Here is a 288,358-nt window from a genome sequence, read left to right on the forward strand (position 1 = left end):
ACAACGATCGATTAATCACTTAGTCTATAAATTATTAAAATTAAATTAAAACAATAAATACACATTTACAAGTTTTAAAATATTGAATGTTGAATTTAAAGCTATTGGAGCTAGCTTACTCGGTTATATATGTAGTTAATAACTTAGCTATATGTGCAAATGAACAAGATGTTTAAATCATACATATTACTTTCTTTTTGCACTAAATTATCAAAACAATTTAGGGTGTATACTTCTATAATTATCTAGATTTCGCTAGGACTTGAAGGAAATAGAAAGAAAAGCGACTATAGTGCATCACGATCTTGGGCTAACTGGGCCGACGCAGTGTTTGTTGCCACTACTACTGAGCGACGCCATGTAAGCAAAGAAACAGCCAGCAACATTCCTTATGAGTTTCATTTTAAAGTTATATGCAATCCATTTTAACGTGAACGTGGGCAAGAATATAAGCTTCTTTCTGTTAAGAATATAACACTAAGTAAAATGTGGTAAGATTATCTATGTCTAAAACTAATTGTCTATGATTAGTTCTGAACCGACATGTTAAATTTCAACTCCTTGCTCGAACTCAGCATGCAAGATTTGACCAAACATATTAAAAAAAAATAAACTTTACAATTTATAAGCTTGTAAGAGTGCAGAAATAACGACTACTATGTCATGATAAATAATTGTTATCTCAAATATTTGTTTGTATGCAGGTTTTAACGCAGCCTAGTGGCCGACGCTTAAGGCTAGGCTGCCAGGTCAATTTCTTGTAATAATCATCATATAGTATATTATAATTAGGAGTTAAACAAGACTTAGTTAGCATTTTAACCTAACGTCATTGACGGTCGTAATTGATCTTTAGCATTTAGATAGACGAGTACATTTGCCTCAAAAAATGCTTGAGACGCAATAAAATACAAATGTCACTGTACAACTTATTATTTTACTTCTTCATCATCTATCCTTCTCTCGTGCTATACGCGTCAGAGTACCTCAAGGCTCCTTCCTGACCTCCGTGTTGCGTCTTTACAAGAATGGCATATCAAAACACACCGACCGAGTTGTAAGTAGTGTTTTACCATAAGGACAACCTTTACTTCAAATGCCATTACCTAACTACTCCAATTAGCGAAGCGAAGTAACTGTCATAGACAAAATAAATTAGTTTTATATTAATCGTTTACATAATCATTATCAAGAGGAGTCAGGACGTTTCCATGGGTTTCTTCTGGACAACGACGTTCTCATGGAAGGAAGCAATGGCTCAAGACACGTAAATACATTGGTACGTTGAATATTGCAATGGTAATAATGCCTTGAAACGTGGCCTTTAACAAAAGTGACGTCATCGCTTAATTTTAACTAGGCGACGTCGGTTTCTAAGTTTATGGTACAAGATTATTGCTTATTTAAAAAACAAATAACAACTGTGTAAAATGTATTTAATAATAATGAAAAATCGAAATACGATAATCCATTTTTGTATTATCTTTAATTTACATAAAAAAAAGAAAAATCAAGACTGTCATGTCAATAGACAAGATTTTAAGCGGGTGAAATTGTAAACCGCAGTTACTAAATAATCTATTTCTTCTTTATCTCTAATCTATAAATAGTATAAAAGAAAGTCGGCTTTGGTTTGTGTTCTGTCTGTCTCCTATAGTACACTTTTTTCTTCTAAACCACTCTATGGTTTTTTTTACGGCTTTTATAAAATAAAGTGATAACGAGGTTCTACATATGATTTGTAAATATTTTTCAAATTCATTTGTAAAATGGTTGACCTATAACGGTCTTTTGTTCAACATATTACTGTTATTCGCTTACATGGTTAACGCTCACATACAAACATAATTGTATAAAAAGGACAGAAAAATCCGTGATAGCATGTCATTGTTACACTACTCAGGTACACTCATAATAACTATTTTTACCTATTACAAACTAATACAAAACGGTGTTTTTACGAAGCCATGTTTTCCAATTCATTATTAATCCTTGTTCAGAATAATATATTAGTAACATTGGGCTTTTAATAAAGATTAAAACTGTTTTTTGCTCTATAAGATTCATAGAAATATTTTATCATCGTTTTATTATCGTATATCATTTATCATCGTTCGATATTATCATCGTTTCTAAATTATGTGTGACTATAAAAATCGTTCAAAGCGATGCCTATAACGTCAAATTATAAAACAAAAGGTTTTACAATCTGAGGCGAACAAAGTTTTTAGTTTAGCAGTTGAAATTATCCAAATTTGAATCTATAAGTCACACATTGATCTGTTGCTTAATAAAAAACATATTTCTCTTTTATGATATATAAATAAATAAAAAAAAATGTGAAATAAATATACATATTATATGTTTAATATCTTGCTAAGTGCATTTTCTTTAATAATAAATTCGCACACGTGCGAAGCCGCAACGGGTCGATAGGTCGCTTATATACTAAAGCTATAAAAACACACTGCATCTTCTGGTATAAATATTTATGTAAATTGATTGGTATTACTTTTTGTAATAACGAACTAAAAAAAGGTTTTATTTCTTAGCATAGATACATTAAATAGCTTTGGTTTTCTGGTATTTCTTTGTTACTACAATTTCTATAGGGACATCTATTCTGGCATCATTTTGAAATACGCTGTAATACGAGACGAACTGTTATAATAAAGTTGTCGAAATCCCCTCCACGTTATTAAATGGCGGAGTGTGTGAGATTGATTGCCGCACTAACTACCAAAAGATAGCGGAATAATCTCTGCCATAGTGGGTCGCCACGGGATCGCTTTCGAATGCTGTCTTTAATATCTGGAAGAGTTAAGGCTCGACCCTCGTCCCTATATTGGATTTTCTGTGAGGGGGGAAAAAGAGGCGAATATTGTGGCCTTCTTTCTGGTCTTTTTCGGCTGAGCGGATGGTCCCTCGAGAATGGCGCTGAGGCCTCAAACGGCACATTTCATCAGGTAAATGTATACGGTTACTTTACAGCTTTATTTTGGAAATTTGCCTTCAAGAAATATTTTAAAACAAAAAAGAGATACGATTATTAAAAAAATAGGTTGTTGATAACAAATATAAAAATGATGAAACATAAGTAGTTTTTGTAAACAATTAAACATTGAATGAAGACAGTTCCTTTATATTTTAATACTTTTGTGTAATACTTACATATAAAATATTATTATAATCTAATACAATTAAAATGTAAGTCATCATTATCATATTATGATTAGTTAGTATGCATCTTTCCCTTTTTCTTAGGGCGTGAAGCCAGGGACAAAGTTCTCTGCGTCGTTGGAATCCGTCGCCCGAATGTTATGAATGTATTAAGTTCGCTAAGTCGGCGCGAAGGAATTTTCATGGATACCACAAGTGCTTTCAAGGCCATGATGAGACAGTGCATAAATTCCGATCCACATATAAAAATGAAGAAGGAATGGCTATTATTTTTTTTACAAAATATTTAAGGATTCAGTGAAAACGGCTATGACTTTGAGGTATGTATTTCTATACGAAATACATAAATAAGGTTATTGCAATATATAAAACAAATATATTTATTTTTATATAGAATATTTATTTTGTATAGTATATTTAAATAATTATATATTATAGATAAAGCAATTAAAATAGAGTTTTGTCTTATTTTAAATTATTGTTCGCAATCGCAGTTTATTAGGTTTAACGGTTTCAAGTGATTGTCAAGGATAAAGATCCTGGTACTCAATCACTCGACAAATTATAATTATTGGATGGGTTTTAAGTTGATTGGTACCTATTATGACCATTGGTATGACCATTGGTATCTAAGTGCGATTGCTAAAAATATTATTCGTTTACTTTTTCTATTTATATATGTATAATCACTGAAATGACTTATGAATTCAAATCAATAAAATAAATGTATTTTTATTGTTTTATTTTAACAAATAATTAACAAATTTCGTGATGATCAACTATCAACATTATACACAGCTCTTTGGTTCCGCACCATCTTGGCGCCATAGTCACCCTATCCTTGACCCCTAGAATCTCATGTCACTTTGAACTTATCTAGGAATAAACCGGTGTTTCATAAGATGCTTATAATTTTTTTCTTTTTAAGTCATTGGCATTTTGGGGACACTCACTTGACTGGCGCCTACAGCGACTTCGCGCTTCCCTAGGGCCAGTGCTGACTGAAATAATCCAAATAAGTTATTTAATAATATTCATAACTTAATAAACATAATTTCTTCATATTTGTGGTCTGAAAATAAGTCTCTTCACACTTACATCTGAAGTTGAAAGCTCCTTAATGTTGTTAAGACGAAATCATGAATAATCTGTTAAAAATCAAGTAAATTTTAAATAAACTATTGAATTTTTAGAATTATTTTATTTAACTTTTTATTTTCATATACGATTCACGTGCTACCTCTTGTATGTGAACGTTGATGATCTTATTTCAAAAATGTTTATGCAAGTGTCAATAAAACCTATCAAATCAATCGATTGAACGATGCATGAGCACACGGAGTGAATATGATGAAATTTTCAAAGGGAATTAGCCAAGTGCGCAAGACATACATTATGGTGCACAAGTCACTGCGTAATCCATAATGTACTCTCTATTCTCTGACTTTCATAATCCGATGAGACGGGAAATCCGACACGACCTGAAAGAGCTCAAACGCAAAACAAGCGAGCGGCTTAACGTACAATCCGAGGTACGAGAATATATGTGTACACTTGGCAGTGTTCCTCCCATTGGGTTGCTACTTGAGAACTTCGGTTCAGGACCTCGGGGTACTTTATAAGCTAGCTGATCGACCGGCGTGGTATTAACAGGAAACAATACATATGACGGGTTTATGTTGATAGGTAAATTGATGATGAAATCATTAAATAGTAACATAAGAGTAATACTAAGATTAGTAGAGTCATTATAGCAATAGGATTCTGATATGTTTATAACCTATTACTGTATTAGTTTACCTTTTTTTAAACATTTTTAATACAATTTTCTTTACTAAACCATCTTTGATAAACTTGATGGATGGGCTATACAAAATATGTACACCTTGATATTTAATCAATGATGAATTTTGATATTCAAATACGAGTATAAATATGAAATTCACAAGACAGAAAGCCACGCGTCTCTAATTCACAGCAGCACAAAGAGCGTTATTTATTAAATACTATTTAAGTAATGTTATTGATAAGACTCCTTCATACTACATAATAAATGTGACGTCGTTTATAAGTATTCGCGTTCCTTAATTTGTGTATAAGATACTTTCGATCTTTATATTGAAACAATGTAGTACGCTATTAAGTATAAGGTTACTTATCTCTTGCTGTAGTTGTTTTGTAAGCTGATTATTACGTAACGACTTAAAATATTACCATAATTTAGAAGTTATATTTAAAAATCCAATCTGCGATAGCTATCGCCGAGTAATTGGCGTGAGGCCACCTGCATGATCGATGCGATTTGCTTCGAGAGAAGACGTGTTCCTGGCTTAATTCTGCGGATTATCGCGATATGCCGAGTACGTACGCGGTTGACATCGCTCATCTATTGATTAGTGTGCTGTCAAACTAAGTATGACTGATATATTCATAATTCACATATATCACGGGTACATTATTGCAATTATTTCTTGTATTTTACCAGTTTTCATATTTCAATATAAGCTCTTGTTAATTATAAAGCTTATTAAATTTAACTTAGAATGATCACGAGATCACGTTTTTATTTTTATTTTTAAAGATAAACGGCATTATAATATACTTATTTGTTTATTGGTACCGATTCAAAACAGATTTACCATTAGAGATGTTAAAAAAAAAACCGTTCTATTTGCAGATTACTATGATAGTTGCAGAAAACTCTGCGAAAGCATATACATTTAATAAGTGTTTTTATGTTTCACGAACTGGGAAAATAGACGGTTTTGATTTAATTTATTTTTGTATTTATTATTACTAATCTAATTTATTATAAACGAATTGCGGATTGTAAGCGACAAAAATTTTTACTGAAAAAAAAAATCTGGACCAGAAATTTTATAGGCATTGCAAGAATAGAATCTGAACAAACCGTTGAAACAAAGCTAGAGATGTGCGGTATGGAGTTTTAGTACAATTTGTGCTCAATTATGAGTCTAGTATATGTATATGTATGTCACAGATAACTAGCTCAATTAGCCATTCAATTAACAGGATAGCTATTTTACTAAATGGCTACATTCAACCAGCTTCCTAAATGACATTCGCCAATACGTCTTCCGTTAATAGAATGGGATAATCTGCTTTAGATTCTTCTGAAAATAGACATATAAGAAAAATGTTTTCTTAATTAGGTAAAAATATTTATATATTATTAATTATTAATAAGCAAAGCTCACAAAATTAGTTAGCTGCATGCTACATGTATAATAGTTGTTTATATACCTTTTTTTTTTAAGAAAAGTTATATATTCTATGTTAAAACCTTTATGACATATTACCTGTACGCATCAGGACTTTTGTTATTAAATAATATCGAATTACTTATTTATATTTTGTAATATTTTTTTTATAAATATAATATTCATAATTACAATCACTAGATATGCCGTCTCAGCTTAATATTTTTTCTAGTTTAAAAGAAGGTGTGTAAGTATTGTCATTTATTTATTCACGTAATTGAAAAAGATTTAAAAAAATACCCCTTCAAAGATTTGTTATCGTTTATACACAGAATATTAGATCGACTTTTCTAGAAGGGATACTAATCTTAGCAATTTCCTAATTGAAACTAGGTTGCAAGAGCAAAGCTGGATTTATTTACGACTGTACCAAGAATACAATACTTGAGTGGTGTTAACATTGATTTATATATCGGATTAATAAACGAGTTAATTGTAATTGAGATTATTGGTGGGTTAAAATTTTAATACAATTGATTGTAAATATATTTTTTTTATTTTATTTTAAATTAATATATTAGATTATTAAACACTATTTCATGTTTTTGTTTCGAACAAAGTAGTCTTATTCACTTTATTACGGAATTGTACTAGAAACATTTGACTTAGATACTTATTATAGTTTTTGTTTTCTATGATCTAACTGCGAACACAACTAACTGTGGGTACACATGAAGCCGAGTAATTAAGTTAGGTAACTCAGTAATTCTGCCACATTAATCGAACATTCAAGTTTCTATCTAATAGCATCAGAAGTTCTACGGTTAAGTGAACGTTGAGTATTCTAGATTTAAATATTAAAAATCATGGTTTAATTTCTTCATGTGACGAAAGAAAAAGATTAGGATTAGAAGTAATACAGTAAATAAATATTAACAAAATACTGCTTAGTTACTTTTTAGATCCTTTGACAACCCTCTTAATTATGGTGATATCCTTGCAACTTATGTCTTACTTATTTATAAGTCAAGGTTGTCGTCGCCGCAAAATATCTTGTAAATGAGGCATTTTATCCTAATTATTTCATAATCCATGTTATTCAAGTTTACGTAAGATTTAGTTTTACTTGTGTATATAATGTGTATAGTAATTATGACATTTATAAAGGTTAATATTTAATCTAAAAATTACTAGTTATATGTTTTACTCTAACTGATTGATCTTTATTTGTAATGACTCGGTTTATTTGTTTAACCTATGGAATTTTTAAACTTTTCAGTTTAATTTAAAAATAAACATGATTTTTTGTAAACGAATACTTTGTTTGATTTGTATTCAGCGAATATAAGTAAGCATAGTACACAGACGGAAACGAGGCAATGGTGTTAAGGATACAGTTTCTAGATTCATATTATTCATTAAATTTTATTGAATTAGAATATTTTACTTAATAGCATTGAGTGGTTTTTCAAATCAGAAGGTTGTTTTTGATACATATCAAGGTACATACCTTGCCTAGGTGAGTAAGGACGCTGCAAAGTGAAAGATCCGTGATATTGGTGAGCGGATGCGGGGTGGGGTTCCCGGGGCGGGTGTGGTGGAAGGCGCGCGGTGAAGGCGGTGGAACGGGATGGGGAGGGAGGTAGTCCAGGGTAAGCGTGCAGGGGCGCAGGGCGGCGGGTAGCACGTAACAAGTGAAGCGGCCCTGGGAGCAACAGTCTGCCACAGCCCGGCCACGCGGGCTCACACGCTACTACAAGTGTTGCATCCCGATCTGGACCGTGCTCCTCGCGTAAGTAATTCTTATTGTCTAACGGTATCTCGGTAAGCGAGATATAAACGCGCGGTTAATGTAGCACGCCCACGCCTACGTCCAGCGTAGAACCCCGTAGCGCTACGTAGCAAACCGTAGCTCGCCGTTACGGTCGCTGTTAGCATTGGCTTGAAGGATGTCTATCACTACAGCGATATACCTGTTGAATGTGTATTGCGTTGTGAGATAATGTATTTCTCGATCGTATACCTTTAATGTGTTAATATATCAATTGTGTATTGAACACTTAATTTATTAATAATACCCCAAAAAAAAAACTTAGTATGTTAAATAATAAGTTAATAACATTTATTAAAAAGCTTATATGACGTCGGTGACATTGAATTTTAATGATATTCAGAAAAAATATTATTTTATTATGTACTTTGTAATTATAAAAGTGTACAATAATATATAGTTTCGATATTTATGAGATACTATTAAATTAAGACTAAACTGTAAATTTCAAGGAAAAAGTATAATATTTTACATCTAGCTGAAAGATAAGGTCAAAGCTGTTACAGACTTAACACATTTCTATAATCCGTTCAATAGGTTAAGTTTTGGGAACTTGAATTACTAAACTGCGTGACCCATAAACCATCAAGAAGCGTATGTGATAAAGTACGACTCGAAAGTAATATACCGAAATTTTAGGTACATAGTACACGTATGTACCTAAAATTTCCACTTTAATTATTTACATACACGTATATACCTAAAGTATTCTAAATCATGGGAACGTATAAAGTCTAAAGACATGGCAGCGTGACTTAGAAATTCATCTAGGACGGTCAAAGCTGATCTTAATTGTGTTCATTATTAAGAGGGAAAAGGTTAACATCATATTAAGGTATCATGTATAATTTATGATTTTATACAAATTTGCATATTATATTTCAAAATATTATCACCCTCATCTCGACTGTTAAGCTGAAATTACAAATTGCGATCATTTTAATCCCGACAGCTTTGAAAGTCTGAAAAGTGATTGGATGGCGATGGCTTAGCGTAGTATTCCACCGAATATACGATACAGATACTTACTACGTCGAGTCTGAGTATTACAAAACTATTGAAAAACTGCGATTCGAAAATAGTTTGCAAGCGACTGCTGTGAATACTTTCACGTAAAAATTATTTTCGTGATCGAAACGCTCGAATCACGGAGGAAAATATTTATTAATCAAAAAGTTGGCCGAAATGCTATATATTTAGTGGATGTACAAGTTTTCGTTATGTCCCAGATTAAAACCCGATGCTTGCCATTTCTTTTGTCTCTGATTTTGTACATTTATTCCTACGAGTCAATGAATAGATAACATTTATCAGATTTCACTGATTTATGAACCCATTTAAACCTTAAAATGCTCAACAAATGTTTGTTGTGAAGATATTTTATTATTTTATTGTTTGACGATTTTTATATTATTTGTATCGTTGTTTAAAGTAATCAGATGGAGTGTTTTCATAAAACGCTACGTCGCGTATTAAGTTCGGTCGGTTAAAACAAAGTTATTTGATGATTTGATTAGTTTTTTTTTTATAAACAGGATTTGATTTATAAAAGTAGTTTTTTTGTCTATAGTAACAACAATTAACTTTTTCAAGTTTTATTTCATACAATGAAGATGTTAAGACGAAACTTTTTAATTAGAAAGATAAACCGTCTCGGAGTAGCTTTGTTGATAGTTCGCGAAGAAATCCCGATGCACCTTTGCAACTCTTAGCTTGCTGTAATGAAATTTTCGTAAGACAAATTCAACCAAAAATATATTATGTAAATTTCTGTGCTATAATAATCGTAATATTTAAATCAATACAACTGTTTAAAAGCCCTTTTTACGTTCCTAATAACTAGCAATTTTTATAACAATAGCTTTTCATTACTAGTAATTATGAAACTTTCATGAAAATATTACAATAATGAACACAATAAAAAAATTCAGTGCATGTTTGGTTGTCAATTACATTTTATTTGAAAGATATCTCGTATTAGTATAATTACTGCGTAAAAACTACGTAGTGTTACTAACTGTAGCTAAATTTGATATTAATGTTTAGTATTAATAATCTTACTAGCCGTAAGGCCCATTAGATAGAGCACGTGTATTTTTATCGAAGATCGTGAGTTCAAATTCAGACAGGTACCGCAATTATTTTTTATGTTCTTATTTTATTCTATTTAGTAGGAAGTTGGAACGGCAAATCTGACGGTTACTATCGGTAACCGCTGCAGGAAATATTAATAATTCCTTCATAAATGAACGACTCTACGTCACTCCATTCAAACCAGAAAACAACGATACTAAGTGCTGTTTCCTGGTAGAATAAGTGATATGTGTATGGTACATACCCAGACGGATGAGTACAAAGTCCTATCATCAAGTAAATTTGTGTTAATTATTATTAATCTCGGGCTCGGCAGTGAGGACTTGCATGTGTCAGATGTTATGTGATGGAATAAGCTTCATAAAATTTTCTTCGAAAACGGAGCGAGTCTTTGCTCAGCAAATTATAAATGTCCTATACATTAATAATAATATCCTAAGCGGGCTACACAGCTTAAATCTTTATCTTTTATGAAATTCAGGGTTTTATAAAGTTGATAAATTTATAATAAGTGGTTAATTTGATTCAAAATATTTGATCCTATTTCGTGTATGATTCTGTATAAATATATTTATGTAATTGTGGTATGTAGATATATTCACATATACTGCATTTTAGGATTAAATTTTACGTTCAAATTAAAACCGAAATGTACACATTGGCGAACTTTAAAATATTATAAGTTTTTTATTTTATATTTTGTCAACGGCGTAGATGTTTTTATTAAAAAAAGCTTTTGTCGGTCGCACTTTTACGTCATAGACTCCTAAAAGATTTGCTAAAGCAGAAATGGTTGAAAAGAATTTTCTAAGAATTTTATTTCCTCATATAAACATATTTAAGGAACCAAGGTAGTAAAAACTGCATGCTTAGAATTGCATTCGAAAAGAAAACAAAGAAATAATAATTTTAAGTTTCGTGTATTTGAGGATAGATTTATTTACTTGAAAGTAAGCTAGTATAGCTCTCTTCACTAACGAAGGCGAGCCGCTCTAGGTTAAATTATCGTAGTGCATTAGTGTGAGTTATGAAGATGTCTCAGCGTGCGTGTGATGATTAACATAAGAGTAAATACAGCAAAATAATGGTGGTGGTAGGACTTTGTGCATCTCCGTCTAGGTAGGTACTCATCAGATATTCTAGCACCAAATAGCAGTACTCAGTATTGTTGTGTTCTGGTTTGAAGGGTGAGTGAGCCAGTGTAACTACAGGTACAAGGGATATAAGATCTAAGTTTCCAAGGTTGGTGGCGTATGGCAATTTAAGGAATGGCTAATATTTCTTACAGCCCCACTGTCTATGGGACGTGGTGACTACTTACCGTTGCTCGTTTGCTTGTCCGCCTTTCTGTATCTGTATATATGTATGTATAAAAAAAAGAATTACATTATATTTGTAATAATAAAACTATAATTTAACGCGTCTTCATGAATGAGTAGCTCTATAGCATTGTGGGAATCAGCATCGTCCTATAAATTTACTTTTAAGACTTTAAAAAACGTAATCGTCCAATTTAAAATTTTACAATCTGCTTCCATATTGAAACTTTTGAAAGTCGAGGGCCATACTGGTAATGTTCAAATGAAACTACTTTAAAGAGATAAGGTAAAGTGGTTTGTGATATTCCAGCCAATAAAGTGAGCTTATCGTTAAGGATTCAAAGTTTAACTTTTTTTCTATTCTAAAAGACTGAAATGGTCATCGCTTTCAACAAGCTTTAACTTTTATTTAAGTAACCGAATAAGCAGAATTATGCAATTTTTTTGCTTTTATCCTAATTTAGAACGTGGTGAAAAGTTACAAGGACGTGTTATGAATTTTTGTCCAGAACTACTAATGTAGCTCACGTTTCACGTATGAGAAAGTTGGATTACAAAATAGATTTAGATGAAATTCGAGACGGTTCCATCGTTCAGTTCTTGTTCAGTTTAATCTGCTCATATCAGGCGAACGTGTTTCCGCTATCAAGAACATTGTTGCACTACGAACATTTTGTACAGATTTGTTACAACAGCTTGTGTTACATAATTGTGTACAAATGTCTTATATAAACGAACACATATTTTGTAAAAAAATATAGTATTTTTGTTTAATTTTGAAAAAAAATAATAGTTTTTTTTTATATTAGTATTTATTAATGCATTTTGATTGATGCCTTTTGAATGATTGATACACAAGTTTTGAATAAAAAAAAACTGATATGGAAATCACATATTTCGATAGTTTAATGTTTCAGAACTAACTATGTTATGACGTAGAATTATATTGCATACAACTTGAGATAGAGCTATATATTATGTCAACGTAGTTGGAGAGAAAATTACAAGTCCAGGCGCATTCCAAGCGATCCTTTCAAAACTATAAACGATAAATAATTTAACATATACATACGACGAACTTTATATGTATTTTATAAATAAAGTAGGTGGTGATCACTTATCACTGCGTATAAAAACTTTGGCTTTGCAAGAAATATTTACAATTCCTTACTCTGTCGATGTGTCTCTACCATAGGAACTAAGTTTAAGGCTGCTGTGACGCACCGAAATTCAGAGCCCTAGGGCATTATTGTTTGAATAAACTATCCATCAGACCCATCCCACCTGTAAAAAAAAATTATCTTATTTATTATTCAAGTACAACTTTACTTTAAATAAATTATAATACAAAATTCCTATGGTTTAAATTATTATGCTTAGTATTACTTGTATGAATAAACGCAATGATTAGATTTCCCACTGAAATGTCACAAAGGCGTGAGCCTGAGTGATCATATTTATCGCATTTATAGTTAAAAGTAAATCTTTAAAGTTTTGCGGCTGCCAACGAAAAGTTTTTTATATTTCTAATAATTTTATAAAAATCAACACTCTTCTATATTTTTTATTATTATGGTTTAAAGTATTTGAAATGTAGATCAAATTCAGATTTCACTTCGAATCCTGCCATGTTATTTCAGCGTTTTTAAATGTTGAATCTCCGTCAGTTAATCTTTTGTTCTACGACGAAGAAGAATATCGTACGAAAATTCGTTATTTCGAAAGAATTTATAAGATTTATGTGTATTTGGTATCTTGCATTAAATAGCCATTAGATAGAGAGTTGGTAGAAATACTTCTCCATATGAATAGGTTTTTTTAATAAAAAAGCGTATTTTATATATTTTCTGTTTTGTTTTTACTACATTGAAAATTATTTTTCTAGTTTCATGATTAATAGAAGCTGTCAGCATAACAGATAACCGTTTATCATATTCTCGTTTTTCCAATTAAAGTATATTGTCATTCCTGAATCTCATAAAATAATATAATCACTTCTAAGTTAATATAATCACTACAAAGGGCAAGTTATCTGTATTTAGACTTTCAAACATAATATCTTTATTCGAGTCTGTTCAATGGTCCGTCTCGCAGGGGAGGCTTCGCCCGAGACTTTGTTACACGGATTCCTTATTTATTCCGATGAGATCTGTTAAGACACCTAATTGAGAAAATCAAATGCAAAATAGAAAGTTAACAGCTATGAATAATTTGATTTAAAATTGAAAATTCCGTTTAATACGTAAAATTTCTTCAGTAAAGTTTGCAACAATATTTCCCTTTTATAATTGCAGAACTTGTAAATATATTACTAACTAATGTAGCACTTAGACTTTGCTATATTTAATAAAGTGTATAAGATTACATTTTTTTGACGACATCATTGTTTGTATACTTAGTGTTTTGAACATGCTTTATTAATATATCTGAAAATGGAATACATAGATATCACAATTTAAGTGACATATTTGTTTGAAAAAAATATTTAAATTACTATTTATAATTAAATTCAATAGATAAGTGGCTTACCATTATAAAAGTTAGCTTTTTGAGCAATATTTACTATTCCTAGCTCTGTTGATGTGCGGCTTACTAGGGCAACTTAGAATTTAAGCTTGTTGTGACGAACTGAAATACAGCAGTATTCTATAAGTTTGTGGTACCTACCCAGACCAACATAGACCCACCTTACCCCTCTGTTATCTAATTTATTTTTCTATTTATCTATTATAGATAACTATTAGCTGTGTGAGATTCATTAAACTTACATGTATTTAACTTACAAAGTCCTTATTAGAAGATTCGATGCCTCTGATAGTTTTTCTAGCGATTGCGAAAAAAACCATTCAGATTGACTTTGTGTATCAAAAATTCTGAACCTAAAATATATTGTACTAGATATGTCATGTATATCAAAGTATTCAGACAAAGTTCTTAAATCTGGAAGTTATTATGATGCGAAATGTATTAATCGGATTAGTAGATTCTCAGCGAATTCCGAAACAATGAAGAAACAAACCTTTTCTGTTATAAATATATAAGTGCGCTGCATACAGTTTATCATTTTATAGCGTTGATTTTCTATTTGTGGAACAAAGAAGTATTTTCTTCGAGACTTATTCAATAGCAGAGGGTTTTTTCATTCTTTGTCTTTGACAATAATTTAAAACTTCTCTTGAGTTTTTTATGAAAAGTATTTAAGATATATATTTTCATGAAATTATTAAGGATAAATTTAGCATCGCAGCCCATGTTAGTATACATTTATTTAGTGTTTTTATTTGGCTTAGTATTAATAGAACCTACTCGGTTAATAACTACTTACAGCTTAAAAACATTTTTGTAATATTACATAAAAAAATAACAAATGGATATTGACAACGTATAATGTTTATTGGGTATCGTTTAATGTCATTGTTCTAATGTAAAAAAACATTTGAGGAGGAGCAGCAAAAGAGCAATCACAATAATTGCTCTGATCGACACGCCTCACGCCGCCGTTCTGTCTACGTCCGAACCGGTCACGATGATCAGACGATTTTTATCGCTCCCGTTCAAGTGCCTTTCGTTACCGATACCTGTACTTTTCTACATCAGTGTATCAATAGATATCTAAATGATAGCTTATAAATATTTAGACTTTTGTCTATTAAAATTAAGAAGAATAATTTTAGCTTGTTTTTATATCTTAGACTTATAAAGATTATAGTTTAAAAATGATTACAGACGGAATATATTTATAGGTAGCTTAATTATATCATTACGACTTAATTGGACGTTCGTTAATCCCGGCTCCTTAGTAATTAAGACTGGCAAAAGAGATACACCAAATCTAAGCGAAATAACACCTTAATTGTACCCGTGCGAGCGACTGTTGGGATGGGTCGATATTACGTTTATAAAAATTACTTCCCGATTTCTTATACGCTTTGCTTTTGAGACGAAAATTATAATATATTGTATATAACGATATATTTTAACTATTTTCTTAGAAAGTAACATACATATACATATATAATTTAACCATATAAAACATGTCACTTGTAAAATGTTAGTCGAACGGTGTCAATAGCCTGTATATTCTATTTGAAAACTTTCTGGGACAGTGAAGGCCTGTACACGTCATAACAATTGCTCAGCTATTGTGTCTAGTGTGCTGTCCCTGGAAGTGTTAATTTGTATAAATGTATACAATATATGAGAATTATTTGTATAGAAAACTAAAATCCGCCGTGTTTTGCAATGCCTCTATAAATTATCGCGATACGTCTCACAAGCCATCTAATGTTCTTTGATGGTATATTGCCAGAAACCTTTAGGCTAATGACCACAGCAGCTGTACATAAGTATTAACTTAATCGACTTAATTGTTAGGGAATACTAGCATAAAAAAAATATATTTTCTGAATATAATTATCAAGATAATTAAAAATAAGGACGGTGTATTCAAAATTGACGATAATGAATTCGCAGGCACTGCTCTCTACTAATACGCGTGGTATTGCCTAATTTGAATTCTTATTTAGACCGAGGGGCTTTGCATTATCTCTCGTGTTATGCAAAATTTCTTTAACAGAAGGTTCGAGACCCTTTGGAAGTTTACGACGTTCATTTTTACATTTTCGTCATCATCATTATTTCTATAATGATGTCCACAGCCGGCACATTTTTAATTTGTTATTCAGAGAGAGAGTATTTAAGGATTTTTTTAAAACATAATTTTAAAAAGCAATGTCTTACATTTCTCAGTAAGTCTCTGTAAGCTTTGCTTTTTGTTGATATAAAGATCGTATAAATATGTGAGATAAGATATCTTTTATACTTGTCATGTACTTTGAAATCCTTTTCCTTGCTATAAAAAGGGCTTTATCAGTGTAGGGTCAGCAAAGTGTATGCAAATGAGAAAGGGGTTCCACGATAGAAATAAAGAGATATAAGCGTCTTGGGTAGGGCCATAACAGTTAGGCAATGCCTACCTTTGCCGTAAATCTTACGATACAATTACTATTGAATTTACGATTCACTCGGATACATGTATGCGAAAATTATAGATAGTAGATATTTTTATCATATGTCTAAGTGTTGTATGGTTTTAAATTGACAGTTATTTTTTTTTAAATAAAGATGGATCTTTACAACTTTTATTAGAATATATTTTTACTTTAACCGATCAATTTATTCTAATTTCAAATATAATAGAGTGTTTTAATTCGAATATTATGACAATTATTTCATGACAGAAATTATGGCACCTATTTTATGGCCACATATTCAGATATTGAAATCCTAGCAATTATAACGTGACCCTTTCCATAGAGTACAGGGAATATAGTATCTAGATATATGATTTATATTTGTGTTAATAAAATATTAACCTGAATATCAGTATTTGTTCTGTTTGAACTAAGATATATGTATACGTGTTTGTTCAATTTTAGATTTGCTCTTGAATATTATTGTTACTAACTATATAATATAAAATATTATGTAATGTCCAAAACGCGTTAGAATACTTTAGTTATAGTACGTTCTAGTACTGTTGTACTAAACAATTGTACGAAGATTCAACTCTTAACGAATGTTGCGCGAACGCACATATAAAGATGAGATAAAATTAAGGAACTATTATGTTACAATATTGTTTCAAAAATGATAAACGATGACACTGCGAAAATACAAACTGTGTTGCATTTGTCAACCGATTCATTAATTATTAAATAATTATAGAATGTGTGAATACCCTATTCACACATATAAATTATACGCTTAGTATTTTCATTTAGATGTTGCTGATGTACACCAACTTTTTCAATAATTGTTTTTAATAATTACAATAAAAACTAGATTTATATAACAATATTTTAAACGTTTAAATCGGTTGCATAGAAATATATTTTAATCACAAAAGAGAGCCTATTTTAATGTATTGCTTACTCATTTGTTAATAACAATCGCTCGCGAATAGACTGTACGGACCCTGTACGAGAAGGTCGAAGAGTATTCAAACTTCTATTAAAGTACTTTGTGTTCCATTTTTGTACATTTCATAGTATGTTAATGAACAAGCTAACGTCAAAGTCAAAGGGTCTCATTTGCTAATTACTTGATTTTTGCGTTAGCACGTAACTTTCAATTCATTCGGGTTTATTTCTGTACAAAATAATTATTCAACATTATTCTCGTCCCATCCTCAGCATGATGAAATCTACTTTAAACGATAAGAAATGATGAGGTTAAATTCTCTTTAAAATTACGAAGATAACGTCATTATACTCCATTTTATTCAGAACTTTTTAGATCTAATCTTGTATAAATAAAGATAAAATCTTTGATTCATGACTTTTTTAAAATAAAATTGCATTTTAAAAGGCAGTCATTGTTACTTTCAGTTGGTCATTACGTAAATTCAAAAATATTTCACTGTAGTAATCATCATCTATCATATATTGCCATTGTTTGGTAACTTGTCGTTTTTCGTGTTATTTACATTACGTTAAATTTAAAATCGAATTAGTTTATACACGTTCTGTTTCAGTCCTGTGTTTAGTGATTGCCTGTATGTGAAAAAGCACTTAGTTAATTATTCATATAAGTCACGATCGCATATATTTTGTGTTTATTTTTTTTTAATTCCAAAACTAAATGAATACATAGAATAATATTTTGTAGAAATTGGTCATTTCATTATTTTCTCTATAATTTATACAACATGTCTGTTTAATTTTATGCTATTAATCTTGAAATAAGTTAATGTTTATTATACTAAATTAAATTATATTATACTGAAACGAATTAACTGATTGATGAATTTAATATAAAATCAAAATACAATAAACTTAAACTGTTATAATGTTTTATATCAATTGCTATAGAGATTCTAAATATTTGAATATAATTACTAGTTAATCTCACATGTACACGTATACAAATTACTATGAAATTATATTTTGTGGAAATTTATCTATAAAAAGCTCATTAAACTTTTCCGTTTGGGCTCGTTACCTTCTAATATATGCATATGTTTGGCGAGCTATGTTTAAGAACTCAAATAACTCTTATATTATTTTATGTTACCATTACTTTACCTACATTCATTTGTTATTTCTTTCTTGTTCCAAGTCGATGAAAATATATTATTAAATAAACATACGGAATAAAGTAAAATGCAGGCTTACGAAATATAAACAATAGTAAAAATGTAACAGAACTAATAACCAAAAACAAAAAACATTTCCTTTATATATTAATGTAAATAAAAGATAAATGTGCTTAAGTTTTTTGAATTAAGATATCTAATGTTTAAATTTAGTTAATTTTATGATCATACAATATTAACTAAACAAAATTTAGCATATCGTAGAAATTTATCATGTTTAAAAATTCACTTGGTTATATCGACCGAGACCGAGGAATGAAGTCGTTATGCTCGACCGCAATACAATGTTAGTTTAGGGATATACGTCTACGAGCCACATACGGATAAAAAAGAGGAAAATATATTTCGAAAACAATTTACAAAATCAATTTGAGTTCGTATCGCGGAACTGCGATTATTTGTTTATATTCTGTTATAAAATGCGAACGAGAATATTTGCCTGTGAGAATTGAGAATTGTATGCCCATTTGTTGCATATATGTAATATTGCCGCGGCGTCAGTACCGACTATCGATTTATGAAACATATATGTATATGTAAGCTTTGGGCGTATCGCGAGCGTGGCAATACCAGTGAAAGCTGCCGGCTTGTAATTACCTAAATGTCGCTTTTGACTACATGTATTGTGACCGGTGACCAAGATAACATCTTCGCCCATTGATTTGTGACAAGCGTTTGTTTTCAGTTTCATATGAAAATGAATGTTTGTAACATATATTGATACGGAACGCGCAATTTGTTATATTCAAACTGAATGTAATGAACTAGTAATCCACTTTGTTTTTTGTATACCTATCTATGTTTTTAACTTTTTATTTGGTTTTAAAGAAAAAAATATTATAATTAAAAAGCAAGAGATATTTTTATGTTATTATCATAGCTTTTTATGTTAGGCACAAAACCGTTTGTCAGTTTACACCCAACTTATTCAATGGGGAATAAAAAAGTTGTGGAAACGAGACAAATGTATTTTGCAGATGTCGATTTCAGTTGTTTCGCTCGCCCGTTTGAGTTTTATACTTTTTTTATTTCAAGGAAAGTATTATAAAGAGGTAAAATTTGTTTATTTTATATAGGAGATATTTCATTTGATTAATTAAATATCTCCTACAGAGATTAATTGGATCATCAGTTCCGGAGTTATCTCCATTTCTTGTTTTTTCTCTGGTAGTATTATTCCTGAGTTATTTTAAGAGTATAAATTATAATTATACCATATGTTGATTAATAAATACATGCAAAGCCGGGTACGGTCGCTAGTTGTATATAATTTAACACTTTGCTTGTTATGACAGAAGTTCAACTTTATAAATACGTATTATTTATATAATTTTAGAATGAGGTCAATAGATTGTTGGATTTAGGCTAAAAATATTTATTTAGACAAACCAATAATACTTCGGCTTTTAACCTTGTAATATAATTCTAAGGGTTGACTTGCTAATATAAGAGCGGCATCATTAGACAGAATACGTGAGGAGAATTCCAATAATAGTCTAGATTAAAATCCTGCTCTTTTAATATGTTAAGAAATTATAAATAGATTTTATTTATACTATTTTATGCAACAAATTTTACATAAAAATAACACCTATTAAATGTTCTACAATATCTAATACTAATTTTAATTTATTTAAAAAAAAAAAAACAATTGGACGTATTTAGTGAGTCGTTTGTCTACTTAAAAAGTAAAAATAAGTCAGCAAACAGATTGAACATCTTTCGCTTATGTACTATCATTTTTATCAGCTGTCAGACGAATCAGGGCGGTGAACGATGTAACGCCCACTGAATTTGGCTCAAGTTACTTTTCTTTGTAACATCTGCAAGTATTTTATATCCCTTACGTCTTAACACCTGTTTTTACCGAATATAAGATTTTATTTACATTGTACTTATATAAACAAAGAAGTATGACTTTACATATTTGCAAAGAAGATTTTAAATAGCTTTTTTTATTTTTTCAGGAAATCTTCACTGCAACAGCTTTTATAAAAGGTATGTGATAACAAGATAAGTAGGTTTTTTTTTGTCATAGAAGTAATATATTCCTATCAATTTCTTTTCTCGATATATTACCCAAGATTATGAGTACACGGGATGAAGTATCTCGTAAGCCATCCATCTTGCAGCTCATCAGACTTGGGGTGGCGTTTTAAGGGATAAAAGGGTCTCGGTATATACGTGAGGCATTATAATATTAACTTATCAGCAAGCTTTATTTCTTTCACCTGTGTCAATTTTGCCAAATTCTAACCAACCATTTATATTCATATTAGCGAAGTGTATTTACTGCTCCGCTGTCTTTTTTATACTTTATGTATAAAATGTATATTTCAATTTACCTATCTTGTTTTTGTGAAATTATGGCATTTACCATTAGTATATATTATGTATTGTGTGAGTTTTATTGGAACAAAATCACTAGTTTAATTAGGATTTTCTTATGAGTTTACTTTAAAAGATTTTTTCCCCGAATTGGGAGAATTTTTGGGCATTGCAAGTGTACCGATGAACGAGTATGTATAGAGTCGAGAGCTGGAAGCGTTTTAGGAAATTGTTTGAATGCTCTGCAAACATTAATATCTCCTGCGGTTTAAACCGGGCAAGATGAAATTATTAAAGAGAGGAATGAGGACGCATAGCATCGAATGCATGCAATGCAATAGAGATATTTCTATGTGATTGATGACTATGCACATGCGGTATAACTGACATAATCATCAATCTTACTAGTTAGTCATCGGCTATGGCTTCAAGCTTACATCATTCGTTTATTTATTGCCTCATCACGGGATGTGGCTATAAGTTAATCGGTGAAACCGAAACTTTATCATACCTACATAACTTATGGTAGTTTCTTCGACTAGCGTATTTTTTATTTACAATAAAAAATAAAAAATAATGAAAGATAATAAAAGTAAGTATACTCTCTACTTTTCTACATAAACTAAATTGCTTTTTGTTATCTTTCAAAGTTATACTATTAATTACGAGCGTTAACTATTATCTCCTAGTTAAATAAGTTTCCCAGCTTTAAAGAGACACAAAGAATATGAATTCTTGCATTTGAGACGAGGCTGCACGTACTCATTCGCTTTAATATCAAAGTAGCGTGATTTTCACAGAATGAACAAAGAAAAACAGTTAAGCAAAGAGAGAAAACGGCTGAAATGTGACCCATTTCTTACCATCGATTGTCGCTTCTTCTCTAAGACGGACATTTAATCTATACAATCTGGTCTTAAAGCCGAAACTTGAGCCATTCTTCCTTAATTTATGTCTGTGTGGTCTTACGAGGAAAGACATTAAGGGTGAACGTGTCAGGTACATTTATATTTTATTGAATTTTGTTTTGTTTTCAGTAGATATATGTACTTGAATAGTAGTAGTAGTAATAAAATAAGAAGTAATGTTTAAAATGTGAATGTTAAGACCGAAAATAATTTTTCTTTATTAATTTTTCCTAATTTGTATGAGAACTGTCACCATCACCAATATAACGTGATTATCACGGATAGAAATATCAGGATTTTTACGTTTTCTTTTGTCTTTACTTATAATCTAAAAATAATAAGCATTACTTTAATTTAAGTTTCAAAATATATAAATAAATGTAGTATATATTTCAAGCCCAATGGTTTTAATATTAGGATAATAAAAACAATATATCATATCGTATTAAAGTGGTCTTGTATATAATAAAATAACTATATTGAATTTGACCCAGACGAACAGTTTTTAATGTGGCTTACTATGACTAATGGTGAAATAAATGGTATGTATACTAAGAAGTTGATTATTTATAGCTAGAAATAAATGGTCGTTATTTATTTGCGTTCACATTCACACTATAATTCCTATAAATAATAGTAGTAAAGTAGTGTTTGCTCCATGTTCGAAATTCGACAATAAGCATTATTGTGTCAAACTCATTCTACTTCTTAAATCAATTACATCCTTTTTTAGTTAATAATTTAATACTTTAAGCCGTCGGTAGTTGCTAAACAAAAAAAAAATTGACAAATAAAGGAAAAAAAATAATTGAAATGTTTTGCTTTTACCTATATATATCTAAGATGATTCCATGTACGTATGAACTATTAAGAAATCGAAATTATTTTCAATTGACGAAATTTCATGTGCGCCCTAAAATACCTTAAACCTATCATATTGATGGTGTCAATGACAAATATTATTTAGCATTGACAATAATTAATTTTGTAGCTGTTGTTAATTTTGTATAAATAGATCAGCAGAAATTTTTTTTTTTCCGAAACTTTAAAAGGTAATTGTCTTTAATATGTTAGTCTCACATTAAATAATAAATATTTGTATGTCTGAAGACCCAAATCCTTGCAAAGAGATGGAAAAGAAATGTGGTTCTGTGACTGGCAAAATTGCTTTTAAGAAATTTATATTAGAAGCGTTTCGTTCATCAAATCCCATTAAAACTTTTTCCATTAAATATCTTATTTTAGTAAAAATGCTTTCATCTATTAAACTTTGAACGGTATACGATTTTGGCCTAATTACTAAATAAATAGCTTGATACTTTTGATCGCTTTTCTAACCGTTTGACTTAATCGCTAAATTAATAATATAAACTATTTATTTTGTTTGTTTCTTAATATAACTCAATATTTACGATACATAAATCAATCTCGTATCTGTCTATAATATTAATTAAAAATCAAATTATTAATCACACTTCAAAAAGTCGCGTTATAAATTGCGTATCAATGTCTTCAATAAAAATGTTTTATAAAGTACACCTTTATATGTATAAAATTTTATTCCCAGTTATTTAAACAAGTTGACAGCTTGATCGTTGTATATTAAAAATAGAATTTAAAAATCTAAAAATAAGATGAAATCTACTTGGAATATTATTAATTCAGAGACAGGTGAAATGAAATCTGATGCAGGGCAAATATCCCTTGATATAAATATAAAAGGGAATATTATAAGTGAAGACTTAGATGTAGGCAACGAATTCGAAAAGTATTTTTCTAATATTGTAGTATCTACCACTATGGGACTTAAGGCGTCACCCAGTGACGCCCTAAGCTTATTTAAGCGTTACGTTCCCAAGAATGTGGTAGATTTTTTTTTGAAAATACTACGCAGTGAAGCTCCCCCCTTTCCCTATTTAAATAAGATCTTATGAAGTAGTAAAAGCTTTTAAATCATTAAACTTTAAAAGACCAGCGATTTATGGGATACTAGCTTAAATTATTAGCAACGAAATCTTTATTTTTCTGTCATATTTATTAAATGTGACGAATTTCTTACTTTTCAAGATCTATTAAAATTAAATAAGAAAGTTAAAGTAATTATTTAGGTCAATTGAAAATAATGACCCAAACAAAAACCACAAATGTCGATTTTGCCAATAAAAATCATGGTTAATTAATTATTGTTATTATATTTGATGTACCACAGGGTTTAATATTAGGACCTCTACTTTTTTAATATGTATAAACGATTTACTTTAATTTGTTAATAAGACTTGCAACATTGTATTGTTGGCAGATAATACATCTCTATTTTTTTATATTGACGAACGGGTAAACAGCTATACGGTCGGTCCTTTCTAAGGATTACTCCTGGGTTTAAAATTCAGTGGGCCATCCATTTGTATACCAACCAAATAGCAGTGAAACTAAGTAGTGCCATTTATCAATGTAATTCGATCAATGTATGTGTAAGTACGGCTAGACTAGTTTATACTAGTAATTTACATGGTCTTATGTCACATGGAATGTTGTTATGTGGTAATGTCGCAGATATTGAATTTGTATTAATTCTACAGAAATAAGCTCTCCGAACTATTTGTAATGTTAGTTCTAGGACATAATTACCCCAAAAAAAAACGTTTTAACGGGTGTTTCGCAATATTTTTATGAAAATTCTATGTTTTATAGAGAATATCCAAAAAATCCACAAAAGTTAATAGACATACTATGACTATTATACATGAAATAAAAACACTTGTAACCCCTCCTTTCCGCTTGCATACGGTACAGAGAACTTTTTTGGGCAATGGTATGACACTGGAAAATATAACCAAGTACCATCTAACTAATTTATAAACTTAATATTCTTAAGACTAATTTAATCAATAAATCTTATTTTTCACTAAAAGAATACTTTTTCAAAAAAACTGATTATATTTAGGCTCGGGTTCCATTCACGACTGATTGAACAATCATTTTAAATACTAACAATATTGTAAATCTGGTTATGGAGCAACTATGCCTTTTTTTTCGTTGGAGGCTTTCCGCGGATGATTTCCGAAACTGTGGTAGTGTTGAATATTGACGATTCAAAACTGCTTCCATATAAAGTTTACTCGAATAAAACACATTTGATATGATTTGAAAAATAATTACAATGATTAAGATAATAGTTAAAAAAATGTTTTGGGACGAATACCTACTGAAAAAATATTTTTTTAATTAAATAATTTATTTTAAAAAGGAAGACCTTGTAAATGTGTTCATTTTATGTTTTCTTTCAATAAACACATCATCATAAAAAAATGGCTTTATAATTATGAATAGCAAAAATATATACAATGTGAAAATGTACAAAAAAATGTTAAATATATATGTATATATTTTGTAGAATACGTATAGGAAAACCTTTTCCTTTATGTGTCAGAAGACATAAAGATTTATTCTATCTACACGAGAGTAAATCAGATAGAAGTAGAACACAACAAAAGCCTGACAAGCTCGATAAGCCAACTAACTTTGTTAAATGTATGCTAGATATATATCATATATAATCATCACGCTTCTGAGTAAAACCGTCACACTGCATTATAGTAGCGATAACTTTTTTACTTTATTATATAGTGTAAATATTTGAGGTTTATGAATGAATTTCATATATAATAACATAAATAAAATATTATAGTGTTATTCTATAAAATGTGTAATTTGTTAAATTTTCAAGCTACATTTTTGCTTGATTTTCCATTTACAGCGCTGCACTTAGACGTCCCAGGAGAACAACTTTATCGACCGAGATAAAATGTATACACGGTTCATAATACCAAGTTGGTATTTAGTTTGTTCTTATTATTACTAAATAAACCTTTAAGAGATAATTTAATTTATATAAATGCAGATTATACATTTTTAAGGTTTGAAGAAACAAATTATAACAATTCGATCAGAAATCTAAATAGTTTAGTTTGCAAAGCGAATCAGCTTTTATATAGCACAGTGAACTTTGCATTTGTGTGCGTGTTCACCAATAGTAGAGTATAGAGCGAGTTGGACTTGTGTTCATCGTGTTCGCTGACATGGTTAAACCAGATTTGCGATGCTTTTTGCTAACTTAACTGAGCAATTGTTCACTGTACCCTTTAAACGTATGCGCGATTTCATATATTACAATTGAGTTTAATCCTACTTTTTATATATATTATATTGACCGACGATTCAAGAGAGGTGCATTTATTGTGGTCACGAGCTGACAGCTCCTCGTGCACTATAACGTATCAAGATATTTAGATAAGATACTTTAAGATACTTATCCATACAGGTTTGCTTCCTGGGTTCATGTTTTAAATGCGATGGAATTTTCATGAAAAACTGTGATTTGGGAAATTTAATTGCCAACAACGTGGGACCGTTAATATTTAAATTTAAAATTGAGTATTCCAACAACAAACTGTCTGATAGTCTGTGGTCTGATTTCATTACTTGTAGTGTGTTCGTAGCATTATATTACAAGAATATAATATGTAAAATTTTTAACTAGAAAAGTATAATTACATTTATATCAAGCTTTACGGCACTACCAGTAGCAGTAGTGTAGAATTATAACTTCTGGAATTAATAATGCTACAGGAAATTACATACAGCGTCTAAATACAATTATTATCAAATTGAAAGCTAAATTGGTGTGGTGGTATACAACGCGTCACACCACAATTCGTTGCTAAACCTCAATTCAAACACTCGTAAATATAACACTGATTGGCTCGTATATCGAAATACCGTGCGCTCTACAGCAATGTTAAAACCACAATTTTGCTGAATGCTGCTGAAAAATAGCAAGATTTATTGAATCAAAAATGATATGATTTTTTATTGTAAACTCTTTTGTTTTTTTATAAGACATATATACTTATAAATATGGAGAAAATAATGAAATACTGTCAGGAAAAAGCTAAGGTGCAGAGTGCGGAACAGGAGAAAAAAATGCGTGCAGAGCGCGACAGAGTAAGCTATCTTAATTGCACGTCCTACAGGTGGCGGCAATTATATACTTATACTAGAAAACTAAACTTATTAATTGAATTTTACTATAAAATCGTAACCCTTGCAAAATAAAATATTTTTGAAATATTAATAATTTTAAGATTGACTGCTATATACATATACAAATTTGACAAGTCTTGTTGCTGCATTCTATTTTTTTAAACACTAATTCCAGTAAAATTTGTTTCCCTGTGGTACATATGTATGTCGAGCGAAATAGATACGTACAGGCAGCATTACAATGTGTTATTTACACCTATATTATTAATATTCACAAGAGTAGAGGATGAGCTATAGTTAAAATATATAATATCTAAAAATTAAAACATCAGAGAAAAATTCACTCAAATTATAAAAAAGCGTGCGTGATATTTAAGTTTTCTGTCGTATATTACACAGCTGTGATGTATATTGAGTTGAGTGAGAGGCTTAGATCATTCAGTGCGCTAACAAAACGTATAAAAAAATAAAAGTACTATAGTTTCATTTTTATATTCGCAAATTTAATCTTATAATATCTGAGTCCAGCATTTGACACAAGTATATCTGTATCTTGCATATAATATCACCTACTTTAGAGAGCTATTCACTTTCTTTGTATCTGATTTTTCTCAACTTATCTTAGCCATAGTCTTCGTTCTAAAGCCTGTTATAAGCTTCCAGTTAATATATCACATACTACTAGTAGTATAATAAATCCTTCTATTCTAAAGCTACACCTTTGGACCGCTTTCGATTCCGGACTAAACGTCGGTTGATTTCTATGTCTGGGGTCACATGAACTCCCTAGTTTACGACGTCTCGCCTGTATCATCCGCAGAAGACTGCAAAATAAGACTTAAAAAACGCATCAAATATAATGCGGAAGTTTGGTAGTTGAGACACAGCTTAGGAAAATAATGATAATAGTAATAATAATGAGCAAGAACTTTAATTAGGCTAAATTACAAAAAGTCTTTACTTATAACTTAGCTATTGAACTGTTTCTGTTTCTAAATTTTATTTTAAATTTGCATTTTAGTTTTATTTACATTGAGTATTGTTTTTAATTAATTTTGTGGGAATTTTAAAGAGCGACCTTTAGTCCGAATTCGTTCATGTTCGAATACGAATTTCCACCAGCGTCCTTTGTAGTCATTTTATTTCGGTTGCTTTGAAATAAGTTCCTAGTTGTTATACATTTTTGGAAAAACATTGAATTAATATCGTTTTCCGTCTCGCAATTTTAAATTTGGCTCGATAATTATTTTTTTAATATTAAAAAATAGTAATAGATTTTAATTGATACTTGTTTTTTAATTTTTTTTTTTAAGTTGCAATGACTTATTTTGAAAAAAGCTAAAAAACTTAATAACACAAAAATGCCTTACTTTTGCATCATGCATATGGGGGTTAAAATTATCGCAAATAGTCACCTCTATTACCTCCTAACGGGAATACGTCGAATTACCAATAACCCTGTATATATATGTTTCGTTAAAAATTAATATTGTATAAGGTTATCATGATACTTAAATTCATGTATTTGTTTCAATTTTGTTACCCAAATTTCTTTTTTTACGAAAAAACCTCTCATCAAAAGTTGTCTGGGAGCGATGGCTGAAAGCAATAAGACCGCCTTTGCACACTCATTGTATCTGCGCTAATTCTGCTGTTTGTAATATACTTACATGAAACTTGTGTACACGTAAGGATTTTTAATGCTAGTGTATTTGAATTGTGTTACACGTTGAAAACGTTTTGTCATTTTATTTTTTGCATATTCGTTTTTACATAATTTGAATAATATGCATAAAATATGCGGCGACAGTGAACAGGTATTATTGTTTCAACTTTGAACAAACCTTTGCACTAAAATGATACAAACAACAAGTAATATTAATACACAAGGCAAATTACTTTTTAATGATCGCCGTGGAAGGTGGTTTTAGCAATTATAGTAAAACTTTGTTTTATAAACTATTTTACTGTTTAACGACATAAGCGAGCATTTTTTATCGGGATATAAAATATTTAGCTATATATTTTTTTATTCTTAAAGATTGTTTTAAGAAATAAAATAATTTACAACGGTTGTAAAATATCAACAAATCATACAAAGCAAAGAGACTCTCCAATGAATACATTGATTGGACCACTTAAAAGTATAATAGTACTTTATATTATTATATACAGCAGAATTTGATATGGAACATGCAGGTTTCCTCCCAATGTTTAACTTCGCCGACGAACACGAGATGCATTATAAGCACTTAAAAACTTAGTGATGGCCGGCCCGTAATTGGATTATCCTAATTATTACATAATATAACAACATTATGATTGTGTAATATATTCGCTGATTTTGTGTCTATCAGGAATATAACAACTATAACAACTATATCTAAGAACTATAACCCTAAAATTTAATTTACTTGTTTTATGCAAATGAAATATTTATGTCATGAATTTTAAATCAATAAAATAGTAAATAGCTTCAAGAAAATCTCAAGAATTTCGTTAATATAATAATTTATATCAAAGCGTTTTAATAATAAATCAGATCTGAGTCCGAAAAGTTCGACAGAATTATCAAAATACCTATTTGAATTTTTGGAAAGAAAAGAGATGGAAATGACCTTTTTTCATTTTAATTAGAATAACAACGAACATGAAATTATAGTGTAGTAACGGTAAGATTACGAAGATCGGGAGCCTCGAAATTGTTGAAGCTTCGATAGTTTGTATAATAATCGAAAAGAGTTATACATAATATTATATATGTCTATAATAATATTTTGTATATGTTACAATACGCTGGATACTAGGGCTGCAGAATCTGCAGAGTTACGAGTACACCTTAGCCTGTAGATATATTAGCTCAACTACCGAACTAAATCGGAAAACAACAATACATTGTTATTATTTAGAGTTAGTTTAATTACAAGTTTAACTTTAGAGACACACCATATTAGATCCTGAGGTGGAAAGAGCATAGACAATATAGATGGTTTATACATGTTACGTTACTAATTTCTGTGTGCATTGTAGACGACGATTACTTAATTTGCAAACGTTATCTATGTAACTATCGTTAGTAGTCAGTAGTCTAGCATCAATTATAAAGTTAAGGTTAAGGTATCTCTGTTTAAGCGGGGGGGAGGGGCTTGTAGTGTAATCCTCCTCCAATTTGGATTGATGGATGCACATGTGGTAGATTTTTAATCAACACATGCTGGTTTCCACCGAGCATGTAATAAATCATACCACACAGTCAAGCACATGAGAAGTCAGTGGGGTTTCTCAGGATTTGAACCCACAATTTTCGGTTGAGATCCAGATGCTCTAACTACTGGGCTACATCTCAAATCAATTCTGAAGCTATCACAATTTTATTTCAACTGTAATAAACCAGTATAATATTTTCACTATATTGTAATTACTATTTTAATAAAATAAGAAATATTAAGCAAAGAAAATTACATAAACTCTGTTTTAGTCACAATGAGAGTATTATGATGAGATAATAAGACAACTAATTAACTATTTAATTCTGTTTAATGAGTTTTGTATATTTACGAACTAAATGTTGACTTGACGTTTTAAAAAATTAATCCGTTAGTTCAGTAAATTAAAAGTAACACTACGTTAATGTCTTACTTCTGGACTGAGATCTACTATTAGAAAGAAGTATTCGAAGTTTAATCCGTCATTCTGCTCAATGAGCAACGTAGTAAATGGTGAGAAGTTGGAATATCTCAGACTTATTTTAAAAACTTTTCTTTAATCATTAAAATTGTTCAAATAAAGTCTATGATCTGAACTTATGTCCCAATAATAGATCTTTATAATAATAGATCTTAATTAGGCAATACTAAGGTAAATTTATAATCACGGTATTGGATTTATGTTACGTAATAATATATATATAAAACTTTGAAACGGTAAAAAATGTTACAATTATATATTGTGTCCGGTACAAAAACTTAATGGTATACCGTTACTACTAAAATTCTAGCAAGGAAACTGTCTAAAATTATGCAAATATGACTAAGCACGTATCACCTTCATTAAAATATGATGCTTAACTAACCCTACCATCTAATTTTTCATATAAAGCTCAAACGTGAACGGGACGGTCTACAAAAATGTTAAAATAATTAAGTTATTTTTACCCATTCCACACCTCCCTAGTATCCCTGAAAATTTATTGAGTTTTCGCTGCCTCGTGTTTATTTTGCTATGAAATCGTACAAAGAGAAAAAGTATAGAAATTCTACTCCCCTCATTCGCTTTGTTTATAAATCTCTTCTTATTAAATTTTTTATGATTCCTTTGTTATAACAAAAAGTATCGTTCCCTGTTACGATCATTTGGTATATTAGTTATGATTATTCAGTACAAAAAAAGCTTAACATAATTATCCGTTCATTTGTGTTTGCTTTATCATTGTGATCATTTGTAAACTTGTAACTGGAGACAAAACCATCAGAACTAAATTCCGTAGTGTCGTACAATGGAAAATTATTGTTTATACGATATTGCAAAATAGTAAATGTATGTGTACAACACAATTTAAAGTGTGAAATATAATTTAAGATTATCCAAAACTATTGTTGTATTAAACCAGCTAATTAAATAACAACTCTGCAACAGAAAAATCGTATTCTGCAAAAAACGTTTAAAGATATTTTGTACTTGAAATTGCTGTGTAACGAAGCACCAATAAAATAAGTCACGTTGTGTTTAAAAACTGTAAAACTCGGCGAGAGCGAGCATAATTGTACGTAGTAGGTACATACATATGTAAAAAATACGGATGTGGTTAAAAGCTTTCAGGTAACATTTTGGTGGCTTACATTGAAGGTAACGAGCGAGCGGCAGCGCCGGCTGCGTCGTATTTCTGTTGTCGTCAAATTGCATGCGGTTTGAGGTAGACGCGCATATCGGTCATAAAACTCGGTCATGGTCGTATCTTTGAATATTATAGTGCATCCATTATTCGGTCACTGTCATCCTTGTTAATATTTTTAAAATGTTTTTAAGTGATGGAGAACCACGCACAGTTATAAATAAATATATAAATTTTTCGGAGAAACTGTATATGTAATGCGGGTAGAAAATAATTTAATTATTGTATATAATCATTGTGATTTATATATTTATTGATACTTTTTTTTAGCTAGCTTTATAAGCTAGCTATTTATAGCGTTTTTCAGTATGTTACGACATACTTTGATAAAGGTCAAAATGATAAAATCTGTACGTTTAAAAAAATTAGGATCGATATAAGCAAACAAAGCAACCGAAATTAAATATTCAAAAGGAAGTTAGTCTAAATGTGGGGGTTGTGAGTGCCCGCCATTACTGTTTCGTTCTGCGGGAGACGAGATGCTCCTTACGAGAATCATCTTTTATTTAGAGGGAGTTTCATTTCATTGCTCTTTTACTAACAAGGCTTAAAGTATTATATTGCACACTAATTAGTTTCTCTGTGTTACGAACATATTTTTATAATCGCGTTTGTATTTTCGCTCTGAAAAGGAAATTTATGTGTAATGGTGTTGTCGTATTATTTAGAGCTGCAACATAGTTCGAGAAGTTCAGGCATTGTTTTTGACAAATTTAAAATAAACAAACTTCTATTTGTTCGAATTGTTTGCACAAGGCAATTCTATTCAGAAGCCAACATTTAAATACCGTTTGAAACAAATGCGCTCCGAAATGCAATGCAAATTAAATTTTCCAGATATCTGTGCTAGTCGGGCATGTTGTTGAGACCGTGTTCCGGCTTACAAATAGATTATTAAGTTGTAGACTCGTATTTATAGGCATGCAGGCTCAACAGTTTAAGTGCTATCGACCATATCCGAAGAATAAAGATTTGCTTAGCTTGTGTACTGCTTACAAACATACCGCTTTACGTGAAAAACCTACTTACAAAACTAAGAAACAGTATAATATTAAACGTTTGTATTTAGCGTATGAGCTGAAAATTGTTATGCTTGTAGTGGCGTTGGTACATGCGTGCTATCTTTCACGCAAATTCTATATATATTAAGTCATTTTAAAGAAAAACACATTATTGTTTTTTTTTAAATGACTTAATATATTTGGATACCTATTTGTTCATTGTAGGCTACAGAATTAACGAACATATTTTTATGTAATGAAAAAAAAGTACATCTCACTTCACACTTGGATGAATCGTTTTAAGTATTCGCGCCGATGCGGCTTTTTACAGATTACGCAAATTGCCTCGTTTTATACGAGTACTTACGAAGGCAAAGGTTCATCACCCGCTGAGCACTCATTTAGGGCGATATAAAACACATGCTATGTAGACTTATTAGCCTGCAATATATTTAGGCATATTATTCAATAAAAGATGATATAGATGATAAAAAAGAGTGCAGCTAATATAGAATATATTACATACATATATAATTTAGCTAACACGACTTTGTATTTTTAAATGTTGAAAAAGAGTGACTACTGAGCATCTTGCCGGATCTTCTCGGTAGAATCTGCATTCCGAACCAGTGGTAGATTCACTTAATATAGTTTGTTAAATGACGATTTAAAAGTGCTTGTAAATGCCTACTTGAATAAATTATATTTTTATTTTGATTTTTGATTTTGATTATGATGTGGAACAATTTAAGAATTCAATTATGTGATACTTTAAATAAATTAAACGGTTATGTTACGTGTCTTTGTGTTAGTTAAGTGTTATAAAATTTTATGGAGAAATGTCAAGATATATTAGTGACGATTTCCACTGCAATTTTATAGTATTTTTATTAGAATAGTTACGCAAACTGGCATATTACAACTAGTCTTGTTACGACCTCCCTTAGACTTAATTATCGTAACCACCCTTGTATTGCCATTGTTACACCAAAACTATGTTATGTCCCTTGATGTAGTTTTACTGGCTCAACCTTTAAATCAAAACACAACAAAACAAAGTATTGCATGAATAACCAATTTTACTGGTTAGTATGGTAGGTATAGTAGTACCCTACTACTACTCTACAACTGTCACTCAATTCAGAATCTATCAACAAGTGGCTGACGTTCATGTTCATGTTGTACCCATTAAAGTAAAGGTTGGAGCACTCGACGTTGTAGACGATTATATTTACTTAGAACAGACCATCCACCTGGGCAGATCCAACTTTGAGAAAGAGGTCGATCGCCGAATTCAACTCGGTCGTGCAGCGTTTGGGAAGCTACGCAACATTCTTTCATCCCAAATACAAGTCGAAACTCCTGCAGTGTGTATTGTAAGAGATGATTTATGGAACACAGTCGTGGCCGCTTACTAAGCACCTTATAAGAAGGCACTCAAGACACTCAAAGAACGTTTCCTTGCTTCTCAAAGACCTTATCAGAAATGACGAAATCAGCGGTTGTGGATATCCTTGAGATGATAACTACTACTAATCACGAACCCAGAGGGGCTTGTTCTGAGCAAATCACCAAGTCAAAAAAAAATAGCTTAGATAAAAATAAATAGAGTTGTATATAGAGCACGTGAAAATTTATTTGAAGTGCCGTTGAAATAAAAAAGAAGTTATTCGACCAATTTGAGTTTTAAACAATTCTAATATTTTATATCTAGAAAACAGAAATTTTAATTTGTTCACGTTTTACTCAAAGAAATAAGAATGCTTTATTATGTTTCACAACCTCTAAAGTTTTAAATAAACAACTTGTTTAATAAATTATTTTTAAGAAACGAGATAATAAAAGGCTACAGGTAAACATTTTATCCATACTTCAGTTGTAAGTATTGTCTTGTCAAAATGTTTTTAGAGGAATATAGTGTTAGGTAATATGTTGAGTAATAAAGCATCGTTTTAAAATTTAGTTTACAGAGAAGCAGCCATTGTAAAAAATAAGATTGTTTAATCTGTTTATAAGGTATTTTTAAGCCATTCATTATAAAATATTTTCATTAATTTGATATATACTTAAAGTATTTTGTACATATTCTATACTATGGTATGCTTTGTTAGTCAAGTGCGTAGCTTATAATGCTGCAGATTCTGGTTTCTGGTTTTTGGAGTTGAGCAAATAAAAAAGTAGTAGTGTTTTTCTGTTGTGAAAATCAAGAATAACCTCATAGATGTCTCGTACACGCATGTACAACACGTAGCATGTTATCATCGAACGCTCAATACTTTGGAAAAAGCGTAACCAATTTAAATAAGAAATTATTAATTATCATTATTTAAAAATCGTTAAAATATTTTAAGCAGACGAAGAAAGTTAGAAGAAAAAAGCAGTAGAAAATGTTAGAAATACGCTTGTATTATTTAAAACCTTAAGATAAAAGGTATTATCAGTTGGTAATAAATATATTATTAACTTTATTAGTTAAATGAAGCTTTCGAAGTAATCATATTAGTTTGCAAGTTAATAGTACTCTGATACTTATTGCCTTTATAGAAAATGTAATGTTCATTGGAGACGTTCATCTGTTTACGCAGTTTTGTAGCCATACATATAAGTAGTACATACACGGTTTGTATATAGTTTGACATAGATTATTTAGGAAATGTATTTCAAATTCATCAGTAGTTTTAACTATATACAAAGTCAATTATAAAATAATTATATGGAACGTTTGCGTGGATGCCAATCTCTCTAGGGAGAAATCAAAATAATTTCGTATTTTCATTTCATAAAGTGCATTAAGCTGTATACAAGTACGTTTTTGTGATGACATTTCGAATACACAATATTATTCGCTGGCTTATATATCGATACACTAAGTTAAACGACAGAAAAGATTCATAGTCAACTATATAACAAATACGTTCTGTTACACATTCCCGATTTCACATAATATTCTGTATGACATTATCAGCTTGTAAATTTCCCACTGCTGGGCTAAGGCCTCCTTTCCCTTTGAGGAGAAGGTTTGGAGCATATTCCACCACGCTGCTCCAATGCGGGTTGGTGGATATACATGTGGATGCAGAATTTCGTTGAAATGAGACTCATGCAGGTTTCCTCACGATGTTTCCTTCACCGCGGAGGACGAGATGAATTATGAATACAAATTAAGTCCATGAAAATTCAGTGGTGCTTGCCTGGGTTTGAACCCGCAATCATCGGTTAAGATGCATGCACTCTAACCACTGTGCGATTTCGGCTCGCTATCCTGTATTATTCTTTACTAATAATGTTTATTGGAACAGAGTTCTTTTACGCGGTTTACAAAAGAGTGAACTGGCAGATATCGTCTCGTAAGTAAAAAGCGTTATTTAGCCAGGCGTATGCATATGTAGCCCTGATCGCCCGATGGGAGGAGGATCTGGGGTCACCCACGGCAGGCCTGGCGACAGTGGAGGCGGTTCGTCCCCACTTGAGTCGCTGGGTCAAGAGAAAGCGTGGCACGCTCACGTTCAGGATGACGCAGGTACTTACCGGGCACGGATGCTTCGGTAAGTACCTGCACGGGATAGCGCGGCGGGAGGTGTCACCCTCCTGCCATCAGTGTGGCGCGTCAGTGGACACGGCGTACCACACCCTGACTGAGTGTGCTGCGTGGGGGCCCCAGAGGCATTCCCTGGTGGCGTCTTTGGGCGGAGACCTCTCGCTGCCGAGCGTCATCAACGCAATGCTCGGTAGCGAGGCGTGCTGGTCAGAAATGCGCTCCTTCTGCGAAAACGTTATGTCGCAGAAGGAGGCAGCGGAACGGGAGCGGGAGGTGGACGCTGCTGCAGACCCGATCCGCCGAAGAAGACCGGGGAGGAGGAAACAACGCTACGCGCACCTTCTCCCCCCGCCTCAATAGGCGCCACAGGAGCTAGGAGGGTTCTCAGTACCCCGGGAATCCCCCCTAGGAATTGGAGGCCCGCATAGGTGGGCCGACCGTCAGGGCGTCACGGTAGTATGCGAAAGCGATCCCGTGGCGCCTACCGATGAGACGGAGAGGGTACCGCTGGTTTTTTAGTGGGTATTCCGGTGTGCCGCTAACATCTTGGGCACCGGCGAGTCCCACATACCCCCCCACTTCCACGTGGGGGAAACGCGTAACGCGTTTTTCCAGCGAAAAAAAAAAAAAAGCCGTATGCATATGCAGTTTTCTAAAATATTTTTTAAACTTATATTTTGTTATTGTTTTAATTCATACAAGACTTAAATAAAAAAATCAATTAATAAACAATGTTTAGCACATCTCGTTTAAAAAAAAAACACATTTTTATTCATAATTAATATACGTTAGTGTTTGTATAGAAAATGTAAAAAATTATTGGATTATATCAGGAAAGTATCTAATAACAACAATAAAGATTTTTTTTTAATTTAAAATTCTTTCAAAAAAATACTAATAATAATAAGCAAAAAATATATTTAAATCGCACCTAATGTATATTTGTAAGTAGGTTGTCCAAATAAGTTTTATAAAAAATACTAACCTGCGACGAGGGTGAGAAAGGTAAGGGTAAGATATGTGAATGGATCACGGTAGCATATGCAAGCGATCCCGTGATGCTTCCTAAAGAGATGAAGTGGTATTAGTGGCCATTCGGGTGTTCTAGGACGAACCATGTTCTAGGCACCGGCGAATTCTACATAATTTACGATTCATGTGGGGAAAACACGAAAGAGCGTTTTTCCAGCAACGTCAAATAAAAACGAGGCTTATAAATTTGTCTATTCGTTGATTGTAACAAGTTTGTGCTAATTTAAGTGCGAAAACCTTGTCATAATACAAGTGTGATGCTCATATAGTAAATTAATAAAAACAGATTGATCCAATGTTTCTAAATGTGTGTGTGTGTGACATAACAATTGACATTAAATTAAGTTTGATAAAGTGACATCAATTATAATATGGCGCTTTGATAATAACCCTGCGACGTATGTAATTAAAGTGATTGGTCTGTGATGTGAAAATTACCGCTGGGTCGGTCTCATGACGCGCTCTGTTTCTGCTCATTACGTATTTATGAATGAAATTGCTTTAAATATTTTCGTTACCCTAATATTCTTGGTGATTATTTTCTGAAATTTAGCCTCCTTATACATTCATATGAAGTATATTAAATCAATATTTTTAAGGTCATACGAACGTTGCCTACAAATTCTAGATAGAGCTTTCTACAGGCATAAATTCATAACTATTATTTATGTATTCTATCGATCCATTTAGACAAAACTAGATTCTAACTCATATAGATCGAAAAAAAAAAAACGTTGAGCATTAGACATGCAACATAAAATAGACTATTATTGTCCAATTCGCAGATTGGACAATACTTATATACAATACAATACAGACACTACAATATTCGCGAGGACGGCGCTCGGTACTGGACAGTATTTGGACATTGCAGCGTGACTTTATCATTATGATATATATTATATACATTTTAAAATAACAGTAGCCCGAGTTACTCCTTATTACATCAGCTATCTGTCTGTGAAAGTTCCGCCAAAATCAGCCAAGCCGTTCCAGAAATTAGCCGGAAAAAACAGACAGACAGACAAAAATTGTAAAAAACATTAATTTGGCATATGAACCGTGTATACCTATGAATTGAGCAAAAATCGGTTATTTTAATATTAAAAACGACGCTCCAATTTTATTATATGTAATGTATAGATAAATAAATACAGTTTTGGGATCACACAAAAGCAAAGGGACGTCGGAACCCTTTGATACAAAAATAGTTTTGTATACCTTAGAAACTTGACTTGACATGTGAATGAACTTGATGTAGGTGTATCTATACTAATATTATAAATGCGAAAGTAAATCTGTCTGTTACCTCTTCAAACTTAAACTGCTGAACCGATATGGATGAAATTTGGTATGGATATAGTTTGAGTTTCACCCTTCGAGGGGGTAAAATTAGGGGCGACAATGACGGCCAGTTGTATAAATTTGGTTCGGGTAAAGACGCAGGTTCAGCTAGTATTTATAAAAAATGGTAAGTTATTCTAATTATAAAATAGAAGCTAGAATGATTTCTACTTACAGTTGTTATTAAAGCCACGCATACCGGTAATTCAATTTCATTATGCAATTCAGTTCAGAAGAATGCAAAGCCCGGTTTTGTGTAGGCCCGCCTGGGATGTTACTACCCACTCATAAATTCTACTACAAAACATGAATACTTTAATGTTGGAAAATTGGTCTGAGAGCAATTTCGTCTATCCGCACTATTAACTTCTCCTTTAAAGGACTTAAATGGAATAATTTCATCTACTTATCTGTAGTCCTTATTTATAAACACACATACAATTTTGTTATTCCAGGATATGTAGATTTGTAAACATTAGAATTTTGTATTTTTTCAAATTAACTCGAGTGAAGTCACGATCGATTCTGCTAGTCAACTTATAAATATTAAGTTATTTATTTACATAAATCAACCTGTCTCAGGTACATCATTTTTATTCTTCTTTATTTATTTATATTTAAACATGACTTTACTCTTTCTTGTTGAAACGCCAACTCATAAAGAGTGGTTTAGTATCTTTGTGTATATTACGTAACTTAACGATCGTTACATTACTTTTATTTTCTACCTCGCACAACCACTCGGTGGAACCAGCTTTCGCCGGCGGTTTTTCCGAACCGATACAACTTGGGAACCTTCAAAAAAGAGCATACTCCTTCCTTAAAGGCATCACGGGGAAATCACTGATTGAATTGAATCGATTGAATGAATGACATCGGCACTGTGAAGTTTTTGTTTCGGATCAACGGTTATTATGTATCCAACATTTATTACGGTAAACGTTGCGCATCCCAAGGGACAAACAAAATCTGTTATTCCGTATCGATTTATCCAATGTCCATTCAACTAAGTCGCGTGCAATGAATAAAATATTTACAAAAAAGATAGCGCTCGATTGATCAAGGTAATAAAGCTGAGGTTATTTTTTTATGTTCTAATTATCGCAAAAAATGTAATTGGTTTTTATTATTGTTTATTGGCATTTAAATAAGATTTCAAACAATTCAGAAGTACGTAAATTTGCAAAGAACAAAAAATTTATTTGTTATTTATTTTTTGATTTAAATAAAAATTTTTATAACAACAGTAACCGTAAGTTTACTATATTCATAATATTTATTAATCATACGTTGCTTGTTTTTGTAACATATAATATATATATATATATATATATATATATATATATATACATATATACGAGTATGTGGCTGATGATATATATATATATATATATATATATATATATATATATCATCAGCCACATACTCGTTGAAATACTGTCCACGTAGAATGTCGGGGTAACGGTTTAAGGAAACTCTCAGTAGGAAATACCAAATTTGAAGAGCGATGAAAGATCATAACAACTCGGTACTAAACGTAGCGTTTACATTCTCTTTGCGCAATCGATATTAATTTTTTTTTTTAATTTAAATTAAATCTTCCATGATAAACTTATTTTAATTAGAGCTTTTAGTATACATATTTATTTTTACAAATACGTAAAGCTTACAAAATATTCCTAGATTTAAAAACGTTAAGAATATATACATTTAAAGCTTAAGACATACCGTACGAAAACATGTAAAAAATCTTATCATCATGGTCAATGTATAATTACTCAATAGTATATAGTAGTATATGAAAAATACGTGACGTAGGGGTCTGAGTTAAGTAAAAGGTTGATTGAGATTGGTGCCTCATTACTTTTACTGAAGAAGTTTTTATAGAGATTGTCTTCCCATATTATATTAGTAATTTTACCAAATCCTATAGTGGGGGTTTGATAAAATTACACAAGCAGGTGTGTAATATTTGCGAACAGTAAATTTATATTTATAGACGGTGCACGTTGTTTTATGATTTAAAAACTGGGTATTGATTTTTGGGACTTGTATGCTTGTTAAGTGATAAAAAGTGTATTGATTTACTTAAGTATATTTGCTCAATGCAGAATATTAAACCAAAAAAACAAATCAATCATCATGACTATTTAATTATGCAGATTAATAAATAGGTGTATAGATTATGGAGAATGTATAGAAACAGAGTATTCAACGTAAAAACGCTATTTATTATTTTATATTGACGAGTACGAGATTCATTGTTGAATTGATAGAAAACATGTTCGTGGACTTCATAATATATGATTACCGATGATTGTGACTTTATTTTAAAGTGTATTTTTATTGAAAGATATCAAATTAAATCAAATCAAAATACTCTTTATTGTACACCAGTAAACATAAAGTTGAATCACATTTAACATCATTTATTGAAATATCATGTTATCGTGGGCTTTCGAATTCACAAGCACACAAATTTACCCTTAAACTAATTTTGTTTAGTACATATTGACTTTACACAACCAAAAGCATAAAAATCTGATTATGAATTACGCAGGAGACAAAATAAAAGAAGTAGAAGTACTACTATAGATTCTGAGGAATACAAATAGACCGGCACAGCTCGTGGAATTTTCGAGTAAATAATGTAACAGGCTGAACAGATTTGTATATGTATTACGTAGACGTGTGACAACTAATAGTTACTCTATACCGCTGCCCCACCTTTTTGACCTCTGTTTGTCAAAGCAGTTTTTTTCGTTTTTCTTGTTTGATATCTCTTGACGAGCTTTAGTTGTAATATATGATATTTTTTGGAAATGATAAAATAAATGTTTAAAATACGCAAATACATATATTTTTTCTTAAAATTCTTAACAGTGGTTATAATCGAATTTCGACAATTACGTAGGCGCACATTACATTTTAATTGTATTAATTTGGACAGATATAGATAACTCTGTATGGCAGATTGTGATATAACTAATGCATAAAATAAAATAAGTCATAATAATATCGGAAGTAAGGTTATAATTTATTCTAATGTAATAGTATCCACACAAATAAAACTACGCAATAAATTTTTAAACGACAAAGTCACGTACAATTCTAAAACCTGCTACATACTTGAAAATCAATGTCCGAAAGAGGTGAACGCGGTTGATTTGGATTTTGTAGGAGGAACTAAGAATTTGGAAAACATTTAAGATATTTGGCATTGTTGTATTTAAGCTAATAATATAGGTTATTTTAAAAGTTAAAACATATTTTTATAGACTAACAACTTTATTAGAAATATCTAGATATTGACTTTATAAATAGTCATATTTATTATTGTCATTAATATTATATATATTAAAATAAATATAATAAAATAAAATATTAAAAGTTTTATTAAATGATAACATTTCTCAACAAATCCTGATTTATTCAATGAAGCGTTTGATCTCATTGAAAGGCAAATTAATTTCCAGCTCCCATTAATATATTTGCTAATTCTACTTAAAAAAGTAACTCTGAATATTTTAATTATATTGTCACAACTAAATATAAACATTACTGAAATATATGTAAACGAGACTTAATATAAAAATCTGCACTGAAAGGTAATAAGGAATCTTTGGGAAGTTCACGAAAGTTTTAGGTGAAGTAAATAAAATGTAAATCAGTAACTCTTATGCTTGAATTGGTTGAGTTTAGAGAGTTGTTCAATTTTAACTACTTGGAGAGGCGGCTTTGTTCCGCCGTCGGATTCATGCCTTTTTATAGCTCTGTAATTCCCCAGGCGGCTTTACGACAGCCAAATCGCAACATCCCTGTCATTTAAGCATAAAAATAAAGCAACGTAGCCTGTTGCGTTTTATATAAAAATGGTAAGATTATTTTCTTCTTCAAGTACATTTTTATTTTATTCAACATTTATGAGTAGAGTTATAAGAAGCAACAGGAGCAATTTTGAGATAGTATGAATCTTAAATAGTTTTAATTTTGATAGCTTGTCACCAATAAGTGAGCAAGCTGTATCAATAAGGTCAATAAGCTTTATCTACTACTGATTACATTTGCGTATTTAAGATTCGCTTATGATTTAGAAAGTATCCCTTATCTTAAAATTAAAGGCAAAATATTTCCGTAAATTCACCACAGCGCTTGCGGCGAAGAACAAACGGATATCTAAGTGAGGAGGCTTGGGCGTTGCCGACGGCGTCTCGAGCATACATTAATTAGTCGTCTCAAACTACAATAATAATATTTTTTAACCAAAGCTATACATGTTCTTCAAATGAATACTTATACAGCAAACTTGATAACTTTTAACTTTGAGAATTTAGCTAATATTTACAACCAAGGATCTTATAAATTAATAATTATCCTAAAGCACTCCGAATAAGTTTTCCAATACTTTTACAACTCCATCTTATTTAATTCAACGATAAAAATAATCTCCCCTGCAAGATACATCAATCTTTAAGACTAATGATGATAATAATTTATTGTCCTTCAATCCCTGTTCGTATTCATCATTGTCAGGTGAGCGCCCTGGCAACATTTATACTGATTTAACCTTCTTAATTTTAAAATCAATTTGCCTACGTTAATATTTTATTGAAAACATAATCCCTGAGCATCACGAACGGAAAACGGCTGTATCAGAATATTATTTGTGTTGTCCAAAAGATTATTACAATCTAGTATTATATACACCTGCAGATTATTTTATTTGTCTTCCCTGAATCCCCTGAATGAGGCGCGTATAGCAAAGTTAAATAACTTTTATCTACCATAACAATTTCTTTGTAAAAGAGGAACCATTGACACAATATTCATCAGAAAGAAGTCATTAAGTTGTCTATGAAGATAAATTTGAGCGAACTTCTACTTTAACGGTTGTAAGTTTTCTTGAGAACAAATATAAATAACAAAGTATCTACAAATGTAATTAATGGGTAACAAATAATTTACTTTCAGTTACATACAGAAGAGTCATTTACAGTCCTCATAATAAGGATCATAGTGTTTAACATTTGTTTATTATAGTGAAGTTCAGTCCTTTACAGATGAGCAATTTTTATGAAATCACAAGTTAATATCTACGTAGTTCATACTATTCAGATATATTTCAACTACATAATTAACTGCGTCGTTGGTTTCGTTGGCGTACTTAGAAGACACCGGCCTGAGTTTAAATCAATCATTACTTTCACTATCATATTATCCTGATAAGAAATTTACGGCGTTAACACAAGAGGACTCGCGTTTTATTTTGTAACACATCTACTCGCTACCCTAGACCGAGTGTAATACACTATGGTAATTTTTGAAAAGTAAAAGTAAAAGTTAATGAATTATATGGAAAATATATTAATATATAAAAAAATAGTGAATTAAATACTAATATTTATTGATTTTTTCTTATCCAACAAGCTATTACAAAAAATAACTTTATTTACTATAACTTGTACTCGTACTCTTTAAGAGATTTTCAGAAGCGTTGGCTCGCTCTTAAGATAGGTCGCCAAGGCATATTTTTAATTATTAAGTTCGTAGGTATAATTAAATTTCATTAAGAGGAAATTACACTTGTAAATCAGTAGCAAATAATATTATTCAAAAATGTGCTTATATAACATAACTACCTTATTACTTCGGGTTTGCCCGCGAGGAGGTTGTTGTGACTTTGTAGCGTTGTACTTTGTAACAAAAAGTTTTTCTTTCTATGGGACATGACATAAACTTATTAAACTTAAAACTAATTAGTCAATATTTGCTACCCGCAAGCAAACAATCGCTTTATTTTGTTTCTGCATGATCATTGATCACACCTAACGCAACCAACCAGGTAATGGCAAAAGGGACCGAGGGACTGAATCAGATCACTGGAAAGAATATTTTGATCGCTCTTATTATTAGACCAAAACCTTGATTCGTTCGCATGGAATTTGTGAATCGTCAAATGCCAATTTTATATTCCTTTTATATACATAATTATTTAGGGATAACATTGATATCGTAATCTGATTGAAAATCACTGCAAAATACTGCAGTCTATATTATCATTTCTGCAATATACATATCTTTATTTAATTTTTTTTCTTTTAATACTAAGCTGTGTTGATTTTATTTAATATTTTCGTTTGTTTTTAATTTGTTATGTAATATGTCAACTTTTACTGCAGTTCTAGCTTAAAATATATTTGATATTATCAGACTACCAGGCACACAGGCGGAACTTTAGACCAATTTTCACAATTTATTTTAGGCCTTCAAATAAATTTGTTAGTGATGGTTTCGCCGACAAAAGGGTCTCACATAACTACAGAATATTGTCACGAGCTGTTTATAAAACAGCGCAATTTGGCACAAATTTCTATTTGTACAATTTCCAAACACTACAGTAGTAAATGGACTATTTATTATTATAGTTTGTATATAATATTTAGTAGTTCTATACGAGTATTTGATGTATTCTTTTTTAATAATGTTCTTTGGTAAATTGTATATATATTGTTAATCCTCATGTTATATAAACGATACTAAAAGTGTTTTTTTTAATTAGTTTATAATAGAAAGCAAAATAAGAAATTAGATAAAAATATTAATTGAAATTTATATTTATATTGCCTTTCAAAATTGCTATTTTAAATGTGCAGCCAGCTTTATGTAATAGAAGTAAATATAATTGTAAAACTTAAGTATAACTTTAATGTGGTATATGCCTATTTGGTATAAAGGATGCTTCGTAATTGATGCTCATCTCGTATTCAGGGGTCAAAAAGGCTCGCATAAGTGCCTGTGTTTGTAAACTTAGTGCGGCCCTCATCCCTTTCATAAATAAAATTACTGACGTTCTAATTAATTGCTTTATTTTTTTTCTTCTATTTATTAAATATATACACGAGGTATTCATTGATTTTAAGAAAAAATATTCGCAAAACTAGTATTCAGGTTAAATAATAATAATTTTTATATATTTAAAGAAAATATGAATTTGCACGTATCGGTCATTTTTTTCTACTTTTATTTCCAATTTAGTTTTTAGCGACAACACTAACCTCGTCAATAGCTTTAAAAAAAAAAAAAGAAAATCTATAGACAAAACGAAAAGAAAAATACACTGAACTGATCATATTATACTATACGAAAGTCTCTGTAATTTTTTATATTCATAGGAAGCGACGCGTGTACAAAAAACGATCGGAAAGTAATTTAGGTTAATGATTTGACAGTTTTATGCGTTTTCCGGCTTGTAATTCGATACGTGTACCGGCACTTTATTAACATGGTTAGTGCGGTTTTTATTACTAATAGCCCTTTACAATTAACGTTTCATACGCTTAACTATAAATAAAAAGAGACTCGCAACATATACAATAGCTTTTAAGACTTCAATGCGAATATATGTTAATTGTTTAAGTGACGTCGTATTTATGTGTTTATAAAATGTTTTCTGGGTTGGGAACGTGTTCGGAAGTACTTGACTAGATTAAATATATGTACTACTGGTGTAATTTAATTAACTGCCAGTTCAGGATATAATTTAAATAACAGCAAATGTATTCTTAACCAACAGATTTATTATCGAGGAAGATAATGCGTCTAATCTGTGTATACGTATACTAACTTAAGGCTTTATCCCCAGCCATGTTGAAGTATATGTAGTAGTATAGACTGTTTACCGTAATATTATCCATGTTCGTCAAAAATGCCCGTCGGAGAATAATACAACTGCTGCTACGGGAGAGCTGTACGTTAGCGCGCTTTCGCTAATATACTTTTAAAGAGACACCAATACCGAGTCCGATGTCCTTACTATCATATCATCATATCACCATGAGGTCCGATTCGGGATTTGACAGGACCTCTTGATATGCCTAATAAGGTAGACTCTAGATCAACAACCTAGTTTCATATAAAAAAAATACACTTTATTACGATCAAAACAGTGGATGTAATGGTAAGCTAATGCACAACTGCACGCTTTACACCTTCTATTCTTATGCGTATAAACTTAACAAATGAACCGAATCATTTTTGAATATAAAACAATTAGTTAAAGTGGCAATAATTTTGTGTAAGATTAGTTATGTGATGTATTATAATTTTGTGTTTATTATCTCATAGTTAAATTCATTTTAGACTAAATTAAACTTCACAGTGGGCGACATTTGCATCGTCCTTCGTATAGACCTTTTGCTACATAAATTTGCAATCGGATTTGGTTATTTTATAGTTTCGCCAATGTTTAACAGAGAAGAATCCTAATTAAGTTGATATTATCAACATACATTTATAAAAATATAAAAGAATTAAAGACATCTTGAAACAAAGATAAACGCCAATCGCGATTCCACGAAGTGGGGTCGCGACGCGTTAGACGTGTCTTTGACGACGCTACAAATATAACGTAGCGGAAATATACACATTAATAATTATTATGTTGACGCTACTAAATTTTTGAATAAAGATTCTACTAAGATTAACAAAAAGTTACTCTTTTGTAGAAATGCAAATATATACTAATTATACGAAAAAAAAAAAATATATTGTATAAAGTTTGTTTAACAAAAGTGCTTCTTTCTGGCCTGTCTCCTTTTTTCTAATGTAAAATTAAAAATGTCAAAAAAAGAGAAACTGCAATATATGTTTTATCAGATACATAACGTTTATTAGAACGTACGTGGATGTATGTATCATGATATTACCAAAATTATGTGTATTTCATTATAGTACTTTATATTATACATTTAATAGTACGTCGGGATCTTTAAAGGGTCTCACCGGGCTTCCATGTCAAATCTGCACTGGAGTCCTTTTTGGCGTTAGTGCCTTCATTATGTAGATCTCAAATTACAGATTACTCCTCCCGAGTAACACTGGTTATAAATTCATTATTTCTGTAATACAACTATTTATTTTAGTCCCCAATTAAATATGTTCATATTCCTTTCATTACACTTTACAAATATGATTTCTATATGACACAAAATTTATCTATTAATACAAAATCTTAGTTATCTAATCTAAACTGTTAAAGTGTTAGTTAGAACGCCATATTAATGAAACCCATCATAACCTTAAGTGTATTAGTAAGGTGTATAGAAAGTACATATTAAAGCAAAAAACTATAATTATTTTCGTTACCATAATCTATATGGTAGACGGTAGCTACTGGAAAACAGCTTGCTGAATAATTGTACAAGGTTTATTGTAATCAGCTGGACAACAAGGAAGTTATCCAGTTTTAAACGTCATTTCTCTTTTTATATAGTTTTAGAATGTCGTTTAGAACTTCACTTTAATATAAAGAGATGTCAGATTTTCTTTCGACAATAAATACGACAATACATAACGTGTACAAATAATTATGTAAAATATAATTACTGTTTATAAAATAACCTATTTGTATGAAGTGTTAATAGAGGTTGCCAGTAGCTACAACATAAATTTTATTGAATGTTTCAATTAATTATTGACATTTCTCCATGTTTTTCTGTTATCGAATAGACAAAATAGAAAATTCAAGAATGTTTCATTATACGATGTCTTTAAAGTCTAAAAGAACGGTTACAATGCAAAAACAAGCAAAACAATTTCGGCTGCTCTAAAATTGAGCGCGGAATATTTCATAGGCATTTTGCCTGTCTGTCGATACTCGAGCTCGTGAACTCGGATGCGGACAGGCACAGAAGTGGCGACGTCAGACGTTACTGTTCGTTTTGTAACACGCTAAATTATGTTATTACTTGAGCTGTGACCGCTACGACTTGTGCTATTCAAACCTTGCCTGTCTCTAAACATTTGCCTTGTAATTTTAGCCTGTTTGATATTTGATTTTAATTAGTTTTCATCGCATGTTCTGTTTGCCACTGGCACACATTGTATTTTCAAATGATTAGTTAGTTTTACTGTTTACTACTGTATCTGTATTCCGTTGTTGTACTAAACACAACATTACATAACATTCTAACCAAACATTTTCGATATATATTTTGTCTAATTAAGAGATCGAATTTTGTTGAATAAAATTCGATAATAGTAGTAACAAGTAGTAAATTGCAAACTTAAAAATGAGTTACTTTACCCTAAATTGTCGAAACGTTAATTTTAATATTGAGATTGACCGATAAAAAAATTAATAAATCAATAAATACTGCTAAAGCTTCAATTTCAATAAGCGGGCGAATTGAAATTAGCTAGTTGTGTAAATATTATGTATCGATCTATTCACTCGCTAAGGCGCGTCCTTAAACGCTAAATTATCGACGTGCAAAATTATGTTGAGTGAGGCCCACAAGATGTTTTTGGGATGCATAGTATTTGAAAAAAATTAGGAAAAAAAATTAAATTCGATTATATTTGTTAATGTACGCCAATAATTTAACAAGGAGCGGCGAGCCTTCTTGAGAGAAAATATCTTTACACATGTGTCGGTGGTAAAGCTTCGTGCATTCTAGGTATGTACCACCCACTCACCATATACACTACAGCCAAGTAATAATACTTCATATTGTTGTGTTCTGGTTTGAAAGCACGACTGAGCGTTTTGAACGAACGAATAAGCCAGTGTAATTACAGGCTAAAGGGACACAATATTGCAGTTCCCAAGTTTGTTGGCGCATTGGTTATGTAAGAAATGTAAGAAATGGTTAAAAATATTACGGCGCTAATGGTCTATGGGCAGTGATGAACACTTACCATGGTTCATTAGAACTTTTTGAACGTCCACTTGTCCCCACCGTAAAAATATATATCATCAGCAGTGATTGATTAAGATTACTTCATGTCGTAAGCAATCTACACCCGTGGGTCGCTTTATCCGTCTTTAAACATTAACCGCCTAAAACATCAGTTTTTGTAAAATAAGACGATGAGATGTAATGTAAATTTTTAAGTAGTCGGGTTTTTTTAAAATAATAATACATTTATTTCTAACTTTTTAGTTAGTAGCAAATATAAATGTTAGTGAGAACCCCAATTAATAATTAATTTTCAACTAAAAATGCTTAAAGAAACCTTACAATGATTTATAAACTATCTATTGAACGATACCCCACATGATATAATTTGTCAATGTTTTTTTTTTAATTTTGATGTTATGTCGTCTGGATGTCGCTGTGATGAAACATTTTTTATGTGTAGGTGGGTGGTGACGTGAGAGTGAGACGTGATGCACTAGGGACGGATTTTTTTGTACTTCCATAGGTACCCCCCCAAACGTGATGCCCTAGGCAATTGCTTAATTTGATCAAGGGTTAATTCGTCACTGATCATGACTGGTACACGTTAAACAAATTTAATTAATATTTTACTCATTATGAGTTCTGTAATTGGATTATGAGTACACGAGCATGAACTAAGTAACAATTGTAGAACAGAAAAATGAATACCACAATATGTAAGTAATTCTTTTTATAAGTTAAAAACTGAGGAATTTCATTTTCCACTTTCATTCATCTTTTACGTTTAGTTATTACTTTTGTGAGCTGCATTTGTTAAGTAGCATGAAGTAAAATTCTTGAAAAGTATATCCTTTATTTAATATATTTATTGATAAACGGCCGACTTTCAATATAGGTAAACTACTAACATAGCGTTGTCAAAATAATAGATTCGCTGACTATTCTCGGGTACGATATATTGGACCGCCTATTTTGTATTGGTTTTATTTTCCATTGATTCATTTCAATTTAGAATATATAGTATTGCAGTGAAATGTCATTTCACGTATTCACTTTGAATTCGATAATGAAAATGATTTGATGATTCATTAGTAAATATTTTTTGTCGTAGATAAATTGAAATATGACTGAATTTATATATAACAATTTATTATTATAGGTGTGATTTAAATCTTTCCCATTAATCTTTGATCTATATACAATATAAAAGCGAAATACCACTCACTGATTAATCACGAAAATTCAGAAACTATAACATCTGCAAACTTGAAATTTGGCAGTTAGGGTGTAGGCCGGATGTCTAAAAACGGATTTTATGAAAATCCACGCTTAAGGCGGTAAAACTGGTGCATTGGTGATTGTGTTTAATAAATTTCGCGCGGAATGAGCCGTAGGTTCAGCTAGTAATGTTATAAATACGAAAGTAATCTGTTACCTCTTGACCACTGAACCGATAACAATAAAATTTGCCATAAAGGTAGTCTGGGATGTGAATCATTCGGCAAAAAGTTTAATGCTAACGGAGTTATGGAGAATGGCTAGCATAAATTAAAGGTAGAACTTTTAGAGCCAAGCATCGGTACTTTCAACAAAACTGTCACTATTCCACGGAGTCAATTAATGAACGGTAAAACAAATTTAATTACTTGACCATCATATTTCTAATTTTGTCGGAACTTATGTTAATATTTAAACAACGTTGAAATAATGGCAATTAGAAGTGTACGCAAACATTGTGGGTATCCTACTGAAATTTATAACGCGTATCAACCTGAAACTGACACAAACCTGTCTTCGGGCGATAAGCATTCTCTACTGTTCCTTTGAGTGAATGTCACTTCCAGGTCTTCTTGAGATTGTAGCCGAAAAATTATTTTTGAGATTATATTTTTCAATGTAAGCAATTTTAATTTGCATAACATAAAATATTAATATGAACATTTTAGAATATTACCCACAATGAGACCCACATAGATTATGAAAGTGTAGATCTGTCGCAGTGTCCTATAAAAATGTATTGTGCAGAAGGGAATTTCAATGTGCTTTTGAATCGCAGAAAATATAAAAATAATAAATGTATCACTAATTTTTAATATTGCGTAATTTTTTCTCAATTTCCACATAAAATTTAAAATATTAACAGTAAAAACATTTCTCGTAGAAGTATTATAAAATATAATATTAAGGTCGTAGAAAGTTATATTTACGAGAGAGAACCTACAAGTGCATTAAAGCTGTCAACATTATATTGAAATTTTAAGCCAGTTACTTGTTCTAAAATAGTGCATTTTCATAGTAATTTAAAAGCAACGAACTAGCGCAAAAAATGCAATTTAAATGCACTAAAGTTTCAAATTAAATCACAGCACTTTTGACATGTTATACATTTTTATTAGCTGCTTTTTAGCGAGAGAACAAAAAAATATCTTCATTCATTTTGTAATTTTATATTACCTACAATTTCTGCTTAACAATATCGTATAATACGTGTAATGTTCTGTACATTTTCATTATTTACGTATGTAAGTATTAAATAGCTTTTCTCATTTTATTTCAATAAGCGATCTGTCTTGTTACTGACATTACTATTGTGTATTACAACTGGCTGACAGCGTTTATTTAGTGAGCCCGTCATTTTGGAGGCTTTATTTATAGGTCGCGTCACAAATTTCGGTCCAGACGATTTTATGCATTGAATACAGCGATAGCGACCTGAAATAGGTTTCGTATCGATTCTCTTGGTTGAAAACAGTACATAGTCATAGAAAGTAACTAAAATTCATGTTAGATATTTTTATTGAACTAAATGCTACATTTTTTGAAATATGGTTATATTTCATGAAAAATGTAGAGGTCTGTGATTTTTTTTCAATATCAAATTTTATTGAATTTGAGATAAAGGTAAATCAGCTCCGTAATATCATATCGTTAGAATTCGAGTAATATCATCATAATATGTCTTTGATATTCAAAGTAACTAAAATGTACTATATCATCTAAAAAGAAATGTTTTCAAGGTTATATGTTTGTGATAAAAAAATATCGTATTGATAAGAACACATGTAAAAGTTTCTTGTAGACGATCTTAACAAATGAAAATGATAATAAACTATGTTAAATATAAATATAATATTTTGACGACCTCCGTGGCCGAGTACACTAGTCGGTTTTCATGGGTTCACGCCACTCGAGGTCCCGGGTTCGATCCCCGGCCGAGTCGATGTAGAAAAAGTTCATTAGTTTTCTATGTTGTCTTGGGTCTGGGTGTTTGTAATACCGTCGTTATTTCTGATTTCTATAACACAAGTGCATTGCTACTTACATTGGGATCAGAGTAATGTATGTGATGTTGTCTAATACCTATACCTATTAAATAGATTTAATAAATATTTTGATTTAAAACGATTTCAAATTTTAAAAGCTATTAAAGTGTATATAAAGTGTATATATGTAATAGATTTATTTATTGTAACATGATATAGTAAATTGTAAAAAGAGTTTTTCAAAAACATATAATTTTCAATTTCATCAAAGACGCGAAGCGAACGGGTATTGTGTTATCACGAAAATTTAAATTCAGAAAATTGTTGTCAACAAAATCGATACAGCTTTTCATTTAACATGTGACATTGCGAAAGTTAAATCGTAATTACAATACTTATTATAAACAAAACATACAATACAGCCTAGTAATTAAATATTGATTCGATTATGCGTTCCACATTCGTTATTATGTATAGAATATTGATTATACTATAATATTATTACTTTCTGAGTGAGTATTCAATCGTATTAAAACTGTTTTCACGTTCATAATTTTATATCAAGGGCCTACTTTTTAATATGCCAATTTGTTTACTATAACAAATATAATTAATTCAAGTACGATCTCACTCTAAACTATTTGGAATTGTCATTTTATACGTGTTATTATTTTTTATTAGATTATATATATATATATATATATATATATATTACATGGAACTCTTTTTTCTGCATTTTTTTTGCGCTATTATACTTGCAAAAAGTTTTATAAATACGATTTGTAGATTTGTATTTTATTACATGTTCTATGGTGACGGCGAGGAGTGGTTGAGTTGGCTGTGAGTGTGTCTTCCCGGAGAGGTTTCGAGTGTCTGCCACTTATCTCTCTCTTTGTAGATAATTTGAACCACTAACTTCTAAAGGTTATTTGTTATTTTGTAAAATGTTACGATATTTTATTAATATAAACTCACTTTTGATACACAATAATTGCAATTACTGCTGATAAATAGTTCTTGTATAGTCATTATCATTAATCATAAACTTTGAAATGTTTATTTAGTAATACCAAACAAACACAAAGTTTATGTTTCACATTTGAAATATATAAAAAAAAAAAAAAATTAAGTTTATTAAATTTATATCCCGCGTCAGTGTGTTCATATCTAAAAATCCTGTGAAATATAAATTAAAATTTCCATGAGGTTTTTTATTCCGTTTGTTATTTTAAAGTATGCCCGAGAATCATATTACGCTGAAAATAAATCTATAATAACAAATATGTAGACGAACGGTAAAAAGCAAACAATCCATAATTTATATTACGTGTACGTAGTAAATGTGTACGTATTTATATAACTATGTGTTATTTTACAAAGCAAAATTTTATTGCACGCATATACTTAAAATAATATCATCAGATATTTTGTTATTTACACAAAAGATAAAAAAGCATGCACAATACCATAAAACTCACGTCGATACAGCTATTTCTTACTAGGTTAAGAAGAAGATGGCGTAGGATGCAAAATCAGAGTGTTGAACAAAGCCAAATGGTTTGAATGTGAAAATGGCAAATGATTTTAGCCATCTCAAAGGGTTCAGAGCCGCTCTCCTGAGACCCGTTACTTTCATTTAAACATTATACGAGATTCCATATTATACATAATCAATATTCGTCGCACCATTATAGCGCTCTAGAGTATTCGAGATGCTATTTCCTGTCGTGAGAGTAGAATTTTCCTCATACCTATTAAAGTGTTACCGTTCGTTTTATAATAATACGGCCTTAAAATGGAAATGTGTTTGCGATAACAATTAATCCCAATCTTTTAGAATGTCTATTATTTTATATCTAATATGTCTTTATAATAGAATGACGCATTAGAACATTTTTATTCTTTAAAAGAAGGATGTGTCAGTTTCTAGTTATATAAAAATATTCTGCCACAAAAACCTCGAAGCCATTGTTTCAACTCACAGAAGACTAAAAAGCTATAATTACTGCGCTTTTGTATAGTGTTTCAAAACTGCGCTTTGTAAAGATCTTCCGTCCAGTTTTTACATAACCATACATACGGACCTACTCATGCAAGCAATGCTAGATACAAGTGCTGGACGATATAGGTGCTATGTAAGAGTTGTTGCTGGGAAAAAGATTAATTTCTATTTTCAGAAAACATTTTTACGCATAACCTACGCAGTCTAAATAGTGCCTTCACACAACTAATGATGTCATTATTATATTATATTGAATTATAATTAATCATGTTATATTTAATTATTGAAATAAAGACGATTTTATCCGTTAGCAGGACTTTGTGCTAACCGATCTATTTGGGTAAAACTTTAATTCTACCGCCAAACACAAAAATATCTATGTAACTATGTTTTGGTTGGAATTTCGGTTTGAAATGAGCCAGTGCAATTACAGCCACAAGGGATATAATAATTTAAAATTCATGGTTGGCGGTACTTTAACGGTGACATTTTTATATTTGTATATTTCTTAGTGGAAGTCTGTAGTTCAAGACCTAGACCTAGTTTTTAGACCTACTCTTATTATTAGGTTGCCCTAAACTATGGAGATATTGTGGGATGAATTGCACCTATGGTATAAAGTTATTTGTAAATAATTTATGATGTTATTTTCTTTTAAATTGTTCTATAAAGAGCGTCTGCGTTACTATAATATCTATGTATATGATAAGAAATGTATTTTCGACAAAATTAACTTTATTTAAATCACAAATTATAACAAGTCAATTATTATGGGTAGATATCGTACAAAAAGGTAGGCCATATAGGTTTCCGATTATAAGAGAAAAATGTTTAGCACGGTGCTGATCATATTGTACTCTTTTTAAAATGAAAAATTTCTCGGCTTTAAACCCGACAGTCAAGCGAATGTCCAACGAAGTTAGCTCTAAGTGAACAGTATCGGTAGAGTGCGGGCAGATTGCTGGACCATATCGAAGGGTCTTCCTTCGAACTTTTTAAGAATTTAGAAATAGAAAAGTATATGATGCATAAAACTATTATTTTAACAAAAGTAATGTTGCTATAAATACTCAATACCTAAATCAAATGTTACGCCTTTTTTTAAAAAACTACCACCCACTATGGAATTATTATTATTATTATATTTTTTATTGCATTGGTTGGCGGACGAGCATATGGGCCACCTGATGGTAATTGGTCACCACCACCCAAACAAACATAGACAAAGGCGCTGTAAGAAATATTAACCATTCCTTACATCACCTATGCGCCACCAACCTTGGGAACTAAGATGTTATGTCCCTTGTGCCTGTGATTACACTGGCTCACTGACCCTTCTAACAGGAACCCAACAATATGGAGCACTGTTATGTGGCGGTAAAATATCTGATGAGTGGGTGGTACCTACCCAGACAGGCTTGCATAAAGCCCTACCACCAAGTGAATTAATAATAAAATTAATCATTTTAACATTTAAATGGGTAATTTTTATGAGTACTTGTGAGCGGAGAGCTGATTTTATAATCTAATTTCGCTTAAATTTAATTGAAGGTGACAACACTAGCGAGATAGAAATAAAGAAAAGACTAATTTCCGCATCAGTTTTAATATCTGGGAAAGTAAAATGTAATAACTTGTAGGTAAAAAGGATCATCCTTTTGATATACATTCCACTTACAATTTCCTTACGACTGCTTCCATTTTAATTGAAACTATTTTACTTATGTAGCTTAAAATTTGAGAAAAACGTATTTTCTTAGTATTACTTGTTATTCCGAGTACCTACTGGCTTGAATACCGTAAAATTACATTCGATTAGCAGATGTTTGGATGAATTGAGGCTTATTTCAAAAGATAATATATTTTTTTTATTTAGATAGAGATATGTTTTCCTGAATTAAATTATTATTATTATTAATAATATTACGAATAATTAAATTATTCGACAAAATCAAATATACTCTTAGGGAGTGCGTAGTCATGCATTTCATTGAGCTTTTGAAGATAATTATTTCTCTTTTTCATTTACCGTTTTCAATTTCTTTTAAACTTCATTAAAATTATTATTAATTTCATAATTACACTTGTACAAGTTATACTTTAATTAGACATTATTGTAAGTATATATTTGCTTTTTTACTGTTTATAAACAAATACAATAACAAACTAAAATACTATGAAATGTAAATGTATGTAGTTTTAAAAATAACGCAACAGAATTTGTCTTCCTTATTGTTGCTTGAGGGTACTGAAGCCTGAGTCAACATGCAATTAACGCGATAAAGATATTTTGAGCCTTATAAAGGTTGATAAACAAACCCGGCCGTAAATAAAATTAATAACAGTACATTTATAACTTGAACCTCGCTGCGTTTTAACTTTCACTAAATCACTAAAAAGGGATGACAGATTTAAATCTTTAGATAGCAATACATCATTCCATCAAACTGGTTATCTCATAGCTGGTTCTATTAGAAGAAGGATTCAATGTAAATTACTTCATTAAATAACGGCTTTAATAACTCCTGTCTCTAAAAGCGCGAAAGTCTTTCTGCTGAAATTGACTGTTTAATGTTCGGTAAAACGTTACATAAAGACTTCATTCAACAACAAATTTAAAGTGCCCTACGAGCAAGTATAATAAAATAAAGAGCAAAGCAAGAAAATAAAATCGTTGTTTTTACGCCATTACGTTCAACATCGATCGTTCGTACGACTGTAACGCTATTAACATATTAAAGCGGTGGCTTTCTACCTATAAAACGGCTTTTGAGAGGAGAATTTCGGAATAATTTTACATAGAAGATAAAATATCTTGTTTGAAAATCTCGTTTATCAAATTAATTGTAGCATAATTAAAAAAGTTAACTTCTCGCGTTCAACCGGAGTTGGATCAGAGATGAACAACGGAAATGAAAGCATTGGTGCTCTAACACTCTATCGGCAGGCAGAAAATTGCTAATCTCGGCAGGCAATAAACATGTACACGTTCACTTAAGAGATTCTGGTAATAAAGTAAATCGGATTAATATATATACATAACGATTTTAAACAAACAAAAACCTTTAAAATTCAAGGAAGATTAATTTTTAAATTTAATAGAACTGTAAATTATAACATTAAATTGGTACTTGTAGCACAGATGATGCTTAAAACTATGTGATTACACATAGACTCACACATAATGATAACTTCAATACTGCAATAATAATTATTATTATAGCATTGTGGAATTTACAGGCATCTAAAAAAAATCTTCTGTGAAGCTTTTACTAATTTGTTATAAATTTGTTACGATACAATCCCGATCCAACTTCGATTCCTCACAAAAAATAAACCTCAACTGAATCGTAACTGGAAGCCAATTCTACTAATATATAACCGTTACGATACGTTTCCAGTTATATTCCGTTCCAACTTCAACCGAACCGCAACGGAATCGTGGTGTTATTAGAATAGGAAAACGGCTAAATGGCTACGATTACGTTTCGATTCGATTGCGATATAGTGACAATTTGTTTGTAGAATTGGTTCTCTCGGTCTTTGTTCAGGTGTATTTGTAGCTTTTTGATTAACTTGTTACAAAGTGTAACGAACTAAGTATATTTATTCGACTATTGTTTCTTATGTTATATTCTACTGTAGACGTCATATTAAATGGTAACATTCTCATCTTAACATCAGTGGTTCCTCCCATTCACAAGTGCTATAGAAATTCATTGAAAAAAGCTCGAAATTTTATTTATTTATGGACTAAGCCATGACCTTTGCTTTCCAGAGGAATATTAATATATTGCACTTGTATATTTTAAGACACGTAGGCAAGGTCACATGATATTATTCTACAATTTACCTAAGCAACTAGTATATTTTCATCATTTATATGTTTACGATAGTTGTTGCGAACTAATTTTAAATTGTTATGCCCCCGAGAAGTATAAATCCAAACTGATCAAATAGTTCTGCATGACGAATGACTCACTTTGGCAAGTTAAACTAATAAAACTTATGGAAACTCGGAGTACAGATAAAATGGCAGGAGAATATGTTACTTGTTGCCTTTTTTGTATAGTTAGATTAGTGAATCTTTTTGGTTTATCACATAACAAAGGTTTTTATGAATTAACTCCTTGCGTATGGTAATGTCCTTACAGGCAGGGCAGTGTTTGCTTAGCCTTGCAAAGAAATTTGCATTCTATCTTCTTTTCACCTTAAAAATTGGAAATAATTAAGGGCATATAAGCAATACAAATAAATAGTTTTTCTAATCGCACCGAAGAATTTAAAATCAAATTAAAAATTGAAAATCCTCTACATCTTTGGCATATTTATTACACGCTAATGTAATTCAAAAGAATGATTCAATGTATTACAAGTTCACCACATAATACTTAAAATACATTTAAAGTGTTTATCGGTATCAGAGACTGAAAAAAGCAACCTTTTTTTCTGTTACGCTAAGCTGATCCTTAATATGACCCAATTAGTCTACAAAATAGATATAAAACCCCGCCTATCGATCGAAATTCTTAGCAGGGTTCGTTTAAGCTGGCTAAATCTTAATCTGATTTATATCCCTATTTGAGTCTTCCTTACATGAACTAAATAATTAATGATTTCATGTTATGATACCAATATAAAATCTTTTGTAATCTTTAACTGTCATGTTTTTGGGCGCTGTGTGTGAATCGTACAATTATATAATTATGAAAAATATATTAAATTCACCCCTTTTTCATTTTTAGGAGCTCGAATTTTGATTATTTTACACGTTTTGTGATGTCTAGAATATAATTCTAAGTTTTGTAACTGATTTCTGTATTAGTGCCTTTGCGTTATTACATTTTGAATACTTGATAAATTAAAGGCATAAAAATAAATCAAAGTTATAAGATATTTGGCCCAAATTTTCTCCATCAATGATCTATCATTTATAATAATAAAATTGTTAATAAGACGAGCATATCGTTGTGTTTATATAAATAATTTTTAATCTTGAATTTTATTTTTCTAAATGTACGTACCATGAACTTAATTTAACCAACTATTTGCAGTAACTCTTTAATCTCTTAAGTGTGTCAAATGGAGAGCTAATAGTTTGGGCCGACTAAATCGCACCCATATCATTTTTTTTTTCTTAGCGTTCGTTTCATGTAAAAGAAAATTTGCATCAAAGCCAATATTTTCAGTTCCAGCTAATAGCAATAAAGGAAATCATTTGTTTTTATAATGATAGAAATAACAAGACAAAACGTTGTAGAAATACTAATCGTTTTATCATTTCCAAGACGACAAATGCACACTTAAATATCTCGCGCCATTATACGGAGTGCAAAAAACAAAAGGTGTATGCAGACAAAGCGATGGGCGGTTCTCTGGTGTAAAATAAAATGGCGAATAAATAGGATTTCTCTCGATATTAAAGTGAACTGAGCAACGCGAAAAGAATAATTTCCGGGCATCAATGACACCAACCCCGGGTCGTAAATTACAAGGGAAACTCCCCAGTTCATGACGAGACAAAATCGTGACCGTAGCGTGATGTTACGATGTGTCTCACCAGTGACGCTCTGTTTTACTCAACATATAAATTAGCCCATTACGCAAGTGACTTCTTCCTTCCCCGGTGTTCTTTGTTAGGGATAAAAGTACAACTTTTGCCCATTTTACCCACATCATAAATTTGAAGTTACCCTCTTTTATTACTTTTTCAAAAACACATGTCAAATTCATCCATCCATCCTTTATTTGATAAATTATAAGGGAAATTAGGAAGGTCTTTAATACAAATAATAAGTTTTGTTGCGGTTGTTTCACTGTAAATTAAGTAATTAATTGAGCGCGACAAGAAATTTAGAATTTAGAATTTTCTATTTGTTGACATCTAAAAGTCATAATGGTCAAAAAAGTAAAATGTCGTCATCATCGGTTTTAATAATTATCATAATTTTAATGTTGTATGATTAAATAAGCCTGTCCAATACCTATTAGCACCTAGAAATTGTTTGCAATAAAATTACTGAAAAACGACAGAACATGTATCTTAATTTTATTTGTTATTTTGATTTACTATATAAATCGAATTTTTGATCTTTTAATGAACATTAGTAAAATAATAATAAATCATTTGATTATAATTTTTAAAATGTTATCATTTATATCTCAATTTTTGATCCACTGTAATATTCATATAGCCTTCCTTTGGAATTTATAGAAATGAAGTAAACAATATATTTATCTTATACCTCGAATATCAGTAACATACAGATATTCGAGGTATAACATACTATTTCTACTGTGTTATGGTGAAATTTCAACCCAACTAAACTTCCAACATAAATAGCGATTTCACTGTAGGATGAAAATCTTAATTTATCGTTGCATTATGTAAAAATTTATACTCTATGTTTGAGCGAGAGCTCGTACATTTTTAAAACTTTAAAGGCGTTTGACTATTTACAGTTGTTTACATTTGCTTTAGCAAATACTTATGTTAATAAATAGGAGATCATATTATGCAAATATTTTCCAAACAAAACTCTGAAAATTTAATTAATAATAATTATTATTATTATATTGAATTTTATGTACAACTAGTCGTATAACCAATAATAATAACGTAACTCGAATAGATTCCAACATCAAATTAAACGTGAAATATCAACTCGACGCTTATGTATATCTGTTGCGTTTATGCATATAAAATATTGATTGGCAGCGCCCTCGCCCACTATCAAAATAGAATACGCTCGCTTTAAAAATATTTGTTAACCGGTTACTGTTTCATACTGTATTGATATTATAAAGAGCATCCGTTGTAGAAACGTTGAACAAAATGCTGACAAGAATGAAATTATAGTAGTTTTTAAATAAATTACAAATAAATAATCATAACACCATGTATACTTTAATTCATTATTATTAAATTCCTTTCAGTTTTATAATCTGTAACCTAATAAACCATAAATCATTGTATTATTAACGAATTGTTAAATTTTAAGTATCTTATAATTTGAAATACGTAGTCAAAGCAGAGCCAATTTAAACGATGTCATGTATTAATTAATATGTTATTATTTGTCTCGAAGGCGCCTTATTACGCGTGTATCGAAAGGATTAGGGATGACAAGTGGGCTGTCGGAGGGTTACAAGTATGTTACAAGTTAATTAAACAGGATCTGTCAAGCAATAATCCCACCAGATGCGGCTCTCCCTCCTACCAATCTACGTGTTTCCTTTTATTAATCTGTTGACTATGTTATGATTTTTGAAACGCCAAATTTTTCGTTATTTTGTAGTTGTTGACCGTTACCATTAGCTTGAAACTCGCGGATCAAAGGGCTACGAAAATAACAAACACAGACTATACATAAAACAAAAGGCGGAGCGCGCTGAACATTATAATGAAGCTACGAAAGCGAATAAAAAATTAAAAGCGAATGCAATTTCCCGGTAGAACGAAATGACGCGTCTATACATCAAGATGCTATAATTAAAATGACAGCAATTTTAATTACTACATATGATGTATTAACAAATCGATGTCATATTAGCTTTTGTTGCTTTACTACCTAATGTTCTGAGCGCTCCATCTTCTACCTTTTGTTTTATAAAATCTCAAGGTTTCAATAAAGTAATGATAAACGTCAATTCGACTATTATTCCTTCTGTTAGCAAAACGAATTATTATCTTAAATATAGTATACGGAGTTAGCGCTGGAACTAAAACAGTATACTTTAAAAATACAAAAGTATTGTCAATAAAAATCATTTTGCGACTCCGTTTGCGTTAACGCTAGACTTGCTACCAGCATACTCGTATACCTAACTATAAAGTTGCAGAGTGCTGATACCAAGGAACAGTGTTTTAAATAAAAAAATGGCAACTTTATGCAGAAGTATATCATAATATGTTATTATTTGTAAGAAGGTTACGCTCGTTATGGTTGTATGTCACCACTACCCAAAGACGTTGGCATTGTAAGAAATTTTAACTTTTCCTTAGATTGGCAGTGCGCTTCTAATCTTGAGAATTATAAAAAAAAGGGGCACAACTTGTCCCTGTAGCAAAACTGGCTTACTCATCCTTCGAATCGGAACGCAACAATACTGTTGTTGTTTAGCGGTAGATTGTGTAATGAGTGAATGATATCTACCCAGTTGCATTCTTGCGTATATTCATAATCATGCATTTAGCTATTTTTTATGTATATAAATTAGACATAAAATTATAAATATATATATATTTTCATTTTAAAGTGATTTATTTCAAATAGGTGCTTTGTTTCCGAAGTTTCCTCTCCGGAATATTCACTCTCACTCTATATTATAATAGACAGTGCTTACTATATAACAGTCGAAATCTACAATTATCTTTTACAAAGTTCTATTACTGTATCTACGAACAAAAATTTATAAACTAATTGTAAGAGAAAATAAAATTATTAATAACGCCACTGTGAAAATAATGTTTCTTTGAATATTAAACAAATATTTATGATCGTTAATTTTTTTATTACTTCGGGGATTTTTTTTTTTATATCGAACAAAAATGTTAATGTTTTCGAAATGAATCGACAACTTACTTTCAGTAGTAGAATCAGCTCTTTGGGATTAAGAGGTATCTAACTACCTACTACTACTTACGTCTTATTGTTTTCCTACGCAACACAATAAAAACATAAATCATTGATAAATTTCTTTTCAAAACAAATGAAGCGTGAAATTAAACATTTTTCTTTCCATACTAAAGATAAACAATTTCTGAATATCTTATAAGTAAAAGTATAAAGTGACATTCTGCTCAATAACTTAACTCACAAACTTTAAAATGATATAAATAAATTATTTAAGTCCTTTGCCTAGACTTTCAACAATTTAAGCATAAAGTTGTACAAACCCAGTGTCGCTTTATAAAGTTGGAAACTTATACATCCTTGCGTCATACAAACCGAATGGATGATAGAAGTTTCTGCTACATTTAGCCGCTATCTTGGGCTCATTGAAGGTTGTCATGTTGAGAGGTAATTTATTCGAACTATGCTTTAGATAAATGTATATCCTGTGTTACTATTACCATAATATTGACTCGATATGTAATATATACTCAACTACATATTGAGAATTTTAACTCTCAAAAGAACTTATATTATGTAGATCTAGTACATTGATGGTATAAAAAGCTTTGTTCAAATATGTACTATTTATAAATCTACTAATACATATTTTTATAAAACTTCACATAATATGACAAAAAATAATTATGATGGATATATAAGTGGAAATTTTATAGGACTTTGGTTTTAAACTATATCTGTAATTGCCATCCAGTATGTTTGTTTGTAGACCACAAAAGCAGACTTTTTTAAATACAGTAGAACCTCGATTAACCGAACCCTCAATTATCCGAACCATGACGTAGTTTATTCAACGCCTAATTATGATAAAACGTTGGCGTTAAAGCGTTAAGACGGTTTCAAAATAATAATTTAAAAATATCACTTGACTTTTTTTTAGGTATGTTATTAGTATATTTTAATATGTATGTCTAATTTTAATTGACTATACTGGTTTTATGTGAAAAGGTGTTGTTTTTGTTTGATCTTGTCCCAAAGTACCCACATTTCGATTATCTACTGTATATTATAATTGCTTAAGCATGTCATATTATGTTTCATTTACGTCCGAAAACAATCACAAGTTCTTTAACACCAAATTACATAATATCTCCTTATTGCTTAATAAAAAAGGGTATAATGTAAAATATAATCATCCACATTTTCGTCATGTGATGCCTCCACCTACGCTCCTAATCAAAGCTGGGAGCTACGTTATTGTACGCTGTTATCGTATTCCAGGCACAGTTGGCAATAATGGCCAGTTTGCAAAAACCGATAACATTATCTTGTTATTTATCGCTTATTAGTGCGTGTGGTCAAACTCGAATCAAGTCGATGAAACTATTGTTCTTTTATTCGTTACAAAATATACACTTTTTTGCTTAATTTGGTTTATCGAGTAAGATATATTATGTATATAACATTGTGTATTATACGTAAATATAGATTTTAATAAAAAGTTATCGCTACTAGGCTAGGCTCCAGTCATTTTGAATTATACAAATACATATGCTTTAAAAATATTATTAAATATGGCTAATGTGAATATCTTTTATTCTCCTAAGAATTTCAAAATCATAATTTGTTCATTTGTATTTATTTTTCTATAACTTTGTTGTTTTTACCTTGAGCTCGTCGGGCCGGCCGGAGTCGAAAGATGAGGTAAAAATCACAGAAGCAGATTCATCTCAAATCAGATCACGATACTGATTCGTTTACGTCAAAAGTGAAAAGATATGTCTTATGTCTTAGAGTAACGCTACAGATATTGAATACGTTTTCATTTTATAAAAGAGTGCTGTTCGGTCTATTTATAATGTTGGAGCTTGAGACTCCCTTCAGCATGTTTTAACTAGAAGAAGTAGGAATATTTACAGTTGCATCATAAAATATTTAGTTTCAAAAACACTAGCTGAAATTTATATAACAACACAAATTTTACCACCTCGAAGGGGAATTAAAAAAGTAGCCTGAGGCATTGGCTACCTTTTTTTGTTCTTCAGGACTCAAACTATCCCCAAATTAAATTTAATCTGAATCGTTTCGGCGGTTTAAGCGTGAAGAGTGTAATAAACAGAGTTACTTTCGCATTTATAATACTAGCATACGCTTAGTCTCTTTGATAGAATCAGTGATCATTATTGTGTAAAAACGAGAAAAATATATAAGCTTATAAGGCCAAGTTACCGACTCCACAAAGTCAATAAATCTTTCCTGTTGGAAGGTATTCTTTTCTATAATAAAATGCCGCACATATCATTAGATTTGCCAATTAATATTTTCAAAATGTTTGTTAAAAACTCAACAACATAATATAGATGATAAAAAAAGCATGAAATTAGCACTTGTTGATTTTCAGGCAGGATATATATATATTTGTAATATACGTTAGTAAAATTGTCATTGTTTTTTATTAGTTGGCGGAACTTCTCAGTAAAAGATACATTCCAACCCCATGGTAACTTTACATTTAATATAATTCTGGTATTTTCCAGTACGATTTAAGAGTGCTTGAAAGCATATGTAGGTATATACGCTACACACTAATACACGGTACATATAACAAAATAAAAGATGAAAAGAAGAAAAAATTAAAATGTTGATAATTGAAATTAAAATTAACTTGGAAACCCATAACCTGTAAAATCTATATTCTTTATCCACAAATGCATTAAAAATATCAGGCCTTCAAGAACAACATTTTAAAATTTCAAAGTTAACGACATGTTTCGAATCGTTGCTCAATTTTATTTTGCGAGTGCTTACCTATGGGAATAACGCATATGAAACGATTTTTTTTTGTTTCCGAGCAACGTTAATAGGAACTAAAAACAGATTCGTTCTGAAGTTGTAAAAATGTTTCCGTTTTAAATGTTTGTTAATAAATGTTATGTTTCACAAATATAAAAAAATATGTGTAGTCAGCTCTAAAATTAAAAAAAGCTATTCCATTTACAATGCATATTTTTTTATTTTTTCCACTTTAAAATATAATTTAATTAAATTTTCTTTCAATCTAAACAGTGATAAACTCTATACATTACATATTCGCAATAAGACCTTGCTACCTTTTGTATTTTATACCATGTTAAACCGCGAATATAAAAATGTTTTGGCACAACAGAAACAGACTCACGCTAAACGATCCTTTGTTATGGAAAACAACTGTGTACTCAACTCTACATTTAACATGACGTATTTCAGTTTGTAATGTTCGCTTTGATGCTTCCTAAAATGCTCATTAAATTGAACATGGCTGACGTGGTTAGATGTTTTTTACATAACAAAATTCAAATTACTCATCTTTTTCAATATAATGTGTAAAGCATTTTATTTGTATTTGTGGCTCTTAAAATTAAAAATATAGCAATTAAAAAATATAACAATATAATCATATATATTATAAAATTACAATACATTCAATGTTATCAACATAGTAAAGCAGAGCAAATATGTCTGGATAAGTATTCGGAGCCTAATATAATCAATCTGGACATTTCATTAGGTACACCCCTTTTCTTTAAAATAACGTGTATATTTTATTCTATGTCAATGCGGTTCATATGGTTCATTTAGTTTTCTACAAGTTCTATCCAATATAATACATCTAATTTATAAACGATATCCACTTCACGATCAATTGTTTTAAATTGGTTTAAAATCAGGTAAATTCAATTACGCTAACCTATACAGTAATATGCGCTTAATGGCACGTACGCGACGTACAGATTTGTGGGTAATGCGGCTAGAATAATCACATGAGTGATAGTTCAGGTGAGCAAGTAATGAAATGACATTCTTGGACGTATCGATCGCACACAAATAGCTCAAGCCCCTGGCTACTCGCTGTGTTTTACGAAGTTACCTTGCTTTTACATCAAAAAGTATATAGGGAGTTTAATACTTTGAAACTTAGTACCGTAAGGTAATGTTAGCGGTAGGAAGAGGTTATCTTAACTTCTTCGAACTACATAAAACATTGCCAACATTGTCTACTTTTCTACTACGAACTGAGAAGAATGCAAAAGTTAATTTTAGCAGAATTTACATAGATTTCAGACTTTCTGATTTTGAATACCTAGTTGGTTCAAATCAGATATAAAAAGTTATGTTTTTAGAAAGGGACCTTAATTTCCTGAAGCTGAAAGCAAGCAGACTGTTTTAATTGGCCGAGCTGGATACTTATGTTTTTTTCGATACATGTCTTTTTCCTCTCAATAATTTCCGTCATTACCAAGCAAGTGATTATTTATAAAATCAATATTAGCTATTAGTCAGATATAGACAATTTCCTTTATTTTGTAAGATTTACATATAATACAATACATGACTACTTATATATAAGAAGTGAGAAAGATTCGTTTAATAGAGTCGTAGTACTTTACCTTATTTTTGATGTCGATCGAACTTTCTCGAGATTTATTTATATAAAGCAATTAATAATTTAACATGTAACTCAAATAATCCTAGGATATTCATTAGACATAAATTGACATTGCACTATAATGCACAAAAATGACTTCGGCTTGTCAATAGGAATAACCAATCGGTTTTATTATATTAAATTGACGTTGAGATTTAGTTATACGCACATCCTCGCACTCATACTTAAAAGTAATAAGCCGCAAAAGGTTAGTCCTATTTGATTCAAATTATACATAATACGAAAAAGTCTTTCCTATTATAACCGCTTGGAGCGCTACTAGTATGAGTTAGTAAATTATAGAAGAATACATTATTTTAATTTTAATATTATTACTTGGTTTTTCAGTACAATATATGTTAAGTATTATTTAAAAAATATATTATGAATTGAAATACTGAGTAATAATAATTATTTACAAGCAACCGCACGAGTAATGCGTCAGTCAGGTTCTTAAATGATATGTTATCACATGTTTATATAAAAAAAAATTGCCTGTACTTGGTACCTACAAAAGTGTCTACCAAATATTTATTTTAAAATTAAACATCAACCAGCGTCGATCATATAACCGGGCGGGGCCTCAGCGATGAGAGAAAGGGCGGCGCTGTTATCGCGCATGCGCCGAACTTCAGATATTCCGATATTGAGATTCTAGCGCGTCCATAGACAATTTTTTGTAATCTGGCATTAATATTCTGCATTTTGTTTGTAGGTTATGTTTTAGTCGTCAATTGTCAAAATTAATTTCCAGTGTTTTTCGTGAAATTATTTGGATATGTTGAAGTTTTAATGAAATACCTTTGGTTTTCTTGGTATTAACCATTTGTGATTGTCGATTTTAATATACGCAAATACTGCTGTTTCACCATAATGACTATGTATATAATTTCGATTATTACGGGTTGACATTGAGATGAGATGTGAATACAAAAGTCGATGCGCACTTTTTACGTGAATTACCATTTTCAAGTACATACTTTACAATCATTTTCGATATAGTGATACATGTAACCTTAAAGAAATACAGTATACCTAAAAATTATCAAAATGACGATGAGTCAATTATCCGTATTGAAACTTTACAACACAGTGGTGGACGATGTGATAGCTGGTGTGCGGGATTGCTTTCTTGATGACGGTGTGGATGAACAGGTTTTGCAAGAGTTAAAACAGTTATGGAAGACAAAGTTAACGGCCAGTGGAGCTATGGACCCTCCGCAACCCGAAGCACCCGTAATGCCGCCACCACCGGCACTACAAAACTTCCAGAAAGCCAATGGCAGTAATGTTATACCAAAAAGAGCTCCGGATATGGCATCTCAAAGTTCAAGCCAACATTCTGGAGTTGAACATGGTGGGGCACCATCGTCTAATATACCTGGTGCTCATCCTCACCATGTTCTTGATCCAAACAATAAAGTTCCAGTGCAATTAACATTACCAGCTCAACCAGGTGTACCTGGATCACAACCACGTTCCTTTACCATACAAATTCCAGCATCTGCTCTTAATGGAAATAAACTACACCAAGTCCTTACAGGTCCTATTATTAATGCAACAATAAGTTTGCCGCAGCCTCTGGCTGCCACTCTCTTACAACAACATATCAATTCAGCATTAGCTGGCCAACAGAATGAATTTGATGGTGGTGGAGGTGGCAGGAGCGGTGCTGCTCCATTCTCATTGGATGGTGCGTTAGATTCATCTGATGATGATGGCTCAAATGTTGGTGATGGTTCTGAAGATGGTGGTGGAGATGATGATGAAGACGAGGAGTCAGCAGAGGAGAGAGCTGAAGAGGAAGAAGAGGAAAGAGATGAGAGTGGAGGTGCAGAAGAGGAGCCATTAAATTCTGGTGATGATGTTTCGGATGAAGAACCCGGTGATATGTTCGATACTGAGAATGTTGTTGTATGCCAATATGACAAGATAACTCGTAGTCGCAATAAATGGAAATTCTATCTCAAAGATGGGATAATGAATTTATCTGGTAAAGATTATGTTTTTCAAAAAGCTAATGGTGATGCGGAGTGGTGAATGTATCCATGTATGTTTGACAAGTGCTTAAAATGTTTGTGTGATTCGTCCTGGTTGTTGCTAAAAGGAAACAAAAAAGACATTGACATAATGGTATCTCAAATGTATGGTCAAATTTAAATAATGGTAACCTATTATTGTATATTCATATAATAAGTTACACTTAGGAAAATATCAATAAAGGTGATAGATTCTTTTCAATTACAATTTACAGCATATTGGTACATAATGTTTAGACTAAAAATTTTAGTTCATTGTATAGTATAAAATTTTAAAAAGCGATACTTTTATAACTATGAGGAGGTACAGTGACTATGTGAAGTATATATGCGTTGGGTGTGATTTTACTAGGTTAGCTTCACTATATAATATATGTATTGTGGTAACAATTATAAAAATTAACATTAGTTAAACCAAAAATAATGATAAAATAAAAGCATGAAAGTGCCAAACAAATTCTTAATTTTTAATAAGTTTTCTGAATCACTGTTTAAACAAAATATAATGTGCTAGTGTGAGTGAAGCTAAAACGGTTTTATAATGTCAACCCAGCTCCAACTACAACTCATCAGATATTAACGGAATATAAAATCCATTTGACTCATTTAAACAGATTGTGAAATCAAATATTATTCAATATTCATCCTTCTATCCTTTACTTTTCCCGTTGTTTTTTTTTTGTTCTCATACGAATTAATTAATCTTATTATACCCTTAATCATTCAAAAAATTATAATAATCTTAATTGTCTAATGAATGTTGATGTTAATTTTGGAAATGAATTGTGTAATAGTATAAGTAAGAAAATAATTTCAGTTTATATTATCATCCGTAGAACTTTCTACCCTTAAGAGCACAAATTTTGTTTAATTTCTTGGTTATTTCCTTTTTACACTGTCACTAATTTAATATTGTGATATGAATATTAGTAATTCTTATGTAAATTTTAATTAGAATGCTGCCAATTTTTGTAAGCCAGTAATTGGATTTCTTACCTTGCCTGGTTTACAGCAATTAATAAGTTACTGTTCAAATAATGTAACATTCTTAGGATTATGGTCCCTTATGTGATGAAGTTTGATAAGAATGGTAATAATAAAATATGTTGCATTATTATGTTTATTTATTTCCTTAACCTATGTTTCAAACATGTGTTTGTATGTGTAAGATATGTTAAACAAATAAGTTGTCATAACTTTGCGCTCAATTTAAATTTCATATTAAAAGAATGCAATGAAAATCGGCTTTGACACTAGTTGTTATGCGAAAGATGAGTGCTGAATATTATCCCATATTTAATAATATTAATGTTATATATTGAAAGATAAATTAAATACATTATATTATTTTTTAATGAAGCAACAACGCAATTATAATGAACTGTTACACCTATTTATATGCTATTGATGAACTTCCTAGATCCAATATTAAACAGAAAGAATGTAATAAATAACCAATCATGTAAAACGTTTTTTTACATGATAGGTCATGTCATGTCATGTTTTAAGACGGTACCAACGTTTTTGGTTTAATGGTTATTTTGTCATTCAATTAAATTATATTACATTAAAAAATAAATATTGTTCCTTCGAAAATTACCTACACCTTAACTAAAATTTTATAATATAAATTTATAGATATGCTAACATCATACCTAGAAACATACCTACGCGTATTTATCATATTATGCTTTTTTTCTTGCTTTACCGGCATCGCCTTTAAAATAACAGAAACGTGGGTTTAGTAAATATTTTAATATCAATAATTTATTTGTTATCCTTATTATCTACCAATGCCAGAGTTTAGCGAGTGTTAGTCTGGGTAGTCCATCTACCATTTATTATAAGAGAATACTCATTATGGTTTTGCTTTTAATATTTAGTAGGCCATTACAATTAGGTGAGGGCACGAGAGACATAACATCTCAGATCCCACGTTTAGCAGCACATTGACGATACTTATATTAAGTGTTTATCTATATTTTATTGTAATTATTAAATATAATGGATAGGCCACTTATGTGCGCTACTCAAGTGAAACAGCACCACTTATAGATAACAGATGACAAATCACCTAGATTTCCATCTATTGGTGTGCTTTTTTAATTTCAAATTTAAATGTGAATGTTTTTATTAAATATAAGAAAGAATCATTAAATCGGTTCACAATCAGCCAGGATATGGAGTAACATATACACACAGAAACAGCTAAAAATAATTTTAATATTTAAGAAAATATTAAAATTATTAATTTAGCTGATAATATTTACTTTTAAATTTATTTATATCACTGCTATTACTGATATAAAATCATTTTCCGAACCATATCCAATTGATCGGATTATTCTTATAAAAAGTATTTTCTTTCTCGGCTTAATACTTTTATCACATTCGTACTGCTAATTACATTATGAGCGGTTACGCAAACTCCATTTTAGTGCGACAGTTTTTACTGACGGCGGTAAACTCTGGAAAGCAGTATACCCGCCAGGGACGGAAAACTGTCAAATTCTGGAGTGAATTAGTGATTTTCATACGATAAAAAAAATGCGATGGAAATTTCTCTTAAGTTATTGCCTTAGAACATTGCCCAGTGTAATATACCCAGTAGTAATAGCGTCTTTAAAACTTTTTTCTTAAATTTATGCCTTAGGGTTCTCTGAGATCTTATTTCATTGCTTAAAATAGAATTGATGTTCGTTAGATATGTTTATTTAAGATAATCATTTGTTTAACACAAGTAAAATCAAATCAAGTAACTAGTCTGTATTAGACAAGATTTGTAAACTGTGTCTTTTCTAAATCCAGTTTTGAAGGAAAGTGTACATATATATGTATGTATATTCAATAACAAGAAAATAATATGGTATACAAAAAATCTTTTTTTTTTACCAAATTCAAATAATATTAATTTTATATATTTAAAAGATAAAGCAATCATCCTTTAATTTAAATAAGTAACATATACCTCGATAAAAGCCGGGCCGTAGCAAGTAATTTAGAATTTATATACCCATTTATTAATGGGTATTCCTAGCTACTTTATTATTAAAAAGAATAAGAATATATAATTATGCCCAACGCAATGCAATAGTTCATTACTATATTATAGTATTAAATTATTGAGTTTGCCATAATATCCACCTAAGTAATAAAATATTAAAATCACTGTCTGACATGCAAAGCACAGCATAAACCAAGTTTAATTGCAATGAAATTACTTTTGGAAAAAAGTCTAGCACCTACTAAGTAAGAATTAACTTAATCACCGATATTTTTTTCAAATTCGGGTGAAAGTTTGTTGAGAAGTTTGCTATTTCTGATATAATTAAGAATATGGAAATCCGTGTTTCTGCTTCTGCTTATGAGTAAAATACAGTTTTACATCGTTTTTGGAAATTAGCCAATTAAGAGGGTAAAATTGGGGATTAAAGTAAGTTTGTTATTTTTGATTGAAGTTTGAATAAGGGTGCTGCTTATAAGTAAGAAACATTTGTTATAATGTTGCTTTACTTGGTGATAGGACTTTATGTAGACATATCTGTATAGGTACCAAGGCTGTTATGAAGCTTCGTAACCGAATCCGAAATCATCGAAAATCCGAAATAAAAAAATCTGCAATCCGGCAAAACATTGTTTAATATAAATTTTTTTTGCTTACTTATGTAGTCACCTAAGAGCTACCTAAATGTTTTAAGACTACAAATAAAATAATTTGTTACCTTGTAAGTATCCAAAAAAATCGGAAAATCCGAAATTATCGTATCTGAAAACGATAAAATATATATATCAAGATTCGAAATTACATTATCTCTGATAGGTACCATCTATCTAATTAGATAATTTACCGCCTAACTTAGTATTGTTGTGTTCCGGTTTGAAGGATGAGAAAGCCAGTGTAATTACAGACACAAGGGACATGACAACTTAGTTAGGTTGATGGCGCATTAAACATGTAGGGAATGGTTTATATTTCTTAAAGCGAATGTCTATGGATGGTATAAGGTGCCTGCCATCATTCGCACGTCCACCTATTTTAAAATAAAAAAAAAAATAGTATTTTTGGAAATTTATCACCTTACAGGGGAAATAGGCAATTAATGTTTCTATATAAGAGCGCCTTTTTTCAATGTTGTAAATATGATAACCTGGTTTTAGGCTTCTATTGTATGAGTCAAAGTCAGCATTTATAGTATTTTTTATAATTCATTCATTCGGGAAGGAATTTTTGGATAAATATTTATGAATGGATTGGATGTTATTGATAAATATTTATGATATAACTGGCTGTGCACAGATAGTTCTAAAATAAAAGTAGCCTAAGTTACTCCTTATTGCATCAGTTATCTGCCAGTCAAAGTCCCGTCAAAATCGTCAAGCCGTTCCAAAGATTAGCCGGAACAAATAGACAGTAAGACATACAGACAGACAAAAGATTTTAAAAATGTTATTTTGGTATAAGTACCGTTTATACATACATATGCATTTAGTATAAAGCGGTTATTTTAATATTACACAGACAATTGTATAGATTTTTATAAGTTCGTCATTTTTGATCCTACAAACATGGAAATCAATATTTATTCAGTTCTAAGTATTGTTCCCGTTTAAAGTAAAATACATTAATAAAGCGTTTAAAAATTATTACCTAAAAGGGTTGAACCTGAAAGATTTTCCTTAGTTATAGGAATTTCTAAGACTTCTGTTATGGCTTACTTCAAAACAAACCGTGAAATATTACGGTCAATATAATAAAGATAATCAATTGTTATCAATAGGGAATTTAAATTATACATATGTACACTTTACTACTCCTGGTAGAGGAATCAGATTAATTAAGAGACCATTTTTTTTTTTTAAATCAGTTGTCCGATTTTTTTTTGGGGCAGAGTTACACTTTTTTTTACCATGGCTGAGGTAATATGGACAATGGTAATTGCATGTTATCAAAAAAAAATACATAAAATAACCTAGTACACAATTAAAAATTATATATTAAGCATTATTTATAATTATGACATTTGTAATAATTATCATTTTATTTTTATTATATAGCAGATAATAATTGACTTAATTGATTTCTGAGAGAATAGGTCAGAAGATATCAACTTATACTTATTATAGTATCAATATATACTAGTATTTATTTTTAAGGATATAGTGAACTTGGTACAAATGGATATAAACAAAATATTTTTTTTTTTTTATAATATTTTAAGATTTTTTAGAATTTCACATTGGTGCTGAACAGTTCACCCCCACCTTGCAAAGAACAAATGACAAATCCACCATATGTCTATGTTTATTCCACTCTTAGAACAACCTGGAGATATGTATATAGAAATTGTTCACAACACACACATCACCTACCTAAATAGTTTATATTAATGTTTGGGTGAATACGTAGCTCTGTCCTTTGAAATCACAGTTAGTCATAAATGGACACGACATTCTGCCTAATTGTATATAAGTAAACCACAACACAACATCACAAATTCATATTCACAAGTCGACGACGCATCTCTCTTGGAGAATATTCAAACGTTAATACCGTGTAGGTACGAAACCTTGGAACTTATTGTCGAAACGTACTAACTTACTCAATTATAAGTCACAAAACTTGGAGATGTTAGTTTGTGCTCTAACCTAGATCTTGGATGACTTAATTAATAGCTTGTTTTCATTTGTAGCTTAATTTTTTAGTCTAAATCTGATTTTAGTAAATAAATAATTTAAAATAACGAGTAATTATTGGGTCTGCGACTGCGCTCGAATAAACACAAAGGTTTTTTAACGAAATATAAAGCATACATAGCCTTGCATAAGTTCATATGTTTTTTATCTTACTTATCGATTTAGATAAAACACTCATTATGAGAACGAACATCCCCTAACTAAAATGATATGTCCTACCCTTTAAACCGATACACAACAATACTACACATTGTTGTTTGGTGGTAGCATATATGATGAGTGGGTGGTACCTTCTCAAACGGGTTTGTACAAAGCTCTACCATCGAGTATAAACAGAATCCGTTACAGTTACATCATACCAAAAAACAAAATGCTAATTTATATTAGTAACAGTTGGTAAATACTTCACAGCTAAACGATGAAGTCTTTTGTTGAGAAGCAGGATCAAATAATAATAATAACGGGATTTTAAATTACGAAACGTGTAAAGGCTACCAATTTACATATTATTTTTAACGTTTCGTAGTCAAGAGCGAATTCATTATAGTTTCGTCCCAGTCAACTTTAGCTTTGTATTCCCGTTCTTTCTGCGTACTAGAAACTACTGTTTATCGATAAAATCTTATAAACATGAACCTTATTGTTTTACTTTAAATTAAATCTGAAATTCAATTCATTCAAGTTTTACTCAAGAAGGCTTTTGAATTTATTCATAAGATTAAATTAACTATAAAGCTACCACCATGTGGACAGATCATACTGAGAGTAACTGACAAGAAACGCCGTAGTTAGGTACTCTTTTTAACCAATTAAATGACATTGATTAATTAGAGCAACAACAACAAACAGATTTACAATAGTATCCTGCATTAAAATCAGTTAATACTTTACTATTCTCACTGTTTCACATATGTATATTTTTTCTACAGACCTTGTTTTAGTTTAAGTTTTTTTTATTTACTTTTACTGTATCAAAATAAAATTATTATTACTGTAAATATTCCTTCTCTAATTACATCCCTTATACTCACTGTAAGCTATTATTACAAGAACTTGGGAACAACTCCTCTATGAAGAATAAAGTTTCTATATCTGTAACGTTGCCTCAAAGTAATGCCGTTAACATCAATTATATAATGACGGTATTGCTTAGTATCATTACTATTTTCACGTCATCTGCTTACCCGGATGGAGAGCACCCGTCTGCTTCAATTTTCTCAGGTATCGTTGACTATACTACTTGAAATGGTGTGCATAGCGCATTCTTTTTCTACATAAATTTATTTGGCTAAGCTTGTTAGTGTAAACATTTTGGTTCTGCCCTTCGCTTTCTACTGCCTTGCAGAATGAGCTCATAAGCCAGCATACCCCAATCTATAATATATAGCCCTTTTCATACTACGCAATGAGAGGTCTTTGTCAATTTCCACTTTCAGGGAATGGAGCCGAGGCGCAAAAAAGTGTAACGTACTGTGTGCACGAGCGCATAATACTAGTGACGAGCGGGAGCAGCAGCAAAAGGAGTCATCCTTTACCTGCTAAAGTTACTCATTTAGCGACTACCTATGTTAGCCTAAATTAGAAAGTGCCACCTATACATCCAGTGATCACTTAGTAAGGACGATTCGCCTCCACTTTCGCCAGGCCAACGGCAAGAGATCCCAGTTAATCCTCCCACCTTGGGATCAGGGTTCATTTAACGAAAGTCCTTCTGAGCCTTGTATTAGCGAAAAACGTAACTCTCTTCCTACGTAACTAAACTGTGTAATAAAATTAAAAACATTAAATGTCAAAAAACAACTGTTAGTAGTTCTACGTTACAAGGAGTGTATTTTAAGTGATTATAAAACGTATTATAAATTAGATATAGTAAAACATACTATAATTGTTTACAGAAAAGTAACATATCGGGGAAGACCGTATATTTTTTCAATGTTACGATATTCCTTATTGTCGCTTAGAGACAACTATGACGAGCAAATATTCAATCAAAATCATACGCATTCATGTTCAGAATGCATTGCTCTGCATATTGAATATCATGGAGCTCGTATAATGAACCGATCATGTTGGCCAGATATTATCAACAAGTTTCTAGGATACCTCAACACATATGTATAACGATACATGTTGTACATTGTACATACATAGGCCTATTTTATACATACTGTTGCATCGTCGCAATAAATGTTTTTATTATTATTTTATTCTATAACACTTATTATAAAGATACTCTTTGTATTGCGGATGCAAGAGTGGGATACAAAAGGCCACTTGATGGTATTAAAGTCTGTTTGCTGAACCCCGCCGGTCCAATTACCCGCACTAATCCCGCGCAGCCGAGCAGCCGCGAGATAACCATTCGTAATCGACTTACCCGCGCTATTTAATATCGTGCTCAATGTCTCGGAAAAATGTTTTAATTTGCTTTCTGTTTGCGGTCCCTTATAAAAAGCTAAATCAATAATAATTAGGAGGTAGGAAGATACTATTTATTTTAGAAAACAGTATCTTGTACAAAACTCGTGACTGTACGTGTACAAACTATTCAATTTAAGATGCTCAAAGCCCATACATTTTTTTATTTTGTTTTTATTTAATTTATTTCAAGATATAAAAAGCTAAATTTCTATTAACATTTTTCAGAGCAGTGAGCAGATCGAAAGTACTCGAAGCTCTCCACGCCGGAAATATCGAAACGAATATAAAATTCCTTAAATGGCTATGCATAGCAATTAGCCTGTTGCCATAGTGAGTTGCTTGTAGGCATCGACTGGTGAAATAGGCTATTGATTAAACGATGCCATCTCCCACCCCGGACAGGAACGCGAATCAATTCGGATGACACACTTTACCGAGATATTCGTCGAAGCGAATTTACCTGCGCAAGTTTAGCTGACATATCTAAAGCTAGCGATTTATTCGGAGACTTTTCAATTCGCTATGTTTGTGGAAACGGCTTACGGCCTTCACGGTATAAGCGAGTAAATAGATGTCGGGAAACCTATTCCCAGCGCTCGCACTCATTCAATTCAAACGCTTTTATAAAGTGTGAGCAATTATAGCGTAACCTACATTTTTATGATTATGTTTTTTAAGTACAAAAGATGTTTTCAATAGCACTACGGGTATCTACGATATATGGTTTATATGATGATGTATGATCTTTCTCAAGATGATATGTTCGCATAAATTGAACTTTCAAAACTACTATATCCAAATATACCGCTCTATGTCTCAGTTTGTTTTGTATTTTTAAAATGAGGATGTAATACTAATCAATATAAATTAATAATAAAGTTTGAACATAATAAATAAATAATAAACCATAGGTTAAGCCTTCCAGCCTCCTCGCCATTTCAGGAAAAACTTTGAAGTCTATTCCACAAGTATATTGCGATTCAAAATATACGATGCAACTTGTTGATGGTACTATACCAGAAACCTCCATACTAGTAACAATAAAAGTAAAAAAGTTCAACTCAGTCGGATGAACTTCAATTCAAAGAATACAAACAAACTTTTATTTTTATGTCATCATTATTTTATATTTATATTTTATTTCATTTATGTGTAAAAATTACTAACCTACATTAAAAAAACCTACCTGCTTTACTAGCAAAGACAAGTTACATTAAATTCTTATCAGATATCTGCGACTCCAAATAATAAAGAGGGAGTATCAAGTAAATGTCAAGCGACATGTTTACTTCCATATATATTGTTACAAAAATAATAATTCTACTCAAAAAAAAACGAAAGACTATGATGAATTACCGTATAAAAATGAAATAACGCGTGGTACTATGTTCTTATTTATTCCCAAAGGCTTTAGCGTAATCTATTTGAGGGTCTGTTTATTGAATTAAGAGTCGTCCTAACACTACATCGTGTACAGTTTACAGAACAATTCGATTATAACATGTTTTAGAGCCTATATGTCCAAGTATAACATGTGTATCTTAAACACAAAGGCGACCAAGTAAAAGGGGAATTTCATATTTGTGATTATAATTCAACTCATTCTCATCAGTTAATAAAAACAGTGTGAGAAAACCACCACATTTAGAGATTAATTAAATTCTGCCACATGTGTAAATACCAACTTGCATTGGAGTCGCGAGACGGTGTAAACTCCAAAATTTTTCAAACCCAAGCAGCCTAACAGTAAGGCATTTATAGGCTGTAAGTGTTACTCCTTACTTAATATTTAAAAAAATACAGTTACTATCAAATGAAACGATATAAAAAATCATTTGAAAATGTATAATCCTTGCTTGTTTTATTTTTTCGTTACATTCACATACACAATATGAAGCTATCAAATCTTACATTAATATAAAGAGATCAAAGTACGAGCTACTTCTATTCAGAAAGCTTTTTGCGACATGCTATTTGATATCTTATCGTACAAAAGAACCAGTTATAAAAATGTACATTTAATCTATCTTTATTAAGCAACCAACCCGTATCTGATCGTCCCTATTTTACAATTTTTAAGCTTTGTATAGGTTAAAGGTGAGGTCTACGAATTGAACGGAAGAACAGTAGATCAATATGAATTTATACGTCTACCTAAGATTCTCTTGATTGACTTCATTGACTGTCATCAATTGTGAATTTGATTTATTCCTACCTCAAAATTTATTTCATTCCCTAAAAAATATGACAAAATGAACAAAATAATTAAGTTTACAAATTTTTAAAATAAAATCATTTCTCACATCGAGAATGATAGCGATACGAAAATGACAACAGTCCTACATCTTGAACCACAACATTACGTACAGAAAAAATGAAGGAAAAAGAATATTTAGATTTATGGCAAAATTGTTCGGAGTAAATTCATGTAACAAGAGTTTTGTAGACGTAAAAATTATTTTTAGTCTTATCAAACTAGTGATTCTGGATACCGGAGGGCACACTTCTAGGTCAAAGTTAGAACAAGCAACAATAAAAGTAATATGCATAATTTCACCTTTATACCGCTTTCGTTAGTAAATTATATCGTGAACTGTACAAAGTAGGACCTGTTGAATGCGTAGGTTCTGTTCATTCGCGCTCCGCACCCCAGCCCGAACGGCCGGGACTCGCCTTACAAATTGATCGCTCGGTTTCACCGGCACATATCTGTCTTCTGAGACTATTGTAAGAGATTTAATTTCAGCAAATCAAGGCGTGTCTTTATGAGGATTTATTGAATGATTCATAAGTAAATAATTTTAACATGTCTCTTTGTTTCAGGTTTTCGGAATGGTGAAGTGTCAAAAATAAGTGTAATAAAATGTCCTGTTTTAGTGGTAGCGTATTAATTCCCGATTAAGTGAAGTGATAAAGTTTTTTTTCTATATTTTGGGGTGATTATGTGACTGGAAGTGAACGTTATACCGCCACCATGCTGCCCACAAACGTTATGTCCTTCATGAAGAAGGTAAGTTATATGATAGATATTAAAGATCGTTTTGTTTATTTTGTAGCTTTATTATTATTTTATTCGCAAAACTCTATTATTCGTATATAATTTTCTACTACTGCCCTCTATGTCTACTTGAAAAAGATTTTGAAGCAATTGTTTATTTTACTAATTCTACATCATTTTATTAAAAAAATATGTTATTTTACACTTGATAAATTATTTTGATATATATCATGTATGTTTAGTTTTGGATTGGAAATTAAATGTTAAAGATGAGTTCATTATCAATATACCGATGTTTGAATATATCTATTGTGATACGACTATATTCTGAATTTTGTGAATCAAATTTATATAATCTGTAAGATGATGAGCCACAAATAGGACCAAAGAACTGGTGGAATTATGGCAACAATTTTCAACCACATGCGATGCTAGTTATACTAATAAGTCATTTACAATATGAAAGATTTTACAAACGTAACGACAAATAGTCGCGATTTGTTGAAATTTTTTTATCTTATTATATAATTGGGTTGTTATTAAATACCATTTAGCCTTTTTTTATAAAAAAACTGCTTATAAATTTAACATTTTCTGATTATAGTACTTAGGGGCACTTTTTTCATTCTATGTACATTATAAAAGTTCGATGCATACATTAAACTACATACCGAGATTGATATTTAAAATAAAAACTATTTATTTGGAAGTCAAAACAAAGTCCACGTTTTGCTTTAGTTGTACCTATTTTATGAATAAAAATTGTGCAAAAGTACAATAAAGTTAACACCGATAATGATTTTAAAATGATATTTTTATATTGTTTCTAAAACAACCAATATAAAAATTCTTGATGGAGTTGTAACTTGATTTCTCTATTATATACATACTATATACTATTTGACATTATGCTGTTAAACTTTTATTCGCCTGGAAAATGGCTATACGGTAATAATCTTAATATAGCGTTAAATCGAAGAGATGACGAGATTCCCAGCCTTTCCGTAACCTTGGTAATGAGATAATAACTAGATTAAGTAGGTAAAATAATTACTTAATATAGAAGATTTTGCTCCGATATAATATTATTAACATGGAATACCATTTAGTTACTGTAACTCTACACAATTTAAATGCAATTGTAAGCAAAGAATCGATCTCGGATATCTAAATTGTTATATTGTTCTTGAGTGGCTACTTGACTGGGCTGTTAGTTTGTCAGTTAACATTTTGTTTTACATTCTTTATAAATAAAGAGAAGAACAAATCAAAAACAAGAAGTTTCGAATTCGAATTAAATATTTAAAGGAAATGTAAAACGCGCCTCATTAGGACGTCGTTTCCCTGATTCTAAAGAGGGAAAATTCGAGCTAGTTTATGCATCGTTGATTTTTATAAAGATCAAGAAAAACAACAAGTATATAATTCGATATCAAAGAGGGATTTTCGTAATTTTTTCTCTCTATTTCGTATTTTATCTTTTTCAAATAAGATAGGAAAATACACGTTACTGAGTGGACTACATATTTTTAATTACAAAGTTAACTAGAAACTTAATTTCGTAATTATAAATCATAAATTCACACAAGATTATAATTATTAAAAGTTTTAATAGTTTTAACAAACACTTTTTACATTTTCAATTAGTATATCAGACACTTTTTATCTTTTAATTTGTTTAATCATTAGAGCACCTTATGATTACCTTGCTAACATTCGTAAATATATTCGATACATACAGATATGTAAATACATCCGATGGCAGAACTGCTTTTAATGTAATGTTTTATCGTTCACAAAGCACGTAATGCGGAGGCTGATAAAAACTTATATCGTTTTTGTCGACGCTTCATCCCCGAACGCGGCTGTTGTTTTATTTGTGGATTTTCCGCATTAACATAACGCCGTATAAAGTAGGTATGTATGCATCATCATTGAGGATTAAGATTCCACTTTTTGGCTTATACAATTTATCGAGCCTAAAGATATTTTCCCCTGTATAAGTTTAATTGGGATTATTTCATTCTGGTTGAGACTATTATACTATACACATATCTGATAAGAAAGCGGTGAGATGTGTTCTTGATTTTTTTATTTATACGCCGTTGACTCTTGAAAAGTTACTTCATCTGGAGCCAATCCAGGTGCCGAAGATGTCGTGCTTACATGAAAATGCAATGTCATCGGAACCGAAACAATATGTATAATCTCAACTTCGTAGTATAATGCAGCTGGTTCTAATTCAGCATTATAGATTTGACCTAAACAAACAAACATTTAAAAAAACAGTTAAAAAAACCCTTTTATAAAAGGGTGAAAAAATAAAATATAATTCATCATCATTTATTTAATTTTATAAAGAACGATCTGTTTCCTGCGACTCCATCATTCAATGTTTTTTTACCCGTCTCTTATTTTATACGCCATTTTTATCCAGGTTCCAGGATATCGCTGTGTCAACTCTACAATTGGTCTATTGATTTAGACGTGATATTAATATTTGTTAGTCGATTAGTTAATATTTGCCTGATAAAATATACCACGCTTATTATTGATTTTTATTATAAATTGTATGTAACGTAAATACGACTTCAGTACGACCTCGCTATTATTTTATTATTTGTATAGAAGTTTAACGTTAGCGAATTCAGCGAAGACAATTTGTAGAACATAAATGGAAATGAAGATATTAAATTCTTCAGCGAAGAGACGGAAGTCAAGAATTCAGACTCTTGTTTTAGTTATTGTCACCATATTTGCCTTTCATGTTCTGAATGATGCACTTGTATCTTATTTGAATAAGAACATTTAAGAACTAAAATCGTATCTTTAGTAATTAATTATAATTGCTAAAAATAACATTCGTAATACAAAATCAATAAAAATATATTTTTTAATTGATGTCTGAGTAATAAAATGAAATGAAACGTAAATTGAATACATAATAAGAGATTCATTCATTCTAAATCCTGGTTGACATTTGCCATTCCACTAGTTTTGAATTTGTAAAGAATATCAAAGCTTTCATTAGCATTTAAATATGCTGTTTTTATTCATATAAATAGATATATCTTAAAAAAATTACTTAAATTTTATTTTATAATGATATAAAGTTAAGAATATTTTTATTTTTTATTTTTGATGATTGACTCTATTTATTTCATTGATTATGTTTCTTTTATTTTTATACAGAAATTAAAAGAAACATAATTAATGTAAGTGTAACAAAAAAACTATAATTATATCAATGCATTTAAATACTTTTGTTATACCAGAAGAACAATTACGAGTATATTACAGTAAAACATAGCGCCTAGACAAAATACATATATTAATTCAAATATTTAATGAGATAAAATAAATTTTAAAGTATGAGATCGTAAATAATCTTAATGCCGCGAAGTCAGAGCGGAACACTAGTGGTTTTAAAAACATTTACAACGTTCGCTTATCGGGTTGCGAGGAAACATGCTGGCTGCTAGCGCTTCCTGCGATCGTTAACGCTCCGCCGAGTGGAAACGTCGATCTCTTCTTCGCGTTATGTCTACATGTTCATAATACTTATGTATATTTAATTCTGTTTACATTTAATTAAATAAATAAATATGTGACGGTAATTTTAGCATGGTAATTATCTTTGACGACAATGTTGTTTAGTTTCTAAAATTTGTTTGCCTTGCATAGCATATTATCAAATTCCGGCCCATAAACTATCCCTACCTTTTATAGGTCACTCCGTTGCTGTTGCGTTAAAAAAGACAAACCAACAAACATACTATCAAATATAAATAAAGATTAATTGAACTTATTTGTAAGTGAAAGTATTTTGTTGAAAAAGATAAAATTTTATTACATATATGTATGTCATCATCTCATCTCAGTAAACAAGTAAAATTAAATTCCATAATCTTATAAAGATTTATGTTATTGTTTTATTAGTAACGATTTTTGATCCCCTGATCTTCATTAATTATAAGCAATATTAAATACTTTTTAAAAGGAGGTATAGACAAGAGTTGTCTTTAACTTATGTATTGTAGTTTTTGAATATAGTAAATTAAATTTCGCAACAGATTTCGAGCCATGTTGCATCGAAGTTCTTTGTTTTCGGTAGGATTTCAAGGACCTACCATATGAATGTTCGATTATATCGAACCCTTTTTTATGAAATTCGAAATGCTACTAATTGAAAGATGTACCATAGTGTATTGCTCTTAGTGTTTGTTATAGTATAATACAATTCTGTCTGATAATAATGTCTGCTTGCCAGCTCCCTAACTACTGATAAAATTTATGATAGTTATCTATACGTGACAAAAATATAAATTATGAATGGTTTCATTAGCTATATTATGACCAATATATACGTCACTGAAGGTAGTATAATTTAACAAGGCTATAACATGTCATGCAAACATAGTAAAATATTTATAACAATTACACACGCCAAAGATTCTCAAATAAATAAAGGCGTATTTCGCTCTTAATATTTTAGTTAATATTGCATCTATCAAACTATGTGTCGGACCGCAAAGTAACCACAAACTGTGATCAGAAACACTTGTAGCATGTCCGTAGACAAATTCGTAGATGATTGTTTGAATTTAATTAACAAATTTATCTAAGTAATTTACCTACTTAATTTATTTTCCTGTGATTAAAAAAAACATTAATTTGCTAAATTACTAAATACTTATATAAAAAAGGGACTAGGATGCATCGTTACCCATAAGTATAAAATATTATTTAAAACAAAGTCTGCACTTTTGAAAAGCTATCTGCTACGTGCTAAAAGACGGGTGCGACAAACTTAGAAAAACTCTTACAATTGACGGAGCTTTGAAAAAACATTGTGCTTTATTTAAAAAGGCTGTTATGATATTTTTTAACAGTCCGTGCAGCAATATTGTTGTCATAATGTTTGAGATCTCAAGGGCTCAATTTGTTGAAATTATTAATTTCAGACTGTCTTATCTAAATTTTGATAAAGTTTATTTTACATAAAAATGTTGATTAAAAAAACGGAATAAAATTTAAATGTAATTTCTTTATTAAATAGACTGGAGCATGAACACTTGAACAAATTAAAAATTTCATAGTTAGATTGCCAATTCTCTCCGATTGTTAAAATATTCAATCATTTGTCAACTGACACTTACCGTCGGCGCCGGCGTTGCTTAAGTAGAACAACGTGCTTACGGCTATTATTATTAATTCATAATATTGTTTAGATTATTATTATGAAAAGTTTTGTAAAGTTAGGTATGTTATGGAAGTCATGGTAAGTCATGGATTCTTATCTAGTAACTAAATCTAAAACTAATCTCACTCTAATCTAAACTAAAATCAATTACTTTTTATTTTATAATTTATTATAAAATATAGTCTTATTCTTTTAAAACTCATTTAATATATATTTATTTTTTATTTTTTCTTTATTATCTAAAATTGCACAACCTTTTACTTTTATCACTTGATGGTAGGACTTGCAAGCCGGTCTATATCACCACCACTCGTCAGCCATTGTACCGTCCATTCCGGTTTTAAGGGTGAGTGAGCCAGATTAACTAAAGGTTCAAAGGACACGACGTATTTGCGATGACACTTACCGCCCTATTTACTTGTCAGCCTATCAATTTCAAATAAAAAATCTCACAAATATACTAACATTTTGTCACAAAGGATACTAGGAAAAGATCGATATTAGCTATAATGCCATTTGTGCACGCTATTGTTAATCCTGTACTTTGATGATTTATATATTTGTGTGCAATGCAGCGTATGAATTACTTAATAAATAATTTTTTTATTTTAAAAGCTAAGCTTCAATATTACTAAAAATTTATAAACAGTTAATATGATGTCTAAAACAAAAATTCAGTTTATGTTACTAAGCATTTTATTTTTATATTTACTATTCGCATTCGTCCAAAACATCAAAGCAGTGTAGTTTGCACAAAAATACTCTTTTATAACAGAGAATTATAATAAATATCGTCAAAGCATTACTGTAATAAAAATTCATCCTCGTGCTGCATTTTAGAAGATATTTTCTTTAATTCGAACGGAACAATAAATAAGAAAAATGTCTTTTGCCTTTGTATTTTAATATCGCTGACACTTTGTAAGAAATCTTGACTGAATTTAAAATAAATTATTCTTTTAACTTATGTTATATATATCACCGTAGAATTGTAAATACCGTTAGATTGTAATCTATGTCCGTACCGTTAGATTGTGAACCGTAATGTACTGCTTACAATTTAACGCATTATTTTTCGGTAGACTATAATCTATCGAAGTACGTAATTTAAGTTAAATTATAAACACTAACCTGACCGATATATCATAAAATATCGTAATTTTTGACGTTTTATTTTGAGTTACATCACCGTTCACAATATTTCGTCAGTTTACAATCTCGCGACATAGATTACAATCTATATTACATATAATATTTACAATTCTACGGTGATATATGTATTATGTCAGAGTGAATTTGTTAATTCCGTTAGATCTACCTCGCAGGATTGTTAACTGTCGAACGGTGATTCAATTTACAATAAAAATTTCGATAGTTAAACATATAATCTTTCGGTTTCGGATAAATTATGACTACCGAAAATAAATCGTTAAATTAATGCAGTATGTTACAGTTCACAATCGATCGATAGTTTATAATTTTACGGGTGAAATATAATGATATATAATTACTGTAATATGATGAATCTTCCGATATAAAATTAATGTAGGTGTATTGGTTTAATAGTTTTCTTACTTTTGTTTTACAAAAAAAAAAAAAACGTCTAGTCATTTTTTAGTATAGATGTTGTATTCATGTTATTTTTAATGTTAATAATAATAAATCTATATACTCGAAGACTTACTAATATTTACATTTAGAATCTATTTAGAACTCAATTAAGCGCAAGGTTTGTGCTTGTAAAGTAAATAGTTCAATACGACTATTCACATCGCCAGGTGCCCGTTATCGATGCTCTATAGAGGTTTATCGTCTCGGTTTTATTTGCTGTAAAGACACAAGTAAATAAAAAATACATCGAGAAACTTCTGTGTCATATTCTACCAATCAGCATCGGCAAAAGTTCAAGGTCTAAAGACAAAGAAATGACAACTGAAGCTTTTTTTATTTCGGTCGAATTTAGTAAGACAGAGTTATAACAAATGGAAATTTTACGAAGTATAATCATGAAAATTTAAATTTAATTTAACATTTCTTACGACAAACAAAGCAATTTATAATACAAACGCGAAGTTTGTTGGACGAATTCTAAGGCAGAAGTTTTTTTTTACTATAAATAAAATGGATTATTCTTTTAAAACCAAGAAAAGATAACTTTTTAATTTTTAATCTAAATTCATTACAAATTACGACGAAAATATGTAGCATTAATACCATACGAAATTAATAAATAAACATAAGCAGCACATGTTTAAATGTGTGAAAAGATCTTAGCAGAATTTTACGGAAGGCCTAGAAGGCCGACGGTCGACGTCAAATTTTAATTCAACTTAGGAATGGTACCGGTCCTTAAAAAACTTGACGGACTGTCCTAGTTACTACTGAAACAAGATAATATGGTTAAACGTCATTACTTGCCCCTGAATGCTATAGCTGAAAATGAAATCATTATTCCATTCTGCTGAAACCACACTCACGTTATTATACAGATATTATTAACAATAGAATATATATTTACAGTAATTCATTATTTTTAGATTGAATTCATTTTGAATATAATCGCATACATTAAAACTAAAACATAACTAAAAAACATATGTATAACATGTGCTAGAAAATAACTACAAGCCATTTATGTTACAAGTCAAGACTAAGAAAAAACATCGATTGTGCGGTATAATAACTAATTGTAATTTAACTTTTGTTAAGTTTTTTACAGAAGTATTTTTGGATGATTTCCATAATTTGGTCAAAATAATATATCCTATCATTGCAGTTATTTGCCGATCGGTAAAGGCTACAAGACAACGACAAAGGACAAGGTTACAAGACTTACTCGGTAAAGTCAAGTAAATTAACTTCCAGTTTTCGTAATACGGATCAAAATCTAATTAAAGATTTACAAATCTGACTGAGTGCTAAACGCTCATTGGTCGCCTATTGCGTCATCGACAGCCTCGACGAATGACTATTCAAATCAATAAATCGGACTTTGATCAAGTCCCCGCTAATGAGGTTACCTTGACACAAGGTATCCGCCATTCTTCTACGAATAGCCGCAGGAGGGAGAAATTCTATCATCCCTGCCTTCTCAGCGGAATCTGAGGAGTCCAACAGTTACTCCTAAAAATAGAAAAATGCCAAGAGCGAACAGCCGAGATGGCCCAGTGGCTAGAACGCGTGCATCTTAACCGATGATTTCGGGTTCAAACCCAGGCAGGCACCACTGAAATTTCATGTGCTTAATTTGTGTTTATAATTCATCTCGTGCTCGGCGGTGAAGGAAAACATCGTGAGGAAACCTGCATGTGTCTAATTTCAACGAAATTCTGCCACATGTGTATTCCGCCAACCCGCATTGGAGCAGCGTGGTGGAATATGCTCCAAACCTTCTCCTCAAAGGGAGAGGAGGCCTTTAACCCAGCAGTGGGAAAATTTACAGGCTGCTAATGCTAAAAAAAGAGCGAACAAAAATCCCTGAAGCTGAGTCTCTTACCGACTTCCTGTTGCAAAAATAGAAGAGTGACGGGATTGTCCTCTATCTCCATCATCGAATCACACACCACCTATCATTTAGTCTCATTTTAGCTCTCTCTCAGACGGGCTATAGCAAGTGGAGGTCAAGCTACCCCATTGAAATGCATGCAACCGCGATATTTATGTCTATTCACGAAATTAACTAAGATTAACTAAGAATCAATGGATGCTCGAATTATTAAAATACATATCGTCGCTTATGTATCTATCTTATACTATTGAACATAAAATTCATTTTAATATTCTACTACGTGTTTGTATGGTAATCGTATACGAGATAAGGCAAGGAAAAAATTACATCGAAAATTTTAATCTGTTTCGGAAGGTAAGTTAGGTACTTTTTACAAAAGGTAAAAAAGTCGTGTGAGCCATTATATTATTTTCGAGATGGTAAAACATAAAAGAAAAGATTAAGTAAGATTCAAGCAGTTTGTGAAAAATATAATGAATGAAATTGTTTCTTAACGTGTCGTAATATTGAAAGCAATATATTTCACAGTAAGATATAATTATTCTCTTTTGAATTGCTGTTAATAACTTTCCATAACGGTTTGGTCATTATATAAAATTTAATTAAACCTTGAGCTTCGGTCCTTTATTTTATTTGACTTCTTTCATAAAGAGAACCATATTGAAATGAAATATTCATTTATAATTTATCATTTCATATACTTTATCATCATTGACATAACATTGAATGAAGTACATATTTTATTTTTAATTGCGAATTAATTTTGGCCTGGCATAATATAGTGTTCGTGTGTGTGTCCAAAAGTGCACTCACTATTCCACGACTTAGTTATCTCCGGTGGGATGGCAATCCAACACGAATGGAAACAGTTAGTGACATCAGAGGTTATTAACACTTCCAACTTCCTATCTTCGGGCTGCTATTGAAAAATTCTTGACTGAAAAACCGAAAAACATTTTACCGGTTCGACCCGGACTTTAACCTTAAGACGTCGAACTATTTCTAAAAACTATCAGGAACTGTAGAAGTCTTCTGCACGCTCACAGAACTCACATTTAATTTTGATCTGCCGGATAATGATCTGCCAATTTTTTTACTCGACGTCGACACCAACAAAGCACTCATTATATTAATTATAATTCTTAACAAAATATTTTTTAATACTTACGGTATTACGCTACAGGACGATTCGACAACAATTTTATTTTTCTAGTGATATCTTATAATATTAATTAAATAACTTAACCCAAAATATCCAAAATCTATAAAACTGGTATTAATTAGTCTATTCGCCATTGCCTTTCTTCTTCTTCTTGTTTTTCTTATTATTTCTTAAATTTTGCAGAAGCTGCATGAATAAATCTTATTTATTATGTTAAGCATACATTAAAATATAAATACGAATATCCTTTCTTAACGTTTTGGATTTTTCTTTGAGTATATATATAGCTGTGTTGTTTTTTTTTCAAAAACAACTGTATCCTATATAAGTACGTTTATAGGTTTTCTCGAGAGTCAATAATGAACTCTTTCACTTTGACCTTTCAGAAATACTGAATAGCAATACTCAATGACGCATCTCGATGAGTTGAATATAAAAGGCATAGTGACGGCGAGAAGTTCAACACTTAAAATAGTTCGAGTGTACACATCTATACGATTAAAGTGTCCTAAGAGTCATGTCGTGTGGTGGCTATAACGAGCAATGGCAAAACGGGGTCATTAAATAAAGACTCAAATACAGAATATTGTATAGGTCATATATAAAATCTATTTAATTAATGGCATCACGAAACGAGGAGATCTGTAATACCATAAACTTGTATTACAGATCTTAAGTGTCTTGTAAGAATGATTCTAACTAGACGTACTTTGTATATGAATTGTCTAGGCATATCAACCACAGACCATAAAGATAAACGTTAAGCTTCCATTCGCATGATGAAATGTCTTATATATCAGATAGAGTTACTGGTTATGACGATTTATCAGCCTTTTTCACTTTTTTCACATAAATGAGTTCCTATAATACGAAAGAGTTCATAATTTTATTTCCTGTTTTTGTCAACAGACTTTCTTTTTTTTGGTTTCGTAGCAATATACATTCTCTTGGTGGTAGAGCTTTGTACAAATCCAACTAAGTAGGTACCTCATCATTAATTATACTGGTTCACTGACCCTTCAAATTAGAACACAACAAAACTTGTATTGTTTACTCTACGAACTAATTACTGGGTACCCAGACTGATTTGCATAAAGCTACGAAGAAAAAAATATACTGATTCATATTATAAAAGATTCACTAAAGAATCCGTATAAAAACAACATAAAATTTAATTTTCTTTACATTTGCAAATAAACATTAACGGTACATTCATGCATACGCCATTACCATAACAATGTTAAACGTACAAATACGTAATGCAGTCGAGCACGCGTATTGTATCCGAGCCGGGTTTTCCACAAACACTTATTTTTCAAAAATAAGTAAATAAATATATTTAAGACAAATTGAGAGCCACGAAAATTATAAAACGCGCGAACGTAGAAAGCATACTCGGTGGTAGTCGGCTTTGTGCAAGCCCATCTGGGTTGGTACCATCAGATGTTCGGCCGCCGAGCAGCAATATTTGATATTTTTGAGTTCCAGTTTGATGGACGAGTGAGCCAGTGTAACTACAGGCACAATGGACATAACATCTCAGTTCCCAAGGTTGTTGGCGCGTTGATGAAGTTGTATGGTGGGGTGGATAATATTTTTAACAGCGCCAATGTCTATGGGCGGTGGTGATCACTTAACAGGTGGCCCATTTGCCGGTTCGCCTAGCAGCAACATTTCCTCCTTACAAACATAATTCCAATTTTCTGAGCCAGAGAATATTTCTTATTTTGCCTTTAAAGTAAGATTTATTCTTTTACCTTTAGTCATAGAATGTGATTCATATAATAATTATTAAAGATATGTTGTACTCATGTTTATAATGTTTCAATAGTCTGTATATGATGAATTATTAATATACAAATTAGTGTTGTTTATTAAAACAACATTAATAATACGACTATTATTATATTATACATTCTCATTTTTGTAATATAATATTATTGTAGTTGTTATAGCTTATTGTTTAGATGACGTGAACTTTAACCGATAATTCCGAGTTCGAACCCGGCCAAGGACCACAGAATTTTAATGTGCTTTATTTGTGTTTATTATTCATCTCGTGGTACAATAAAAACTGTGGAAACCTGCCAGTGGCGGATGATAGTCTGTCACATTTACTTACCAAACCTTTGGAAAAACTTGGTGGAGTAATATCCAAACCTTCTCCTCAAATAGAAGAGGAAGCTTTAACCCAGCAGTTTACTTTACTTTTTATTATTATTTATCAATTGACAAAATCCGAATAACAGCGCGTAAATAAGCGCTCTTAACGAGAGCAGAAATGTAAATTTATGCGGAGTTGTCTAATCAACGCCTGAATTTACTGAACAAATTCATCAATGTACGGTTAATCCAGACCTGTCAACTCCCCTAAGGCCAGCCATTTCGATGTTAAAGGGTAATTTAATCGTAAAAGAGTAAAATCGCAACGAATTAAACCTCTTCTGTATTGTATAAGTTCACATTCTTTAACTTTAGATACCTGCCCTTAAAAATCTTTCATAAGTAAATATAATTTGAATGTATATGATATTTAACTTTTACATTATTTTGAAAATTAAAAGATTCAAGAACATTTTAATTACCTACTTATTTAGATATACTGTAGACTTTATATATAATTAATACAACATTTGCTTATCTTAGTCTCTTTCAAAATAATTGAATTATTACTTTGCAATTTACTTTTTATTTTATCATTGGCTTTTGTGAAAGTATACTTCATATTTCATTTAATAAATATTTACTATATAACATAATTGTATAAATGCATGAGCCAGTATCCCCTACGATATTGCAATACATTGCCGTGTTGCTATAAGTGTAGGGACTTGTTTTCGATTAAATGAAACTATTCACATACTATTAACCCGCCCAGCTTCGCACGAGTGCAATTTGTGTCACAAAGAATAGGATATGACATAAGTAAAATCCCTATAGCACTGAGTCATAATAAATTTTTTACCAGTGAATAGAAATTTAGAATAGCATAATTCGTTCCGGAAATTTAGTTTTTGTACATGTAGGTACACACAAACAAATTTTACGTCTTAATAATAATTGATTTTCGGGTTCGTTGATTTTCAGGTATTAGGCATAAAAAGTAAACTTTCTTGAAGTTCAAGTTCATTCTAAATTTTTCATACGTTTTTGACATATTTTGGACATTTTACACAATATCTTTATAACATATAGTCTTTGTGTTATTCTAATGTATAACCTACATTCTTGTAGTTTCATTAAAATCCAGTCTGTATTTTTTGTGTGAAAGAGACTTTCACATACATACATATATTATTATAAATAGTAGGATAAGAGGCAATAAAACTTCCGGCCACAGCACAAATGTCTTAAGATTTATCATGATTTATTTTGTATCCATAAGTTAATGGCATACTTTTTGCACAGTTGTCGTAAAAGCGTATTTACGCTTTTAACCTTCATTAAAAACATGCTAAGATGAGCTTACTTTGAGAATTTGAAGGTAGAATATAAATGTTTAATAGACCCTGAGTACTACAATATCGCAGAAAAGTCTTTGTTAAGGATCCCATGTAAGATAGTATCGTTTTTTATCTTGAACTTTAAATGAATGCTTTGCATATTTTTACAAATTTTAAAGTTTATGTTTAAATATTTCGATTTTTTATTAATATAAAGTCAAATTTGTTTCTTTGATACAATTCTAATTTATTTTTTTCACTGGAGGAAAACTACATTATTTCCAAAAACTTTTTTAAAAGAGTTTTTAAATTATATTCACAATAAATAATTTTCTTTATTAATAAATTGCACCTGTTCATAGTCGGGGTGGGTCACTAATGGTAGCTTAAGGTCTCAGACAACTCCTATGAAAATCTCTTACTTATATATTTATCTTATTTTTTAGCCGAGTGATCCAAAAGAATCACCCATATCAACTTATTTTTATTATACTTACCAGAAGACTTATTACTTCATTCATTAATATATAAACGGCGCAACAACTTGTATGATAGCGAGAATCAAATATCAGTAAAAGTATTCCCAGAGAGGATTTGTATCGGTAAGGTTGTCGTTAAATTCAGCCAGATTCTTTCCATGCAGCTTACAGACTGCGCAAACTCCGACTAAAGTGAATAAGGACCAGCGCATAATAGGTAAATAAGGATGCTCATCAGATATTCTACCGCCAACAATTTTACTTAATATTGTTGTGTTCCAGTTTGAAGGATGTGTGACCCAATGTAACTACAAGCACAAGGAACATTATCTTCAGGTTCAGGTATCTTAACTTCCAAGGTTGGTTTCGTATTGGCGATATTTAGAATGGTTAATATTTGCTTAGAGCCTATTGGCCCAGGCGTCGGTCACTCATCATCAAGTGTTATTAAAGATATAAGTTTTATACGTCATGTTTCTGAACCAACCGTGTAGCCAATTTATTATAGACGAAAACTAAATATTAACAACAGCACTCGATTTCACGTACAGAAATATTTAATAAGTTGTAAAAGTTTTTCATGCTGTGTCTCTTTGTTACTGTTTTTTTAGCGGGAACGAAAAAATTCATAAAAGTAGAAGCATCTACTTTATTATTAAATTTGTAGGTTTTAAAAAAATATATATAATTTTAAATACGCAAAATATCAGTGTAAGTCCAAAATTACAAAGTTGACTGTACCTTCCATGCCTCGGTTTACACATTCATTTATTTTGTCATTTAAAATTACTATAAATACGTATAATACTAAAAAGTGTTAGTGTGAAAACAAATACTTCACCAGTACTTTCAGCGTAATGTACCTACTAAAAAAAAAAAAAAGAAAAAAATTAAGTTACGTTATGAAACGACCAAGCTATTGAAGAATAAGCTGTATGTATTGGAAAACGAACTTATTAATCTGATTTGGTATATGAAATGTTTTAAAACTATTTTGTTAAAACCACAATTTATTTTTCGCCATCTGCTGTGCACGCGTCAAATTAAAAACCGCTGAATAAATTTTAATGAAATGGCTACGGCTCAGTGAGAGATTATATCCTATGTGATTACATATAACAGCTTACACATCCCATAAAACGAAAATGTACGTGGGTGACAACCCAATCAAATTTTAATCTAATTAAATCTGTATAACTATGTTTTTTCATTTTTTTTAAATAGCTACACAAATTCGATGAAAACACAAGCTTCCACTACTTCAATATAAATTTAGTCGTTCTAAATTTATATTCATGTATTTGTATTCGGATTTTGTCGTTTTGTCGTTACCTGTTTTGTGTGTTAATCAAATAAAATCAAAAGGTTTGCTCAAAGTCCATATGAAGTTAAAGGTATTTAACCTTAACTTTATTTAACTGTATTTAACTTTACATATCCTATTAATTTAGACGTTTAATAGAAAACTGGTAATAAATGAAACATAAAGATGGAAAAACTACTTAATGTCAATCGAACTAAACGAAAGATACTATAAAGGCACAGATAATACTTTAGCCTATAAGTGTAGTTTTAATTGAAAAAAAAATGAAATTACAATAAATATTTAAGGTTGGTACAGATATAATAATCTATTGTAATATGTAGACTTTATTATGCAATTTTACAGATTTATTAATTTAAAAGGCAAGTTATTTAACTTGCTTAGACCGTACATTACACAAATTCTACCCAATTGTCCTTATGATAAATTCTACATACGAATAATTGATTCGAATTCTATTAAGGATTATATTATATAAAATCGTATACTTAATTATAGTATATTTTATCAATTCTGAGGCTTTAATTACTTAAATAATATATTTAATTCTAAAAATAATATCTCAAATCTCATTTTTAATAAAAACATAAAACTTAGGCATTTAATAACCAACGTGAATAATACTGATGAATTTTAATTTCAAAATAATGAACGGTTGGCTTAATTTAGCTTTTCGGTATATTTCTGTGAAGTCAATTCTATCGTAGAACTACTGAGGTTTAAATTTTATAGTCTTCAGGACAATAAAGATAATCTTGCTCAGAGTAACGGTTGGGTGGAGCTACGAAACAGAAATATATAGCGTGTTTACTTACATTAAATTATATCTTTTTTAAACAGCGGTACGATTAAAATTCAAGGCTTTATTTCAATGAAGAAATCTCGGAGCTTAACTCATTCCGTAAGTTCCGTTTTTGGTTATTTTCACTATTTATAAGAGCCATTAGCATTTTAGTCAAAGTACGATTAGGGATAACAGAAGAAAGTATATTTATATTTATATTCCATGAGTATTTAGTGCCACGGTGACAATAATAATACGATAACATACCAGTAAAATTTTACTCTACAGCCTCGTTAGTCCAACGAGTAGGTTATAAGACCGATCCCGAGATTATGGGTTCAAATCGCGAGTCAAACCATTAACAGACCCATATCACCCAGTATTACTGAGCGTACGAACTATCTTATACTACTTTAATTTCTTCTCGATTTGTGTTCGTCATTAGATTTTAGGGGTAAAAATGATATTGACATTACGAGGTATCAGTGCTTAATATTTCTAACACATTTATATTATTATTTGTCAAGTAGTAAAAGAGTGATATGTTTTAAGATGACATATTGTTTTATTAATTATAAAAAGAAGATAAAAAATATATCATTCTAAAGGCTCCTTGCTAAAGAAACGAGCCTCGTTCAGTTCCACGGTCAATTAGAAGGTATAGTTAAATTAGCATCTAAATAGCTTGGTGAGCTCAGGTGAAAAGACAGTACTTCACGTCGCCCATCGCCTAAATCTATACAAGGCGCAAAGTCGGCTTCCCGTGGAGTACTACTCTCACCTCTGGGCGGGTGGTACCAGCTTCTTTCATTTGACCATATTTCAAGCAAAGCTGCTGGAATTATCAAGTCCTTTCCGACCTGATTGATCCTTTGACTTTGCGTAGAGATGTTGTGTCACTCTGAAAAAAAATTGAAAGGACGAAAAGAAAATTCGAATTTGTAAAAAATTAAATATGTTCGCACATTGATTATTATATTTGTTACAATAAATAAATTATATTTGTTACTTAATTAAATTACGTTAAGGCCGATCAAATTAGTTTCCTTTGATTCAAACGTTTTTTATAAATATAAAAAATAATAGCATTTTAATGATTATTTGGATTATGCATATATAAGATAATATTGTTACAGTGATATTAAAAAAAGTAATAATATTAAAATTCCACCAACCCGAATTGGAGCAGCGTGGTGGAATATGCTCCATACCTTCTCCTCAAAGGGAGAGGAGGCCTTAGCCCAGATGTGGGAAATTTACAGGCTGTTAATGTAAAAAAAAGTACTAATTTTAAACTAATATACATATTCCAATAAGTTTTTTAATATAGAAATATTATTAAATATATTTGTGGTTTAATAAATAACAAACATCTTCGTGAAAGAATGTTTCATTTCTAAAGTGAACGGAGCATTTAAATATTACTCCTGAATGCAATACAGTGTACCGTCTGCTGTGTTTTGTAATATAACATTATTTTTACACATTAAGCCCAAAAAAAGTTAGCGTAATTTGCACAATGAGACAACTAACACATCATTATCGTGATTTTATATTGTTTTAGTGATTCATTTGATAAATGGATTTATTCTAATTTCAAACAATACAAAAAAAACTATTATAATATAATATTTTTTTATACAAAAATATATTCAACGCTAAAATAGAAACACAAATAAGAACATATTATATCATCATACATACAAGCGTAGAATATCGTTAAGTATTAATGATATCGCGAAGAAACATCTTTGTAAAACGTCGACAGTTCGCAAGTAAATTTAGGAAAAGGCGGTACTAGTCTAATTGATTTCTTCGAGCGACAGATTATTCTTGGACATAGCCATGGGAAGAGGTAGCTAGCAAAGTTTTGGAACATTGAAGGCTGGAAAAAAGACAAAAGGGAATACTCGCTACCGGTGGACTTGTTGATATTTAATAGTCTGCCTTAAACAAAGAACGGTTGAAATAAAAACGGATTTATTTATTGTTCGGAGACCGACGAAGCCCACTGTGATGATAAAAAAGGACAATGAACCTGTGAACAATAATTCACAGTATCGGCTTTCTTTGAGACGAAATATATTTATATAGATAAATACATTATCTTGTGATATATTTTGTACAATATTGCATGCTGTGTTTTCTTTAAGTAATTATGACACTTAGAATATAATTGTACTTTTGTTGTATTATATTATTTTAATCAGTGTACACATTACTGGAGAACCAAATAAAATAATGAAAAAAAAATAATGAAAATTAAACATTTTCTATCCGTTGAAATTTAATATGAACTTTTTCATTATTCTTTACCAATCAGTTCCTTAATAATACCCTAATAATTGAACGAAATACAAGTAAACCACAGCAACGCGTGGCCGGGTCTGCTAGTATATATAGCTGTATACATTAATTAGACCGACATCTAATTCCAATTTAAGAGAAATATAAGGTTTTATGATTGTCATCGTATACACGAGGCTGTGGATTAAGATCTCGATCAATATATAGTATGTGCTCCGAATGCGATCAAATTATACGTTCGGCCCCGTAGCCACATAGATGAGAGGCTCAGCGGATATACTTTCTGCTTAGCCCCACTATAAACATTTTTACTTTATAACACGAACGTGCCTGTCAATAAGGACTTTTATGTAATATTGTAATGTTCTTTCTCATTCCTTTGAATTTAGTTCTAAGCTAAAACTTATTTTTTTGGTATATATTTTACAATATAATATATTTAGCGCTTTTGTTATATTTTTTACATTTACTGGTGATAATAGAGTATCAATGTGTTGTGCTTTTTGTATACTAACATTATTTGAAAATCGTCTGTGACTAAAATCAAATAAAAATCTTCAACGCTTGGTTTTGATACTTTTTTCCGACTTATGTAACTTTTAAAAAAATATAATAATGATATATTATATCAATAAAAAACAATTAATGCAATTTTTTAATTATCTCAACTCTGAACAATGAGGCGGAGCGAAACATCAGACTACATCACGATTTTAATGGTAGATTGATATATAGGGGCGGAGCTCTAGCGGATCACGCGTGGGTGTGCTTACGTAACATCGATATGCTATTATTATTCAATATTTTAACTTTTTTTAGACTCATATTTTTATTTGTACCTTCATATATTTCTATTTATAAACTACTTTATTTTACTCGAGAAATTGTATCGATATAAAAATGAATATGACAAACAATAATTAGGAATAAATCGCTAATGTTTATTACCGTTTTTTTAAAAAAAAAGCGATTGCTGAAAATGGTTATCTACCACTTTAATTAGTGAGGTTATAGATATTTCAGTGATAAACAATAATTACGTATATAAAAATAATTATAGTATAATGACACATAATTCTGGCGTGTATGTTCAAGATTTCATCGTTATTATTTTATTGAAGTTAAACCGCAGTGTCATTAATCAATCCATGCGGTAAAATTATAACATGTTTTTTAGTTTTTATAGGGCATATTATTATCAAATAAGCTACAAAATGCATTAACACATTAAGCAAAAAACTAGAAAATAACTGGTTCTTTTGGGCTATTACAATTAAGTATTTTATTTTTGTTAACTGACGATGTTTTGTATATTCACAATAATCAAAAATAGATCTTTTTGCATGAAACGGTGACATTTTTTGTATAGGCACGAGGAGGAAAAAAGTAATAACACCTAGTTTCCGACTTCGCAAAGTTAATACATCCTTCTCGGGGCACGGTATTCGTTTCTATAATAAGATTCCACAGCTATTTTTAACTTGGCCTATTAAAATTTAAAGGTCTTGACAAAAACATATTGATAAGGCATATTATTAAAAACATATTTATATTAATGAAAATAAGTAGATTTTTGTTAAGATTTGTTCATTTCTAGGCAGAATAACTTTAGTAATTAAAATGATGGAAAAGAGTACCTAATGAGTTTAAAGCATAGATTAGCTTACTAACATATGGACCACATGATGGTTAGTGGTCCTATAGACAATGGCGCTGTAAGAAATATTAACCATTCCTTACATTCGTCAATGCGCCACCACACTTAGGAACTACTATGTTAAGTTCTTTGCGCTTGAAGTTTACCTGGCTCACTCACCCTTCAGACCGGAACACAACAGTACTGAGTACTGTCGTTTGGCGTTAAAATATCTGAAGAGTGGTTGGTGTACCTACCCAGACGGACTCTCACAAAGCTCTTCCACCAAGGTAGCAGGTACTTCTCTGTAGAATCTACAGCTTTACATTTAATTCAATATTAACATGACGACTCAAATGTGCTTTTATGAGCCTACTTGAAGAAAGAATATTTTGTTTTTTTTTTTCTTATATCTACTTATATCTGTTTAGCATATTTTATTAATCTTAATAATAAAAGTGTTTATGTGTATGTATGTTTATGTGTGGTGGGATTTTGTTTGTTCAATGACATTCCAACATAAGATAATTTTTATTCGTAAATAAAACTTATCATATTTTATTTTTCAACTAAAAAGGCCGAATAGTACATGTGGTTCTATCATACATTTGTAAGTATAGATATGGTGATTATTTAGACGTAGTCCTTAAATTTCCTTCATCGCTCCCGTAAAATATGAAATTTCGACAAAAAGTTATCGATTGTCTTAATAGTATAGTCTTAAAGTATTTCAGTACATGACTTGTGTCTAAATGTGAATTAAAGTTCTGTACGAATGTCACTTGTCTCTTTGCGTTAAAGCGCTTTAAACTTGTAAATAAAGCCAAGAGTACTCAATCATTTGCTCGTGTTCGAATCGACAAAATCCATGAAGCTCAGTATTGTCACGGAAAGCATTTGTAAAAACGTGGAAAAAACTGTCGCAAATCATTTGCTATTATTTCTAATTGTATACATTTGTTTACTACTCATTAATAGTGAAAAAAATAATCATTGATAGTCATTCTGTTCAGTACACTATAACATTGAACTGTTTAATTATATATTTAATTAATACAAGCAATCAATATTATAAAATGCTTCTATATGTATGCTTTGTACGTGGAAGTATTCAAATGATATGTTTTTAGAAAATGAAAGGCCTGGATATCAAACAATTCAAAAGGCAGTCATCATCACATGATGTATATGGCCCTAACCCAATTTTTGAAGCGCTATCAGTTTTAAGCGCAGAGTGGCCATTCTGGTAGATTATTTTTGTGGTCTTTAATCTATCAATACAGAGCCGCCTTGTATGCACTTCATAGACGTAAATATTTTATTGAATATATCTAACAAACCTCTACCAGGACTTCTACCTCATCATTCTTGCCATGACATTCGATCTCAAGAGGACTCTGAACAAAATATGTACTAAACCGATCCATCAGCAAATCATATAATAACACTTTTTTGTAAGATTTGATACACTCAAATGTGACAAAGCAACGCTGTCATTAAAGAATCGTACGGTAAAATTATCGGTTAAAATAATTCAGCCTCATGAGCAAATGATATAGAAATTTTACTCATGAGCTCCCCATTCATAAATACTGCGATCTTTAGTTTTGAATAGCTCAAAGTTTGATTCCATTGCCTCATTGTGTTCCAATTCAATCTTAAGCTTTAGTTGATGCTTTAAGTTTATGTTTAAAATTGTTATTGATGAACCATCCAATTCAGTTTTCATAACAATTTGAATTGCTCTATTATCTAAAATTTTATTATATTAAAATATAAATGGTATTATTACTTGTCATGCTCTCTTAATTTAAGCATAATATGTTATCCCATCAAAAACATAAATGTAAAAATGAGAGCCAAGTCCAATATTAAGATATATACCTTGGTTGTTGACTTCAACAAAGACAGAGCTTAGGTTACAATATGTTATCCTAGGTTATAAGAAGAAATTATATTTTATGTAGTTATAAATAAATTTCAGGAAGGACCATTGTACTTGGCACCCATTTAGATCTCACTTCTTTTGTCGTTGAAGAAGACCTCTGAAATGTTCGAGTGGAATTGTTTTATGTTTATACTTAATTCCGCCAAGTCGGGGTGGTATAACGTGCGCAGACGCTTGTACTCTACAATAGAGCTCTCACAAGAGAGCCTTGATTTGACTTGGACCTAAATTGATAAGATGTACTCCATCTAAGGTTACTAACGTAATAAATACGAAAGTCGACTATACTCATAAATACTAAAACGGAAATATTTGGATTTAAAAAATTAAGGGTGGTATTCAACTCGTTATATATTCACGTGAAGACCTTAAAATCCACATTAAGACCGGCTGTCATAAGTTTTGATTGCTGGTTCTTACATCATTTTTTTTATAGTTATATTACATTACAGGAACTAAGAAAGTGTTCTTAATAGACCAAATAAAATGAAAAAATATAATAAAATGATAAAAAATTTCCATTTTTTCCTTTGTATTGGCTTAATTATCTACCTGCATGCCAAATTTCAACTTTCTAGGTCACCTGGAAGTAGGTTATAGTTTTGATCTATAGGTCAGTCGGTGATAAAAATGACGATTTTTAGACGTTAATATCTAAATAACCGTTTAAGATGCGTTTATGAAATTTGGAACAGATATGTATCTCGCAAGTCTCAATATATGAGCAATATAGAGAATTTTGACCCGTTTATGTCAAATAGTTTTTGAGTTATGAGGAGGTCAAAAGTGGCTCCAAATGGTTCGTGTAATATTACACACGGTGCTGCTCGCCAGTTCTGTTACTTGTACTTGGCTGACACGCTCCCGCGTGTCTAGATTATGAATTACATGATCTCTTTGTATGATGTTTGAGAAAATAAATACAATCATAATTTTATTATACAGAATTTCAAGTTTACAAAAATAACAAAAAATATTTGCCAAGATACATATTTAAATATAGTCTACATCAAATATTTTTCGTATGCGCCTCAGTTACTTTTTTTTTATATAGATTTGTCACAGAAAATATATATAATTCTATTTCATTCTTATAAAAATAAGTAAAGATAAGATAAGACTGTTGATAATTATGTTTTACATGAAATATAAACATAATCTCACTCTAAAAACATTTTTGGTTTATCTGAAGACAAATTGAATCTTATTATAGTTGTCAATGAAGGATAAGGGCGTGAAAAGAGGATTAAAGTGGATTTGAGGGAAAATGCGGTCCGCGCCAGATTTAGACTTATCCGTCTGTAGTTGCGACCGACCGCTCAAACTGCCTTAATGTGATTTCGGAAGGGTAACTTCGCAAGATGAAACGCCCCGCGAAACAGTAAATCACTAAAATTAGTTTTCCTCCGTTTTTCCGCTCGTTGTTTGTAAGATCCGACCGCATCGTTTTTTCTGCTGAACCTAGTGCATAAAATTCAACTTTGTTCAAGCATTATATAGAGATTTATGTAAATTGCGATATTTTACAGAGAATCCTTACAAAGTTTGTGCGATAAGTTTCTGGTTGTTGCCAAATATTTTTTGTTTCTTTAAATAACAGAGTTTTAGAAATTGCGCAAACAAACAATGAACAAAATAAAACTTGAACCAAAGTTTTTCATATAAATTAATGAAGTATACATTCTAAATCATTTTTTTTATAAATTCGTAAAAACACAAATATAATGCCTTCTGCAGTTGTAATATTGTCTTATTTAAAAATAAATATTAATAATGAAATAATTGTACTTATAACATTATAATTTTAATATTGTACATGCCTATGAAATCTCCTTTGTCGACCAGGTCACTTAGTGAAGTGAAGTGATGAATCTTTTGAAAAATATTTTGAAATGATTTCTCCATAACAATGGAATACGAAGAAAACTATTTACCATTTCATAAAACGTATCACTTATCGACTTTTCCTAACTTCTAGTTATAATATAAAATAAATTAGCTTCTATATCTCCCTTTCACATTCTATATATTGAAATAATCTAACAGAAATAAAAACGAGCAGTGATGTGTGTGTCGGTGACGTGTAATTACATTCTTTTGTTGTCCTTCGTCCACTTCTATCGAACAAAAGGCATTTGAACCATAGCGTAGTTGGCCTCTTTATGTGTCATATACGTTAAGATGATTTACTTTAATTATATGAATATAGATTTGATAATTAAAACAATATCATCGCTTTAACCTGTTGCACATTATTTGTTTGTAAATATTTTAAAAGCCCAAATTTAAGGACGGCTTAGTATCACGGTATATAAATCGTTATTATCATGAAATAATATAATGTGAAAAAAGATGTATGGTATTTTATTTTTATAAAGATGACTCTATTTCAATTAATGGCAGAACAGCCATAGACTAAAATTAAAAATAGGGTTTTTATTCGAATTCATAGAATTTCTAGTGTACCTACTTTGAAAAAAAAAATGCCAAAGTAACATAACATACATTTTCCTTTTGGAGTTAGTTAATGTCGCCTACAACATATCGTACAAAAACAGGGTCGAACCTAAATAGCCGAAACAAGGCCATTATTCTTGAGTATACTTAATGAGCTTTTGATTATTAATCGCATCATCCGTAAAACACAAATGTTGCCCACTAAGTGTTCACGTAGTCGTAGGTTATTTTTAACATTTATTTGTGTCAATAGTCAAGTTAAGCACCGGATGAGTTTTATACGCAAATGAGACATTGCGATTTTTGTTCATAAATAAATCCATATAATTTGTAAGCTTAAGAGTTGTTGTAGGGTGTGTGCGTCAATTTATTGATCGCTAGAACATGTGTACAAATTGTAAACTTGCATGTTTACACTTCGTAACAAGCGGAATATTTGTTTCAAAAATAATTAGGAGTTGTAATGTAAATAGAAGGTTTAGGGCAACAAGTGGGTCATCCAGGGACAGGCGTGCCCTCACCTTGCCCCCCGGCCCTTGCCTCACCCTTCGCACCGCGGGTCATGATCACCGATTGTTCGTGACCTACTTTATCTCAAAAATCTGTGATATATGCTAATACACGAAAAAAAAACAATAATAGTATATTACCAAATCAATCAGAATTGAAAATATCTAACTTACATTAACAAATATATTACAGTTTTGAAGCTTTATTTTCGATGCGGTTTTTTTGGTATTAGTATTATACCGATCAAATTTGCAAAACATGTAAGTCGTTATTTCCATTTTGTATTATTTTTGATTAAATAATAGTCCGTTATTTTTTTTATTTGTATTCTTTAATAAATAAATATATTATCAACTTTATGTATGTACACTATTAAAAAGTTAAATTGTAATTATTATATTTAATACATACTTTAAGTGGTAGAGGCAATAAACGTCCTGTCTAATCTATAGAACATATTAAAAAACAAAAATATCTGACACGTCCTGTCAAGACTAGTCTTTAGCCTTTAGCTAGGGTTTACCTCAAACTCTTTTGTCTTTTTAGTGGTTATGCATCTGTATCTATTTTCAAGCATACTAACAATATTTATAAGTTTGTTTAAGACCAATTTTGAAGCTGAATATTCCACCACTTTCACTCGTCCTACGTCCACGTTTTTTAGCTAAGCATGTTTTACACCCAGGATTAACCCCAGTCAAAGTAACTCAACAATCAAAAGCAGAGACACGAAAATTTATGTGCTGATTAAATTTTGATCGCCCATTGTAAATTGCACCATAACACAGGCTTGGCTTGGAGGAAACTGTTCAACGGTCAATGGGAAAGACTTAAAATTTGGATACGCGTTCATTTATATAACCCACATATATGGATACATGATTTATGTAATTTGGCAATATGAGTATAATTACCTTGCAAGATGTTTAGGATTAGGCACGAAAAATTTTGCCATATTAATTGTACAGGTCTAGCCCAGCACGTAATTCTTGGCCTGAGGGTCTCCATATCCAAAATGGAGGCCCTCCTCTTCCACGGTCCACTTAGAGTATCACCGTCCAGGGGACGGTGATCAAGGTGCAGCCCGAGATGAAGTATCTGGGCTTGATCCTGGACGGACGTTGGAGCTACGGGCTGCACATAGCGGTGAGAAGCATCAGAAGGTACCGTATGTTATCGTGGACTGCGGCGAAACTTCTCGCAGGCGATCCGCTTTGGGACCTCCAGAACTCCAGTGCTCGCGGAGGTGTACCGGTTCCGGTCTATAGTCAGCGAAAATGGAAGGGGAATCTGGGGTCACCCATGGCGTGCCTAGCGACAGTGAAGACGTTACGTCCCCACTTGTGTCGCTGGGTCAAGAGGAAAAGGGGCACGCTCACTTTCAGGATGACACAGGTACTTACCAGGCACGGATGCTTCGGTAAATACCTGCACGGGATAGCGCGGCGCGAGGTACCCTCCTGCCACGAGTGTGGTGCGCCAGTGGGCACGGCGTACCACACCCTGAGTGAGTGTGCTGCGTGGGGGCCCCAGAGGTATTCCCTGGCGGCAACTATGGGCGGAGACCTCTCGCTGCCGAGTATTGTCAACGAAATGCTCGGTAGCGAGACGTGCTGGCCGGAGATGCGCTCCTTCTGTGAAAGGCAACGTACCTACATGCATACAAGAAGCGTTATGCGCACCTTCTACTCCCGCCTCAGGGACTAGGGGGGTTCTCAATACCCCGGGAATCCCCCCTAGGAGTTGGAGGCCCGCATAGGCGGGCCGACGGTCAGTGCGTTACTGTAGCATGCGAAAGCGATCCCGTGGCAAAGGTTTTCCAGCGAAAAGAAAAATGACTTGACCAGCAAGTCTTCCGATCTTCACACAGCCGATCTTCGCTGGTAGCAGAGCATATATGGTTTTAAGTAGAGCCAAGTAATTAGTAAATAACTAGACTATAGTAAATTAACAGGTAAGTGAGCTTGCAACAATGATGCATTAATTAAAATAAATAAACAGAACATGTCCAATGTAAATATTTTAATTACATGCCATGTAATTAAAACAAATAAAATTGTATATGTGTCAAGTCAATCCTAAGTTTAATTTACTTCAAAATTATTTTTTTCTTTTTTAGGCCATTTAAATAGAAAAAGTTATTTTTAATGTGAATAAATTAACTAGTATTACGATTAATCTTAAATTTTGCATAAATCATTATTGACCTATCGGGAAAACCTAATAAAAAAAGAGATAGCTCACTTACACTTTTGATGTAACATTTGTAACTTAATTTGTAATTAATGTAATTTAATTTAAATAATTATAAATAACCTTACAAATATATAAATAATAAAAATGTTAATTAGGTAAACAGCAGTGCTAATGCTGAAACTGAAACTGAAACTGATTATTTTTATATAATATATATTAAATGTAATTTTAACTAATTTTAACTTACCTAATAACTTATATGCTGTCCAACCTAAGCTAGCTTTGAAATGTGATATTAAATCCGATTTGCGCGTTTGCACGGGTACTTCTGTCTCATTTTGACATGATTGTGGATGTACTAAGTGCGCGCCTAGTCGAGTACCTCGTGTAATGCTAATAGAGAGAACATTAATATGTTATTAAGGAGTATGAGAATTCCGAAAGCACATGTAATTTAGATATCAAAGCAACATAAACCAACAATTTCAATCACACAACAATTTCTCTTCACCTTCAAATCTAGTAGTAGTCTATTAGGAGTAAAAACTTTTGAAGTTAACTAACTGTGTATGTGTTTATTATTCAACCATAATACCTATGAAAACAGTTTTGAATATTTATCAGTTTGAGAATCTAGTACGTAGCATAAATATTTTAACAAAATTAATGATTGTTCTCTCCTATAAAGGCAACTTCTAGAAAACTATTTTTAACAAGTTGCAAAGATCCTTTGCATCAGGGAACGGTAACATAATTGCAACTGTAAACTTCGTTATCAATTTAACCTCAGGCAAAGCGCCCGAGACACGGACGTGGCTGCTTTACTCGCAAAATTCAATAATAACAGAATGGAGAGCTCTCGAGGTCAGTCGCGTCCCAGCTATCCCACACATACTCTCCAGGGGAGCCTGCGGCATTTGGCATACAACTGATCCAATATTCATGAATCTCTATTGTGTCGATATCTTACCAACGCTTATACAATTACTTTTAAAAAATTATCCACCTTTTCATTATATTGATCGATACACTCGCAGTATTTCAATCCACTCACAGCTCCAATTAAAACTTCCACGAAATGTGACCTGGGCGCTTGTTTTATGACGCTATCAAATGAGTCTCGTCTCTGACGTTGTAAAAGGTACCGAACGAACTTTTCAAGTTGGTCGAACCCTCTCCAGTTTTCCGTACTGTAACGATTGCCTTGATGTTAAAGCCTTCCTTCCTTTGGCTCTCTTGCCACGTGTCCGCTTTACAACGTCCGCCCTGACGCTTTATACGAGCTTATATATTGTTCCTTCTATCGGTGTTTCGTTTGACAAAACTCTGAAAAAAAATGTGTAAACCTAAAAGGAATTTAAAGGTTTTAGTTTATTTAAATTTAAAGTTTACTAAATGTTAACATAGAAGCTTAAAAAGGAGACTTAATTTGTTTGCTAATTCATATTAAGTAATAGTTAAGTAAAACTTATATTACTGACTTTATATTTTATTTGTATACGTCAGATTATTCATTTAGCTCATCAGATTTTCTAAGGACAACGGGGAACAGTTTAACCTATTAATACTGATATTATATTTTATTTTGGACTCTTGATACAAATTATTTTATTCCAAAGTATTACCTATATAAGTAATATAAGGTTTGGCCAACTATTGATAAAAAACTGTCAAAAATAAGTCAAATGAGTAAGAATAATGAGACTTTGTAACTTATAATTATCAGTAAGTAGCATCATAACAATAGTCACAGTATAAACAAATATGTTTTTGTATTGAAACTTCTATTATATAAATGAATATATAATTAATTCGTTTTTATTATTATTAACATGCAAGACAAATATTAAAATCCACTAAAAACGTTACGTTAGATGAAGATGAGTTGCTTTTCAGAGAAAACCAATAAAAACTCACGACAGAATTCGGAGACGACAATATTGATTTCTCCTCGCTTCATGTATTCCGTTCTCCATCTGTTGCTCTCCATGAAATTTACGACAGTATTACTGGCTCGTTATTTTTGTATGAGGAGTTTTATCGCTGTACACCGTCACTCCACCTCCGACATGAGTTTTAAATGTATCCTTTATTATTATGGTTTCTAATCATTAGATTTTTTATGGATTTGACTTCATTGTTGTCACAATTCATATAGAATTGAATTAATTATTATTTATGAATTGATAATGTTAACTAAATATAAATATATTAAATGTACACATTCATTCAATGACCTCAATGTCATATGACCTCTATTGACAGTTTTTATGTTTTTTAATTTTTGTAGGAACTAGGCTGGGCTTAAACGAATTTTGTATTTTTAATTTCCATTCATTTTAATTGTTCTCTTTTAGTGTACATATTGTACACTACTAGTATGAATAAATATTTGCATTGTTATATTTTATTTTTCAGATGGTGGCAACGGAAGACACAGTGCCGGGTCAAATAGAGTCACCCGGTACTTTCGGCAAACTGCGACAGACATTATCGTCTTCACTCCTTACGGCACAAGACAAAGGTGGGTTATGAATGAACGCTATTAAATATATATAGACATTATAAAGACTAGCTTGCAGACTTTAGTATAAGTAAATATAAAAACTAAATAAACAAACAAGCAAACCGAAAACCATTTCAACAAAACCACATATTTTGTTTATTATTAATATAAATATTCAAAATAAATAAATATATATATATATAATAGTATAATATTAAAATATATGACGTTATAATTAAACATTACATGAATTAAATAATTACCACGTAATACTTTATTTTCATTAATTAAAATAATAACCGTATGACTTGGATAACAGGCAGTGGATTAATTACAATTTATAAGTGTCTGAGTTATGATGTAGAGTCAGTTTTCAAGTTATCTAGAAGCGTTAATAGCAGGCAAGTTCATTAGTTAATAATTTAAACGGAGTTGACATGTACTGAGTTTATAGGAGGAGAGCTAGCATCCGCTTCGGCTAATTTCAGAGATATAAAGTTAATACGTTTGTGTAGATTTTTTCGACGGGTCGACCTTTGTAGGTACCACACCTGTAATTGAGCTCGATAGGCTGAAGTGATTTATTTGAAACAAAAAAGAAAACACAAAGACACACATTGTGAGCGAGCACTTAACCTCACCACATTTATATGTTTGATATTATACTGATCGAGTGTTTATTTTGGGTGTTATTCCATTAATTTGTATTGTTATTAAATATAACCTAACTTGAATTGAAATAAAAGTTTACCTTATAAAGTTTTTGTGATTGTCAATCAGTATAAGTTGCCCCGATAGTTCAACGACAACATCCATAACAACAACTCATTTTATTAACTGTAATAAACGAACACCAACTCTGGTGTTCCACAAGACTGCATACCCACAATGTTTTTTCTGAATATATAATACTTGTTGCAAATCAGCAATATTAGCACTGCAGGCACAAAAGCAAGTCGATGATAATCTAGATACACATGTGTCTGAAATCGAGTCTTCATTAATTAAAGTGTCAGACTGGCTTGACTATACTTGGCCAAATTCAATCCCAAAATGTTGAAAACTTTGACCGCTAGACCTAAATGATACCTATTTGTCATTTCGATATTTCGACCGTCGTTCAGTTCCGTCGCCATTTGGAAGGTAAAATAATATGTCTAAAAAGCCTAGCGTGCTCAGCAAGCCGAGATATGGAGTACTGCTTTCATCTCTGAGCGGAACCCTCCCAGCTTCTTCCATTTGACTGCATTTAATGCAGAGCAAGTCTAATTGTTTATTTCCAACCGGCTGATCTTTTGGTTTTGTGCACAGATGGATCCTCTACGTTTTTTACCGCGTGTTTCACGAAAAAAAATTCAATGAATTGTAAACTTGCAAGAAAAGATCCTAAGGTAAAGATATTTGCTAGCTTTTTAAGTGGCGTTGCAGAGATTCATGGGCGGTGATAGTCACTTTCTATCAGGTGATCCTCTTGCCCATATTTATTTATTTATTATTTATTTAAATGCTTTATTGACCACCATAAAGTTAATGGGACAAAAGGCGGACTTAATGCCTGAAGGCATTCTCTGCCAGTCAACCTTTAGGTCAAACAGAAAAACCATGAAGGCGGTAATTAAAAATTAATTAAAAGTTAATTAACAATATATAACAATATATGCATATACTTTTATAAAACTACATAAAAAATAACATATATCCATATAGTATCTACAGAATAAATATTGATATATACTGACTATCGTAAAAACATATATATAATATAACAATAGTTATTTTAATAATAGTAGTGCATAACAGAAATCATAAGAGCTAGGGGCTTTCTGACAATATGTGCTCACGTAGACGAGTTTTAAATGTAAATTTTGAGGTAGCTTTCCTAATATGTTTGGGTACTTTGTTCCATAAACGGACAACCTAACCTTTGTTCCATATTGTATTCAAAATAAGAAAAACGCCACATATATTGCACCTTGTCAATGGTGACCACTTACTATCAGGTGGTTTATTCACCAGTCCGTCTACCTATTATTAATAAAATACTAACTGGTATTTTTAGAACAAACTCTCGATCTGAGTACTTTCTAAGCGAATGCTGTCAAAACTATAGCAGATACTTACAAACTTTAAAAGGAAGACAGATTTGTCGATTGTAAAACATTTACAGAAAAGTTCACGCATGACTTTTTCGACGAAGTTCACACGAATTTATTTTTTTATAGACAATTGTTTTTCTTTTTAATAGATTGAAAAAAAAAACTTCTCAATTTATCTTTTCAATTTAATTGTCTTAAAATATTATTCAACATTAAAATATTTTTAACGGTTTTTGTTTTTAAATAAAATGACGTTAATAGTTTGAATTCTGGATAGTATAAAAGAAAAAAGCCATTGAGCGTGTTAGCACAGTGCTTACATGGAAGATTGCTATGATAATCATTTTTTTTAAATAACATGCATGATATTGAAACTTTCGTTTCACACATATTATATTTATTTTATAAGTCCGGATATGTAGCTAGTATAAAATAAATTATGATAACATAACCTGATTGGAGCGCCTGGTGGGTTGTCTTCTAAAATATATTTAGTCTCCAAAATATTAATTAATACACGAACTAATTGTAAAACTATAATGAATCATCCGTGTTTCCTATATGACATTTTTTCAGAAGTTAGAGTATTTTAACATATCTATTATTCTGCTAAAAACAGCACACACTTGACGAAACAATAAACATAAGTAATAAATTAGCTTCATTTGCTATATTAATATTGCAATTTTATTTTATTACGAGTGCAACAGATTTTATTGCCTACACTACACCTCGCTTTTATGTTTACATTGATTAAATATTTTCAATGAGAAACCCGAACCCGTTATTTTAGAGTCAATATATGTTTTTAATCTTTTTGTAAGTTAATATTTTAAGTTGTAAATAAACAAAAACAACGAAAAAGGTAATTTAAAATAAAAAAGGTAATTTTGTCTAATTAATAAAAGAAACTAAGTAACTTAAAGAGAATGCGAAAATACACACCTGAGTACATGTTTCAAGTGTCACAAGCCTTACAGTCCGAGAGGCGAGATACAAGGCATTGCAAGCACTTTTCCAAGTAGATTTCTTGATTTTATACCACTTTTGTTTCGTGAAATAACTGGCCGTCAGTTTATTTAGCGTAAACGCTAAAGCGCACCCGCACTAAAATAATTTACAAGGAGTAACCCCTTAGAGACAGAAAAAAAAGCGAGTTTGTTTTAGATAAAGATTATTTGTTATGATTATTGTTTTAATTTTTTATTATCATTATTTTGAACATAATTCAAATGATTTAACTGAGAAATATTAAATATATTAAATAAATTGAACACTTATAGCTTAAATACATGTCGAGATATATAATAACTTTGCTGTTCTTGTTGAATTAATGAAACAAAAGTTATACAATGAAAGGTAATTAGTGAATTTCATGTTAAATAGTTTTATGTTTAACGAGCTTGTATATAGACGATTCAAAATTGCTTGTAAGATGCCTTCTTGCATAAAGTATATTTTTGTGTTCAAAAAAGTAAAAGTAAAATTAACTCAAAAGTTAATTAATCCAGTTTTGTAAAAATACTTAAGATTTGAATCGATATGTAAACAGGTAATAACCGTAAAGCCAACGCCTACTACGCTACGCCTACTACTACTAGCCTAGAATTACACTTTAATATTCTATACTCACATAATTTGTCTCAATTGTATCAACAATTAATTCTATAGTTCGACAAAACAATTACTTATACTCTATATCTCTACTTATAAAATATATTACGGTAGCTGATATTATAAAAGCCGTGGACCGAACTTGGTTAAGAGTACCGCAGGGCTGATGATTGACACAGACAAAAGGAAGTCTGGAGGAAGAGCAAGAGACCCAATTGTGGATAAAATCTGGCTGTGGATATAATAATGAGAACGACAATCAATATTTTTTTGTGGTTGTATTTCTTTAATAGAGTAAGACAATTTATATTTTTAATTAACGCAACATATGTGTACCTAATGCCTATATCTTAATCCCCTACCTATTAATGGATATAATACAATGGTCATAAAATTAACCGCACAGTAATAATATTTGACAGCAAAACATAATTACGATTGCTGTAATAAAATGATATACGAGTATATAAACAGGCACGAGTAATAAAAGAGATTAGGTTAGAAAATCCGTCACATATTTTTTGTTGCTTAAGGATTTAAAGTTATATTTTTAATTTTCTTTCTCCTTTTAAGAGCCGAGTCACTATGCTGCTCTAGTAGCTATTATAATAGGTTATATAATAGGTTATATATAATAGTTTCGCTTATTTATATTATATTCACCTAGTATTACATATTGCCATCGATCTCTCTATTAATTGAGACACAAGGATTGAAATAAAATATTTAATATAATAAAGTCGTACAGTTAGATGTTTTGTAACATTTTCTAAATGGTACGACTGTTTAGTTCTATTTTACTATAGGCATCCGGTTGCTTGTGACCTTTAGCCTCAATTTGTGTAACTAGTGGTAAACGCGCCCAGCCTAATTCCATTTAAACTTAGATCGGCAATTTGTATTTTACGTTATTAGACTATTGTCTCCAAAATTTGTAATCAACAAATTTGTTTGTCATTTATTTTATAATCATTTGAATTATATACGTTTAATTCTATTAATTCCACTTATTTATGGTCTTCTTTAACTACGTTTACAAAACACATGTTTATTTATTTATAATTTGTTTGTTCTTATATGCTGTCAATGTCTATTTTTCTTGTTTATCTTCTGACACAGACTCTAGTCTTATCTAATATATTTAATATTAAAGCTGTTACATTAGATAAGTACAAACTTAATAATTGTAGAGAACAAAACGATTCAACTAGAACTAATAAATATCCATCCAAATCTACTTTTAGTATGCCCAAGAGCATTCTTAGCGGCTGCTCAGAAGAAAATCAATATTCCGACCTCATTCCCACCGGGCCGAGTAATGCGTCTTAGCATTATCTTCTCAGCCTACAATAACTACTTCTGTCTGAGGTTTATGTTTGAATTTTGGTAATTCCTACAGATCTACAATCTATCAATTTATATATAAAATTTTGTACCAATTTTGTTCTTGTCTTCTTAATTCGAAATTTTTAAAGAATTATAATAAAATACTTATCTCTTACTTACTTCTTATTATTACATCATATTGGACTTATCTGTTTCTCACATACGTATAGTTTCTATATTCTCAGAATATATTATTTAAATTTAAAAAATAAAATAAAATAATATTTATCAGGTATATCCACGCGGTAATATAATCCTTTGCAAGAGTTCTCAATATATATCTGATCTCTTTTCCTTTAAAGCAGACGTTTTTATAAGCAGACCACTTGAATAAAAATATATGAGTATTTTTTAAAACTTATCGTCAAATAAAGAACTCCCAGAACTTCGCTCCGAAGACATCAAGCGGCCGCGACCTTAGTACTGTTCACAAAACATAGACTTAAAATAATTGCGAGTATATTAAACTTTACTTTTATTTCAGTGTAAGAGTTTCTTTAATCATAATTTCCAAAAAACGTACATTTATACATATTTGGAATTCAATTAAATTTTGCTTCCATAATTTTCTGAATTGAAAAAAAATAATTGTATGGAATGTCAAACAAGTAGCTTGAGGTATCAAAATGAGGTATAATAAGATATATTTATATGCATTGTTGTTATCATGGCGTTCTAGCAAATTATACCAATGTTCGGGCGCCTTCGTGACTTATGCAAAAAAGGGAACATCCTTTCTTCCTTTAAGGTTTATTCCACCATGCTGGTCCATTTTGGGGTTGATTTCGATTGTCAAATTTAGTGATTCTTTTCTAGATTAGAACCCACTATCAACGATTAATATGCACGCTTTCGACTGGGCCATCTCAGCTCTGAATCGTCTATGTCTTTGCCTCTTATAACCTATTATCTTTTAATTACTTGTCTTGAACATCAGTGAAAATAACTTATTTAATAACTTGTAGCTTATTTCATAGTAACAAAGCTCGGGCCGCGGACGGTAGTGACGGAAAGCCCAGCGGAGCCTGCGCCCGCACCGCCACCTGTCCAGCCGACACCAACCATTACACAACCGACCAAGACTGAACGGTATTTCCGTATCAAACATATTTACTTCGTGTCCTTGTTTATTATAAACAATTATTAAAACAAAGTATTGTAAATCTCATATTAAATATATGTTGTTACAAGTATTTATGGTTATATTTTTCAAAAAGCATTTTGTAATATTAGGGTTTACATTTTTTTAGTGAGGCAGGAAAAGCGCCATCGCGTGCAGGCGCTTGCCGCGTCTGCCTTAAAGCGTTAAAACCAGGTGAAGTATTTCATATATGCAATGGCTGTCAACATCGAGTGTGCGAAGACTGTTCGTCATATTCTAAACCAGCCAGCGATGATGAATCGGTAATAATAAATCCATATAAGTAAATTTCGAAGTTAGCTAATATAAAATATGAATGTAATATAATATTTCCACTATTGTAATATTGGCAGAGTTCATGGCGGTGTTCAGTTTGCCGTCGCAAAGCTGGTCCGAGGCTACCACCTGCGGCACAAGATAGCACAGATTCGCTTCTCGATGTCCCCGTACTCGAAGCTTTGCAACGACGTCATTCTGAAGCAAGACTCGGCAGCGGCGGATCGAGCACCGCACTCGCGCCGCCTCGCTCGCCTGAATTGCGCCGACATTCTGACGTGTCGCCCGCATCATTAAAGGAACTAGAAAAGGTAATATCTGTTTATTCTCGTCACGAAAACTGTCGCCTATCCCATCTATGTTTTTAAATATGTGTACTAAAAATAAAATGTCAAATTATTTACAAATTCTAACCGCCGCAAACTACCTTTGATACGATAATAACGAGTCAGTACACTTACCAATTTATAACCACGCTGCCATTGCGGCAGTTAAAGGGCGGCGGCAGCACAACACCGAACGTGGAGTCACGGCGGCCGAGTACTGCCACTCCTGCGCGGCGACGCTCTGTGCGAGCGCCAACGCCACGCCAACGGTCAGTTGATGAGGACAAGAATGCACCTGCATCCGCGCTTGTCGCACCACCGCCCATGTCTAGAAGGTATTGTGACTGTAATAACACATATTGTAGCCATTGTTCTTGTATTGTGTAATAAAAATAATTAAAAAAAGGAATTCTATTATAATATTGTGCTGACATTACTCTTTATAGAATTCACAGTATTTATCAAAATAAAATTTAACAAATAATTAAAATAAATCTGCTATCAGGGCATCTGCAGTGGATGTGGTAGCTGGTGCAGGATCACGGCGAAGTTCTTATCGTCCTGAAGTAGATACAGCTGACTCTACGCCCCAAATAAGCGGTTTAAGCGTTGATGAAGACCGACCAATCAGACGACGAGGCAGTCAACTGTAAGTAAATTTGATCACATACAATTATGTTAGTTATATCTCAAAACCGATCACAATTGGAGCAAAATATAGAGCTAGTTGAGACGAAATTTAAATCCATTGAGGATGTTTTTTAGCCTCGGAGGATAAGAGGAGAATAAACCGAGATTAAGTTACGTTTCACATAAACTTTTACTGATATACAAGAGTTTATTTTAGATGTTATTTCTTCACTGTCACTTTGCATAAGAAAATATTTAGTTTTCTATGCAATAGCCTAAGCAATCCGTTCAAAAGCCGTCTTAGCCCATTCAGCCCTAGGGCACGCGAGAATATAGGGCCCTGTAGGAAAATAAAAATCGTGGTCGACCATATTACTTTTAAAACAGTAACCGAAAATATAGGCCTTTCGGTGGCTCACTGACATCCTGGGCTCAGGGCCCAGTGTATGGTAAAAATGGTACTAAAGACTCATAAAAGAGACATAAATGTCATAAACACTTACTCTTATACTCAGATTTAATTAATTATGATAACCTCACAAGGACCTTTATAAAGATTGTACCTATCTGATCCGTAAATTACACTGGGTCCATTATTTCCAGCCCGGACATTGCCGCATTGCAACAAAGAACCGGTGCACTTAACGCTATGGCAGCTTTAACTTCACGTGGTTCCGATGCGTCTGAAGCAGCTAGCGCTGCAACTATTGCGGCAGCTGCGGCAGCAGCTGCAGCAGCAGCACGACAGATGTCAGTCGATGCAGAAGCTATTAAAATTGTTATTCATGACGTTGACGACCGATCACCGAGGCGAGTCTCATTGCGACGAGATCCAAACGACAAAGGACATCGATGTAAGTTCTACAAAAAATGAAATTAATATATATAATTATACATAAACCAGTATTATTTTACTACTTGTGTATCTGTATGTATTGACAGCGAGGGGCTTTGGGATGCGAGTTGTAGGAGGGAAACCTGACGCAAGCGGACGACGCGAAGCAGTCATCGTATGGACCGTGCCGGGTGGCCCAGCCGATGCCGCAGGCCTACAACAGGGCGATAAGGCAAATTATACAAAAAAATACGAAACTTCATATTATAATCGAAGTTATATTCACATTTTGCTTTTAATCACATTTTAGAAACTTTTTTTGATTGAATTTGATCTTTTGATTCAATAGTTGATGATAAATTAATTGTAAGCTTAATTTGATGGTTTGCATAATACTCTATATGCACCAACGGGTTAGGTATTGGAATGGGGTGGTGTACCGTTAACGGAGCGCAGTTTTGAGGAAGTTTGTGCGGTGCTGGAGCGCAGTGGCGACAGTGTGGAACTATTGGTGGAGCCCGCTCCGCAGCTCGATGAGCCGCCCGCTCCGCCCTCCCTTACCTCGCACCACCATCACGCTCTATACGGTACTGTACAACTTGTACTCCCGACTTTAACCAAATAACAAATTTTTTGTTGTTGTTATATTTTATCGGGATCAATACTTAGAAAAAACAATAGAATAGTCGTGATTTTTAGTTCCTTACATCTTGTGAACGTATAAAAGTCAAACTTTTGATGTTAATAGTCTTTACATTTAATAAGATTCGGGTGTAACATCTACGCCATATTTAATAAATAATTACGTTATAATATGATATGGATTACGAGTAAAACGAGTTAAACAATTGTACTATAACATTAAATTTGGTTGGTTGCAGAACCAGAAACGGACAAATCGCCGTCATCACCGACGCGAAGGAAATTGCCGAAAACCCCGGTATAATATCTATATAGGCATATAGGCTTTAATTGTAACAGTTTGTGTTGTGAATCTATGAGACAATGGAAAACTCTCGTTCCTTCATAAATCTGGTAGAGACTGTCACTCGGTGCCTCAACTGTGCTTCTTGGATCGCTCACTGACTATCACACTTCTCTTTCTCAATGTATATTTGATTGTTGGATCATAATTTACACTAAAAATAACAATTTTCATATAACAAACATTGTTAAGATTTTCTATGTAGCCTACTTTTATAATCCAAAAATCAAAATTATTTTTTAATTCAGTTAGTTATTGGGATTGGATATATATATATATGTGTATAAGTAAATAATATATTATGTTGTTACTTTGGTCATTTAAGCCGTGACGATTGAAGAGACAATATATAGTGTCTACCGAATTTCGTAACCGGGCGGGTTCATTTTTGTACTATATAACACTGTTCCGGATATGCATTGCAAATTTGAGATTGCCCAAAATTCGGATAAAAGCGCGGGAGTTAGTCTCCTTTGATCTGCTGTGATACTGTAGAACTAATCACTCGAACATCTTCCAAGTTAGACTAGTTATAAGAGATTAGAATTTCTATATGGATAGGAGTACTTTACCTTTGTTAATATTTTACTAAGTAGGAAAAAGATTACCTGTATAATCAATCAATTGAATATATTTACCTAACTATATTTTAATTTATTTGTTGTCTATATTCGTTATACGTTATCGTTTATATGGTGTAACCCTAAGTGAAGTGTATGAAAAAATGCTACATACTTATTTTCAGATTTTTATTTTTTCTATCACCCGACCAATTTCATAATTTCATCAACGACGCTGACTGGAGTAGTAGGGAATAAGCGGCAAATGACATTCCGAAATGTTCAGTAAGTTTAGATAAACGCTGAGTTTTAGTGCTCGAAGATAGCATAGGAGTCATTCCGATATGGAACATTATATATATATGAATATCGTGGATGACTAGTTCTACAACGAAAACATAACAAGTAGTGCAGCTAGAACCATCGACGCTTATAGCTTGAAATATAATTAATCATTAACAATCAAAAGTTTCTAACGCGTTTCAAAATTCGATGAAATTTTTTTCAAAATTATTACTACATATTTGATGAAAAATACAAAAATAATTTGTAACCATGTGTCGAGGATAAGACAAAAGACCATCGAGAATAGAAGATGTTTTAATAAAGTACAGCGTGAGGCACACAAGGAGGTGAGCGAAGTTGCGACGGGACAATCTGTTGACATCGAACCGCAGTCGACGCCGCAAATCCCGTTTGTACCGTCTCATGTCTTGCGAATCGAGTATCTGTTACCGAGTTTTGTTGTTGAATTAGTGTAGTGTAATGCCGCACAGTGTCACGAGACATTTGCAACGACTAGTCTCGTAGGAGCTTCGAGTCGTGCCAGTGCGGTACAGCAACTGCCGGACCGCAAACACCTTGAGCGACAGGCGCGCACCGACGCTTTGATTCGTGATGATTACTGAACACACGATGTACATAGCTGCTGTGCCCTTTGTAGTTGAATGTTCAACATCGTACATATCGATTGAGAAATGCATGACATTGCAATGGGATATGTGCATTGATCGAGTTCAGAGCACTTACATATTTGCAAATGCAGCGTTTACGTGTTACCTAATTTTCATACAACTATTGTATTAAGTGATTTAAAACAAAAAAAATATTTGCATATAACTATGTTAAATAATACTGATACATAAAATTCTATAATATTAAAATAATATCAATATTTCTCTTACTCCAAAAATTAAGTTTAATATAAAAAAAAAAACAATCACACTTTAGTACTTAGATGCGCTAAATTATGCGTAGGTGTAGTAAAAATAGTTACAAACTATTTTAACTTTTGCTGCGATACATTATTTAAATAAAATAGTAGTATCTTTAGCTACACAATTTTATTAAAACGTAAAGAATAACTCTACATACGGTCAAGATTGTTATTTAAATTAGTTCCAGAAACGAATATACCGCAGCTTGTCTACTCAAAACTAGCATGATAAAGCTTTCTGCATGGCGTATGAGTGCGTCAAAATTTATTAATTACTTCATTGTATGAATAGATATGCCTCAGCCCGACGCATGTTACTTTAATGAAATATTTTGCAAGTGAAATGAACATAATGCAAGGACACCATCCATATTAATCGTTACGTGAATGCATAACTACTATTGCACAGATCGAATGGATCTTAAAGGTTCATAACCTTATAATGAATATTAAACCAATAGCTAACGGTTGCTGCATGTTACCATGAAATGTTATGCATTCCCTACAATATTCCAACTTAATTAGAATTTTGATACCAATTTTTAAATGGACCAAGGACTTAATCCCTTTTCCCCGTTGATTAACTGTTCCAAAGAAACAGTTTAATAATAGCTTTATTTTTCTTAGAAAATAATATACAATGTGCCTGATTTAAAAAAAAAAATTAGTTATATAATGTTTATGAAAATTTACAGTAAATCAGTACACATTGTATTTTGTAGTAAAAAGAAACCAAAATATTATAGATATGTTTACGTAATTAGGAACAAGACCGCGCAGAACGCGCTCGCGAGCGTCCACCGGCACGTGCACAGTTACAAGTTTGGTTCGAGAATGAAATACGAAAGCTCGTCGTAGTTCTCATCGCGGCCGATGATCTACCCCCTCGAGATCATACCTTGGGTTATGGTGATGAACCTGAAGCGTTCGCAAGAATACGCCTTTTGCCATCTCTGTAAGTGTTGATGCATATTTTATTTTCATGTGTTCGAAGTATATTTATATGTACTTCGAACATTATATAACGAATATATATCGTAATGTGTCATGTTAACTTAGTAAATAAGCAACAAATACAATTTTAAAATATTTTCTGATATCTTAAAAATTTTTCCTCCACTTTCAGGCAATAACTTAAAAATAACAGTTATTTAAGTGTAGATGGAATTATATTTCGTTACCTTCTAAATTTATTTCTACTGTAATATTTTAGTGAGAGTTGCCCACCTGTGGAGACAGACCCCGCATCCGCATCGTGCACTCCAGTATGGAACGCAACGCTTGGCTTCGGCGGCCTCACTGCAGATCTATTAGCAGGCCGCGCACTTGAACTGACACTTTGGGACGCTTGCCCGGGCATCGACCCTGTTCTTATTGGTGAATGTACAGTAAGTATAATTACAACTAATTATCATATCCAAAACAAATGTATAGATTTTTTTTAATTAAAGATTCAATGATATACCATATTAATATTTAATTTATTGGAGTTTTAAATAAATTCTGTGAAATTAATCTCCAAATCGTATAAAACAAAGTCGTTTTTTGCCGTTTGTTGTGGACAAATAAAGAATCCTTTAAAATACGAATACGAATAATTAATAATTTAAACTATTTTAATGCAATTTTCATCAATAGACAGACTGATTCAAGAGAAAGGTTTTTATATAAAAAGCCGAGAATTATATGTACCCTTACTGTACCCGTGTGAAGCCGAGATGAGTATCTAGTCTACATAATATGTAGATTACTATATAATGGCTTTTTTCTGCGTCCATCACGTGAACTACTGAACGTATTGGCATGAAACTATATTTAAACTAACCATTCAACGCGGAATCGTCTGCAAATGGTTATAGCCATTTTTTTTTCGTTCATGCTTCTCCCCTTTAATTTAATGACAAGCGAAGTAGGTAACAGCTAGTATAATATAAATATTATATACATATACTAAATAATCTCTAATAATAACAATTTATGTTTAGATGGAACTGGAAAAAGCATTTGCAGATGAACGTGCAGTATGGTGGACGCTTGAAGAACGCGGCACTCGTTCAGCTAACGCCTCACCGCGTGGTTCACTAACAGGAGCACGTGCCTTACGCCGAGGAGATTTTGCTTCCCAACGTTCCGTTTCAGGTTTTTTTACTATTTTTGTTTGCATCGTTGTTTAATAGTTATATTAAGAATATAACAATTATTAATAATTACCAAAGTCGTCTACGTGTAAATCTCATTGACTTTGTCTATAATATTTGAAAGCGTCTATGCCGGAAAACTCTGTCTTACTAAAATTAGTATATTATAGTGTAATTAGTAGTTTATAAATATAATTCATAAACTACTAATTACACTTTTAAATAGGTTACAAACATATTGACAATATTTATTTCCTTTTACTTTAACATATTTACCAGATGATGTGGACTCAATCGGGGAATGCGCATCTCTACTTCATCCGGACCATGCCTGGGTGGCGGGTTCTCGTCGTGGATCTTCACAATCAGAGACGTTAGAAGTGGAAGTTTATCAACTCGGAAAAGACTTTTCGCGGTCGCTACCCGGATCGCGACGCTCCTCTTTTCAACAACAAGATAAAGGTTCACTTGAAACTAGATAAAAAGCTAACTTTAATTAAGTGTATTTTTAAACATTTTTGTAATTTTATTCCGAAAAAAACGAATATTATAATTAATAGTATTTTTAATGTTAATAAAGTAAAAGTATCGGCACTCACATCAGTTAACTGCACAGACGGAGGCGGTGAGCCACCGGTGTGCTCCCGACGTAGCGAACGTCGTCGCTCGTCGTGCGTGCGGCGCGACCCCGACGACATTCTGCGCTCTCTGCGTGCTGTCAAAGGCGAACTCGGGCGCACGCTCTCGTTGTCCGGCTCCACCGCCAGGCGTAAGTTTTGACATGTTTATATGTCGCTCGTCTCTATGATGTCTTAAAAATATTACTATTTTATGATCTTGTTGATAATTCATTTCATATTAACTTAATTACCATTAAAAAAAGATTTTTTTTATCTTATTTGCTTAATATCAGGTTATTGAAACAAATATTCGCACTTCCTCTGCTAGGGCTAAATCACAACTTGCAAAAAATTTAAGAAACATTATTATTATTATGTCAAGAACATTAATGATAATACCTCCGTCGGCTCGAGTTGCAGCAGCGTCGCGCAACTATATCGCGTTGTTTAAAAAATATTGGATTTATTCGCAAATATAACAAACAAATCAAATCTTAACGTAACTTAAATATTTACAACAGCATTGGCCTGCTCTGTGCGTCCATAGCTTTATAAAAAATCAAATTAACGACCATCTGGACTTAAATTTATTTATTTACATTTTGACTAATTCTTTGATTTTTAACTAAAAAGTGACGTTGCTAGAAGCTCAACCATAGTACTCGCTCATCAATTATCAATTGTAATAAAACATAATTATATCGTGCGTAATAGTTTGCTAAATATCTGTTTGATTTACTTATTAAAAGTATTCAAAGAGTTAAAACACAAAATCGAAATATTATTTTAGCTCCTTCAGAAACGAGAAACTGCGACTATTTATTCAATAAGCTTGCATACTAATAATATTATGATCAATCCATAAATACAATTATCTCTTTAAATTACATAAAATCAGTGACCAATATAATTACTTTTAAATATTAAATAAGATTATTAAATATTTCTTAACATTATATTTGCAGTATTTAGGTGTGCAACTGATTCCTCCTTAAACTTAATTTAATTTTATATACTTTACTTTTCAAAATTTTTACATCTATTATTTATTTTATTTTCTTATAAATCAATTCCTAAGTAAAATACCTAAGTTTAATTTGAAAATCAATACTTTCGGATGGTATTCCCAATCAACGCCCCGATCCGCTTAAGATGAACACTACCACCAACCGCTATCAGCTGTATACACTTGTCCCAATTGCCCCACTTCCTCCACCTATAGAATATACGAACATTGAGAGTACTGACATGTACCCTGTTATGCTTGTTTGGTCAGCAGCGACGGACCGTTAGCACCTCGGTAAGCGACTACCGTGCCCGCGACCGCGCGTGCTTCCCTGCAGGGATTGTCCGCGCGGTGTCGGTGTACACGATCCCTTGTGACGTCCGACGGCCGACCGTGCCCCAATCTGTTTCTATCTGTTGTGCCACCACCGAACGCTCCCAAGGATTTTACCCCGTACATATGGTGACGCATATGCGCGAAACGATACTTGGTTCGATCGGTTCCGGCCTAGAACCAGAATGGGGTTCCGCGACCAAGTAGTAGCATGGGTCATACATAGCTTGCGCGACGGCCGCGCGCTCGCACCGTTGAATGTGGCTGCGCCCGACGCTTCTCATTACTTCACTGTGTCTGTACTGTTCTGTCCTGACGCATGCCCGGCCGCGGGCAATCACGCTAACTTCATCTGTTTCTGTGTACCGTCTATTCGGCTGCCCGTCTACGTTCATTTCGATGGCATTGTTTCGAATAGGAATTTTGGACTTCATTACCTTTGCGAATGTCATTCATTGTTACGAAGCGCATTCTATTAGACTTCTTGTATATATAATCTTAATCATAGGTCATAGATATAACAATCTTTGTTAAGTACGTACGTAAATTAACATCCCTATTAGGGACTTAGAGCACTCGCAAACGGGCGAATACGCTCCCGTACGTAGTCACCGCTGTAGGTCGCGGTTGCGCATGTCTTAGCGCACTCACCGGCGGTGGCATGCCAATAGTAATTTTACGGATACATTAATAACTTTATTATCTTACAACTAATGGCTGTTCATGACACGGAATGCTTATATCATACAACGATTTCAAAATCGCTTCCAGCAACTATTAGAAACTCGAAACACTCTTGGCTGCACACGTTATAACGCTTCTTCTTTCATTTCTGTGTTTAGGATAGGAACCGTTTGAAAAGCTATGTACTTTGAAAAACCTGTAAACATCGGCACGATGCTGTTTGACGTGCTTAATCTGTGTATTGTTATTTTTAATGTTTGATTGAATGGTTTATTCTGATTTCGTTATTGTTACCTTGACGTTCATGTGTCGAAAAGATAGATCGATACGACGATTTCGACACAGTCGCACGGTCGCGCGACGTAGACGATCTCGTAAACAGATGGTGGGTAGTACGTGTTGTGGGTGCGCAGGAACAGCAACGGGGCGCAAGGGCAGCATGTGGGCGGCGGTTCCAGCGGCAGCAGCCTGCGATGCCGTGGCGGACGACGACGAAGTTCCACTGGGACCGGGACAACTGCCGCCACGCAACGCGCATTTGCCGCCGCTACATGCTGAAATTAACCTCAGCATTATCATGATCAAGGGACAGCTAGAGCTCGAGGTGAATCTCTTTGACTCCAGATAATATATTTTTCTTAAAATATCGTTATAGTTTTAAATGTTAAACTAAAACGTTAATTTTATCATAAATAGGTGTCTCATGCGCGTCGGGTGTACGGAGTTAACGGTGAGGTACCGGATTCGTATGTCAAGTGCTACCTCCGTGACGGCGAGAAGTGGCTACATAAACGCAAAACAAGAGTCATACGACGCACCACCGAGCCCCACTTCAAGCAAACACTAAAATATCAGGTACATCTATATTACTATGTATTATTCTGGTACAGGACACTTATAATGTCAATTTTTTTATATATTCGACTCAAAAAATATTCCTTTTCAGGCGAGCGAATCTCTTGGGCGCACACTAGTAGTGATGCTTTGGCAACGCTGCGGAGGTTTCGAGCACAACCTTGCCCTCGGTGGTGCTGAGATCTGCCTCGATAAACTAACGTTGCCGCAGCGCACATACGGCTGGTACCCGCTGTTCCCGGCCACGTCGCTTGCTGCCGACGAATCGCCCGACTGATCCCGCGAGCCGTCGCCGGAGCGCCGCGATGATAACTAGCGCCTCCACGACGGCTCCACTCTACTTGTCCCTTGTAATGATATCGACACATGTACAGGCCAATGTTGCTGCCCTATGCTACCTAACGAGACGGCTACGATTTTAACTCATTTTGAGTTCAAATTAAGCACTAGGCCCGACTCGCACCGTGCTATGACGAATGTCACTTGTCCTAATTTAAATGTCAAATAAATCGGTCCGGGAACACCTTCATGTGTGATTTTGTGTAATGGATTTACAAATATTCATAGTTCCATTTAGACTATGAAATATGGTATCCCATATTTAAAAGGAACATTGTGGTACTTTTAAACATGTTTATCGATTCCATTTATTCATTCAACTATAATCGTAAAATTTTATAGATAAATGAAAAAGAGCTTATATAACGTAAACTCGCTTTCATTTGAAAAAAATATTAGTAGAAATCCAAAATTGCTATTAAACTGGTATTTTAGGTCAAATGTAACCTTTCACATAACACCAAAATCACTAAATGAACTGGTAACATAAATCATTGCAGTGATTTTGATAATCACTACAACTTGTGTAGGTACGGTACGTTTCATTAGAAGTTGTATAAATGTAAACAAACACATTTAAATAACCTTAGATTTTTTCCTTTAAATAAATGTAATGTCCTCAAAAAAATAGTATTTGATACAAAAATATATTTTTCTATACGCCTTACCTTTTCTGGATTTGTTTAACGTTTGTACACATTGTAATGAAATTTGAAAGGATCTATTGGTTATATTAAATATGTAGCTTTTTGTTTCAAGTTTTATATATATACCCTAGTTTATATATACATATATATATATATATATATATATTTGTTTTACATTTTAACAAATTTAGTGTAAGCATATACTAATAGTATTCATTCATAATCACATTGTGTCGCTTTATCTAAATTAGTGTATCTACTAACTTTCCAGTGTTATGAAATAATTCTAAAAATATCTATGATGATTAGAATATCTATCGTAATATTGTGGTACTAACTACTTTGTATGTCATCTTAAACCCCAACTTTGACACTTTGCCTTATACAATTTATAGAAATCTTAAGTGATCTTAGTGTATAAGCGCGTCTAGGTACTATTCTTCCAAGGTTGTGCTTTAGTGAATTTCCCCTACATAACTTATCTATATACATCGTCATTTCATCGTATCAATAGCGATATCTTATAGTACTGTAAATATTGTTGTTTTTCAAAATTTTCTACGCACAACTATCTCGTGATAATATAAATCAATATTTTTAAAATCGATTGAAACGACTAAGTACGACTATCTTATAGTACTTATATTCCATTTCAATAGAAAATTTTCAAAATTTAAACAATATGAAGTCTACGAAAGTAATAAACTTTATTATAATATCATATATCTGAACTATTTTCATTAATTAATAAGTTATTTATCTATCGAAATAAAAAAAGTAATTTTGGTTTTTATGTTTCGCTAAATTTATATCTACTCAACAATTTAAAGTTTCTGTAGGTATTTTACAATCTCTATTGAGATGGATTGTACGTTTCAGCGTCTTCTAAATATTATGTCTAGGCTAATATACTAATAAACAAATAATAATGTTTAAGGAAAATTAATCTTCTTATCTCGTTTCACAAGGTTTTATAATATTTACAGTTGCCTGAAGCAATCTTTTATTGAGTTAAAAAAAAATACTAGTGACTACTCAAATCAAATTATTAAAACAAATAACCTGCTTCTCGCATGTGTCCATTTCATTAAAGTCCTGGTTGAATTCGTTCGAAATGAGATATTCCTTAGTAGTAAATTTATATTACGTGTTCTTTACAAAATACTGAAAACAATAAGACATGCATTTCTTACCTAGGATATTTCCTCATTCAAAAGCTATCCCTAGACTGTCTACGAATATTGATAGCTTTATTATTTTAATACGACAAAGGGTTTCAGGCATATGTATGTATATCGATTTTTTACGCTTAAAATCTTGTACTAACATGAAGCTATGAATGTAAAAGTATAAATTATGTGAGCATTTTAATATTTATAAATTTAATTATATTAGTAAATATTATATGTATAAAGCATAGTAGGAGTAGCCGAGATATATGTAGGCTTACTCCGCATCATCAGTCTGCCACTGGCCTAGCTTATTTAATATTCATGAGGAGGTAAATATTTTTATTGGTGTTAGATACAATTTACATATCGTCGGAATTTACTATATCTCGTTAAAATCTGTGTTCTTCCAAACTTTTGTAGCTTAGTGGCTCACTTGACAATATAATATTTCTTGATTGATAGAGATACCTTTAAAATTGCATCATTATCGCGTTTATACTTGCATATCCCTTACTAGAATGACAGAATATGCCTTAAGATACTTACAATAAACATATTAATATAACACATAATCACATACTACGTAAGATGTTTTTGAGTGCGCTCTTAGATACCTGCTTATATTTATGATAAATAAGTATTTATGTGAAATTAACGATATTTTTAAGCTCCATCGTGATCGTACAATTCCTAAGAGAGAGAGACATATTTAGTATCCTAATATCTATATATGTAAAATTTTATATTTCCTTATTCACTATAGACGAGACTATCACGCGGTAAATATATTTTTACAATATAATTTTATATTCAGTTAATAAAAAACTGTGAAAATAAATTTATACATAATATGGATAAAATCTAAGTATTTAATATGAAATATTACGTATATTCTGACAGAACGTTGATTACGATCAACTGATTTACGCTTACTATTTCAATATGTTAGTGTGTATGAAAGACGATATTCTTCGTAAGAAATAAATAAACATGTATTTACTAATGTTGTTATGTGCCTAAAGACCTAATATCATCCGTTCCCATCACGAAACATCTCGCGTGACACGTATCTGATCACGACGTATCGCGGCCCATCGATGAAGCCTCTATGAAAAATTAATGTGATATGGTATCGGATATCAACAAGAACTACGTTTTCAATCTTAATACTTGACTTCTATAAATCTACATTAGTGTTATATCGTTTCTTAATAGATACAAAGCGATTCTTCGAATATTCCGTTTTCGCAATGTTTTCGCAGTAGCGTATTCAAACTCGGTATCACCACATTTTTTTTGATTGGATAAAATATCTTTTAAATTAATATAAACGAATATACATCCATACTTTCAAGCACGTAGTGTTCATTGCGAAAACGGATTTAATACAAATATTATAGTATGTAACAAATATAAGTGTCAAAATATATTATTAAAATAAATGTGATAACAAAGAGTTTATTATAGCAGTATAAACACTAGCACTTGTTTTTTTTATACATCTCTTCCCAATCTAACTTAATGCAATTTTACGTCCTTCTAATTTACTTATCTTTGTAGTTTAGTAGTAAAACTAAAAGAAATAATAATTAAAGTAAAATATCAATACAATATTAGAATATTCAAGTTTGAGTAACGATAATATGAACGATAATAGAAAGTCTTTTCTCAGTGCTCATTTGCGCTTTTTAAGACAAGGCATCACTCAGTCAGTGTAAAAATTTTACTAGAAAATTAAGAACTTTTAAGAATTTTTAAATTTTTACGTTGATTACAATACTTATGGTCGAATTCATAATAAAACCCTTATCGAAGATATACATGTATTAGTTAAATGTCAATGCAAATGTCAACTGACCAAAATCGGCCATATTTTTTGCTAATATACGCTTATCGAAGGTTTATAGTAGGGTCCTAGCTTGTATAAATCAAAGACCCTTTATCAGAGAGTTATTGAACGTTTTAGTGTTATGGCACGATTATGAATAACACTTTTTGACAATTTACTTTTATCGAGGTTTTAAACCTCCGATAACTTATTATGGATAAGACCGTTGTTCTTTATTATATCTGACGTAGCTGAAAGAGTACTGCTAATAAGATAAGATGTCAAGCTACAGTGTTTACATTTTTAGTGCGATAAAGGACAGTATAGAATAAGGTATAAATAGAACAATCCACGTATTTCAGAAGATTTGGTCAAAGTTTATCCTTTCTCACTTTTAAATTTAGTAATTTAAAAAATCATAGTAGATAATAATAATTAGAATAAATTTCCCGTTGATTACTAGCCGTAAGTACACCGAGCCGGTGGTAGTCAACACAAACAGTAGGCGACGCGCTTTCGTGGATTGAACCATAGGTGTAGTTTAAGGGTTACAAGTTACTAAAATTTCGTTACTTTTAGGATTTACAACAACGCTTATTATCGAGTTTTGTCTAGATGATGTAAACCTAAAATAGCGTCCTTGTATTCAACAAAATCTAAAAAAGTTAAAGAATAAAAATTTAAAAGACTGTAGACCTCCTTCAGCTTATCATCTTTCTTAATATTGAATATCTTATACTAAACTAAGTAAAATGTATGTAATGTAAATTAATAATTATTATTAACAACCAGTTGAAATAGCAAAAATTATTTATAAAAAAATTATCTTATCCCGCTTAACTTAAGGAAACCATGCTGCCAGTTATTTTGTCCACATATAATCGCTATACATTTAATAACATTTATTGCATAAGTTATTAAAGATGGAAATTTATGATTCCTAATTCGGAATTGTATCAGTTGCAGCTGTTACTCTATCTCCAATTGTCAAACTAAAACTTGACATGGCACAAAAAAAAAAATCATTTATATAATTTTATATTTATTCCAATAGTAAACAACGGAACATACAATAGTAACACAGATACGTCAACATAATACATATATTTTTTCAAATAATAAGTATAGCATTGATTTAACCAAATTGAAGAACTCTTAAGAAAAAGCAACAAGCTCCGGACAAAACACACACACACTTGCAATTGTTATCGAATATTTTTTTATTATTATTGATGAGTTAAACAAATGTGTTGGAAAAAAGTAAAATATTTATTTTGTTTAGTTTTAATAGCTAAAATTAATGAATTAAAATTTGTGACAAGAAGACGAAATGAGAAAAATATTAACATCAAAGCTTACATGTTAGCTTACGTGTTAGCTTGTTAGAGATAACTGTTTTTTAAATACATAACTATACCTTATTATATGAATAAAGCTAAAATAAACATTGTTATAATTTTTTTTTGTTTGACTATTTTTTTTTATTTATTATCATGAACAATTATTTATGATTATAAATAAAAAAATTTAGTCTCATTTTTTCTTTCTTTACAATAAAATAAAATATATATATTTTCAAATAATTTTACTGATCTTTTCGATACTTTGTTAATACCTTATTGATTGCATCAGCTTTTTTCATCTAAGGAAGTTTTTTTTTCCAAAAAATTGCTGCGAATTCATACAATTAAAACATATATTGGCAAAAAGAAGTTTTGATATTAACGTAGCTGATTTATTTTAAAAAAATTATCTCATTTACGCTCAGTGTACAGTGTTCAATTGAAATATTAAATATACAATAGTTCGTTTCTTATGATATTTATTATTATTACTTTCTCCGACTTACTCACGCATCTGACTGCTTTTTTATGTATTAGGTTAGGTTAGCAAATCGGCCACCTGATGGTAAATACATCACACCAATGTGGCACCAACCTTAGGAGTTAAGATGTTATGTCACTCGTGCCTGCAGTCACACTGGCTAACTCACTCTTCAAACTGAAACACCAATATGTCAAGTATTGCTGTTCGGCGGTATACCCGACGAATGGGTGGTTCCCACCAAGTCGGGCTCGCACAAAGCCCTACCAACAAATATGAAAATATATAAATTACATGCATTGTAAATTTTTGAATCGCATGAAATAATCAGTGAAAAATGAAACAGTAACGAGGTCGGATAGCAGGCAACCCAGCTACACGTGCGCGGCGTCGGGCGGCCCGCAGCTCAGCGCCAGCGCGCGCAGCACGGCCGCCGCCGCGCCCGCCTCGCGCGCCGCCGCCCGCACGCGCGCCCAGCCCTCGCGGTTGGCGCACCGACCTGCCGGACACACGCCGCCCGCCATGTTTGTGACCACTCGTCGTCGGTCGTCGAGTCGTACATTAAATCATCGACGTTTTGGTGGCGATATCAAAAAATCTAATAGAACCACGGAGATACTCGCTAGGACGGGCGTGTACAATGCCGTACCTCCGAGTGAGCTTCCAATGAACGTACCATTAGTGAAGGTGACCAGTCGGGTCGAGAGAGGGTATCCCGTGAGGACGCAGCACGGCTCGTCCTCTGCCACGTACGAGCTGTACTTGCCGCGACCGTCCGTTGGAAGCGTCTAAATAAGACATAAAAATTCATATGAAGAATGGATTCGAGGGTGGAGTGGGATTGTTAAAAAGGTCAGATGAAATCAAGAATGCAAATAAAAATATAGCACAAAAAAGTGGAGTTGACATATACGAGAATACGCAATATACTAATTATACTTGAAAACATACAAATATGTATTCGCACATAAGCACCAAACTGTGAGCGACAACAGCAGCCATCCATCGTCCTGCCAGAGAGAAAATCACTCCAATAGGAATAATATCGAGCGAGGGCGTACCTGGTCCACCTGCTGGTCCATGGACACGGCGAGCAGCCAGTCGCGCAGCGCGGCCAGCGCGGCGCCGCGCACGCACGCGCTCTCCAGCAGCAGCGGCGAGCGCGACCAGTCCGTGCACTCTGGACACACGCGCGCGGTTACACCCACTACACCCGCACCCTCGGCCGACTGACGCTCATACGCATTAACCGGTTTGTTGCCTCATACCCCAAGCTTATATCAAGCTTTTAGCCTTGAAATATTCTTCCGGCGTTTTCCAGGTTTTCGTGAACATTATTAATTCTAATATTATTGAGGTACTCGTGCACTTTTCATTAAGCGTGATTAATCTGAAGTATGTATTGGTAATATATATAAAGCCTATAATAGCTAACATTATGATGTTTCCATGTTTTCGTCAAGCTAACTAAAATACTGCTCGTTATTCTTCGTTACGTTACATAAATCATCGGACTCAGAGCTGAGGGAGTTTTAGTCAACCATCGATTGTAGAATAATATTGTAATTTTTTTTATTGAAAGTTGAAAGATAGCAAAGTTTCATTAAACATAGGACTCGGCCAATTGAAATCACTTTCAAATTAGTAATTGATTAATTCAAATCATTTCATTTATTCTGCCACTGGATCTCGTATAGATCGATACTTTACCAAAGTCCGTGTAGTCGATGAGATGCGCGGAGTCGTCATCAGCCGCCTCCACTAGGTCGAGGCAGTGGTTAAGCATCACGAAGGCCTCTCGCGCGCCGTCCTCTTCCGAGCGGACCGTCGAGCCGCACAAATAAAAGGCTGGGTAGACAATTATAAACATTATTTTTAGGGTTCCGTGGCCAAATGGCAAAAAACGGAACACGTATAGATTTGTCATGTCTGTCTGTCCGTCCGTATGTCACAGCCACTTTTTTCCGAAATTATAAGAACTATACCTACTGTTAAAGCTTGGTTAGTAGATGTATTCTGAGAACCGCATTAAGATTTTCACACACAAAAAAAAAAACACAAATTTTGGGGGTTATACTTAGAAATTAAACTCAAAAAATATTTTTTCATAAAACCCATTCGTGAGGGGTATCTATGGATAGGTCTTCAAAAATGGTATAGAGGTTTCTAATACCAATTTTTCTTAACTGAAAAGTTTGCGCGAGAGACACTTCCAAAGTGGTAAAATGTGTTCCCCCCCTGTAACTTCGAAAATAAGGGAATGATAAAACTAAAAAAAAATATGATGTACATTAACATGCAAATTTCCTCCGAAAACTGGTTTGAACGAAATCTAGTAAGTAGTTTTTTTTAAATACGTCATAAATCGTAAACCGCGATTTACCGTTCATTCAATCAACTCAAATATAAAAATAAAAAATTGAATTTCGTAAACATAAACCTTGTTACTTGCTGCTACGGAACCCTTTATGGACGAGTCCGACTCTAAATACATATTTAAGGCTTTACCTCCATTATATATTAATTAATAATGAGATAATAATAAAGGTTTTAATTCAATCGACGACTGGCCAGCGATCTATCCGCATGTACTATGCGTCTAACCTTTTTCCATGTGTTCATACGTACGGTAGACAACAATTTGATTAAGCAATATAATACTCACCAACATCAGCGACTATGATATCCGTATAGCGTGGTAATGCTCGAGCAACTTTAGATGCTATTTGAGGCACGTGTAGACCCATCAGCAATATGAGAGCCTGGTGTAACGACATTACTAAATTACCATTTTATTCAACACGATCAAGACGAACTCTGTTCCACAAAATAGTGTTCCCGTGTCCCTATCTCCTAGGGTGTAGAGACTATTAGCATTAGCAGCCTGCAAATTTTCCCACTGCTGGGCTAAAGGCCTCCTCTCCCTTTGAGGAGAAGGTTTGGAGCATATTCCACCACGCTGCTCCAATGCGGGTTGGCGGAATACACAAGATTACAAAAGTACTTAAGCATACTTCATACTAATAATACATTATATATTATACCCGGATCGGCATTTTTGCCTTTGTCAACTTTAACATATTAATTTAATCTACAAGATTACATTCCCAATTATACATAGTATATATAAATTCCATAAATAATAATGAACCGTGGTCCGGCCAGGCGACTGGAAGAGCGCCATCCAGATGTATATAAATAAGTAACTATTCAAAATTGACCTGTAACGCTCTGTCATCCGCTCCAGCGGCAACCATCACCGCTACAGCGTCATTCATGACAGTGAATGCCTTCGGAGCTGTCGACATCCTCACGAGGATCTCGCTACAGACAGCCTTAGCTAACGGAACATCTGCACTGGATACGGTGACGTCATCGGTGAGATACTGACGAAGGGTATCGATTACTTGAGACAACACCTCAGGTACCTCTTCACTTTCGATATCGATACCCTCCGTACGCTGTAAAGTATGAAACGTTTGTGTACTCGAGCATCAAACTAAAAACGTGATCTTCGAACTACGTTTGCAACATGAACAAGCGACTATTGCTTTAATTAATCCAACAATATAAACATTTTTATATAAAATATATAAGCACACAGAATACACCTTGTAAACTTTTCTTTTAACAATAGGTCACATACTGAATGTGTCTTAAATAGGTTGGCGGCGTATCGCAACGCGTAGTGGGGAGCCTTCGCCCCCGCATGTGCTAAACATCGCTGCCAGTGGCCCGCACGAGCCAACTTTTCTAATGCTGACGATTCGACGTCAGCTTCTTCCATCACTGTCTCGTGTTTGAGTTCTTCTTCTTCATAATCGGCTGACGCACCTTAACGCAGATCATTATAATGAATATTTAAGTATTACAAATTTATATGATTTTATACTTGTAAGCAGAAGACTAAAGTTACCCGCTGGCGTGTCATCATCGACGCCTTCTAGCAGAGCCACTCGAAGTTGTTCACCGACATCACTTTGTCCGATTGCGGTAAATCTGTAGTTTATATATAATATGTAAATGTAATCATCAAACTTTACACGGACAAAGGTACATGAAACGTCAAAAATGATAAACTAAGCAACATACGCGTCGGCAAGCAGGCGGGCCGCGTCCCGGCGCGGGGCGCCGCGCAGGCGGTCGCGCGCCAGCCGCGCCGCCCGCAGCGCCGCGCGCTCCGCCAGACGCAGCGCGCCGCCCGTCGCGCCCGCCGCGCTCGCGTTCAGCAGCAGCTCCACCGCCTCCCACCACTCGCCCCTGTGGACATACCCGAGCGATAGCGTGCTGCCGCTGTCGGCCTCTGCCAGCGGACTGCACTCTCACCTGTCGGCGTGGTGGGCGGCGCGCTGCAGCAGCGGCGGCACGGCGGACGGCACGGGCTCGGCGCTGTCCGGCAAATACTCGCGAGATACGCGTCCCGCCTCCTCCCACAGCTCTGTACACATACACTTATTAATAAGCCACACATACAATCAATATCGTAACAGTGGAATGGATCTTCCATATGTAATCAAATAAAAACCAGATTATGACTGACCGAGGTCTTTGTAGTGCTGCACGACTTCCCTCGGTCTGTTGGCGCGAATCATCAAAGCCTCGAACTGTGCGAGGTCACCCCTCTCGGCAGCCGCTCGAGCTCCTTCCACTAAAACTTCTTCTACCTGTCATATCAAATCATCTACTGTTATAATGGGTAGTAAAAGGTGATCTTTAAAAAATATTATTTGCGATTTAATTTCTACTTTTTTCACTTTATTGTAGAAGACTAACCATGTGCGGCGCGTGCTGCTCAGCCAAAGCTAACGCTCGTTGATGATGCGCCTTCGACAGCCACATGCGTACCGCGTCGTCTGCGGCAGCAGCGCGGAGGAACGCCGCTTCAGCTTCTTCGGGCTTTTCCTCGGCTAAAGCTGCAGCCTCGTGCCTAGCTACTTCGCGTTTTGTGATTCCACCTCCTAGATCGCTCAATTCCATAGCAATGTCCCATCTGAATAAATGCAATCGAATTATAATTAATATAAAATAATATAGATACTCGTTTACATAATATAAATAAAGTGATAGATGGTAACTCTTTAGACTCTTTAGTAGAGCAATCTAGAACGATCGTATTTGATTTTACATAAGAATCCCAGTATATGTTCAAACTTCTACTAAATAAAAAATAAACATAAAATGAGTTTGTGTTTAAAAGGTAAATTATAAGGTTAGTGAATTAGCACACATTATTATAAACCGTCAGCTATTTTTAATATCGATAATTGTAAACAATTATGAAATTTGACAAACATAATTTGATCCCCGATTTTTCTTTGGTCTTTGTGTTAAGATTTCCAAACCAGAGATACCTATCAAGAAAACTCTAGCTATCCATAATATTCAAAACAATACTCGAAAATATTTTTGAAACAAAAACTTCCATAATCCATTCTCTTCCATTCCGTTCTGACTCACAAAATCGAATACGAAATGTTATAAATGTAAGTGTGCGGGCAGCTCGCCTGTGCGCCTGCAGCGCCCAGCGCGCGCCCAGCGCCGCCAGCCCGCGCGCGGCCAGCAGGCGCGCGGCGGCGGCCGGCGCCAGCGTGGCGGCCCACTGCAGCGACACCTGCTGCTGCACGCCGCTCGGCGCGTGCGCGCGCGACACCCGCTCCGCGCTCTCCCACTGCCCGCTCGAGCGGTACATCTGGATGGCGCTCTTCCAGTCGCCTGGCCGGCCCACGGTTCATTGTTATTACTATTACTGTATGCGTGACCTTAACGAAACGTGTCCAAACGTATCGTCGCTTCGAACGGGTACCGCAAAATCGGGAGATGGGACGATTATATCATCTCTATTTAAGTTACAGAATACAAATTCAATGAATTACTTGTACGCCTACATGTAAAGACTTTTGCATTAAATTTACCTCTAGAGACTCATGTGCCCGTGCACTTACGGCGAAACCTTCTCGCTACCTACAAGCAGACTACGACCGACCTGCCTGCACGTAGTAGTTCTCGGCGGCGCGCAGGTCGCCGGCGGCGTGCAGCGCCTGCGCCACGTGGCGGCGCGTGGCCTCCAGCAGCGCGGGGCGGTGGGCGCCCACCAGGCGCAACATGGCCTCGTATTGCGATGCTTCCTGTTTATGTTATTTGGGGTGGATTTTCGTCGAATAACCATGAATCATATTTTAAATAATGCGTGTCTCTCACCTTATACATGGATATGGCTTCGTCGGGATCTCCGAGCCCGATATAAATCTGTTCCGCTTTCCTCAGCTGTCCCTCTTGGCGTGATTTTTCCGCCAGTGGTATGAATATATCCTTTGTTTCCTCTTCGGTCAAATGTGCAGCGGCCAAGCGTAGTCCATCGGCTATTTTACCCGCTGCGTTATACGCGCGCACGCAGCGTTCCGCCATACCGCACGATATTAGCACACGTTCGGCAGTTTCCCATTCCTAATTATAATAAATATGATTGTTTATTTGATATTTAATTTAATTATGATTGGACTTCATAAGTTGACTTGGTGTTAGACCTTTGTGCAAAGCCGTATTGATAGGTACCATCAAACAGTAATAGTGAGCTAGGTACATGGACCACTGATCATAATTATGATGCTATGTAAGAGATTGTTGATATTTCTTACGGCATATGTCTATGAGCACTGATGACCACTTACAGCAGGTGGCCCATTTGGCCGCGTACCTATATTATAAAAAAAAAAGTTTTATGGAAGAAAAATCAAGTAATTATTAATAGCTATAAAGAAAAATAACTTACTTGTGTAGATATAAAATGGTTTCCCAATTGCTCACATTGATCTCGTATAGCTTCTTTATCATCAATGACCTTCAAATTAAAAAAAATATATATTTGCGTAATAAAATTTTGAAGATGATTTACAAGGAACAGTTTAATTTATATTCACCTGCACAATCTGCAACGCCTTCTTGTAATGATGGGCTTTAATCGCTGCCGTTAGTGCGTCTACCGTGTGTCCAGCTTCAATTAGATGAGGCACGGCAGCACCCGCCTGTCTAGAGGCCACTAACCATGCACCCCATTCTCCTTCTAGGCGAGTCACTTCACCGGGGCACGCCTGCAAATATTATCATCAGGATTATATGTAATGTCGCCCGACTTCATGGAACGCTTCCACTATCCAATTAACCCTGACTTATCTATTTCGTTTGCTAATATATCAGCAATACTGTGCACTACTAACCGTTTTTGACTAATATATCTTTATTCATAAGACAACACTACTAAACCAGTACCAGTAAACTACTTATATCCATAATGTTGTCTTAGATTTTCGCGATTATTACACTTGCAGTGTTATTGCAGTGTTCGTGGTCACGGGCAGACTGCCCGTGACCACGAACACTGCAAAGAGCTCGAAACGTCGGGATGTTAAAATAAAATAATTAATATACGCGATTAAATCCGTTAAAAAACTAGTTTTATTTCAATACTTATATCCACTTTAATATTACTTCCAATGTTCCGTTACCAGATTCGTCAACGTTCAAAACGCAATTTTTTCCCAAATCCATAATGAAGAATGAGCTTGAATGGTCTATTATAGACCATTCAAGGTCTCGACCAAAATAGGTATAATTATAATAAAGTAAATAAAATAAAATTCGATGTCTAATGCTGTTTATATGGCTTTTATGGTTAGAAAAAAATCGATGTAGGCTGGGCAAAGTATACACGAACGGGCTACATCAAAAGATTATATTCACCTCACGTGCAAGCTGAACCGCCCTCCCATAATTATTGCCCCTCGCATAGTACTCGACGGCTGTCCCGGCATCGCCCATGCGCTCCGAAATCTCGCCGGCCACTTCCCACCACTCCTCCTACAATAACATTATAAAATCGGAGTCCAGCGAGACGGATGGAAAACCCATCGATCTCGCGTCCGACCTGCACGAGTCGATCGAGCACGGCGTGCAGCAGCTCGTCGTCGTGCAGCAGCGCGGGGTGCTGCAGCAGCGCGGCCGCGGCGCGCCGGGCGCGACCGCCGCGCAGCCACAGCCGCACCGCGCCGCCTGTGTCGCCGCGGGCCGCCAGCGCCGCGCCCGCCTCGCCGTAGCGCCCTGGGTGGGGGGAGCATTTCTTTAAAAGGGCCTCGAATGACGAAACCAGATTCCGATAGGCCGCCTTAGACTCTTACCGGTGGAAGTCAAGTAATCCATGTACTGTTGTTTCAGAGTCTTGGCGGTGTCTCTGTCGGTCTTCTCCGCGAGGGCGATGGCGTCGGTCCACCGATTGAACTGCTTGTACATACTGATAGCCATTTCGGGTCGGTTGGCTCTTTTCACGTAACATTCCTCTGCGGTCGCTAGGTCACCCGCAAATATCGCGAGACGAGCTCTGACTATTGGACTATTAAAACCTGTAATTATTTTTAAATATACAATTATTTCCTTTATTAACCATTTTCACGCTTACAGAAACGTATTATATATAGGACAACTTCGTCAAATTAAATAAATACAACAAATACCTGTCATTACGTCTCCGTCTCCTTCGGCGACCGCTAATTCCACGGTCTTATCTAAATAGTAAGTTCGAGCTTCATCACCGACTTCTCTATAGCATTTAGCAGCCAACTGTGTATCCAAAAATTTCATTTAATAATAAACAATTATTGGTAATTCTACGTATTCCCGTTACGCGACCATTTTAACCCTCATATGCTTCATGTAAAAATGAACAAAATGGTTCATTTTTGCATTATGCATATGGGCAATTTTGCATTATGCATAAAAATATAAAATTTAGGAACGACGTTTCGTACTGGTACATTTTCATTCTTTAGAGCTTGCTCTGCTAGCTGGCGCCACAATTGCGCTACATCTGCTGAGCCACCCACACTATCAAGATACTGCGCACAACCCTCGAGGTCTCCATTTCGAAGTGCAGTATCTAAGAAATCAAGTAAAAAACCATAATTTTACTGTTATATCAAGAAATAAAAAAATGCCATGACTAATTATTACTTAAGTGCCAGATCTTCATTCAGAGATGTATTTAAGAAAAAGGCATTAAATTTACACAAAATTATAGTAAAAAACACTATCCTTACCAACATTACCTCGCAGAATTTTATCTTTATAAGCGACGCTTCTGATTACTGTACTGTTAAAAAGCTAACAAGTGTTTTTTAGTTATTTAAAAACTGCAGGACTGCTATCGGGTGAACATTTATTTAAAAATGCTGTTCCAAGCTTCTCGAAACGCAGAATGAAGAATGCAACGTAAGAAATGAAAAATGAACAAAATATTTATATGAAATTTTTACTCAAAGAGATCCCAAGATTTATTAAATCTGTGGACAAACCAAGTGATTTAGAAAAGTGAACAAAATGTAATCGTTATGGTTTCGACCAAGTCAGTTACCCACATTTACTCCCTATTTGCATAGTAAACTCGTTCTTCGTTTCTTTTAAAAGCTTCATCAATGGAACCTCATTATCACTACGAAATCTACCCGTACCTTAAATTTTAATTTTTAATTGTTTATCTCTAAGTAGTTGCCATAACCGTCACACTCATCACGGAAAACAAAAGCATTGCGTGGGGAGAGTCAAAAAACTACATCTCAATATCCAACATTGGCGTCGGTCAGCGCGGATACCGCACGCGACACGTACTGAACTCCAGTCGATGCTCGTCGAGCGCGAGGCGGGCGCCGCCCCGCAGCAGCACGGCGCGCGCCTGCACGCGCACTGCCCCCGCGCCGCACTCCGACATCTCCACGCACTGCGGCTCCCACGCGCTGTACCTGCACGGGGCGCCACGTGAGCTGACCGACTCCTTCGCCGTACGGCTACTTCTCAATACAATAACCATACCAAATGAGTAGATGCGTCGGTGTTTGCGCCACGACGGCATCGCTATTTTCTATCCACTGAACGAAACTCACGCCACTCGCTATAATTTCCTAGAAGATTGTACATTGTTTAGTCCCGTGAATCGAAAGTTGCTAATGTAAGATTTATCTTTTTTTAAATATTCAAATAATTCTGAATATACCTTCTCGCCGGTATCCAAACGTAATAATGCAAGTCGTCTCCTCGTGTCTCGAAGGAGTAATAAATGTCCACTCTCGTTCAGCTCGAGCCAGTCCACGCGAGCTTCGTGCCACCACTGACCTAACTGTACTCCTAAAAACAACAACAACGAAAACATTTTTTTACATCGGCTTACTGCAAACAGACAGAGAGCTTCTATCGGTATAAAAATATTCCAATGAAAATATGATGATAAAAGTGACCTGATACAAGATCGACGACAGCTATCGTCTGTCGGTCGAGCAGATAAGCGAGATGTTTGCGATCGCGGCCTTCTTCTTTCTGTCCTTCGTTGATGCGAACGCTCAGCACATGGGGATTCACCCGTTCGGTGCGCACCTAATGTCCGTAATAAACTATATATATACCAAATAATAAGACATCCAACTATATCCACTACATCTTAACAAAATCATGATAGACATAAAATTCAGAATGTCCGATTCTTACTGACTCAATAGTGGGTAGAACAGAAGAGTTCTGAATTATTAAATACTAAGGATTAAAACAACAAAAGTGTCAGTGTCCCTCACCGTGTGCAGCACGCGGTCGAGGCCGTACTCCAGCACGCTGAGCTCGCCGGCGCGCTGCAGCAGGCACGCGCCGCCCACCGCCGCGTACACGCGCTCGCCCGCCCCGCTCCACGCCACCTGCGCGTGCGACTAACTAAACTGCGGCTAGTGGGCTTATGACAATTTTTCTTTAAACTAATCACATCCTGAGGAAGAAATGCATATCCACATTTCCTTATACTTTTCCTTGACACAGACCTTATATTTTTCCACTCAAAGAGATGACTCGTCTCACTTCAAGCAATGCTATTGAAATTGTGACTCATTGAAATAAAAAAAAAAACTGACCTCACTGGTCAAGCCACGCGCTATGTCGCAAAGTATCAAACTACAGCTCGTCCTGCATACTGCGTACCAGTCATTACCTACACATATTAAACAAAAATAAAAAACTATTATCATGAGGTGTTTACATTATAAAACAGAAAACTATTCAAATATAAATTACCGATGAATCGCACGTTAAATATATCCGCAGCGAGCTTAGTAGTGACGGTGAGTGGTGGCGCGTCTTTGGCGAGTCGCGTGAGCAGCAGCTGTCGCGGGCTTACGTGTCGCACTTCCACCGTGTCGCGCCATACCCAGCGTCTGCGTGCAACACACTCGTAACATTCGACACAAAATACATTCTAATAGCCTTCATGTAAATTATGTTAAAAGTTTGATAATATTTGCAACATAACTGTTTATCCCATAGAATAGTATCATAATTTTAATAAATCTGTTAAGTCAAGTATGTCGTACAAGTATAAGATAATGATGATTGTGGAGGTTCTTGGTATATACATATATGCAAATGAGAACACGTCATTGAAATTTCTTTACAATTATTTGACTCATTATTTATTTTATTTTTTTTCTAGCAGATAGCATCCACAGGGCAGCAAAAAGTAAATACCTTATATTTATATTATTTAATAAGCTGATTACGCCACACCGTCGGTGGTAAAATACTTTCGATAAAAACACGGGTCCTAGGGAAGCACTGAGATATCAGCCATTTATGTTTTAACATACACAGTTGATACCGAAGCATTTTTGTCGGATGAATGCAAAGTGCTCCATCAAATGCCACCGCTATGACTGCTAAAACAATGTATCGTGTGTTGTTTGCTACTATTTTACTATAATCGTTTCAACGGCATACCTACTGTGATAGTGACTTTGATATGGGTTTTTTTGATATCACGGAGTAACAAAATGGGTGTATTTATAGTATTTGCATAGACATAAACCACTTAAAAAAGACAGCGACAGCTACTTGAGAACAGCTTCGAACTGCAGCACGGCGCCGGTCTGCGACGCCACGGCCAGCTGCGTGCCGTCGCCGCTCCACGCCAGCGCGCGCGCCGCGTACAGCTTCGGTATCGGCAGCGCGGACACCTCGAGCGCCCCGGACTCCTTCACCTCGCCCACGAGGCAGCCGTCGAACACGCCGAACGCTATCGTCTGCGATCATGAGCTACTGCTATAATAACGACCCCGCGTCTAATCTACGTAGAAGTATAAAATTATGATATTTAAGTTATACAAAACTATTCAAATGACAATTCTGTAACGATAGATCTAAAATTATGTCCTAATAAAAATAATTATATGTTTTTTTTTTCATACAGACATATTGCATCTATCCAGAGCGCTAATAGAGTTTATTTATACTAACTGTATCGTAATACTCTCTCACCTGACCGGAAGGACTAAGAGTAGCCGATATGATATCACGTCTGTCAGGCGGCAAGGAAGGCTCCAGATTTCGTAGTAGAGCCCCACGCTGAGCTTCGTACACCGATATACGTCCGTCGCAAGAACCCACTATCATCTAAATATTACAATTACATTAATTGGCAGTAAAACTCAATGTTAAGTAACGTCATATATGTAAATGACTAACTGATTGGCTAAGGCCTCCTCTCCATTTGAAGAGACGTTTATGGAACTAATTCGTGACACGTGCAGATTCTAACGATGTTGTTGTCTTAGATTTTCGCGATTATTACACATTGAAATAAAACTAGTTTTTTTAACGGATTTAATCGCGTCAGTCAGTCAGTCTGCCCGTGACCACGAACACTGCAAAGTGCTCGAAACGTCGGGATGTTAAAATAATTAATATACGCGATTAAATCCGTTAAAAAAACTAGTTTTATTTCTAACGATGTTTTTCTTCACCGCTGAGCATGAGATTTAAAATTGAAATTTAAAAAAGTTGATACCGAACAAACAATAGGCACGCTGAAATCGCTCTTATTGTAAATACACTGGCCAAACGTTTAGTGACGTTTGTGCTTTTTAAATTAAACTATAAATTTAATCAAAAAGTTTGTACATACATTTTACAATATTTTTAAAACAAATACATAGTACAAGAGACACGGCAGACTATATGTCAATGATGACAAATTTTCGATGTTTTTAAAAAGCCAATATTTTTTTTAATTATTTATAAATATTTTTATTCTTATTTGTCTGATAACCCCCATCAATTGGCCTATCGCCCATTGCCGGCTTGAAGTTGATTTTTGGGACAACCTGTATATCTGCAACGTGCGCCACCATGTGACTCATAATTTACGGTATGACGATCTCGAACTTCTCCCACTTATATCGACAGGTAAATTGAGCCTATAGTATTCCCGCGCTAAAATAAGTCAATTTGAAGATTTTGATTATGTTTTATTTGACTTCAATATAGATTGTCACTCACGTAAGGCGGCAACAAGACGAGCGCGGTGGGCGGGAGAGCGTATCGCAGCAGCAGGCGGCCGTTGAGGTACAGCGTGCCGTCCACGTGCCCGGACGCCAGCGCCGCCTCGCCGCCGCCGCGCGCCAGCGACACGCAGCACGCGCCCGCCGACCACAGACTCGAGCTCTTGTTACTCTTGCAATCTAACAATCTATTACACACCCCTACACTAGTAACCTTATTCAACCTTTTTGTACAATAAAGGTCTACGTAGAAAGTTAGTATTGAAGGACACATTAAGATACATAGCTAGAAAAGGTATTAAACTAAAGCGAAACTTAATCTTAATAAACTTTTCTTAATACGTCTTGTATTCTTGAAAGATAAAAAACGTTCGATCATAAAACGATTCGCTTTAGCGTATATACTAAAACTAGAACTTGCTAATTAACCTAGGCGACTACTAGTTGTCGCCCGCGGTTTTGCTCGCGATTTAGAGGTTAGTTGTCAGGTGATAGGCATAAAAAATTGCCTGTTCTTCCTTTGAGTTATGTTTGCTTCATACTAATTCGATTTAATTTCATCAAATTCGTTTTAGTTTTGCCATGCAACAGACCAAAGATAGACAGAGTTACTTTCGAATTAATAATATTAGTAAGTATAAAAATATGTGGAGTGTGGTATAAGGGCAGGAGGATGATGAGGTTGGCGGACCAGCATACAGGCCACATGATGGTAAGTTGTCACCACCGCCTATAGACAATGGCGCGGTAGAAATATTAACCATTCCTTATATCGCCAATGCGCCACAAACCTTGGTATGTCCCTTGTGCCTGTAGTTACACAGGCTCACTCATCCTTCAAACCGAATCACAACAATACTGAGTACTGTTGTTTGGCGGTAGAATATCTTATGAGTGTGTGGTACCTACCCAGACGGGCTTTCACAAAACCCTACCACCTAATAAACTATTTATACATCAACTATTTATCAGCAGTGAGTTATTTAAACATCACCTGATTTTCCCATCGCTTGTTCCAGTATAGAAGCCATTTTCGGCAGGCAGCAGACGCAACGGCGCGCCCGTTAGAGGAAACTTGTTGCATATCACCTTCTTACCGCTCCAATCTGCGCCTACTCGATACACGAATACCATGTTATCGCTTTGCGCTACGCCCAGCAATTCCGAATTTTCACTAAATGCCAAACCTTAAAACAAAAATTTTAAAAAAATTAAAAAAAATTATCGAACTAAAGACAAACAAACGCTTTTTAAATGTTTTTGTTTATGAAATATCTCTTTTAGCATTTTTTCCAAGTTATTTCGCACCGAACGTGTAAAAAATATAAAAATAAACGCCCGCCCGTAACGTTCCACGGCTGGGTGAAGGCGCCAGGCGGCTTCTCCGCTTAAGTAGAACGATTCCAGCTTAAACGACCACTATGTCTCAATGCCTATTGGTGGATACACATTTTATCAGACACATATTGGTTTAATCTCGATGTGTTACTTCACTTCAGAAGATGATATGAAATATACACGCAAATCAAACTTGGTAAATCATAAGCCCTTAATCAGATTTGAAGCCGTGCAATTTAAATCTTCTGGTTAACATCCAAATATTCATAAAAAAAAAATATTCTGAATTCAAATTCACAAATAGCAAAAATTGCTCTAAGTAAATTATTTATTAAAACATAAATTAAGAAGGCAAGATAACAAACTTGTTATAACGTAAGACTTCTTGCCCGCAGATGGATCAGACGGCTTGGTGCTAAACTTATCGCGCCGCACACCATCACGATCAAATAGCAGCACAATTCTCTCAGCAGTCGCTACAGCTAACTTTACATTATTTGGTGACCAGCTTATATCAGCTACAGGACTGTCGCTATCCTGTTCATTGGACAAATATTAAAACATTTTGTATACATAAACATATAGGTATTTAATTTTCTAAAAATTAATACTACTTTATGCATGTATTGCATTTTAAGAATAATTTTTAATATATTAATATAACAACTCATATTTCTTTCTTATACTCTCTACCTGGCCTTCCAAAATTGTCTTTAAATATTTTAGACGCATAATTAATTATTACGATTACTTAAAACGTTTTATGGTGAAGCAAATTTTCTAGTATCATTTCGTAATTAAATTGAAAGAAAGCGTTACTAGGCAACTAACCTAACCAACAATCAAATTTAACCGCTCTAACTTATATTCTTTATATTTTACTTTAATCTGTGGTGTTATAATTAATTGTGATGATATAATATGATATTTTATACTGATACAGATAAGTTAAATAAAGTAATTTATAACCGATAGTTTTATATTTATTTATTGACTTTTGTACTCCAATAAAAAAATATAATTAATCACGGGTGCAACAGACGGTTAAGTGTAAAAACCGATCTCTTTGGGCAGAGGAGCAATTGAAAAAAATATGAAGTGAGGGCACTATAAATAAATTAATTTAAGTTACATACACACTATAAATACCAACAAACAATATTATAAAAAATATAATTACATAAATATATACATAAATATTAGTTTTAATAATATTATTTTGTCCTTTGTAGCTATACTCTATGGATTTGGATAATTTGACACAGACTATTAATATACTCATTTAAACGCATGTTATAGTTGACATTCTGTATACTTGTAGAGTCTGTGGCATAAGTCTTTCTTTCAAGTGTTTCGTGTTTGTAAAGACGTTGTAAGGTTAGAAAAATTTAAAATCCACTAAAATCTACCTATATAAATAAAATTTTTAGAATATATTTCGATTTATACGTTTCTAATATAGTGTAGTGTTAGTGTTAACCTATATTTCGAATATTATTTACTTACAATCATCAATATAAATTTAACATAATGTATTATCGCGGCATCACAAACAACAAGCCACACTTCTAAAGAATTCCTCGTCTTTCAGGACGTCATGCCTTTCGAACGCTACGTAGAACCAGGGCGTGTTGCCCTGGTAGCCGACGGACCCCTTAAAGGAAAGTTGGTGAGTGTTGTGGATGTCATTGATCAAACACGAGCACTCGTCGATGGTCCCGGCAGCGGTGTTCCACGACAGCAAATTCGTCTCAACCAACTGCACCTTACAAAATTCCGCCTTAGCTATCCATTCACAGCACCAACACGTGTTGTAAGGAAAGCTTGGACTGATGCTAAGCTTAATGAAAAATGGGCTGAAAGCCAATGGTCTAAGAATCTGGCTAATAAGGAGAAACGCGCTGAAATGACTGATTACGACAGGTTTAAGTTAACATCAGCACGGGTCAAGAGAAACCGAGCCAGGACGGCTGTGTTCAAAAGCCTTAAAGTTAAAGCTGCGCGAGGAGGCAAATTTGGAAAGAAGAAAGTTCCCAAAACACCAGCCAAGAAGCAACGCACGAAGAAGGCACCCGCAGCCAAACCAGCGAAGAAGTAATTCTTGTTTTGTGTCTGAAACAAAAGTGTAATTTATAGGACAAATCAAATAAAGGATTACTTTAAGCTAAAATTGATCTATTGTTAAATGTTCCCATATAATACCTTTATTTTGGCCTAAGGTGAGTTCTGTAGCTATTTTAGAGCAAAGTAATTTTTCTTTATTTAATTTGTTTTATTTTTCAGGTAATTACGTGAAGTCTAGACACTGACAAGTTGAAGGTTAGTTTTGTAGTATTTCTAACTTTTTTTTAATTTATTTATTCCTAAATGATGAACAATTAATAAATAGTCTCGTTCGTATGAACTTTTATGATTTTAAACATACCAAATAAACTGATAAATAAAAACAAAATTTAGATTCTATTCACGAGTGGTATTTTATTTAATATAAACTTTTTTTATATATAGATACCTCATCCACGCGCCTTGACCACATGTGATCATGTAAGTTTTCTTTATTTAATAGTAAAGCCATTTAATGCATCAGTACTTCATTTCCAAAAATATGATGAATAATAATGTCTCGTTCGTATGATCTAAATGATTTCAATTTTACCGATATCCTGAACACTAATTATAAATAATAAGAGTCTCGCTTACTAAATACTTCTATTATATTATAATAATATTTTTTTAGCTGCTGTTCGAGGAATCATCGCGAGTAAGCCGACGATGTAAATATGTAAGTACAATTTTATTTTAACAATTCAAAGAGATCACAATGAATTTCAAATATTCATTTTCTGCAGCCTTTCATTTTCATTTAATGAATTCAATAGATATTAAAATAATATTACCCTACCAAAGCCGATGTGTAGCCAGACAAAACCTGATACGCTTGACTCTGGATAGGAACAGTATAATGCACTCCGTGTAAGATATTCAGTTTCAATAGCTGTGTATCCAAGGGTTGAGTGCAACATCTTAATTAGCTAAATATCAAAAAGACATATTTACTTCAGTTCTATTTATAACTGAACCTTACATTCTCATTGCAGATTTATATTGAAACCTGACTTATATTGGATATATAATGAGTAACAAAAAATGATACACTCAAAGAAGGTATATTGGTAAGTATGCAGAATCCTTGATTATAAAGTCTATCTATACAAGCAATAATCACTAAAAATTTAAATGATGAATATCTTAGTTATCCCTGTCTTACTTAGCCATGGGGAAAATTTGGTATGGTAACAACTGAACTAAAAATGTCAATAAAATTAAAATGAAATATAAAAATACATTGTGTAAATAAAATTACTTTTGTTACAGCTTTTTCCATTCAAAAAAAGGAACATTCCAGAAAATGGACATAAAAAAAAATCAAACAACTTACGACGAAATAATGTGTTTCATGTACCAAGCAGTCCAAAGATGCTGTAAAATTGAAAAAAAATGGTAAGAATTTTATTTTTGTATTCCTTGCTAATTCAATTATAAAATATGTTATCCTCTTACCTTCACATTTTATTAATGATATGAAATATTTAAAAAAAATATATATTATGTATATTTGATTTGGAAACAGGACAAGTTTCCTGTTGTATGTAAATGATACAACAAAACTAGTAAATATAATGATGAATAAATGTATCGCCCCTGTCTGAAGTCTGATGATTGATCAGAACTGAAATAAATTTAAATGTAAATTTGTTAATTTGAAATTAAAAACATTATTTAATGTCTGTTGTTTTGTTTTCAGATATGTCATCATATATTAAGCCAAATTCATACATAAAATATAATTGTATAAAAACAACAAAACAAAAAGGTAAGATTACTTATTTAATATAGAAAAATGTAACATCTAATTTTTTATCAATTAGTATGCAATACATTTGTGCTAATCTTAAGTACAAATTCTATTATCTTGTAGTTATGATATAGAAGTTAAAATACTATTGTTTTTTATTAACTTATTTGAACTCTTATTACCCTACCAAAGCCGATGCATGTACAGATTTAAACTGGCATGCTTGACTCTGGATAGGAACATTATTACACTCTGTGTAGGATTTTTGGTTTAACCTAAACTAAACATCCAAGGGATTGACTGTGACAAATAAAAAATAGTTGTAAATGTGAATAATTTATTTAGTAATATAGAATAAAAAGAATGTCATTTTTATCTTTTCAGATAATCTTTTTGAAGTAATATAAATGAAGCAGTGGATTTTACATAAAAAAGTTACAAAAATAAAACTATACAAGGTAAAAATCTCTTTTCTTCATTTGCATAAAATAAAAATTCAATGAATAGTATAACAAATAGTTTTTAACAGTTGTAGTAACATTTTATGAGTTGGTTATAGAAAGTCTGGTATAGACATAAATTATCCTTATTTCATGATGACTTTTGTATCGCCCCTATCTGATCAACTGATGATTGATTTGTTCTGATTCTTTTAAATCTAATCATATACTACAGATACAAAATTCTGGAATTACAACATTATAATTTTTTTTACAGAAGACAAATGAAATGTGAAGAAAAAAAAAGGCAAATCTTAGGACTGAATATAAGAAATACATAAACTTGCTAGAGAATAGAATTATTAATACCATCCAAAGATATGTAAGTATTTCTGAATTACTGTCTTTACTAAAAAATACAGTTGTACAAAATTTAATTAATTGTAAAATCTTTACTACTTTTTTTATTATAAGTTTGTAAAATAATATGATGATTATTATATCGCCCCAGTCTGAATAAAATCTGTTGATCGATTTCTCTGATTATAATTAATCAAAAATTTGGCCAATATGGTATGCTGTTTATACTTTATATCCATTTTTTTTATTGTTTCAGAATTACATGACATTTCATAGTAATAACACCCCACTTCCTCTGCCATGTAAGTATATTTATTATCATTTGTCAGTCTTAGAATTATACTTTTACTATTGATCATTAGTATAAAATAAATTAGAATTTAGATTGTAAATACACTTAAATGATGGTAATACAAGCATATATCATAATATTTTTGATGATACAATAACATACTGATTCACTTATTACTATTTAGAAAAAAAAAAAACATTTAGAGCATCCTGTTATTGTCTTGTTTTTTTTTTCAGGTTCCAAGTAAAATTACTTGCACTGGAAAATCAAAACTGCTCTTATATATATTATTTATGAGGTAAGTTTAAATGTAATTTTTTTTTTTAATTATTATAATTTACTATGCAACATTTAAAAATAATCTATTTACAATATCACTAAATGTTAAATATCAAAGTATTACTTTAACTTATTGTAGGTGTATCAATTTATAACTTTTACTAACTTACTTTGGTACATATTAAAAACTTATATTTTATGATGAATTATCGTTATCCCTGTCTCACTCAATCATGGGGAAAATATGGTATGGTAACAACTGAAAAAAATTTAATACTGGAATATAATAATTATCATCATTGTCAGATACATTTATGTCTCATTGTTTTATTACAGATTTTTAGAGGACTTTATTATCAAGATAAGAATGAGAATAGGTGAGTTAACCATAATCAAGTTGCTTTTTTGTGTTTTATATTAGCAACATAAATAATAATATGTACATAATATATCATACATAACTTAAATTTTTCTCTTTATATATACTATGGTAGTAATGTGTAGTTTACTTTATGGAAAAAAAATATGAATTTATTAATTTTTAAAAAATATATTTCATATGATGACTTTTGTATCGCCCCTATCTGATCAACTGATGATTGATTTGTTCTGAACTATAAATAATGTTTCATATATGAGTATATTATTACCAAACATATTTGACACAATTTTTTTTTTTTTTAGGTTTTTAGATTACTTTTGCACATACCAATGTAAGTATTTTATTTTAATATAATGTTATTACGTTTTCACTTAAATGTTATGATGATTTTTATATCGCCCCAGTCTGAAGTAAAATGTTGAGCGATTATTCTGATATTGAAAACTAAAAAAAATATACAAACATTAGTAGTTTCTTTACTAATAAAATATTCTTCTTGTTGCAGAAATATCTAATAAATATTGAAGAATGAAAACCCTTCTATTTTATGTAAGTATCACAGGGATTAAGTTATGATTGTTATGAATAAATATTACATGATTATAAATTTATAATTGTATTGGTTAACAGTACCTAAGTTCTTATTTTAACCAAATGTGAAAATCTCTTTAACTTTTTATACATACAGTAGAATGAATAAATTTTGTATCGTGTATGAACATGGTTTTATACTGTGTTTCTGGCTACACTCTTTTTTTTATATAAATAATAATTTTAAATATTTTTATGATGAAATACTAAGTTATCCCTGTCTCACTCAATCATGGGGAAAATATGGTATGGTAACTTCTGAACGACTTATAATTGAAACATATAAAGCTTCTATACCAGTGGATAATCTAACTATGAATATAATTTCTTTTATCAGATACTATCACTAATTGCAGACCACAAAACAGACAATCAAAAAGATGTAAGTAAACTTCAAATTTTTTATAACATATAAACACAACTGGAAAGAAAATGTTTTTTTTTTTATATCTGCAGTTCACTTGTTATCTTCCACCTGGTTTCTGAATTTCCCAGATAAATTGTCACTATTAGATAAAATTGTACAATACATTAACATAGCAGTTCAATACTATAAAAACCAGCTTCTTATTATGCTACTAGAGTAGAGAGAGAGAGATGGGTTTTTATTAAGAAACAAGTCAGAAACGGAGTCATTTTATAAAATTTTGGTTGCAAAAAAATTATTCTTTAAAAACAATTTTTGTTGAAAGTGACATAATCGTCATTAGCCATGAATAAATAAAAAAAAAACTTAATAAAAATTATATATCTTTCCAGTATTGTAATAATTGTCTTAAGTACTTTAATATGATGATTTTATTTTGACAAGCATATATCTAGATTTTTTTTGAAGAATTATTAATTCTGATTATATTAAAAATTGTATTAACATATTTATCATGTTACATTGGGATACATTTAGTATTGTATTTTGCTTGCAGATATACTATACTAATCGAATAGAAATTTATCTATTCACCGCAGCCAATTTGAAATCAGAAAAATCTTGCTGGTGAAATAAAGATCTACATCTAATGAAAAAGAAGATGAAATAAAAGTATTTCGAATAATTGGATTTAATAAGCAAGTGGCGTATTTGTATGAAGGTATAAAATATAAATTGTTAATAAAATAAAAATAAAACATATGTTGTATTATTTACCTATAATGTTAGTTTTAAGAATAATAATGTACTATTCGTTGATCTATTAAATGGCGTCTTAGAGGACCACAGAAAAAAATCGTAATTAAATTTCGCGTTTTTAGTAGCTACTAAAAAAATTATATCTAAACTGGGTGAAAGTATTACAAGAAAATATGTGAATAGAATTGCAATCATAGAATTGCACGCATCGCAATGCAACTAGACGTACTTATTTTGCTCCGTTGTTAAAATTCTCAATTAGTGTTTAAAAGTTATCACATTGAGTAAAAAATTATATCATTTTGTTCAGTGTTATAAGTGCAAAACATTTGTGTAAATAGTTATTGTACTTTGTGGACAGTTATTAAAATAGAAGCAAATAAACATTTGAAAAATATTCGTTATTGTGAATTAACTTGTGGATTGTGAGTGAACTTTGGCCTCTGTAATTACACTGGAGGACGAGCGGTCATCAACCTCATTAAGCGACTGAAGCTCAACTGATTGCGACTGCAAAATTCAACAAAGTATTACAAGCGACAGTGGCCTTGCGGTTTAGGTGCAGTCCGCGGCGCTGCATGCAATCAGAAGTCGCAGGATCAAGCCTAGAGTCAAATAGATTTATTTTTCTTTTTTTTTTTTTTTTTTTACATTTTTTTTTTTTTTTCTTCTCCACATCTATTTTGAAATTATTTAGCATCACTACACAAGCAATTTCAATTAATAATTAGATATGTCAACTGAAAGACTAAAGTGTGCTGGTTGCTTGAAGAAAATTGAAAACAACAAATATCTCAAATGCTCTCAATGTCACCAGATATATGACTTACTGTGTGCTAATTACTCGGAAAAAAGATTTAATAATCCTTTGGCCAAAGATGTAAAACATATTTGGAAATGTCAAGTATGTATAAACAAACAGCCGAAACTTGATAATACCAATATTCCAGCTCGAACTATAAAAACAAGTATCTTATATGATGCCGAAACTCGAAAATCGGCTCTAGTTAATACAAAGGATTCCACACATTCCCCACAGTACGAAGTGTATAGCGAACCTACTATGAATTTAACTCCTCCTAAAATTAGTGGTGATGAGAACCTAATCTCAACGATCTGCGAAAGAGTTCTCACAGCAATTAAAATCGAATTACCTAGTATGCTATCTAAGGTACTAAAAACTGAGTTATCCGACCTATCAAACGATGTTCACGAATTATGCAAGTCTGTGGCTTTTCTCAGTGAGGAGCATGATGATATGAAATTAAAAATTCAGGAGCTCACCAATAATAATAAGCTTCTTCAAAATGAAAATAATCAACTCCATATGACCGTGTCTGACCTATCTGATCGTATTAATACCATCGAACAGCACCTTCGCCAAGACAACTTGGAGTTTAATGGCATACCGGAACATCACAAGGAAAACATTCCAAACATAATACACCAGTGTGCTAATGTCATCGGCCATAAATTGACTGATGACGATATCATAAACTGCACTAGAGTGGCTAAGCTAAATAAAGAAAATAAGCAACCACGCTCTATTATCGTTAAATTTAAAAATGTCAGGCGTCGCGATGAATTTTACTCAGCAGTTTATCGTTATAATAAGTCCAATCCTGACAACAAGCTTAATACATCGTTATTAGGAATGTCCGGAGATAAGAAACCTGTGTATGTATCGGAACATCTTTCCCCTGCCAACAAATTTTTGCATGCTGCTACACGGAAGAAAGCCAAAGAACTCTCATATAGGTTTACATGGGTACGAAATAGTCGCATTTACGTTAGAAAAGATATTAATTCTCCTTTCATCCATATTAAGAATAAGACCAGCCTTGATTCACTTCACTGATTATGGTTTTTTTTTTTCTATTTATTATGTTGAAGTGTTTTTTTTTTTTTTTATCATTTTTTGTTTCAAAATGGCTTTTAGTATTTATTACCAAAATATTCGAGGCATGAAAAGTAAATCTGTTGATATACATAATGCTATTTTATGTCAAAATTATAATATACTTGGCTTTAGTGAAACCTGGCTTGATAATTCCATTTTATCAACCGAATTTTTTGATGACAGGTATCAGGTAATTCGCAGGGATCGTGATAATCGTTTTCTTAAACGTTTTAATAAATGTCATGGAGGTGGTGTGCTAATGGCTGTCTCTAGAAAGCTAATTTTAAATATTAGGAATGATTGGAATTCTGAACTACTAGAAGATCTATGGGTACAAATTAAAATAAATAACCGTTATATTCTAAATTTATGTACTGTTTATATTCCAAATTATATACCTTTCAATGTTTTTAATGAATTTATAAATAAATGTAAACACATTATGAGTATGTCCCCTAATTGCATTACATGCATATTAGGAGACTTTAATTTTCCAGACCTTATCTGGAACGAGGCTTCAGGCTGTCCTCAAAATTTTACTTGTGACAAATCAAAAATTTTCTATGATCTTCTACACATGACTGCGCTACGACAACTTAATATGATAACAAATCTTAATGGTAAAATTCTTGATCTTGTTCTGACAGACCATCGTGATAATTTCAAGCTTTCAAAATCTATGCCACTTAGTAGACTGGATTCTCACCATCCTGCTCTAGAACTCAATTTTTTCTGCGATAAAACTTCAATGCTGATTGATAAAATTCCCTTAGGTAAATTTTGTTTTTATAAATGTGATTATGAAAATTGTATAAAAGAACTAAAACAATTCGATTGGGAATATCACTCTACGGTTCTTGACTGTGAAGGATTCGTCCAATTATTTTATAATACCTTATATACCATTATTGAAAAATACACACCTAAATCTAAGCAGAGAAAGAAAAACTATCCTCAATGGTTCTCTAAAGACCTAATCAGGTTGATTAAGAATAAAGAAAAATACCATTTAAGATTTAAAATATACAATAATCCTCGTGATTACGACACATTTGCTCTCTTAAGGAAGCGCGCTAAGCTTCAAATAGATATATGTTTCAAAACATATATATGTACTGTTGAGTGCGATCTAGTTTCAAATATAAAAGCTTTTTGGCGATACACAAAGAATAAACGCGTCACTAATAACATTCCAAATCATATGTATTTTAATAATCGAACTGCGGACACCGGAGGTGATATAGTTAATCTTTTCGCCTATTACTTCTCGAGCGTCTATGATAAAGTAAAACCAAACAATTATACGCCAAATTTTATTGTACATAATGCATCAATCAGCAAAATTCAATTTTGCGAAGATTCGATACTATCTAGACTTAAATCTGTGGATATTACTAAAGGAGCAGGTCTTGATGGAATTCCACCTGTCTTTATAAATAAATGTTCCACAGCTTTAGTCAAGCCTTTATCGATCATTTATAATAAGTCTTTATTATATGGAGTATTTCCTTCTTTATGGAAAGTTGCTAAAATTACTCCCATATTTAAGACAGGTGATAAGAATGACGTTAAAAACTATCGCCCTATAAGTATTCTTAACTGTTTTGCAAAAATATTCGAAAGTATGATCTATGATTATATTTACAACCATGTTAAACAAAACCTTAATATTAATCAACACGGTTTTATATCTGGTCGCTCAACAAATACAAACTTGCTAGTATATTCAAATTATCTATTCGAATCATTTAACAAGAGACAACAGGTTGACTCAATATATATAGATTTTTCTAAAGCTTTTGATCGAGTCGATCATAATATTTTATTGCAAAAGGCCAGCCATATGGGTATACATGGTAGTCTCTATCGTTGGCTTTGCTCCTATCTGTCCAATCGTTCTCAATTGGTTGCTTTACATGGATATGAGTCTACTCCTATCTTAGCCACTTCAGGTGTTCCTCAAGGTTCAAATCTTGGGCCCTTATTATTTTTAATTTTTATCAATGATCTTTTTCCATTAATAAAGAGCGAATGCCTAGCTTATGCTGATGATATAAAAATCTTTCGTCGTATATTAAATTATTCTGACTGTGTAATGCTTCAACAGGACCTCGACATTATTCAGAGTTGGTGTAACGATAATTTAATGAAATTAAATAATGAAAAATGCTTCGCAATTTCTTTTACAAAGAACAAAAATTTTATTACATACAATTATACAATTAAAAATATTGCAGTCTCTAAAGTAAATACAATTCGTGACTTGGGTATATTATTTGATTCTACTTTATCTTTCAAAAACCATTATGACAACATCACAAGTAAAGCAAATAGATTATTAGGCTTTATTATTCGCACCGCTCAGCCCTTTAGAAACTCGAAGTCTTGGATTATTCTGTACACATCTTTAGTTCGAAGCATTTTGGAATATTGCTCTACAATATGGTCACCAATATACCATACCCATATAGATCGCATTGAGTCTATCCAGCGGCGATTTCTCAGAATACTAAGTGGCAAACAGGGTCTTCGACGTAAATTACCCACTTATGAAGAAAGACTTCAAAAATATAATTTAAAAAGTCTTAAGGACCGTCGAATTATAACAGACTTGTGTATCCTACACAAGGTAGCTAATGGTGGTCTGGACTGTCCAATATTGGAAAACCTATCTTTTAAAATTCCCAACAGATCAGTACGTCGACCTCAGCTATTTAGCATACCACCTACAACCAATAAAGCATCACAGAATAATCCTATTCACAGAATGTGTAAGCAATACAATAATTTGGAATGTCATTGTGATTTGTTTAAAGGCAGCTTTAATTCTTTTAAATTGTCTTTGTATAAATTGGAATTAAGTTGTTAGATCTTATTTTTTTTTTTTTTTTATCCTTTTGTAGTAATTTAAGTCATTTTTATTTATTTTTTTTAATTTTTTTCCCTTTTGTTGATTGCGTCTAGTTGTGATTACATCTCTTACACACTGAAGTGCTGTGTACAGTTGTAATTGGAAAGCAGATTTATTGTTAAATATGTTAAGTACTATCTCATGTATCTAAATGTTTTAATCTGTTATCTGTTACTGTACCAAACAAAATAAAATAAAATAAAATATCCTTGCGAAACTAACCGAATCTTTAAAGTGTAGACTGGTTTTAGAATCGTTGATGGGCTGAGTATATTTTTAGATTACTATTAATTTTGAAGTGAATAGTTTGATTTTAATTGTATCGAAATTCTGGTCAAGATAAAATTAGTTAAAAAATACTAAGTATGTGGCTGCTGGTTCCCATATCTTATGCGGTTAATTTAATAAAACTCCAACCCTTGTTACAATTTAAAATTCTTTTTTGTACGTTTCAGAAATTAAACAATCAAACACTATATAAGCATTAGAAAAAAATTGTTAACTTCAATAAGCAAGAGAGATATTTTAATTATCACTACACCACATCCGGAAACGTTGATAAATTGTATCACACTCGACTATTCTAAGCGTATCATTTTATATGAAATCTGCTGCATAGTTAAACCTTTTAACTTAGTAAAATGCATTACATTATTGTTACGGAGTTTGAAACTCCTAGTGAAACGTCGTGTAGAATAAAGGTAAATTAACACAAGTGTTTCGAGATTTTAAAACATGTTTTTAAATAGATAATTTCGAATGGCTTAAAATGTGTTCCGAAATATATTAAAATTTAATATTTATAGGGATTGCTTTCAACTGATGCTAAGAATTTAGAAACTTACTTTTTGGGATTCCATATAAATTGCAGTAATATGAAAGACTTCTTTGAAGTGGATATTTCAGGTGACCAAGTGTTACAGATTTTAGGCGGATCTAGTTTCAAGTACGTATAATGGTGCTGTATACTCTGACTAAAACAAAAGACAGTGAAGCAATAAAAGCGAATACAAATTCCCAGCGCGAATGCGAAACAAAATGCGTCACTTATTATTTACTATTGACGTTCATTTTGTTAAGTACTACACACCTTACTCGAATTTGCTTTTGTTGCTTAACTATAATTAATGTTCTGTGCACTCTTTCGCCTTTTGTATTATAATCGAAGTCAATATTACACCGATTAAATAAATATTAACAATACCATAAATCATTTTTAAATGTACAATACATAATATATCCGTTATAAAAAGAGGTAGTTTAGTTTAATATCTTAGGCGGTTGTGGTATTATTAAAAAAAAATTATCCTTAGAAACATTAGAATTGTTATAATCGTCATGACGTTGAGCATTATGATATTAAATTAAATTAGCACAATAGGCTATTTGACAATGAAAAAATAAAGTGTCAGTTATTGTAATCAGTATACATTATGAGATTAAAAATGGTTATTTATTAAAGAAAGTTGAAAATAATAATTAATTTATTCAAAAATCCATAAATAAAAATGCATTTTATAAAGGTTTGTCACGTGACACAAAACGCTCCTGATTGGTCGGGCTTATGATGACGTCACTTGCTTGTTAACCTCGTTTGACTGTATGTGGATTATATATGGCACAGATTACAATACAGGAAAGTGACGTCACCGACCCCATTGTAGCGCCATATTGTCAAAGTAGCGTTTTCGCGCGCTATTTAAATATGGAAATTTTAATTTGATATTTTTCAGCAAATATGTACTAGAATTAAAAAAAATCAACTTTTACTAGGTTCCTTAACCTCTACTAAATAATATAAAATGGATTTTAAAAACTAGTCAAATAGCCTATTAGAAGCCATTTAAATAAGAATTGGGATTCAATTAAAATAAATAAAATCGAAGAGTCTGTCTGTAATTTTAAAATGCTGAATTCAAAAACTACCTTTTTAAAGTTAATAAGGCTATTTTAAAGTCATTAAACTACTATCTTTGTCTATTTGTTTCTCCGAGGATCATCTTCAAAACAGTAAAAACTATAAATCTAAGTGTTTTATTGCTTATCAAAAGTTAATGTAAATACAAATTTAATATTTATTTAAGCATTTGTGTAAATTAAAAAATATACATTTTAGGATTTTTTAAAATTATGATAATGTTATTAAATTTATGATTTTATATCGGAGCTTAAAATAAAATTATGCTATTAGTTACAGTGTCATCAGTCAATCAATGGCTATTGAAAATACTGCAATTGGAGGGAGAACCGTAAAAATCCAAAAATTGGTTTGGACCATGGGTAAATAAAGGATAACAAACATGTTCTGTTAAATCATATTTATTCAATAAAATAGTATCTATCAAAGTATTTAATTGCCATTTTCGAGTGTCAATTCGCTCTGACAGTCGCTTGGTACCCTATCTGTAAATAGTTCTGGAATCTAAACGTAAAATTTGTAATTATATTCATCGCTTCCATACATTCTAAAAAAATGTTTAGTAATCATTTTTTGTATTTTAAATACCTGAGGAGTATAAGCCTCTACTCTGTCTAGCAGTGAATCAGAGTAGCCTGGAGTATAGTACCTGAAAATAATGATCTCTAAATATCTTTCTTTATCTATATCGCATCAATTAGATACATTTCTTAATGCATCGTTTCATTACAATAAAATATACTTCGATATATGTTTAGTTCAAAGTTTTATACCGAACGATTTCTTCAGGAAAACAGCTGTTAATTATATTAATATATTCTTTAAGAGAGGTTCCAGGGACCGTATCAATTTCTTGAACTCTTTTCAAGGCTCCTGTTGTAACGAATAGTCTTCGAGCTCGTGCATCATTAGGAAGTATCTAGATTTAAACACAAGTGTAGCTTAAATATAAAATGAAAATAACTGGGCCGTATAATATAAGACTGTCGGCCATTTCGTTGGGAAAAAAATGTTAAGTCAAATGTCATTGATATTATTTATGAATTGTTATTTTTATAGCATGTTAAAGTTAAATCAAGTTTTTTTAAAATAAAATGGCAGGAAGAGGCAGAGGTAATGGGAAGTCATTAACTCATGAACAGTTACAAGCTCTTGGTATCACTCGGGCAGATAATGCACCACAAATTCTAGCACCACCGCCTTTATTTCCAAAATTAGAAGTAAAACCGCTTCCCTTAAATTGTGACGCGGCGACGGATTACATGGTTATTGTAAAGGATCAATTTATTGAATATTTGCATGAGTCACCTGCGTACGTTAAAGCAAATACACGAACTGATGGCATAGAACGATATTCCGACAAGTACAAGCTTCTCGCTTTAGATGCAAAAAAAGGTAGGGTTTTAGATTGTGTTTGGGCTAACATGCCGCCCGAGTTAAGGCCACACGGTGGTCGAGCTCGCACCACTACCCGGAAACGAAAATTAGACGACCCTATTGAAATAGCAAAAAGATTACAGACTTTGGAGAAGAAGGAATCTCAGGAAGATACAGCTATGGAAACAAATGAAAATGAAGATGAAGTAAAAAAAGAAGATGAAGATAATGAAGAGCTCCTGGATGAACAAGAACAGGAAGAAGAAATTGATGATGGAACGGACTATGCAAATAACTATTTTGATAATGGAGAAGATTATGAAGATGAAGATGACGCTCTTGATGATGGACCAGTATACTAACTTAAAGTAGTTTTTTTTAAATCTGTGATAATAAAGGAAATATATTAATAATAACTTTCTAAGCATTTTAAATTAAAACTATTTTATAATTCAAAAAAAGTGATAGTACCTTAGCATATTGAGCCAACACATATTTTAGTACACAGGCAGGTGCTGCATGAAGTAGTGGTTCTAAGGCTGGTCGATGTAAGCAACATTGTAGAGATTGTTTGAGAGCACATAAAGAACGTGCTTTTACCTCCCCTGATGACTTTGGATTTGTATATAACTATAAATAAACTTATTATAAATTTGAATAATTCTTTTAGTGAATTTATCAGAATTTAGTTTAATCTAGTATTAGCATGCTTATAAGTAATGCACATTAAACAATAACTAACTTGTAACAATCTTGGTAGGGCATTAGCAACAGCAATAGCAAGACTGTGTTGTGGGGAATGTTTTGCAATGTGACCAAGAGTCCATGCAGCAGCACACAAGTCAGCGTCATCTCCATTGTTTTGCAAGATTTCCACTAGTACAACCACTGCCTTCAAAAAAGTTATTTAAAATCAATGGAAATATATTAAATGTTAAAATTTGCTCAACTCAAGAAAACAAATGACTTCTTGAGAAATAATAGAAATAATAAAATGCACTCATTATTACAATTTAATGCCTTTTACCTTGGCTTCAATAACAGCCATTGCTAATTGATCAGATTGGCCAGCTATATAACCAAGGGCCATGCAGGCAGGTACGCGTGTACCTCCAGTGCTTTCTGATAATAACTCCACGAGGGGACCACAACCACCAGTGTTTACCACCAATTGTGCTAACTATAAGGAAAAATATAAGAATTAGTATACATAAATATTTTTTGCTCCATGCTTTATTCTCTTATTGAAGATGACGGTTAACATTCATTACTGGTGAGTCGCTTATGCATGCCTTTAGTTACTTATCCTATTTGAATTTACGTGCGAGTACATCAAAAAGTTAGGTCGTGCAATCTCACGTCAACAGAATGTTTGACGATGTCGCGCAGCAAGCAAGCAGCAGCGCGACGCACGGGCGCCGTGTCGTGTCCAGCGTGCAGCAGCGCGGGGGGAAGCGCGCCTCCCGCCACCACCGCCTCGCCTAGAGCCGCCCGCGCACCCGCAACAGCCCCCAGCGCGCAAAGTGTGCTGCGCTGTATGGGAAAATAATTAATTATTATTTTTAACATATCTGTACCTATTATGCATTTCATATCATGTAAATATAAAAGTACAAAATTAGGCTTACTTATTAGGCTACGGTCATGGCTGGGAGCAATAGGGGTATGATTTATAAAACATGAATGTAACAAACACATGATTGATAAATATCGATTCTAACAACATCGTATTAAACTCAATCTCAATAAACCTATTTGTACTAACTCATACCACGTCAATTTTTCACGTAAATCGCTCTGAATTTATACGCCTTTTTTCCAGACTCAGGCTATCATATTGTTTTTATTTCTTATTAAACTTACAAGGCGTTCCGTGCCTTTTTTACTTTTTTAGATTTAATATATATTTTATTATTGTACATTGTAACTGTTAAGTGTTATATGGTTACAATATTAACTTGAATCTAAACATCAGTTGTTTGCTCTCATTTAGCTTTCTGTTCTCCGTGAAGGACGTCCAATACTCGCATAATATATATAAATTATGTTTCATATATATATATACACCCATTTTTCAGCGGATCATGCGCCACGCTAAATTATTGAGAGTACGAGCCTTGGTCAACTTGGTGTCGTGTTTATGTATCATCATCTTGAAGTTGAAATTGAAATTTGAACGGCTGGTGGCATCCGCAATGACCTTAATAATGATGACTTTCGTGTATAGCGCATTGCGGTGAGATGAGCATTTGGGTAAGATCTTACCCCAACTTACTATATTCGGAGCCTCACGCTCTTGGTCTAGATTATGATGACTGCGCCGCAGTCTTTCCTGGGGATTCGTGAAAGGAATCCTTCTGAACCGGGCCGCTGTGGGGGAAACCGGGTTATGCGGGATTCTTACCCACTAACTTCTTACCACTGCGATGGCCGTCCTCGGCAATGATCGGAGAGGCTACGGAATCGTGTCAATATAATGCTTCCGCGGCTACTCCCTTGCAGTGCTCCGCTCGTGGCTCGGCGGAGCTCTTCTCAGGGGGCAATGGTGATCTCGCCCCTCACATTCCTCGCTAGTGCGTACGGCAGCACGAGGCCACCCCGACTACCGTCCTACTCAGGGCAGCCTGAAATAGAAAACGTGAGGCCCCCACCTCACGTTTCCACGGCCCCAGGGTCACGTCCTTTCTTTTAAGCCATCGTGGGGGCTGTGGGAGGGCCAAGACGACGTCTTCGTCTCCTCCCCGCTTCTGCTCTCTGCTCGGGCAGAATCGGCCATTTTCCGTGTGGAAGGTAATCCTTCCGTATGCCGCATCCCTAGTCGATCTGGACTTTATTTTGAGGGAAAGGACGATGGGACTTCTGCACAACATTATACTGTATAATATTGTAGAGGCCTCGCTGATGACGTATATATACGAAATTGATGAGGTTTTGGTGCATGCTTGCCCTTGTGGAACATAATATTTACAGAAATTTGAAATGGTAAATATATATATCTCATAAAGATATTCACGATAAATTGAATTATGAAGAGTTGTTTGGTTGGTTGGTGTTAGTCAAAACTAAAAACAAATTAAAAATCTATTTATTATGTTGTTGATGTTTCAAGTTTGTAACTGTTTTGTTTATGGGTAAAATCCGTAAAAGCTAGAATTTAGGCTACGTTATACCTACCTTTAATTTAGGATCTTGATTTTCTAATCCACGTACTAAGTGACAAATTGCACCTGCATCCACAACGGCTTCTGGTTTATGTTGTGCTAAATCTACTAACGCACCAGCGACGATCTAAAAAGGATAAGTTTTTAAAATTTTATCTTACTGTAGTTTAGAGAAAAATGATCTGAAATTGAAAAAATCATATATGCTTTTACAATATGTAATTTATTGCAACAATATTATAATTTTTAAACCTGTTTTAAACTCATTTCGGGTTCTTGAAATGCTAACACTAATAATGGCAACGTTCCAGCATCTACAACCAGTCCTGCCAGATGCTCGTTATGCTTTCCTATGTATCCCAAAGCCCAAGCCGCATTTTCTTTTACCTACATCAAAATATAGTTGGAAAGTAAAACATTCTATATCTTACATGATACCTACGGCAATTATTATCTATACATATAATAAAATTGGAGTGTCTGTTTGTAATATTAAAATAAACCATTTTTACTAAATGCATATGTATGTATACACGGTACATATACCCAAATAAATTTTTTTACAATATTTGTCTGTCTGTCTGTTTGTTCCGGCTAATCTCTGGAACGGCTTAACCGATTTCGATGTGACTTTCACTGGCAGATAGCGGATGTAATAAGGAGTAACTTGGGCTGCTTTTATTTTAATTAGAATTATATATAGAATAAAAATAAAATCACGCTACAATATCCAAGCAACTTAAATTCAAACAACGCGCACGAAGTCGCGGGCACAGCTAGTAACATATAAAATCGCTAAGTAGTTCCCTAATACAAGAAGAAAATAGCAGTAATCATTTTAATCTTCAAATATAAAATAAATATATGTTAAAAGTATAATAGGAGACCACCGTGTCGGAGAGATATTGTTGCTCCAAACGGCTTATAATTTTAAGCACTACTAAAAAATCATTTTGTGCTTTAATAAAAAAATTGATAATACTTAAATGTCTAGTGACATAAAGCATGATTATTTTAAACTAATTAGAAGGTAAAAAGTAAGAGTCTGTAAATGTATTTGCAGTCGTTGCTGGGCTAAAGTCCCCTCTCTCTTTGAGGCGAATGTTTGAGGCTTATTCCATCACGTTGCTCAAATGCGGGTTGGTACATACACATGTGGCAGAATTTCGTTGAAATCATTTACATGCAAGTATCCTCATTTTCCCTACACCAACGAGCACGAGATGAATTATAACAAAATATAATCAAATTAAAATCCAGAGACGCTGCTTTATAGTTATAAAGCAGCGAGTTAAAAGTTTTTAACTCGCAATCATTGATTAACATGCATGCATTCTAAGAACTTAGCCACCTCGGCTCATATCAGAAGGTAGCTTCTGTAAATCTGTAAAATAAAACTACCTGCGTATCGAAATCTTCCAAGCACGAGACAATATGCTCTAAGGCACCTAGTCTTACAATAGTTGAAGCTAAGTCCTCATTATGCCTGTAATATAAAATTAAATATTATCTCATTATAAGAAATGCAAAAGAAAAAATTACGCTGCTCAGTAATATCATACTTAGCAATGGCCCTTATTAAGTACAGCGCTGATCGTTTGTAATAAACCTGTTGATATAAAACAGCATACTGTTACATGGATTTGCATAAAAATAAATGAAATAGATAATTTAATTTTTCGAGTGATTTGTTTTACTTAAAGAATTAAAAATACTAAATATATTAGCTCTTCAAAACCAAATTCTAATTGATTAAAAGTAATATCTAAAAAGTGTAGGTACGTTAAATTTGTTTAGATTTTCAATTGTTATAGTGAGCATGCCGCTACTAAGCAATTGTTGCGCTACACTCTCGTCATGTTCAGCAAGTCGCGCCGCTGCCATCACCGCACATTGCCGTACTGTGCTGCATCCGTCGGAGAGCAAAGGACGCAGCAAATCTAAAACGTACTCATTTTTATTCAAATGTATACAAATTAATTTTAAAATAATAATTAGATCTAACCCAGGAGTAACATATTTTTCTTACCTATACACGCGACGTAAATTAAGGCATCCTACTATTTAATCCCTCTACTAGAGTTCTGAGAAATGTCTGATTTTGTTTTTGTATCTAAGTCCTTGAATAGGTAAAGACAGTCTCATATTTACTAAGATGATTGAATTGATTAAATGATTTTTATTTAATTTTACCTAATACTCCAGCGCTTTCAAGACACTTTACATTGGTTGCTCGAGTCGCCAAATCAGCCATTGTCTGTACAAAGACTAGCCGAGCTTTCTGATATGTTTCGAATACTGAATAAAGAAAAATATTGTTTTATTTTTTTAATATTTCCAATCCAAACAAGCGCTAGTTTACTGACAATGTGTTATGTGGGCGGTGAAGTTAAGATCATAAGGAAACTAGCATGTCAGATACATACTGATATCCACAAACCCGCATTTTAGTATCGTGGTGGATTAAATGGCAAAGTCCAGCTGTGTGTTTTTTATTAACTCTAAAATTAATATTAAATTAATCTATTCGGAATTTCTATTATTTTTACCTAGTTGAATATTCCGAGGGCTGCTCATAGAGTGACTCATGATTGCCAAACCTGTATTTTTTATATTATTAAAGCTATTATTTACTATTTGCAATGTTTTTAGGAGGCAGATTTAGCTTTTGCTATTTATATTATGATTTATGACATTTGAGTCTGTCATTTTTTCAACTCTTAAACAAGGAGGATAATATATTGATTCCTATGCTTGAATGGTGAACCTACATTCCTATCACTTAGAGCCTAAATGTAAATAACCCCATTTCAATATAACTGTACAAGTTGGATTTATTTATATACTTAAAATAATTATTGGTTAATTAATATTAATACCATTGCCTAGTCCTGTTATCGTTTACCTGTTGTGTCTGCTGTTTAAACAGGCATATGGTTAAGACTAGAAAATGACGTAATATATATTTTACTTATTTTATTAAACATCTAACTGAATAATGGAAATGGAATTTACATCTACACATTTTTATGCAAAATTTATGAATCTAAATTATGCATAATTGCATAACGTAGGTAATCCCCGCATAAATAATGCAATTAGCTTGGCTCAGACAGTAGGTATGCTATGAACGCAATGTAATATTTTTATTTCAGTAGTCTATCGGTAACTTGTAAGTCGTAACTCGGTAGTGCGCACTGCGCGGGCGCAAGTCGTGCAAGCAGTCAAGCACCCGTGAAGGCCATGTGACGTTCGACATCACGTCGCCCTCCACACACGCAGGCTGAGATACCTGGACCGCACACATTGAAAACCATTGTGAACCACGTCGCGCGTCGCCGCTGCTTACCTGGCAAAGTTCACTCACACACGAGTACACAACTTGTCGCGACCGCGGTCTCCGTTCTCGACCGCTTACATACTTATTCATTTTAATAAAATAAAAAAATCTTAACTGTAGTTACAATGTACTTTAATCCTCGTCATTAAAGATTTAATTGAAATTCAAAAAAATATATCGAGCTGGATGCAGTGTGACTATAAAATCTATCAAATAAATACAATATGCCGTATATCATGGTAATGGGGAGCCTGAGCGCGCCGCATCTATCTAAAGATGAAGGAGCAACTGTCTACGGACTGAAAAGCGAAGAAAGAGCTGCACTTGTGAGGGTGGGTTCTTTTTATTTTACGGAATTTCTTTGACTAATAACAAACGTAAGTTTTCAACAAGAAATATATCATCTATTTTTAATTCCAAAATTTAAAAAAATATTATCTATAATTTTATTGTTGTTACTACAATTATGTTTTTATTTTCATTATCAAAGGCAACTTATTTTTTTTTTCTTACGTACATATACATTACATTTTATTACGTACTTATGTGTAAAAAAATATCATAACTGAAAATGAGTCATTTTTATAGATATTTTAATTTGGATAAAATAACAAGTTCGTAATAAAAAAAATTGATAGGTAAGTACTTGTATAAGACTATTAAACGCTAATTGTGTAATTCTTTGAAAATTAAAATAAAGCATTTAATTTTTAAAGAATATCTTAAACAATAAGATGCCTTAGCTGAAATCTGAACGACTGCCTCATTGTTATCGCCAAAGAGTAGTTATCGCTACCAACAACTTACAACATTTTTAAATTAAATTAAAATATTCGAGTACCTATAAAACATTACGTAATTTTATAATTGTTTTGGTAATCCAAAAAATAATTTGTTTTATGACATTAAATTAGATAAATCTACACATATTAACTGTTTATCTGCGATGAATTATTGTTATTTATAATGTTTTTTGTTATTTCATTAAATTAATATGACATTCAAATAACATTCACTATAATTGTTTTTTTAGCAATCAAAGTGAGCGGTTATTATATGAGCCATTTGAAAACCTGTACATGTTTATGTAATTAACTTGCTTTTTTTTTGTCACGTATTTATAATATGATTTTTTGATTACTTTGAAAATATTATAAAATAGTCTAACAATTTTTATTTTATTTTTGATGTCTACAGATGATGTGCGGAAATGTACCATACAACTTTTATAGTGACAGTAAATCGATTAAAATTATACAATATGTATATTATGCACTATTATGTTATGTATATTATTTTAAAGTCATGTATATTAATATTTTTTTGTATTTCCTTACTTTAAATCTTAACAAGTTTTATTAGGGATTTTGTGATTCATTCTGCAAAACACGGCCCAATTTTCCGATGACTGGGGTGAACATGATGGTTATTTTGTTTCAGGAGATGAACTCATCTTTCGGCATGGTAGTTTCAACGTCATCCGATCAAGAACGGACCGTTCGCGTAACCCAGAAGGGTCTCACACTCGTACTCGTCAACAGAATCCATGGTCTACTGGGCTACGATGTTGTATCACATGCCATGGCGATGACCAATGCGAACCGAGAACTAATTTCATTCACTATGTACAAGAAGTCAAGTGGAAACTCTCACAGTCAGTCTCATGGTCAAACTCATAGCCACGGCCATACTAGCTCTCATAAAAGTCATACACACAGCAGCGTGGTCACGCTTTGATTTTATTTAGTCGACATGATGACGTGCCTACTTCACCTGATGATGCTCATTCTATCACGTGGCTTAGGATCAACGAATCAAGTCAGCCTTACTTTATCTCGTTGAAAGTCGAAAAAATTAATAAGATGTAAATAAATAATTGTGATATAACGGTTATTTATGTAACATTTATGAATGTGTATAAATGTAATAAATAGGTCTATTAAAATAAAAAAAATGTCTTGAACATAAACATTTTATTTGAAATTCACATATAAAAATGCATAAACAATACAAAACATACTTATATCAGTCTTAAAATACAGTTTGGAATTTATTGTTTAAACATGATTCGCCATCGCATCACGTCTTATATTGTAATTATTGTAGCGAACTAAATATTATGGAAAACGCTTTTCTTTCTTTATATAAGATCATTCTCATGAAACCATGATTAAAATTGTTTAATCTCCACCTATAGTTATCTCTTACCTAATATATTACTCTTTGTAATTGCATTTGCCTCGCACTATATGAAGCAGCATATTCTATAAAATAAAATTAATATATTACTATATGACTACATGATAAAACTGACTTGATTTCTTGTTTATATTTTTAATGCAAATAATGCAATTATAGCTTTTTTGCAAAATCGGATATAGATCTAGATATATCATATACATTGAATCATTATTAGAACCACTTTGATTATTAATAATTTATTGGTCTTTGAAGTTATATTTGTTTCATTAATCCACACTAACTCCCACACAGAGACATTAACGGTTACTGAAGGCGATCCTCTACACAGATTTACTAGTACAGCCTATTGGAATCGCAGTAGTAAAGACAAAAAAAAACCCTTTGACTTTATTTGATGCGATTTTCTAATTGCACTGCTATAATAAAGCAACTACAATCAATTATTTTTAATATATCTTTATGTATAAAACTACACTATTTCTCTTAACTACTCATTTAATTTTATTTCTATAATACCAACGGAATTGTCGCCCTCATTCAAAACGAAATAAAATTACTAGTAGATTCTATACTATGGAGCACCTTAAGTAACTGTTAAATGACTCCGAGTGTGGCAGTCAGTACATACCTAGCACATCGCAACCAATATTTTTAATGACATGGTGGGTTGTGTCATTTTTAAAGAACCTATCATATATGTCTATATTATAAATCGTTCAATTTTGATCTCTTTCAAACTTGTGTCGCTGTTCTGCTAATTTCTTCAAAGCAGCTGCATACTGCCTCTGCACATCCATCAGCCTGGAGTACTCAGCATGTAAAGCCATCTTCTGTTCTTTTTCCGATTTGAATTTCAGCTCCACTTTCCTGACCGTCTGGTTTACCCATTCAACAATAGACTCGAATTGCGTCATGAACTCTTCCCGTTTTCTCGCTGATGACATAACTCTAAAAAATATTTAACCTTATTAAAAACAACACTAAGAAAAACAGAAAATGTTCTTTTTCTTTTTCAACAAACGATCAAGTAAGTCCACCTTCGCTTATAGAATCCTGCAACATAAGAGTTGCTAATGCGTTGAGGCTTTAAATAGATCATAATACATCAAGTCAAATCACGTATTACTATTTACATTATTATAATAATGTCTTGTTAAAAAAAAAAAATTTATTAAGGGTGTTAAGGTACGTGATTATATTTTTTCTTCAGATTGAATAAATAAACTACCTATCAGATTGCTGAAAATTTCACATACTGACAGTTACTTCCAAATAAACAGTGTCGATGTGTAAAATAAATTTCTAGATATCTAGTCACTGCAAACTAAAAAATATGTTTCATGAACAATATAAATATATATAATGCTCGGGTTTTTCGAGCTAGAAATATAAGCTATTGTTGAAAATCTACCGTATATTACCGCTTGTGAGAAATATTCACACAGTATCAATTAATTTAAATTACATCGTAAATTTTATAAACAGCAATTAAATCTAAGTTATCAAATGTTAAGAGAACATATAAAAATGCGGAAAGTAAAGTAAGATTTTATTAGCACGGTATGCTAGGCTGGTTACCGAAATACGGTATATAAAATATAAATATTATATGTATAAATAAATACAGAAACTCATGACAAGTGAACAGTGTGGAACAATAGCGTCAACAACAAAAGAAAACATGCAATTGCTATGTTTACGACTATAACAATGGATATCAGCAAATTCCGGCCGCTGTGAGAATACGTCGAATGACTAGTGATACACTACAAAAATAAACATTCGAGTATCGACATAAACATGTAACAGCGCACTATGTATTTTAAAAATATTGTTTTGATTTATCGTTATATAAAAAGCGGTGCAAGTAGAGTTACCCACATGTCTCGAAACAATGCCCGCGTACATAATTATATACTCTAGTCTACACGAGACATTCGAATATTCAGCGCCCAAAGTATTAGGCTACTAGCGAAATAAATTATTCAATATCTCGACCAATGTTATCAGGTCAATACAATGTCAAAGTTTATATTTATCTTTTGTCCTCCTATTGTTGGACTATTTGCATATTCCATCTCTTCAGTCATAAGTAGTTTATAATTTTTAATCATTTTCGTTGGTACATTACATGCACTACCAAAACATAAATCCTTTTGTTCATCTTCTTTTTAGTTTTGTTAGTTGATAAATTTAACAAATAAATATTTACTTACTCATCATAATTGTCTAAAATAGAATTAAGCAAACTTAATTCTTTGGATGTGTAAAGTTTAACTTCGTACAGAGTATTATAAAATACGTAATACTGTTTGGTTTCCTTGTGTTTCGATGAAACTGAAATAAATATAACAATGGTGACTTATTTAAAATGTTTAGGTAGACTGGCAAACGACCTACCTGGTGCTAAGTAATCACCACCGCCCATAAATATAGACGCTGAGAGAAATATTAAACATTCCTTTCATTACCGATGCGCTCCCGACCTTGGGAACTAAGATGTTATGTCGTTCGAGCCTGTAGTAACATTTCGGCTCACAAGCCGCTTAAATCGGGACAAAACATTACTATCTATTGTTATATATTATCATGTATATATATATGTTACTGTGAAAGCCCGAGCTACGGTAAATCTTAAGATTTTCCAGTAAAACCTAAGATTTACCAGACAAGCACCATTGAATTTTCATGTGCTTAATTTGTATTTATAAATCATTTTATGCTCGGCGGTGAAGGAAAACATCGCGAGGAAACCTGCATGTGTCTAATTTCAACAATTCTGCCACATGCATATTCCACCAATCTGCAATGGAGCTGCGTGGTGGAATATGCTCCAAACGTTCTTCTCAGACCTTAGCCCAGCAGTGGGAAAATTACAGGCTGTTTAATGTAATGTAAAAAAATGTCGGATTTGCACTATAATAAATCCTGTGCAGTTAGCTAGTCTTTCATGAGCATGGATGCCGTGATAGAAATCTGCCAGAACATTATTTATATAAAAAGGAATGTTTTACAAAATTAGTTTGCCATAATACGCAGTTGTATTACTTTCTGTTGGTAATTATTATTTGTTATTCTCCGATTGGTTTGGTCTTTAGTCAAAGCTAGGATTATTGAAATGAACTGCTTTTGGCAATATTATTAGAATATCAAGATCAAATTTTAATGCAATTTTCATAATTAAATGTGTTACAATTAAAATTTTCTGATGTTTCACTTCTAGTCAGCACTTTTAAATTTTATTTAAAAATTATATAGAATTATAATATACATTACCCTGATTATATAGTTCTACAAATCTCTTTTCATACTGCAGCAGTTCTGCAGTTCCGGGCACTTCATCTATAGCTGTAGAGTACCTCAGTACTTGTCTATTCAGATGACCAAGTTCTACTCTTATGCTACTGATGTAATCTTTTAATTTCTTCTCGCGCTCTTGAAAATCTTTTAACTCAGTTGGAGATAGTGGCTTTTCTTCGATTTCTTTATTTGGTTCTTGTGCTAGTCTGAAACAGATACCAATTTATCATTTAATATTTTTGGACAAGAAAGTCTTCTTATTTTGAAGTAAGTGAAAAGAATATCCATTTATTATATATTAAATTTGTTTTATCAGTGTTTTATACTAGCATCATACTTGTAAACAATATATTTTATGTTTCACAAAAACCTTTACCTAGTGGTATGGCATTATGCAAGCACACACCTACAACCCTCAAACAGCAATACTTAGTCTTGTCTTGTCTTGTCTTCCTCCTCTATTATAAATTTTAATTTTACACAGTAGCAAATAGAAATTAGCATATAGCACTGAATGAGAAGTATACCTCAAAGCATCTTCAAGTTTCTTATGCTCCTTTTCCCTATGTTGGATTAATTGAATCAACTCATTTCTTTCCTTTGCCAGATCTTTTAATGATTTATAAAATTCCTTAACAGCTTTGTCGCTAAAAATAATAAATTATAACATCATTTATATGTGACATACAGAAAAATAAACATTTTTCATATTTTCAAGTTATAATAATTCGAACTCTATAGATAATTACTTAAGAAAATAAAATTATTTTCTTAGGTAATTAATCTTGGTTTTGAAATAATTGTAAAAAAACATTTATTAATGGTAATATTTTAGTTTGCATAGTTAATAAATTAATTCCGGCATCAAGTTTATGTATGTGAAAAATTTGATACAACATGTTAAATATATTGAGTAGTTGTAACAGATAATATGTTGAGAATTAGGAATGAATTTAGCCTTAATTACCTATAGTCATCAGTTTTCATTAGTTTTTTGGTTATTATTTTCAATTTGTTAATTAAATCGGCATATTTATTTTTTGCTTCTTCCATTCTTGTTTCATGATCTTTCCTGACCACTTCTATATCTTTTTCCATAGTGTCAATTACTTTAGTCAATTTATCTATATCTTCAGAATATTTAGCTTTTTCTCTTGCTTCCAATTCTTTTGGAACATCACCAGAGAGCTCAGAATGCAGTACAGCATAATGAACTTTTGTATTAGTTGTATCCTCATTATGTTCCCCATCATTTAAATATCTTTCCATCTACAAAATTTATATGTGGAACATAATATTAATTACTTAAGTTAATATTACGTAGAATACATAAATATTTATCTGAAAACTTACTTCTGTAGTTATCTCTGATGGATCAGCAAGTGTTTTTTCATAATCATACTAAAAAAAAAGAACATTCATACAGATATTTTTATTATTATACTTTATTAAGCATATAAATTGCTTGTACTTCTTGTAACTTTGTTGCCATAGGAAATAATATCCAAAAAAAAATTACCAGGAAATCAAGTCCCTCATCTCGTTTAGCCTCATCTTGATTGTTGGAGACAAGCATCAACATGCGCTGATCATATTCAGAGAGGACAGAATTTACTTGCTCTATTTCATTTGCAGGTAGTGCTCCTTTTCTTTTTCTTACTCTACATGGTTTGTAGAGATTCTAAAATAAAAAAGATATGGAACTAGATATTATTTTATTTGTCAAGTACACCATTAAAATAAAGCAATTCAAGTTTTTTATTTCATATACCTGAATAGCTATAAGGTTTCGTAACAGCTTCTCATTTTGAAGGAAGTAAACACGATCTGCTTCAAATATATGATCTTTTTCATATTGAGATACTGCAAATTTACGCAATTCATCCTCTTTGGCCTCTCTAAATTCACTTGAGTATTTAATTAGCCATTGTACCAATGGATAAATATTAATAAAATCAAGACCTTGTATTTGATGAGGTTCAATAATATAAGGGCACTTCAAACTTGGCAGCACCTTTACAATTTTTTCTGTTAAAGCTCTAAAAAAAAATTCATAACAATAACATTGACTATTGAATTAATCCCAGATTAATATAATTTATTTTAGTATTCCAAGATTAATTCATAATTTTATCTATCCTTGTAAATAAAGAAACAAATGAAAGGGCAGTAATAAAATTAACCTGCTTACAAATTAAGATCAAAATTCAATTTCCTTTGAACAAATTTTCAGAAGTATTAGAAAGTAAAACAGCAACATACATTTTCTTGCCTATAGTGAGATTCTCTTCAAATAACAAACTGATATCCACATCAATGTCACACAGTTCAATACACCAAGTTAAGCCTCCGACAATTTTATCAAACGCTGATAAACCTTGAAGTTGGGCTCTATAATATCCTGCAGCAACAAGAGCATCTGATATTTCATGCCATTTTACAAGTTGTTCTGCATCTTCACGTACTTCTACCTAAACAGTTATAAATTATAATAAATCATTCAAACTAACCTATGAGCGATAAGTATGATGACACTAGTTACCTCTTTGCCTTCTTGATCTACTCCACTGTAAATGTTCATTAAGGGCTTACTCCGAGTAAATATGTTTTTCTGTTTATTAGCCATATTTGGAGATAATAAATATACTTAAGTAATTAAAGGGCTAATAGTTCTCAGGCTACAAAGTATTTATGGGATAGCCTTCCAAGAAAATTAGTCTGTTTTGAATAAGTTGGCGTATAGGCAAAGGACGTTCTTATAGAATAACAAATTCTAATGCTATAAGTTGTGTAAAAGGAGTTTAAAAAGAGAACAGGTTTTACTAAGCTTACAATACTGAATTCTCATAGCTATAAATTTATGATCAACATATTTAATAATAAATTATCTATTGCATTCAAAATTCAAACTGACAATGTCATTTGTCAATTCCTGTGCCATCTTGGTTCGGTTTGGTTAAAACTTAAAGGTAAGGAGAAGTATCTCATAATTATGGGTCATTCTCAATGACTGTTCATCCGAAAATCAAAGTGTATTAATCAGCATGTACACTAGACATAGGTACATAGTTTAGGATTACATAAATTTTCAGAAGAATGGCGTAACTGCAACTTGTGGTATTACATGAACGCTAAACTTACTATTATTTATTAAGATTTATAAATATTTTGACTGACGAATAATTTTAATAGCGTATTTTGAAGATGTCTAGCTTCCGTTTTAGTGTACCGATTATTAGCGTAAACCGCTAATAATTAAAATTCATCCACTAGTTCCAACTAAATTACATTTTAAGGGACACTTTTTATGCTCAAAGATACTTTCCCTTACCTCTTCACTCAATAGATTGGACGAACAACAACTTGTTTACAGGCCCCCGGCCCCGTTGCATATCTATATCATTCATCATCATCAAGCACTAACCGTCCGACAGATAGTGGACTCTTTTTGTAAATACTTTTTAACGGCCTGGTACTTGCAGCTGAAACCGTTTTCACGTTTACTTTGATCAACTCTTGGGAAACAATTGATTTAGCTAAATTTATTTCTTTCATTAATTGATTTCCCTCTGCCAACGTGTTTAAATAAAAAAATGTAATAATTTAGTTTAAAAAAAAAACATCCAAATTAAGAGAGCTACTTCTTTCTTATATAAATTAAAATTTTAAAAATTATAGAATTTTATTAATGTCATAATATTCATTCATTCATAATATCATTGAACAAAATTTAATACAAATTTAATTTACGTATGGGTTTTATTGTGAAAAATTTTAAATTATAAAAGATTTAATAAGATTTTCATTTTTTTTAAATTGTTGAAATCGCATTTTTAATACCTTCGCTTTTATCATCAAAGTCCATATCATACCACTAATGCTGAATAACAGAAAACAATATATAAAGCTGAATATTTTGACTACTAGAAGCATAAATATAAAAAATCTCTCAATTTCTACGAGTCAATTTATCAGAAATAAAACAAACCTTAACTTTTCAAAAATCGATATTTTTTTTATAAACTGACATCACTAACTTATAAGTCAAAAACGATAGAAGAGGAGTAAGGATAGAGTATTATATTAATATCTTTGGATTCGAAGGCAAAAAAGACGAGAACGATAAATATATTTATTTTATATTTTCATTGAAATTTGAATATTAAAATAATAAGAACAAAAACTGAATAACAATAACGAGAAAGAAGAATTTATCCCATTAAAATTTAAAGAAATATTGACAAAGTGACCATGAATAAGTTACCAAGAGTTTTTTGCTGTAAGTTTCACAATAATTTTAATATTATCTTATTAATATATTTGTGATGCTGCTAATAAAATCTATTAATAGTTTTACAAATATAATTAATGCCGATTTATATTGTCACATTTTTACATCATATCGATTCAAAAATTAGTTCAATGTTTGTGTGTTTGTCTGTCTTTTTTCATGCACATAGTGTAAATTATGGAATCTATAGATTTTAAGGTTGATTTACAGTACCAGAATCAAACATTAAAAATGCACGTAAAGTGTTGGGCCGAAGCATATTATAATTTTATTTATAAACTATAAACAACCACACACATGTTGTCATTATTATTTGTTTCCATGTAAGATTTAGAATAATGAAACTGCTTTCTTCAATAACTGCTCAGTTTGAATCTACTAAAAACATGGAAATATATAGTATATTCCTGTGGATAAGTTAAGATTGTACATCCAAACAAGCATTAATATTAAATGAATATTTTTCCAAAAAAATAGTATTACAACTTTGAAAATTAATTTCAGAGATCATAAAGTTCGGACATACAAGCTTACTTTCCACATCTTTCATCATGGAAAAAAGTGTTGTGGATTTGATATCTTCTTGCCTGGATTCTGGCAATTATAAGGAGGCCCTTAGTGCATCCACCAATGAGAAATATGCTAATGATTTAAACAATAATTGTTGGGATTTAATAACAGCAGTAATAGGGAAGATTGAGGATGACACATTGATTCTAAAACCATCACTGTATGGCACTTGTGAAACATTACTAGCTAATATAGTTAAACAATGCTCTCCTGAAGAAGCCTTGTTTGAATTTATTGAACAAATACAAGTGGCAAAAAATGATGCTCAGTTTGCTATTGTATTAGATCCTGTTCAGCAACTTCTGATAAAATTATCCACCAAAAGATTCAGAAGTTTGGAATTTACATTGGATTCAATGAGCACATACATATCATCTATCCCTTTACCAGAGCACCAACTTGAAGGAAAGGAACGTCTTTTAATGGATTCTGATGTGAATATCAGAAGGATCATAAAGATTTATTCTCTGCTACCACCTTTTTATAATCCATTAATAAAAGAAATAACTTTAGCTAATGCAAATAATACAACTAAAGATATCTTAGCTGCATTTTTAATTAGCCTGCTTGGAAAACCTTTAATATATGTTGATTTGGATCCTGATTGTAATGCTAATAGTGAAGCTAGGATATGCACTAGTTCTATTATTCAAGATATTTGTATTTTAGTTAAAAATGTAAATAAGTTATTAGACTATGTAGAATTTCACCATAAACAAAGTCTTAAGCCTAAATCGAGAAATATTCTTACTGACAATGAAGAAAAATTATCACCTTATGATGATAAGGAGAAAATTAACATGACAACACTATCTGGATTGTTTTATGGAATTTATTCTGGTCATTTTGAAGTGCCTGGATTTGCAGTTCCTGCTGTGTATAGTATTAGTTATGTTGTACATATAAATTTGTTTTGTGTTGTTCATCTCTTAAGTTTTGCTGAATATGGCCCTGTAGCCAAAGGTATGGGTCTGTGTACTAAAATACTTAATCAATATCCAACCAATACCTCACACTCTGTGCTTAAAAATTCAATTCACTACAGCTTATGCCAAAGTTTAGTGAATATTGCCATATATTCAAGTTATGATACCCTACGCAAGGAAGCTGTCAAACTCATAAGTAACCATATAAATAAATTTGAATATAAAGGACGATGTATGCTTATTAAATACATATTAAATAATGCTAATCATTCGGGAATGATAGGCTATGCAATAACATTATATAAAAATTCAATTGAAGATGCTTTTAAAGAATCTGAATTACCAGATTGCTTTACTGGACCACAACTTCTGGGTATGATAAAAAATATATGCTATTTACCTCATGGTGCAGAATCTGATTTAGTAGAGTTAGCAGATCAGATTATAACAGCATTAAACTTTTTAAGATATCTAGCATTAAAAGATAATTTGAACAGAACTGGAATAAGAGAATGCTTCACAATCATTGAAGATGACTATTTAAAAAATCTGAGAACTGCATTGAATATGTCTAGAGCTCATTATGAAGTGAAATTAATGGATATTAATAATTCAAAAGGTTTACCAGAGGAACAAGTTGATATCTCAATCAATGTTGGTGGGAACATGTTGGATAAAATACCCACAGAAAGTAAAAAACAAATAATACATTCTGCACTGAATGCTTTTCATTTAATAGAAGGTTTGGTAGCTAGATTATCAGAGTGTATTGTAATTAATAAAAGTCAGTAATTAACTATTGAATGTAAAATACTTTAACCAAATAAAACTTTTTGAATACTATGAAAAGTGTTTACTTAATTTTTTTTACCTTAAGCATAATTATGTAGTATATTATACCATACATTCATGTATTTATTAAATGGATATGTATAGTTTGTAAAAAAAAATATATTTTGTTAACAGCTCTAAGGATAAATCATAGATTTTTCACACCTCTTACGACTATTTCATTTAGTAATGCACAAAAAACATTAAGACACTATTGCCAGGGGCAAACCAATAAAGAAATGATTTTGACACCAAAATCAACTGAGCAAGACGAACATCAATATGAGGAAGACATAAAAAAAAGCATTTTGGTGAAAGCTTTAGATTTTGTGCTGAAAACAGGATGGTCCATTGAATCTTTAGCACATGGAGCTGAAGCTGTTGGGTACCCTGGAGTTGCCCATGGATTATTTCCCAATGGAGGAGGAGATCTGGTTCATTATTTTAATATTACATGTAATGAAAAACTTGTTGAGCAAATGAAAAGTGTAAGTAACTTAAATATCAACAAGTAATTAATTTTTCTACAAATTATTTCTCAATCTTCTCAAATATTGACAATTTTATAGTGGCCTAAAGAAGAGTTAAAAGAATCAAAAGTTCCAGCACAATTAATAGAAAATGCCATAATGACCAGGTTATTAATGATTGAACCTTACAAGTAAGTCACAGTTCCTGAATAGTTCTGAACTTTCAGATAATGGAATTTATTTGCAATTATAATTTAATTCTGGTTTAAATTTCAGGAGTACCTGGCCAAAAGCAATGGCTATACAAACTCTACCTAATAATGTACCTAATTGTTTAGCTACTCTGCTTTCTCTTGTTGATGATATTTGTTATCATACAGGAGACCGGAGTGTTGATGTAAGTTCCGTTAAATATTTTTATAATAATTTAAAGAATTATGTTAAATAATCTTTGTGGAAAAATTTCAGTTCAATTGGTACATTCGTCGAGTTGGCTTGGCTGGTATTTACAAAGCTTCTGAGCTGTTTTATTTAACTGACAATAGCCAAAGTAATAGTGGTACAAGAAATTTTGTTAAATCAAGAATAAGGGATGCTGAATTAATTCAAATAGCTCTTAATGTAAATCCAGTTGCAGTTGCACCACAAACGTTAACAGCAGCTTTTGTAACGGTAACAATATAATGAAAATTATAATTTTACTTTGAACATATCACATTGTTGTTGAAACACAAAAAATATATAGCTAAGATAGTTTTTTTGTACAATAAAAATTAAAAGATAATAGAGTAATAAATAACAAATAATAATATAAATATATATATATTTATTACTTCAGCTTTTAGAAAGTGTGATAATTTAATGTATTTTTTTTTATTTTCAGGCAAAAAATATGTTAGGTATGAATACTTTGAAATAGTTGTATAGCTTGAAGATATATCTCGATAAATTGTAGTATTATTTTTTTAAATAAATTACTAGTTTTATTCCATTTTTATCTTTTCTTTTATTCAATTATTTTTACATGGATTTCAAATAAATGAGTTAAGAAATACAAACCAATGATTTACAGTAGTCAATAATTATTGATTTTATTAAAATAAACTTTTTGTATAAAATTTATTAACACTTTACATTGTCATAAAAGATATGTCTTGTGTAAATATATGATTAAAATATGTTAAGTGCATTGAAAGATTAAGGCACTCTTTATATATTTATTATATGCTATCTATAAAGGAGCTATGTAGTCACTGCCAAGGGAAACATAAGATATTAAATTCGAAGGAAGTGGTAATTTGTTCCATAAGTCTTCTGATACAGTTTGTCTTATAACAAATCTGCAGATCTTTTGTAATGAGTCTAACTTTGCAAACCTGTAAAAAAATTGTATTGAGTATATTCTCTATAAGTTAATTTTTTTTTTTTTATAAAATATGATACATACCTATTTAATGGTCTTGCTAATTTAACTGGCATAGCAAATAAATTTGACTTAACATCTACTGTTGCACAATGTTCTGATATCCTGTTTGCTGGCACAAATGTTTCATTGTTCAATGAGAAAAGTCCATCTGCATGTCTAAGCCTAGCATGGAGAGTACGTCCAACACAACGGAATGAAACACACAGTATGTGTCTTGAGTCATAGGAATCTCGTACTAAGAAAACATTATCATGTTGGCCAGCAAGAAGCTCTTCTGCCTCACTGGATGTTATACCACCCCAATACCAACCATGCCTGAGAAGAAAAATATGTATGAGATGTTTTATTTGATTCTATATTAACAAAATAAATTAATAATTTAAGTATATATTCATATACATATTATACAGTGTTAATAGTTTTTTTATTACTTCTGGATCTGAATTTTTGTTGAGACCTTAATTTATTTATTTGAACCAGACTCTGAAGCTTACTTGGAAAGTTGGCAGTATATGGCGCAACTTTCGACTGATAAGTGTTGATGATGCCCTCTCAAAACAGAATGACCATCTGAATGTTGACATTTCATGTGAATACTTTCTAATTCTTCGTTCCTAATTTCATTTTTAGTAGCCACTATCTGCTTTTCTGTAGTGTAACTATCCGCTCCTTTACTAAAATTACACATATATTCACCACCACTATTTTTATTCCCGAAGTATCGTTGTAACGATCGGACGCTTCCAGTAATGAAGAGTTTATTTTTCCAAAATTTTACAAACTTATTAGTATTAACGGGAGGTTTCCTTTCGGGTAAGAACACCGTGTTTACCATGTCTGTGTTATTATAGTCCCTTTTGCTATCAATAGTTCTTTGTAAATGTTTACATTCCAGTGGTTTTAACCATTTTCGTAAACAACCAGTAGCTAGCCATTTACGTCGATTACAATGTGTACACCTTTCATAGTTTTTATTCATTTCTGGAGAATTTTCTTACACAAAACAATATATTTGTTTTATTATATAAAAACAATATTTAGAACTTACTACATTTAACAAGTCAAAAGCAAGAAGTTTTTTTTATAATACACAGTCACAGAGTATGTTATGAATAATGAAATGAAAGAAGGAATACAAATATGTACAATGCTTAACAAAAAATACATATAAATAAAAAATAAAGTATGAGTTGAGTAAATTTAAAAGTATGTTTTCATTTTTTAAATATAGGGATTCGATTTATATCTTACATTTGTGTAATAATGTTTTATATGGTAAACACAATTTTAGTGCTCAACACTTAAACCTATTTCAAACTTTAATTAATGTATACTATTTCAATTATATTATTATAATTGAATCAATATCAGGCTCGTTGTATTTATAATAGGAATGTTAGTTGGTAGTATTCCAAATATCTTCCTAAAAAAACCGAAAAATTTGCTAACACTACTATAATAACCCAATGAGAAAATTTCATGTTTTTAAGAGTATTGGGTTTTAGATTTTTGTTAAAAATATGTGACTATAAACAGGCATTTTATTAAGCATCTAATTACGTAAAAGGTTTCTTTTTATGTTCTCAATAAATACAAAACTCAATGGCAGAAGGCTTAAATATTTTTTTGTGACATAATTTAAATTATTTTTTTCTTTATATAGAAGAACATAATATAAAAACTATTGTTTTGTTCGTATAAGTTGGTACTTAGATTACATTTTGTGTTTTGAATTTTGATGTTTCATCTGTGGTTAGAAGTTTAGCTGAAGTGTATGCTGATTGGTGTTGTGAATTTAAGTCGATAATAAATTCTTCAATTTATTCGATTGAAATGTATTTTTCTTATATAATTTTTTTAAATAATTTTTACTAACATTTACTTTTAACTATTGTAAGTTATGAATCAAGCATGGGTGTAGTGAGTTATAATAAAAATAAATCTAGTTAAAGTGATGACATTAAAAAAAATTGTAAAAATGTCAACAAAATCTCAAATATCTACAGAATTAAGCGGTATGTGAAATTTAAAATGTTAAAATTGTGATTTTTATCACTGAAAGTACTATTTAGTCACACGCAATAAATATCTTCATATTAATTGGTTGATTTTTTTTTTTCTAGAGAGTATCAGCAATGTATTAGGGAAAAATGCCAAAATTCTCTATAAATCGCTTATTCGGATGGAATCAAGAGGTGATAAAGTAGATAATCGTGTTTTGGTGAGTCATTTAACCCGTATGATTAATTTTTAAATATTTGACCCATAAAAGTAAAACATATGTATAATCCAAAATCACCAATTATATTAAATTATAAATTTAGGTAAGAAAATAAACTATTTAATAATTTATTTTTATAAATTAGATTTATAAATTATAATCGTATCAATGAATATAAATTCTCAAAGTAAAATATACCAAAATTATCATTAATCAAAGATGATAATAGTTGATAATCTAAACCACTGTAAATGATCAATTTTCTGGACAATAGCATGAGTCACTTAGGTGTGTCTTGTAGTCTATGTATAGGCTGTTTATATGTGTATGTCCCTATGGAGCTTACACCCACAGTGAACAATCAGTGGTTAAATTGAGATAACAATAGTAATCTGTAATACTGCACTGACTACTAATCTATGAATACTATGTATGTGTTTATGTAATGATAATATCACCACCAAATAGACATCAATTGGTACACCTTTATGATGATATAAATAATCTTTTTTAAATCTATTAATATATAATTATATCATATTCCTATATTTTTTATTAATTATTTGAATTGATCCATATTTAAGTAAATAAGTAGGCATTTTACAGAGATAAAGTGTAATAGTACAGACAACCCAGATATATTTATTATATATTTGTTTCATTAACTTATTGTAATAATATGTTTTAGGTTGTTACTGCATTCAGGGTTTTCATAACAACAACAAAAGTGCCAACAAGGGTGAGTGTATCATTAAATTTTACTGGAATTATTTCTTAACTTATGACATTTATTCAAAAATAATAGTTCATTTAAGATTTAGTATAATATTTGTTTTTAAAGAAATAAATTTGTCATTAAGAGCTATTATGCCCATAAGCTTTTGGCTTGCAAATATTAACATAAAGACTGAATAATAATAAATAATTTATTAATAAAACAAAAACAGATAGCCCAGTGGTTAGAACATGTGCATCTTAACCAATGATTGCGGGTTCAAACCCGGGCAAGCACAACGGAATTTTCGTGTGTTTAATTTGTGTTTATAATTCATCTCGTGCTCAGTGGTGAAGGAAAATTTTGTGAGGAAACCTGCATGTGTCTAATTTCAACAAAATTCTGCCACAACCTGCATTGGAGCAGCGTGGTGAGTATGCTCCAACCCTTCTCAAAGTGAGAGGAGGCCTTAGCCCAGCAGTGGGAAATTTACAGGCTGTTACTATACTATAAAACAAATTAATTTATTTACTTATAGCTAGTGTCAATTGGGATAATATTAGGATTCTAACAAATATATCCAAATTTGTTTAGGTGCTTGAAAGTTATGGTTGAATAAAAAAATTCACATACATACATGAACCATGATAACATAACACTTTTTTGTGTATTACGAAAATTACTCTATAAATATTATACATATATTTACATTTAAAATATATTAAAACACTAAATACAAAGATATACCTATTAATACCTAAGATATTTTTTTAATTAATTAAAAAACAATATTTTAGAATCTTTTTAAATTTTATGATTTTAAAATATAAAAAAGACATCTAAAACTGTTTAAAATTTGCAAAAACCACATGGTCATTAAATTTATTGTTATAAAATAGTTATCTTTAATCTGTTATACACATCATTGCTTATTTAATAAACAATACACAAAAACATATATTATATAACAATACATTATTATAATCTCTTTATTGTATATTCTATAGCATAAACATAATAATGCTGTCATTTAATAAACAAAACTTGTTTATATTTTGATAATAGTACATCTTCCAGATTGACAATGGATTTCACTTAATGGAAATAGAAGCTTTAGAGAGTAAGAAGGCGAATCATTTGTCGATAACGCTAATCCACGAGCACAAACCAGTGTCGATCCTAATAGGTAAGTCATAGATTGTGACCATTGTTTGCTAATTTCGACCTTGACACGGAATAATGATTCATAATATATTTTTTTATTTTTTATTTGTAAATATAGAGAAAAGCCAAACAGACGACGTACAATAATGTTGATTTTTATAAAAGAAAGAAATGTCTTCTGCTAATTAATATGTAACATCTGTTTTAATAATAATTTAATAGTTTGTGTTCATTTGTTATCATGAATTCATTAATGAATTTTGATCGTAAGATTTGTTAAACTACATACTTTATGCTAATACGTTATTATAAAAGTAGGTTATCGTATGTACGATATAAGAAATGAAAACTAATGAACGTAATGAAATACTTGAGTAATAACTACGTGTCTTGACTTTCAGGCGAGGAGGGGACTTCCGAAGGCGTTATTAATGCTATTCACGCGCTGATTGCGGCATTTGATGACTTATTTCCTAATGTAGCTATGGAGGACATTGTTACAAAGGTTTGCTTAACACCTTATTATATATTCAATTTGTGTTTATTTTTAATTGGAAGCCGTAAATAACTGGAGTGTTTTTTATTAGCTTAATTAGTTCGTTAACTTCGCTTCCATTGTGGATATTTTAATTGACTAGTGTTCGTGTGGTCGGATTATAATTTTTTTTTTAATTTTCTTTGTACATATGTTAATTTGTATTTTTCGAACATATCCATTTCTATTTATATTTCCTGGTATTGAACCGTTTAGCCTTTACCTAATTAAATATAGATAATAACCATGTTAATAGGTTTTGTCAAATTCACTAAAATATAAGTTTTAAACTTTATATTCTATATCGCGGTCTATACCGCAACAATTCCTATAAACGAATCATCAAAAAAAGCAATAGTTGGGTCTTACAACGTAAAAAAATCGTGTATAATGCTCAAATTCGATCATGTTCCTAAGAATATACGGAAATTCCATTGCATCAGTTTTCGTCAATATACTTAGCTCTATAATAATTTTTTTTTTTTTTTTTAAATATTGGACAACATCACATACATTACTCTGATCCCAATATAAGTAGCTAAAGCACTTGTGTTATGGAAATCAGAAGTAACGACGGTACCACAAACACCCAGACCCAAGACAACATAGAAAAGTAATGAACTTTTTCTACATCGACTCGGCCGGGAATCGAACCCGGGACCTCGGAGTGGCGTACCCATGAAAACCGGTGTACACACTACTCGACCACGGAGGTCGTCAAAAATTCATTCCGTTACAACGCGAACGGTACAGAGATTATGGGACATTTTAAACTTTTCAAGCCAGACAAAAAGAAGAGCGACATTGTTTTGTAGAGATGTTAAAGAAGGTTCAATTTAACTTGTTGTTCATTACTTATATAAGTAAATTTATATATGGAAAATAAGCAATTTGTTTGATTCCACCTACAAAATAATTTTGTAGTGTAGTACAGAAGTTGAACGAGGATAATTAACGTTACCATTGCTTTAAAGTAATAATATAATTTGTTTCGCTAATCAGTACGAGTTGCAACAGCTTTTGTAATGTGCTACCTGCTAATTTATTACGAATTTCGTCATAAACATTGTAATGAAAAATATTTTTTTATTTTGGTCGCACGATGCTAGCCTTTATCAAGCATTCTTACATTCCTGTTATTTTCCTCAACTCGGTTCCATTTTTACTAACAATAGATTTTTTTTCTGTTCATCCTATTAATTATTTAGCATTTATATTTTTATGGTACTGTAATTATTTTTATTAACCTTATAAGGTTAAAGCGCCTCCATCTTTTTTCAAACAGTGAACCTTCTGCGCTATTGCTTCCAACTTTCCAATATAAGCTATTATATCTCTAGTTCCCTTAATTCTATTAAATTACTCATCTGAAACCACAAATATAGTTGCTCTTTCAGCAACAGTGTGTTATGAAAGATACGGATTTCATAGCGTAAGATTTTCTATCGATTAAAATCCCCCAAAACTAGTCGAATTGGCGATTATCTTCGACTGTATTTTCATTATAAATTACAAATGCGAAAGTAACTCTGTCTGTCTGTTGCTCTTTCACACCAAAAAATTCGGTATAAAGTAAGGGTTACAAAGGAAGGATAGGCTACTTTTTACGCCTAACCCCTAAAACGCGAGTGAACTATGAAAAATCAATTCATAGCATAAATCGGCCCAGGTGATTAACGATATGAAAATAATGTTGTCCGTTTATCTTATTGGTAATATTGTGTTGTTTTTTTTTTTAAATATATTAATTATATATACATGTAAATTTATGAATTTCAGGTAAATTTACCATTTCCACTGCAACCAGTAAGCGGTACTAGAAAACATTCCACGTGTGGTGATTTTTCGAATCAATATGCTGCCATGTGTGATCTCTGTCAGACACCCTTCAGGTAAATCTATCGAATATTCTAGAAACTTTTATATATTTATAATCCATGTAATGATAAAATTATTTTTTGTGTTATTACAGAGCCGAGGTTGCATGGGACATCGATACGATATACTTAGCGCACGATATAAGAATGCTTCATTTAAAAGATTTTGATCATTTGGATCAAAGGTATACCCATAATTTAATTGGATTTTTTTTTCTATATAAAATTCAAATTAGCTTAACATTAGATTAACCATTCAATGTTAAATTTTCAGTCATGTAATTAAATACCGATATAATATATAAATGCTGTAAGCGATTTTAATGTTGAATACTGTATATGGTAGGAAAAGAATCAATTTTTAAAACAACGATATCGGTTCGGCTCGCTACTCTTATATATTTTCAGAATTGTTTATCCCAGTAGCTATAACAAGCTTGTCATAAAAATATCATATTTGCATAAATAATTGCTCAACCGCTACACAAAGTAGGATAACATCATATTAATACTTCTATTTTGGAAACAGATTGACTCAACTTTTATAATAAATATATCTATGATCCCCTCACCTCGGTGGGGGTGCACAGGGACCTGATCCCGCTGGTGATGGCGCTGCAGCACAACACGTGGTTCGATGGCGTGTGCGGCGACGGCGTACGCGTGGGCGGCGAGGCGTGGGAGGCCGTGGCGCGGCTGCTGCGAGCCGCCGCGCCGCCGCCCCGGCAGCTGAGCTGGCGCGGCGCCGCGCTGCGCCACGACCACGCCGCGCGCCTCGGCCACGCGCTCGCCCGCGCGCGCCACCCGCCCGCCATGCACACCGTCGACCTCTCGCAGAACCACATCGAGGACAAGGGTGAGCGCGCCGGCGGACCAGTAGTATTCATATTTTTATCTTTAGGGTGCTGGTGAGGTTTAGTGAAACGAGTTCGAACCGCTCTAACGAAAGAATAACAGTACCTATTTGTTTTATTTACAAACAGAGTTAACTTTTTCTGGTCTACCGACGTATTGTGAAACTGACGCTGTAGTTTCGTGCGTTGATATCATATGAATCACGAGCAATGTCGTAGAACTACGCAACGCAATACATATGTCCGTTTTATCTCAATCGATTTAATTTAAACAATCTTTGGTTACTTTATTACATTTACTAAATTTCTTCGGCGAAAACTTTACAAATTATAAATCTGTTACGAGAGTTTAAAAAATTTAACAATTATTATTGTTCGCAGGAGCCATCAGTATGCTTACAGGGCTAGGGAACAACCCGGACGGGTTGAGGTACATAGCGCTGTCGCAGTGCGGACTGACCGGCAAGACGGTCTCCCACCTGGCGGTCATGCTCAACGACAGTCCGTGCCATCTCTCCACGCTCTCCCACTTGGATCTGTCGCACAATAACCTTAAGGACGATGTTCACGTGAGTTACTTATTTATTTAGTTCAGAAATCCCGTTTAATGGTGAATGCAAGCGATGTTAACGATTATAATAATAATTATGTTTGAAAATCTTCAATTATATCCTTTCTTTGTTTCAGAACTTATATAATTTTTTAGCTCAACCTAACGTATTAAAACATTTAAATTTGATAAATACGGAAACTACTTTGGAAAATGTAAGTATTGCTTATGAAATTTTTAGTTTTAAATTTTCAACCAAGCGCTACAATAATAAATTATAGTCTGCATTATATAATTTGCATATTAATAATGTTGAGCTAGTCTTATTTGAATAAAGGATATTGCTGATTGACAAAATGGTCCTTATATAGTTTATGAACATTTAAAACTAATTTGAATTGTTGACCTGACGGCACAACAATCTTGCAAATTGTTAAAGTGACCGGATGAGAACGATTAGGTTCAGGTTAGAGTTGGATTATATTTTGAACATGTTACATATTATTTTAACTTAAATTATATATATTTCAACAGAAAATGTCTAAGAAAATCACATAAGTATAAGTTTTACGGTGTTTGTGCTGGGGTAGTTTTGGTAGGTTTTAGCCCTAGGGTAGACGAATATGGCGACTGTCAATTATTTATCATTGATTGTACGAAAACTGATAAATTTATCCGTCACTGTCACTCAACGGTGACTTGTTAAATCGGGCATGACATTAAAATCAATTAATATTTACGGACAGCGTAGGTCACGGACAATAATTATTCCCTATCTTATTTTTGACTGTAATTACATCCAGCGTACTCGCACAGAAAGGGTACCCTATCTGGCGCACTGGCGGATATGTTTTGTTCATGCCGGTGCAATCTTTGGCGACTGAATCTCAGCGGTTCATATAATATACGAGTAACGAAAAATCCATGTTAAATGAGATTATAGGTCTATATGTATCTGTGAGACGTCTAGTGGTAGATGTTAATACCAGGGCTCCCGCTGACTCTGTCAGGCTTGGTGCGGCTAGGTATGACTCGACGTGAAGTGATAACGTCCACGGGCACGTGGTGGCCGGCGGTGTGCGCAGTACAGACGTGTTGTGTCAGATGTGGGGCGCGCTGCTGCGCGGCTGTGCGGCGCGGCTGGCGACGCTGCTGCTGGCGCGCAACCCGTGGTCGGCGGCGCGGCGCCCGCGCGACCCGCCGCCCTCCTTCCGGCAGTTCTTCACGGCCTGCCTCGCGCTCACGGACCTCGACTTCTCGTATTGCAAGATGCCTCCGGACGCGCTCAAGTACGCGTCGATTCTCATTTTCTCATATACTATAGTTTGTTCGCATCGAATATCTTCAATCGATGGAAAAACCCTGTTTGCATGTATATCTCTAGAAAGAGAAAAAATGTACCTATTCTGTGTAACTGCGATTCATTCTAGGTCGCATCAATATTTTATAGTGCGGCAAATGAACTGGAAGCATTGTTTCGATGCTTCGTGTACATGTCGTGGTGTGTCCCAGGAGCCTGCTGCTGGGGCTGGCGTGCAACGAGAGCGCGGCGGGCGTGAAGCTGAACCTGGCGGGCGTGCTGTCGTCGTCGCAGGCGGCGCACGTGCTGGAGTCGTGCGTGCACGGCGTGCGCTGTCTGCAGGCGCTCGACCTGTCCGATAACAGTGAGTGCGATTGTCTGGAAATTCGTCATATTAAATAAGTACAAGTTACTTGAAGCTATACTTTTTAAATACTGATAAATATTAATATATTATCTAATTTCCATTATGCATTAGAATCAGGGATGCATCGATACGCCTTTTTGCCGATACGATACCGATACTTTTAGAAAAATATTGGCGATACCGATACCGATACACTTATCGAATTTAAATAAAGGTAAAATAAATGTAAGTAGACATGTTGATTGATTGTTTTTATTTAAAAAAACATATTAAAATAAAACGTTCCAGACTTAGAATGTGAATATTGGTAATTAGGCTCAGTAATTAAGGTCCATCAATAAGAGTTAGTAACTAAAAAAACATTAATAAAATTTTTGTATCAAAAACAAAGTATTATCTCGTTTGCAACGAAAATGACAAAACAAGAGGCGCGCTTACATTACTTTTTTAAAACATGTAATTTACCGTTGTATCGGCCAGAAAAATATCGCCGATACCGATCGGAAAACCTGCTGTATCGCCGATATATCGATGTCGGTATCGGATGCATCCCTAATGAGAATATAAACAAATGCCTTCCCATTATTATAGCTTCGTAAATGTATTCAATAAATGTGAAACTTGCTTTATTTTACACCTGCTAATACTTTTGATTTATCAACAGGCATGGAATTCGAATTATCCGGAATAGTGAGGGCAATAGGAAAGAATCATTCGATAACACAATTATCTTTAAGCAAATTGACTGGAAAAAGGTCTTATGCACCACCGTTAATTCAGGTAAAATATAAACTCATCAATTAATAAAATGAATAAATTAATTAATTTGGGAATGAAATGATCGCCTCCAGGCTGTTTCAAATAACTAAAATATAATTATCATTGTACATGGAAAATGGTTAAAAATAAATATATATATATATATATCCCGCTGAGTTTCTTTCGCCGGTTCTTCTCAGGTCCGAGGTATTAAATTCCGAACCGGTGATAGATTTTTGACAATCAATAAGCAAGTGTAAACACATCTATATTGAATAAAGATTTTTGACTTTGACTTTGAAATATTATATATTATTTCGGGAATTCTGATTAACTTATTTTGCTTACAGGGCTTAGTTCACGTACTACAAGAACCTGATACAGCTTTGACAACATTAGATCTTAGCGATTGTAAACTTAAGGTAAAATCTATTCGGAATTTTTATCGTACTTTAACCAGGACTGAGTCATTTATTACACATACATTTTTAACCTATAGTTTAGTTTAATAATACATTGTTTTTCTTCATTATAGAGTGACCTGTACGGTCTACTGAACGCGTTGGGAGGCGCGCGGAGATTGCGCACGTTAGACGTGGGCGGCAACCTCGCGGGCGACGCCGGCGCGCGGCTGCTGGCCAAGGCGCTGCAGTGCAACTGCACGCTGCACACTCTGTACATAGACAGGAACGCGTTCAGTTTGCAAGGTCAAACCTCACCACCTCTTAGTCTAAATATACAAACTTAAAGACTCTCTAAATAATTTTATCATCGTATAAAATATTATATAAAACGCAACTACAGGATCGCCAAAAATGACGGCTTATTTCATTTTTGTAGTATATTAGAAATGTCACACATCCCAAGCTCGCTTCCTTTCAATAATAATTCGTGTGACGGCAATGCGCGGTCGTGTCGACGCGCGGTGCGCGGGCAGTAAGCGAGCGGTGTGCGCAGGTCTGACGGACATCGCGACGGCGCTGCGGCGCTCGGTGAGCGTGCGGCGCGTGGAGTTCCCCGGCTGCGACGCGGCGGCGGGCGGCCGCGGGGCCTCGGAGCGCGTCGCCACGCTGTGGCGCGACCTGCACGAGAGGTGCGCCCCGCCCTACCGCGCGACGGCGGCTGACCTGCCCCACCTAACGCACGCGCGCTTGCAGGCTGGCGACCAACGGCTCGTCGGGGCAGAGCGGGCGCGTGCGCGCGCTGGCGCTGGAGCGCGCGTGGGCGGGCGGCGAGGCGGCGGCGGCGCTGGCGGCACAGGCGGCGGCCGCGCTGCCCCCCCCGCCGCTGCCCGCCGCCACCGAGCGCGCCGCGGCCGCCGCGCACCACCTGCTGCACCAGTACCTCCAGGTAGGCGAGACTATTAATTCTTGTTTATTTGAGCCCTCTACTTTATTCAGTAAAGAGCAAAAAAACTCAAGCGTTTCCTGGCTATATATATTTGAGTATTTTTCTATTTCTCATAATTTCGGATTTGTCCATCCAGTTTTAAGATTCACCTATATACATTACCTATATTCGTTATCCATGACAGAATAATTCGACTGATGGTTCTTGTTTCCTATTATATTTATCTTAAATTTAATTTTCTTGTATAAAAACTTTGCCAGAGGTGTAGCGAAGTGTTTGCCGCTATGGGTGGCAACGGTGGCGGCAGTGAGCTCGTGACTTTGCAAGCCGTGCGCGATGCTATGGCGCCCTGCAACAACACTCTACAGGATTTGCTCAAGTAATGTTTAATAAAAGTTAATATTAATATATAATACAATTGAATACTTTCAGTCAAAACAAAAGAAATTGTTGAATATATCAAATAATTTTATTACTTTTTATTAATCAGGATTCCCTCAGTTATTTATTAAGGATTTTCATGTAAGGGGCGAGTTGATATAACATCATCAATCGACGTTTACTAACAATACACAATACATTTGTCGTGCAGCGAAGCGGTCGAGAGACTGGCGTTGTCAGCGTGCGAGAGTGTGGAGGGTGCGGAGAGCGATCGCGGCCCGGTCATCGACCCCGAGATGCCCGACCTGCTATCGCCGATCTCGCACTCCGGGGTGAGAGTCATAATACACTTGATCCATTATGGATCCACAGGAAGAAAATCAAGTCATTTGGGGTCATCCCATTACAGAATCTTTCTGGCAAAATATGTTTAACTAAAATTAAAACATTCAGTAAGTGTATACCTGGTGTTCACACTTTGTGTGTAAGATCACAAAATCTGATTGCAATTGCTGAATACATTAAATAACTATCCTCATCCAGACACAAAATACTTAGTTTAATACTTTACTTACTTTCATAATTTTGAACTCTATCCTTTTTGACTTTTCTAATATTTTCTTTAATTTTCATGCCATCACAGAAGTTGGATTATTTGAATTTGGTAAGAAATATATGGATTTTATTCATCAATGTACCAAAATATTTTTTTAAAGTTGGTCTAATATATTATTGACGCCTAATGGTCCGCCGATTATACCCTTGAAGCGTCATTGAATCCGTGAGGACTGACCGTGCGTCCCCGTAGGCCACGCCGCTGGGCTGCCGGCGCCGCGAGCGCGGGCGACGCGTGCGGCCCAAGTCCGTGGCCGAGCAGCAGCAGTGCAGCAGCAACGAGATGCTGTCCCTGCCACCGCTGCACGCCGAGGCCGCCGACGCGCTCGCCGAGCTGCCGGCGCACACGCTGCGGCACCTCGTCAAAGGTGTGGCAGAGATAAAGGCAGTTGTGTAAATGGCGAGACTTGTTCAAGCTCCTAGTTAGTACTTGCTCTTGTTAAATTATTCATTTTATTAACATTTTTACAGGTCGACCGAGAAGAGCAAAAACTAGAGCGCCGACGCGACCCGTTACCGATCAATCACAAGATATAGATGAGGGTATTATATTTTACTAATTAAACTCTGGCAGCTGTTACAATTACATTTAATACAACATAAAATGCTTTGATATGATAATCGACCTAAACTTCGTTACATTCCGTTACAGTCAATAAATTTTGTAGCATTATTGTACACATTGACAAAATGACAAAATATAAAAACAAGCTCTATAAAAAAAACTCTATCTTATCTAACTGATTATAAACACTACGTTTTGAATGTGTAAGGAATAAGTAAATATATTGAAGATATTTATTCGGTTGTAAAATGAATTAAACTCAAACCTGGTGGGAGATCGAGATATGAAAGCGTAGCGCCCGACAGGGCTGGACGAGTTCTGGCGCGCGTGCCGCACGCCGCCCGGCAGCGAGGAGGCGTCGTCGCTGTCGGCGCGCACGCCGCTGACGTCGCGCTCGCTGCACTCGCTGTCGTCGCTGGCGTCCGCCTCGCCCGCCTCGCCCGCCTCGCCGTCGCCGCTGCGCCACTCGCCCACGCTGCGCCGCGACGACACCATGTGCGTATCCACACCTTAATATCTATATGTAGACTCGCGATTAAGCCAGGCTTTGTCTGCGACCGCTCCTTGCATATAGATTATTGAGTTACTGTTATCGGTAACATTGAGAAATCATTTGTGCGCTCAAAATTATTTACAGGTACAGCGTAACATCTGGCGAAAGCACACCGGTTCTCCTAGAGTGTGGTAAGTTTTGTTATTATAATGACCGAAAACATTTTGCGTGTACTTATTGAGCAATACTGATTTATTCAATAATATGGGTTTTTAATTTAATAGAAGTGTCTCGATGCAAATCTTCGGACAACGTGGGCATTAAGGCGGCACCCACCACGCCACCACCATCGCGTTCATCTGATAATGTCAACACAATGGGTAAAAATCAAAAAGATATAAAAAATATTGTCTGTCTTGTGTGAAACTATGGCAAGTGTTCGTCCAACACAACTCGAAGTGTATTGTTGACACGGCTTATGTAATATTGTTTGACGCCTCCGAGTGTACTGAACCTGATGTAGTTCATACTAGCACATGAGCTTTGATGCTTTGTTTTAAATAGGCCTTGTTATGTATATATGGCCTGGTTATATTATTTAACATACATATATTGCATAAACAGCTTCAAATTTCAGTAAAATTAAAAAAAACTCACTGTAGATAGACAAAAATACGATGCACTATGGATTTGATCCACACAAGTACTTGCTCTAGATTAGTCTATGCATAAATATATTTTTCTTTTTTAAAAAGGTAATTAATTTATGTCAAACATTGGGTGCATCATGAAGATTATCAATTTTGGAAAATTCTATCATGAGTTATTTTGGAAAATTCTATCATGAGTTATTTATTTAAACACTTACATACAATTTTCTCTTTAATTACCACCTATATTTATATTAAATACACTGGTAAAAACAATGAAAAAACAGGGCTTGGTTTTTATAAAATGGTTTATGTTATTATCGATTTAAAATAACACCTGGCACTGCAATATACTTTAATAATATTATTTTCAAATGGAATGAAAGGAAACCTGCGCTCGGTGATAACAGGAGGGCTGATGTGAGCATAATCGAATCCGCTTGGCTAACCGCGTGTGTGACGCAGCGACTGGACGTATTCGTACACAGACACTATCGGACAGCAGACGCCGAGACATTGATATTGACATCGAATTGGTACGCATGAACCAATTCTCCTCCTCATTTCCGATGCGAAAGGCTAAGAGGTGCAGGACACTCCTCGGCGTCTGCTTTCCGATATAACCGGATTGCGCTTAACGAGTCACGGCGGCATCGGCGTGCGCGAGCGTGCGTGCGCCCGAGTGCGTGCGCGTGCGCGCGTGTGAGAGGTAACGTGTGGGTTGGTGGGCAGGCAACGGCTGCGCGCGCGGCGGCGGCAAGGCGCGGCCGTGGTCGGTGGCGGGCGGCAACGCCGACAGCGCCGCGCTCTGCACCACAGGTACCGAGCACCCGCAGCCTCGCTGTGCCGGTCGCACAGATTGTCGCACCGCTCCCACTTAGATGTTGCGAATGAACTATTCACTTTTTAAAAAATATCCAAATCACACAATTGCAACTCACGTGTGTGGAGATGACGTCGATGATTTCCTGATTCTTTTTTGTAAGTGAATAACAAAATTAAAACTAGGCCGCGTCTGGCGCGATGGTTAAATTTAATAATAAAATTATATTTAAAGGCTCAACAAAATGTTCGCATGGCAGTTATTTGTTGCTTAGAATATCGATTATTCGATTGACATGTTGTTTATAGTCCGTAATGAAAGTAAATGATACCGGATATAAAATGTAAGATGCATTGGCAATGAAAGTTTTCTCTAAGAGTACAATTTGAGTCGTCGTTTTGTTGAGCTAACGTTGTGGTGGTGGTCGACAGAGGGCGTGGAGGCGTGCGTGGGCGGCAGCATCGTGGGCATCACCCCCGGCGCCGCACTAACCAGTAACATTACACACGCTATCCCTTACTAGCTAGCGCAGCCCGCAGGCAGTGTCGTCCGCTTGTAGGTACGCTTGCCGCTTTCCATGTTCACTGTCTTATGTGTTTATTGTGTACCTGGATGGGTAAGGATCGTAGGGTTTTAAAAACTATTATTTTTTTATCATGCTTCATTTATTTTTTGCCTTTAAAATTCGAATGAAAGCAATTCTAAGTTCAATTTTCTTTCGCGCTTAGAAATAAATGCTGAGTTGTTCAATAGATAGCTCTTTGTTACATAAGGAAACGGAAACATGATAAAAAAAAACTTTTCTGAAGCATTTAACTCGCGATATTCGGGCTGGATTATGTTAACAAAATAACATATTATTTTAGCTAAGCAGAGCACTTCTGTAACCATTTATTCTATAACTAACTTATCAACTTAATTATATTTAATAAATGCATGATCTATCTAATTTGAAAATGTCTGTAACACCTGAAAGCAGTGGCGTTACATGATACATCCCTTAAAACACAAAAGTAGATAATGTTACTTATGCAACAAATTATGGATAAAAATAGTATATACAAGTACGTAGTATACATACGTTGCGTTCGAGGGGTGCAATGCAAAAACCAATGTACGCCACTGCCCAAAGCATGCTGTAAAAATTGTGTAATTGACAAAAATACGCGATTTACAATTTAGTTTTTAATTAGTGTTTTAGTCAAATCATTATCTTTAAGAATTTTACTGTATTAATGAGGGTTTCCTAAAGTTAATATGAATTTTGCAAAAGCAAAATATATAACTAGTCTGACAAAATCCTAAGACAAAACTATTATACTTTAAAATCATTGCGGTCAAATACCCAATGTCTTGTCACGTCATTGTATTGACTAAAGGAGTATTAAAGGTACTATTTATTTATTTTCTCCTAGAAATGGTTAAAATTTATTTTCCATAGGAGTAAATAACTTATTTTCATTAAAGCATGGTAATTTATAAGATTGGATTATATTTTTCAATTATTTCTCTTTTTTTTTTTAGAGAATCTGAATTAAACCATTTTACTGACATTTTTTTAAGTTATATATTTAACAATTTCAGGTTCAATGATGCGTGATCATCCTTTAACTCCTGGTGAGTAAGTTTTTAAATATTTTGAAAATTATACATTTACAGTAGAACCTCTGTTAGTCTTAATGTTTTAGGCTTCAAGGGTAAGGAGGAAATTTTTTTTCTAGTGATCGAGATTTTCGGCTTTTTGAGGTTCGACTAATAGATGAACTATAATGTATACGTATGAATACATATTATTTATTTATATTTTAATCTGTAGAAAAATATTATATTAAACTGACAACAATTCGATTTCCATTATCAAATCATGTTTCTTCTAATCTTCTCGTAGAAATCCACATTCACATCCACACGAACCCTTTGTAGGAATTAAATTAAATATGTACATATTATTTATTTGTTGAAGTAGTTACACCATCGATGTATCACTAAACACTTAAAATGAACAAATGATATAGGTATAGGTATGATATTCAAAGTGATTCGTTAGGGATTGCCACTCATTAGACAGATTTATCAAATAGTATTTAACTGAACCGATCGGAGTCCGGCCGGATAAAAATCACACCAGTTTGCAATCCCTAGATACGTCTTTAAAGGTGTATACAATTTTTTAATCAGACAACTCTTTTTTTTCATAAACGCTTGTCAAACCAGCTTGAATAAAAAATAAAATGATTTAAAGAGTGAATGCTCGGGAGCGAAGCACCAGAAATAAACTAATAATAATATTACCAATTTTGTTACAGAGGGCACAGAGGCCTGAACGAAGCACAAGTAAGTGTGATGAAGCTATCGTGATAAGCTGAGCAGGGTTAACAATGAATCGGACTTTATCTCTCATGCTCACTATTGTGCCAGTTAGAAGTTAGGCTCTAGTTACTCATTCATAGTCAAGATGACAACATACGCTGTGTTCTAAGACACCGTTTCGTTCTTTCAATACTGAATGTTTTATAGTATTTAATTCTGCTAATAATTAATAGTTGATACGGCATAATAATTCCAAGTAAATGCTAGGTAAGGTATTCGAACCCTATAATCGTTTTTTATTAACTGTGATGAGTTAGTATTATTTTGTAGCATATTATATACAATATTTTATCGTCTATGTTATATTCTCACTGCTTGTACTGAGCACACCATGTGATTATTTTAGTCTCGCAATCCTCGAGGGAAGTTATTATGGCCATTTTCCCTCGAATTATCTAGAACATTTATTTAAGGCAGATTATTATTGTTGTCATATCTTTTAAGTTATTCTTACGCATTTACACGCATGTTTAAGTCCTTATTTATCCTTATATTATATAAATCCTACACATCTAAGACATACATGGATTAAAAATTATAACTAATTGATATAAAATTTACATATATTCGAGAGGCTTGTTTTCAGCGATTTTACACGTTACTCGTACCGGTTCGAGTGCCATATACCGTTGTTTGATTATTTTCGTTGGCTACGTGATGAGGAAAAACTTCATTGCCGATAAATAACTAATTGGTCTTACTAGTCATATAAATAAAAGGCCTAAAGATTACGCACAACATGTTTTACAAATATTATATTGTAAGAATTACGAATAGTTCTGTTAAAAAAAATTCATGATGATATCTTCCAATTTTTACATTCCTTTATGTGTACAGATTAAGGCTCGACTATCTCTAAAATTGGTCAAGTGTGATTTTTTAAATAAAGTTCAAATGCGAGATAAATTTTAGACTATTACAGTTGCATTGTAAGGTTCAATTTTACGATACATTATAGTAAGTGTAGAGAACTCGCCCCATAACTTTTAAGTGTTCACTAGAGTAATTATAAAATCAATTATTATATTATTCATTTATCTTTTGAAAATAAGGCTGTATTTTATTGAATTTTCATGTACGTAAATTACTGATTGAAATTAGATGTATGATATTATACTATTATTAAATTATTTCATAGTATTTTTATATTCATTCCAATTATTCGGTTTTGTGTAGTTTTTTGGTACCAGACTGATTTTAGGTACTTTTATTTTATGGTGCAATTTATGTCTAGAGCGTTGTGATAATCTGTTTTAAATTACAATATAATATTATACAACATAAACTTTGTTTTGTTTTATCCTTCCTTCAAATATATTATAGAACTCCGGTGGATTTAAAATTATAAAAACAAAAATTTACTGTTATTAGTATTGTAATAGGTTTATTCTCTCTGCGTTAGACATTTTTTTTCACGCAATGGAATCCTTCAGAAAGGTACCCGGGCCCTCAGAGGGAAACCTGGTTATTGGCAGTAAGGCAATTGAGTGGTAATGGTAACTTTAATTAATCTTTTTAATGTGATCATTCAAAAATGTTTATATATAATAAGATTTTATATGTATAATTTTAGAATAGTCTCAATTAATAGGCCAACTCTTAAAATTTGATTCAGTAGAAAGGATATTTATATCATTGTTTATCCAATATTAATCATGTCTCGTTTTAATAATTTTCGTTGTTAAGGAAATGGTAGTATAATTAAATTAATTTTGACACAGCTGTGAAGTTAATGTGTTGAAATAAAAGGCATTATTGGACACATTCATGTATTTAACAAAAAAATATTTACAGTTATTGTGTTCTATATGAACAATCAAAAATTCGTTTTTTAACAAGAAAACGAACATCACATTTCCGTAGTACAAAAAAATATATAATTCAAACATATATTTTTTCTGCATAGTGTATCATAAAATAAATCCTGCAAAATACTTGATACTTTTAAATACTATGAAACTTTAAAGACTGACGAAACATTAAATATTGATATAATGACAACACGCTCCGCTTTTTTTTCAAAATTTAATCATTACAATTGCATAGCAATTTGAAGCATGTTTTTGAAAATTTGAATTAACATGGATTTAATTATAACAAAATGCATAGTCATATAAAATCAGAGTTTGATGGCATATACAACATTCAAATTTCAAAGAATAAAATATTTAATATATAAATAAATTTAAAGTTAAAATTATGTTTATAATTAAATTACCAAAATCAAAATGATTCTCTGAATTAATAGGAAACTATTTTTATAACTATTTTAATATAAAAATAAAACTTATTTATTACTTTCCTATATTCTATATCGAAGATTACGACTAAAGAGAATTTATGAAAATGTGTGAAGAATCTGAAAGATTTTAAAAAGGATTAATGTGTTACCTTAATTACCAGAGTATCTAGCGTTATAAATGTATAAATGACTATAATGGTATGGCTGACGCATCAAAATATTGTATTTTAACATGATTTTAAATAATAATTTAGGCGATTACATTAACAAAACTTAATTTACATTAGTAACGAAAACAAATTATATAACGATTACTTCTTTGGTGACAAATATGAGGATATTCATTTTTATAAATGAAATTATTTAATTCCATGTTCAATGCTGTTCATAGTACATATGTATGCCCACTATAAATAGTCTATTATTTGAAAGTGTTAAGAATATACATAGATCATAAAATTAAAAACCAAACAGAAGTGTCTGTATGTTTCAAAATTATTGTACATTTTATATGATAAAAAAAATAATACATTCGGACTAAAAATTTCAAAAGAAATTTTAATTTGTCAGCCATGCCATAATACAGTAATCATGAAGTTTAAGATGAACCATGACACATCATTATTAAATACTATTAACAGATTATATACTTAGGAATTGATTCAAAAGTATATAACAATTCAGTTTCCTTCAGTCAACTAACGACATATTTAATATGTATGTGTATACAAGTGACCAAAATTTATTCGACACTATTATAACAAGTTCAATATTCTACTGCAGTTTAAATACATGATTTTTTTAGGGCTTACAATATATTCAGGCCAACATTGTACACACAGTATCATATATCATTAGTTGTCACAAGGACACAAAACTAAATTGAAATACAATTTGAAAAGTAACTAAGACATCACACAGTAATGTTTAAGTTAATAATTTAATAAATGATTAGGAAATGCTTTTAGAACACAGTATGAATTTAGTTATTACAAGTTTTATTACAAATATACATATAACAGAATTTAAAAGAAATAAAATATTAATTGTAGGGACATTTGTATCACAATAATGATGAAAATCTGTCAGTCTGTGTCTGAATAATACTGAAACTACTGAATGAGTTTTTTTGGTAGTCCAGACTATTGACTACTTTTTAATCGAGTAATTGAAGGGCTTCCTCATTATTCTCTAAATCTACATTTAAAGTGAAACTTCACTTTTAATGGCGATTTAGGCAATACATGTAACTACATGTAAGTGTCAATTAAAAATCTTTTAACATTTCATTGAACAACAAGAGTAAAGAATATTTCAGTTTCAGACATTCCTTTGTAGATTATAAATCTCCTTCAGTCATAATTTATTAGACAGCCAATTTCGTAAAAAAAAATCTAATCATGAAATTATAAACAGACTGGATGTTTTTTTTTATAGACAATTTGTTACCAACCTGTTTAGTTGTGTGTTTATTTAAATATGACAAATATTACAATCTGGTTACATAAGCCAACTAACAAAATCTTTATAATATAAGATTTAAGCCAATCATGTTCTGTTATTTGTAAAAAGTGTATTTTTAGTAATATAAATTCACTCAAACAAATAAACTTCTTGATCTGTTAAGGAATATTTAGTTTTGCCATTAAATAATATTTCAGACTTGAAATGCGACCTGTCTTTCTTAAACTAGCTAAATATATAAAAAAAACCTTAGAAAATATCTTAAAATTAGAGATCACATTATCCACAAATTATTTTTTCATATTGAATAATATAGAGTAGTATAAATATGTATATTGTGTTGATTCCATATTTACAACGAATTTTATGAATAGATATTACAATATTTCAAATAAAGTGCCTCAATTGTATTTTTACATCTAGTCCCATCTAGATATAATCGCATATTTTGGTGCCTCACATTCGCCTTCACGATCAAGACGCTAATGTAATGACGGTTATCTGTTGCATGTCTGTGGTTTTTGTGATATACATATTCAGTTTTGTAGTTTAAAAGTCACTTATCATTTAATCGTAGCCTAACTAGTGATAACACTCACTCTTATTTGCTATGCACTTTCGAGTCAATACAGAAATATTTTCATAATAAAAATATTATCGCTAAACATGTAACACGTTAGCGCACACACCTGTGTTCAAAAATCATTAGTGGAGTTCAGCTGTATGCCGATTAATGAACTTCCTGGTGTCATTTATCGCACGCATCAGGCATTCGGCGGCACCTCTTTCTTTGGTTCTTCCATATTGCTTATATTCTTTACATCGTCTTTTGTGTCTTCAGCTAAAAATAAGACGCCATAGAATATATGAATAAGCTTTTCGTAGTACACAAGTTAATACCAATGATTAATTTAAGACTTTACATATTTTGTATGTTTGTTTACTTCTCAAATATGCATTGTTTGAGATCATTTTAGCCACATTCAACCCACAACGGGTAGTTTATGTGTCGAGGCACATAAATGGCATGGAGTATAAATGTTATATAGAGCCATGTTCAGCAAAGTAGGTAAGAGCTAACTCAACTCAACCTGTGGGTGTGTAAGAGACGATCGACTCGAGCGAGGGTAGTGTTAGGCAGTGAGGCGAAGGGGGTCAGGCGTACCTTTGGCGTCGTCCTTGGCGGGCGTGGCGTCCTTGTCGAGGCGCGGGCGCTTGCGCTGCGGCGCGCGGTACGAGCGGTTGTCGCGCCGCCCCTCGCCCTCGTCCTCGGAGTCCGACAGCTCGCCGTCGCCCGTTATACGTTTGTCCTGAACACGATGACACGTGTTATTTTTTATGGGTTTTTGACCATTTTAAGATAAAAAAACTAAATTCATTTACAAATCAATCAATATATAAAATTATACATTATATGCAGTTTAATAATTTGTTAATTGCCAGTATCTAGCATAAAAATCTATCGACTTTTGCAATAAATTAAAGAATTTGCTTTTTGGTCTAAAATAGAATGAAGGGTGAATAAAATTCTTAAAACTTAGAACTTAACCAATATTGTGAAGAGAATTATTATCTAGTTTTTGTTTATTAAATTAAATATAACTTCAACCATAAAAAAAAAGGAAGAAAGCATAAACTATATTTGTACATAATATAGTCTTGTTTCTGTGAATTTCTAAATAAAGTTTGTTCAATTTAAACTATGTCATAAAATTACTTAATATAAAATACCTTTTTTGTTAATAATAATATGACAGATACCTTTTCACTTTGGGGAAGTCTTTCATCTTTGTCAACCTTATCTTCATCTTCAGATTCATCATTCACAGCATCTTCTGGAATGGCTTGTACCTACAAAAATACATTTCTCATAATCTTTTAATTAAAGAACTTTGCTAAATAATTACAACATATACTATTTAATAAATGTTACAACTATTATTAGAAAACATTAGTATAATACATATTTCTAGTAAACAATATTTTATATACCTGTACTCCTGGTGCATGCGGTAACATCCGTAAATTTTCAAACAGTCTATTTTTAATTTTTTCTAAATATTCGGGTGTGTTTTGATTAGACATGTTACTTGGAGATATGTGTAGTTTGAAATCAGGTCCAAAGTATTCAAAGTAGTCATTGTAAGGCAATTCATTTGCTATTTCTACTCCAAGTGCAACTGAAGTCTCATAAGTCCAGCAGCGGGAAACGTTGCGGATTGTATATCTAAAATATGTTATTATATGCCTTAGTTACAGAATTTATCATGTCATCAATTTATCATTAACATAACAAAAAAAAACTTTGTACATACCCTCCGCCTCCAACAAGTAGGAAAGGAAGTCCAAATCTCTTCACCAGCTCTACACATCGTCCATGTCCACGAACAGTTAAATTGAAGCAACCCAATCGGTCACCTAATTCAAATAAATAATAACGTAAGAAATATCTTAAATAATAACCATTTTTACATAATATTAGATATAATTCGTAGTCTTTAGTATATTAATAGCTGTTGGGATGTTTAATGTGCTAACTGGTTAAATTTGTCTAGATTATTAACATAAATAGAACACTTTTAAATATACAATAAAAAAGTCTTTGAAAGTATGCAGTATTTTTTACCTGTTAGTGAATCTGCTCCACACTGCAACACTACTGCACTGGGCTGGAAAGTTTCCATGACCTTAGATATTATGGGCACAAAGATAGACTCATATGAATCATCATCCATTCCATCCCGTAGAGGTATGTTCACTGCATAGTATTTTCCTTTGCCAGCCCCAATGTCCCGTAGGTCACCTTTAAACATTCGTAGTTTAAGAAACATATTAAAATATACATGCATCATGTTTTTAAATTTAATGTTTTTCTAATGTTCTAATTTCTGTATTCTAAATACTTCCATATAAAGTTCAACTATGTCAAATCTCCATCCATGGAATTTTTCTAAAAAGGGGCACAACTTTTATTGCTTTACACATTAATTTATAAGTTTAAGTATATTTGTATGACTGTCTTTAATTAAAAAAAATTATAACATTAAGATTGTTGTTGGTTAATAGATAAAAGAATTTTTACTTTAACTTTTTGTCAACTCATTATTTCAATTACCTGTCCCTGGGAAATATTCTCCATACTTGTGAAATGAGACTGTCATAACTCTGTCTGTAGTGTAGAACGCCTCCTCCACACCGTCACCATGATGCACATCAATATCAATATATAAAACTCTTTGGTGGTATTTCAATAGTTCCAAAATTCCAAGAACAATGTCATTTACATAACAGAACCCTGATGCTTCTGATTTCTTAGCATGATGGAGTCCACCACCCCAATTGATACATATTTCTGAAGCCTGCAATGTTTTTTATGTAATATTAACAATATTATGACATTATTTTTATTTACATAAACTCAACAAATATTTCATACTAGTCATACCTGTTTATTTAATTTTACTGCAGCCGCTACCGAACCACCGGCTGAGAGCTGACAGAATTCATATAACCCATCAAATACAGGACAGTCCTCGCCAACATTAACTAAAAAAAGTTGAATATGGCTATTATTTGGAGAATAAACTTTTTTCTAAATTATAACTTTCAAAAGGCAAATAAGAAAAGAGTTATGCAAAGAAGATTTTTATTAACAGATTGATTTTTATTTTATATTATTGATAAGAGGTTGCATGAAATATATACTTACATCTTTGCATTTGTTTATTATATTCAGACATGTTGTCTGGTCTGATCGATCTTAGAAACCGAATATAATCATCTGAGTGGAACTTAGTCATTTCGTCAGCTGTAGCCTTATGTGGTCTCTAAAAATTAAAAAAGTTTTAATGTAAAACACAAAATTAATATTGACAAAATGTTTTTAATGTGATATACAATTTATTTGATCTATAATTGTGTCATAAATCAAATGATTAAATCTTTCTATATTTAGTTTCACCATAAAACAGTAATTATTGTTTGTTTACATATTTGTTTAAAGTAAATACTATTATTGTTTTTTTTTCTGTATTGAACACACGTTAAGTGTATTAAGATTAATATTAAGAATAATAGAAGTGAATTATTACAACCTAATAATAACTATTACGTGTGTAACAATAAAATAAATTTACAATAATTATTATACTTACATATATTTCCATCTTCCTATAAAGTCCATAATTTAAAAGCAAATTGTGAGTCATACGTATACGATGAGGTTTCATGGGATGGCCTTGCCCATAGTAATAATTTCCGATGTCACCTAAAATAACAATTCATTCATAATTTCAAAAACTTATTCACTTACCAATTTTAACTTCTTAAGAAAGTATTACTCAGTTCTTTTTAAAGCTTGACATATTGAAGTCTGTACTATATACAGTAAAATGAGAATAAATTCATATCCACCAATAGCGTTGCAGATTGAAGTACAGACGCTTCGAAATGATGCAAAGCACACCCTCGTAAAATAGTTAAGACGAACATGTCACAAAATGGCATACAAATTTATGAAGATATTCATCGAATTCAGTTAATAATGTAAGATAACCAACCAATATATTACAAAACTACATATTTAGTCAATAGCATACTGTAAATCGATATATTGGCGCGTAACAAACTTTGTAATACTTACTATCATAGTAATAGCACACTCTTTTTTTACTATGTGGTTGCATAGCCATTGCGTTAATTTTAACAAATTATTAATAAAATAGTCACTAAACTATGTTATTCTTTAATTTACACTATAAAATAAAACATGAAATAAGAACTTGAGATGCAAGCATTTACTTTCTTTGACTTGATCCACTAACTTCAGCAATCAAACACTTCATTCAAGTTCATTCGTATCTCGTTCAAAGCGGGTGAGCGATAAAAGTGTGGGGGTAAAACAGATTATAAAAGTACAGACATTGATGCGAGGCAATTGACGTGTCCAGAAATTAAGCAGTGTGATGAAAAATGTAATGTTATCATTTAGTGACTTTAGTCCTGAATCATTTCGATGCGTATTACTAGAAACATTTTTTTCATGTAGTAGTAGTAGTATATAATATCTAGGCCTGATTCAGAGAGAAATAATTTAGAGTGGTCATCTTAATAAAATATGGACTATATTGGGTACGAAATCATACATCACTGTGGTTTTGCGTTGCAGCGCAACGTCATTTTTAATTTCTATAGGTCAAATCTAAAGCTTATACATATTATTTTTAAGTGTGTTTTTTAGATTAAGATATAAAAATACATTTTATCTTGTGTATTTAATCGACAACGTTATCTTTGAAATAAAACATATAGCTTCTCCAGCTTCCTGTTACACAATTCCGTTCCATTTCGAAATCGAAATCAATCCCATGGATTGTCAGAAAGCGAGAGGATAAATGTTACATATAAAAAATCTGAATAAATTTATTCAGGATGATAGTTATACTAAATTGCATTAATAATGATTAAAATTATGCGTTGTGACCATTTCTAAAGTTTTATTACGGAATATCTTTTGAAATACATATTCCGTAATAAAACTTAATAATATTGCAAACATATATCAGGGATATTGTGGAGCTCCGTAACCGTAACCGAAACTGTTTTTTTTAATATATTTTTGTTTTTCTTTATATTTAAAGCGAGTAACTAATTGTATTTTAATAGTTCTTTTTTCTTTGATTATAAAATAATAGCCTACAAATAAAATCAAATAAAATTAATTCAATGTCTTGTAATTTTTATGTATAGTTTATAAATATTCATGTATGTAAAGATGAAAAAAAAAAAATTGTGCTTATTTTTAAAAATAGGTAATTTATAATGGTAATGAATCATATTCAAGCCACAAAATGATAAAGAATGAACTGAAGTTTCGTTCACTCGTTTAAATCATTCGTTCCTCATATTTCAGACATTTCAGTGCCAACGCCATTTTATCTCTCTTGCTTAAGCAGTGGTCAAGGTGAGACGTGCGCTCTTAGTGACAGTGTTAAATATTAATTTTTTTTTTTACTTAATTCTTATAAATGTGTTTTATGTTTAAAATTTAATAATTGTCACAAACAGTTTGTAAAAATAGTTTATTTCTATCTCATTTATAAAACTAGTAACATCTTTACAGAGAGACCCTGCTAAAAATCTTTCAATATCGAGATCATCCTGCAGACATCAATAAAAAAACAAAATGTAAGTATTTATAAATGTATTACACTTTCACTTAAGACAAATATTTTTATACAAATGTTATTATTGTAAATTTAACCAAGTTAACTTTGTTCCATCGGTATTGATTTTAAATCAATACCTCACGTCACCTGCCTTTTCATTTTCATTTGCAACCTCTTTAAACTATTATCATTATTATTCTTTTCAATCGTTCTCATATTGAGCTAAATATGCCAACATCATCAAAATTTCAATAAATCGTGGGGCTAAAATTCAGTTTCACGTTTCCTATTTCCTATTCACCGCCATTTTGTCATGGCATGAGGTGTGTCATGACATATTTCGCTGAAATTTATACCTGGACAAATATTAATCTCTATCATTGATTTAATTGTCTAATGTTAAATTCCTCTATAATAATATGAATAGAAGTATGTAGCGTATTATTGAATTATTTTTATTTTTGGTAATTGTGTTACTTATGAAGCAATTGAAAGCAATTCAACGCGCATGTCAGAACTGTAAATTAAATCGATACTACCGCGTGCTCTACTTTGGTGAGACAGCGGTTTCAATATTACATGAGATCCGCCATTACGATTTAATGTTCTTTTTTTTTAATTATTAATAATGTCCCGTCGGTACATGCTTTATTTGTCTTTGTTTTTATGTGCATAATGCCTGTAAATGTTAGGCTAGGGCGTACTCCCAGTTGAAGCAGAGCTTATTTTACCATTGCTCCATTTTGGGTTGGCGGATGCTAATAATGTAGAATTTAATTGAAATTAGACATACACATTCCTCACGAGGTTGTTGTTTACCAGCATCTGATAAATTTTAAACACAAATTAAGCACATGGAAATTTAGTGATCTTGCCAGGCTTTGATTCCGCAATGAGCGGCTATGACGTTGCACGCGCTTAAACCACGAGGCCATCTGGCCACGATCTTCTCTTCAAAGTTTAATCTTATTGAATGATTTTTCTTTCAGGTCTAGCAATTGGAACAATAGCCGTGGTGAAAACGGTGGTTCCAAATTTGGAGGAAACAAATTTGGTAGCAATAACACATCGAGATTTGGAAATGGTGGCTCCAAATTTGGAGGTGGTGGAGGAAAATTTGGCGGTGGTGGAGGTGGTTACGGTGGCAAGAAAGAATTTTCGGGCGGTCAGAACATGAGGCGTCCAAATTGGGATTCTATGTCTCTGCAACCATTCAACAAAGATTTTTATAATCCTCCTCCATCAGTTCTTAATAGGTCACCATATGAAGTAGAAGAATACAGAAATGAACATGAGGTTACTGTTAGTGGAGCCGAGGTTCCAAACCCTATTCAGCATTTTGAAGAGGGAAATTTCCCAGACTATGTTATGTCATCTATCAAAGGCATGGGTTACAAAGATCCAACACCAATCCAAGCACAAGGCTGGCCAATTGCTATGTCGGGCAAAAATTTGGTTGGTATTGCTCAAACTGGTTCAGGTAAAACATTGGCCTATATTTTACCAGCCATTGTGCACATAAATAACCAACCTCCTGTCAGACGAGGTGATGGTCCCATTGCTCTTGTGTTAGCACCCACTAGAGAACTTGCACAACAGATTCAGCAAGTAGCCACTGACTTTGGCAATGCAGCCTATGTTCGTAATACTTGCATATTTGGAGGTGCCCCAAAACGTGAACAAGCTCGTGACTTGGAAAGAGGAGTGGAAATTGTTATTGCTACTCCTGGACGGCTAATTGACTTCTTGGAAAAAGGCACAACTAATTTACAGCGGTGCACATATTTAGTTCTGGACGAAGCTGACCGTATGTTGGACATGGGTTTTGAACCCCAAATAAGAAAGATAATAGAACAAATTCGCCCAGACAGACAAACTTTAATGTGGTCTGCAACATGGCCCAAAGAAGTTAGAAAATTGGCAGAAGATTACCTTGGTGACTATGTACAGATCAATGTTGGTTCTATGCAGCTGTCTGCTAACCATAACATTCTACAAATTGTAGACGTTTGCCAAGAACATGAGAAAGAAAACAAGTATGTATTATTGAATTATAAATTGTTAATATTTACATTAATATGTGATGATTTTAAATTTAGAATGAAACAAACTTTGATTAAAATAAAGTATTATCCTCTAAGAAGATCTGAATACTCAATCCTACTATCATAACATATTTTATGTTTTCTCTCTCTCAACTTTTATTTTTATTGCAGATTAAATGTATTGCTTCAAGAAATAGGACAAAACCAAGACCCTGGAGCAAAAACTATAATTTTTGTTGAGACCAAAAGAAAAGTAGAAAATATAACAAGAAACATTAGACGATATGGATGGCCTGCTGTTTGCATGCACGGGGACAAAACACAACAAGAAAGAGATGATGTCCTATATCAATTCAAGCAAGGACGTGCTAGTATACTAGTTGCAACTGATGTTGCAGCCAGAGGATTAGGTATGTCTTAAAATAAAAGATTAAAATATTTAAGTTATATTGGATTTCCATATTGACTAATGAGACATTATGTTAAACAAGGTAACTTAAATAAAATGTGATTTGTTTTATACTTTCAGAGGCACTGGCGGAAAGTTATTGTGTTCTGTTTGACTATTACAAAATATTGAACAAGTTACTGCACTGGATTCGTTGATAAGATCTAGTCCGATGCAGTGTATTTTTTTGGAGAATGCAATAACTCGTCTTAAATGGTGCCTCAATGTGCCTTTCACTACAACTGGACCCGCGGCCGGAAAGCTGGATAGTATGTCCGTGATTTCGGATACACTTGAAAGTTGTTGAAAACCTGGTGATGCACTACGAAATGTTGAACAATTGCTAAGTTGAAAGATAGAATTAAAAGTGCATTGTTGAAAAACTTGACCACAAGTTGAACTGATCGGCAAGAGGTCAAGGGTTTTCTGTTTCGGCCAAATTGGAGTTTTCAAGAGGGCAATGAAAATTATATCATACTACTTTAAATGTCAACGCCCTTAACGAGACTCCTGGGTTCTGAGTGAGAGGCAAAATTAGATTTGATACAAATGTGTAACTCATTCATGTAAGTAATACGGCTGTGAGTTACCTAACATATTTGTTTTCAAGACTTCACATAACTGATTTATTGAAGATTCTTGTAAATAATTATCATAAAACTTCTATGTTCTATAAATACTCTCTATCAGGAATATTATTTAAAATATATTCATTCTTTATCTAGATGTGGATGGAATTAAATTTGTTATAAACTTCGACTATCCTAATTCATCTGAGGACTACATTCACCGAATTGGTAGAACAGGGCGATCTAAATCAAAAGGAACGTCATACGCCTTTTTCACACCTTCAAATTCTCGTCAAGCTAAAGACCTAGTTTCTGTACTCCAAGAGGCAAATCAGGTTAGTAGTAATGAGTCATTATTTTAACCTAGTAATTTTCCTCATACCTTTGGCATGGGTACGCCTAGCAATGACGTGACATGAATGCAAGTATGAGGTACATAAAAACAGCTATATGCCTTCGGTGTTCACATACAATTTTATCTGAATCCCATCCTCAGATGCTGTAACATTGTTAATTATATTAATGCCATCTTTTTTTTTTTAAAGTTATATAATTTATATAGTAATCATTTTATGTTATTATAGATCATTAGTCCTCAACTGCAGACCATGGCTGACCGCTGTGGAGGTGGAGGCGGAGGATGGAATAGAAATAGATTCGGAGGTGGCCGTGGAGGCGGTGGCTCATTTAAAAGAGGATCAAACTTTGGCAGGGGCAATGGACATGGCAGCAGTGGTCATAAAAGATTTAATGAATATTAATTTAATAACTAGCTATTATTTTAAGTAGTGATTTTAAGCAAATCCTCATAGGAATAAAACTTAAGTGTGTGAATGTTGTATCTAGAATGAAGTCTAGACTGGTGTAAAAGCAAAATGACTACAATAATTGTACTTCTTGAATTTAAATTTTATTTATTTTGTTTTCCGAAATTAACAGGTCAAAATCATATGAATGAACTGAATTATTTAATTTAATTTTTACTGTGATATTTAGTGAGGATTAGCTGAAGTGTTATTAAGTTATTTGTCTCATTACCTGTCAAAAATATCTCGATAAGCAATTCAGCTGTTGCAGATGTCTGCCCCAAATAAGATTCATTCCAATTCAGTTATCTGGTAATAAAAAAAATTAAATTAAAATGGCTTTTATTTATAACGCATGAAATTAAATATGAACTACCTATCTATTAGAACATTTAATGCCTTTGAAATAGTGTTGCAGAATTATCGATAGTTGACCTCTAATACTATAGATGATATCGGTAGTATCGTTTGACCAATACTATCGATAGCTCCGTGACAGTCATAATCAAACATATTTTTTGCGCTTACATTGCAAATGCTGGCTCAACCAGCATAGTAAAATATAAATTATTTATATTTACTACAGTATTCTACACCTTAAAAAGGTCATAAAAAAAGTCTGCGATGGGATATGTCTTATCTCTTGGGGATAGTCCACGATAACTATTTTTATCTTTTTCTTTTTACGAGAAATAATGGCTTATTTTCAAAGCGATTTTAAGCAATGCAGCATTAATCCTTATCCAATTAACTACCTTAAATACATTGTGCATTTAATATATAGATAATATAGATCAATATAGCTATTTGCAGCATGTAATATGCCTTTTGTTTCACCATTAGTTTATTAGTTTGTATATTTTGTAATCGTTTGTAATTGTGCTTGTGGTGTACAAAAAAGTGTTAAATAAATAAATAAATAAATAAATATGTATACATTTGTTTTCATAGATGATGTATTTTTGTTGCCGCTAAAAAACAATAAAACAAATATTTAAGGGATAAAAATAGGAGCTCCTAAAAAAAACCGTGCCGTTTTGCCGTTTTTATACATGCGGAACCCTTCTTGTGTTAGTCCGACTCGCACTTGGCCAAATAGTTTTTATGCAAAAAATATTATTTCATATATTTTGTTGTATAAAAATAAGGTTTTAGTTAAAATTTTTTTCAAGCAACGCAAAAAATATTGTTCAGTTTTTTGGCAATTTCACAATATTAAAATGTTAAATAATTATGGTTTTTTTTGAAAATTATATAAATATCATAGATTCAAGTTTCAATTTTGTCTTTTGTGTGTGAACAACTGAACATAATTCTACTTGTCTATGTCTGATACTTGACAGCTTATAGCGGAAAAATTCAGTGTCAAACTGTCAAGATTTTGTAAGAAAATAAAGAAATGCGGTCCTTAACTTGAATTTAGAGGGGTGAATTATTTGTATATTATAATACTAATGTGATTTATGACCACTATAATTTATCTGTCATGGCTCTTAATGTTTTAAAAAGTTTTTTACAACGCAATGATTTCGTCAAAATGTAAGTATTATAATTATTATGTCATGTATCTACCTAGAAAAAAATATATTTGAGGTTATATTTAAACATGGTTTGTATTTTCTTTGTAGATTCTTGAAAGATGGTAAAAAGATATTGCAAAGCAGAACATATTCAATTGGAATAAGTACTGACAGTAAAGTTAAAGTAAATAATATAGTTTTACGAAGCAATGTAGCCAGAGACTGGCAATTAACTAGCTTTTCAGTTAGAAATCAATTATATTCTACACAAACAGCACAACAAAGTGATAGTGAATATTGTAATGAGAATAATATTACCGTAATCGGGGATGACGTGCCTAGCCCAGTAAGAGACATAGACACTAGCAATCTTCCAGACTATATAAAAAATTTTTTGAAAGAGCAGGGCTTTACCAAGCCTACAGTAATTCAATCTCAGGGATGGCCTATTGCAATATCTGGTAAAAATTTTGTTGGTATTGCTCAGACAGGTACTGGGAAAACATTGGCATATTTATTGCCTGCAGTAATTCAGTTAAAAGAAAATAGAGGGCGAAAAGGAAGAGGACCAAGGGTGCTGGTTTTGGCACCTACTAGAGAATTAGCAAGGCAGATTGAAGTAGTTGCTAAGGATTTTCAAAAGTTATTAAATATAAGGTGCTTATGTATATATGGTGGTGTCAGTAGAACAGGTCAAGCTGAACAGTTAAAGGCAGGAGTTGATATATTGATAGCCACACCTGGTAGATTAAATGATTTTATTAATAGTAAAGTCACAAATTTGAGTCGCTGTACCTATGTTGTGTTGGATGAAGCTGACAGAATGTTAGATATGGGCTTTGAACCTCAGATTCGTGAGGCTTTGGAAGAAGTACCATATGATAGACAAATTTTGATGTTTTCTGCTACATGGCCAAAGGAAGTACAATATTTAGCAAAGGATTATTTAGGAGAGTTTGTCCAGGTCAATGTTGGGTCTACAGAATTGTCAGCAAATCACAACATTCAACAGCATATCCATGTATGTGAGCAAGAAGAAAAGATGAGCAAGTAAGTATTGTTAATCACTAAAATAACAAATAAACCTTTTTTGATATAAACATTTTAATATATGTATTTATTTTTATTTTAAGTAAGGTTTCTTATAATTGTATTTTATAATATATTTTTTTTAAATATGAATTGTGTAAATGTTAAACACTTCATAACATATTAATAACCTGAGCCCCATTAACTGTGATTATATTTATGACATGGTCTATAATGATTTTTTGTTTACATATGTAGAGCAAATTTAATTGGTTTTATATTTTTGTAATATCATTTTTCAGGTTTAAATCAATTATGCATGATATATCTGGACAAGGCTTTGGGAAACTGCTAGTGTTTACCAATACAAAGAAATTTGTTGACAATTTGGCTCTTATGTTAAGAAGAAATGGTTGGCCAGCTGCGGGCATACATGGTGATAAGACACAGTTGCAAAGGGATAGTGTTATTGACAAATTTAGAAGTGGTAAAACAAATATACTCGTTGCTACCGATGTAGCAGCTAGAGGATTAGGTAAGTCTTTGGATATTTTAAACTTGTTGATTTACAAGGTATTGTGTATAGTGTTGTTGAGATTGGCAGCACATTGGCTGCCTATAGAAGGATTAATCATAAAGTCTCTTCCAATGGAAGTAAGAAAAAACATAAAGAAACTTTAGATTTACATATTTCATGTGATTTGCTAATAACTCAACTATATTGTGAACTACTAAGAGTTTATGATTAATATTTCTTTATTTAGAATACAACACAATTACACTTAACTACCTATTTTCACTTTAATTTTACTTCCAATATTACGATAACAATTTTCTCGAAATTCAAAATGCCATTTTTTGCAAATCCATAGTGATTATCATTCATTATTCAAGCCAATGATGTCGCGACCAATTTGCAGTCAAATGTTGGTAAAAATAAATATTTATAAAAATCTTATCAGTATTATATTTAGTATAAGTTTTTTTAAATCCTTGATAGCTCTGATCCTTAAAAAATTTAAAAAGAAAATTTTAATCATTTTAGATGTGGAAGGGGTAACCCATGTGATCAATTATGATTATCCCAATACTTCAGAAGATTATATACATAGGATTGGGCGAACAGGTCGTTTGCAGAATACCGGTATTGCTCACACAATTCTTACCAGTGAAAATGCGAGACAGGCTAAAAGTTTAATTTCTGTTTTGAAAGAAGCAAATCAGGTTAGTTGATATGTATAAAGAAGTATCAAATAGAATATAAATGTGGTCTATACATTCATGTTGACTAACTTTTTTTAATTATTACCGTTTACAAAATTAATATTTATTCTTTGAAATCAATTGAATCATAAAATGTGTGCAATTTTGAAATCACTTTGAGGCTAAAAGTATGGACTCTAGTGTTCATGCTTAATTTTGTTGCAGTTTTCTCAGCTTGGGTCGGTGTTAAGGAACTCCCAAAGATATATATTTATATTTTTAGTACCAAGTTTCACTTCTAATACTTTTTTATTATATCCCATTTTATTTCACAGGAAGTTCCAGAGGTCTTACATCAGTTAGCCAGAGAAAATGTGAAAACCAAACATCAGCAGTCAAGATATACTCCAAACAAGTACAATACAAATACAAATAGAAAATGGAATAAATTTCGTAGTAACAAAATGTATTAGATATACCTTGGTAACAGTAATTTAATGTTAAGTGTATTCGATTATATGTCAAAAAAGTCGAAAAATATAGTGTAATTTATAGCGCATTGAGTTAGAAGTAAAGATTCATAGACCACTGAATAACTGATTTTAATTGTTTTATACCTTTAAATTTCACCTGAAATTGTATAGTTAAAAATTGAACATGTATCAATTATTTATATACATTTTCCGCAGATTGTTTAACACTTGAGATTAAACTCGTGTACTGATTGAAAAAGTTGCATGGATGGATTAAACAATTACTTTTTCTTTAATTATTCCAAATTTATCTTTGTTACTAAAGCGGTTATATTTAATATTTTTATAGGTATTTGTTACTCTTAAACTTTAAAAGTAAATTTTACTGTTTATTTCATTAAATTAATCTTGATTGTTTTTCTGTCACTACCTATAGAATCACTGCCGTGTATTATGGCACTTTCAAAAAAATTACATCCTAACACAGATAATAAATAAAATATATTACGTGTTAATGACGACTTTCTATAGAAGTTCTATAGACACTCAATAATTTATATAATATCATGCGAAATTGTTTCCGAGATAAATTTATTGGTACGTAATTTACCTACCGAGATAATAATTATCATCTTATGTGTATTACCTTTTATGTTTGTTGGTATGTTAAATTATATTTATTTCTGTTTTAAATCTCTATAATGTAATATTAATCAATTAATTACTTAGTTTTACAAGAATGAAATTGTTTTATCTAAGACGTAAGTATAAAGCTGTTTTATATAGCGAAGGAATTTTATATACTCTGGGTATTTCCATGGTAACATAATGACATTAAGCGTTTATTATTGCTGCTTGGTACATATAAAACATAAATAATTAATAATAGTGAAATAACTTTAAATATAATGACTTCGTATAAAAGCTAAGAAATGTCGTTATTGCCTGATTTAGACGTTAAATCTTTGCTTAATGTCGTAGAGGAAAATTTCGAGCGAGTTGGCTTGGTTTGTAGACGAAAACTATGTTATTCGTAGTAGTGCTATATATATTTAATTGCGATAAATCAGAACGATACTTTTTAAATATATTATGTACATTAATAAAATATACCTAGATTTTAGTTTATATACTATATGTACTGACTTTTTTTGGTCATGAACACATGCTCTGAAATGGGAATAATTTTCTTGTCACTATACCTATATTAATAAATAAGGAGACGTTTTTTTATGTTCTCTAGTTGAAAACAACAACTTCTGTTTTAGGTTTTGCTTGTATAATGTAAATAAATCACGCTATATGTTATAAACACATACATACATTTTAAAATTTAATACACTTTTAAAACATTTCTTTCTCTATTAATATGAAATTAATTGAAGTAGGTAAATAAATTTAGCACTTAGAATTGAATTAAAGCTAAGATAAGGTTTTTAAATTAATATACTTTTTCAGAAATCTTTTGCTATTTGTATGATATACATCGGAGAGCATGTTCTGCCAAAAGATCAGTTAATAAAAAATTTCGAAGCAACAATAAACGACGTCAATGCCGGTTATTGTGATATTAAATTGTGTGGTTTGCTTATGGTTTATGACAGTTATTTTATACATATAATTGAGGTATTTATATTTGTATTGTTTGTCGTAGGAATAACTAAACCTTTTGTATTCTTGAAGCGTTTATTTTAAGGGTTCTGAGGATACTGTTCATAGACATCTAAGATTTTTATTTGAACGCGAAGTGAAATGGGTACAGCAGAATACTCAAGAAGATGAAGCTTCATCTTCAGCGGTAGAAGATGGGAAGGAAGGTCTTACTGTTATTCTAGGAGAAGAAAAGGTGGCTACACATGAAATTATAATGTTCAAGCGTTTGAAAATGCTAACTGTATATCATTGCATACAAACAGTTTAGTGTTCTTTGTAATTATTTACTTATATTTATTGTAGTTACTTACCAATTTCGTACAAATAAATATTATCCATTTTAAACATCTACATATAGGCGCTATTGGCTGAAGAACGCGGTCATCACAATAGCATGTAACTTGATATTTAAGTCGAAGGTGGACTATTAAATGTTATAGAATTTGTACTTTCACAGTCATAGCCGACTTCAGCTAAGTCCCGATTAAATTTCAAGTTTAGTGATATCCTTTATAGATTTACCTTTTTTAGCTTACGTTTGAAGATTGGCGAGCTTTGACCGCTCGGCCGCCGTCTCTCATTGGCACGCTGGATATTCATGGTTCAATGGTAGAACACATGGAACAATTGCGAATTTGTCTCGATAAAATTAAAAGAATTTGCGCATATGCGAAAGCTGATCAAGATGTGAGTATGGTACCCGAGTAATATATTTTTTAAATGAAAAACTATTAAAACGTATAAATAAGCTTATAACACTTACGAATATTTTGTGTATGCGTTTTATGAATACGATTTAAAATGATAACAAATGTTGTGGTTCTTATCACAGTTGTCGTTCGAGGGTTTAAGCGCAGTAGACCCTAAAATGGAAGCGTTACCTGAAGCGGCTTTATTGGACTATCTCTTACAATCACGATTCATTTTAGATCTTCGACATGTTGTACATTTACATCGACGTGTTGACGACTACGCTTTCTACTTCGGTAATTATATTTAATGAATATGGTAATCGCAGTAATTAAATCAAATTACTACAATTCTTACTTCTTAGTTAAAATTATAACATCATATCGTTACTGTTTGTAATTAAAGGTAATTTAACATAGGTTCATGCTTATTCTAATTTATTATTGTTATTATAGAGAACGTATGGCCTCTTCCTACTCACTTCACACCTCGTCTTCTCTACAAGTTGAAAGTAGATGATTCATTTGTGGAGCCTCTTCCCGTGATGCCATGGGAGATGATACAAAAAGAAGTCGATGAAGAGGAAAGGGAAGAACGGCAAAGTGGTAGTTCTTCAAGCGATTAAAAACTAAGTTGTCAAATACCTTAATATGTATTGTTAAACATATAATTTTGTTTCATTACGTTTCATATCTAGTCATTTTTATAATAAACATATTTGAACTGTAAATACACGTGTTTTCATTTTGGTATTTAAAACATACCAAAACTTTAAAGTAATCAATCAATAGGTTGTTTGTTAGTAGAAGTGAATCATGTTGCCAATAGAAATGTATTATTTCGATGTCGCTATAGTAACAGCGATATCATGTGAGATCAATTGAAGAAGTAACTAGTACGTTGGTCTAGCGATATCATGGAAAAAAAAGTAGTAAAAAAAGTTCACAAAAACCCCTTCAGCGGAATCAAATTACCTCCCATCACTAAATGTAAGAAAAGTGATGTCAGAACAATTTTAGACGTGGATCCTCAATATTTTTCATTAGTGGAAGGAAGACCAATCAAGACCAATACATCGATTAATAAATATAAACAAAATATAAGAAACATAGCTTTGAAACGAACACTTCACGGATTTCTTACGGACGAAATTTTAAGAATCAATAGAGAAATTGAAACAGAAAGAAAAATATATAACACAGCATCAAAGCATTTTGAAGAATATCAGCACAGCTTCGATAAATTTTTAGCAGATGATAATAATAAAACGATCGTAATCATGAAAACATCGGATAATTTAGCTAAAGAGTTATCCAATGAAACGGAAGAGCACAAAAAAGCAAATTTTGAATTGGCAACAATTAAGTCGAAACTACAATATATTAATGAGACCTTACAAATATTGTTATCTTTTCAATGTTTTCTACACAAAGCTGCGCCGATTTTGTGGCAAGAAAAATATAATATTAATTTGAATTTGGAACACTTGGAAATTCTTAGTATGGATTCAGATATTTTTATTGAAATTAATATTAATTTAATAAGGGACCGTTTAAGTAAATTACCACCTTCAAGACTGTATTTCAAAACTCCTGATCAATTGTTAGTTGTTTTTGATTTACTTGAAAAACAAAATTTAAATTATCTGTTGGTAACCGAAGAGTTAAATGTAGAGAAAAACAAGTTTTTAAAATCACTGGGATTTTTGAAGAACTTACTTGGAAATGAGTTGGAATTTATTAAAGCAAAGGTACATTATACACTATATTATATAAAGTTTAAATTCACAAACCTTTTTTTTGTGTTTAAATTCAATGTAAAAACAAAATATTTTTTTATTTAGAATTTATCAATTGCATACTTTTATTTTGTAGATGAGAAAAATCGAAGAATTAATAGTTTGGAATAAACACAGGGAAATCGAATTGAAAGAGATATTTTTTCAAATTTTAGAGGATAAAATGCAGTATTTGGTATCATCAGAGACAGTGTTACAAATTTTTAATTATGTAGAATTTGCCTATGAACAGGTAATAGCATCAAATGATGCAAATCTGAGTTCTTTAGATATGACAGTAGCTCTTGAAGAAGAATATAATAATTTGATGTTAGATTTGTCAGCATTTGATTTAGATGTTATTAAAGCTATAGAAAAAGAAACGTATCAAAACGAAGCGAGAGAAACAAAACAAGCGAAAATTGCGAGTAAATTACTAAAAGATGTTGATAAGTTAAACAAGCGTTTGAAATCCTCTTACGAACCATCAAGGAAAAATGCATACGAGTGAAATTAATAATTTTTTAACCTTTAATGTGATGTTTCATTTAATTGATTTCTTATTGTAAGCTATTACTCGTAGAAAAAGTTTCCAGATTCATTTCTTCTTATTTTCTTTTTGTGACAGTGACAACCAAAACAATTGCAGACATTTTGCTTATTCTGAAGTTAGTGAGGATTTTAATAATTTATATTATTTTAGATTGTAATTATTTATACCTAAAATGTCGTGCTTAAAAGAAAAGCGTAAGCCAATGGTTCCACTTAAAACTTTGGACATAATATTCCGACGTCGTTACGTGCCAAATACTCAGCACTATTTTGCAAATAGAAAACATGCTGTAAAAGAAGATAAAGTAATAATGAAATCTAGACCATTTCGAGTACCGAGGTCTGAAAAATTACTATCATATATTAAATATAGCGATCGTAAAGAAAAATTAATTAGCAAGAACAGATTGTACCAACCGTTACATTTAAAAGACAATCTTAGGATAGCCGCTACAAGAGATATTTCAGAAAGACTTTTTGTAGAAGAGCCTCTTGATGATGTGAGAGCAGTTGTAGAAATTCACCCGGAGTTTTATACAGTTATTGAAGGACGACCATTACGAAGTTTTGATGATATAAAAGTTTATGTAAATAATATAAGAAATTATGCCATGAATCGTCAGCAAATCGGGTACAGGCGTGATCTTATTATGAAGATAGAACAAAATATAGTTGATGAATCGAAAGACTATGATGACATCGTAATTAAACTGAAACAGCATATAAAAGATTTTCAAAGATTCTTAACAGAAGATTATAAAATATCCTGTGCTAAAGTTTCAAGGACAGAGAAAGTGTATGCTGAATTGCTGGCGAAAAATTCGGAATTTTTAGGCTATGTATCAAAATTAACAATTTTAAACAATATTTTATTCAAACTCGACGCTATACGCAGTATTTTAAAAATTTATAGAAGTTATTTAATATTCGTAGCACCGTTATCATGGCGACAAATTTATGATGAGAATTTAAAACATAAAATACAATCAATACAATTTGAAACTGGAGAGTTTGTTACCGATAACGATTTAGTTGAAACCATGGATATCGACAGAATGGTAGAATTAGCAAAACAAGAATTAAAAAACCCATATCCTCCACACATATATTTTAAACGTCCACAACAAATGATTTATTTATTTCGGACGATGGAATTGCAAAGTAGAGAATATTTAATACATCTTTCAAAAACTGATATACCTCACAGGCAGCTACAGGATCGTATACGGCAATTGAAAAAAACAACCAAACAAGAGCTTGATTATTTTCAATATTACATTGATAGCATAAAAAATGAAATAACTCGAGAAAATTACAATGAAAGTCATTTACAAGAAAAGTTTTTTAGAATTTTAAACACCACTTTTTACGATAGCATAGCCAGTCCCAGCACACTTAAATTGAAAATTTGTATTGAGTATGTATACGAACAAATTTTCGGCAAGTGTGAGGAAGGTCATCAGAATCTCCAAGACCCTATGAAAATTCTAGAAGTAATGTACGAAGATTACAATCTGCGCCTTGATTCTTTAGATTTTAAAATAGTTAATCAAGCTCAACAGGATTTCTTCACGCAGGATCTAAAAACAATGAAAAACGCATACGCAGCTCAACGCGAACTCAGAGCGTTCCGTGAAATGACAAATGCGATGAATAAAGCCTTTTTGCCTCCTTCAAAATATAAAAGACCGACTTTTTCTAAGTTTTTAGATAAAAAAAGTCGGATGGCTTTGGTAGTTGCCGAAAAACGAAAGTCACAGCTCCTGAGTGGTGAACGTATAAAACCTAAACAAATTAAAATTACTCCGGAAGAGCAAGATGGGTTGATAATGTTTACTGAATGGTGCGAAGGTATGAATCCATTACCATTTTTAGCAGAATATTATAAATATGTAAAGCCTGCTTTTGAGTGGGTACCGCGAAAATCTGTCCTGCCTTGAGTATATTATTGTCAATAGTAACCGCTTATAACTGATGTTTTGTTTTTTACTAACAACTAGTATAATAAAATAATTTAAATTGAATGAAATGTAACTCGAGCTGGAACGATGATTGTCTTTATTGAAAATATCTGAAGTTGTAAATGTTTTTCTAAAACTCTAGTTGGTTTTGCGATTTGATCCATTTCAAGACGCTTATGTTGATTTAAATTTTTTAAATATTTAGACAGTTTCAATAATGATCAATGTTACTAAATCGAGAACGATGCCATCAAATAAATCTTTAGAAAAATGTCCAAAGGAGTTGCTGTTGAAACAAGTAAATAAAAAAAATAAAAAAGAATTATCAGATGTTTCATTGCAAAATTTCATTCCTGTGCCATACGAAAAAACCACACGACTAACTAGTTTAAAGAAGGTTGAAAATATTTTACCTTTGAAGTTATATTCGAAGAAGCAAGACAGTGATCGATTTAAACAGCATTTAGATATCAATATTTATAAAAAGTATAAAATTATCAGCTTAGATTTGAAAAAACGTCTACACGTAGAAAATCCAATAAATGATATATTTGCTGTTACTGACATTGCTGAAGATTTTTACAGGCGTGTAGATGGTCGTCCAATACGGCTACATATTCCCATTTTTAAGTCGCTTAAAGAGTGCATAAATAAACTACTACATATTAAACAAGAAATAGGAGTAAAATCGGATTATATTTTAAACATTGATACAAATTACCGCAATGAAATGTATATATATGATTCTGCCGTAAAACGGCTAAAAATACAAATCAAATATTTTGATACGTTTATATCTGAAGACTATCAAAAATCTATGTCTTTCTTAACCAAGTGGGATAATTTAAGAAGTCAAGTCGATTTACAGGTAAAAGAATTACAAAGTGTAGCTTTAGAAAAATTTACTATAATATCGAAACTTATTGGTTTGGAATATAGGTATGGTCTTCAGCAAAAATATGGTAGGTTTCTGTATTATTTGTCACCATCGAGTTGGCGTTTAAGTAATAGAGATTTCGCAAGGTCATGTGAAATTGAAGCCAAAGGTTTTGATTTTGATAATTCCAATGATGAAGATACTTTTACAGTAATATTTGAAAGAATGCGAAAAATTTGTTACGGAGTGCCAATTAAACCAGCACTTTATTTTACTCAACCGAAAGATCTAATGGATGTATTCGATACAATGGAGACGCAACAGCTTCACTATTATACGCATGTTCACCATTTAGCACCATATACAAAAATATTAAGGAATGGAATAAAATCAATAAAAGAGATTATTTTTCAAGAGTCTGCCTTAGTTAAAGGTTCCATTAAGCGTTTTGAAAATTTTCTACTATTTTCCGAGCAGCGATGTGCTCAATTAGAAGCAAAGTTTTTTAAAATTTTATATGGTTTATTTTACAAATCTGTTGCTTCCCTTGATGTTATAAAATTAACATTACATTTACAATTCTGTTATGAGAGAGTGCTTCAAGAAAAACCTTTAAATGTAAACCTAAAAACACTGGCAAAGAATTTGGAAAATGTTTATATGGACTATTCTAAAAAATTAGATTCCATACGTAATGACGCTGTTAGGCGTGCTATAAAAAACTGTATGCATACAGAACAGTTGAAAATTAAGAGAGCTAATAATGCTGCTTTAGAACTGCGCTTATTTTACAGATTAGAAAAACAGCTACTTCGCTCACATGGAATCTTAACTGATAACACATATAAACCGATAAAAAAACACGAATCAAAGAATAAAAAAAATGTGAATAATAAAATCGTAAAAGAACTCAAAAATAAATCTTTAACGGAAGCTGAGGTAGAATACTTAAAACTTTTTACAGACTGGAACGAAAATGAAGATCCTGCAATTTATTTATTAAACTTAAACGACGATAATAAAAACGGTGATTTTGATGTTATATAAATAATGATAATAACATGCTCTTACATGTTTATTCAATAAAATACAAAGATATTGAAAACAGACTTTATTACGGGGATTCAATAAAAATAACATTTATGTATCACCATAAAACACAATACAATTACAATAGCATTAATGTTTTTTATAAAACAAATATAATAACAAAAAGTAGTCTATCTACTCATATAAATGTTTGGTTTCTTGGTATTGACGAATAACTACTTGGAATTTACATATTTACAGGGTGAGTAACATAAATTCTGGTAAAAGCTTATTTAATTCAATACATTGGTTATATTATACTAGTTATACAATTACGAATAAGTAAATAAATAAATACCTAATTAATTTATCGCTATCAGTAAACATTGAATTGATAGCATGTAGTGTACTTTATTCCGTGATGTCTTGTCTGAATTTCTTACGTTCGTTTTGATTGAATCAAGAAGTGTTTTGCTGCTTAATCTAAAAGGTCTTGATATATAATGTGATGTTTAAGGTACAGAAATGTCGATAGCCGTAAATGCAGTCCTAAAATATATTTACAAGGTATTTATGTACAAGAATGAAATAGTAAGAATGAAAATGGTGACGAGTGTAAGGAAACACGTTACCTAAGTCTACAGTGGGCCATCATCAAGAAGAGATTATGAATTACGTGGCTGTAACTCAGACGGTTAAAATGTTTTTATGGACAAAGTACATTCAGATTCTTAAAGACGAAAATTACCTTTGGTATTTAATATTTAAATAGTTTAGTAAACATATAGTTATGTATTATAGTGGCCTTGAAAGAAAATTTTAATATTTGTTAATGAAATATGCCGAATAAAAGGAAAACGAGTTTGCTAAATTAGTTGTGATTTAAACTATTTTTATAGCAAAAACAATCGATGTATATTATATAATGTATATAAGCTACAAAACCTGGTGCTACTATAGCAAAAAAATCCTTTTAAAATTGAGTTTGCGTTTTTATTATTAATCCTCTAGCTATTTTCAAAAGAAAATATCTAGCGGTTAAACAAATTTTATCAAAATATTCTTTCACCTCAAAATGATCAATAAAATTTGAGCAACACTGATGGAATATCTTCATAAGACGTTATAAACCTATAGTAAAACAATATTTGGTGTTCATTGAGGATATTATTAGAATATCCATACCATGAGCATTATATAACACTTCTACTCCTATTGACTATTTTATAAGTCAAACAAAAATAACCATTTATCTGACTCTTTTTTTCTGTAACTTGGCCAGTTTTCTTCTTTTGAGTATCATCTCGTATAATGCTTCAAGTCCCTCGTGAAGACCTTCGCCAGTAATAGCGCAAGCCGGTTGCACATGCCACGAGTGCGCATCGCGTGAACCGTGTGGTGAAGACACAAGTTCATGTAATCCTAGTAGCTTTTCTAATTCACGGGGTTCCTTCGCTCCTGGCAAATCCTGTTTGTTTGCTAGAACGAGTATTGGAACTCCTGCATTGTCTGGTGATTTGGCTGTACGTATGAGTTCCATTTTAGCTTCTTCCATTCTCTCAATGTCAACGGAGTCTAAAACAAATATAATGCCATCGGTGCAGCGTGTGTATGATTTCCATAACGGTCGGAGCTTTTCCTGTCCACCTACATCCCATACGAGGAAATTAACACCTTTAGATTTTCCGATTGTGCCTTTAACCTTCTCACAGTTGAAACCTATAGTCGGGACGGTGTTAAGATATTGATCGAATTTGAGCCTGTAGAGCGCTGTAGTTTTGCCGGCGGAGTCGAGGCCCAGCATAACAACATGGAGCGTGCCCTGCGTGGAAGGCAGCGCGTCGAGCAGGCTCGAGTTCTTGCCCATATTTGCACCCATAATGTTTGCGACGGGACGACTATCTGACAATCTCGTCTGGCCGAAGCATCGTGAATATAGGTTGACACCTGAAAAGGAGATGGAAAAAGAGATATAAATTCACTGCTAGATAATAAAAAACATTCAGTTATCTATATTCACTTTAATAATTTTATAATTTATATTTTAATTTAAGCTTGATTTACAAACTTAGACATATTGAAAGTGTAAATAGCATTAAAATACTTTATGAGTCAATATTTAATTTTTAATCAATGAAGTCATATGCTATTATAATTTAAAGAGTGAAAGAAGATCAGCCAACCATACATAAGAATGTTAAAGTAAAAGTACAAGAACTAAACACAATTTGCACAAACATAAATAAAACTAATTAAGATTGACCTTGACAGTTGCGCAATTACTTTGCTTTGAAAAAGCAATTTATTTCTTCAATTTAACAATTTCTTATTATTATCAAACCTATTTTAAGATCAATACAGTTGCATTGTATATTCGTGGTTGAGGGAAATTTGGAAACTATGTTACGTCGGTCTTTGGTGTTGCTTAACGAGTTTTAAATTATTCCGGTTGTGTTGTATTGTACTATGGGTATTAACTTACGTGAATTACTTTAAAATAAATAGCATGTAATAATCGTTTTATTAAAATGGTTATTAAAAATAAATTATACGAGTCGTTTTTATAAGTAATATTAAGTAGAGCGTAAAAGCCGAAGGACTTCCCCACTTTCAGCTTCAATGCAGACTACAGGATATAAATGTGGCAAAATTTAATCTGACACATACAGATTTAATTAAACGTTTTCATTTCCAGTCGAGCTACGAGATAAACACAAATTAAGCCCATACCCAGTCGTGATTACGCAGATTTTAAACCGGGATTTTTAGTTAAGATTCACGAGTTTAAAAAACATATTTTTTGCGAAACCAATATAAAAAAAAAAAATTAATAATAGTTTATAGAACAATGAAATTGAAAGATAGTTTACTTCGACGCAGACAGGTGAATGATATGAGAATTCAATAACGGTAAGAAATGGTAACGGATCGAGAGTGTAGACGAGACAAGATGTCGCCCAGACGCCCTTTAATGCTTCGTACTACTTTCTCTAGCGATTGATAAAAGCCACAGACGGAGGTTCGATTGAGATTGAAATCCAATTCATGCGTTGACATTTCAAAGACGATAGCGGTCACGCCGCTGCTTATATTTTAGACTAAATGCCGTTGTGTATTTAAAAGTTGCACTGAGGATATTGTGTGTCATGAAATCGTATCTTATTGGTTCCTCGTGTTCGAAGAATTCGATGTTTTTTGCACAAATTGTGCCGGGGTCTGATATAATAACTGAACGTGTTATTTTTGACAATACAGGTCAACGACCGGCGGGATTGCACGGTAATTTATTTTATGCCTGACGCGTGGTTTAATGAGTCTAATGATATCATTTTGTCGAGGTTTTATATATATCCATATATTATATTATGCAAATGGAATATCAGATTTTTGGATTGAATATTTGATGGTTATGATTTATATTGTATCTGTAGGGTGGCGACATGATATTTTTTTACTATATTAATGTTCGTAATATCATAACTTATTTTGATAATATTATGCCGTCACAAAAAGTAGTATCAAGATCACATGGTTTAAATTAAAAAAAAAATTGATCAATTACCAATTTTCTTTGGTGAAACAGATAACTATTATAGGTACTTATCTGTTACGTACAATAAACAGTACTGCTTGCGCAATAAATGGTTCAACTCAAGCGATATAATACAACGTACATTAAAATAAACTGACGCTATCTGCCTCTAACGGAGTTAATGTTTTTTTTTTTAAGAGAAGGAACAACTTTTCGTTATAAAAGAAACAGTGTATTTTTTTTACGATGTACCACTAAACAACATCCTTGCGAACTGATCTCTTAATAATCGTCTTAGGTTGAGAAGAATGGATGGAAGATGGCGTTCAATATTAACAAACCCATATTCATGATAGACGTCAAATGCAATGTCTAGCTTAAGAAAACGTGTTTTCTGTTTTATAAAATTAAAATTAAGCGTAAGATTTTGCGTTAATAAAATTTTTATTAAGTAATCAAATCACATCAACTGTTTTTTTATGTTTGTTTATTTAATTTATGAGTCTCCAACAAAAGATACACACTAAATACATATTCTTAAGATTAATCAATGTAAGGTTTACAAGTTGTGTGCACTATTAAGCAAAAAATATTTAATAACAGTTACGACAGAAAGTGAAAAAATAATACAATAGTAAAAAAAAAATATAATAAATAACGGTAAAAAAACAATTTATAATTATTTTTTTTTGTTTCTGGTTTTTATTTGTGCCAAAAAGATAATAAAATTTATCTCGGCACAAAGGATAAGCACTTTTGATTTGTCATTTGTCATGTAAGGTTGACAAGTCCACATTATGTTTAAAGTAGATTAAGTATAGAGTAAGATTCTTTTTAGAGTAAAATTAATTTCCTTACATTTAATAATTATGACTCCGTTAGTCATGTATGTATGTCTATTTAAAATATATATATATATTGACCTGAGAATTCAAATGAATTTACCGTTTTATGTTTTACGGTAAAATATTGAATTCTTTCAAATAATGTGATTCGTATCATTGATAAACTAAAGCAGGTTTCATACCACAATTTCTATTAATTCGAGGTCATAATGAATCGCAAATGGGATCACTGCTTGGGGCCTTCGACCTGTCTATCTTGAAAAACTTGTATGGCAACTTTTGTTTTTATTTGACCGAGATAATATATTTCTTTTCTCTGCCATTTGTTATTGTCATACGAGTATATTGACAGGATATCTGATTAATGTTTAGAACGTTTATATATAAAATAGGAGCATTATTGAAGCTTACTCCTTAGCTCAATTATCCCCTTAATTTAGTCAGTAAGTGCGGTATGTATTATTTATAACACTGTTGGATAGTAAAGCTAAATATAAAATTAAAAATAAAAACACTGGCACATCAAACATAATCTTAATTAAAATAATATAAAGTTTTTTTTTTTTTCTGATTGTATGTGGTCACGTACCATAGACATTGTAAGAAATATTAACCATTCCTAACATACGAATACGCCGTCAAGCAGGGAACTAAGATGTTATATCTCTTGTGACTGTAGTAACAGTGGCTTAGACTTAGTCATCCTTCTAACCGGATTATAACAATACGTATTGCAGTTTAGCGGTAGAATATGTGATGGTATGATGGTACCTACCCAGACAGACTTGCAAAAAGCCCTACCATCAAGTAATAGGTTTTTATAATACTTATTTATATTTAATATAAAATATTTTTACATTTGTATAGGGTTAAATATAGCAGATAGGACTTAGTAATATATAAGTATGTACATTGACATATACATACATGACATAAGAGCCGAGATGGCCCAGTGGCTAGAACGCGTGCATCTTAACCGATGATTTCGGGTTCAAACTCAGGCAGGCACCACTGAAATTTCATGTGCTTAATTTGTGTGTTATAATTCATCTCGTGCTCGGCGGTGAAGGAAAATATCGTGAGGAAACCTGCGTGTGTCTAATTTCAACGAAATTCTGCTATGTATTCCGCCAACCCGCATTGGAGCAGCGTGGTGGAATATGCTCCAAACCTTCTCCTCAAAGGGAGAGGAGGCCTTTATCCCAGCAGTGGGACATTTACGGGCTGCTAATGCTAAAATTGACATATCCAAAAGTCGAACTAAACGGTTTGACAGCTCGTTTTTGGTGAGAGTCGCCAAGATTAGGAACGACCTGCCTTCCTTTTCCTGATAAGTTGAACTCTGGAGCCTTTAAGAGTAGAGTGACCAGGTTACTTTTGGATGGGCGTGACCACCTTCGTCTTCATGTACACTTTCCATCAGGTGAGATGTGAGACAAGCGCCTATTCCATTATAACTACATAAAAAAATACAATCAGTAATGTATTTTCGATGCAATATCAAACAATAGCGCTTTTAAAGTTAACTTTTTTCTTTATCTTTGCCAGTTTACTGGCTTCATATTAATTTATCTAACATTTATGAGTAGAGATCAAGTTGCTATATCATCGCCGGGGTCATGGGGTCGAGAGAAAGCCCGGTATGCTCAGACGGTGGCCCTTTACTTTCACTGTTTTCCTTTGGGCTTGCATAAGTGGAGTTATGATGATCGTCACGTTTAATAACCTTCATTAATTAATATATATTTTCCTAGTGTTGCTATAATTCGCGGTTACAAATATTTTCTTATATTAAAGAATTAAAGTTCAAGAAATTTTAATCTAAGACTTATACAACCTTGTCCTTTGATGGTCCTCTTTAAAAGCACATAAATACAGTCATTAACATATTTAATTAAATACATGTTATTTAATTAAATATGTTAATATTTTTTTAAACGTTTTTAATAAAATCGTATTTAAATATCGTGAATAAAAAACTCCAATATTTTTTTAAATTAAAACAAACTTTACAATGTATATATTTTTTATATAATAATATATCATTAATGTTGCCCAATATCTTTACAGTCGTTTTTATATTATTAACCGTTTTTAATTATTGTTAAATACATTGCTTCCTTTTTTAATATACACCAATACAATTAAGGACGATACAGTAGTGCGAATTAAACGAGTTCGTATCTCGGTTAATTTAAGCGATTATTCAGCCGCATTCTTGACCCAGGTTCAGTATATTTGCATGTTAATATTTCATATAAATGTATTTATTGAACGGGAGAAAGTTAACCTGATCAAAATAAAAGAAAGTAATTTAGTGTCATTTGTGTTGTTTTTAACAAGAAAGCAGCAGTACCGTTAGGTTTTAATGGTTGTTTGATTTAAAATTAAAAATAATTTGAACTTATAGTTCGAATGTTACTTTCACCTGATTTAGAATCTTAATAAGAATATTTAAACGCATTTTTTCTTTCATAAAATGAATTGTTCGATGTTTAGGATAGGTAAATAGACGCACCCTGTCCGATAACACGTAGGTATCAAAATATTTGAATGCGAAAATAAGCTGCGGTCTCGGAGACCGGTAAAAAGTTGTTAAGGCTTACGAAATTATTTAAAGGAAATTAATTTTTGTTATTTGTTATGTCTATTTTAGTTCGAAATTGATAGTATTTGTCTTAAATTAAATTGATTGCAATATCTATATTCGTTGGCAAATGGCTCAAAGAAGTCAGATAAAACAACAAATCTCAGAGTAAACAATTTATCTGTGAGCATCCATTTCAGTAAAATTTCAGTAAAAACAGATGAATTAAGATATAAAAGTCAATAATTCTGCTAGTGCAGTTTTATTTACCGTATAAATGTAATTTTATCAGAGACGAATCGCGTGTCTTACACTTGATAATGCATCGTTTGTAACGTTTGTCTACGCATCATTAATAGTTTGTGCAGTTATGTTCCGCTAGTCCGGCTCGGAATGCGAATCGTCGTTCATATGCGACGAGTGGACGACCCGCGAATGACCCAGCCCTACTTAGACAGGCGGTAACCCACTAATCAACCGTACCTACTTCCGCTTGCATTTGTACGTTTCCTATTGCGTATCTCTAAGGATTGAGGAACTTCTGGTTTATTAAATAAGTGCTTTATCGTTTGTATGGCAATCAAATTCCGTATTAAAGAAAAAAAAAGAATGTATTTTCAAATATATTCTCAATTTCATTTATAGTAATGACTAAATCAAATGGAACGAGACAACTGCGTAAAATATATTATAGTGATCAATACTAAATAATAAGCGCATGTGAAAACCCAGGTACACGCTCTAGACTCACTGTCATAATCTAATCGAACGGACATAAGACGTGCTTTCCGAGGCAAGGGGCATTAAACAGAACCAATTTCCTAACTATAAGCTGAGAATTTCTTGACAAAAACACCTAAACAGAAACTAGCCACTAGACTATTGAGTTACTTCATAAAAAAGGAGAAGTAGAGGTCGATGTCCTTAAATTTTAATTAAAACGCTCGTTGAATCAGTTCCAAATAAAACGTCTGCTTTTTACTGAGGTTAAAATAATCAGCGTATTACAAATGTAATTAAATTCAATTATGGGGAAGCACTCGAATCGGATCATCGAGCGAACAGTAAATTCGGTCAATGCATATCAAATCGAGACCACCGTTAAATGCATGCAGGCCGGCGGCCGGCGCATGCATAACGGAGCGGTCTAAAATTGTTTTAAGTGGAGATTTGTGTGTGCTATACACGTATATCGCGAGTGAGATATGCTATTACCCTGCTATTAAAGCGTCTATTATAAGAGCAGATGGATATCATATTTTATATTCATACAGTACTGTATACCGTAGTATTACATACCGAAATTGAAATTCGACCTTAATCTTATTAAAAAATAATAATAAAACATGTATAAATAAACATAAATATACATGTTTAGAATATTAATATTTAGTATATTGACAATAATAACCGAACAAAAAAAAGCGGTTGACAATACAAAAAATAAATAAATTGATAAACAGAGGGAAATTAATATTGTTTTGAATATATAAATATCGATGATAAAAAAAGATTAGCTAGTTGGGCTGTAAAAGCCATTAAAGATTTTTTGACCATTGATTTATTAGTTAATTCTCGAAACGGTGGTAGAGTTGAAATATGGATGATTCAGTAATACTTTATTGTAAATTGTACTTGAATATAAAATTCATTGGATTTGTTTTTAGATACATATTAAATGTTAAAAATAATGGTTATTTAATATTATATATATATTAAAACTATTTAGTTCAGTTTGTTAGTTAAGTATGTATGTACTTTTACTTTTTATTAATACTCGATTACACTTTAGAATTTAAAAAGTCGTCATTATTATATTTAAAATATAAAATAACTTCTACTTACGTGATATATTAATTAAATCCGTAGATAAAGGAATAACTCGGGTAAATCTGGAACAAAAAAAAAAAACAATAATTAATATACTTATATTTAAAAATATTTTTTATTTATTAGTAAGTATATCGGATGTAAATATAAGTTAATATTACGACGAGGTGAAGAGATTTTGTTCGAAAAAAATTTAATCAACTCAAGGAAAATCTTGAATGATTGCGGATGTCCTCATCCGGTTTTATGCATATCTAACGAAGATGGGGATTTCCATTGTCCTGTTCTTCAAACACTACAAGAAGGCACCGAGTGGCATAAATATTGCACGGATGTATTTCAGAGATACATACCATTACAGTATATAAGATTCACCCGATACCTTTTTTTTAAATGACTCGTGAGTTTTGTTAAGGATGTAACGTCATTATGCCAACTAATTTTATATGCGAGACAAAGATAATATTAGGTAGTTTTCCTGTAACGTAATGCATATAATGTACTCTTCCCCAACCCTTTTTCGAGCAAATATAAGTATACACATAAGGCGGTAAACGGTAATTACGCACTTGTAATACCTTGGGCACTTGTGCATATTAAAGACCATCTTTTAAGTCAAGAGCTCGAAATAAAAAAAAAATGCCAATTAGTCGCGTTGGTTAGATATTAATGTAAAACATTTCTTCTTTTAGAGTAATTTACCTTTGAATTGAGTTAAGACTAACCATTAGAAAACTTTATTATGAAGGACGAGTTGAATTGTATCCACTTTATTCAAATTAAGAGCCCGCATATAATTCTGTGCCTTGCTCAACCAAGAGTAGGGCTCGAAAGCTCTTTATATTTTACAAATAAATTGATATCAAAAATATAAGCAGAAGTATAAACATTGCTAATAATTCCTTTACTAAACTCTACCACCAAGAGTATTGACTTGGGTGTTAATGTAAATTCTAAAGTAATTTTTACGACAATGTAGAGAAACGCATTACGTGTTACATCATTAAATTTGTTAAAACATGAAAATACTCTTTGAAGTAATACACGGAAAAGAAAGTTTATCGAATAAATGCGAATGACGTCATAGTGGAAATGGCATTTTAAGTTAACAAAAAGATGTGATCGTCGCTCAGTTATCACAATACGCGATGAAATCGTGAAATGATGTAAACATCGTTATAATGCACTGTGTCTCACGTGAGAAACATAAAAATATTGTTAAGATAAATGGAGACATTGTATCCCGTGAGATTATTTTTATATATGCAATAACTTTTTTACGTTATTAAAGTAATACTGTTGTAAAACACATGTAGACAATTTTCTGTCAAAACAAAACAATTAAGCAATCGATTACTTTGCGGAATTTTAAACTTAATTTTATATTTGGTAAATATTATATACTAGTCGTTGTCCGCGACTTCGTTCGTCTTTTTGAGATTGGTTGTGAGCTGCTAGGCATAAAAAAGGAGCCTAAAGTATTTCTGTAATAGAAATCTATAATTTTCTTTCTAAAACCGTGACTTTAATTGTAGACATTAACATTATTATATAGCGTACGTGACGTTAAAGACGTCAACTTACTAAAATTCAGACGGTTAACGTATACATATGTAAATCTGTGAGTTTAAAAACCGAGGTCCATATTACATTATGGTACAATAAGCGTTATTTACGAGGCAGTTATGAAGCTTTGCTAAGTCGAATGAGCCTTTTAGTGTGTTAACTATTGCGTAAGTAATTTTCTACACGTGTGAGACGCTCTGTGATGCTGAGGCAGTGGGGTCCTATCTTGTTCTTTCGACTTTAATTTGCATGGCGTAACATTTGGTCACGGATACATGGTTAGATATTACATTGCCTCTACGTGGCATTTTCAATGTAACCGTGTTTATGTAAACAATAAAGAGTGTACTTCAAACGGTTATCTTGTAGAGGTTAATTTTATTCAAATAATTATGACAACTGTAACGAAATTTAAATGTTTTGTAAGATTTTCCGACAATGGCATTCGAATATGAAATAAATTTTCTACTAATTAATTAAAAACTGGATTATATTTTTGCTTAAGTTTACAACATTTTTATGACTTAATCTGTATAATTATATATAGAGTGTCTATTATTCAACTTCAACTGTAACGAGTCTGTTGCGTTATTGTTAAGCGAATTAAAATAATACTTCATACTAATGACATGATATATCACCGCGATTTTTTATTCCAGTACGTTGATTTCATTATGACTTGTAATAAATTTTATTGTTGTTACTATGAATGAGCGTATTATTATTTAGGCATTATTAATAACGTTTTATGTTGATTTGTTTTATTTATTTATCACTTCATGTCTTTACATATTTTGTTCGGATTGAGCTTTTTCTTATTCTTAAAAGTTAAACAATTAATTTTAAGTTGTACACGACATTCCTTTACACAAGCCTTGAAAACATCACCCGATTCGCTTTGAGAGACCTCTGTATGGGAAGTAACCGTTTTGTATCATTTGTCGGAGGTGTTTATGTATTGTATGCTAATTTATGTCTTTATGGTTATAATGGACGTGGGAGTCACAATGAGCCGTTGTCATATCTTATTATCTGCATCTTCAATATTACTTACGGCTTCTTATTTATTTGAGATCAGATTAAAATTTCACTATGTTAAGAAAAATTGTTGTATTTTATAGGTGACAGGCTCATCAAGATAACACGCTCACTAGTTAATCGCCAAACAGTGGTGATTCGTAATAATATATTCTAGTTTGAATGGTAAGTGACGCGGTGTAATTACAGACATAAGAGACAATATTTTGATATTATGGTTGACAGCGCAGTATGAGGATTGGTTTATACATCTTGTAGTGGTAGGTTCTATATAATACCTAAAAGGGGTCTTTTTTTTTGGTCAATATTGGTCAGAAAACGTGAATCGTAACCGAAGATTGCTGGTTCAAGTACTAGCAATAACAGAGAACCATTAAATTTTCATGTATTTAATTTATGTCTGCTTGTAATAAGAAACCTGTGAGGAAATCTGCACGTGTAGGATGAATATCTGCCAAATTTGTAGCCAACTAGGATTAGCGCAGTGGAAAACACTCCAAACCTTTAGAGAAAAGTAAGCCCGGCAGTGAGACATTTACTTAACTACTTTACAATATCTATGGATTAAGTTTTTTCGTAACAAACAGTATGCCTATTTGCTCATTGGACTTTCAAAAACAAATTAAAAAATAAACCTATTTTTTTACAAATAAATTTCTAAATATACATAAGACACTTTATCTTGAAACAGTTCTCATGATTGGGTAATAAACGTTACTTAAGTTCACATCGCCCAGCAATTTGGTCTCAAATTGTTATTATGACACTTATGATTCGGTTCTCATATTTATGTTCATTGAACTCGGATCGTGGTTAATCTAAGGCGTGACTTCTAGCGTCGTGATGATACATGTTCCGTTTTTCTTTACACTACAGAACACTTTAATGGAATATAACTGTTTTTTAAGCAAATATTTTTATACAATTTGCAGTGGCAACCACTAAGAATAAAAAGAGTTTATTCCATAGACCGTTGGAAATAATGAATTTAAAATGCCTTCTACGGAAGAAAAAACAATTTTCTATTATTAAAAAATAGACAGTAAAATGTATCCTAGTAATTTGAAGTAAAATTAAAGAATAATTTTACGAAGAACAATAATAAACACCCTAACTAAACATCCACTTAACAGTTAAAAAAAAAAAAACAACCATCAAGTTGAATCATACTAACGAATCTTCTAATTTCCGACTCTAATTCCACCCTTCCAAGTCCATTTTTTTTGTCAATTTCGTATGAGTATATCCTCAACTTCTATTTAATAAAAATAAAAAAGAACATCAAAATTGATTCTTAATCGGCGAAGCTATTAAGATCAATCAGTTCACATACACACGGCGAATTGGTAACCTCTTTCTCTTTGAAGTTGGTTTAATAAGGTTGGTTTGAAGATATTTATATAAAGTGTGTGTTTATTTCAAGAGTAGGTAATGTAGGGTAACATTAATAAGCATTCATCAGTGACAGCCGCCTATTTGTAACAAGACGAAATTGCTAGGAAAATATACAAGGAGTCGTTACCTACTTTCACTGAGAGTAAGTCAGTTTTATTAAGTATTAAATGAGATCATGCTAAAAAGAATTTTCTTTGTGGACGTTTGGTGTGTGAACTCAAAATAACTATCAACTCAACAAGAAAATATATTTGGCTTTGTAAGTGTCGGTTTTGGCGTTGAATTTGAGGATATTTGGATGAATATATTATTTTCTCCCCGTAGATCCATTGGCTAGATTTATTACAGTTACTGCCAAGGGCCATGCCTAGTCAGCCAGTAGTTAGCAAGTTACACTCTCGTACCTCGGAAGGCAATTGAAGCCGTTGGCTTTCCGCCACCTCTGGCTATTATTGCCGTCCCATCTGACTATGAGAGTAAAGGGAAAAAAAATCGCATGTTCTTGTACACTGCACTATATTCTGTGTAGCCGCAATCGGGCTGGAGGAACAACCGTGGAGGTCGAATTGGGCGATTAGGAAAATTTGTATATCTTTGAAGTAATACATACCATTAATAAATTTACAAATGTTTTTAAAAATTACATGCATAAGACACGTAATGTGTAATTCTCATCGATTAGATAATAAAATAATTTTTATATAATGAATGTAATAATTGACGCATATTCGCTGAACATACTCGTAGCGCTTTGTTATTTCTCTGAAACTAAATTCGTTTTATCTGTGACCTACATTGAATGTTGATAAGTGTAAGCGACTGTGATGTTCCCAAACAAGTTAGACTGCGATGTCACAGTTCGGTACTGGAGACCGGATTGGGGCCGACGAAACCGTGGTGCGTCAATTTCATTAATTTAATTTCTAACTAGCTTTCCTTTTGGTCGTCAGCATCCGTTTGATCGTTGGAATTGACAGTGGAAACGAATTGTGGTGACAGATGATCCGTTATAAGGTCAAAAGGAAATAAACAACAAATTAATATAAAATATTCGTTAAATACTTTGTTAATTGAGTAGTTATAGTGTAATTAGTTTCCGAATAACTTAGATCACGTTCTTGTCCACATCGCAATATATATAATAATATGTTTGTTAAGTTTATTGGAGAGCCGGTACCATCTCGGACTTTCGGCTAAAAACAATACGTGGATTTAAAAAAAAATATACAAAACGTATGAGTATGTATAAGTGTGTGTATAATGTCTACGTGTAGTGTGTAGATGAATGTTTGTATGATTATTATAAGTGTGTGTAATGTTGTGGTTCTTTTTTTAAATAGATTAATTTTGGTTCGGTATTGGAGTTCACTTTAGTCTTTGTCACACGGTAACAGAAATTATTCTCATCTGAGCAAGTCTGAGTTGCCACCGAGTCTTCATGAGCTGAATTTATGATTATAATTAAATCATCTTATAAGTGTGTGTCCTTTAAAGTCCTCCAGTTACAATTATTTATAAAACAGCTAAATACATGAGTATGTAAAGGATATCCATCGTACTCAATATGGGTTATCTGTCTAGACTAATGTTAACAACTTAATTTAACTTAGTACCCAAACATTTCACAACCTACTAACCTATACGTTTTAATTAAAAGTAATTAGTAATGTCTATTCACAGGACACTGGCCTTTAATGAGATTATTGAAGAGACGATGCAATATAACTGCGTTTTATGTTACTAAGTATAATTGTTTATTTTTATTATAAGCGTAATAAACATAAAACAATAAATAATTCAGTAACAGAAAAAGTTATTAAATCTTTAGTTATACAATATTTTCAATAGGTATATTTAGATATTGCGCTTTTACATAAATACTGACCGAAATCAAAATCATTAACTTTCGGTAATTTATATTTATTTAAAAATGTTTTTATTCTACCGTGTAGAGTTGAGTTTATTTTACAAAAAACATTATTTTTCAAATGTTTTACTAAAAAAATCAGGTCAATTGAAAATCTCTGACATATTTACTGTTTACTCCCCTTGCGACTCTGTTATTGATGTTGTATTCGTTAAAATAATTCTAGCCAACACTGTGTTTATTTATTTACTAGTGTAAAAACTTAGTCTTAACTCAAGAATAAAACAATATTTATTAGGTTTTCTTATATAAATTGATAAGAATTTTAAATAATGTTTTAATCAATAAGCAGCTAAAATATATATATTCAAGAATAAATTTTCCCGCCATTACGAGTATCTGTCGATGTTCGTGTTACCAGATTAAAAATAATATAATAATAACATACAGATAATAATAATTGATATAATATTTAATATAAAGTATTACATTCTTATTGAGTCTTACACTACAATACAGGCAGTACAAATAATAGGCTGAGTGGATGAAACTCTGAAAAACCGATGATCGCGAGTTCAAATGAGTAGGGTGATATTCTACCAAATGTGTAGATTCACATTTGGTAGAATTTCATTTCATTGAATAGGCTTGGTATGTTATCCAAAATAGGAAAGAAGGCTTTTGCACAGCAGCAGATTATTTATGGGCCGTTACTTCAACCTTAATATCTAAAACATAGAAAGAAAGAACATCAGTTGCCTTTTAAGGGTTGAGGCATAATTTATTTTTTACTAACAAATTAAATTAATTTCTTTTAATTGATATAAATATATAAAAGTTTACCGATTTTATTACAGACATATTTATATTTAAAATACATTTTTTTTAATCGTATTACTCATTATAAATATATATTTAAAAACGTATGGATTTACTTACAGTCGTAGGTATTAAAGATTTTTGTCTCACACAGCCATGTATGCAACAAATTGTATTGTTTTCACGACGAATGATGTCAGTGTTAATTACTAAATTATAGGTACATGTATAGCAGTCGATTATATCAAAGACCTTGGCTACACATTGCATCGAAATAAAATAATAATGTATTACGTTATTTCAATACAGGTTTTATATAATTAAAAAAATAGTTAGAAAAAATGTTTATATTTATGGTCAGTCAAAGTAAAAGTCTTGTTGAATAACAAATATTGACTTGAGAAGAACTAGGCTAACAAAGATCAACGGGATATTTTATAAGCAAATTAGTTGTCGCCCGCGGTTTCGTTCACATTTAAGGCGTTGGTTGGCAGTTATTAGGCACAAAAAGAAGTGGTGCTTACTTGTTCTGCCATTAAAGTTTAAACAGGTAACATATTTTCCGTTAAATCTTCATTATTAATAATATATAATGTAAAACACAAATACTGAGAAGTTTGACCGCTATTAGAAAATTTTTGCTATTAGAAATTTTATAGTTTAAGCTATAATAAAATGTCATAAAAAAGATTTACGGGTCATGTACTGCAATTACCTACGAGTTAAAATGGAAATGTCATCAAATATAGTTTAAAGTTGTCAAAATATTACTATATTTATTGCTATTTTATTATACGTTGCTATGATGAAAATGTTTGTTATGTATTTGGAAAGTATGATTTTGGGGGTCGTTAGGGGTTAGGCATAAAAAAGTATTCGATATCGTCCCTTGGTGTTCAAGTCCGCTTTATACGAAATTTCATTCAATTCGATCCAGCCGTTTGACCATGAAAGAGCAACAGACAGACAGAGTTACTTTCGCATTTATATTATTAGTATAGAAGCATATATGTATGTTGTTATATGAAAGATTTTTATTATCTTATACTTTGAAAAAAATGTTTGTAAAACAAACTTATATATAATAATAGGTAGTGGTATATCTGTTTGAGACTAATATACCTCGACCAGACATAAATTTGACCGATAATATGTGCCTTTTTTTACATAAGATTAATTAGTATCCACGATGTTGTGACTCGTCAGCCGCCGCCAAAAATCGTTGAAACACATACACTAATATGCCATTCAACAGATAATCCAGTCAATTGATATACATATATGCGCAGATAGGACAACGTCTGTCGGGTTCTGCTGGGTTAATATAAATAAGATACTTATCCATATTACTAATATGTTAATAGACTTTATTGTACACCACTTACATAAAACACAAAAATTTTAAGACTAAAAAAATATGACGTGATGTACAAAGGGCGGACTTATGGCTGATTAGCCGTTAATTAAATTGCTAATTTAACCAGTTGACTGCGACATATATACACATGTATATAAGACATGTGATTTAAATTTAATATTATAACGTTTTTTCCCCATCTTTTTAATTATACGTTTAAATATTACGCCCTAATTACTATTCGCTTAGGTGTAAACTTCAGATTGATCGAAGTTGAGATCTGACTAACAGCTCACTATTGTCAGAATAAGGATAAAAGTTTAAATAAAATATTAGTTAGTTGTTTTGTAATAAAAATAATATAACATGCAAATTCAATCTCGTTAGTAGTTTTGATAAATCAAACAGGTAGTTTCAACAAGTTTAAATGTTAATACCTCAATAAATATTCAAGGGCCATTAAAATCATTGACCTTAGTGTTGAAATATAGGTAATTTGTAATTTGACTATAATTTTCATTATAATAAATTAAGTTGCATTGTAAATGTTAATTTTAAATGTAGATCACTAATTCTTAGGTAAAGTAAAGAGTCTCCCGTAAGGCTGGTTCGGCTTTAAAGAATATCAATGTAAATGTTGAATATAAAACAGGCAACTTTCCGCTTCGTTTCTCTTATTTGATTTTTGGTAACTTATTCAATTATAAATTTGTAACAACTTCTAATTAGTTCATATTGTGCTACGTTGGTTTTGTCAGCGTTACCTGTTATTTTGGTTTTGAAATTGGAATTTTTATTATCTATTTCTCTGCTATATCATTATGTTGTTTTTTAATAAGGTACTCGTTAGAAGTACTTTTAACCATTGAGGTGACTTTAATGACTCTTAGTGAGTCAATTTATGCTGACGTATGTAGTTACTTTTAGTTCGATATATTATGTTACAAGTAACAAAGTTAATTTATCTAATAAGTTTATTCTTAAAACAACTATGACGTAATAGGCCTAAAAAATCGGATAAAGCAAAGAGAAAAGGAGAACAAAAGGTAACAATCTTATCTGCAAATCGGATTCGTGTTTAAACTTGGAACAGTAATTAGAATAAATGAGAAATAAAGATACAAGTAACTTTGTTGATTAAGATAAAACCAGTGTGAAATCGAGGTAAAACTTGATATATTTTCTTGAGACGATTCAGCGAGCGGCAGCTTGAGTGTGGTTTTAAGGGCCGGAACCGACATGCTAAGTCCATTTGCATTTTTCGGCCGTTAATATTAACTTTACATGCGGACAAAGGCCTCGAGAAATGCTGAAACAATTTCTTACAATTTTGCATTTGCATTTAAATTACATTTAAAATTTTCGAATGTTTAACTTAGGTTTGAATAATTTGGAAATATGACTAGGGGCTAACATTAAGGGCATTAAAATTCGCCAGAGAGATAGATCGTAGATGTCTACGAATTGTTAAGTGAATGTCTTTAATTTAAACATTTATATTTTCGCACGACACTTTGCACAAACCTGCTATCATTGCCGAGACAAACTGGTCCCTTATAGCGTGTAGCGGTAATCTAACTTCACTGCATCTGCCTTCAGCTAAAACCATTCAGAAGACGTTGACCGCATATCATTTTCAAGTCAGATTAGACACACCGTCCACAGAAGTTAAGGCGCTATGTTGCACACATTTGATTTTTATCAGGATGAGAGCAAATAACTCGATATTTTCTGAAAATTCATGTGTAATTACAGTTACTCTTGTTCTTTAAATTTAACTTTATTTGAATTATCATTCTTTTTTTATATATTCTTTCCGACTAGATATGGCCTTTGCAATTTGCTAAGTATGCGTGTGAGTTATTGACGTCACGGTCTACTTTTTTGTACGAGGTTGTCATTCGTGCAACAGATGAATTCAAATGCTATTGAAAGCTGAACATTCACTGGACAGAGGCCCTTTTATTGCGTTTATGCTGCTTTTATGAATAGATTTAGCATCCAATTACGAAAAAAAAAAACGTTTTTCTTTTATTTTGCGACGTGTTTATAGCGATATCAAGTATTTATAAGCGGCATAAAAAACAGAAATAATTTATTTTTTTAAAAAAGGTTAGTCTGAATCACAAAATGATCTGGTAATGAAATTTAATAAGGATGTATCATTTCCTCCATTATTTTTTGTTACGATAAAGGTCGCTACAAGGTCGATACTGAAGAACATTTGCGAATTGGATAATGCTTAATTGCTTTTGTATTCAATTAAGAAAAATGTGTTTATTTAATTACGATCTGATTCCAAGTATGTTTTAATGATTTTTTACTGAGTAGTTTTTAAGTGTAAATTAGTTAACGGTTATTTCATTCGAGTAATTCAATAAAAAATATTACATTAAATTAATTAAATTTAAATTAAATTAAATTCATACACCATTACTTGACTTTGGTAATACTATTATTATCTTTAATAATTATAATAAATAAAATTATTATTAATATTATTGGGGAGTTAAGTTGTTGTTCTTTTTTTATAAAAGTTATGATGTTTGATTTTAATAACATTGTGTGTCAATTTGTCTGTATTAAAACAGTTCTAGTATCTGCGAGACGCGCTAGAGCTCTACCAAACCCATTCATTAATCTGTGGCTATATTATCAACATATTTGTGTGACAATACACTTTTATAATCTAGGCTTCTTAAAAACGTTCAAAAACATTAAATTGTAAGGTTCAGTAATCTAGAGAATTATCGTGTTAAAAGGTGAAAACGAACAATTCTGAAAACGAAGATAACATACGTTTCGAATGTAACAATTTCCACCCTCCTATAAAAGGATATTTTTTTACGAAATGGATAAAGAAAAACTGATAAAGAAGATCAATCATATAAAATAGATTAGTGTAAAAGAGGTAATAAAGGAGAACTAATAACTCGATTGAGGTTCTTATGCGGTTCTTTTGAGGTCTGAGATATATATGTCTTTTTCCAAACCGGCGATACATTTTCGACCAGAAATGTAACATACATTTATTCCTCTATTTTTTAATGCAAGCATTTGACTTTGATAAAATCGTAATATAAAATGAACAGCTACTTAGAGAAATTTTACAAATACGTCGTTATGATATGTACATCTACTTATATATATCATATACATACATATGTTGGTCTTGTAATTGGATTACATTACTGATATTAGTTGCACATATTCAATTACAGTTCAACCTGAGTAATCTAGTACTCAGTAGGTTGGTGTAGGGTTTGCATTCTCGAATTCATATGAAAATCTCGAATTCAGCTATCGAGTAACTGTAAAAGGGACCGTAACTTTATACTTTATCTTATACTAGCTGAACGGTCTACTTTATCCGTGCGAAATTTATAAAAAAAAACTTAACCTATAACACACAAAACTTAGGAGGGTCGAATTAAAAAAGTAGTATATGTCTTTACCTGCAACTCATACTATGTAACTCCAAATCAAATTTTATCTAAATCAGTTTAGCGATTAAAGCTTGAAGAGACAGACAGACATAGTTACTTTCGTATTTATAATATTATTATAGAAATAAATCATTTCTTTAAAAAAATGTATTAAGAATGACAATATATTAAATTTAATTGTATAAATACTACCTAGTATGTACTAGATAACAAATTTTCTGTTAACGCTTCAATTTAAATAATGTATTATTTAAAAATACAAATACTGAGAAGGTTAACAGCTATTAGAAAATGTTTTAGCAATAAGAAAAAACTATAAAAAATGTTTTACGGGTCGTTTACTGCAATTACCTACAAGTTAAAATGGAAATGTCATCAAACATAGTTTACGTAGTCATAAGCTTAATATGTTTATTAGAGTTGCAATACAGATAATGAAAGTATACAATACTATTAATAACTAGTTATTGCCCGCGGCTTCGCTCGGCTTTTAATTCCTAACTTCTAACGACCCTGTTAAGAATTAGGCATAATAAAGTGGTACAGTGGTTTGGCCGTAAAAGAGTAACACAAAGACAGACAGACAGATTTACTTTCGCATTTATAATATTAGTATAGATTATAAGTGCTATGGCATAATATGCAAAGATTTTTTTTCATGTCCTCCAAAATTACCCACCCGATGGTAAATGCTCACAACTGACCATAGAAATATTAACTATCCCTTATATCGTCACCAACCTCGGGAACTTAAATTTTATCCGTGCCTTTAGTTACACTGACACGCTCCTTTAAACTATGCATACAACAATACAGTTTTAAGTATTGGCGGTTGAATATGCAGTGACCGGGTAGTACCTACCAAGCTAACTAACAGCCCTACTACAATTTATTTGATTGTAAGTTCATATATGTGTTAGTAAATATAAGTAACAATATAGAAATTTACTTTAGGAACAATGTACTTGTTAACTAACACATAAACATTAAATTAGAAAAGGCTTTTCTCTAAGTGTTGATATTGTCAATTATTGTAATATTCCACTTCTATTGAACTCCTTGGTCTAAGGAGAAAACAGGTGTTCCGATTTCGATTAGAAAATATCACTGTCTATGAACGTATAATCTTGTTCGGAAATGACCCTCAGTTAACGAACAGGTTACAGTTTGCGGTCACCGACTCGAGAAATTGCATTCAGATTTCAGCTAGTCTAATACTAAAATGTTTAATTTACATACTAATGTAATTACTACCTTTCAATGGTTACTTTTATTTTTTAATAAGTTGTTGATTTTTAGTCTTTAAATAATAAAGTTTTTGTAATGTAATTATTTGAACAATGGACAATTATGTTTTTAGGAGTTACTTATATTGTCACACAAGAGTTGGAGCTAACTTAAGTATCAACTTAATTACATATTTAACAATCAAGTTAACTCTATCATTTATAATTTTTGTTCAAAAAAAAAATGAATGGTCCTTTTCAGTATACAAACATACACGTAAGGATATGATACTACGCTGTTATGAAATTAACGAATTAAATCTGAATTTGTATAAAAAGTTTGAATATTTGGTTAAAATGTTTATTTCAGGCGTCTTCAACTATGATGCAGAATACGAGTCCGTTAGTGTATATTCTTGTTATTTCACAAGACTAAACCAATTACTACTAAATAGCTGCCAAAAAGATTATCCAACATTTGTCAGGGCTTTGCGAAACGAATTCACCTTCAAATCAATTGCTCACGGGATTGTACAAAAAGTATTACAGAGTCAAGGTAACGGCTGTGCGGTAATAGTGTTTGATCTGACTGTACAGGTGTGCTCAATGTACCTTGAAGACGGGTTCAGTCATTAAAATACTCATTACGGATATTATTACTACGGTAAGACCGAATTAAGTATAAAAGAAATGAGATTATCCATTTATTTCCATTGTGTGTTATCGCGTGTCCCGTTTGAATTATTTTTTTTATTAGCTTTTAAATCGATATTTAAAATTTGTAAGCCACCAGGTATTCATGTTCAATATTTTTACATTGATTTTGTGGCGATGAAACAATAGAGTGCACGAATTCTTTTATATATATAGATATGAAATGTTTAATCCATCGTGTTTTTCTAGTTAAAAATAATCACGTACTATTGACATATGGTCCTTAAACAAGCAAAGAATAATAAAAACATATTGTAGTTGATTGATAGCCTTGTTTGCATATACTTGCGTTATCAGAAATACTTAAAACTACACGTTTAGTCCCCCACTCATAACAACTAAGATAACCTTGCATCGTGATTTATTCTATCATTTCCGACATTATGCACGTTCAAAACACATCGTAATATTTATATACTTGCTATTTACACCATGATAAACAATAAACTAAACATACATTAAGTTTAGTTGTAACTAAGTAAATATAAACTAATTTAAATTATGAACGTACAAAACAACGTTATACAAAAATGCGTTTTGACGTCGGGATATATATATAATCAGTGTCACCTGAAGCGATGGCCATAGTTTAAGTATAACTCACAAAAGTATTTTGCTTAAAATACTTTTTTTTTAATGACACTTGCTAGTGGCAATTTTTCATTTTACAATGCATTAAGAGTATTATCGTGTCATACTTAGTTACGGCGTATGTAATAGTATCTGAGTGCTCGTCTGAAAATCGTTCAAAACTAAAATTTTATTAACGGCTATGTCAAAAATATAATATAATATTACATATTCAACATACATACATACATACATACATTAAGTTATTAAACAGATTAAAAACTATTATGATTAATGTTCTAAATAATTTCCACTCAAGTAGACGAAATCTCTTCTTTATTATGAAGATCAAATGATTGATAGAAATACAATTATTGGTTTGTAACTTATTCTTAGTAATATAGTTATACGTAACAGTTTGCTGATAATCTAAGGGTCTGGCTTTTGATTCGATTTTCTTGATTAAATTGGATGTTTTCCAAAGAGGGTTTCGAAGTAAAACATTTGATATCTGCGAAGGCTTTTCTTCAAGAAACATTTGAATGTCTTTGAAAGAAAGATTTTGTAAAAGAAAATAAAAGTGTACACGACAAAAAAATAATCACGTATGTATGAATATATTTTCAAGAATATAAATGAAACGATTCAGAGATAAACTAAGATGCTTTCTACCGTTTTACGTAAATAGAAAGTTTAACGAGCGTGTTATCGACATTAGGTTATCAAAACATATTATTGAACGTCGTTGGTTATTTTCCTTTCTATATTATTGCGGGCAGTTCCGGATTAAGGACTCTTGATAAAAGGAAATAAGCTAGCAATTCTCCTACGGTTCGGCAAAGGTCTCCTCTTGGAGTGATGGTTTGAGGCTTATTTCACCAATCTGTTCCATTGCGGGTTGATTGAACATGTGAGTGGAGTTTCATTCAATACACATTCCCTCACGATGTTTTCTATTGTTACCGAGAATGAGTGGTGCTAGCTCAGGTATGAAGCCTTATGCCTTCGGTTAAGATTCACGTGTTCTAGACGCTGAACCGATTGAGCCTACTGAATACTTGATGCTCTAATATTGGTTGGTCAATAAAAAACTTGGTCAAGTAAAATTCTCGACCACTTTTCTTTTCTTTATATAAAACGAAATTGCTCGATAGTACATATAGAAATCAATCAAGAGAGGTTCTGAAATCCAGGTCACGCGTCAAAGATATTTCCATGTAATAAACTGGGATTAACAAATGTCTGTCGCTGCCTTCGGTAAAGAAAGTTATTTATAAGAAATCTAAATTTCTCTATTCTCGCCAATTCATATAGGAGCAGAGCGGCGTGGTGGAATAAAATACTAATGATTTGCCCTAAACGAGAGGTGTTTGAGCAGCATTTGCATATAAAGAAGGTGTATTCTTTTTTGTTTTATGAATTTAAATGAAAATAAATGAACAAGCTGAGTTTTCTTTAGCTTCTAGGTAGCATTTATAACTTTGTTTGTTGAAAAATGTCGATTCAAAAACACTTATAACAAGCCTTCTTATATAAAGTATCTTTGTTTTGATAATGAACAAAGTGTACTTCCTCCGTCTTCTGATGTTGTTAAATTCTATGAAAACATGTACAATTTTTTGAAGTCCTTGTTCATGTCAAGAAAGTAAAAAGGCAAAAAGAAACCTTTCCATTCCGTTATACTCTATAACTTGGTTATTTTTTTAGTGGCAATGAAAATTCTAAATCTATTATAAATAACACACAATAATAGCCTTTATTATTGTAATTTAAGTGCTATTATTGGTTACTGGTTTCGGTTTGGGAGGTCTTTTTGTCTTGTTGAATAATTAAAAATTAATGCTGTGACGTATTACGGTTATACCGTGACAGTGATTACAGCTTGGTTGATCTTTAACAAAGATGGACATAGACTAGCAATAATAAAATGTCAATTATAGTTCAGATTTTATTATAATTAATGTGACTGGAATAGAGGCCATTGAACTTTATTAACAGGAAAGGCTAATCTTTTCGTATTAAAAGATTAAAATAAATAATTTGTATAGGAATTTGGAGATTAGAAGTAGCTTTATGTTAATTAAATGTATGTTTTTATTTATTCAGTTACGGTAGAAAGCAAGTCAGTTATGTCTAGTTAAATATAAGTAATTAGTGAACTGTAAGAATGAAATGTAAAAAGTATATATGTTATTGCAATAACAGTAAACGCGTCGTTGTTTCCAAAATAATGAAATATTGCCTTATTATATTCAACTGGAATTCTAACCAGTCCACCTACCAAGTCAGTCAGTCAATAGAGCTGACTGAGGTATGTTATCTGTCAAGTGCGTCTATGATTATTACCAGCACTCGGTGTATCACCTCATTTGATGACGGAGACGTCAGCATATGGGTTGATACAGACTACCAAGATAGGCATTTCCAAGCAGAGCTGACGCCAGGTTGTAAAATCTGCCTTACGTCTATTTTATCATTTTTTCTGGCATAATTTACAACACACTTAATTTTAACATAATTGATATTTTATACTTTGCATATGAACTTGCACGAGTAAAAAAGCAGGGAAGACTTTCTAGCTCAGAATAATAATGATGATATATCATCATCGTTATTAATATGATCTAGGACTTTTCTCGGCCACTACACTGTATCATAGCACTGGATATACTATAGTGTGTGTACGCAATCATAAGTTCAATTTATTTTTTCTCATTTGATGAGACAGAAAATCCGACGAAGAGAAGAGTATAGGATCGATCGTGTAAAAAAAATCTTGACACAAAAACTCAATAGTTTCTTATTGGCCCAACTCGATATTTGAAACCAGGTCACAGGGCACTTGATCATCTAGACGGGTCGAGCAATAAGCCAGGTCTGTAACATAACAAACATGTTATGTACAGTACAGATTGATCGTGGTAAAATTTATATTAGTGAATTCTATTTGCGTAACGTTCCATCAATCACAAAGATGGCACTGTGAGTGTCCCACTAGGTCGTTCTCATTTCTGTCCCCTAATATCCGACCTATTTATTTGCCCATCACTCAGCGAGCAACAAGCTAATGAGGGATATAATGTACTAGCTAAGCCAACTTTATTGCCAGTGACGCAGTCAAGCATCCCTTTGTTTTCTAGTTAGATACAATATATATTTAAAATTACTATTAAATAATAAATAAAAGATAAAATATATTATTGTATTAATATAAAGGTAGGATAATAAAAATAATGTTTGAAAATATTCTTTAAACGTAAAGGATGTACATCTTCTGTCTTTGTAATATCGTTTCTAGAAGTCTGGATTCTTGTTATTAAAGTTATTGTTAGTATGACTAAGGGAAATATGTTCACTAAAATCATAACTATAAAAGGTTATGGATTACCTTTTGTCTCGCTAATCAACACTCAGCGTCATATATTGTCAACGCAAACTCGAGAACAGGGTTACAACAGAGTTAGGTATGTTTAGACTTATAATTTTAATACGAACAAAACATTTATCAAGTAGTATGATAATGTGAGTTTTAAATAACTCACGTTGGAAGAAATATTGTTATAGCTTGGATGACTACATGTTTTTCTTAGTTATTTCAGTCCCTTACGGATCGTTTTGATTGCTATTTGTCTGATGAATGTTTTCGAAGTTATTCTTTTATTATTTAAAAATATAAATAATTGTTTTTTTTTTTCAAAAAATCTAGAGTTTATACATTCTCTATTTTTATATTATTTTATTAAGATCTTATTAGTTTTTTCATTTAAATATAAGCAAATAAAACGCCTTTGTGAATGGCTTTTTAATTAAAGATCCTAACTCATATTGTTCTCAATCTAAAAACAAATAACGATAAAATACTTAACGGCCATAATAAACTTCCTACCGTCTGCTTCTTGGAACAATAAAATTTGTTTAAACCCATTATATTCACGGCATAGAACTTATACTTCGAAATTAACTTTTGTTAAAGATACAAATTTACCTTTCCTTATTTTCGTGGACATTAATTAAATGAAATAATTATTTGATTAATTTGTGAAACATCAATCCCTTATAGCAATATCTTAGTGTCTTTAAATGTCTATCTCATCTTAATATTTCATATTTAAGCAACTGTATGTATTTTTTTAACGACTAAATATAAGCTTATTATTTAATACAGTTACTACATAACATAATAATCTTAAATAAAAAAAAAAAAAACATAAAAATGTTTTGTATGAAATTACAAAGATTCTAAATTTCAATGTTAGATGATCACTTAAAACGCCATGGTTAATAAATAAATATATCAGCTTTTGTTTAATTTTGTGCCCGCTCTGTAAGAGTGACTAAATATCACAATAATGACTCAGATCCTATTAGATGTTTAGTAATAGCCGCGAAGTCAACAGTTTTTTACGTTGATATTGTAATGGATTTCTTACTTTTTTTGTCTACTAAATCGTGGGTGTTAGAAGACGTTATTAATGTTATACACAAACGTCCGTTATCTACAGCAGTAGAATATAAAATTAACTATTGAATATTCATTAAAATATATATTTTGGTAGCACATATAATATAAATTAGCTTTAAGTATTATTTTATAATGGCAATCCGACATACACAGAAAGATTTCAGGTGCAAGACCTGCAAATTTCTTCTGGCTGCAATTGAGAATTTATCAGCACAGCACTGACCTATCTTAAAATAGAACATTTGACCTCGGGATGTAAGTCAGTTAAGTAAATTAAAAATATCCACTTTACAATTATTGACCACGTGGAATTGTGGTTAGTGTGCTTGCATCAAAGGAGGTATTATGATAATTAAATTAATGTTCAAATATTTATTTGAAAATAGATCATATTAGAATAGTACAAGGCAAGTATGGTAAAAGTTCCACACTTCATAAAGAGGCTCGAATGTCTCGAGATCGTCGCTGGCCCACTTCCCTATTGTTTACATACAGTCTGCGGTATTTCAAGCGTGTATCTCGTCCTTTTGTCTCAGGATTCCATTGTCTATTCTGCATATTATGAAACTATGCCCACGTTGACGAATGAATGGAGAATGACGAATACTTCAGAACAGCGCGGATTGTCATAGACTTTAAAGTGTATCCGACTGTCTTTTTTTACTACATCTGGTTTAGATGTTAGTTATGTTAATGAACACAAAGTTTTGGAAATAAATTTTACATACTTTTAATGCTATGTTAATGATAACAATATAATAAAATATATGATATATTATAATTATCATTATTTATATTCGACCTAATTAGCTTGAATTATCAATTCTGAGCGACTTATCAGATAAATATTATAAATGCGAAAGCAGTTGTGCTTATTCGTTTGTTATCTCATCACGACCAAAATACTAAACTGATCATAATTAATTTTAATATACAGGAGTTTGGAGACTATAGGAGAAGGACATAGTCATATAAATTACGGAATCTAAAGATTAAGTGGCGGGAAACAGCTAATATATAATAAAATTTAATGTATATGTTATATCCATGTGACAGGACTTAACGGTTATGAAACGGAACGTTTTCTTGAACGTGACAGGAAGTGTGACTGTTTAAAGGCCAGCATATCGTCGGTCATATCACACAATTATGTCGGCGGGATTTTAACATGCCCAAAATGTAACTATATGCATTCCCATAAAATCGGCTTTATATGCCATACTAAAATAATTCATACTCACATATATGGAACGCGACATCGCTGTGGCCAAAACTGGCTAGGAAGATTACTGATTATTCAGTTCAATAAGATATTAGATATTTATATAAAAGCATCAATTGACTATAAATTATATAAGTGAATAGGAATGTTATTTAAGCAAACAATGACTGCGTTTATTTATTGATCTATCTCCGCATATTCCCACAGTCACAGCTGCACCCTGCGAGGGGGTGTATGTTCCCACACATGTGCTTCAAATCTGTGCATTGGACCACTTTGTATCCGGATGCGCAAACAGCTTATGGGAGGAAGCACCTTGCACTACTGATGTTACGTAGCATATTTGATTTAATCACTTTGCAGATATCGAATATGTTTTTATATTATTTTTTTTTTGTATTAGTAACATTTATATATAACTATTTATAAAATGTTATCGGATTATCGTTCTTCTAGCTATATATATATATATGTATACAGCTCCAAGATTGAATGCATGATAAGATTTGGTGGACTGAATATAATAATTAATATAAAGGAGAAAAATTAGTGACATAATTATAGGTTTATGAATAATTATATGTATTTGTATATCTATGCCGTCAATATATTGTACAGCCAGTACTGTATAATGAGAATTATACTTTAATTAACTTTGTCTATGTAGGGTATGTAATGAATTGCGAACGTTATTAACCATTTAAGGGTAGCGCAGGTGATGTTTTCATTCCTAACAAAAATGTTTTCCTCTTACTTTAGTCGATTGAAATCTTTAATAGGACAACGGAGTAATTTCTCACATAGATTTGTTTTATAATAATGGCATTGTTGATTGGATTACTATGTTCTCACATGCTTTTCAACATTAAATAGGTAATGAAATTTGTTCACAATTCAAGGAAATTAATAATAATTTTGATTAAACTTACAAAAAACAAATTTAGTAATATCGTATGTTGGCACTCGTTTAAATGCTTACCTAGATATTTGTCCAGCCGTTCAAATCTGAAAAAAAAACTTTTTTTAAAATATTTCCTATATAAGTCGAAACTGTTATAAAAAAAACGTGTGAACAGTGATTGTTTTGTTAAATATACTTCGTTTAAGCCAATAACAAATGGGCGTATGAGACCGCAAGATGTTCAGTCACATACACACACATTGTACGGAAACCAATTCGATTAATCTCAATTTATCCCTTTGTTAAAGCATTTCAAAGCCGTGGGTGGAATAATAATGTAGCCATCGAATGAAATAATCTTTTGAATAATGAATGCTAGAACGAAATGCGATTGGATCATTACAATGGAGTCGTCTTCAGATTCGAAAATGTTCCATCCGCTCACTAGGCAATAAATCAATGTCACAAATATTTGCAATTACTAATTACACTTTAATAAAACGATAATAGTTTCTTGTTAACGAAATATGTTAATTAAATTGTTTACACAAACATTGTGTTTTTTTTTTCGTATGAATACCTTCTCTTAATAAAAAAAGCAAAGCGTAAAGTAATTCCAATTTGAGTTATATTTAAAAAAACGAAAGCAATATCAAATTCATTTCGTCATATTTATGTCAAATATTCGAATTCGTTGCCGAATTATTTCTGTCAACCTATAAAAAAGATAAGTCATATTATCTCTTTGTTCTGCTGACTGGTATTTGATTTTATTTTAATAAATGTAGTGACAAAAATATTTATATTTTTATGATTTTCCCGTTGGTTAACTTATTATAGGTGGCATTGGGTATCGAGAAACAAGCTAATATTTTCTTTGTAAATGTGCTTTTACGTTTCGGTTTTTATACATAAGTCTCATTTAAATAGAACACGCCCGTAAATGTGTATGTAGAGGTATTTTTCACGTCAATACAACAAAAAGATAAATAAAATAAGCTGTATGTAGGACTGCAGGTACACTTTTCATTTTATCCAGGTTAATGTGATGTGTGGTTTTTAATTAATTAATATTAAAATATGAAGAAATTTATTAAAATTAATATATCAAAACTCGTTAATTTATAAATGTAATGTATAATCAAATAAACATGCGTTTTGAAGCATGAACGACAATGTTATCAGATAATTTAATTACGTAATAATAATAAAATTGATTATTTTGTACATCGATAACTGTGTGCATTGCAGCATGTTTAGATAATATTATGATATTTAGTAACAAATATGACATGATAATAACAAGCCCAAAGGTCGTACACCAAGACGAATGCGTTATTATCTGATAGACTTTCTAAATATATATACTCTCAGAATTTCTTGAACACAATGATTTCATTCAATTATTTTGTATATTGTATAATTGTATGCATTTTCATTTATATATAATGTTTTTTTCAAATTATAAATATATAGTAGATACATTATTAATTTTATATTATTTCGCTTTATTATTTTCAATCAAATATAGGGGCTTATCCCAATAATTTATTGTTATTGAAAATATGTACGTAAAAGTTTTCCTTTCGCAGCACAAAAACTCCGATGACGTAAGTTAGCGAGAGTTTCATAGAAGATATTAAAAGTTTATTCGATAATAAAACTATTTTGAGCCTTAATACGTAGGCTGTAAAGATAAAAATGCATTAGAGCCAACTAATAGATACTATTCAGTGTCGTCGCTTCGATCGAAACTGCGTCCCGAGATTACTAAAGCGGTAGAGGAACTTTGAGTTTCAGTTTTGAATTTCCAATGACATACTATTTTTAGTAAAAAGATCAATACTTCGACCAATAAAGAATTCTTCAGCTGGATTTTGGCACTGGATAAATCATTAATACGATGTCAAATTGCGATCAAAGGTGTCATATTTCACGTGGATATGTCTTTAATTTTATTGCTGATTGGTATTACGTTTTAGTTGGCTTCGAGCAGACCTAATTAAAATTGATTTCAAATAAAAATGATTCCTTTTTCAGTTTGTTAGTAACGTTATGATTTTTTCAAGTGTAAATTGGATTGTCATATTGTTTCTTCACGTGAAATGTAACCGAAAATACTATGATACGCATGATTAAATACGGGTTCAATGTCAGAGACTGGGTCAAACGTCATTATTGCTGTATGTTGGTTTTGTAGTGGATTTACATAAACATATAGTTTTACGAATTCGTAATATATTTGTATGTATATATTGTATTGTATGGGCATTTATTCAGATGCAGTATTTTGAAAATCCCCAAGGAACTTTGAATGTCCTGGCATAATTTGTTCGTTGTAGTCTGTGGCTCGCTTTATAAACCTGTAAGTCGGTCCAATAAAAGCTACTATTGTTTTGGCGAAAAAATCTCAACAGAGACCAAGTGTCATACGTTGATTGACAGTGTTACACTGGAAATGTATTCCGAGATATGGAAGTTAAAAAAAAATTCTACTGCGCTTGATTCATTCATTCATTATTCTCTTCCGATGTTCAGTAGTCTCTGAGAATAGCTGCTGTGGCTGAAATTCGATCAGGAGATACCCTGAACTATAGAGGTGAAGACTCTCAAAACTTCAAGGTATCTTAGTTTAGACACCATTGCCGAAGTTCTAAGCATTTACAGTGATTTTTGAAGTAAAACATCTTCTGGTGCAGTATATGTAAAAAATGAGAAGTTTCTATTTTAAACGTATCAATTTTGACCATTATATTATTTAACGAAACACATTATAGAAACGGTGCAATCACACAACCGTCTTTCGACGGCGGTTTTTCGGAACCGATGTGACTTCGAGAACCTTCAAGAAAAATGCGTACACATTCCTGAAAGGCCGGCAACGCATCTCCGGTGTTGCAGATGTCCATGGACGGCTCTTTCCATCAGGTGAGCCTCCTGCCCGTTTGCAACTTATTGCGTAAAAAAAAAAAGTCTATATGTAACGTTTATAAAGTTTGTGATGCAACAAATAGTTTCACTTATGTCATATGTACTCCATTGCACGCAACCTTTCATTGTAGAATTGAATACTTTATAATATATACCAATAATAAAAAAAAAAAAAAACTTTACAAGTGACAATTACAATGTATGTGTAGATTGTTTATCATTTATCTATGATAAATGTGAACGTAGAAAGTTTTATAAATATTAATGAGATTTATAATTATTATAATACAAAACGAAACATTATATTATGTATTGGAAAACAATGTATTTGAATATAGAAGACTATTACATTCGTCGTTTCACTTATATGTATGTTAGACATAGTATGTGCTATTTTGTTTCTGCATCGGCATCGTTACTGATCGAATTTCTGCCTCGGTTGAAGAGAAAATAGATCTTGTAGAGGGTCGTTTCATATCAAAGGATGTTTGTACGTTGTAGGACTGTTATATGAATATGCAATGCATTTAAAATTATACTCAAACATATTTGTTTGAGTAGTTGTGTATTTTTTTCGCCGTATTATTAGTCTTGTTTTATTAGATTATGTGCAACATTTGAGTTATAGTTAAAACAATTACCATTTTTTCTTTGTCATTTGGCTGTGTGATTGTTTAATCTTTGGTATATAACAGTTCGAAATTAATGGACGTCTACACCGTTTGACCGATGACCATGAATGTTTATACATATATGTATTTCATGGAGGTATTTATGCTATACATTTATTGTAACTCACCCTAGATGACGTCACATAAACTTTTATAACGTATAAACCTTCGCCAAGACAATTGACATTCCTATATATAGACAGATACAAAAGTATGCCTGACAATTTCTGCTTGTACAATTGAATACTACGACTCGATACGACTGATATTATTTGGTTTGTTAAACGCACTATTCTCAGGATTTACTAGTACAGTAGTAAACATTCTTTTTTGCATTTCTAGCCCATTTATTGAGAAACGTATAACGACGTAGACTATAACGCTACGACCCACGGGGGAGTAGTAACGCTTAACGCGAGTGAAACCGTGCCGAGTCCCTAATATTATACACTAATAAAAAAAAGTTTATAAGACAAATAAAAATAAAACGAGAAAAAAATAGTAATATAGAAATTAGATTTATATTGAAAACTTTAACATGTTTAAAAATAAAACGCTATCAACTATTTATAATTATAGAATCAAAAGAAACTACCAGTGGGTTTAACTTTAGATTTATGACCGAAGCTGGCTGCGCTATAAATGTAGTAACCCTTTGAGGATCGAAGCAGACATTCGAGATAAAACGAGATCAGTCAAACACCAATGTCACGGTAACAGCTTGCAAATGGGAGACTCTGGTACTTATTTGATCACGTTGCTCCAATGCGTCGATACACATCGGACAGATTTTCATCGCACACTTCGATATTCATTTTCAGATCATTCACGTGTATACACGTTAAACACGAGATAATGTTATTTAAAAAAAGTTAAGGACATGAATGCCGTGCTTGCCCGGGTTTCCGTAATCTTTGGTTATTCAGTGGGGCATCTCGTTTCAATATTGCGGGGTAAGGTAATTGACACCCAATAATAATAAAATCTATGTTAGGGTATAATTGCTTGTACCTTGCTTGAACGTTTATTTATTTTTAGTTTGAACAATATCCACGTTAAAAAAGTTATTGGTAAAATAAGCCGGCATCTGATTTACGTAATTGGTAAATAACGATTGTTGAATATGTTATATGACTTTAGCATATGAAATAATATAAAGATTTTTGTAGTCACTTATTATATATATATTATAATAAAAACAAAATTCTATAAATAAAAGAGTATTTTGTTATATTAATACACATAAAGGTAAATATACATAAATAAATCGTTTCAGTAATATTACTTTCAATAATTCAATTAGGGCATACACATTTATGATTAAGTTAAATTGACGTACAATCGTAAGCGTCTATCTTCATTCTGCTATTTATTATGTCATTGCCCTTTATAGTCAAGAATAATAACATATCGGGACAAATAAGAGCCACAAAAAATTTAATAATAACTCAAAACATTTATTAATGATATTAATTTTATTGTTAAATTGGTTAGAGCCGTGTCTGTAGATTAAAGACAGATACTAATATATTTATAAAACCAATTTATAAATAAAATAAAAAGGTAAACGTATCAGCCCTCTTTTATGTGCTTAATTTGTGTTTATAATTCATCTTGTGCTCGGCGGTGAAGGAAAACATCGCGAGGAAACCTGCATGTGTCTAATTTCAACGAAATTCTGCCACATGTGTATTCCACCAACCCGCATTGGAGCAGCGTGGTGGAATATGCTCCAAACCTTCTCCTCAAAGGGAGAGGAGGCCTTTAACCCAGCAGTGGGAAATTTACAGGCTGTTAATGTGAAAAAAAAATCAGCCCTCTTCCTTTCCATTTAAGGAGGACGAGTCTAGTCGGGTATATCTCGGTTCGCGTGTGATTATTTTTTTAAAGCTTCGAGAGGGACGCCGTTCTATCTAGAGGAGATACCTACTAGTTGAGTTCGCGTATATCAACCAAGCAACTACGGTCATTGAAGAAAACGCAAAGATAAAGAAAAGCTTGATAAGAAAAAAGGCCGCTCATTGTGCCTGTGCCGTTTGCACACTACGGTTTAATGATAATGTATCATTTTAATATTATACTCTTGGAGGCGAGATTTGCCCAAGCTCGTGTGAATGAATAATAATCAATAAATGATTTATAATACTGCGAAAAAGGAATAATTTATATTAATATTAAAAATGCGTAAGTGAAATTTGTTATGTAGATAGTTTGAGACCCAGGGAAGGACATAGGCTCTTTAGCCTCATCAAAATATTACAAACTACCTTTGTAGTTTGTAATATTTTGATGTTTTTAGATAGAAATGGTGAGTGAAACATTGTTTTACGCCTTAGGAATTTTGTTTGGACTCTGAAGCCCAAATGGAAGAAAATTGTCACAATACCTATTTTATATTTTGAGTCTGTTTATATGTAAATCTAAATACACATGATTTCTGAAAATAAAAAGGTAACCTTTTTATTATATATTAAGGTGAGAGGACATAGATATTAACTTTATATAAATTTATACAAAATTTGGCAAGTCTCCATTTATACAATATAATTATAAGCCTTATTTTATTTTATAGGCTTTATTTTGCTATATTAATTATAGGGCTGTATTTAAAACATAACTACAATTATATATTAGTGTATCTTAAGTAAATTATCTGTTTTAAACAATAACAGTTTTTTTAAGAATTGTTTGATGTTTCCGAATACTATGGCTCGACCCTATACAGTGCTGATTAGACGCGTAATAACGTAGGCATTTATCATTAGTAGACTATTCATACTTTCAACATGTTACAGTAAATAATAATGATAATTAGCAGATAATCCTAAAGACTATACAATTGGGCAGGAGATGTTATATAAAACCAATGTTGGTCAAAACACAGATGTATTTTCTAGTTATTTGTTCACTCATAGTCCGATGATAAGGCGATGAGATCGAAGAAAAATAAAACATACATACGTACATACATTATCAATTTACTGAGACTAGAATTTTGGTAAAAATTTCATGATAAAAACTCTTTTACTTTACACGGGATTCGAAGTCTGGACACCGAGGTTTTCGCCGTATAAGCTAGCTAATATAGTAACGTGACATTTTAAATTGTTTTATATATTAGTATAAAACACAACGGTTTATCTGGCTTTATAAAATTCTAGATTTGTACTCCAATTAGTATCACAATATAATAACATAAAACCAGAACACAGTAAAAACTGTTCTTCCATAAATCCTTCCACATAATTGCGTTAGTCAATGGCGGTTTAACAATGAAACATTCATAAGGGTGCAGTCAATGGAACACGTTGGACAAAGAGAACTCTCATCGCTGATTTAAAAGGGTGGATGACAAAAAGTGCCAACAAACTGTGGTACCGCTGCAATTTACGCCATTGACGACTCAAACATAGTACAGATACTAGGGCCTCAATACCACACGTTTTAATTTATTTTCATATGGTAGCACTGCATTTATTTATTCAAAATCAAATGGATTAATAGATAATAGAATTAAACTTTTCATTGAAATAATTTTTGAATCGGCAACATTTCAACTCTACCACGGTTTCAGAAAGCAACCTTCATCGAGACGAAACGGCACGAAACTCGCATAGCAAAGTCTTTTCAAGTATTGGTGTTTCATATTATGATTTATTTATTTTATGGTTAACTGATCCAACCTTCCTAAATGATGAATCAAAACAATAGAAAAATACACAAGAGGCAAGGGTATCAAAATTGTGAAGAATTGTTTATATAAAAAGGATGAATGACCAAATTTATGGTATATTTTTGTACATCAATATAATCGAAAAGTAAGATAAAAAATTGTATGGGCTAACATGATTAGCATATTATGATGTTAAGGTTTTGCGTAACACAATTTCGTATAGTTTTATCTCGATTACAATTGTCTGCAATAAATCATGATAAGATAAGCTCCACCTTTTATCTGAGTAAAAATCTAACATAAACCTCAGCGTCAACCAAAAATAGAACTTAGAAGCCAAATTTTCATAAAAAATATCTAGAAAATATATTGAGCAAACAAAAGAAAATATAATTATTAAAAGTAGTTAGAACTCTGTGAAAATGTGTATAACTTAAAATAAAGAAAAGCAAGATAGGATTTGAATATAAATAGTATCATATCAATGTAGAATATTTACACGATACTTTGTCACATTTTTTCCAATGTTAATTTGAAATAGGTGTGAAAAATATGAGCGTTAAAATATTGGCTTAAATCAGTACACGCGCAGTTATAGGTAGCTGTATCATTATCTGTGATGGTGTCTGACGGCCTGGTTCTTTGCATGACAGTCGCACGTGCCGAGCTTCCGGTCGACCGATCATTGTGAAGAGTCCGGAAGCGATACAATCTACTTATACGCTTATATACATACAGGAAAAAAGGGGATCTATATGGAGTACGTTTACAATACAGCGTGACGATATCATTTTTAAAACGATAATATCGTTTTAAAAGAAAGTTTCTTAGTTAAAAAAAAAAAACAGGTATTCATTGATAAATATGTTCAATAAGTATTCTGAGGATTTTATTAAAATGGTAAATATTTTGAAAACTTCAAAAGAAATGAAAACAGGCTCCAACATTCATTTTAAATATTTATCTATCTGAAATTTAGCAAAAATATGTCGTAGTATCAGTGCAGTTGGGGAGATTTTACTGTGAAATTATAAAAGTCATCTGGGGGATTCGTTAGTAGTGTAGTGCTCGCTCATGTAACTAATGAGATCGGTATTGCGTAGATGTACGAAATGCAAGCAGGTTGTACTCTTTGAAATTGCATAAAGTTTATATGTATTTTTAGATAAAGTTAATTTAAAAAAAAAATTCTGTCTCTCTGGTATACGATGTTAGAGTTGCAATATTGAAGTAGTCGAAAAGCTTCATATTGCATTTAAAGTTACTTCAAAATCAGTATGTTAATTAGCATGAATAGATTTTAGAAAACACGCACACGCGAAACTTTGAACATACAATTATATAACGATATACTCGCAGATGCGAAGTTTTGCATAATATAATACAAATTTAAACTCTACGTGTATTATATATACATTTCGACACTGAAAAAGAGCTTTCATGAATGAAGTATATATTGATTTGAGTTAAACGTATATAAAATACATATCATATAGGGGCAGATTTAATATGTTTTACAACGTTTAATTGTATAGTTCTTAGAAAACGTAAATAATATATTTTTGAATTATATAGATATCCCGTAGCATTTATATCAAACTATTTGTAAGTGAAAGCCAATACCCGCAGAAAGATCCCTTCCGAAAATGGGCTCATAAATGATAGGCTTATAGTCTAATTCTAATCTTGATTTCCGCCACTGTTTTCATTACTTGATTTGCAATAACATATCAGTAAATGAAAATCGTATGGGATTAGCGAATACACGTTACTTCACAGCTATTGTTTAAACACAATACTCTATACGTATGTAATGTTTATGTATGACTATATCACAGTTTTATAAGCATTGTATCATTTTCGTGGTTTTTGCTTTTGTTTGTATTCACAAAAGGGATATTAGATATCGTTATAACAATCAGAGCGTTGTATTTTAAACAGTTTTATTTTACTTTTTATTGCTGATAAGCGAATACTATTCATCTTATCTTGATTTATGAGAAATGTTACAGATTTGATTAGCACTATTGTGCTATTTAAATCTGATAGATTTGTTTACGAGTATTTAGTTAACAATAGTAATATTTTTAATAGCTATTTTACTTTGTGGTAGGGCTTCGTGTAGGCCTCTTTGAATTTGTGCCACACGTTCGTCAATAATAATTCTACCTCTAAACGTGAATACTATGTTGCTGTATTGTTTGAATAGTGAGTAAGCCAGTGTCGTTACACAAGAGGTACGAGTTCTTAGATTCACGTTTATAGTTCTTACAATGCTAGTCTCTGGGCGATGGTGCAAAACATATCATATGGTCTGTTCCATCTGCCTTCATAACATAAATAAATAAATATAAAATGAATTACTTATATCTTATAAGAATCATTAATTATTAGTCCTGGTTTTAGGACCCTTATAGACTTGTCCGGGTTATTTACTTCACCCGATATAAAGGGAAAGTGTAAAGTACATATCTTAGACACCGTGTCTGGCATTAATTCGACAAATGATAGTCTTTTTTGTGTCTTTGTATGTTAAAAAAAAATACTTCTGTGTGTCTTGTTATGTAGAATATAAAAGGGTTTATATTTTACTACCTCTGGCTTCTGTAAAAGTGATGACACCGATGAAACAAAATTCTGCATTATAAAATAAAAAATACGTAGCGCAATACACTGAAAAACAATTTGACATTAGTTATTTGTTATTTAGACTATTAATGCCAAACTTGAAAAATCTCATTTCGTGGAACCTCAAATACTTAAGTTTATATCGAGCATTAAATATCGTTTCCTTCGCCTACAGTAATTGCTTTTAAACCAGATTAGCATTTATTAGTCTACAGAGGGAAAGAAAATAGATACTCGTATATTTAGCGAGCCTATAATTATTATACTTATTAACACTCTAAGAGCCAAAGCTTTGACAGTCAATTCATACATATTTTACAATAATAACCGATCGATTATTGTCGACTTTCGCAGCCATGACGAAATCAAATATGTAACATTATATAGTAATAATAATAATAATCATCGACAAAGAATGGCGAAAACAAAGTAATAAACGCAGGACGCGGTAAAAGGTACCTGTGCCGTGTATTAGTCCATAAGACTGAATTTCATGTTCTTTGTAAAGAAATAAGATATTACGGAGACGTATGGAATACGTACGGATGATCATAGAATGTGTAACACAACAATGCCTTTGTGAATAGCTGCTTAGGATACATTACACTGACGAAATGTAAGCAATATTAATGTAATGAAAAAATTATGTAAACAAAATTGCGGCGCGGCAGCGATGCGGTTTTTATTCATAAGCATAAGCTTGCGGTCCGGCGCCGGTATGGCTGCGGCGCCACGTACAAGAAGCCTAAATAAACATTACACAAATATATCATTATTCATTATATGCATGAGTCAATAAACCATTACATAAGTCTACACAAAGGTTTATCTAAAACCTTGTGAATGAAGTCACGCTAAGATTTATGTCTGAAGTTTCTCTTAACATACTATATACTATATACACATATTTTATAAATCATTGTAACCACTTAAGTAATTATTATTCAAACTTTGCAAACGATTAAATTTATAAGACTAAAACACTAAAACTAATTATCAGTTTACCATTACGTGTGTACACTAAGTAATGAATAAAACAATTATTTATATACAATAATGCGTAAAAATATATTTAATATAAGAACAGAAACGGAGTAAACCTAGAAAATCAATAAACATTGACATCAGAGGGTTGAATTCGAAAGTAGGTCATGACGGGATGAAACTGTACGCCTGTTGCCTGCTACGTAGGATTAAAGGAAATGTTTGGATTAGCGGTAGGTGAGTGCGGTTGTTTTGTGATGTGTATCCGATTGGTTGTTTCAGCGAGCTATTTTATACATATTTATTACGACGTTATTGTACTTATTCTACTCAAGCAACTATAAAACCGTCCTGTTCTCACTATCGCAGTTATATAAACAATTGTAATTGATTAGTAAGCTTAATGTGAATCAAATTCGAAAAAACTCAATTCAAATGTATTTTATTTATTTTTACATAACCATACAATTGCTCACACACTTATTTATTTTTCCTTGTATTGAAAATAGAAATTAAACCAATACGATATATAATAATGATTCAATGAATCATGATTCACATGGTTGCTTATTGACAAACGCAGCAATAATTTGCAATTTTTTAAGCATCGTTATACACTGTACAGTGTACATAATTAAACCTATATATAAACCAAGTCACATATATATATATATATATATATATGTATCTAATTTGACGTTAAAAAAGGTATCCTTTTACGAAGTTATTTCGGTTCTACTGTGGACTATAGTATACATATATATTATCAATATTTTAAAAATAAGTTGAGAATATCGTAAAGATAGATACATCGCACGGACAATGCCTGTGGAAACTTGAGACAGAATTAAGTAATACAAATATTTGCACTGCCTTTCGAATTTTCTCAAACTGGTTGCGAAATCAAATGCGGCCAAAGCAATAAATTGTATGTCGTCTTCACACGAAAATAACTTTTGTTTCTCTTTATGGTGATTATCTCCTGGTAAAAGAATTCCTTGTTTTCGTTCGAGTTCAATCCGTTTCTTTATTATTTTATACATTTATCTCAAAGCAATTTTAAGATTATAAATGAATGCGGTGTCTGAACAGACATATTCCAGATTTGTGACATAAATATATATACATAAAGATTATTATATTTTTTTTAATAATGAGTAATTTTAACTATGAGAAGTGTAAACAAGTGTTAGAAATAACTTTTTCCTTTTTTATGTTGTAGTTGTAACGGTACTAATCTATCAACTTAATAATAAGCGTTGTATCATTATCAATAACAAATATTTGTATACAATAATCATATAAACTTTTTATAAGATTAGTGTGACTAGACCTTTAGAGATTAGAGTATTCACTGCAAAAGAGTTACGATGATTGAAGCCGACTAATCCATGACTAATTACACTTCACACGTGCCAACTATCTGATACGAACGTAACGATTATGCTGAGAGTCTATCTTCAAGGAACGCAGCGTAATCTCACGCTATTACGCGATTCCATGGCAAAATAAGAGTGCCGGTTTGAAGTCAAAAGTAATAAAACTTTGCTATTAACATCGCAATTTAACATCTATGTACGTTTTATTTAAGTCACTTTTAAAATAACACGAAGCTATGAGGAAGCACAATAACTGTTAAGCCCTTTTATTACTAGAGTATATAATTGAATGCATTGGAAGGTACAAGCAACCTTTAGTAATATTTGTTTATGTACGTATCTTTTAAAGTTTAATTTGTAGTTCTGTGTTGGTGTTTTACAGTGTCAAATTATAAAAATTAGAACCACTTTCCGTCATTAGTATATGTAATGCTCTTACTGTTTTAATAATAAGACGTCATATCTTCATAAAACGTTAGAATTCTTGGCGGATTGCCGTAAGCAATGTTGTCAGATCCGCCCATATGCCGCTGTCGTCAAACGTCTTATGATCTTGGCGATATAATGTAAATTCCTCAAAGGCCAGTCATTCATGTTAATGTCTTAAAATTCTTACTGGAGATAGGCTAAGGACGTCTGCGGTCGAGTCGTAGTGGGTTTGACGCTATAAATATCTACCCTCGTCGATCCCGATTTGAACAAGCTCAATGTCAATATTTTTATTCCCTAAAATATTTTCACAGAAACACGCACATAAAGGTGCTTTTCGATGTGGCAATTTTTTATGATCGGACATATTCTTTTCGTGTTCGGCTTTTCATCTTTTTATTTTTAACCTAACCGAATCATTTTTGCAATAATTTATAAACCTCTAACTAATCTCTATAAAATCAATGATGTTTATACTCGTAGTATAATAAATTATTTTAATTTACAGTTGGCGCGTTAAAGCTAATAATATAGCTAATAATTCTCTTATTTACTGACATTTTTGAGTTAAATCAAAATAATCTTTGAATGTCTCACAATAGCCTCACCATTGGCGTTGCAAATGTAAATTTGATTTTATATATGTATAAAGTTGGGCGTAAGTGTATATATTTACAATAGAAATACCGTAATATGTAGTACAATTAGAGTACGGGCTTAAAAAGTACTTTACCGTGAGGAAATGACGTAACACACAATGGTATGGACGGTAGTACGAAATCCGTTGCTGCTACTCGAACACGTTCAACGTACTTCAACCTCCTAACTCGGTCGTTTAAGACAATGCCAGGAGGAAAGCTTTCATATTTTTAGATCGATAACCTCTTGTTTCTAAGCGAGCCGTTGACACATGAATGAGTGGAGCGTGGCGTCGGTTTCCCTCATGAATTCCATTATCGGCTTTTCACTAAGCTATTGTGCTGGAGGATACCTTCTATAGATAAAAAAATCGTATTTAATGAAAAATATATTATCCTGTTTTTACATTAAAAAAAATATGCTAAAAGGAACGTAAGTGAATTTGCAAACAAGCTTATGTAAAATAAATTGGAACGATGTAAAATGTTTTAAATTTAAATTAATAAGCAGGCGCAAATAAGGCGATATTTACATAGCTGGAGAGATTCAGCAAAGGGTTGGATTTAATTTTGGAACATGAAATTAATATGAAAATGTAACTATTATCAGGTAACTCCACCCACTTGAGAAAGTAACGTAAGCGGTTACAATTGGAATGTTAATGGTCTAAGCAATTATATTGGTTATGGCTCCTTCGAGATAGAATACAACTATGGAATTTTTCTCGGTCACGACACATATGACGGCCAAGAAATATTTATGTGGCCTATGTAAAGAACATAAGACAAATATTTTTGACAATTGTATTAGGTTAGTTTGAAAGTGATCGCATGTGTTAACCGCATTGCGTGCAATTTAATCCTTTGCAATACTAGTAAATACCTTATTTAACGAGCATTCGTGAATGGAAGTACATAATGGAGTCTGGTCTCGTCGACCACATGAGTGTGGACGTGACTCTAAGAGTATGCAACTGAATGTTAATTAATTTTACGATTACCAGCGAACGTTACATCGACCTTTTGAGTTTTCGTGCAAAATAAACATAATAATGGAGGTCGTGTTTTATGTTATCGTTGTAAATAAAAGAGAAGGCTATTATATTTAAATATGTTTCAATAACAGATAATTGGTGTTTTGTAGCACAAGTAAAACATCCGACTATTCGTTTTCAAAATCAAACTTGATACGAATAAATATTGAGTATTTTTTTTAATGATACAGGATTATTTATATTTCTTCTCGAACCCACGTCTATGAGAGGGAACGCTCTAACGACAGTTAACTTTTATTAATTACACGTCTTTCCCATAGCAACGTGACTGACACTCTAATTAGTCAGGAAAGGCGACTTAATATGGACATCTGTTCATTTATTTCGTCCTGTCTATTAGTTTGATCAATGTCTGCATACATAATTTATTACAAAAATACCACTATCAAACTAGTTGACATTTAGGTTGTGTGTAATATTATTATTAATATGGATACTATGAATCTAAGTTTTTCATTAACTCGTAATATTTTACATACAATTACCGCCTTTACTTATACTTTACGATATAAGTGAATATAGATTATTAGCATATACTGAAAAGTTAATATCGAGAATAGGATTGCTGTATGCTGTAACCTATTTATTAAAGAGGCTTGTTAACTGGACTACATGGTACTTTTTTCTTCGTAAAGATGAAATTAATGAAATGACAACGTTAAAGTAAGTGCTTTCGTAGGATAATAAATAATGATTGTAAAAGAAAACGTGGGTTTAAGATCCTTATTTGATAAACTTTATTACAGTTTCCAATCACATGAATGGTTCAATATACTTTGGTCGTCCTACAATCTGTCTATCGAGATGATTATATAATACTTATTATAAATGTAATAAAACTTCGAGAAGAGATAAATAAGAACGGATGTATACGAGGTAAAGGCAGCGAATAGAAAGTTGTGAATTGAAAAAAAATATCGTCTTATTTTTTTAAACGTTTCACGAGATAGTGTAGATAACTTACATAAGTAGTTATGTTACACGGTATTATCTGATAAGTCGAAGTGAAGACAGATATTTACAGTAGAAATTGTCGTTCCGCTCGCGGGAAATCATTTAACGTTCCTTAAGGTATACTTTACGACTGAAGTAAAGATGTTTTGATATCCTTTTTCCTTCCCAATCGTTACGTTCTATATAAAACCGAATTGAGAGTGGATGATGAAATATATCGACACACACAAAGACATTATCAAAATAATATTAAAGCCTTCGTTAAATCTTCTTATCACAGGATAAGAAGATTTAACGAAGTATCTTGTAGAATTACATTGAATGCCCATTTATTCTAAATGTTTGCTTATAAGTAGGTAAAGCAAAACATTACAGTATCAAACCTAATTATCATTTTCTCGGTACGGCACTCGATGTTCTTTTTTTTATTTTGAAGGAATTTACTTTTTTCTTTCGACTTACTTCGAAACATAGAAGTTTTTCTCAATTTTCAACAATTACGGTTGAATTTTGACTATATAGCGAGTACTAGACCTTATAATTGAATTAGGTACTAAAAAGTAGAATGGGATGATAACATTACAAACAAAATCTTAGGTTTAAGTGTATATCAAATATTTATAAGCATGCATTGTAATGGGTATCCTGTCTGTCTCCTTTGTTTGTCCTTTGTTCTGATATACGCTATCACGTTGACTCGATGCGTATTTTATATAGCTTTTAAATATTCATGGATTCAAATAGTTAAAAAAAAAGAAGTTTTATAATGTGACCTTTTGCCAAAATTTTGCGCAGTTCAATCGAATTTATTACGAAGGCCAAATTGACAAGGGCTCTCGAATGTCAAAGGCTACTATCGAATTTAATTTTAGGTGAAATTTCAATTTTCATGAAAATTCAATTTACACGATGATAGGTAGTTAAATGAATAATATTAGCAAAATATATTGTTAACAAGTCTGAATTGTTCTAAACTATAATGTTTATATTAATTCGAATTAATTTTGTTTCATTAGTAACTTTATTTTTCCACCCGATCCACAATATATGTAATAAATAAACAATTAACATAATAAGATTGTAGGTTAAGCGGTTTCGCCCGACCGTTGGCATTGATCGGTCAGTTAGGACCTTTTAGTATTGCGATTAGTTAAACCAAAGTATGTTTACGCGCATAGAAGGTAAGTTATAACCTACTGACACCAAAAGTACTCTTAGTCGGCTTAAACTAGCGGGGCTCTTGTATTTAGTGGGTTTATACAAAAGATCATTTCGGTCACCTGTACATATAAAAACATGTGCAGGCGTCTTATATATAAAATTAATGTTGGTATATCTGTTTAAGATTAATAGGCTTCGACATTTATCATTTGAACGATTATCATGATAGATTTTTAAATTACATATTAACTTTGCTGTAAGTCGCCGGTAGATATCGCTTCAGCATCTCATCTCCTCAAACTATCGCGTCTTCCGGGTTTTACTGTATGTACATATTTATATAAAAACGAAGTCATGATAATATTTGATGAACGCACCATTTGACGGATGGAACGTAACAGAACTTTGCATTTTGGATATTTTTTATCTCTAGTAAGGAAAGGACTTCTGGAATTAGTTTTATATAGGGAACTAGTTATCACCTGTGGCTTTGCTAGCGTTTTAGGGTTTGGTCATCATCATATGTTTGCCTTAGGGTTCATCATACATCAAATTTAATTATTTCATTAAATTCGTTTCAGTTGTTTAGCTGTGATAGCATGACAGACATATTAGTATAGATAATGGATACAGTATTACTTTTTTTTGTGATTAAGAACAAGAAATGTTTATTTGAAATATATTTGTAAATAAATTTTAAATTCCGCCTACCGCTGTGCCCGATACGTGACCAATTGAACTAATACTGGTAACTGCTTTATTGTATTGCGGCAAATTTACAGTTGTCTGATAACTGTGTCAAACTAAATTAACTTTACTTCTTTTGAATTATGTAAATCCATATGGTACAATTTGTGGTAGTGTTGTGCAAAAATTCAATCTTATTTAATTAATTAAAAGTTTCGTTTTAATTCGAAGTTCATTTAAAAAAAATAACTTAATACATTTTACATTTTTTTATTTTTATTCGAGTAATAATTATGTCAACTTGAATGAACAAGATTATTTGCTATTAATCGTTGTTGCTGTGAATCCACACCATTCTATTGCCCATGTTGTCTCTTTCAATTATAAAGGTAGTACATTTTTTCACATCCTAAAAAACTAAATCAGTACATGCCCACGGCAAACTTTAATAAGGAATATCTTTATTAAAGCGATAGTATATGGATTTTTTGTGTAAAATTTTCTATCACGTTGCTTTTCTGAACACAACCCTAAATATTAATAAAGATTTAATAATTGTATAAGAGATCTGAATAGAATGATACTGATGTCACTCACGAGCTAATTTCGCTTCTTTCATCAGAGATCGCAACTTACTGGTACATATCTAAAAATAAACCATTGAACATAGATGTCATACATGAAAAAAAAACCGTAATTCAGGTAAACGGCAAGCATATTTCATGAAAATATGGGATATTGGCAAAACACAGTGTATGCTAAAATAATCTATAAAATAAATTTATATAGATTATTTTAGCATACACTGTGTTTTGTCAAAGCTATTGATTTTCTTGGTGGTTCTTCTGGATAATAATATGAATTTAATATTATAAAATAAAGATTCAAAAGTATTCTTACAAGTGCACAAGAAATGCGCAATGTATGTACGCCAGTTATTTTGTCTTTATAATACAAATTTGTCTTTACTACCAATTCAATCAATATTGTGGGTGTGTCAAAAATATAAAAGTCTGTACTATGAGAAAATACTACAACGTACAACATGAATCAATCATGTTGTATCTACATAATCTATTTACCTCGATCACAATTATCGAATGTATAATAAATAATATTCAATGTAATAAAACGTGTATTATTATTTATTTTAGTTATTTTTTTATATAACGAATGTTGTGAATGAGTGTGCAAGTTCGTTCGTTCGTAAATATTCGCTCATCATGTATTAAGTTTCAGTTTCGTTGCTGTCTGTTGATTAGTGACTTTTAATTTAATAAGTAACTTAATCGCCCACACAGGGTTGCTGGTACATTAAACAATTTATACGGATATATATATAAATCCAGTGACTACATACGTATACAAATTTAAAATGATTCAGGGAATGAATATGAAAACAAATTAGCTTTGTTAAATAGATATATGGTTTATTTATTTAGGAGTAATGCATCAGTTTATGGTTTAATCTGTTTGTGTTACGTTCGTTTATCGAATTAAATGTAAAGAAAAATATTGATCGAATGTTGCTCTGTAACAAAAAATACAGAACAATTTTTAAAAATAACAAAAAACAAATAATAAATTTATTATCCATAAAAAAGACAATTAAAAATATATTTTAACAACAAAGAAAAAGGATATTTATTTTAAGTAAAATTATTATTATTCTTATGGTTTACCTTAAAACGGTAATTAATTGTTGCATTACACTGCCTAATGCAACAAATTCCCTTTCGGACAGTTGCGAAAAAGAGTTATTACTTTATTGGCTGCTTGCTTGCGAAGGAAGAATTAATTTCACACAACCCGGTTGCCGAAAAGAAATTTTCAAAAAGTATATTTTCCTTATTCACAAAAAGTTGCGTGAAAATATCAATATTTGAAACAAAAACAAATTGGCTACCACTGCGCTGAATGTTAACTTTAATAATACTACGGTGGTCTTCAGTACGCTTGACGCACCATCACATCCTCATGTTAAAATAATATATTGAAGCGACATTACAAGTAGCTCCTATTATTGTAGGTCTTATAAGAAAGAAGCGTGGGCTACTGCGTAGGAATACGGCCTAATTATATAAGTAATTTTTCATCCGGTTACTCTTTAGAGGGTCACTTTACATGTTATCATTTAATTGACGTTCAATTTATAAATATATCTTTCATTATTACGCCTCCAACTTAAAAACGAAACAGCTTTCAAAGATAGAAATGAAATTTAATCGCATATATACACATATTTGTATTTAATATTTATATCGATAAAAAAGGGCGTTGGAACTCAGTTCACGTTCATGAGTCAAATTCTAAAATTTAGATTTTGATGCTGCCTGGAAAAAAACCATGCAGGTAAATAAAAAATAACGTTGAACACTAGAAAAAAATCAGCAGGCACTGAAAACACCTCTGTGTAGTTGATTATTTAGGGATAAAACACGCAAGCCAAATGTCAGAATTGATGTTTTTCATTTAAAAACATAACATACAGAAACGACGAACTCAATCTTTTGAATCTTCACTTCAATGAAATAGATAGTTCTTTTTCAATGTTCTTTTCATGAAAGGTTGTCTGTGAGAGATAGCTTAAAGCGATAACAGCTTGTTCCTTTGCGCACAATTTTTGTACATTTTTTTTTTCTGTTATACTGATGAAGATTACATGTGATGATTAAGTATGTGAAATAAATGTATGAATAAATGATAGATATTTTAGTTATGTCGTTGTCCTGTTGTACTGTCCCAACAATGCTAATAGAACATTGTAGGCTGCTTGATGACGTTTTAAAGAAAACACCAAAATGTATGAGAAAAACATACGTACGCGGCCATCTTAAGGGGAATTGAAATTTATGTGGGTATATGTTTAAACAATCACTTATTTCAAAATAATAATTTCAATTATTTGAAATGTTACACGAATTACTACTTTGACAATCAACTCACAGAAATCAAATGCTTTCTATATAAGCCATATATTGTATATCGTTAATAAGTAAATCTAAGAACATTTATAGTTATACTTTATGGTTTAAAGCTAACCACAAAATAAGACATTAATAAAAGATAGCAAGTTTTTACAGTGGTATTGTATTAAAGATAAAAAATGCTAGATTTGAAATCCGTTAAAGTAACCGTTAAACAAAATTATTTGACTTACATAAACACATAATCGACTATAAAAATAACACAGAACAAAGACATAGTACTGTAAAACGAATACAAATATACAAGTTACGTAAAAAGAAATACAAAAAATATAAATAATTATAGCTGTGTCATCGTTTTAAATATGCGTAGAATAAATTACAGAATTATTGGAATTTCAGAAACCTATATAAATATAAGAACAAAAAAAATTAATTATTTCGGTAGCCTTGATTTAAGTAAGTGTTTATCATCAGGAAAACCTTGAAGACTGAACCAGAAGTGTGAAGAACACTTTAAATGCTTGCATCATATAATGTTATAAATAACAAATTCAAAGTAAAGTAGATTAAGGTCACAGATATCTTTATTCTTCAACATCGTTAACGAGCATCGCCATGCGGTTATGTTATTTTGAGTAACTAAGAAATATACGGCCTTTATAAACGTTGTTGGTTTCATTGATTTGACGTAAGCAGGAGACACAACATTGTTAAACTAATAATGAAAGATTTATAGTAAGAGTTTACACAGTAAAACTGTGGTTTCTTTTTTTATTAATTAATTTGCTGTAATGCTGGCGACCATATGATAGTGATGATTAAATTGCCATCCGGAATTCAATTAATTCAAAATACCAATAATAATAAAAATAAAATGAAGGATTCATTAAGGTATTGTTTAAATTTATTACCGTTTAAGTTATAATAATAATGAAGGGATAATGGATTTCGTTGATGAATCATGGGTTTATTTGGAATTTCCGACCACAATGCAGTCCTTGGGATTAAATTTAAAATTGGGATGATTCAAGAATAATATACCTTTTGTTGGCACGAAGGGTCGTATGTTAAAATTTTTAATTCTAAAGGAGATGATTAATTTTTTTTTCTTTTCATTTATAAGGATATTATTTACATATACCCTTTTATTTTTCTATGATAACGAATGTTTACTAACGTAACTATTGTAGAATTAAATTGTTAAAAAAAACTTAGGAATATATTGAATTTCTGTTTTAAATTTGGGTGTAAATGTTAAACATACACGAGCATACAGTTTAAAGATAATATTTTTAAAAATTTTAGTTCTTATTAATGTATAGATGATAATGCAGTCAAGGAAAATAATACAAACATTAATCTTTCAAAATGTCAAATCATTATAATGAAGCATAGCAGTTCGTTAACAACAAGTAATAAAATATTTATTTATACAGAATAGATGACACATCGTTTTTATTATTACCAAAACAAGAAAAATTATTGAGTAGACATAATAGAAATATTTAAACCAAACACAAAATGTCAAAAAATAATTAAACTCATTCAGTACAATTTTATTATGTTAATATATTTATCTAATACAGTTACACTACAATGCATTTGCTAGCCCAGACAATCATCTGACGTTTTTGTCGATAAATCACCGTTTGTAGTTTTTATAAAAACTTAAATAAAATAAGGTGTAATAATGACCTTACTCGGAAAGGTTGTTCAGTGGTGTTTAGTTATGTAATCATTTCTCTCTTTCTACTATTATTGGTTTGACATTGGAAAGAATTAGATATGGTATAATTTTAAGTAATCACCAACGATACAAAATTTATAGGTAAAGCCGTAACTGCAAATGAAATGGTTCCTCTAGAAATGTTAGATTTGTCTCATAGTGTGACTATGCAAGGGATGGCGAAATTCATTATCGGAAGCAAATACTATAAATGTAGTTTAAATTAAACAATGACGCAACCTTTAATGGAATATTACGAAAATGGATGACTTCATAGAAATATTTTTTATAAGTCATTCTAAACTTTCACACAACTCGGAAGAGGATATTGATACGTTACCGTTTCTTCAAGTTTCCAGTCATTGTAGAAAGCAAGCATCGACTATAAACACAATAGAATAACGTCGAGGTTACTGTTGTGACTGACTTGTATGAAAGTGTAGCGAGTGAATTAACAGGCTGCTTCATGAGAGCTATAATTGTACATCGCATAATCAATTGCTTATTCGATCGCACTTTCCTTTCTCATAACTGCCATTAAAATCATTGTACAGAAAATAATAAGATACTTTGTATTACTGGTAAGATGACTTTAGGTTTTTGAAGTTGCCCTGTGTGTTCCCGTCTTAGTATTAACGGACTTTATTATTTGAATAATTTTTTTCCATTTTAATCAATTACATATACGACTAAAATCAAGCTTTAAAAAGAGTGACACAGTCTACAAAAATCCAACCGATTTTAATTTTAAGAATCGACAAATATCAGCGTCTCTAAAATTGAGGCGCTTTAAGTCCAGGCCTAAGCCCAAACGTTGGCAGTATTCTGTGGTCGATAAAATCTATATATAGAGAATTTTAGGGTCAAGGATACACTTGTGAGTAAAGGCCTGAAAGATATAATTTTTTTTGATTGCTTGATTTTTAAATCCACGTCTTGAATCTGCAGTGAATGCGTACGGCCAGGTGGCGAAACTGGTTGTTCCCTCCTCTTTGCGGTCAGGTGTGTTTAGCAACTGCGCTTCCAGATTTCTTACACAAAGCATTGTGGAGTAAGAACTTTTCAATAGAAGAGAAATAAATCTCACAACATTTAGGGTGGGTATTCATAATAATAAATTTTAGCACAATTCACGCCGGGTCTATATTTAACAGATCGTTATTGCACGCCAATAACTGATCGTTTTTGAGTTACGAGCAAAGTCAATATTCTTATTCAAGTAGGCTATTAAGTACTTTTGAATAGTCATTTTACAACATAAAAATCAATAGAAAACTATATAACAACATACAAGAAACAGAAGTATTTTATGTCTTGTTGTAAGTCATATTATAATAATATATAATATAATAATTAATTTATCGATTCATGAATGTGCCTAATTTATTTAATTAACCCGGGCAATTCACATATATTATAAGACAGCTATGCCATAACCTTAACCTTTGAGATATCTACCTGCAATACGTTCGGACAACAATGCCATTGTTCGAGTTATAAATTCAAGAGCCTCCCTTCAATACGTTAATAAACTTACATTGAATATAGACATTTTTATTAAGTACAGAATTCGTTTTTTAATAAAAATTGGTGGGTTTATGCCAGTCCGTCTGTGTAGGTACTACGTTTCACAACAATACTTAGCATTGTTGTGTTCCGGTTGGAAAGGTAAGCCAGTGTAATAATAAACACAAGGGACATAACATCTCAGTCCCTAGGTTGGAGTATTGATGATGTTATAGATGGTTAATAGGTATTTCTTATATGGTAGTAGTGAGATCTTACCATAATTGACCCATTTGCCAATCTGCCTAACGGCTTACTTGAATAAAATATAATAAAGCAAAACGAGTTTATTTTATAACTTAACAAATGATATAAAATTTATAAATAATCATCAAAAACTAATGATATTATATTTGTTAACAGTCATCTGTTAACAAATATAATATCATAAGTTTGATTGATGTAGACTTTTATCAAAGTGTTTGAAATGCGCCTTGTTTAATTAATAATATAAAATTTTACAATCGACTGTGAATTGATTCGATAAATAATGTAATAATAAAAATGATTTTATGAGTAGGTAATTAATTTGAGTATTATTGAAGTTTGTACAGTGACTTGTATATTTGATTGTATATTAATGTTTGGTTAAATTAATGAATATTGTAAACAAATTATCAACACTAATAGTCATTTGTCGGGGAATCTAATGTTGCAGAGAACCTTTGGGTTTCGATATTATTATATTTCGATATTATTACTATTCGACGTATTACGTAAACATCCAAGTTTCGTCGTATTGAAATATTCAAGTTAGATCCGGTTTGGATTGTGGTTGAAGGGATTATCAGCTATTGATTACTCGCAAGTTCCCATTATACGACATTCAACTATTTGTCATAGGGGTCGTTACGACCGACAGTTTTGAGGGCAATTAGTTTTACTTGTACGTCTCACAATTGATTTAAGAACTTACATTATATCAATTCTGTATTATTTAGCTTCATTTTATATTCGTAAATTATTAGTAAGTCATGTTCACGTCCTACTTTGTTTCGTAATAATATTTTTATCTCTCTCACACACAGTTTCAAGAAAACAATTGTTATTCTAAAATGATGTAATTATTTTTCTAATAAAAATACACCGATACACCTTTTTTACATATTTTTTCTCATAAAGCGGTAAGGCTATAATCATTAGCATTTGGTCAGTCGTATAAACATATTTTTTATACAATATGATAATGTATTCATGGTTTTTTATCTGTATATACAAGGTCATTGTAAAAGAGGTCACGTAAAGTTGACCTGAAAAGAAAATTGAGGAAAACATCATGGAAGTGGAGGGAAATGTCGGGCTTGCAGTTTGTAGTGGGCGGATGATGTTATTTTTGTATCTTCTTGTTGAAAAGCTAGTACTTTAAAACTGTCGCTTTAAATGAAACCTCATTATAAAACGGGATTATTTTTGAAATAATGAAAGGATAGTAATTAATTTTAAAATATGCCGTTATTATTCTTAACCAGTGGAAATGTTTTGTCTTAAAGCAAAAAATTATTTGTAAAATCAGCAGTGGCAGACATCATTAAAGTTTGTATAAAATATATATTTGTTTAGTAGTTGTGTAGTAGTTGTGTAGTTTGTATAATATATGCTTCTAAGTATATTTTCTGCGGTGACTTACCTACTCATGTTTATTTTTAGGCAGTATTGCATTATGTTTATTACAGTATATAGTTGATTTAAAAGCATTTCTTGTTATTATATGATTCGAATCCTTTTGTTTACTTACCGTAACGGGACGACAGTTTCCAGTGATCCCGGTTGGACCAATCAATATTCAACCGTGTTATAAACCGCACGGCAAGAGCTCTTCGCAGCTCGGAGTTGGGCATCCACTTGGTTATTGATTTGCATGCTATTATTAACAGCAAAGATCACTGCACATTTACGGTTCAACAACAAAACACAAACTGTCCTATATGAATGGGACGATCAGAGTTTCACTTGTCAATAAGCCACCGTGTACTTATCCGTGTAGATAAGAACTTTATTGTCGTTGCACAATTCCGCACTATCAAACAAATAATGCAGGCTTCGTATTACACTCATATATCGTATTGATTACATTCGGATGGAATAAAACAATGGTTACACAGCCAAAACAATACAATGTAGCGAGGCGTGCACCGCACGTGCCGCCTCGCCCGCGGACACCTCCGTACTGAACGCTCGCGGGCGGGAGACGGGAGACGAGCGGCGAGTGCGGCGGACCGAGTTGAGTAAAGATTGCCGTTCGGGTGCATTCGCAAGCAACCCGATGATTTTGGCCGTCCGAGCAAGGTAACCACTATGGTTTTATTTTTAAGTCGTTGCATGTCAATGCACTGAATATATACCTGGAATGGACTTCATATGAAACCATGCATAAAAATTGCAACATTATTTAAAAATGTACAAGATTACTAAGCACAATAATACGATGTTAGTAAGAAGTATCGTTTTAATTAAACTTATAATACCCAATAGTTTAACGTCATTTAAATTTATAAGAGAAAACTTAAAAAAAAGTGTCTTGTCGGAATAATTAGTAGCAATTAGTACCATTTTAGTGCAAATGTACATTTTATAGATACAAAAAATCCCCTTTTTATTTGGTCAAAACAAGTAGTAGGTTGTAAGTTGTGGTATTCCTGACGTTATCTTTGCTGTCTCGCCTTGCTGACGTCTTTCCTATCTGTACCTAATGGCGACGGATGTTACAATCGGTTTCTTTGTAGAAATGTTTAAATGGGCTTAAAAAACAATGAGTTGTTTTAATGTCATTTGTTATTTAAGTCTTCCTTATATTTGCTATTTTATTGTATAATTAAGGCGAGAGAGTCTTTTTTCATAAGCTTTAACCAATTTTTATAGGTATTTAATATGAAATTAGAGACAAATATTAGCGCTCCTTTTCCCCTTAAGCATTTTCTGTTGGAAATTCTGCTTATAACGTTGTTTTCCTGACGTGAGGTAAGGTCAATGTGTCTATAAATATGCCCACAATAGGATCCGCTCGTCCCGGGTTCTCAGGAAAACAGAGTCAGTCTAAAGTATCTCTTGCCATGGTCATGATTAATTCCAGAGAACTCAATAAGAACAGAAATGTCGGTGGTTGCTAGAGCACCATTAAGATAACCGTGGTTGAAAAGCGCCAGGGTCTTTAGACAGAGATTTATTGTTATGAGAAAACTGTTACTATATCTAAATATGACTCATACTGATGGTTCAAAAACTGCAAATATGAACTTAGCAGCTGCATTTTTTTTATCCCCAGTTAGATTTATGTGTTAAATTTAAGATTGATTTTAATATTTCCATAATGCATTATGAATTAATTGGTATTTCTGAGTCTTTATTATAATCCTTAAATTAAATTATATAATATAAAAAAAAATTAATACTTTGTAATCCTATACTGATTCCAAAAGTAGCATACAACACTTGACTCAGATACCCTCGAAATTTCGAGGCATCCCTGTAGCCATTTCCATTTTAGACAGTATACGTAAAATTAAACTTGCCGATATATCTATAGTTATCCAGTGGAACCCATTGGAATAGTAGGAAACAAAAAGGTTGACTTAGCAGCACGACAAGCCTTAGTTGAGGGTATCCAATATTCATGTTTGCCATTGCCTTCTGATTACATAAATGATGTAATGGTAATATGCATGATATAATATGTAGACGGAAATGGCGTGAATATTTTGACGAAAGATCGTTGTCGAAAGGTATTTGGTATAAAACAATACAATGTGAACCCATGGTTTGATGAAGTGAAAATTACCAGGGAATACTTAGTCTGTTTGTTGAGGCTGCGATCCGGTCACATCCCGTCGCATAGATTTTTACATTTAATGGGTAAAATAGATTCTCCAAATTGGACCGATTATGAAAAAATAGATGACATATATCGCGTTCTGATGGAATGAGAACAAAACTCAGCCGAGAGATAGTACATTTTACAGAGATTATGCTATGGTATTGGACTCTGTAATGCATACTTGCTTCTACTTTATCAGAGAGAGTTTTATAAATAGTCGATGTACTTATAATAACTAAGTATATAATTAAAGCAGAAAATTACAGGAGTGACATAGTCACTAAGTGACAAAACTCCGTCTAATAAAATAGAAAAAATTATATATATAAAGGTGACCCACAATTATTGGAGAGTATCGCAAGCAATCCATGACTAGGCCCAGTAGTTCGTAGAGTTAAAAGACGTTTTTTTATATTGTATTTTTTGTATTAGGTATATATTAACTATATTATAGGTATAAATCACATTCTCAATCAGTTGTAGATGTACGATTATTAAATTTGTTAAATAAAGTTTAAAAAATGCGTGCAGCCGACTTTTAAAGGATATTTTGATTACAGTTCGTAGGTAAAAAAGTTATATGAAGCCATGAAATGATTTATCAGTTGGTCTCACTTATTAAACTACTTTTTTATGAAAAATTATATAACGTAGCTTTATTATAAAATATATTATAACAAACTTTTATATATACATTATTTGTCTTGACACCATTAAAAATATTTATAACTATCCAGAAGACGAAATGAGGCTCATTCAATGCTTGCCCAAGGCCAAAATAGATGTAGGTAAAGTTTATTCATTTTGTTTAACCAAGAAAACATTCCTAAGTGCCAATGACGTTGATGTATTATTCTTTAAAAGCAACGCGCACACTTGCAGAGACAATCTTAAGACAAACTTGATCATCAATCTTACAAGAAAACCAGGAAGTAAAATGGATACTTTCGAAGTGGTAGGTATTTGTAGTTTTAGCATGCACAGGACAAGGATATAGGACACAAAGATCCTTCTCTGTGACATTGAGTTATCCTTATCTTTATGAGAGTAAATTGTAATCTAATACAGAGCTGGACCGTAAGCTTAGAGGGCCCTGGGCTAACACTACTCAGGGTCCCACCTAAGACATATCTGAACGTAGACTTGAATTCATTTAATTAAATGGGATTGAATAATTGCAGAACTCGCAGTGCTGCAAACCATACGATCTATTTAATTTAATAAAGCTATGGATTCTTTCGGATTATCGTCTATTTTTGACTTTGACTTGACTTAGCTGGGGCTCACTTGAAGCCACGGGGACCTGGGCTGAAGCCCATATAGCCATATGGTAGATCCGGCCCTGATCTAATAAATGTAAGTATTGTATAATTATATAGTTGTTATAGAGTTATATGTATTTGTAGAAATACAGATATGATGATTATCTACTGAAAATATTTTGTTTTACTTTTTCTTATGATTGTTAAACTATTCGTCGGTTCCTGGAGGATGAGAACTGGAGTTTTCCTTAAAACACGACGAGCGTTTCTCAATAAATAACATGAGTATAACTGGAATAGTTATTATTATAAACACTCATTTATTTAGTAGTAAAACTTATATCGAAAATGGGTATACTATAGACGTTCACAAAAATACCATCCCCGTGTGACAATAGTCCGTTTTCAGCTGTACAAGGATCTATTTTTACTAACAATATACTTCGGATGATTTTTTAAGATAAGAATAAAAAACTGTCACTTTCTTTACGTATAATAAATTTTTGACGCAAGTGAGTAAGTGTCCTTATAGAATTCAATGTAAGAGTTATCTTTGTAAGAGTCTGTATGTAGAAATACTTATTATCCATACTGTTTACATATTATTTTCTTATAATTTAATTTAGAATTGAAAAGGGTTAAAATTATTTTTAACCTTTGAATAATTATTAGCTTATGAAGTATCCAATGTTAATTTTCCAGGTCCCGAGGCTCAATTTTAGATCCTTTTTTATTTTTTATATATATGAATGATCTTCTTTTATACGTTAAAGGTATTTGTAATGGTTTTCTAAGGATGCTTCTCTAATTTTTAAAGTTGATAGGTAAATGGCAATTATGACTATGTAAGCAACGCATTATCACATATAATTTAGTTATAAATGCTAAAAAAGGCGTAGTTTTAACTTAACCTATTGGAAAGCAACATTGTTATACAGATCAATTATTTTAATGTAACTGATGCTACAGTGTTTCTAGGTCTCACTTTGGATTCGAAACTTCATTGGAAACCTCATTTACCCGCCTTTAACAGGAAGACTCAGATACGCGGATTGCACGGTTAGAAAAGTTAGACAGCTGACAGATATTGATACTGCTGGATTATTAAATTTTGGTCATTTTAAAAGTTTTATGTCTTATGGAATATTATTTCGGGAAATCCAGTCACGTAATTTTACCGTGGAAGGGCGTGCCAACGTGACTAGATAATCGGCTTGAATTGACGAATCTACAACCCTAAAGATATTGAAACTGTTTTCTTTTTACAAAAAATTAGCTGATAAATTATTCAAAAGTACTTGCAAAAGCCTTTTTATAAGAGTTTTATTATAAGATAAATTAAATGGAAACTAAAATCTTATAAATATATTATGAAAAAATATTCTTAAGTATTGTTATATTTATGTAGAGCAATGTTTTATTAATAACTTTCACGATTTCTAATAGAAGAAAATAACTTCCACGTTCCCGTTAGGGATGGAACAATATCGTAGTTACAGAACTCCCCTTAAAAGTTATTTTTGTTATATCGATATCTTTTTCAAGTTAATACCAGACGAGGGTGTAACTAAATCGCTAAATCATTGGGTTTCGTTATCGATGAAACCAAGGGCGAAGCCCTATTGTATGTACCTTATATATTATATTATGTCAATATGAGCAAATTTTCTCTAATCGCTTTAAAAATAAAGAATCAAAACTATAAACGAAAATGGTTTTATTAAAAGAAAATTAATTTGATTTGATTTTTTTCATTGTCATATGGGTTATATGACAACGGGAAAAAATTTCATTAAGCACCCTAGCAAGAGGTGCTATGGGGGCTTAATATATAAATACATACACAAAAATAATAATAATAATATATAAATGTATTGATCACCAGAACATAACAGAGTTAGAAAACTTTAGTAAGTTCGTCTCTAATAGGAAGGTATAACTTTTAACGATGTCACACTTAATAGTTTAGAAGCTTTTTTCTCCTTAATGCTTTTTATAAAGGTACAATTTTATATATTGTATAAATTATTTATATAAATTAGTATAATTATTTTTTTGGTTGTAGTAAGTCAATGATCTTTATCATCATCAACCTTGGGTTAGAAAATTTCGAATTTGTCTCTTCCGCCTGTAATAATCAAAAACGCTTTAATAACTCAAAATCTAAAAGTCTAGCTTGCATATAGTTTTTTTTTATATTAGAGAGAGCTAAGGTATTTCGACTATCACAAACGATGCGAGCTCGGATTTACAATAAATTCACGTCATTATCTTTGCTAGTCACCAGCGATTGTTCTATCTATTTCGTAATAAGCATCAGTCGAGATTAATGGGACGGGATCTGCCTGTGTGGTCCTTTTTTGTAATTAAGCCTCACAAATCTTGGGTTTATTAGATCTAACGTGAACCGTACCCAAGCGACGTTTCGCCTTAAAATGTAATAATGTTAAACGGATTATCAAAATAAATGTTTCTTGCCGTTATTATAATGTTTAGTGATTTGGTATTTTTTTTAGTTTATTAGATGAGATAAATTTGATGGTCGAGCACGTTACAAATTTTTCAAGTGCTCAATTTGACTTTATATTTCATTCTTTAATTGGCAATGAAGGCAAACATAGGTCTGAAAATGTTGAATAAAATTCTGCCTGAGTATCCACTATACACTGCAGCCGCATACCAGCTCTGGAGAAACATGCTGGAATAAGTTGGGCGCCCTTTGCTTAGCGGTTGGTGCTGTATTATTGGAACAATAGCGAAATT

General features: G+C 32.0%; 20 protein-coding genes, 1 long non-coding RNA gene and 2 other non-coding genes across 32 annotated transcripts; 17 read left to right on the plus strand and 6 right to left on the minus strand.

Annotated features, from left to right (window-relative positions):
• Window positions 1-8,126: 8,126 nt before the first annotated feature.
• On the plus strand, window positions 8,127-127,834 carry LOC125069302 (regulating synaptic membrane exocytosis protein 1). Its single transcript, XM_047678744.1, has 21 exons — window positions 8,127-8,193; window positions 20,769-20,799; window positions 80,852-81,038; window positions 110,402-110,507; window positions 116,563-116,674; window positions 116,836-116,989; window positions 117,080-117,313; window positions 117,494-117,663; window positions 117,834-117,977; window positions 118,562-118,812; window positions 118,901-119,025; window positions 119,212-119,380; window positions 119,675-119,733; window positions 122,319-122,509; window positions 122,768-122,942; window positions 123,540-123,693; window positions 123,972-124,154; window positions 124,309-124,461; window positions 126,749-126,939; window positions 127,032-127,190; window positions 127,282-127,834. Exons 3-21 carry the CDS (start codon window positions 81,003-81,005, stop codon window positions 127,465-127,467), a joined length of 2,952 nt encoding a protein of 983 aa, XP_047534700.1. The 5' UTR covers window positions 8,127-8,193; window positions 20,769-20,799; window positions 80,852-81,002; the 3' UTR covers window positions 127,468-127,834.
• On the plus strand, window positions 68,579-71,027 carry LOC125069301 (transcription initiation factor IIA subunit 1). Its single transcript, XM_047678743.1, has one exon. The coding sequence runs from the start codon at window positions 68,925-68,927 to the stop codon at window positions 69,912-69,914; it is 990 nt and encodes a 329-aa protein (XP_047534699.1). The 5' UTR covers window positions 68,579-68,924; the 3' UTR covers window positions 69,915-71,027.
• A 5,540-nt stretch (window positions 127,835-133,374) lies between the features above and the next one.
• Window positions 133,375-148,466, minus strand: LOC125069543 (intraflagellar transport protein 172 homolog). Its single transcript, XM_047679063.1, has 35 exons — window positions 148,384-148,466; window positions 148,056-148,227; window positions 147,347-147,539; window positions 146,351-146,540; window positions 145,331-145,465; window positions 144,908-145,095; window positions 144,095-144,234; window positions 143,935-144,011; window positions 143,608-143,724; window positions 143,278-143,413; window positions 143,037-143,167; window positions 142,856-142,944; window positions 142,655-142,785; window positions 141,799-141,926; window positions 141,505-141,610; window positions 141,172-141,393; window positions 140,922-141,094; window positions 140,738-140,854; window positions 139,918-140,088; window positions 139,770-139,838; window positions 139,199-139,444; window positions 138,984-139,125; window positions 138,505-138,712; window positions 137,774-137,990; window positions 137,541-137,664; window positions 137,327-137,438; window positions 137,093-137,260; window positions 136,917-136,999; window positions 136,647-136,825; window positions 136,222-136,461; window positions 135,666-135,762; window positions 134,711-134,848; window positions 134,062-134,180; window positions 133,677-133,788; window positions 133,375-133,499 (listed from the first exon to the last, which is right to left on the minus strand). Exons 1-35 carry the CDS (start codon window positions 148,420-148,422, stop codon window positions 133,375-133,377), a joined length of 5,034 nt encoding a protein of 1,677 aa, XP_047535019.1. The 5' UTR covers window positions 148,423-148,466.
• A 501-nt stretch (window positions 148,467-148,967) lies between these two features.
• Window positions 148,968-149,860, plus strand: LOC125069357 (60S ribosomal protein L14). The gene is made up of 2 exons (XM_047678832.1): window positions 148,968-149,067; window positions 149,282-149,860. The coding sequence occupies exon 2, from the start codon at window positions 149,288-149,290 to the stop codon at window positions 149,786-149,788; it is 501 nt and encodes a 166-aa protein (XP_047534788.1). The 5' UTR covers window positions 148,968-149,067; window positions 149,282-149,287; the 3' UTR covers window positions 149,789-149,860.
• Window positions 149,861-150,589: 729 nt separating this feature from the next.
• LOC125069358 lies at window positions 150,590-155,009 on the plus strand. The gene is made up of 12 exons (XR_007119833.1): window positions 150,590-150,863; window positions 151,066-151,191; window positions 151,496-151,564; window positions 151,931-152,004; window positions 152,264-152,368; window positions 152,603-152,648; window positions 152,875-152,936; window positions 153,254-153,294; window positions 153,602-153,630; window positions 153,805-153,848; window positions 154,228-154,272; window positions 154,814-155,009. It is a non-coding gene; the product is annotated as an uncharacterized LOC125069358 (long non-coding RNA).
• LOC125069618 lies at window positions 153,470-153,536 on the plus strand. Its single transcript, XR_007119846.1, has one exon. It is a non-coding gene; the product is annotated as a small nucleolar RNA SNORD31 (small nucleolar RNA).
• A 5,433-nt stretch (window positions 155,010-160,442) lies between the features above and the next one.
• LOC125069544 lies at window positions 160,443-162,176 on the plus strand. The gene is made up of 3 exons (XM_047679064.1): window positions 160,443-160,528; window positions 160,634-160,773; window positions 162,019-162,176. Exons 1-3 carry the CDS (start codon window positions 160,469-160,471, stop codon window positions 162,113-162,115), a joined length of 297 nt encoding a protein of 98 aa, XP_047535020.1. The 5' UTR covers window positions 160,443-160,468; the 3' UTR covers window positions 162,116-162,176.
• Window positions 162,141-168,926, minus strand: LOC125069148 (sperm-associated antigen 6-like). The gene is made up of 14 exons (XM_047678540.1): window positions 168,833-168,926; window positions 168,477-168,581; window positions 168,066-168,223; window positions 167,846-167,892; window positions 167,685-167,769; window positions 166,536-166,670; window positions 166,297-166,410; window positions 164,482-164,655; window positions 164,150-164,302; window positions 163,865-164,014; window positions 163,594-163,752; window positions 162,519-162,664; window positions 162,334-162,394; window positions 162,141-162,249 (listed from the first exon to the last, which is right to left on the minus strand). Exons 1-14 carry the CDS (start codon window positions 168,870-168,872, stop codon window positions 162,178-162,180), a joined length of 1,599 nt encoding a protein of 532 aa, XP_047534496.1. The 5' UTR covers window positions 168,873-168,926; the 3' UTR covers window positions 162,141-162,177.
• Window positions 162,505-163,780, plus strand: LOC125069149 (DNA-directed RNA polymerase III subunit RPC7-like). The gene has a single exon (XM_047678541.1). The coding sequence runs from the start codon at window positions 162,840-162,842 to the stop codon at window positions 163,482-163,484; it is 645 nt and encodes a 214-aa protein (XP_047534497.1). The 5' UTR covers window positions 162,505-162,839; the 3' UTR covers window positions 163,485-163,780.
• Window positions 168,927-169,479: 553 nt separating the features above from the next.
• Window positions 169,480-171,513, plus strand: LOC125069150. The gene is made up of 2 exons (XM_047678542.1): window positions 169,480-169,955; window positions 171,064-171,513. Exons 1-2 carry the CDS (start codon window positions 169,848-169,850, stop codon window positions 171,358-171,360), a joined length of 405 nt encoding a protein of 134 aa, XP_047534498.1. The 5' UTR covers window positions 169,480-169,847; the 3' UTR covers window positions 171,361-171,513.
• On the minus strand, window positions 171,281-178,059 carry LOC125069147 (coiled-coil domain-containing protein 93). The gene is made up of 10 exons (XM_047678539.1): window positions 177,668-178,059; window positions 177,388-177,596; window positions 176,897-177,164; window positions 176,645-176,806; window positions 176,479-176,526; window positions 176,093-176,394; window positions 175,653-175,772; window positions 175,102-175,331; window positions 174,042-174,162; window positions 171,281-172,773 (listed from the first exon to the last, which is right to left on the minus strand). Exons 1-10 carry the CDS (start codon window positions 177,749-177,751, stop codon window positions 172,542-172,544), a joined length of 1,776 nt encoding a protein of 591 aa, XP_047534495.1. The 5' UTR covers window positions 177,752-178,059; the 3' UTR covers window positions 171,281-172,541.
• Window positions 178,060-179,174: 1,115 nt separating this feature from the next.
• On the plus strand, window positions 179,175-183,204 carry LOC125069431 (ubiquinone biosynthesis protein COQ9, mitochondrial-like). Of its 2 annotated transcripts, XM_047678925.1 has the most exons (6): window positions 179,175-179,404; window positions 181,879-182,231; window positions 182,313-182,404; window positions 182,490-182,610; window positions 182,682-182,885; window positions 183,097-183,204. In XM_047678925.1, the coding sequence occupies exons 1-6, from the start codon at window positions 179,377-179,379 to the stop codon at window positions 183,130-183,132; spliced, it is 834 nt and encodes a 277-aa protein (XP_047534881.1). In that variant the 5' UTR covers window positions 179,175-179,376; the 3' UTR covers window positions 183,133-183,204. The 2 variants fall into 2 exon arrangements, with proteins under 2 accessions (XP_047534881.1, XP_047534880.1); XM_047678924.1 differs by lacking the exons at window positions 181,879-182,231; window positions 182,313-182,404; window positions 182,490-182,610; window positions 182,682-182,885; window positions 183,097-183,204 and adding an exon at window positions 179,921-181,755.
• Window positions 183,205-183,252: 48 nt separating this feature from the next.
• On the minus strand, window positions 183,253-184,725 carry LOC125069307. Its single transcript, XM_047678752.1, has 3 exons — window positions 184,134-184,725; window positions 183,661-183,954; window positions 183,253-183,589 (listed from the first exon to the last, which is right to left on the minus strand). The coding sequence occupies exons 1-3, from the start codon at window positions 184,616-184,618 to the stop codon at window positions 183,445-183,447; spliced, it is 924 nt and encodes a 307-aa protein (XP_047534708.1). The 5' UTR covers window positions 184,619-184,725; the 3' UTR covers window positions 183,253-183,444.
• A 680-nt stretch (window positions 184,726-185,405) lies between these two features.
• Window positions 185,406-202,459, plus strand: LOC125069140 (F-actin-uncapping protein LRRC16A). 7 transcript variants are annotated; one of them, XR_007119828.1, is made up of 29 exons: window positions 185,406-185,654; window positions 185,763-185,860; window positions 186,549-186,599; window positions 187,653-187,761; window positions 188,141-188,244; window positions 190,054-190,166; window positions 190,247-190,336; window positions 190,742-191,007; window positions 191,387-191,574; window positions 191,693-191,770; window positions 192,660-192,844; window positions 193,068-193,219; window positions 193,887-194,002; window positions 194,332-194,403; window positions 194,517-194,688; window positions 194,939-195,074; window positions 195,139-195,331; window positions 195,592-195,710; window positions 195,924-196,044; window positions 196,356-196,376; window positions 196,521-196,695; window positions 196,799-196,870; window positions 197,198-197,387; window positions 197,530-197,576; window positions 197,670-197,765; window positions 198,768-198,854; window positions 199,290-199,417; window positions 200,443-200,475; window positions 201,165-202,459. XR_007119828.1 is itself a non-coding variant. In XM_047678522.1 (29 exons), the coding sequence occupies exons 1-29, from the start codon at window positions 185,594-185,596 to the stop codon at window positions 201,179-201,181; spliced, it is 3,225 nt and encodes a 1,074-aa protein (XP_047534478.1). In that variant the 5' UTR covers window positions 185,406-185,593; the 3' UTR covers window positions 201,182-202,459. The 7 variants fall into 7 exon arrangements, 6 of the variants coding, with proteins under 6 accessions (XP_047534478.1, XP_047534481.1, XP_047534482.1 ...); XM_047678522.1 differs by having other exon boundaries at window positions 199,290-199,352; XM_047678525.1 differs by lacking the exon at window positions 199,290-199,417.
• Window positions 202,460-202,989: 530 nt separating this feature from the next.
• LOC125069338 (histone deacetylase HDAC1) lies at window positions 202,990-209,783 on the minus strand. Its single transcript, XM_047678799.1, has 11 exons — window positions 209,577-209,783; window positions 209,089-209,201; window positions 208,644-208,761; window positions 208,380-208,480; window positions 208,050-208,293; window positions 207,561-207,737; window positions 207,250-207,352; window positions 206,927-207,161; window positions 206,696-206,785; window positions 206,100-206,244; window positions 202,990-205,775 (listed from the first exon to the last, which is right to left on the minus strand). Exons 1-11 carry the CDS (start codon window positions 209,623-209,625, stop codon window positions 205,699-205,701), a joined length of 1,452 nt encoding a protein of 483 aa, XP_047534755.1. The 5' UTR covers window positions 209,626-209,783; the 3' UTR covers window positions 202,990-205,698.
• Window positions 209,784-210,831: 1,048 nt separating this feature from the next.
• On the plus strand, window positions 210,832-215,305 carry LOC125069102 (ATP-dependent RNA helicase p62). Of its 2 annotated transcripts, none has more exons than XM_047678466.1 (6): window positions 210,832-210,896; window positions 211,056-211,120; window positions 212,091-213,137; window positions 213,318-213,556; window positions 214,320-214,498; window positions 214,748-215,305. In XM_047678466.1, coding segments are annotated over exons 2-6 (1,644 nt in total). In that variant the 5' UTR covers window positions 210,832-210,896; window positions 211,056-211,118; the 3' UTR covers window positions 214,925-215,305. The 2 variants fall into 2 exon arrangements, 1 of the variants encoding a protein (XP_047534422.1); XR_007119827.1 differs by lacking the exon at window positions 214,748-215,305 and adding an exon at window positions 213,676-214,160 and having other exon boundaries at window positions 210,840-210,896; window positions 214,320-214,441.
• On the plus strand, window positions 214,538-214,673 carry LOC125069619. The gene has a single exon (XR_007119847.1). It is a non-coding gene; the product is annotated as a small nucleolar RNA SNORA57 (small nucleolar RNA).
• Window positions 215,306-216,310: 1,005 nt separating the features above from the next.
• LOC125069459 (ATP-dependent RNA helicase p62-like) lies at window positions 216,311-219,314 on the plus strand. Its single transcript, XM_047678962.1, has 5 exons — window positions 216,311-216,508; window positions 216,598-217,539; window positions 217,821-218,053; window positions 218,564-218,742; window positions 219,057-219,314. Exons 1-5 carry the CDS (start codon window positions 216,456-216,458, stop codon window positions 219,192-219,194), a joined length of 1,545 nt encoding a protein of 514 aa, XP_047534918.1. The 5' UTR covers window positions 216,311-216,455; the 3' UTR covers window positions 219,195-219,314.
• A 790-nt stretch (window positions 219,315-220,104) lies between these two features.
• Window positions 220,105-222,162, plus strand: LOC125069460. The gene is made up of 6 exons (XM_047678963.1): window positions 220,105-220,201; window positions 220,653-220,820; window positions 220,891-221,109; window positions 221,379-221,534; window positions 221,680-221,833; window positions 221,993-222,162. Exons 1-6 carry the CDS (start codon window positions 220,127-220,129, stop codon window positions 222,160-222,162), a joined length of 942 nt encoding a protein of 313 aa, XP_047534919.1. The 5' UTR covers window positions 220,105-220,126.
• Window positions 222,163-222,453: 291 nt separating this feature from the next.
• On the plus strand, window positions 222,454-223,825 carry LOC125069545. The gene is made up of 2 exons (XM_047679065.1): window positions 222,454-223,287; window positions 223,412-223,825. The coding sequence occupies exons 1-2, from the start codon at window positions 222,454-222,456 to the stop codon at window positions 223,823-223,825; spliced, it is 1,248 nt and encodes a 415-aa protein (XP_047535021.1).
• Window positions 223,826-224,039: 214 nt separating this feature from the next.
• On the plus strand, window positions 224,040-226,149 carry LOC125069373. The gene has a single exon (XM_047678851.1). It carries the CDS (start codon window positions 224,040-224,042, stop codon window positions 225,804-225,806), a length of 1,767 nt encoding a protein of 588 aa, XP_047534807.1. The 3' UTR covers window positions 225,807-226,149.
• On the plus strand, window positions 226,072-227,751 carry LOC125069546. The gene has a single exon (XM_047679066.1). It carries the CDS (start codon window positions 226,072-226,074, stop codon window positions 227,749-227,751), a length of 1,680 nt encoding a protein of 559 aa, XP_047535022.1.
• Window positions 227,752-228,299: 548 nt separating this feature from the next.
• Window positions 228,300-282,736, minus strand: LOC125069342 (ADP-ribosylation factor-like protein 4C). Of its 2 annotated transcripts, XM_047678806.1 has the most exons (4): window positions 282,258-282,736; window positions 257,189-257,214; window positions 236,543-236,589; window positions 228,300-229,680 (listed from the first exon to the last, which is right to left on the minus strand). In XM_047678806.1, exon 4 carries the CDS (start codon window positions 229,610-229,612, stop codon window positions 228,983-228,985), a length of 630 nt encoding a protein of 209 aa, XP_047534762.1. In that variant the 5' UTR covers window positions 229,613-229,680; window positions 236,543-236,589; window positions 257,189-257,214; window positions 282,258-282,736; the 3' UTR covers window positions 228,300-228,982. The 2 variants fall into 2 exon arrangements, with proteins under 2 accessions (XP_047534762.1, XP_047534763.1); XM_047678807.1 differs by lacking the exon at window positions 257,189-257,214.
• Window positions 282,737-288,358: the final 5,622 nt, after the last annotated feature.

The sequence above is a fragment of the Vanessa atalanta genome, chromosome 15 (assembly GCF_905147765.1).
Source record: "Vanessa atalanta chromosome 15, ilVanAtal1.2, whole genome shotgun sequence".
NCBI classification, from domain to species: domain Eukaryota; kingdom Metazoa; phylum Arthropoda; class Insecta; order Lepidoptera; family Nymphalidae; genus Vanessa; species Vanessa atalanta.

Excerpts from the sequence above, each read along its gene's own strand:
- LOC125069150 (XM_047678542.1), top strand. The coding sequence starts at position 169,848 with ATGCCGTATATCATGGTAATGGGGAGCCTGAGCGCGCCGCATCTATCT. Across the intron at positions 169,956-171,063 it reads AAAGAGCTGCACTTGTGAGG|GAGATGAACTCATCTTTCGG; the intron begins GTGGGTTCTTTT and ends ATTTTGTTTCAG.
- LOC125069307 (XM_047678752.1), bottom strand. The coding sequence starts at position 184,618 with ATGAATAAAAACTATGAAAGGTGTACACATTGTAATCGACGTAAATGG. Across the intron at positions 183,955-184,133 it reads ATATACTGCCAACTTTCCAA|GCATGGTTGGTATTGGGGTG; the intron begins GTAAGCTTCAGA and ends TTTTCTTCTCAG. Across the intron at positions 183,590-183,660 it reads TTAGCAAGACCATTAAATAG|GTTTGCAAAGTTAGACTCAT; the intron begins GTATGTATCATA and ends ATTTTTTTACAG.
- LOC125069140 (XM_047678522.1), top strand. The coding sequence starts at position 185,594 with ATGACATTAAAAAAAATTGTAAAAATGTCAACAAAATCTCAAATATCT. Across the intron at positions 185,861-186,548 it reads AAGTAGATAATCGTGTTTTG|GTTGTTACTGCATTCAGGGT; the intron begins GTGAGTCATTTA and ends AATATGTTTTAG. Across the intron at positions 197,388-197,529 it reads CTGCGCCGCGACGACACCAT|GTACAGCGTAACATCTGGCG; the intron begins GTGCGTATCCAC and ends AATTATTTACAG.
- LOC125069460 (XM_047678963.1), top strand. The coding sequence starts at position 220,127 with ATGTCGTTATTGCCTGATTTAGACGTTAAATCTTTGCTTAATGTCGTA. Across the intron at positions 220,202-220,652 it reads ATTTCGAGCGAGTTGGCTTG|AAATCTTTTGCTATTTGTAT; the intron begins GTTTGTAGACGA and ends ATACTTTTTCAG. Across the intron at positions 221,110-221,378 it reads TATATCATTGCATACAAACA|CTTACGTTTGAAGATTGGCG; the intron begins GTTTAGTGTTCT and ends TACCTTTTTTAG.
- LOC125069459 (XM_047678962.1), top strand. The coding sequence starts at position 216,456 with ATGGCTCTTAATGTTTTAAAAAGTTTTTTACAACGCAATGATTTCGTC. Across the intron at positions 217,540-217,820 it reads CAAGAAGAAAAGATGAGCAA|GTTTAAATCAATTATGCATG; the intron begins GTAAGTATTGTT and ends ATCATTTTTCAG. Across the intron at positions 218,743-219,056 it reads TTTTGAAAGAAGCAAATCAG|GAAGTTCCAGAGGTCTTACA; the intron begins GTTAGTTGATAT and ends TTTATTTCACAG.
- LOC125069357 (XM_047678832.1), top strand. The coding sequence starts at position 149,288 with ATGCCTTTCGAACGCTACGTAGAACCAGGGCGTGTTGCCCTGGTAGCC.
- LOC125069544 (XM_047679064.1), top strand. The coding sequence starts at position 160,469 with ATGCATTACATTATTGTTACGGAGTTTGAAACTCCTAGTGAAACGTCG. Across the intron at positions 160,529-160,633 it reads AAACGTCGTGTAGAATAAAG|GGATTGCTTTCAACTGATGC; the intron begins GTAAATTAACAC and ends TAATATTTATAG. Across the intron at positions 160,774-162,018 it reads TTAGGCGGATCTAGTTTCAA|TTACAGTGTCATCAGTCAAT; the intron begins GTACGTATAATG and ends TTATGCTATTAG.
- LOC125069431 (XM_047678924.1), top strand. The coding sequence starts at position 179,968 with ATGGAAAAAAGTGTTGTGGATTTGATATCTTCTTGCCTGGATTCTGGC.
- LOC125069545 (XM_047679065.1), top strand. The coding sequence starts at position 222,454 with ATGGAAAAAAAAGTAGTAAAAAAAGTTCACAAAAACCCCTTCAGCGGA. Across the intron at positions 223,288-223,411 it reads TGGAATTTATTAAAGCAAAG|ATGAGAAAAATCGAAGAATT; the intron begins GTACATTATACA and ends TTTATTTTGTAG.
- LOC125069149 (XM_047678541.1), top strand. The coding sequence starts at position 162,840 with ATGGCAGGAAGAGGCAGAGGTAATGGGAAGTCATTAACTCATGAACAG.
- LOC125069342 (XM_047678807.1), bottom strand. The coding sequence starts at position 229,612 with ATGGGTGCAAATATGGGCAAGAACTCGAGCCTGCTCGACGCGCTGCCT.
- LOC125069543 (XM_047679063.1), bottom strand. The coding sequence starts at position 148,422 with ATGCGTCTAAAATATTTAAAGACAATTTTGGAAGGCCAG. Across the intron at positions 139,126-139,198 it reads AAGCCATATCCATGTATAAG|GAAGCATCGCAATACGAGGC; the intron begins GTGAGAGACACG and ends TAACATAAACAG. Across the intron at positions 138,713-138,983 it reads GAACTACTACGTGCAGGCAG|GCGACTGGAAGAGCGCCATC; the intron begins GTCGGTCGTAGT and ends TGGGCCGGCCAG.
- LOC125069338 (XM_047678799.1), bottom strand. The coding sequence starts at position 209,625 with ATGGCTATGCAACCACATAGTAAAAAAAGAGTGTGCTATTACTATGAT. Across the intron at positions 206,786-206,926 it reads CGCATGCACCAGGAGTACAG|GTACAAGCCATTCCAGAAGA; the intron begins GTATATAAAATA and ends GTATTTTTGTAG. Across the intron at positions 206,245-206,695 it reads GACTTCCCCAAAGTGAAAAG|GACAAACGTATAACGGGCGA; the intron begins GTATCTGTCATA and ends CATCGTGTTCAG.
- LOC125069373 (XM_047678851.1), top strand. The coding sequence starts at position 224,040 with ATGTCGTGCTTAAAAGAAAAGCGTAAGCCAATGGTTCCACTTAAAACT.
- LOC125069546 (XM_047679066.1), top strand. The coding sequence starts at position 226,072 with ATGCCATCAAATAAATCTTTAGAAAAATGTCCAAAGGAGTTGCTGTTG.
- LOC125069102 (XM_047678466.1), top strand. Across the intron at positions 213,138-213,317 it reads GAACATGAGAAAGAAAACAA|ATTAAATGTATTGCTTCAAG; the intron begins GTATGTATTATT and ends TTTTTATTGCAG. Across the intron at positions 214,499-214,747 it reads TACTCCAAGAGGCAAATCAG|ATCATTAGTCCTCAACTGCA; the intron begins GTTAGTAGTAAT and ends ATGTTATTATAG.
- LOC125069148 (XM_047678540.1), bottom strand. The coding sequence starts at position 168,872 with ATGAGTCACTCTATGAGCAGCCCTCGGAATATTCAACTAG. Across the intron at positions 168,582-168,832 it reads CCCTCGGAATATTCAACTAG|TATTCGAAACATATCAGAAA; the intron begins GTAAAAATAATA and ends TTCTTTATTCAG. Across the intron at positions 167,770-167,845 it reads TTAATAAGGGCCATTGCTAA|GCATAATGAGGACTTAGCTT; the intron begins GTATGATATTAC and ends TTTATATTACAG.
- LOC125069147 (XM_047678539.1), bottom strand. The coding sequence starts at position 177,751 with ATGGCTAATAAACAGAAAAACATATTTACTCGGAGTAAGCCCTTAATG. Across the intron at positions 176,395-176,478 it reads CATCAGAGATAACTACAGAA|ATGGAAAGATATTTAAATGA; the intron begins GTAAGTTTTCAG and ends TAAATTTTGTAG. Across the intron at positions 175,332-175,652 it reads AAACTTGAAGATGCTTTGAG|ACTAGCACAAGAACCAAATA; the intron begins GTATACTTCTCA and ends TATCTGTTTCAG.
- LOC125069301 (XM_047678743.1), top strand. The coding sequence starts at position 68,925 with ATGACGATGAGTCAATTATCCGTATTGAAACTTTACAACACAGTGGTG.
- LOC125069302 (XM_047678744.1), top strand. The coding sequence starts at position 81,003 with ATGCTGCCCACAAACGTTATGTCCTTCATGAAGAAG. Across the intron at positions 116,675-116,835 it reads CAACCGACCAAGACTGAACG|TGAGGCAGGAAAAGCGCCAT; the intron begins GTATTTCCGTAT and ends ACATTTTTTTAG. Across the intron at positions 116,990-117,079 it reads CAGCCAGCGATGATGAATCG|AGTTCATGGCGGTGTTCAGT; the intron begins GTAATAATAAAT and ends TAATATTGGCAG.